The sequence below is a fragment of the Triturus cristatus genome, chromosome 6 (genome assembly GCF_964204655.1).
Source record: "Triturus cristatus chromosome 6, aTriCri1.1, whole genome shotgun sequence".
Lineage (NCBI taxonomy): Eukaryota > Metazoa > Chordata > Amphibia > Caudata > Salamandridae > Triturus > Triturus cristatus.
The window spans coordinates 1,495,814,631-1,496,102,988 of NC_140589.1; the positions used below are offsets into that span (position 1 = coordinate 1,495,814,631).

Sequence of the window (288,358 nt, forward strand, 5' to 3'; positions counted from 1 at the left end):
TTCAAGGGGGGACCAATCAGGGGATTGGTGTCACCATCAGCCACCGCAGCACTCTGCAAAATGGCCCAGGCCCAGCTGCTCTTGACTGCCAGTGGGAAAGCAATGCCTTCTCAGGGTGCCATGTTGGGCCGGAGGGTGCAGCAGGCCTCACTGCGGCAGTTCATCGCCGCAGCCTCCAGCAGCCCAATCGCAACCCACAGGTCTCAAGGGTTTCAACACTGCAGAATGTGGCAGCCTCAGATCCCAAACTCAGCGGGGATGGAAGCGAATGGTGGAGGGGTGCGGAGCACTCTTGGAGTGTGATTGCCATCTTAATGTTATTGGCTACACCCCCCCTGGAGTACATTTTTAAGCGAAAGACTATAATTGTTATACTGAATATCCTATGTCATTCCTCTCACTTTTATACCAATCATTTTTATTGATTTTCGTAGCATCATTATCAGTGCACAGTTATAACCATACAATAACTAGTAACTGCAGGGTGTCCCCGGTCGTAAGTGTCCATATGACGCTCCATAGGTGGTACAGCTGCTCCATGTCCAGCCCCCGGGAATCACACCCCCACCCCTCCAATATCCCCCCCCTCCCCCCCACCCCCCGCCCCCCCCTGGCAGCTGCAAAGCGTCCGATTCCTCTCACTTTTGATAAGTAAAGTAGTACTTGCATCATCAAGAAGAGGCAACAAAAAAAAAAAAAGTTTTACAAAGCGAACATTTTGTTTTAACATTTTACAGACCTTAACACTGGATGGTTTAAGCCATCAACAAGATTTTCTAGTTTTATTTAATTTCACAGACATAGAGATTAAAAACTACAAGAAAGGTAGAAGAAAGGCAGTTTGGATTGTGAGAGCATTTCTAAGGCAACCAGAAAATAAACTAGGCCTGGGGTAATTCCCTTTATGTCTGCATATTCTCAGTACTTTTATATTACACTTCTTACATGGAATTCCAGATATTACGCTATTACACTACATTGTGCAATTTCCCTCCCTGTGTGGCAAAAATGTATCATGAGGGCATGGGGATCCCCAGAACATGAGTTGCTGGTCTTTACTGTACTTGTTTTTGTGCTTTGCTAAAGTAGAATGCACCTTTGTACCCAAAATAGACAAGAGGATGCATTTCATGCTATAATATAGTGTTAAAATGCTGTTTTTCAATTTTGCATACTTTTTCTGAATTTTTAGCATAGTTACACAATAGTAAATTATGCATACTTGGCACACACTAAAATAAACCAGTTTGTACATGGAAAGAAATTAGATTCTTACTGACAGCAAATTTGGCAGGCTTCCAATAAAAATTATTTGCTGTAAAGTAGGAAGTGAGGATTCGGTGCACTATAAAGGCATTGAGTGGATAGGTCCACACCACCAAATCTGGCCTTGACCTTTCACTGATCAGAACCAACTCCGTTAAGTTTGAATACATTTTCTGGTGGACGGCTGTTCTGTCCTGGGCTTGGAGGGACTCCATATCTCTTTCTTATGTAGTCTTTTCTTAAATCCTTAAATTTGAATTGCTGTGCCACTGGTCGCACTAAATAAAAAACAACATGACATAAATGGAGACTGGTTTCTTTCACTTATATAGGCTATGTACGGGTTCTGTCTCCTACGTACACGATACCAGGGAGAAAAGGAAAATGGCCTTCAGGTTGCATTTTTACAAGGAAGTATATTTCTGGTTGATATACATTTTCACATAATATAGTTTGATATTTAAAAATAATAAATAAACAAAAACACCCAAGGACTTCAGTCTGGTATCTAAACCATGTTATGCACTAAAAATAAAAGCACAATAAATAGCAGTTGCTCTTGAACAATGGAGACTGATATGAAAAACAGAATGAAAATTCAAGTGCCTATGCATCATATGACGAAAGACCAAAATAAATTAAAAATTGTTTTCTGCCGCGTGAATGTGTAAGCAATTGAACTGTTTTGACAAATATTACTGTTTATAGAACAAATGTCAACAAATATTCAAATGTATCAAAAATGAACATGGCAGAAATATTTATGCAAGGAATAATGCACAGAAGCAATTTGATATCTGAATTTATTCCAGTATGGTTTCACACAAAACTTATATACTAGGCTCTTTAAGTTGCTTCAGTATTAAGTGTATATTTTATTAACACAACAATAGGCGTAAGAACACAGAAGCCCAACAGATCATCCCAGTGCTAAATGGTGATATTAAACTGTGATTCAGCAGCTTTTCAATCATATAATAGTTGATGCATGCCATCTGCTAGCCAAAACCATAACTACAATGATGCTTGTTTGCATGTACACAGGTATGAACAAATATAAAGACATTTGCATAAAGAGGTTTAGTACAACAACATCATAATTATACCCTATGTTGAAAGCATATTTTTGTATGTGTGTACAAATACAGTTTTCAGGCCTTCAGACAAATACAAAATAATGCCCAGGAAAGTACAGATGAAAGCATACTACTAACATTTAAAACAATATTACAAAACAATTATTTGACAAAATATCATTAAAACACACAGCTAAAATCAATAATTTACAATGATTAAACTACAGAGCACTTGAAATAAGTAAGAATTTTTTATGTAACATAATAACCTCATGTTCTGGATAACACAAATAGTTGCATTCTATAGCGGCAGTCTTTAGTCACAATTTATTACAATTTAACTGAAGTTTATGAAGTTGTGGGTTTAAAATGATTTTCTGTTTTTATGATGAAAACAACATCACTGCCACTAATGTATATAAATAATTTGACACTTATATTTGAGGTTTCCATTTGCTTCGCTTCAGATGCTCAATTGTTTTATGTGTGCAGTCAAAATCTTTCTATTGTCGAATGTACTGCTCTTACTATTTCTGCTATTTGTTTGTGTTCATGGTACTTGTGCTTACTGAAAGTAAATCTATATATTTTCATAAAACAAACCTCAGGGCTCATTTTACAAAATGCAAAAGCAGAGATTCCATAGGCTGGTGACAAGATTAAGACATGAATAAATCTAAAGCATAATATGATGAGTGGTTTTGCAGAACATACGCTATGCATTATAGTCTGCATTTAAAAAACGTGGTAATATAGGAGAGATTTTTACATTTTTCAGTGTTATACTTTTCGCATCGATATGCTGCAAAAAATAAACAGGGCATCGACGGAAAACCCAAAAGAAAAAACAAGCGCTTAAAATCCTTACTATCTAGGCTGAGAGAAGCACAATTAAATTACAAATTGACAACTTTACATTTGTTGCTTTATGTCTTTAATGGCCAAATCAAAGAATCCTGTATTTACACACACTCAACCCAATGAAATCAGACAACAGTATTTCATTGCTTCAGGCGAACAAACAACACTCGGCAAATTAATGACCGAGGTGCACATTCTGTGAATCAGAATGTCATCAGTAAAAAATACATAAGTGTCCTCTCACTCTGATCTTTCAGCAGAAAATAAAAGGGAGAGAAATATTTTGGCAGAACAATCATGTGAAGCTAAAATGTTTTTAGTTAACTTTAGCAGCAGGATGTTCTTAGCAGCAGACAAGGACACCCCACATATCCATTGGGTGATTCTCTGGTATATGTTCTGTATGAAGAAACTACAGGAGTGCTATCTGGTTTTTGTTTACTTCAAATCATTCATTTCTTCTTCTCCACTGTAGCTGGATAATTTCCTCACGTCTTCATTGGCCTTTACATAATAACAAGGCTTATATATTGCTTTTAACCCAGTCCAACACAACCCAGTTTCATTACTGCACTTCTTGTTCAAGAAACTCTCATTTATTGAAATAATGTCTTAAGGATTTTGAATATGGCCTGATACATAATTTTCCCGACTGTATGCATACTTATTCACAAGTCCTGCTTTAGAACATAAGTTGTTTCAACCAGGTAAAATGTTAGTAGCTTGTCTCTGGATGGTCTTTAAGTTTAATGCACATTATCATCCCTGTTCTCTGGCTATGCTGCTGTGACATTCATTCCAGATTTAAAACAATTTCCAAAATGAAATTTTTTCACTGGCTTCTAAGACCTCATCTTAGATCCTGTAATGTTTCACAGGATTCCTGTAATATAAATAATGTCCTCAACAACTCGTCCAGCATTTTAAAATCTTGGCTTTGTTATGTCCAGCCCATGTTGGTTTTCAGTCCTTTAATAAAACTTTTTTCCACCTTAAAGTAGGCATGCCTTATAGCTCTTTTGGAATTTCAAAGCTATTTAAGCAGCACCAAACCAACAAGGGCTGATTTGTATGGCACTTGATATGTACTTCTTTCCTACATCGAACTTCAATAACTAGTATTATTTCCTTTCTATCAATAAGATAGCTCCTTTCTTGTTTACCTTAATTGTTTCCTATGTTTGCTGGACTTCTTTAGTCTGCGTTGACTACTACCAAAAGCTTAAATTAAATTCAAGCAGATCACAGCTATCACTATACTTTCATCTACTTCACTTTTCAGGAGTGGAAAAGTAGTCTGATGTGAGTTTCTACCAGTGAATCCATGCTGTTTTTGTGCTAGTTGATAAATTCACAGTATTTATCCAATTGCTCACTACCACTGAAGAGCAAATTAGTAGACTCACAGATGTCAGGATAACTGACCAGAACTGTAACAGCCAAATTGTACCTCAACCCACATCTGTGGAGCAAGACCTTTTGGTTTTCAGCCCCCTTTTCCTGAGCAAGGATGTAATGGTTGTTGACTGCGCTGCCTGCAGATCTCAAAGTTTCACGTCTGTTTCTAGTTTAGTTCAAAGATATTTTGAAATCTTTTCTTGTAAATGGTTTAGTTACTCCATTTCCTTTTCTACAGTTTTTCATACACCGTTTCTATTTATCTTAATACTGAACAAAAGTATTGATTGAACAACTGACCTTTTTCTGATATGAACATTTTCTTTGACAACATTCAGCTGCGCAACCCAATGCTTCAAGCCCTTTTGCTAACAAATATGAATGTTTTTCCATCCATTAATTCTGCCCCATGGGCTTAAAGAGTTGTTTTTTTTTTAAAGTGAAGCAAAACATGCTAACAGAAACATTGATATTGGCAATTAAGTGATTTTATCTGCATGACATGTTCTGTATGATTGCAAACTCTCAAGTATCAAAACAATGGAATTAATGTAATATTTTTTCCAAAAATGAAATATTAACACATGAAAATTCAAAAAAGTAAAAGTAATGAAAGTATGTTAATTTTTGTAAACCTCCACTGATGATATACTGCATCTTCAAATATAAACTTTTTTAAATAAAATACATGGACTTAAATATGTAGACTAGGTAATACAAGTTAACCAGCCTACAAGAAAAAAAGCTGCAACAAAACAGCATTACTTCATGCTGCAAGTCACAAGCACACAAAACAATGTATTGCATGAACAATAGTTCAACATTATTTCTATGTTACTTAAAAATGTGGATAGGTATTGCCATTAAAAGCCACCAACTATATGATGTACAGGACTTATGTGAGGAACCGAAAGTAACAAATGTTTTTAGTGCACAGTCTTAATTGATATGTGGTGGAAAATAAAAATATTTCAGTCGCTACTATTTATGATAATAGCACTGTTTGGAGTCAATCGGTCTTTGTATTACTGTCTTTAGCAGGACCAACGCAATTGAGATTTTCAGAACAAATTAAATGAGCAAAAATAAATGGATGAAAGTAAACCTAAAATTGTTAGAAAAAATTGGGGAATGTTTTAGTCCAAATAGTAGCATTACCTTGAATAGACTGCCAGCTCTTGGCAATCCATCTCTGAGCCAAATAACAAGCTCTGGATTTATGGACTGCTGTTGATATCTACCTAGTACCTGAATAGGTAATTACTAGGATTAGTAAATCTAAAGCCTATTTTAGTTTACACCACTTGACCACTAATTACCAGTCCAATGTTTTTTTAATCTCTGAAATAGCCAAATAACGGTTTAACAATATAAACTGTGAAACAAGGAAAGCTAGTAAATAAATCTGTTTACTTGCCTGGTGGAATGTTGAGCCTGTTTTTTTCTTTTAAACATTCACACTGTAGGCAATCGTATCACCTTTTTACATAATAAAATAACTTAGTCCAAGACACACAGTAGATCCAGCTCACCTGTGCTTTGTGACGCCTGGTCTCATATCAAGTACACTATCATATACATACACACAAAGTGGAGACCCAACATAACAGCATAGTTTCTAACCCAGCTGTGTTGGTAATACAGGCACACAGATTGATACTGAACAATACACAAAGTATTTGCTTCTGAAATAGCATAGTGAAGCTAGTAGTATAACGTGTCTCATATTTGTCACAGGCCAGTAAACAGAACAAAAATTAGGACGTTGACTACATGCCACAAGTAGTTTCAACAATTCACTTGAGGTCCCCATCTGTGTCACCTTGAATTGATTTTTTGATGCGTAGCAGCATGGTCGTAAGCCATTGATCCAAACGAGATATTGAATCAAATTCCTTCACCTGATAAAAATAGAGTAAATTAAAACATAAAATATAAAACTGTAAATCATTAGTTTTTTTGTTCAATAACAATAAATAGGTTGTGTTTTAAGCATAGCATATTATAATAGTAAAAATCCTAAATAACATTACTGAGGAAGTTCAGTAAACAGCATTTTCTAGTAAAGACAGAAAGGTTTAACAGCACTTTACCAGCTGCAACAAGCAGAAGATGTTAGTTACTTTAGAACTACACATTCAAATTCAAATTCAAAATACAGCTTTATTCGATTAAAATCAATAATCATAAAAGCATGGATAACACAATTCAAGTTAAAAGCACAAAGAATGTCTACATTAACAACTGATTCCTTGATTTGAAAATTAATTTTAAAAAAGCATTGACTGAAGCTACAGCAAAGACAGTATCTAGCATTTGCAGGGCAATAAGTGCAGGTCGGCAGTGCCTGAGGCCAAACAGTTTCAAAACTGGCAGAATCCATCTTTTCCTAGGAATAGAATAGAATTTACACAGAAGTACAACATGCAGTGTAGATTGAGTCGAAATATCGTCGCAAGGACAGTTGCATAATTGTTTGGACCAGTCATTCCGTTCCGGGAAACTTAGTAGCCTATGAATAATTCCCAGGCAAAATCGAACTAACAAAAACCTATCAAAGTCACCATCTACTAATTTTATATATGGTTGAATTGATAAATGAGTAGAAATCAGCTGGTGGCTCTGGACCGATGTTTTCCTCAGTTCAATGGCCAATCTGCAGTCATTTAGATAGTCCAAACACAGTTTTTTCAGATCTTTTCTCGCTATCCGAGCCAAGGTTGTGGGGTTATCGTAAAACTCACAATGATCTAATTTGCCACAGAATGATTTGATATAGGTTAGCCAACTGATCTTTGAGACCCCTTCCAAATTTAAAAGGTCAAGGATTATGGAACGGTTCAGAGCCAGATTATCCGAGGTCCAAATCCTGTGCCACTCGAGTATTGGTTGTATTTTATTGAACTACACATACAATCTCAAATCATTTAGAAAAGCCACGCATTTTTAACTGTGAATTTTTAAAAGTGCAAGTTTTAGGGTACCAAACATTCCGTTGTAGTTGTATAATAGGTTTCTATGTCTTTCATATTTACCTAACCAAGGTTTTCTGCATAATGCATACAATAGTAAATTCCCTTTGGTATACTAGTGTAAGCCATTAACTGTGTTTGAGACCACTCTATATACACCATGGCGAGGGCCAGAAACTAATAATGCTTCTCTTACTTTTAATCAATTGTAGTCTTTGAATACGTTTTATGTTAATCTGACATCTGGGCATGGTAGCCTAGCACACTTGAAAAGACAATTATCAATTTTTATTTCTTGATGCTAAAGAGCTTTAATATCACTCTCTGCCATCAAATGTGCGTCAAAAAGATTATATAAACCATGACCTTTGCACCCCTGTTAATAAACCTAATGAAGTCAAGATTATTCGCTATACCACTTTAGTTTAAAAAATGTTGCTCGAAATGCAACCAGTTTTCAAGGGAAAAACATGGACACACAAGTTGAAACTTTGAGTTTTCAAAGTGAAACCCATATATTTCGCACCTTAGCCTCAGAATCGTTGGCAAACGTGAAGTTTACATTGTGAATGAAAGCGTGCAGTTGAACACCGATTAGTAAAAGATTCTAAGTCACATAACTTCAAACACTCTAGATTTGAAAAGGAAGCATACTTTTCAAAGTTCAAAGACTGAAAGAGATTGGTCCTGTCCTGCACAGTACTGAGTATCCTGCACTGGATGCTACCAGTCTTCAGTGACCATGTAAAAGGGGCAAATTCAAGGTATTCCTTCCACATTCAGCATATCTTGTGAGCACATACTGCATGAGAAACACCTTTCCTATCAATGGCATGACAAGTCAAATTGACCAAATCATCTTGTCAAAATTATTAATGCAAGCAAATGTAAACAACTACAACTGTCTGTATTTACACAGCTCACAACACCCAAAAAAAGGTCTCAAGGTTCTGTATAACGGGCAGCCCATAGAGTGTTTAAAAAAAAAAGTCTTCAGTTTTCATTATAAACGTGACACAGTTGGTCAGGAGTTCAATGCAGTTGTAAGTTGGTTGCAGGCCTTTTTTTGCTTGATCGAGCAGCACGTGTCTCCTCTAAACTTGAACCTAGCATGCATGCAGAGAAAAGAATCAGAGAACATCGCCTTAGGCTATTTCATGGTTAGGAATAAGATTTTTTAAATAAATTACTAATCTACCTGCCAAATAAATTAAATTGGAGTAAGGGTGGCTAGCAGCCAAAATGGCATCAACTCCCTCAGATGATAGATCAAAGCCTCTCAGTTGATTCAACTAAATCTCTCTGTATGAAGGTTTAGCTTGTTGAGGTACAGATGCAATAAGCTGCCTTACTGCAGGCACATCAAGTTCTCCTGAAGAGGATGACGAAGTGGAGGGAAGATGCACAGGGTCAGCCTTTCAGATTACCGGACCCTACTGGCCTGATCCAAGATCATCAGCATTTATGTGATTTGTTTAGCTTGACTTTCCCCAGGGCCCGGGTGATTAGAGGCAGAGACATGTAGAGGATGCCAGAGTCCCACTGAAGTAGCAAAAATGTGATGGGTAGAATGCCTCAATTAATCTCAGCCACTGGTAATTTACTAGAGTCTCATCCCAGTTTTTTGCCGACCATGCCACCTCAGATTAGACCTTGTCATATGCGAAATGCTTTGGTCCTGCTTCAATAGGATCAGTCTAGCCTGTGCTGCCAACCCACGACCTCTCTGAACTGGAACCAAAGTAACTTAAGACCAGTTTTGCCCTAGTTGGGGCTCTTCCGTGGGTTGCAGCTTTTTTCCAGTGGCATAGTGAGCATGGGATCCAAGTCTGGTCATGCAGGTCACACTTACGGCATCGCACAAAAGTATACAAAAAAGTGATGGGTGGAAGACTGGAATTAAATTTAGCCTATGGTATTTACTTGGGCACATCCCACTCCCTAATCTTTTTGCCCACCATGCCACCTCAGATTAGATCCAGCCATATGTAGTCTTAGTCCAGCTCCTAACAGGAACTGCCAAGCCAGGTCCCTTCTGAGCTGTAACACCAGCAACCCAAGTCTGGTCTCACCCTAGTTGGGTGCAGTTTGGTTCCAGTGGCACAGTGAACATGAGAAGCAGAATGCATCTCCTAATAACTTTTGAGGAGGGATCACAACAGTGCAACAGGCAGGGCAATGAGTTTTTCAGAGGTAGCAAGTAGGATCACCAAGGACATGCCCCAATGGGTGCAGGTACTCTGTGCCATTTCTAGGTGCAGACGCTACCCATGATCAGCAAGGTAACACATCCTATACTTATCTGTCCTGGTGTTGAGGGATCCAGTCAAGTGATTCACTGTGAGGAAAATCCTGTGAAGGGCGAACCATTGCCAAAGCCTAAGAGCCTTCGGACAGAGAGAATGGGTCCAGCTCTGGCCTGCTTCTTGCAGTACCACATGAGGATTGTGTTTTCTGTCAGCACCAAAATTAACCTGCCCTGATTGAAGGCAGAAAAGTCCAGAGGACTACGCAAATGTCTTCAAGCTCCAGAAGATTTATGTGGTGGTGCTCCATCCATCTAAGCATTTGAAAACATACTTGGGCAAGGAATAGTTCATATAGATTTGCGGGCATACACATTTTTTTAACCAACATGGAACATTACAATTAAATCAGAGATAAACTCGTAACCAAAACGTTGTTTTCATTTTCAGAATATATACTTTAATTTAATTATTATTTTGATACAATAGTATAGAAGAGAGATTTATTTTTTAACAAACTTTATTGAGCACCAGATAAAGAATAAAATGTTATTGCTAGGTACATTATGGCATTTTCATTTTTTGTTTTTGAGACATCTTAGCTTAATAAGTTCTAACTTGTAGGGTAATAAATTTGAGTGCGAGTCATAATACATCAAAATAAATTCTGTTCATATGTACGACCAATAACGCGTGCTTATGTTGTACAGAGTTATCGCCTGGAGCAATTACAGCTTGAAATGCAATTTAACCCCTTCAGTGCCACGCCCTTTCCCCCTCCTGTGCCGGGCGTTTCATTAGTGGGTGGGGTTCATGACGAGATAGTCTCGTCATGGGCACAGCGCGACCGTGCTCCATGACGAGACTATCTCGTCATGGGCACAGAAGAGGTTAAACTATCACATTAACTAAAACAATCCCTTACCCTCCCACCACCCTCCCTCCTGGTCTGCGTTTTGTTGGCGTGTCCTTAAGCTTATTACTATACATCTGTCTAGGTTCCTTTGATTATAGAAGAGAGATATTAGGGTTAAAAGGTCATGAGGATATATTAAACATCTGTTTACAAGGTGCCTTTAACATTCATTTGCACATAAAGCGGTATAAATATAACATATAATAAAGTCATTTAGTATAACTGAAACATAGCAAACATCATTTTCAGTCAGCAATTATTATGTTATGTACAGTTGAAGACAAAAAACCATGGTAAATCATTCTTTAGTATAGCACAGACATAAATCATATTATGGATGACTTGACGGTGTAATAACTGACGGTATAATAAATACGTGAATTTCAGCAGAAGTGCCTTCATGTAATCAAACTTGGCCAAGTTCCGATGTTTGCTACTGAGCACTCTTTCACTGATTGATTAGTCGGCTTCACCAACTGGGGGAGAATTCCCGATTCAGACAGAAGTTGCAGTGGGATGCAGGCGTAGCTGGAGCGGTGTTCTGGAGAAGCGCCAGAGAGGAGCCGATCAAAGGAAACAGGGCACCTTTATCATCGGAGCCACTCTTGCAGTGGCATACATCGTAACTTGGCAGAGTTTGATTACAAGAGGCCCTTCTGAAGCTTTTGAGCCCATCCCTATAATCCCTGACACCAAGTTGTGGCAATATGCACGATGTTCTAGATACAGATGTGATGGCTTCCTGATGAAGGCACTTCTGCCAAAACGTGCATAGTTATTATACCGTCAGTTATTACACCGTCAAGTCATCCATAATATGATTTATGTCTGTGCTTTACTAAATTATTTTATCAAATGTTATATTTATACCGCTTCATGTACAAATGAATGTTAACAGTTTAATATATTCTCATGACCTTTTAACCATAATATTTCTCTTCTATAATATTGTATACAAAAAAAAATAATAAAGTATATATTCTGAAAATGAAAAAACGTTTTGGTTATGAGTTCATGTCTGAATCAATTGTAATGTTGCATGTTGGTTAGAAAATTTGTAGGCCCGCAGATCTATATGAACTATTCCTTGCTCAAGTATGTTTTCAAATTGCTTTTGGCAAGTTATTTGTATGCAGGGGGCCCTTTTTCTAAAATAATTGAGCTTTATCCATCTAAGACCATCTATCTCTGATCTCCACCTCGTTAATTTAACCGCCAGAGATGAGCACCCATCACATCCATCACTAATGTAAGCTCTGGCGAGCAAAGAAAAATGGTGTGCAGCACGTCACACAGTCATCCATCCTACACCACCAAAGGTCCCGAGCCACCTTGTCGGAGATATAGATTCTGCCTGAAATGCACTCCAAGAGATGTGCTCACTGAAGCTGCAGGTTATATTTAAAGGCCCACACATGCCAACATATGTGAGGCACAAGTGGATGCACAACGCCAAGAGCCTAAGAAACCATCAAGGCCGAAAAAGATTATGCTGCTTGTAACATTGGAATTGTAGCCTCAATACACTTGACTTGTTATAGAGGTGGGAAGGCTTTCAAGACAACTGTGTCCAGAACATCCCCAAAGAAGGTCACTTTCTAAACTGTCTGGAGATGGGTCTTTGACTCCTTAATTAAAAAAACAGCATGGACAGTAATGACACAGTTGACTGTAGGTAGTCTAAGACTAGCTGCAGAAAGCCTGCCTTCAGCAGTCAGTTTTTAAGGTGCGAGAAAACATGTATCCCTTTCCCTGAGATGATATGCCGAAACCACTGACGGGACCTTTGTAAAGACCCAAAGGTCCGATGAAAGTCCAAAGGGTGGGGTGGTAGATTGGAAGTTATCTAACCCCACCACAAAACGGAGGTACTTCCTGTGGCATTCAAGTGTCATCATTTTGAATTTTTCCTTTTTTGAGGAAGGAGTTCAATAGACAAAGGTCTAGAATCAGTCTTCTCTGTTCTTCTAAAAAGTCTCAAAAGTAACACCCCAGTCCTATCTCTGCCACCAGTACCTGTTAAATCTCCACTTACATGAACAACGTCATCACTTCCTTTAGCAGTATCACAGCATGATCCATCAACCCTTGACATCAAACTGGCATGATGTGGGGACTTATGTCCAGAAAACGAATGGCATAAGTAAAGTGGATAATCTGAAGGACACATTAGCCCGATGTCATGGAATGCCAGTAAGGAAGGCAATGATAGACTCTGCAGACTTTCAACATGACGTTCAGGGTTCAACAAGAGGTTTAGCAGCAATGCCTGGTGAAGAGGAGGATGTGGAATGTTGCTGCTGTTGTTAGCTTTGTCCTTTGGAACCTTTTCTACCCCAGCATCACATAAGGCCTGCATGGGTTGTGGTACAGGCTGAGAGGTTGTTGATTGGCAATACATGAGAATCCTTGTGTATCCTCTAAACCTCTTGTTTTGCTGATGGAACTGGTGAACAGTGAAAAGTAACTCTAGTAAACAAGCCATAGCTTTACTGTCTTTAAATTTGTTTCAGGCAGTATCAGCATAACCAGGGCTCTGAGATGCCCCCCTCCCCAGGCCACTCAGGGCCTCAGGCACCCCATCCCTTGGGGAGAAATGCACTTTGAAGGTGGGGGGTGCATTCCCTGGGGCGAATACCAGATAGAGGGGAGCATGCGGTCCCCCTTCCCTGAGCCACTAGTGGGCCATAGGGACCCCATCCCCTGAGTCCAATTAACTAAAAAATGGTGAGGCGCTTCAGGAAGTGACCCCAAGACCATGACCCCAGTGAACATACCATATTTTTTAAAAGCGCTCCTAGCTGGAGCTCAATACTCTCCAGCTAGAGTACAAAGTCCTCTCCCGGATAATTGATGACAACACAGTGCATGGGGGTACGAGTTACTAGAGAGTAACTCGTACCCCCCATGTGTGTTGTCATCAATTATGTAATTTCAGATGTTACAGTGAAGTTATCAAGGATGCCATAAAAGATGTCATGAGTGATGTCATATGTGGGGATAATTAGCTGTGCATGGTGAGCGCATGAGTTATAGTTACCTTAAGACATAAGTTATAGTTACTTGAGATAATTATAACTGGTGAATTTCAGTGTTTTTTTTATTTTAAAACATTGCCAATCAATAAAACTTTATTCGATCGAGTTAAATAACATAGATCGTAAAAGTGTACAAATTTAAAAAGAAACAATTAAAAAAATTATAAAATTGATACATACATTTATGACTCTGCCAAGATAGACTTCAAGTTGCTCTAGGTACGTTATTTAATCATACAGCGGGGCTTACCCAACCTTCTTCCATTTAATTAATAAAGAACATAAAAAGGCAATCAAAAGAATTAGCTTATTTAAAATTGTACAATTAAATAATAGCAATAATTGTATCTATAATGTTAAAAATCTCAGATCTAAGAAACATGATTAACCTTCCAATTAATAATAGGAGCTCAAGGAAAGCAATTATTTTAATCTAACACATTTCTCCTTTATAAATGGCGGCTTTGCGCAGGCAGGCCCACAAAATAGATGCTACACAAACATAGACATAGGGATACAAAGTTTCTTCATAAAAAGGAGAGCAATTCGACATTGTGTAAAATTGTACCGCCTTAGGAGAGGTACAATATATCTGAGTCACTGGTCCATGTAGTAGTTACAGAAAAAAAAAGATGAAGGTCAGATTGCGTTGGCAAGTTATCACAGGGACATTGATCCAGATCGCTATGGCGGTACTTTTTTACTGGGAACGCCAACATCAGGGAGATCAAGTCAGTGCGAAACCTTAACAGAATAAACCTATGTTGTGGGTTATTTACTTCCTCCAGATAAGAGTATTCACCTTCATTTATACAAAGAATCCAGTGATAGGATTTTGCTACTGTTTTAGCTTGGTGTCTCTCCTTCCTTGCATAATCAGCCTTGGCCATAAATAGGGACTTAATTTTCTTTTTTCGGAGTTTGGAGCAAGAACCTGGGTTTGTATACAGTTCAGTGACACCTAGGGAGTATAACGTGGTATTGACATACTCTAGGCAGGGAATTGTATGAACATTGTCTAATGACAGACAATTTCATAGAATAGCCTGGTTGACATTCACAGTTTTTCTTCTCCAAACTGAATGCCACAACATAATCAGTGCAAGTCGTATTATATCGGTTATGTAAGGTAACGCCAATTCTAAATGGCAAGCATAATTAGAAAACGAGGTGGAAGAGAGGCAAACCTTTTTTAAAAAAACGTCCTCTATCTTTTGAATGGGGTCTATTGGAACCATTCCCCATAACCCAGCCCCGTATGTTGCTACTGAAATAGCTTTTGCATTATAAATCTTCCTTATCGTCCCTATAGGTTTAGATCCCAGTTTTTTACAGAAACTGGTGATTGCAACCAGAGTTCTTTCACTTGTTATGGCCCTGCACTTTACCATGTGCGCCCAGGATTGTTTGTTGTCTAATGAAACTCTCAAATATGAGAAGGTCTCCACTATGTCTAGTTTTCTTGTCCCTATGTAAAAAAATGGTAGCTTGTTTGAAAATAAAGTGCCTGACACCATAACAAAAGATTTGGACTCATTCATTTTTAAGTCTTATGATGACATGCACCCTACATAGGCATTTATTAAGCGTTGGAGCCCAACTCCCGTCCTGGCTATTAGGACTGTCGTCTGCATAGGCTAGGATCGGTAGTGAGGCTGGGGGGAAAATTTGGATGTCTGCCGTGGATCCTGTTAATGCGGCTTCCACCCCATTTGTATAGAATGAGAACAGGAATGGGGCAAGTACAATGCCTTGCATGACTCCTCTCATAATCTGGAAAGATCTTGTGCATTCTCCCTTGCTACCATACTGAACACTTGCAGTCGCCTGTGAGTACATTTCCCGAATTATGTTAATCAATTGGGGGTCAATGCCCATCTCCACTATTATATACCATAGATTCACGTGGCTAACGCAATCAAAGGCTGCTGATAAGTCCATAAAAGCCATGCAAGTATAGCCTCCCTTTGCTATAGTATACTTTGCAATGGTCATAGTGAGATTTAGGCATTGATCACTTGTACCTCGTCCTTTCTGGAAACCATACTGGGTTGGCATCAGAATGGCTTTTCCCTCACCCACTATTCCAGCCTGTTCAATAAAACCTAACAGGTTTCCAGTACAGTCCAGAAGGGAAATCGAGCAATAGTTCTGGGGGTTGGCTTTATCACCTTACTTATGTATTGGAACTATAATGCTTGTTTTCCACGAATGAGGTGGTTCCTTCTTAGCAATTTCATTAAATATGATGTTTAGCAAAGGGGCCCACAACTCTTGATGTTCCAGAAAGAAGTCAATGGGGACCCCATCAGGGCTTGGCGCTTTGCCTCAGCTGCACTTGAGCAGTGCTGTTCTCCCCTCCTCTACGCTAAAGGTCAGAGGCTCACTTGGGAATACCATGGAGTCAAAAGGATCATCACTCACAGTATTACTACTCCCAAAAATACCTTCAAAGTACAACACCCAAGCATCTTCATCGACATGGTTATCCACATATTTTTCCAAACTATTTTTGAAATAGGGAGCAACGCTCCTAAAGTCCCTACAATTGTTAGAGGAGGCTACTTTAGCTAGATCTTCCCATGCTTTATGTTTGATCTCCATTTCCCTGTTCTTCCTAGTTTTCTTATATTTCAGGCGTAAGTCCTTATTAACCCCTTCAGCGCTGCGCGGATTTCCGCGCAGTGCTGAAGGTTCTGAGCGCGGGCGGGGCCATGACGGAACGGTTCCGTCATAAGCACAGCCCAACCGACGTGCATGACGGAACCGTTCCGTCATAAGCGTCGAAGGGGTTAAGGAGCTGGTCTCAGGGTGATGCCTTAAGATCCTTATGAAGATTTTGTAGGGCCTGGGAGCAGGCCTCGTCAAACCAACCAAGTACCCGACTTTTCTTACTTGTGTTAGGCCGAGTTAGGAATAATTTGACTTCCTTAAGTAAATCTAAGAAATTAGGAATCAAAGTGTTGGGTTCTAAATTCGGATCTAAACACTTCATAATCATGTTTAATTTATTAGCTACAACCTGCTATATAATTTCTTTCTTGTCTTTTCTATCCCATTTTAACTGGTACCCATTTTGTCTAGCTAAAATTGGTATAGGGGCCTTTTCTGATTGCCTTGAGAAAGCACCTACAGCAATAACTTCGAACAGCAGTAACGCATGGTCACTAAAATTAGAATATTGTGTAAGGGTGTGAGCAATGTTGATACAAGAATGAGCAGAGGAAATTATAAAGTCGATTGCCGACCCACGATTGCCACGGAAGAACGTTTTTTCTAAAGCACCTCCAGCTGATTTTCTTCTATTACATATTTCTAGATTCCAGGTGGTCAGCAATCTTTTTAGACTGTTTCCATGTTCATTGTGCATAAAGTGCACCATTGGATCCCCCTGTGTATCTTCTACATCGCAAACCAATTCAGATAGATGGAGGCATATTGAGCGTTAAAATCCCCTACCCAGAGAATATTAATGTCCTTACCTGGCAATACTCTTATGAATTTTGTGAGCTATTTCTCGAGCGAGTCTACAGTTGACACCATGCTACCCCTGAAATTATTGTTGTAATAATTTATCATTAAGGATACTTTGTGCATTCTGCTCTAAATGCTAAGAGATGAAAATTAGGGGATGGATGTTCAAACCTTATGGTCTTAACATTTAAAGTGTTTGAGATTAGGGTGAGCAAACCTCCTTTTGCTCTGCCAGCCGGGGATGGTACGGCGTTGGTTTGAAAGGAATGATGGCCGTTAATTGAAATGGGATCTGTTGCCCATGTTTCCTGAAGGCAGATAATGTCTCTACCCTGCCACATTAAAGCCCACTCTGGTAAAGCCTGCTTATTAGCAATGCTCACCACATTCCATGTGGCTATTTGCAGCACATGCTTCTGGGATCCCATTCTTTTCACAGTGACCGATGCATCTATACTGCTAAATTGTTCGGGATCACCAGCTACATTGCCAGTATAACCTCCAACCACTGATTCAATCTGGGTCGTACAAGTCAGTACCTCCGGAATGTGAAAGAACTCCCTAGGGCTGTTGACATTTACCTATGTACCATCATTAGGTAGTCAATCACAGGACTCTAAATCAGCCAAAGGCGAAAACCTATTTGACAACTCATACATTCTCTCAGATCTATAATGGGTTAAACTGTCCTGTGTTGCAGATGTTAAAGGGCCTAAGGGTTATTTTGACATTCTCCAATTGTTAGCTCTTTGATACTGACACAGTAATGGTCGTGAGGGGGGTCTGTAAAAATATGCTAAGTGGGAGGCAGTCATTTTTTAATTAGAAGGTGGGGACTATTGCAAACCACCAGTAAGTTTCTTATCACAAGCCGGTTATTAAAATTCACAACCACACAGTCCCCGCTAGTTACTTTAGGGAAATGCCCCACCCAGTTTATCCTCCTAGCCATAATAATGTGTGTATCTAGTCTAGTTCCCCATAGGCAAAGCCCTTTGGCTTGGGAGCCAAGCCAATAAAGGACTTTAGCCATTAGTTGGTCAGTCGATTCTCTCTGACCCCTTTCCAACGGGGGCACATCAACTAGAACTAGAACATATGGAAGGGCTGCCGGAGGGAGATCTAGAGTGTGGAGCTCCTTCAGACCTGTCCTTGGGGGCTCCAGACTATAAACTGTCCCCCCAACTGGTATTTCAGTTAGGCCTGTTGGATTATGGCAGTCCTGGGGTGTCAATCCACCTTCTATTTGGGTGTTGTTGGTGCCCTGAATACTGCTATGTGCGTGCGCCTCCAGTAAAGTGGGCAGAGTGGATAATATCTGTGGGGGCTAGGAATACGGTGTAAAGTATTTTGTGATATTGGAAGGTTTGGGGGGAGTAGTATGAACTCTAATAGTTGTTTCCTCCTGACCCCCCCCGCCAGATTTGTCAATGCCTCTGCGCTTAATTCAGATGGTTAAGGTTGGCCCACCCTCACGGAGCTGTGATTGATTACATCCCTTTTAATGAGGAGCTCTAGTTTCTCCTCAATCCTTCCCAGTCTACTGTTTAATGGCTCTAACAGACTAAGGACTAAGTGAGTGGCCTAGTACTAAAATTACTAGGACTGCAATCTGCACTGCTGTTGAATTCTTTCAATCATTTAATTCAATTTCAAAACAATATTTTTGCGAAATAATATACATTCTTTCAATATACATTTCCATTTTTTATACATTTGTGTAATCAACAAATCTGTGTTCAATTGTACATGAATATTATTCAAAAAATAAATGATAGAATAGTATCTTGAAGCACCCAATGCATTTCGGGGCTGTTTTAGTCCCTTCGTCAGGGGTAAGCTGTGAAAAAAGGGGAGAATTTCAGAATCTGCGTTTTGCAGGATCAATCAGTCACAACTAAGCTCATGGTGATGATGTGCTCCCCTCACCAAAGTGACCAATCTGTGATATACGATACCTTAAAAATGTATGCTGTGTTTCTGGAGTTCACAAGTTCAATCACTAAAGGAAGAAACATTAGAAATAAAATGAAGAAAACTAATCCCTAGTGTCATCTCTACTGTATCCGAATGTATTTAAAGCCTTTCTTCGTACCTGGTCTTTACGTGTACTGCTTCGTGTTCATTTCTCGTTGTTTAACTGAATCTAAAAAAACGAGTGAGGACTAAATATTAACTGGTCTGTTTTTTATGAATGAAAAAAGATCGACAATAGTAACATGTCTGTGAAATCGTGGCTCACCTTGTTATGAGATGTACGAGTGGTGGCAGCGAAGCCTAGTAGCGTGTAAAAACTAGTGCAGAGTTCAAATAACGACCGGTAACCGTCAGAAGTCTGAGAATTAAAAATAGAAATAGTACCGAATTACCTCAGATCAAAAGTAATTCTCAAAGAATGAATAGAAGTTTAAGTGAGGATTAAAGCAAGCTTACCGAACGGGAGTTCGAGTTGGCGGCGTGTATATCCGGAATTCGCTCTCAGCCGGGAATACACTTCCTGGTTTTTATGTGTGCGTGGCGCCGTGTTCGGTGAACACAGAAAGTGGACTATGGTATTTGCCGACTCGAAAAACGAGCTATGGTAGAGATCTATGCATGTGCGTGTTCTATGAACACTGAAACAGGACTAAAGTGAATTATTATCATGCCAGCCCGAAAAAACGGGCTGCTGCTGAAATTAAGGTAGCAGAATATAACGTGTAAACGTGTAAATTTTGAAGTCGTCCGATGTGTCATTCCGTTCTCTTGTGGTTAAAAATTTGTCTGTGGGTAAAATGAACCTGACAGTAAATAATAGTGCGTGTTATTTATAATTAACGTTCGGGGAAAGACTCCCGTGTCTGTCTGTTGATCTCGTGAGAAACGGTTGACATATTGGAGCAGTATTAGGTACATCTAATGCAAGCATAACTCAATTAAATCATAAATCATAATTTGATTACCTTAACAGTTCTGATACAAACTAAATTCGGAATCATTCTGCAGTTAAATAAAACATATTCATTCAATCTGTTGATTTATACAAAATACATTTTTCAATGTGACTGCTCTAATTGCGTAGTGTCCATGAAACTCATTGTGTAGGTGTGGTACTAGTGTGGATTTAAATGGATTCAAATGCTAGGTGGTTTAAATGACGCATTGGAATCCCAATGTGGGTAGACAGATACATCAAATACTCTTTTTGATTAAAGAACACATGCCATCTCAAGTTTATCGTTGAGTCCATTTGGGGTCAAAGTTTTTAGTCTTTTGATCCAGAACACTTCCCTTTGTAGAAGATACTTTGAGTTATCACGATCTGGAAACTTTGGTACTTCTTCGATGATTTGGAATTTGAGTTGGGCGATTTGGTGACGTGCTTCCTCCCAGTGTATAGCAATGCTTGAGGTAGTACTTTTGGTGCGTATTTTGCTTTTGTGCTCCGTTAATCGAGTTTTCATTTTTCTCTCAGTTTTACCGACGTACAACAGTCCGCACGGACACTTGATGGTGTAGATCACATTTTCAGAGTTACATGTTGTGCTACTCTGTATTTTGATTTTTTGGCCCGTAGATGGGTGCAGTAAGGTGTCTCCTGTAATTGCATTATTGCAATGGATACAATTCCAACATTTTTGTGTTCCGTTTATTTTAGTTGCAGATTCCAAGATTATAGGTGGTTTCTAGATAGCATTTCTTTTAGATTTTGTGCTCTTGTGTAGGCAAACAATGGTTTGTCCTTGAATAAACCTTTGAAATCTGTTTCAAGTTGTAGTAAATCCCAGCGTTTTTGTATAATCTTTTTAATCCTCGTTGATGCGGTGGAGTATTTGGACACAAAAACTGTACGTGTGCTGGTTTTTTTAGGAGACTTCTTGAGTAACTCGTCACGAGGTCGATTTTTGACTGTGTTAAGTTGCTCTCTGAGTAAGTTCTCAGGATACCCTCTGTCTGTATAGTTTTTAATCTGTTGTTGCCATGTTGTTTCACAAGCCGTGTTTGTTGAAGAAATTCATTTAGTTCTTAAAAATTGAGAGACTGGTAAGTTCCGAATGAGAGAAGAAGGATGAAAGCTGCTGAATAATAAAGCATTGTTTTTATCACTTGGTTTTTTGTACACACTAGTGTGTATTTCACCCTGTTCAATGTCTATCCAAACGTCTAAAAATGAGATGGCCTGACGATTGATGGTATGAGTAAATTGTATTCTGGAGTCTATCAAATTCAATGTCCGTATATTATTAATTAATGCTGGTTCTGATTGGTTCCAGATGAGGAAGATGCCATCAATAAATCGTTTGAAGAATATTAGGCATTCTTTCCATGTGGGGTCCTTTAGGATGTAGTCATTTTCAAACTTCGCCATATACGTATTGGCGTATACAGGTGCTCCAGGAAAGCCCATAGAGGTGCCGTTCAATTGTATGTAGAATTGTTCATCCCAACTGAAATAGCTGTTTTGCAGGCAAAACTCAAGTAATTGTAAGATGAAATATTTTGGTATATGTGCGTTTTCCTGTCTCAGTAGAGCCCATTCGACTGCTTCGATTCTATTCGCGTGTGGTATGGACGTATACAAAGCTACCACATCTATGGTGCATAAGATCCAATTTTCTGTGTTTTGATTTTTGATCATCTCTATGTTTCTCAAAAAATCTGTGGTGTCTTCAATATAAGTTTCCCAGTTTTGGACGAATGACTGTAAGAAGGTATCGATGTACCGACCAGGTTTTTCGAATATTGAATCACATCCAGAAACAATGGGTATGAATGGAGGGTCAGTAAGACTTTTGTGAATCTTGGGTAATAGATAGATCTTTGGTCTGCGGGGAAACTGAGAATTGAGATATTTTTTGGTAAATGAGTCAATCCAGTTTAAATCTTCTGCTTGTTCTAAGATGGAATTTAGATTTTTGGAAATCTCTGTGGTAGGATCTTTTGTCAATTTGCCATAGATTGCTTCATTAGTAATATGTTCCAAAACTTTCTTTTCATAGTGTTCTGTGTCCATAATTACTAATCCTCCGCCCTTGTCTGCCTTAGAAATAGTGATTGTTGGATTTCTTGCTAATTTTGTTAAGGCGCTTTTTTCAGCTCTACTCAGATTTTTTGTTTTATTCGAGTATTGAATTTTTTTGAGATCTTGTTGCACAAGTAATTCAAATGTATCCAAGGTTTTGTGTGATACTGGAGCAACATAAGTGCTCTTAGGTTTAAAAGTGAAAGGTGTTGGGTCTTCAATAGAATCCTGAGGACATATGTTGGTGAAACAAATCCGTAATCTTAATGTTCTCATAAATTTATAGAACGCCACTTCTGTTTCTAATTCCGTGCTGTTGTAAGTGCTCACGAATGACATTCCTTTGTTAAGCACATTTTCTTCAAATGCTGTCAATTTAAGGGAAGAAATGTTCATTATGAGGTTTTCATTTGACTTCTCAATTCTTTTTTGCTTTTTTCTTTGTCCTTTTCCTCTCCTTGTTTGCCGGTACCATTGATCGTTTTGTTTTGGTTCTTGTCCGGTGGTCGTCCTTGTTCTCTGCCTGCTTCCAAAAAAGAAGAAGGAGAGGAAGTAGAAGTACTAGGTGTCATGGTTGGTAAACTTTCTTCTGTTGATTTTGTAGTAGCTTTTGAGCTGACGCTGGTTTTAAGGGATGCTCTCTGGGTATCAATATCTGATTCAGAAACTACGCTTTCCTCCGAGGATGCTTGGGTAGTTTTTTTGGTGAATCTTCGTTGCGCGTATACTTCCGCCCAAGTGTAAGCCTCATTCAGCTTATAATCAATTGTATCTCTTTTAAATTTTCTCAATTTGGTTTCTTGTAGCTCTTTACCATATTTGTCCAATTTCAGGTTGAGATTTTCTAAAAATTGGCCCCATGGTTCTGCTTCCATCCTGGTGGATAAATCATTTTTTAGTGTGCGTATTTCTTCTTCTAAGTCATGGATTGTTTTAGTCAGCTCCTCAATTATCAGCAAAATCAGGTCCAGCGAACATTTATTTAAAATGGAGTACCATTTCTCCATGAACTGTTGATTGTTTTGAAGCCTGAATAACATAGGACGTATTGATAGTCTGAGTCCACGTGGGATCCGTTTTACACGATGATATTGTATAAGTGTGGAGGCATGTAGACGTTAATTTAGTTCCCTTCTAGTGTGGTATTCCAGTTGTCGTAATTGCTGTGTGACAGATCCGCTCTGCGCGTCAAATGATTTTGTCTCCTTTATTAAGTTATAAATTTCATTAGCATCTTCCGTAGTGTAAACTTTGGTTGTGGCTCGGTTTTCAGTGATATTCGCTATGGATTCGAAAGACATTTTGTCAATGGTGCTGTTCACCAAAAGCTCCGCGAACACGTCGCCACGCACACGTAAAAACCATGAAGTGTATTCCCGGCTGAGAGCGAATTCCGGATATACACGCCGCCAACTCGAACTCCTGTTCGGTAAGCTTGCTTTAATCATCACTTAAACTTCTATTCTTTCTTTGAGAATTACTTTTGATCTGAGGTAATTCGGTACTATTTCTATTTTTTAATTCTCAGACTTCTGACGGTTACCGGTCGTTATTTGAACTCGGCACTAGTTTTTACACGCTACTAGGCTTCGCTGTCACCACTCGTACATCTCATAACAAGGTGAGCCACGATTTCACAGACATGTTACTATTGTCGATCTTTTTCCATTCATAAAAAACAGACCAGTTAATATTTAGTCCTCCCTCGTTTTTTTAGATTCAGTTAAACAACGAGAAATGAAAATGAAGCAGTACACGTAAAGACCAGGTACGAAGAAAGGCTTTAAATACATTCGGATAGAGTAGAGATGACACTAGGGATTAGTTTTCTTCATTTTATTTCTAATGTTTCTTCCTTTAGTGATTGAACTTGTAAACTCCAGAAACATAGCATCAATTTTTAAAGGTATCGTATATCACAGATTGGTCACTTTGGTGAGGGGAGCACATCATCACCATGAGCTTAATTGTGACTGATTGATCCTGCAAAACGCAGATTCTGAAATTCTCCCCTTTTTTCACAGCTTACCCCTGACGAAGGGACTAAAACAGTCCCGAAATGCATTGGGTGCTTCAAGATACTATTCTATCATTTATTTTTTTTAAATAATACTCATGTACAATTGAACACAGATTTGTTGATTACACAAATGTATACAAAATGGAAATGTATATTGAAAGAATGTATATTATTTCGCAAAAATATTGTTTTGAAATTGAATTAAAATGATTGAAAGAATTCAACAGCAGTGCAGATTGCAGTCCTAGTCATTTTAGTACTAGGCCACTCACTTAGTCATTTCACATGCCCCGCAAGCACATTGCAACGCTGCACGCATACCGACAAAATTTGTTTTAGATCCTAAAACGAGTGCGTTCACCACCCATTCTTACGTTTCTAACAGACTAAGGACCACTTTTCCCAATTTCGCTAAAATAACCTCTTTGGTGCCCACCCCAGAGTCCACCCCTAAGCCTGATGAGCCTGCAGATCCAGTAGCTGTTTTTTTCGTTCTTTGCGCTCTCTGTGATCTTGGCATCGGGATCTGTTCCCCCCGGGTCTTTTCCTTTTTACAGCAAGTTCTATAACTGAGTCATTTGACATGGGGGATGCAGAGGACAGTGTATTAGGGGATACAGGTGCAGTCACAGAATGGTGAGTGATAGCACGAGAATCATCACCCTCAAGATCTAATGGCTGTGAGAGTGAGAGTAAAAGGGGTTGCAACATATGACCAGATCGCCTCCCTTCCTCTAGGGAGAGACGACGCTCAGTGATCTCAATTTCTTTGGATAGCACGTTCGCAGCTCTCACCAGGAAACAATACAAAGTATTGACAATCTCCTCTTCTGTTGCTTGCGCTGTAACTTTGCACTTACCCATGAAATTGGAGACTGCTGGCACTGGGATACTTTATTCCTCCGGGAGTTTTCGTTCCGTATCAGCAATTGGCACAGCAAGGCTTAGAAGGGGGGCCCAGCCCAACCTCCTCCGGGCTCCTAGGCCCGGGATTTGCCCGCGTGCAACCCGCACCACGGGCCACGTTGGTGTTTTTGTACACGCTCCAGCGTGGAGGTAGGTGGGAAATGTGGTGCCCAAGGCGGCGTGCTCCTCCCGGTGTTGCTGGCGTGCAGGGAAGGTACGGGGTGGCTGAACTGATCCTTTTCAGCTCCCCGTGAGGCAAAATAGAAGTTATAACTAGCTACACCCTGCCGCGGGCCGCCTTGGTGTTTTTGTATGAGCTCCAGGGCGGAGGTAGGTGGGAAATGTGGTCCCCCAGGCGGCGTGCTCCTCCCGTTGTTGCTGGCGTGCAGGGAAGGTATGGGGTGGCTGAACTGATCCTTATCAGCTCTACGCGAGGCACAATATAAGTTATAACTGGCTAAAACATTACATTGGCACAAAAATGTTCACCTAACCTTTATTTTTTTCAGTGAATATCTATATACACACACACACCCCGCCCCCCTCGCCCTCCGAAAGCCACATCACACAATAGAGAGTGAATGGACATGATGGATAAGAGCAGGGGAAACATACAAGACAGAACAGTGATTGCAAAGTGGGATAGGGTGAGGTGCAAGAGGTATGTTACTGTAGCAATGTTGAAACCAGAAGAGAAACAAGCGGGGAACAAGCTAGATGAGCGAGGGAATCAATGCACAGACAGAGAGAGTGGAAACAGGTACAAAACATGACACAATACAACAATGCACAAGAATCATGAGAGGGGGGAGTGTGGCACAAACTGTATTATAGAATCCAGTGGCATATAAGCCAGATAAGTGTGGACACTAAGCCAAAAAAAGTAAGGAGGGTGCAGAGACATTTCATTAGCTAAAGAGAGGGCAATAGCACCCAACAGAGTGGTGAAGAGACAAGCTGGTTGCGGGAGAAAAGAAATTACAAAATGCATTAGAGTGTCAAAAGAGCATGATACAGATGAGTGTGGAGAGAGGAACCAGCCAGTCAAGAGGGGAACGATGAATTAGTCAGAAGACAAAGAGAAGCAAATTACAAGCACAATTAAAGAGAGGATTAAGGTTTGAGGCAGAGGAGATTAGATACAAAATAGGATGAGGCAAATTAGATTAGATATAAAACATAAAATGAGAGAAGGGAAAGAGGCACAAGCCAAATAAGTGGCTGGAAGTAAGGGATCTGAGCTGGAGAGTACACAGTATACATTTTGATATTAGGAGACTTGGAGGTGCTAGTCAGAACCCCTGTGCGTGTATGTTATCCCTAGATATGAGATACATGAGTCCCATATATGGAACCATGTGCCTAGTTTATCATATATGAAGGCATCACAGAAATGTCAGATTTATGAAAATTAAAGGTAACAAAAATCACCCACATGAATCAAGAGTAGCAGCAGATTATATTTTGGTGAAGGACATGACCATTTCGTTCACATAGGCATGGATGGTATTAATTTATTTAGGAGAGCTACGAGGATCAACATCAATGCCCTCCTTCACCAGCTAAGATTGTTTTTTAGGAATAATGTTTATAGAAATCTCACACAATCATTGCCTCTCACCAACATGTTTATTATGGTTACAGACTTGGGGCCATGTGTATCAAGCAAAATTGCGATCGCAAACGCCGAAATTCGCCTAATTTCGGCGTTTGCGATCGCAATTTTGCTAAGTGGTATGTATGAAAGGCAAATCTGCGTGCAAAATAAGAAATCGCAAAATTTGTGATTCCTTATTTTGCAATTGCATTTAAGGAATCGCAAATTTTGCGATTCCTTAAATGCAATGTAAGAAGCACCAAAAAAGTGCAATTTGGCCTTAAGGAATTGCAAATTACCACCAACTACAGGTTGGTGGTAATTTGCGATTTCTTTCAAAAATGCATATTTTAGCATTTTTCATAGTGGCATGTGGCGCACACACATGCCCTTAAGGCATGTATGTGTGCCACATGTGCACCCATGCTCATTTCAGGGGTGCAACAGGGTGTCCTTTTGACACCCTGGCACACTTAAAATTGCATTCTCAATTTGCGATTCTCTAATTGAGAATCACAAATTGAGAATGTCTTCCCATTCATTCCTATGGGCCTCTAGGCCCATAGGAATGAATAGGGAGATATACCTTAATTGCGAATTGCAATTTGCAATTCGCAATTAAGGAATATGTAGGATTCGCAAAATGTATTGCAAATTCTACATACATAGCGTTTTGCGATTTTAAAATAGCGATTCCCAGAAACTCGCTATTTGAGAATCGCAAAACCTAACATTGATACATATGATCCTTGGTCCATTGCTGATATACTCCTACAGAGGAACCAATGCATATTATTCAGTGATTCTTCTAAAATGTATTAAAACATGCTAAAATTCTGTATTTACCTGTGCAAAGTCGCCCATTTACAGACCCTCACAAAACAACACTTTTTTGCCGTAGTATTGTAAGATTAATGTTTGTCTGTTTGAGAACTACAAGAAAATATTAAGCAACTTTGTAAAAACAAATGCAAAATTCTCTATCGGTCATCTATAGCAGATGTTCAAAAAAAGTTCTGGGTTACTTGCATTGCAATTTATTGTATTTTCTTGATATGCTTTTGGGTAAAGCAGTTTAAGTAATGTTGGCAATGGCTCCATAATGAACAGATTTCTGGGTATTTTAAGTAAATTGTAATTTAATATAAAGATATTAGCTTTGTGTACCAAGATTAAGTGCTCTTCCCAGGTCTGGTGGTTCAGTTGCCTCCAATAAACAGTTCACCTAGGCCCAGATTTATTAAGTCTTTGTGCCAGTGCGGCGCAAAGCATGCTATTTGCTATCCAGCGCAAAAGGTGATCTACTAAGATAGCTTGATGCTTTTTATCAAAAACTAAAGTCTACGTGAAGCAGGGGCAACCTAGTTCATTTCTTAAAAAAATACGACACCTTCCATGTGTGCTGCAGTGCACAGCACACATCCAATGCACTTGAACATTCTGATGTTTTCTATGCATAGGGATTTGTACAAGTAGAAAACACACACTTACCTCTGAAAAATGGTGTGAGGGTATGCATCAGGCAAAGAAGCCTGTTTATGATTCAGAACATGGAATTGCTCCATCAGCAGACCAATTTTCATAGATATAGCACTGCACTGTATTTTTTTCCTTGTGCAACACACCTCGGCATATCTGAATACTGCACTGCGTTGTCTAAAAAATTAGAAATCTGGTCCTTAGCTTACTGATCTAATCAGTTAAGGGACACTTTCACTTCGCCAGATGTATAAATTTGGGCCATGCAATCTAAGATGAAGATGTGGGTACAGAGTGATACCTCAGTCAACTGAATATCTGGGTATTCTGTGTGCATCTGGAATTAAAACTGGGTTTGGAGTATATTCACTGAGGGATTTTTTTAATGTTAAACAGCTGATTTGCCATGGACGACCCTCATCATACACCATACCTAGTCTATTCTTTTCATCCCTTGCATGGATCAACAAAATAAATTCGAATGATTTTCTGGCTGTGGCTACATTCCTCCTTTGTTTCTTCCAAAAATGAAACATTCATAAATGATTTGGACTTAACATAATCTCACATTTTAGCAAGCTGTAAATGAGTATGTCTACTGTTTGTTGGTGTTACTGTTGTACAAAAGAGCATATACAAGATCATGGCTACTTACTGCCTCTGTGTAAGCTTCAATATTCTGTTCTTCATGAGCTTCAAGCAATTTCTAATAAAAAAAACATATTTTACAATTACATGTTATTTTATTGTAGAGGTAAATGCCTTTATATAGGGATTCTAGAATGTTGTGATTTATGCAGAGTATCAATTAATAAGTTAGGTGTAAAACTAGATAAAAAGGGTCAATCCTAAATATAGTTTCTTCTTTCCAGCATATTGTGCTATCTACTTCAGTGTAACCACATGTAAGTAATTTTACATTATATGCAGAATTCCTATTACACATTTTCCAACTCCACATGGCCTTTGCAACTATTCCATTATCTGCTTCTTCGTTGAAAATCACACATTGTGGAAAACTGTTTACATGCAAGCAGATAGGGAGATCAGTATAATAGACTGCATATGTCACATGTTTCAGACAGCTGCAGTTACAAGTAAGAAATACGTTCATTCTCTTCAGCACATATAACTGCGTGTCCAGGATTACGTGGGGCATTTACCCTAGGTTTTGGGATGGTCAGTGGTCACTCAGCAGTATCCGAGATGGGTACTTCTGCTTGGGTACTACTGCATTCCAATGGATATTCAAATAACCCTTTTTTGTAAACTTGACTCAAATTTCTAGACATCAATGCTAACCCTGAGAGGTGGTAAAGGGTTTGGAACTCAAAAATGACTGACCCAAGTAAGTACACTCAAACGCAATGGTCCGTCAGAGCTATATATTTGATCAAGCATTTAACTTACTTACCTAAAGGAAAGTAGGGCAGCCAGAATTAGTAAGCATACAAAATAACGTTTGATTGCCATTATGGCCAATCTTCAGTCTCTGTCTCCTCAAAGTCCAGAATACCAGCTCTATCAGAGTATTGCTTATTACCATGATTGTTACTTTTTCTCTTTGAGTAGGTATCACACAAGGCCCACATACCACCCTCTTGCTGCAGTTGTTCTGAATGCAGCGGTTAAACATACTTGCATCAGACACATCCAGCTCCTACTTAAAGAACTCTACACAAACGCCACTAGGGACGCTTACTGTGATCCCTATTCGTTATCACCACCACTCATTTCTGGCCATCTCTCTCCGACTGTATTAATCACCATCAGTAAGAAGAGTCACAATCATTCATTTGAGATGCCAGAGTTACCAGTTTAAAAGTTGAACAGAGAATGGCCATCAGAAAATGTGATAATTCATTTTTTAGGGCCCCTGCTAAATGTTATTAATGAATTAGTCATACTCCAAGACGCCGACTTGCATTTTCATTAAGTCACAGAGGAAATAGGTAGTGATGTCCAGGGTAAATGAGCTATTCATCTTGTGATCAAATTAATAGTAGGAGTTTTCCATGTTTGTTCAAACTGTGAAGAACATATGTTATGCACAGTTTGTACATACATTTCTAATTTGGTTTTCTCATATCAAAGAAAACTGCAGTAGTTTTGCCTGCCAAAATGGTAACAACGGCAATATGTTAATTCTCCTGCACACTTTTGCCTGGTGATCCTACGACCCTAAGTAACGCTGAATTATGACAACAAGAATGTATTTTTTGTTTATAATGAGGGTTTATATGAGTGCTTGTGGATTAGTGAGTGAATCCATATGCATGGTACCATGTATGTCACAGAATGTGAATTTTACGCATCATCCATGTGGGATGTAGAAATAATGTGGGAAAGAAAGTGGGCAGTATTTTTGTGAACAATATGTCAGACAAAAAATATTGTATTTTTCTACTCAACATGAATGCATGTTTTATTTTTATTAACACTGGCTTGCATAGATTTTTGTGTAAGAATTAACCTGTTGACCACTTGGGGACCCTTGTGAATTCATTTGGTTTAATTACTATTGAGTAGTTCCCGAATAGATAATTTGGGTGTGGGTGTGCACAATTATTCCACATTTTGTTAAAGTGAGCTGCCTACCAAGACATGTTGTGTTCAATCACTTTGAACAGTTAGCAAAGGTCTGGCATGCCAATTTATGCCAAAGGCTCTGCAGATGAATAGGTAGATTGCAAGATTTCTGACAAAATTTTAACCTTATTTACCATGGAGGGCAAAATCAATCAAACATTTCTGCAGTTTTAAACGACACGGTGGTAACTGAGCATACTTCCCCTGTCAGGGCTCAAGAGAAATGAGGGATGTCCCATTCTGAAAAATCTCCCCGAGAATACTTGCCGCTTGTAAGTCAAGGTAAAGACCTGCATCAGAGTAGTAAGTAGGAGGAAGATTGCCAGCCTCTGAATCATCATCTTCCATGTGGCATAAATTGATTATGAAGCATGGCTACAAAGTCAGAGTCACACTGGAGTAACTTTTCCATGTGGGGAAAGTTCTGGGACATAGGGAGTGTTCTTCTGACCTTCTTTCTTGCCACAGAGATTGTTTCAACTGACTTCTAGGGTAGCACCAGTAATGGCATCTTGCATGCCGCTGGATGGACAGGGAATGTCTCTGGTCTGCAACTTCTTTCTTCAGCACTGTATCCAGAGCCTGTGGAGGGGAGGAGGTGGGAGGCGGGAGGCACTGAGGTCAGATATGCCGGAGTCACCAAACCCAAAAGAGTAGGTCTGACCTTGGCAGGGGTGGAACGCAGGGCCTTGCAGTGCCTTGGGGCCCCCAACTCTTCAGAGGGGCCCCCATTCAACCCAAGGTCAATGAATATCTGTGAGATATGAGAGATTCAAGGGCTCACAATCACATGGGGGACCCCATCATTTTGCATTGCAACCTTGGGCAGTGGTGTAGGTGGTGCCAGATATATCATAAAAATATCCAACATGGACTGATGGAAAGCCTCAACCTGAACAGAGTCAGAAGACCGAGTTGGTAGTTCTTGATGAATTGGCTGCAGTTTCAGAATCAGACTGCTTCCTTGAAGACAATTTCTCCTCCCTGTGGCACGTTTTGTGCTTCTTGAGGGAAGAACTCTTGTGAGATCATTTCCAATGAGGAGCATTACCTCAGGGAACATAACCTGCAGGCTGCTGTATCATGGCATAATTCAGGTCACCCATGCAGATGTGAGAATCTGATGAAGACATTCACTTACTGCAGTCTGACCTAGTTACTATTGAAGCTTGGAAACATTTTGTTGGTGAAGTACGGAGTGATAGCTCAGGACCATGTCAATGAGGTTCTTTTTTCTGGTTCAGTGAGTGAAATCTTTTAGACCGTGTGAAAGGATAATAAAACCTTGTAGGGAGCAGCCGTGTTATGTAACAAAATATTATTTTTAAGAGGTACGAAACAGGAAAATATTAATTCCTTAATGTGAGATTCACTACCCAATATGCCACCAACATCAATAATGCCATTACAGACCATACTCCTGCAAACTTGCTGTCTGATTCCACAACCTTAAACCTATTAGACATATTCCAGGTGAGTTATAATATACTTTCTAAGCACCCGAGAAAGTGGGCAGGAAAGACGAGCGGTTCTTCTACACCAGTCCAAATATTATTTCTCACAAATATTTTGTGTCTACCCCAATTTTACAATGTTTGTCCTCGAAACACTATCATTCCATGTGACTTCAAAATCTGTTTGGTCACCACTTAACTCCTGTAGTCAAGGAATTGTGTACATTATGGACAGTCTTAGTTACTCCTAACTGATTAAGGCCACCACACATGAACCTGGCTTGATCTGCTTTTCTCACAAGCTGCTAAATGTGATATCAGCAACTACCAACCATTTTCCTGATGAGACAATACACACAACCACTTTATGTTGCACAATGCATTAACAGAATGAATGGGATTTACCTTCCCACAGAAACCAGTTCATAGAATATCTTTTTGGTCAAAATTGGCTTTTGCATGCTTATTTTTAAAGTGTAAATGCAATGGTTGCAAGTCTTACTTTTAGAAACAGTTCTGTCTGAGATATTTATTTCAGTTCTTTACTTGAGGGGACACTATGTCCTACTTATATATGCTACATCGTCAAACAATTACTTCAGATGCTTTTAATTCGCTGACCCATTCTTACTTGTAAACAACATCAATCCCGGCCCCCTAAAATTTCTTGCCACACCTAAACTACACTCATCCCCGAGGTGCCACATTCTCTGAACCATAAAATCACTCACTACCCCTAACTCCACCCATTCCTGAACCTTAAAAACCCCTCTCTATTCCTAAACCCTACCGATTCCATACTCCTTAAAACATCTCAACATATTGAAACTCCACCCATCCCTGAACATTTAAAAACCCTCACCACCCTTAAACACCAACCATCCATGACCCACAAGAAGTCCTCATCACTCTAAACTACTCATTCCTGAACCCCAAAAACCACTTTCTATATCTAAACTCCACCCATCCATGAACCCTTAAATCCCTCACCACCCTAAGCACCACCACATCCAGAACCCTAAAAACGCCTCACCACCCAAGCCACCACCCATATTTGAACCTTAAAAATCCTAACCAGCACCAGCCCTAAACTCCACCTATCCATGAACCCTAAACCCCCTAAACACCCTTACCCTTCACTCATCCCTGAAACCTAAAAATCCCTTTCCATGCCGGCACTCCAATTATTCCTGACCCCTAAAAAACCCTCATCACCATTATCCATTATCATTCCTGAACCCAAAAACCCCATCGTAGTCCTAAACTCCATCCAAGTTTAATGTCATGTTAGGTTTCCTTATAATTATCTTTCCATTAAAATGTTTCCTTTGATTTTCGATTTTTTTTCGTGTTTTTTTTTTTAATTTACTTTCTTTAAAATTGTTGTTCCATGATTTGGTTTCCTCCAATGTAATTTCTCAGTTTTCGTTTTCCATTAATTAACAAACACAATTGTTTTCTAGCACACAATAAAATTTAAATGCCACTAAATGATCTGCATCAATGTTATTGTGAATAAATCAGGAATGACAATGAAACACATACATTTGTAATTATGAAGTGTGGAAACAAATATTTTAATACGATCAAAACCAATCAATGCACTAGGTGATGTAATTTTCCACACATTATCGTTTGAGCGCTGTATAGTTTCATATGTAAAACTGTATGGCATATGTAATGGTAATTGCAATTGAAAATGTGTTGTATGTAATTGCAATGCACTACCACACCATGCATACTGCACTTTACGCTGCTCCATTCTATGCCACTCCACTCTCCGCAGCTCCACGTCACTCTACTCTATGACACTCCCCTCTACACCACGCCACTCTACAACACTATACTCCACGACACAGTACTCCACACTAATACACTCTACTGCTTTTCTACACCATTCAACTGAACGCCACTCCATGACACTACTTCATTCTACGGCACTCCACTCTACGACAGCCTATGACACTACAAGCAACTCCACTCTACACCACTCCACTCTATACCACTTCACGCCACCTGACTCCACTTCACGACACTCTACTTAATGCTATTTTACTCAACTCTACAACACTCTACTCCGCTCAATGACAGTCCACGACACTCCAATCTATAACACTACTCCACTCTATGACACTACACACCACCCCGCGACAGCCCAAGGCACTTCATTGTACAGTACGACTTACTCCACACTACAACACTCCATGCTACTTTACTCCCACCTACCCCACTCCATGCTACTCCATTCCATTCTACTCCACTCAGCCACTCAATGCCACTTTACTCTACTCCACTTTACTCTACTCCACTCTGACACTCCAACTCCCACCTACCCCACTCCATGCCACTCCATTCCATTCCATTCTACTCCACTCAGCCACTCAATGCCACTTTACTGTACTCCACTTTACTCTACTCCACTCTGACACTCCACTCCACTCTGACACTCAACTCCACGCCACTGTAACTTCACTCTACGCCACTCAACTCCACGACACTCTACTCCATTCTATGCCACTTTACTCCACTCCACTCCACTCTGCTCTTTGACCCTGCACTCTATGACACTCTACTCCATGCCACTATACTCTACTCTATACTACCCCATGACTCTTTTCTCAACTCCATGGCAGTTTACTCCACTGTACTCCAGGACACCCCATGCCACTTCGCTGTACACCACTCTACACCACTGTATGCCATTCCACTGTACCCCACTCCATGCTACTGTACTCCACTCTGTGCCACTCCACTCTACGCCACTCCATTCTACACCACTCTATGCCACGCCACTCTACGGCACTCTAATACACAACACTCTACGTCATTCCACTCAACGCAGCCCCGCCCCACTCAACTCTATGTCCACTCTACAACACTATAATCCATGACACTATATTCCACTGTACCCCACACTACTCCACTCTACATCAATCCACAACACTCCACTCTACACCACTCCATTACATTATTCCATTCTATGCCACTCCAAGCCACTTTAAGCTCCTCCCCTCTACTCTACGACATTATACACCACTCCACTCTATGCTACTCCCCACCACTGTACGTCACTTCACTCTATGACATTCGACTCCACAACACTCTACTCCGTGCCACTTTACTCCACTATACAACACTCTATTCCGCTCTATGACAGTCCACACCACTACACTCTAAAACACTATTCCACTCAACTCAAATACACACTACACGACTCCACTCTATGATATGCTATACTACTCCACGTCCCTCCACATTATTTCTACACTCTACACCATCATCCTACTTCACTCCACCCCACTATACTCTACTACACTATATGCTACTCCACTGTACTTCATTCCAGTCTATACCACTCCACAACAGTCTTCTTCACAACAGTCTTCTTCCCTCTACGGCACTCTAGTTCACTATATGACACTGCACAACACTCCACTCTATGCCACTCCACTCCGCTCCGCTCTATGCCACTCTACGCCCCTTCACTCCCCTCCAGAACACTCCACTCTTCTACACTCCACTCTACGAACCTAACTTTTAGCCATGCTGAGTAGCAGCCACACTAGTGTATAACATAGCTAAAACAAATTGGCAAAGGCAACAGCTCTCGCATAGACAATACCTATTTGCTTGGACAATGTTTGGTATCTTGATGACAGAGACCAAAACATGCTGACATTCTCAGACCAACATTTCACACTCCAGGTAAAACATAGGCCTTTCCTATGTAAAATGAATCATATGACTTGTGGGGTTCCCAAAAGATCATTCCTCTCACTGGCTCTCGTCAATGTGTACAGGGCCATGCTTGTATCGCTCCTTAACAGCTACTACTGAAAAAACTGAGATCTTACTCAAACGTCCTGTAAAACCTAAATATACTACTTCAATCTAGTCTCACTCTCTGGGCACTCCTTCCATTCTCACCAACACTATGGAATGTAGGTGTTATGTTCAACACTAAACTATCTTATCAGGTTAACCATTACACCATATTTAAATTAGCACCAATGGTTGCCCATCAAACAAATAACTGATTTAAAAAGTATCTGCCTAATAGACAAAGGCTTGCACGGCTCTGCTCCAAACTATTGGCACAACTTATTCATCTCATACCATCTGACCTGCCAACCAGAACAGTCTTATACTGCTCCCATCAAGAACAAACAGTTTGGGGAAAAGGTCCTAACAACACTAAGATCCTTTTGGACTCTCTCTCGTCTGATCTGCAGAATGCCACAAACATCAAATATTTCCAAAAGCAATTTAACAGCTCTTCCTTCAAACATGTGAGTGCTGATTCATTTATGAGACCTTCAGTTACCAACTCAAAGCATTTGCTGCTGAAATATTGTCCTTACCTTTTGTTGCATGCATTAAAAAGTCAAGTTAGTAAGCTTTTCCTTATATAGGGTGAACCCTCACCCTATATAATTGGATCAAGATGATTTGACCACAATCCACCCCAGAAGCCAGAAAATGTTGGAGGTGGTTTCCCATCAGGTTTGATGTAGTGCAATGAGTAAAGATATTGAGGAGATTGAGAAGACATTTGTTGTTCACCATTTAAAGTATATAAAAAGGAACCTTACAAACCTTCACTGACAGCAAGCGATGACCAAATCTTAAATATGCTGGATATAAATGAATTGGAAATTCAACCCTTTCTAGTTAACATTTAGTTAGTTATTATTTAGGAGGGATCTCCCATTCAATCCATTTGCTGCAGCATATTGGAGATCTGGCACTGCCTTTGTGACCCCAGTATGTGTGCCCTAGAGTTTGTTTTTCCCCTAGTGTTATAAAAAATATTTTTGAAGATGGAGCGGTTACTGAACAGGTCAAAGCTTTAATACATTTTGCATGAATTGTGCTCACCTTCAGAAGCTTACATTCCCTTGAATCTGAAAAAGCAGGAAACATTTCTTCATATTTTTCTACTGCAAGCTGTAATAAACAAAAGAAATTGTCTAAATGTACATTTCCATAATAAGCTGGTGTGTATTTCTACTAACATATACATGCTAAAAAGCAAATATATTTCCAGTTATGAAGTAAAAAATGAAGTTTACCAGGACAAGAAACATTCAAGTCCTGTTTTGTCTTGTAAAACAGCATTTGGCTATCACTTTATAGCACTGGTGTGACCCAAAACACTGAGGATACTCTTCAGCTAGATTTACAAGGCTGGATGAATGTATATATGTATTGTGGGACCTAAGTGGTGGGTGTCACATATGAGGGCTGGAAGGGTTATCCAGGTTGTTCCGATGCAGACTTGGTGCAGTGATGCTGAAGAGCTTACGTTGCAGGTGTTCTGGTTTATACATACTATCTCCCCTTTGATCTCAATAGTCTGGTTTTTTTGCGTCATTTTCTGTGGCACACCAGGTTTGTGTGCCAGGCTCAGCTGGTTGGGAACCCGTAGGGCTTTATCACTTTTCGGAAGTCTATGTGATTGTACAGGTGTCTTAAAGTTGAGTTTGGCTCTACATACCACAAAGGAGGTCCTACCAAAGCAAAACTTTTCGAAATGGTGACGATAAGAAGCAGCCCTACTCTGGAAGGGAGGGTCCTTCTTGGACAATATGTGTGAAGTTGGTGCTGAAGAAAGATTTGGTTAGAGGCATGGATGGCTCAGTGGGTGCGGCAGAGTGTTTCGAATGGGGCACAGTGTAAGGTTGCGAGCCAGTGAAGAGCTTAGAGGGCTGTGGTAAATTGATCATGGATGCTAAGGTGTGAAACTGTTATGGAAGTTATGTTTTGAATGCACTGGACTCTGCAGAGTACACAAATGAATACACCCAAACTCATTGACTTGGTGAGCAGTCTTATGGTGGAGTCATAAAAGGTTAAGATTCTTAACTTACCACTTAAACAACCACTAATCAGACAATTGCTAGATCTGGGTTAAAGACACAAACTTCAAAGTGACCCAACCAAGGGTTTATTCAAACAGTCAGGCCACCAGGCAGTAGAGATGGTGCCTGGCTTATTTGGAAGAGGGGTGGATTTCATACTGATTACAATGTCCACTCCCAGCTAAATCCATTAACCTCTGCAGTTAAAGTAATCAAGCATCTGAGTATGCTACGGATTTGTTTAAAGGTTTAAGAGATCTAGCTTTATCTGGTTGTAAGAGATGTTAAATCTGCCACCTGTCCTGTCAATGCCACCCCTTCTTCCCAAGCTCGGTCAATAGTCCACCTGGCAACCTGCCTTGCACTATATTCAATACTGGCATCTGCATATCAACTCTCCAACTGCACACAGGTGTTTCTGATAGTAGTTACCTACAGTGAAGTCGTACTTACTATTGTCACCCAAGTCAGCATCACTGGAGAATACTGTCTGATATCTGTATTGAAGGCAATTGCCCAAACAACTGTGGCCAATTCAGCCTCAGGGCTTAATCCTTCTTCTCTATGGGGTTAGTATTACAATGGTGGAAGGAGGCTGTATTAAACCACCTCCTAAGAAATGTAGGATGTGATGGTTAGATCCAACTATTATTTCTTTGCTATCAGGAGCTGCCAATATTGCAGAACAAAACATCTAACAAAATAGCTCTCAAATCATTTTGAGACTTTGCACAGAAAATATGGTTTTGTCTTGGAATGGGAACAGTAACAGTCTTGCGGTCCAATTGCAAATGACGTAAGAGTCAGCCTTGATGCTTTCCTTACCTCTTTTGATTTCTCTGCAAATTTGACATAGTGGGCCATTCCATTCTAGCCCACCATTTGGGAGAGGTTCCACTGCAGTGGTTAGGACTACTATGGTCCTCTTTTGCCCAACCATTTCAACATGTATATGTTCCCTGTGGCTGCCATTATTTTTGGCTGCCATTATAAGATTTTCTGGGTTGGACACACGGACCTTCAGCAAACCTTCCAGGCTTGTCTATCTGTGATCCAGACATGGATGAGCAGAAATCTACTGAAGTTTATTATCAACAAAATGGAGGTTATCATCTTTTGCTAGGACAGCTTGTTGAGCCATGCAATATGGTCCAATGGGAGACCAAAGCAATGTAGAGTCTTGGCATCATTCTATCAAATGAGACTCCTGCAAACTCCTGAAAAAAGTTCCTACCCATTGCTCTCCAACGGGCCCTAGTGGTTGGTACTGGTATCCTCTCCTGCAACATGTGGTTCTGGGAGATACTATCCAGCAGCTTCCGAGGGTTCATAAGATGACTCTTAGACTTGTTTTGAAATTCTACAGTTCAACTATAGCTGATCACATCATGGTCTACCTGTTTTGTAGAGAATCAATTTTAAAGTTTTGTTTCTTGCTCACTGAGCCTTTCATGTGTCCTTTATCCTTCACAGATATGTGCTACCTGAAGCCTTTCACTCCAACTGCCTCTTTTGGTTCTCTGTTCCTATTTCAGACATTTTTACTTCACCTTCTCTGTCCCTCAGCTCTGGGATATGCTTCCTCTGACCCTTTGACTATTGGCCAAACATAGGAGCTTCGAAAAGACTTTGAAATAACATTTATTTATTAATTGTGTTCCCCCTTGATTGCTTTTTCCTGCTTGTATAGTCCTACAGTCAAGAAAACATTTGGTTTTTGTTGTCCATATAAATATACCCACTGACTTCTCAGTAGAGTCTGTTGGTGTATTCATGGAATGAGTGGACCATAGCGATGATAGCATGTACTTCATGTGGAAACCCCAGGAATGGAAAAATTAAGTCCAGGGCAGGTTGCTTCCGAAATACTAGACACAGCCCATTGGGACATAAGGGAGGGATCAGACTTCTATTTTTTAATCGCTATTTCAGTATTTCAAGGTTTAAGTTCTCAGGCTGTGTTTTGGGAACTTCAGTGTAATAATATAAGCCTGTATGGTAGGTGCTACATGTTTGAGGATTTAAAAATAGTACTAAAGTCAGAAATGTTTCAGTAATGTACCAGAGAAATATATAGCTATTATTACACCAGGAATAAACAATCTCCCCAAAACACTGGGCTAAAATTCAACGCATAAGACAGGAGAGGGTACCAATCACATTTCTTCACAAAATGAATTTAAGTAGGAAAGAACACGTTAAATTGGAAAGATGATTGATGGAGCTGGTTTAACTTCGGACAGTTACTCATTCTCTGTGATGTACATTTTGATCTCTAAGCAGTTACCCTAAGTGCCTGGCAACGACTCCTACTGCACCATGAAGTGGATTTGCAGGTGGGTCTTCCCACAGAGCAGTACCAGGAGATGGGGAAGAGAGTGGGGATACAAACTCAGGAGAAGGAGTAATGAGGAGATAAGAGGTATCTCTGAGAAGCAGGGTTGCAACCTAAAGAGGTACCAGAGTTTGGGAAAGTGAGGCAACCGTCACAGAGCAGGAAGCAGAGGGTATGTACGAGAAATCTCACCGGGACCAAGAAATGGGTCAACAGGGTAGAGTGTGGGGTCGGGGCCATATCAACACCTCAAACGCAAACAAAAGTCATGCCTCTCTGTGCTGAGTAGGTTTTTATAATATGGCCCGAAGTCAGGCATGGCTTGCCCGGCAACCAAGATGGCCGCATAACACGCGGTCTGGATTGCCCTCCTGTTTTCTACCATATGCTGGGCTAAGGAGATCAAGTGGGTGCTGGACACCACCTCCATTGTGGACTGACTGCCCTGATTCCAGATCAGCCTCTGAGCCAGGGGCTTGTATCCATGTTGTGCAGGCATGCCTCGGAGGACCAGCCATGCCAGGGATGGCTGGTGAGCATGGAGGCCATCCGTGCTGCTAACCTGCCATATTGGGTAGGGAAGAGGCAGGGCAGTTGCCACTGCTGGCAGACTGATACTTTGAACTCAGGGGCTAGGGCCAACAGAGCCAGCTCTCAGCTAACTGCTTGTGTGGCCGATTCCTGCTGTGGGACCACGAGAGCCTTTCGGCCTGCCTCTAACAGAGGGAGCAACATGGATCTGATCTTAGGCCTACACCACCCCCTTCCCCCAAGGAGGTCTTGAGACACACGGTGGTGTGCCACCTACCTCTATCTGGATGCTATGGAGCCTGCATGCAGCCACTGAAGTAGGGGAGCTCTACATTTGGGGCTAGGATCTGCCTTAGGTGGGGACAGTCCCCAGTGGCATGGCCTACACTCTGGATGTGCTGCTGCCTTGTTACCTCCGAATACATCCATTTCTGGGGGTTCTGTTAGACTTAACTGCCCCTCCAACCAGAAGTGACTGTCATCCACCCTTTATCACAGACAACTGTGTGTTGTGTGCATCGAGCTGGGGTTGCCCGCTTTAGTGACTGAATCTGCTGTCCGGTGTTGTGGACTTTTGCTCGCCTGGCTGTTCCAGCTTCCTAGACTAGAACCACACTCTACAACACTGACAAACATGGGCCAATCGGACCCTAAGACAGATAAGCTGGCTTTTAATCACCGCAAGACTACAGAGCAGCAGTACAATTACCCGGGTGAGCTGCGAGGGAAGGAGTTCTGGACACATCAGCACCTGGCTCCATCACAGATATCATGCTACTAGAAATAAAGGCTAACCTCACCTCTAATGACTACAAACGTGACTCCGTTAACCCATGGCTGGATAGGCTCTACGAATGTCTGTACCATCAGAATGAAAGATTGGATGAAGCACGGAGATGTATTTCCGATGTAGAGGATGATAGTACCACCACCACTGAGAAGGTGCTAAAAATGGGGAAAAAACTCTCATCAATTGCTGCTAAGAATGATGATCTAGAGGTGTGCTCACTCGGCAACAATATGCGCATCACCTGATATACCAAAATAACTGACATAGAACGCCCTGATAAATTTGTGGATACACTTCTAACCAATTTATTTGGCAGTGCACGCTTCTGGAGATATTCCTGGTGGAGGACACCCATCGCTCACTAAATTGTAGCCCGCCCCCACGTCTAATAGTGGTGTGTTTATTGAACTTCCTCAATCGGGACACAGCTCTGAGACGAGAGAAAGCCCTTCAACATCAAGTTGCTGCTATCTCAATATACCCAGGCTAAACCTTTTATGTCCAGGAGGCACAACATGAGTTCACTGCGCTGAAATGGATTCTGCGAGAGAGAGGCATCATATATGCTATGCTATATCCTGCCCGCTTGAGAGTCGACATGGAAGCACATATTGACCTCTGTAGATGATACAACTATGACATGTGGACAGTACTTCGGGTGCAAGCTTCCCCAAATCTAGACAGAGGTTCTCAGCCAAGCTGATCCACAGGGCTGAAGTCGGCTCATACAAAACACACTAGTGAACAGTGATGTGGGTTGCTCCAGATTTCTGCATCACTTCAGTTTCTTAACAATGTTTCTTTATACCACAGCTTACTGCCCAGTTGCACTAGTATTTCAATTTTCAACGGAAGGGCAGAGATTGGGCTGCTGCGGGGAGGGGTAGAGGATCTTCTGAGATTATTTGCTATTACACAACCACATGTTGGGCCACCACAGACACTTTGTAGCTTCATCACCATTTGCTCATTGGCTTAGTAACACTAGTCACACTTGTAGTAGAGGATGTACATGCAAATACAGGCTAGCAGGAGCCTGAACATTTTATCATGGAAAGTTAGGGGTGTCAATAACAATAACCCTCAAAAGGTAAACAGGGTCATGGCCTATCTAGACAGACATAAAATAGATGCTACAAGACACACACGTCGCCCGCAATGCCTTCTATACCTACCAGGTGGAGTGGCGTGCATAGATATTTCTCCTCTTATAGTTCGTACTCCTGGAGAGTGTGCTTACTGATCTGTCGACATGTTTACTTTAGATTATCTCTGGAGTACCCAAACCACAACAGCCGCTACATTATATTGGAGGGGTAGCGGCACAGCAAGCAAATCGAGCTTGTGAATATATATGTCCCCAATGTAGAAACCCCTGAGTTCTTTCAAGAGATATACTCGATCCTATGAAATACGTCACCCGGGGCCACCATTTGAGGTGGAGACCTTAACCTTGTGCTGGATCCAGTTCTATACCGCAGCAGACTCACTGACACCTGTAAGCCCCTATCACTTAGGGTGCTGAACGAGGTCATAAATATGTGTGCATTAATAGATATTTGGCGCCATCGCAACCCATTCAAGCAGACTTACTACTTTTTATTCACATCCACAGATCTCGTTTTCATGTAATGACAACTGGCTTCTATCTAGGCATGTCAACTCCTGGGTAACTTACATTATAGAAATGCCCAAGGTGCTCTTCAACCACTCCCCATTGCTCTTGATAATCAACATCTCATGATCCCAAAGGCAGTACACATCATGGAGGTTCCCCACTGAGGCACTGCTTTATTGCCTATTCCAAGATGAGCTTCAACTTGCCATACTTGAATATTTTAAATTGAATGAGGGCCCCATATCATTGCTCTCCATCGTGTAGAGTGTCATTAAGGAGTACATACGGGGCATAGGGTTCGCTTTGGTCAAATACTTGGCGGTGACCCTATACTGAAGCTCTCAGGAAGTTTTAAGACTCAATAATGGCCTAGCAGTTGATAAACTATAGCAGCAAGTGTAGACCTGGATCAAGCTTCTATTTTCAATGGCAGGCTGGTTAGCACTTATTAAAATGATTGTGCTTCCCAGATTCTTGGATTTATTCACTATCATCCCAATTCCATTATTCAAAGCATTTTTCCATACTCTCTACCCCTAGAGAAGCAAAAGAGAAACAACATAACCTTTGTTGCCCACAAGATTGGATCAGCTACACATCTAAATTATATGGTATATCTAACAGTTCACAAGCAACATCTTCCTTCCCTGCTCAACAAGAAGTCTCCTGTGCAAAATCAGAACTAAAAATAATCTCAAAATTAGACATAAAACTGTTATAAAAAATATACGAAGGGATCATGCTCTTGGCCCGAAGGGTCTACCCACATCGCTTATCAAAGCCAATATAGACCTATGACTGCTATACGAGTACTGCCTGAAGGCAAACATGGCGCTCGAAGGCTGGTGTGGATCCTTTTTATTTTCCATACATAAACATATAAAAGGGGCATTACTCCTCAACAAGCAACCACAGGCCAAAAGCCTTATAAGACATTGAAGGGAAATGTTTCACTAAGACTATACTAAATCGCCTGAACAATGGGCCATTTACAATAAACCAATACCCATTTCTCAGTCTGGGCTCTAAAAGGGGAGCAGTGTTGAGGATAACTTGATAGCTCTATCAATAATCATATATCAAACTAACAAAAAAGTTCTTCTTTGCATGCAGCTTTCATCGATTTTAAAACTTTGTTCGACTTGGTTAATCGTGGCAAACTATTGGGGAAGCTGTAAACTTGGGGCATCCCCCATAGTCTTCTTATTGATTTCATAAGTTTCTATTCAAACATTTGGGTAAAATATAGGTTGGCTCGAGACATGTCTACTACAGGGAAGATAAACACATACAAAGACTTAAGGCAATGCTGTGTTCTTGCATCCCTGCTCTACAAGCTGTTTATAATATAGCAGACTTAGGAGCAGCATTGAAAGAAGCTGCTTTCATCCCACCTAAATTTTGAGGCCAACAATTTAACACATTACAACATTTTGATGAATCAGTGATTTTAGATAAAACCGCAATAGATTTGCCAAGAAAATTAAACAAGCAGAGTTTATCTGTGTGCAAACCATGATCTGAGAATCAAAATAGAGAAAACCAAACTAATCATCTTCGGCCAGAAGCTTCTCAAGAAGGGCAATTTGTATTTAAAAGAAGATCTTGCATTAATGTATTTCCATATACAAATATCTAGAAATATGGCTGAATGATCGGGGAAGCCACAAGAGTGAACTTGCATCCATAAAAACTATTGCCTTAGCACTGAATAAATCTTTTCTCAGCCTCATTACCCAAATATCAGGTACATCGCTAAGCCACTTTCTTCACGTTGTCAAGAGAAAAGTAAGGCCCACCATAACCTTCGATCAAATAATTTTTCACAGGAAATGTGCAAAATGACTAGATTCGACCGAGTGTTAGACATACAGACGACATCTCAGACTACCAGACAGCTCAGCTCATGCTCAATTATGCTGAGAGCTCAAAGTTTCAAGCAAGAGTACACCCTGGGAGGCTACTTTATAATATAGAGCGGCTCCAGAAGGGTCCCTAAAATATCTATTGTGACAATTAATCTCCTTTGAATGCAAGAACCCAAGGAGATCTAATCTGAAAGACTCACTTTCATCCTTGTACTTTATTAAAGTTTATAACATGATGTGACCACATACTCAAAGAAACTGGCGATTAAACAAGCTAAAGTGATCTCAACTGCAGAGGACTATTCCACCTATACAAAAAAGAAAAACGGCTGGATAACACTTACGAAGGTAATGCTAGCCAAAAGTTCTGGGACACTGCTCTCAGTCTCGAGAAAGAAAAAAATATTGTCCTATCCCTCATAACAGCATGCCACAATGATTATTCAGATGATGGCAAAGACACCACATGCTGCCTATGTAAAACAAACAGTGAATCGCTACTCCACATCATTTGCAAAAAACCTTTGGCCAGAAGTGAATATTCTTGTGGTATTCTTTTCTATTGCTTAATCTGAGAACTGCTAGAAGGCAGTGAAAGCCTGCTTGAGTGGTGCAGATCCCGAACTGACTGCGACTTTTTAAAATTCTTTGAAAACGTTTTAAATGGATCAAAATGAACTACTTAAAATGAATAATCGGTGTGTAGCGTCAAACAGATCTTTTATTGTTTCATTCATATTGTTCAATTTAATTAATTGTTTATATAGCAATGATTTTAAATAATTGTGCAATAAATATTTTTCACTTCACTAGGGATTTCTCTTAGTTAATGCATGAACTTTAAACAGCACAGCTTTAGAAGCAGATAGTCAATCCCTGGTCGCCGTTTCTGACTTGTGCTGTCTCTGTTTCATGATTTAACTTATAGAAATTCAGAGTTGTATGTATTAAATTTAGACACCTCATATGCAAAAAAGGTGCTCTTCTTTGCGCTGAGCCAGCCCAGCTCTTCATGGCACAGAACCAGGAGTATGGATAACAGGCTTAGTTTTAATTATTTGCACCTCACAAAAAGGTGATCCTTACACCAAGACAATTAACATCCACGCCCACTGAAGGGAAAGATTAAGGGGATCAATAAAGATATTGTGGCTGTAATTAGGCGGTGCTGGTTGTCGCTTCAGCAGTCAGGCCTGTGCGAGGGGGTGAGCTTAGGACAAGTATCACTCTTGAGAGCACTCTAAATATCCATCCAACAGACAAATTCTTTTTTTTTTGTGCCAGGGGTGCTTTAGCCCTCTCACTTGCCACCTCTGTCGCCTCCTTTCTTCTGGTGGCTTTGGGATATCATATGGAAAGACAGGTGTGATACGAAGACTTAAGACAGCACATATTCATCTGAAATGTAAGAAACTGTAAAACAGTTCAATCAGTCACTAAATGGAGTATTGCAGAGATATTAAAATGTTGTATAAAGGAAGAATGCACTTGACAATGAGTGAGGTAATGGCACTATATGAGTGTGGGCTCAAGCAAGTCCCGGGAGGGATGGCTTGTGTGCCTGTTGTCAAGGGCATCAACCTTGAATTGTCAACCATCAGAAAAATCCTACCATTCATCCGGACAAGCCATCGGACAGGGCTGGCTAAAGCCTTGGTGATCACACTTGGACTACTGTCCTTCAATCTCCAAGATCTCCCAACAACTTGTTCCAGGCAACAAGGATTCCTTAAGCAAGTAGTCAGAACATTAATGCATTTACGCAGATAATATATCAAGTCAGTACTGAATGTTTTTCACAGGCTTCTGATTGATATCAAAATTTAATGTAAAACACTTATTATGCATAAAGGTTAATGAGGTGAGAGTGCAGGCTAACTAAACCCAGATCCAAATTATAGCCTAATCATGGCCCTGAGACCAACTTCCACCCATCTAATCCACTGAAGTTTCTTTAAAATATTAGAACTTGTAGGTAGATCACTGAGGGTACAAGATCTAAAACTCAGCAACTCCATCATTCCAAAGCTTCCCATTTCAAATTACCTTCTATTAAAATAATCTTCAAAACATTATTTAGGCAAGCTATGACCAGGCATCTACCTCTACAAGGGGTTGACCAATTGCCACAACTGGTTCTTACTCCTGTATTTCCTGTCATTCCATATAATATGTTGTGTTGCTTTTCTTCAGTGCTGTGAAATTGCCAAAGTGATGTGTGGTGCTATTTAAAAAAAACTCTTCAATAAATGGGTTTGGACCACCAATACTGAATTGGAAGTCAAAGCAACTATCAATACATTGGTTTCTACCGCTTCTAGTAACTTCATATGTGAAGGAGGTGGTGCTATGCGAGAGTATTGTGCCACCACGGATGACGGTTATTTTGACTGCAGTTGGTTCCTAAGCCAGGGAAGTACCAAACAAAATGGCTTCCATAAAGACTGTTTTTCAATTTAGTCCTGTGACGCAAGAATACTTGCAAAAGGGTTAACTATTCAACTAATACTTTAGGCCCTACACTGTTGTTCCTGATCATTTGTTTTGGCAAAGAAACCACAGCCATAAGCACGATTGTTCTGGTCACAAAAAGCAGTCGCAATATGTGACCAGAAACTTAAAAGTACTGACAGGTTGCTTTGCACTATTAAGCTTCAAAGTTAGTTGAAATTCGACCTACCGAATTAATATTCAATAGGCAATTAGCAAATTGCAACTCTCTCCGATTGATCGTTTTCACTGAGATAGTGGCCTAAAAGGGATGCAAGGCTGCAGTCAGAGAGTTGGCAGTGATCTCCTGGACCACTGCTTACAACCTCGAAAGTCCCCCACTCCACCAATTTAAAAAATGGAAGGGTTGCAAAATGGACTCCTTCCCTTTTGCGAATGTGTTCATTTGTATGTTTGTAACTCTTCAATGGTTTGCAACCGGAATTCTGGTTAAAAACGAATAGTAATTATGTTAATGACTCAACACCTAAAATAGGTTTCTTAAATTGGAACTAACTTTTTTTGCAGTCATAACAAACAAATCGGAGTGCTTGCGACAGCAAAAAATGTTTTGCACATCTGGTTCTTAATTTGAATATTCTTCATTTCCACTTGGATATGGTGGGTGGCAGGATGAGACTGCGAAAATATTGTTTACACCGGACTCTGAAAGCTTCTTGACTCCATTAGTTGGGAATGGCTGTATAATTTTGTCAGTAAAAAGGCAGGGACATAGCTTAAAGAAGGCAAATGAACCCCACTTGTTTTCGTGCCCTCACGGAATCAGGCAACAATTTGAGAGTTTCCCCTCTTCATCCTATTCCCGTGGCCTGTCCCATTGGTATTAGTCACCTTAAAGCTCAGAGCTTTTTGAACCACTGTTCAACATTTTATGTTTCTCAAGATATGGCTTTTGGAAGTCGAGTTGAACACGAACCCTAAACAAGCAGGCCCACCTGTCCCCAATAGGTATCAAGCTTTCCAGAGTGTACCCCTAATGCTGCGTCCTCTGTACACCAGAAAATCTAGACTTCATCCAGCACTTACCAAGGCATAGCCCCCCTGAGATTTTGGATTCCAACTATGAGGCACTAATCCATCTCCCAATATTATTATGTCCCAGAACATTGTGTGGGGCCAATTTGGAATAATTGCTGTCCCCTGCACTGTGTCCGGAGGCAGCCCTGAAAGAGAAGTTCTCGAACAGCCGAAACCACTGAGACTTGTCTTCTTCACATCTCTAACCAGTAATAGGTTTATTTTGTAGTCTGGATACTTTCTGATAGTGGGCTGTTGGGTTTTCAGCACATTCACTGCAGCAGTGGCTCGTGTCCACTGAGCTATCCCTCTTGAAAACTGACGAGTAGCAACAATCGTGAGAAAAGGCAGACTGCCATGCTATATCTAAGTTGCAAGCATTGTATTACCTCCTGGATTATCTCTAGACTAATTGCCCAAATTACCAATGGAGAATTCTGAGACTGAAGGTTGAATGTTGTAATCCAATTTGAAGGAAATAGCACCTAATGCTTTGAGAGACCAATGCTACATGACATTATCTATGTCAAACGTTGCCAATAAGTCACTGCTTGCTCCAGAGCTTACAGCAAACATCTGATATTAGGCTTTAAGGGCAACCGGACAAAATCTGAGATATACCCTAATAGGTAGAGACTAAGATAGGGATGTGATGATGCCACTTAATTTGGCAAAGGAGCCAATCAAATACTGGGAGGGTTTGTCACCACCCTTTAGGCAACATTTTTTAAATAAAATGTGATCAACACGGTGACCAATATATATGCGACTGTCTACATGAACTAAGCTGTCCGTCAACTTGACACTTAAATTTAGTTTGTTGCGTGATTGCTTAAAATTGTTGCACCCACAAAAACAAACCAATATTACCGTCCCTAACGAATGTACAAAATCTTTAAAAAAGAAATTAAAAAAGTTAATCGAGGTAAATTGATCTTAACCAATACAAATAAAGTTACAGCAGCACTCACAGCCATTAATATATATTATTATATCCAAAAAGGTAAAAGCTAATTATACACATTAAAATATGACTAAAACTTGACTTTCATTTTCTCTAAGAGGTGTTGGCACAACAGTAAAATACTTCCTAACCCTAAATAATATCACAAACCTGTTGAACAAGTTGCATACCTTCAATAACGCCTTAACTGGTAGAGACTCTACCTAGCCTGTAGATTCCTCAACTTAGCCTGTAGATTCCTCAACTTACAGTTATCCCCAGGCGTCAGACTGGATCTGGAAATGTTTTGTGAGGTGTACCCCTGCGCGCCAGTAGAGGGCGTTATTCGGCTCCATTTGGCGGCGGCGGCACTTGAGGAGACGTGCCAGGTGCTTATATGGGCACCACCCCAGCGCACTGATGTCAGTTTCTTTTTTGCCACTTTCAACGCCAGGAGTGCGGACCCATGAAAATACCACAAAGAATGGTGTGTGGAACTAGGGCCAAAAAAAGGCAATCACCCTGTACTTAGAACTCTATATGCGGAGTGAGGGGTATGGGTGAGTCGGTAAGGAATCTGCAGCTAGACCTAGTCTCTACCAGATAAGGCGTTACCGAAAGTAAGTAACTTGTCCATCTGATAGAGGCTTCTAGCCACAGATTCCTTACTTTTGAATAGAAACCCAAGCAATTCCTCCCCGGAGGCGGGTCTGTGAACCAGATTTAAAAAACAGAGAAAATATTGTTTACACCATACTCTGAAAGCTCCTTTGACACCATTAGTTGGGAATGGCTGTATAATTTTGTCAGTAAAAAGGCAGGGACAAAGCTTAAAGAAGGCAAATGAACCCCACTTGTTTCTGTGCCCTTCCTGAATCAGGCAGCGATTTGAGAGTTTCCCCTTTTTATCCTACTTCCCTCTGGCCTTTCCCATTGACATTAGTCACTTTAAAACTCAGAACTTTTTGAACGACTGTTTATCATTTTATGTTTCTCAAGACATGGCTGTTGGAAGTCGGATTGAACAATAACCCTAAACCAGCAGGCCCAGCTGTCCCCAATAGGTATCAAGCCGTCCAGAGTGTACCCCTAATGTGGCGTCCTCTGTACACCAGAAAATCTAGACTTCATCCAGCACTTACAAAGGCATAGCCCCCTTGAGATTCTGGGTTCCAACTGTGAGGCACTAATCCATCTCCCAATATTATTATGTCCCAGAACATTGTGTGAGGCCAAGTTGAAACCATTGCTGTCCCCCGCACTGTGTCCGGTTCCAGCCCTGAAAGAGAAGTTCTCAAACAGCCGAAACTACTGAGCCTTGTCCTTTTCACATCTCTAATCAGTAATATGTTTATTTTGTAGTCTGGATACTTTCTGATAGTGGGCTGTTTGGTTTTCAGGACATTCACTGCAGCAGTGGCTCATGCCCCAACGACAAGCGTATACCGTCTTTGCGGAGGAATGCAACATTACTGATTTTGGGCGGAAGGTCAAAAGCCATCAAGTGTCGCTGCTCAATCTCCATGAATGAAGGTGGAGGGCTGACAGGTTCGGGTGGAGAAACTGCCCCTATTGCTGTGACAGGAGATCTTCCTGAAGGGGCAGCCTGATCGTAAGACCGATGGACATGCTCAATAGCTTGGGATACCTGACATTTCAAGCTCAGTCCGGAGCCACAAGGATGACTTGGGCCCAGTCGTTCCTGATCTGCTTAAGAACTGTCGGCAGGAGTTGTATTGGTGGAAAGGCGTACAGGAGGCCGGCGCTCCACTCGAGTCAAAAAGCGTAGCCGAGTGAGAGCCACCTGGAAACTCCAGCACATAGTACTGCTGACATTGTGCGTTCTAGGCGGTGGTGAACAGATCTAACCAAGGCTCTCCCCACTGTTGAAAGAGACCTTGCATCACCTCTGTTTGGAGACACCATCCGTAATCCACTAGGCATCTTCAGATGAGTTTGTCCACTTTGGAATTCAGAGAGCCTTCATGGTGTTGAACCACCAGGGAAATTCCTTGATGTTCCAGCCAAGTCCAGAGGCACATGGCCTCTTGACAGAGGGTCCACGGCCCTGCCTTGTTTATTAGTACCACATGGCAGTGGTGTTGTCCATGAACACCTGCACTAACCTTCCCTTGATGGAGGGTAGAAAGGCTTTCAATGCCAATCGGATCGCACAGCGCTCCAACAGTTTGATGTGGAGTTCAGATTCCACCGGAGACCAGTCCTCTGATTTCTACCTCTCTCAGATGTCTGCCCCATCCCAGGAGTGACACGTCTTTCACTACCGTCTGATCTAGTTAGGGACAGGAGAGGAGTTGGCTATTGACCCAATCGTGATCCATCAGTCACCCCTGGAGATTTGGACCATGAGGGAGAGATTCCTCTGATGCTGCACTCATGGGAACTTCAGGTCCCACTGCAGAGGCCGCATATGCCAACAGGCATGCGCCTCTAGCAGGATGAAGAGATCATGAGGCCCAGCAGCCTCGGAGTCAGCTTCACCCAAACCAGAATAGAGGCTGAAATATCGGGATCATAGCCTGAATATCCTGGACTCAGTGCAATTTCACACTTATCCTCCTGAAGCAGCGTGTCCAGAACAGCTCAGATGAAAGGGAGCATCTGAGAAGGGATCAGGTGTGACTATAGCAATTTTACAGTGAACCCCAGCAAGTGCAGGCAGTCCCCCGTAGTGTGGAGGTGGGAGATGATTGCCTGAGGCAAGCTCGTCTTCAACAGCCAGTTGTTGAGATAGAGGGAAGACTGGTACCCCTGATTGCTGCAGATGAGCTGCAATCATTGCCATTACCTTGGAGAACACCCATGGGGTGCTGGTAAGGCCAAAGGGGAGCAAAGCAATCCTAAAGTGCTCGTAGCCTACGGTGACCCACATGTAACGTCAGTAGGCCAGCAGGACAGGGATGTGGAAGTACCATCCAGTCTCCCAGGTCCTGGGCACACAGGACATGAACCAGCATGAGCATTTTGAATTTCTCCTCTTTCAGGAAGAAATTGAGAGGGTGCAGGTCTAGGCTAAAACAAAGGCAGTAAGCCTATAAAGCCGCTTTTAGCAGTATACATGCGGTAGTGCCTACCCGTTTTATTGTATGGCTCTGGAATACGGGGTTATCAGGATGCCACTGTGGTTCAGGTGCAGGAGAACAGATTTTGCCAGTATTTGCTTGGCCTACCCCCTCGACACTGCACCTCTTTTCACATGAGGAGTTGGGGTTGGGCTATGTATTTGATCAAGGTTGCACCTCGAATGTTCTGGGTCTCTGTTTGGTCTAACAGTCCTACAACCCTTAATCAGGAGATTATTTACGATTGTATGAGTTGTGAGAAGGACACTTCTATTCCCTTGCTAAAATATGTTCAATCACCTCTAAAGCCACAGGTTAGAATGAATCGTTTACTTCTCCACATTCTTTGACCAAAGTGTATGTTTCCAGAGTTAAAATGCTATTAGTTAAACACAAGGTTGCATCTAGAGAACAAGAGGAACTGAAGAAACCTTTGTTGCGCGCTTATGTCATGGTCCAAACATCACCTCACCTCTAACCATATCTGACTTACTGACTGTTTGATATCTCCCCTTTTCTTTGTTGAGCACCTTTAAAGTACTATGTTTTTATCCATCTGTGATATGCAGTTTGGAGTTTTTATGACTGTTTTTAAATAATTGCTTAAAGCGCGTCTAGATTTGACCTGAAAACTTGCCTTTTTTGAAAGTTTAAGACAATACTTATCTGGACTGTAAGCAGCAAGAAAGAGGGCTTGTCGCCTCCAGTCAAGCAAATTTCTTTTTAAAACGTTATTATCATTTTATATGGCTTAACAATATGGCATCATAAATTTTGCCTTGTGACCGTGCAATAGAATTTTTTTTTTTCTGTGATTTTTGTCTTTATGACCATTAACATATTTGTATATTGCTGAAGTTATAGTTTCAATCTCAAGATGAGTTTTGCAGTCCTGTTTTTAATGTTATGAATGGCATTTTTATATGTGTGAATTTCATCTTTTATTATCTTTATAGTGGTTGAATAAAGATTATTGATTGATTGAAGTGGCACTCTGACTGATGTTTGAATTGATAATAGATTTGTGAAACCATACTAATGAATTTCAATTGAATATAAATAACACTATGCAGAGTTCAAGCATATGAAGTCTATTCTGTCTTGGATTACCTCACAAAAACCCAAGTAACTGTGTTATAAGATGTTGTCTATCATGTGGCAAAGGAAGGAGGATCATCATGGCTTTGTGCGCAGTCATACAATTAGTGAAGCCCCAACATGAAAGCAAATGAATTCCAAACTTCGATCTGGGTTACAAAATTAGATATAAAAATTGACCCATAGACTAGGATTTAGACAGGAATGTTTCAAACAATTACCACTATGATGTGGTAGTGTTGCATGTACATTTCACATGAAATGGGAATGTGAAGAGATCACATAACATTGGAAGGAGATGATGCACCGCTATCACTGCATTCAGAGGGTGGGTGATGGAATGTGAGGCTGTTAAATATATATTAGCCTTACATCCTGGAATAAAGAGCAAAGATTGGAATGCTTTAAATTTTACTCAACTGATACTGCTCTTGGCCAGAGGGATCACTTTTCTGTAGATGAAGAATGAAACATCTGCCATTATAAAATGGGAGAATGATACAACGTAAAAAGTATAATGTAAACCCAATGGTAGTCTGATATGTTGCCGTACATGTTGGGGTTGTTGGGAAGCAGAATTATACTGTTAAACATTACATCTACCAACATGTTTTTTCAGGTTTTTTTTGTAAACTGTTTAACAGAAGCTATCATGATAAACATTGTAATATGTAATTCATCAAAAAGATATTAATAAAAAAGATCTGCTAAACAAAATCAGTTTTGCCATAAAAGAAGGACTATGATTTATCATTTCAGGGAATGAAAAAAGGTGTACAATGGCTAAAAGAAAAACTACTTGCAGTGGGCAGGTGGTAGATAAATTATAGGATACCATCTAGACACTAGTGTGTTGCTCTACTGTGACAACCTTGATAACGTAAGCCATCGTATAAGTTGGGCACTTTAGAGTCTCCATTAAACATTTAAGCACGACAGCACTCTAGACTGTTATCGTAACTTAGATCCACCGCTTCACCTCGCCGGTTTTATGCGCCGGTACAACCTTGATAATGCAAGCCACCATATAAGTTGAGCACTTTAGAGTCTTTATTGTATATTTAAGCACGACGGCAATTCTCCCTTGAACATCACACCGCTATAAACATCATTAATATGCCCCGCATATTTAAACCACACTTCACATCTCTAAATATACCCGTTAACTTATAGTTTACATCACAAACACAACCACCTTTCTGTTTAACCGTATGCGATTATAACTGTGCATCATGTAATTCGTTCTTGTATTATTATACATAGATAAATTTTCATTTTAGATGTTCCCTGACGAAGGCTATACGCAGAAATGCATTGGAACGCTGAACAACACGATGCTTTGAAGTAAACACCAATGTTGCATTTTGGGAAATGAAGTTCTTCCCGGAATATTGAGGATATGATTGTGAAAATAAAAACAATTTCGAACATTAAGCAAGCAAACGAGTAACATATTTACTTATAACCAAGATAAGCTAACTCAGCTACAGACCAGTGCCCAGGGAGACACCCCACATGGGTGGGGTTGCTTCTTCATTTTGAGAAATCCACACTCCTAAGCAGGGAGTGATACCCAGGAGCACGGCACAGATTTTGGAACATTTATGCATCCGCGCAGTGCACAATTGACCCCTATGTGATTAATCTAACCTTCCTGCTCTACAATTGTGGCACGCACACAAAACAACATGTCATATGAGGAGATAACAAACCTCACAGAATCCAAAACGGAGACATTCGCTTTCGCCAATGAAGAAATTTCTAGAATATACGCGCTAATACAAGAAGAAACCACTGAGCTCACTACTAATCGCAGTAAAGAACAGAATATCAGGCAACTACTCTACCTGTCAAGAAAGGCAATTAATCAACGACTACACGCCAGCACGATGATAAGATACCACAAGGCACAAAGAATCCCGAGAGGTCTGAGAATATCTCTAAAACCCTCACTATGTAAGAACACACAGAAATTCACAGAGAGATGGTACGCAATTTTAAATAAATGCTCTCTGGATTTGATCCTACTTATTATCGAAGAACTGTCAAACATATTGGAAGAACTAAACCAAGAAATTTCGCTTATAAAAACTGAGTTGGATAAAACCATGTCCGCTGAAGAACTTACGAAAGTATTAGATGATATCAACAACCAACTTTCCAAACACACACAAGAAGTTAATGAAAGAAAGATCCGCAAATATCGTAGAGATACGATCGACTACAAGATGGGGGAAGTCTACACATGGGCTGACATCTATGCCAAAAGGCGACAAAACAGACCTTACACCATGCACACCGATACTTCTTCTTCAGAGAATGAAACCATAACAAGACATAAACAGACATCTTCAATCACACCAGAAATACCAGCTTCAACCTCCCGTGAAACGCCTTTTTTAGAACCAGGCCGCGAAGAGTAGGACGACCCAGGCGGGCAAAAAGAAAAAGACAAAACAAAAGGGAAAGATACACCCCAAACGAGGAACATCACAGCGGCCAAAAGGGACAAGAACAAGAAGGGGACCCAATAAATAACCTGGTGATCAATATATCTGATTATCACTTTAACGATTTTGAACTCAAAACATTACAAAAGGGGACATCGTTTGTGCCCACAACACAATCTAACCTTTTGGAATTTCATATCAGCTTCTACAAACTTATGAGAAAAATACGTCTACGACATTTTTTCGAGAACATCATCACGGAACAAACCACAGAGACAGATGACCCATTAAGAGGGTTGAGACCCACCAGCACATATGTAGCCCCCACGAGCCACAAAACCATTGATCTATTTGAACAACTGGTCAAACAAGATTTAGCCAAAATTAACTTCCAAAAAAGAGTGCCACATCGAAATCTCAGCACTAAAGAATATGCGACCTTAAAAGCCATATCCAATAATACCATGATTACCTGTCAAAAGGCGGATAAAGGGGGAGCCCTTGTAATCTTGAACACCACCTATTACCATGGACAAGTTGAAGCACATTTAAGAGATGAGAACACCTACATGGAATTGACAACGAATCCTACAGAGGAATTTAAAACGATCCTAGCACACATAATACAAAGAGCAATTGATGGAGGCATTATCAACGAAAAAGTGAAGAAATACCTAACTCAAAATCATCCCAGGAGTCCAAAGTTTTACATGGTACCAAAAATCCACAAAGACCCCATTCAGCCTCCTTGCCGTCCCATAGTCTCGACACGTGGGAGCATACACGAACCAGTAGGCAAATTTTTGGACAGCTACTTACAACCATGTGTTCTTAAAATGAAATCATTCCTCAAGGATACCACAGATTTCCTGAATAAACTCAACCAAATAAACATCATTGAAAAGGAACCCACATTACTCTGCACCATAGATGTAAAATCTCTATATACATCGATTCCACATCAAGCAGGAATAGAATCTGTTGAAAAGGCCCTATTAAACACCGAATATGAAGAAGGCATGAAGGTGTTTTTAATGGAACTTCTACAATTCACCCTTCTACATTCTTACTTCAAGTGGCAAGATACATGGTACCTACAGAAGACTGGCACCTCGATGGGCAACTGTGCTGCGCCCACATATGCCAACATCTTCATGAACACCTTTGAGGAAGAACACATCTTAAATACCCAGCCTTGGAAGGATCAAACATTATTATACTTGAGATTCATTGACGACATTTTCCTAATATGGAAAGGAACTCACAAAGAACTAGAAGATCAAATCATTACCCTTAACCTCATAGATGACAGAATCCAATTCACTTATGAGATAAATGAACACACCATTAACTTCCTGGATGTAAAAATCACCAAAACACCGAGGGGCCTTGAAACAAATCTTTACAGAAAAACCTCAGATAGAAACAACACGTTGACATATAATAGCTTCCATCCTCAACCGCTCAAACAGCATTTACCATACTCTCAACTACTGAGGGTAAAAAGGATCGTCTCAGACTCCGGTAAACATACTGAACAACAAGAAGATATGCTACAAAGATTCAGACAGAGAGGATATCCAGAACATATATTGACACAAGCCAAAGACCGAGCCAACAACCTCACCAGACAACAACTACTTTCGCCACAATCCAAGACCACGACCGAAAGAATAACATGTGTAAGTAAATACTCTACCATGAGTCAACATCTGAAGAAATCTGTCAAGAAACACTGGACGCTACTACAATTGGAACAGGATTTCAAAAACATTTTCATCGAGGAACCAATATTTGCTTAGACCCGTGGTAAAAACATAGGCGAACTCATCAAACACCCAACAACGAAGAAATCCCAAGCTAACCATAAAGGCACTGTTCCTTGTTTAAATTGCAGTAATTGTCATAACATCATCCAGGGCACTTACATCACGCATCCCATGAAAGGCCACAAAATCAAACTTCATGTTACAGCCACATGTGACACATCAAACATAATATACTTACTCAAATGTCCGTGTGGCAAAGCTTATGTTGGCCAAACAGAACGAAAACTAAAAGTTCGGCTGAATGAACATAAAAGCAACATCAGGACTAAACAAATGAAATCCATGGTTGCTCATCATTTCACGGAGGCTCAACATCACAACAGCCAATTAAAGGCTTGCGTCTTAGAGATAGTGGAAAAACAAGAAGGGAAAGACAATCACAGATCATTGTTGCAAAGAGAAAACTTTTGGATATACCACTTAAACTCATTACAACCGCATGGGATGAATGACAGGGTGGAATTCTCATGCTATCTCTAAACCATACGAAGCACATGGACATCTCTTCAACCTGGCTCATCCACCCAAAAGACTGTCCTTGGGTACCATCTCGGACGGCCAGCGTGATCTCTTTGATTAATTGTGAACACAAAGCATGCTGTAAATTCGCTATGTCTCATCGTAGCTCTAACATATGTATTATATCACACACACCATACACACTTAAGCACTCTGTTGTTACTTTCAACATCGAGAATCCTCGTTAAAAAATTTTTTTTGATATCTTTTTATGTTGTTTCAATCCGTTCTTTATCCATTCACGCAACAGACTCGGACAGTCCTCTTTCTACACTTAGTTAACACACGTAAGCACGTCAGTCACGTTAAATTTCACACAACGCGGTAACCCAAAGCCATCACCTCACCGACGGTAGACTCTCCAACGCGTAGACACGCCAGTGTGCAAACAGCGGTAAGACTTTGATAAAGCTAGTAACCGTATAAGTTGGGCACATTAGACTGTTATCGTAACTCAGAACCACCGCTTTACCCCGCCGGTTTCGAGTACCGGTACAACCTTGATAACGTAAGCCATCGTATAAGTTGGGCACTTTAGAGTCTCCATTAAACATTTAAGCACGACAGCACTCTAGACTGTTATCGTAACTTAGATCCACCGCTTCACCTCGCCGGTTTTATGCGCCGGTACAACCTTGATAATGCAAGCCACCATATAAGTTGGGCACTTTAGAGTCTTTATTGTATATTTAAGCACGACGGCAATTCTCCCTTGAACATCACACCGCTATAAACATCATTAATATGCCCCGCATATTTAAACCACACTTCACATCTCTAAATATACCCGTTAACTTATAGTTTACATCACAAACACAACCACCTTTCTGTTTAACCGTATGCGATTATAACTGTGCATCATGTAATTCGTTCTTGTATTATTATACATAGATAAATTTTCATTTTAGATGTTCCCTGACGAAGGCTATACGCCGAAATGCATTGGAACGCTGAACAACACGATGCTTTGAAGTAAACACCAATGTTGCATTTTGGGAAATGAAGTTCTTCCCGGAATATTGAGGATATGATTGTGAAAATAAAAACAATTTCGAACATTAAGCAAGCAAACGAGTAACATATTTACTTATAACCAAGATAAGCTAACTCAGCTACAGACCAGTGCCCAGGGAGACACCCCACATGGGTGGGGTTGCTTCTTCATTCTACTGTGAAGTGGACAGTGGTTCTGGATCTGGCTTCTTCATGGTTGTTGGTTTGAAAATGGAAAACAAAGAAGTGCAAAATACCTACTATGAACAAGGACTCTGGGATGCAGGAATTACAACTTCAAATAAACAGTACAGTAAAAGAAATACAGAATGTTAGAGCAAAACCAAGTTCCAATTTGCCACAAGCTTTGGAAGAAAAAAACCAAAAGGAAAGTGGAGAAAATGGGTGTAACGATTCCAAGAACAACAGTCAACAGGGGCAAGCGATAACATGAGCACCTAAGGAAATGAATGTAAATCAATGAGAAAAAAAGAAAATTGGCTAAAAGATGTCAGAAGATGAGCCAAAATCACACTACTCATGATGATCGCTACTTGAAGCTCAGACGCCAGTTGCTCAGGACAGCCTTTCTCGGGTACGACCCTAAATCTTTGAAGAGGACAATAAAGAGTTAACTGTGAAGAGGTTTGCAGAAGGTCAAAAAGCAGCAACAATATTGTGGCTTGGCTGAGGATGTTGAGTCATCTTCAGAACAAAGCAGTCAGAACACACAGACTTACAGGAATGTGGTGATTAGAGCACACAAAAGAGCAGGAAAGCCAGTACTCCATTGGGTATATATTGGGAAGTGGTAATTTCCAACCCTCTGAGGCAAATTCAGCCCTTGGTGTAGGATGCACGCATGAAAAAAGTGTTTTCTTCTTGCTCTGAAGAATCAGAAACTGCTACAAAGTCACTGTTTCCTCATTGGTACCAAATAGAGCTATACTGCACGTACCATATCACAAGATTAGTTGGAATGGCTGTATAATTTTGTCAGTAAAAAGGCAGGGACATAGCTTAAAGAATGCAAATGAACTCCACTTGTTTTCGTGCCCTTCCTGAATCAGGCAGCAATTTGAGAGTTTCCCCTCTTTATCCTATCCCCTGTGACCTGTCCTATTGATATTAGTCACCTTAAAACTCAGACCTTTTTGAACCACTGTTCAACATTTTATGGTTCTCAAGATATGGCTGTTGGAAGTCGGGTTGAACAATAACCCTAAACCAGCAGGCCCAGCTGTCCCCAATAGGTATCAAGCCGTCCAGAGTGTACCCCTATTGCCGCGTCCTCAGTACACCAGAAAATCTAGACTTCATCCAGCACTTACAGAGGCATAACCCCCCTGAGAGTTTGGGTTCCAACTTTGAGGCATTAATTCATCTCCCAATATTATTATGTCCCAGAACATTGTGTGGGGCCAATTTGGAATCATTGCTGTCCCCAGTAATGTGTCTCCGGTGCCAGCCCTGAAAGAGAAGTTCTCGAACAGCCGAAACCACTGAGACTTGTCTTCTTCACATCTCTAACAAGTAAAATGTTTATTTTGTAGTCTGGATACTTTCTGATAGTGGGCTGTTTGGTTTTCAGCACATTCACTGCAGCAGTGGCTCATGCCCCAGCGGCAAGCATATACCGACTTTGTGGAGGGATGCAGAACTTGCAAGTTAACATTACTGATTTTGGGCGGAAGGTCAAAAGTCATCAACTGTCGCTGCTCAATCTCCATGAATGAAGGTGGGGCGTTGACAGGTTCGGGTGTAGAACCTGCCCCTACTGCTGCGACAAGAGATTTTCCTGAAGGGGCAGCCTGATCGAAGGACAGATGGACACGCTCAATAGCTCGGGATACCAGAATCTTCAAGCCCAGTCCGGAGCCACAAGTTATAAGATGACAGATTGCCTTAGTACACCACCCTCCTCTACTTTAGAGGGGAAAGGTGGCAAGTCAAAACAGAAGCAGAAGCCAACATAACCCTACTTCTCAATATTGACTCCCATACTGACATTATAGTAGGGGTCCAAACTGCCCTTGCTTGTCACATTTTCCCACCTTGGTTGGGACACCATAACAGGTTCCCGCAAGAAGGCCAACAGTCCATCATCTGAAATAAAACATATAATTGGAGTAATGCTATGCAAAACAAAACCAGTTTTGGATGGGTCTTGATTAGTGTAGGAAACACCAGATATCGGGCTTGTAATGTCCAGGCAGGGTAAGGTCAGGGAGTTCCTGATCTAAGTATGTTAGTGACTCAACATAAAAAAAGCTGCCAGAATGTTGGATGAAGGGGTTTCATGTGAGAACGGCAAGTATAGTTTGTGATTATGTTTGGGGTGGGAGGGTAAAAAAACCAGGTCAGTTTCGCACAGGTCATAGTAAAATAAAATGCAAATGTTGAAACTGTACAGATATGTAGAAAGGATCATGTTTCACTCTGCATACATTTGCCATAATTGGTGCAGCATTCTCAGTGGTCTGATTATTACCTTGTAGGCAATGACAAAATTTTCATAGTCACTAGTGACTGTTCCTAAGGTGCCAGGGAGAACAGACTCGCTGGATAATGGACACTGATTAAACACTTATCCAAGTGAAGTGAAGAAGCATTGACCTTTATCTATGAAGTTTAATAATTTATTTCATTTCTTTTCCTCTGAAACAGCCACAACTTTGGGTATGGAGATTACTAACCTTAGCATTTAGCTCATCAACAATAAAATGGCACAACGCTGCTTTGAAGAAATATTCTTTTGCACTGTACTTCAGCAAAGGATTGTCCATAGTACTCGTTCCAATCTGGAATAAAGTGTTAGACAAGTTAGGAGTGCCCAAACACTGCAAATTCAAAGTAAACACTGTTGAGATATCAATTATGAAAAATTACCATACTCAGGAAATAACAGTAGAAGTCACTTGCACAGCATCAGTCATTGGAGGTATTTTTTAGGTCTGGTCTAATGTCTCTACTACCATTCATGCCACATCTTTAGAGATTCAAGAAGAAGGAAAGCTGAATGCCTTATGAAATTTTAAGCTACACAGCTGGCATACGAAGAGGCATGCAAGTGGCTTGCATGGTGTGTGGATCTTTGCAATTGTATAATCCATTGTGGAATGTGGCATCTGCTGTTTAAAAAACACACGCCCTGCATCCACAGAAACCATTATGTAGGCTAGCATTGGCGGTAAGAGCCTGTGCATGTTGCACTGCCTGAAACATGTAATGTATTTCAATTGTTGTTTAGTGACTCATATCTTGCCATTGTCCAGTTAAAGCAATGTACTGTAAGGGATACCACATGCCTCTGATATTTGTAAACTTAAGGTTAATGGAAATAAATGTTTCAAAGTCAAGCAAATCAAGACAACAGTCTGAGGACAAAGAAACAGTTTGTCATAAAATAATCATAAATCTGTTCTTCCACCATAGACTGAATACCTCCTAGTGGCCAATAGCATCAAACAACCCCAGATTCAAGCCCGACTTTCCATCTTAAATCCGCATGGCTTCACTCACCCCTCCCCCCCCTATGCTGAGACCATGCAAAATCGCAGGCATTCCACCTTGACACGGACCTCTCTTTCAAGCAACACAATGCAAAGAACACCACGATAACTTGGTTCTTACACTCCCTCCAGAAGAAAGTGAAGCCATTTCTCCTGGAAGATGACTTCAGGACAGCCATACATGCCTGTGGATGGAAGAAACACTCTACTCAGTGGTCTTCTCAATAATACCCTAGCACCCCTGAAAGGAATCGCAGTGGCACGGCTGAATTAAGGGCTCTAAGAAATTTGTTCACATCAACCCCATGTTTAAAGACCTACACTTGCTCCTCCTTGCAGCCTGAATCTTCTTCAAAACCAGCTGCATAAGATAGGCCTAACAGGAAGACCCGAGATTACCTGGAAAATAAAATTACCCACATCTGGGGAATAATGGCAGACCAAGACCTCGAAATTGCCAGACTGGAGTCAAACCATTGCATAAATATTTTTTAAAAACAACGCATAAGGCAAGCCTTCTCTGGTCAATGCTCCCAGGATCTGTACTAGCATCCCTGTTAACATCAGATGAACACAAACTCAACTACATCTCAGAAAAAAGCTGAAGTCACATCTCTTCAGGAGTACTAAACCTGGTAGTTTACCATGGACCTTTTCCCCCGAAAAAATATTTTCCCAGGAGCCATGGCCTTGTTCAGCAATCATTTGCTTTTGAGGTAGGTTTGCATTCTACAAATACCAACATGAACATACTAGTTTGAAATAATGCCAAGCATCTCTTCACACTAAAACACCGCTTCCATGTGCTACATATGAAATTGGGATCTCTAGCTCCTGTTTGTTTCTTGAGTGGTTTCATAAAGTCCTAGGGAGTAGCTCACAGATCTATACCCAGCACATGACATCTGCAGACAATAAGGTATAATCAGTAATGGATGAAGAATAAAATGAGTATTCTCACTTGGGTGGCTCCTGTAGATCCCTCAAGACATCTATCAAAACAAAGGTCTCCCAAACAGAGCATCACTGCTATTTAGCCACCTCTAATCAAGTACCAGGCCTCTGCAACCTCATCACTTTCAGATATACTAAAGTCTAGAATTGTAGGTATGTAAAAAGGCCACCGATGGAGTAAAATGAAATGTTTCTATTTCTATTACATATCCATGCTTTATCAAAATGTGTGACTTTGATAGTATTAACATCCTTGCATCTAGACTTTAAAGCATACGCAATGACCTGCCCAGCATTACTGTGCAATCTGATTTTCAAAGTTTAGGGCATATTCAGGAGTCGAAGTAGTTTTTTTTACCCATTGTCCTATCCCATTCTAATGATCTTGCGACACATTTGAGATTCCATGGTGTCGGTATCACCTCAGACATTTAAATGTCACTTACATGATACTGCAGGATAAATTATCAACTGGAAAGCTCGGAAATTCAAAATCTTTTCCCACCTCCCATTTTCAACCCCCACAAATTTCACTAAAGAAACCCTGTTCATGATGCAAATTACTTGAAGAATGTCTGCCACACAACCCGATCCCATAAATACTATTAACTAGTAACACTGAGGCAGTCTGTGTTGTGTGAGTCAGCTGAACCAAATGTAATGTGCAAGTAGTTTACATTTGGCTTACAAATTCAGTCAGACTAAAACAGTATTGCAACATATGCCCCAAGCAAACATTCACAAATTAAAAACTACTGTTGGAAAGCCTATCACATTCCAGTACCCTTCTGGTCACTGTTGAGATAAAGTTGCTTACAATCAGCACCTCCCTATGGTTAGTACAAGCCACAGTGAACAATATTTTGGGGCCAGTCATGACCTCAGAAAATGGGTTAACATGCATTTTTTTTTTATATTAAGGTAAAGGAAAACCCTTAATAGTTGATTAAATTGAAGATATAGAGATGCATCATGTGTTCTACTTCACAGAACAAACACGGCAGCCAATCACTACATTACCCAAAGCAGGGAAGAAAATACGTCTAACAAAAATGCAAAATCATTACAGCCAGGCTAGACTTGGATGGTGGCTGTATTGTTTTTTTTTTTTTTTTTTAAATCGTATTGCTTTATTGACCGATTCCTGAAATAAACAGTCCAGATCAATACAAAGCAATTAAAAAAAAAGGATATAATTAGTGTAAATATTTCCAATATTTACCACATTTTCAAATATCTCTTTCAAGGTACAATTAGAACTGGACAGATGAATAAGATATGCATCAGATCGCTTGATGGACATGCACAAAGAGTGCTGTGTTGACATCTAGCACTAGAAACTGACCAGCTCCAGCCACTGTCTTCTGTTGGCAGCTCACCAACGTCACCTGAGGTTGTAGTCAGACAGGTACCAAGTAGTTCCCCATTTAACTGAGTGAAACAGAGTTGCTTTGCGCCTAATCATACCACAAATCAAGTGTGGGAACCAACAAGGCTGCTGTAAAATTGCAAGGAGATTGGTGAAGTAGCTTCTTCATGCTTTCATTCAGCCATGCTTTCCACCCGCACTTTCCTAGCTTCAACCATAGAGGGAGCATAGCTGCTCATGCAACATAACATAGTTGCAGGTGACAACTCTAGGGCACTGCAGTCCTTGTTGATGGACCTTGGTGCACAAATACACATTTGGAGTTGGAGATCGAGAGAGGGACAAAGGTGACAGAATAACAGAGTTGCTGCTGGAGTATAATTGAAACCACAACTTGACTTTCAGCGGCCTCTGTGGTGCCAAAGTGGAGTGTGCTGGGAAGTGAATTGTGCCAGTGGAGAAATAAGCAATGAAGCTGTGCTGCCCCTACCTTACTGTAATCAAGTCTCGTCCTACACCCTGGTTTCGCGTGTGTGACTGCAGATATGACATTCTCACCCCTTAGATTCACATCTCTCTTTGCACATATATATCAGAGTAAAAAGTGTAAGTATATCATCCAATGTTGTTTTACCTCACCCAAGAAAGATGAGAAAAAAAATAAAACAAGGAATACATCTACAGCCACAAGGTCCTATACACAAAGTATATGCACAAGATTCTCATGGTGAAAATGACCTAAGTGTAAACATATGCTACTGTGTTCCAATATTTTAATGCATGCCATCCTAATACAGAAAATAATAAAAACTGAAGCAGCTGTGATGACGTTAGAGGACAGTAGAGGGCTGGTTGTCTCATTTGATTGTCAGCATCCATACTCTAGATATTAAGGAAGAGAAGACCTCACTAAATATATTCAGTGCTTTGAAAAATTGTTTCATAGAGAGTATCCTGAAGCTTGACTCACAAATGTATATATTGGACAATTTGCAGAGACCTACTTACTTGAGAGTGCCAGGGATTCCCATCTTTAATCTTATGCAGTACTTAGCTACTGAGATGGGTAAAATGCTGTAGGCCCCAAGTTTTGGAATGCCAAACAGAAATTGTTAGAGAGAACGTACCATTTGTGTTTGGTCAGAAGCCACTGAGAGGTTTCAGTTGGAGAAATGCTAATGGCAGTTATGAGATCTACACACTGAAGTGATCAGATGCTGTATGTATTGTGGCGCAATACATAAGTACTTCTTGATGGTCATCAAAACCTTCCCTTTCCCAATTTATGCCAAGACACTTGCCAGGAATAAAGCCTTGCTGCAAGATAAATAAAGAGCTTGTGTTTAGGGAAATACAATCTGTTGACCTGCTAGTCAGGTTAGTGGACAACGCTTTTCTGAGTAATATGGATGTGCTGGCTGGTGGGAGAAGATTGAAGCCTGAATTTTGTGTCTGACATTCTTCTGGGAACCCATTCTTGAAGTCTTGGAATCATGGTCAAGTGTCAAGGGGTTTGGCACCCTCTTTCCTTGGTGAGAGGGGGAGTCAAAGACAAATGATTTGTACTGATTGGAGTGGTTCTTGTGGCAGTTTCTCTCTCTGCACCTCTTGCTACCAGTGAGTTACTGTTGTAGACTGCATATTTACCCACAAATATGCAAAATGGTGTGTTGGTCTGCAACACTAAAGTGCCTTATCCAAACAATTTGCACATAAATTAGCAATTATATTCAAACCCTGTCCTCCGTTTATAAACTTTGAGACACTACTTTTCTACAATAAGGTTGTTAAAAAAAACAACAAAGATGCATTATACTTCTGTGCAAATATTAATCATTGGGACAGCTGCTTTTCAAACGTGGCAACAGTCACTTATTCTTTTTTGGATCACTGACAACAGTGTGGTAAACAATATCACTGATAAAAATATAGTGTCAAAAATGTAGTTTACCACCATATCATGCTCTTATACTTATATGGTAAGTGCCAAAATATCCGAAAAAAATTATTGGCACTAATATCGTCAAAAAATATACATAAATCTCGATTTGTTTGATATAAATAGAGTTTAAAGTAGTACATTTAAAATATTTAAATGTATAAATTTAATGTAATGCAAATTAAATAAATTCCACTAAAATGTAATACTATATACAATGAAAAAACCATAGGTTTCAGGGACGTTATAGTTAGCTGGACAGATCACTCATGCAAAACGAGAGAAATTCTACCCTTATAGTTAGTTCAGCTAACCATAACTCGCGCCCCCGCAATGCACTGCTGATGACGTCACATATTACATCATTCATGACATGGTCAGTGACATCACTGATGACATCACTGATGACGTCATCCAGTGAATGTGTGTTTCTGTAAAGATTACATAGGTTTTATATATATGCCAAGGTGTATTGAAGAATAAGTGGGTGTATAAGTGTCTGGATGGAGGATTTAGTATGTGCGAGACTGACTGTATAAGTGAGTGATTAAATGTGACTTACTGAATGCATGGGTTACTGACTAAACTGTATGAATGTCTGTATCAGTCTGTGTGTTAATGTGTAAGCTGCTGCATGGGTTGGTCACTAGCTACAAGAGTGTCTATATGGGTTATTGATTGGTTGCCTGAGTATTTGTATGGGAGACTGTGTGTGTGGGTGGGTGTTAGAGAGGTGTGTGACTCTGTGCATAGATGTGTGACTGGTTGTTTTTTCACTGGGTGTATGGGTTCAAGAGTGCACGTGGAAACAGCTGTATGGGTGGGTGAGTGTGTGTGTGTTGGTGAGTGAATGGATGTCTCAGTGGTACATGTCCAAGTAACTACATATGTAAAATGCAGTGAATGTGAGAGTTGGAGTATATAAATGTCTACAGGTGAGAGTCAGTGATTGTGAGAGTGGCTGTATGGAGGAGTGTGTACTTGTATCAGTGATTGTATAATAGAGTAAGTATGTGTTAGTATCTTTATGAATAAGTGAGGTGGTGTGTGTATAACTGTATAGGTGAGTAAATGGGAGTGTGATTGATTCTTTGCATGACTGTCTAGGTGTGCGAGTAACTCCGTGGATGAGTGGCAGTGTGTGAGTGTCTGTATAGATGAATGAGTGTATATGATAGTGTTATATTGATGAGTGACTGCATGTATGAGTGATTGTATGGGTGAATGAGTGGATGTGTGTGTAGACCTATGAATCAGTGAGTGCTTATGTAGTAACTGGTATTGGTGTGTCGATGCTTTCGAAAATGGTAGTCTGCATTTTACAGTGGGTGCATCAAAGGTTATATTAGAGTGTGAGGAGGTGCATCAGATTTTCACATGGATGATGTCATCAGTGATGTTATCAGTGATGTCATTTGAGATGTCATCAGTGATGTCACTGACCATGTCATGAATGATGTAATACGTGATGTCATCAGCAGTGCATTGCGGGGGCGCGAGTTAGAGTTAGCTGAACTAATTATAACAGTGGAATTTCTCTGGTTTTGTAAGAGTGAAATGTCCAGCTAACTAGAACGTCTCTGAAACCTATGTTTTTTTCACCCGTTTTTGCAAGTTATTTACGCGTGTCCATCGTGTGTTGCAGGTTCCGTTTTCTAGCGTCGGATTGTTCTTTTGCGACAACAAAAGATATTACGGAGTTGTAAGTTGTTTGATTATAGCATAGTAGATACTTATAACACGTATCTATTTGTGAATATTTAAAGATTTGTATTTACAAAAAAGTGTTATTGGTTGTTTTTGTAATTTATATGTAACGTCAGCAGCTTGTATTCAGAAACAGACAGAATAGAGGATACACTGTTCCTTTACTGGCTCCTCTGAGCTTATATAGTGTGATTTTCTATATTATAATAGTGACACTATACTGAACCACAGAAGTGTTGGTGACCTGTGGGCGCCAAAACTCAAGATTTATATGCAACATCAGCAGCTTCTCGTTCTAACTTTGTTCCCCCCCCTCCCGGGATAATATTGTGTGAGTATGCATATTCTAATATTCACAGTCATTTTGATCTCAGAGGACTTCATGACCAGTCATTGCGAGGATGAAAGATTTCGAACTCCCGGAGAAAAGAAGCTTTGAACATATTCACAGCTGGAAAATATTTCGTAATTCTCCTTCTCCTTATAGAATATATTGGAATAGTAGTGTATATTATACTATTATTCTTAAAGGAGTACCTGATCTATCAGTGGAGCAGTTAGCGACCTCTAAGAACTACGACAAAACTTTCCCGCATTCTACAGAATACAAATTGTAAAAAAAAAAAAAAATTCTGTTGGGCTCCTTATTCTTCTTCTCCTGTGGAATACTATAAACTCACCCTGTATATCCATATACTGTGTGTTTATAGTACTTCAAAGGGTTTGAAAATCTATCTGTGCGACAAATTTCCAATGCATACGATAGTTATTTCCGTAGATAACTTAGTACCTCACAGTTTGTTACACAGCTAATGTTTCATAAAAAAGTAGATGCAAAAAAAATTGTATACATAGTGCTTCATGTAAGGTTTTGATGAAGCGTACATTTCTATGTAATCTCACGTCATTTGCGTTTAACAGTTTTTTACTGGTGATTGTTGTTGTGACCTCAGATGATGTAGTGCAGGAGTGTTTCTTGTAGCACTTCTTTTCTTCTTTATCTAAAAGTAACTGATGCCCTTGTAAATTAACAAGAATATGGGGCGACACTTTTACAAACTATAGCCGACAAAAAAAGGGAGGGTGTGGCCACGCTTAAGCGATATTTATGAATTGCGTTTTTATTTGTCACCCCTCTGATATATACAGCTTCACTTTCCTAAGAAAGTATAATAGTGATTGCTTAATAAAACTGTTTCAAACCTAGACTGAAATTTTTGCAGCACAACCACACCGCCCCGTCAGAAAAGTAAACACCACATACTAAGTAAATAGTGCTTCTGGGAAGTATCCCACCGCAGACTTAATAAAGACAAGTCCACAACACACTCTGTTATTTTCATGCCTTGATTTGTAAGGCCCACGCAAATTATATAAATGGCCCTTAAAATATATAAAAAGCAATTTTTCCCTTTACAGTCCCTATAAACCACCTTGCGAGCACTGTACAGAGTTAATAGTGTTCCTACCCTCCCCTACTTTTTTTTCCCGTACTCCTTTGAACTGTGTCACAAAATGGCTCACAACAGTGAACCATTCCCAGCCAATAAGGAGCAATCTTGTACTCCTAACACTTTAGCCAATAAAATGTCCATGGTGTTCCGCAGAGGAGGAGGGAATGGCTGCCAACACTTCTACTTTTAATGCTTCACAGCCAATGAACATTAAGCTTGGGAAGGTACTGCTTGGAACACGGCACCCAATCAGGTGTCCCTGACGCTCCGAGGAGGGGAAGGAAATGGCTGCCAACACTTCTACTTTCAATGGTTCGCAGCCAATGAACATTAAGCTTGGGAAGGTCCTGCTTGGAACACGTCAGGCAATCAGATGTCCCTGCTACTCCGTGGAAGGGGAGGAAATGGCAGACAACACTTCTACTTTCAATTTTCCCACATAATATTACATTTTGTCTAAGAAAGTGACGCTGTCCGTGATAAAAGTGAACACCGCATTATAAGTAAACATTACTGCGCATTATATTCACCATACACATTGCTTAAACCAGTGGTTCCCAAACTTTTAACTCCTGAGGACCCCTATTGAGTCACTATTGGAAGACAAGGACTCCCAAACAATTTGTATGATTTAAAATTCAAACATTAAAACAGTAGTTTGAAAAAAGTAAACACACACTTGTGCACACCAAACAATACTCGACTCACTAAAGATTTTAATATTTTATATAGAAAGAATTAGCAAAATCGAAAACTTTTAATGGGATGGTTAGTGCTGCATCTCGGCAACTAACTTTTCAATATGTGGTTCTATTTCGCAGTATGAGGCTCCTGCCAGGGCCAGACTGGAAACCCAAAGCAGCCCTGACAAATGTTGTCAGACCAGTCCCAGTACTAAGTGCAGTGAGTGAGCCTGGCCACTGCAAAGCAAACTTTGGGGGGCTCTCCCACCAAGGAAATTTGGGGAAAAATGGTGCATCCTGCAACACATTTGTCAATATATATTGAATTGAATATGCTTTTAAAGCATAGTAAATGATGACCTTACTATGCATCAATACAACAATCTTTTTGGGGCTCTTTTATAAATCCCTCACTATCACTCTCTAAGAGTGCCTCTCTTCTCTCAATAGCCCCTCTGTCACATGTATTTCATTTGTTTTATAGCATCTCTCATACAAGTGTAGGGTGTCAGAGCACTTTACATCACACACATACAGAGACAATGAATCGTAGGTGTGTAAAGCAGTGTATAGAAAATGTTATGTTATATAAGGCAAAGGGGACTTCAAGGTGTAGGATTCACATGTCATCTATACTGGTGAACATTTTTTAAGAGTGCTTGGTCTGGAGAAGCACAAAATCTTGATACAGAATGTTACATAGGGGTTAGCTTTGACTTTAATTATAACAGTTTAATCCTACCCAAACAAACCTTTTTGGCAAAATGAGGATTATGAAAGACTGGGAAAAAAATATAGCATACTAACTTGTACCATGCAGTTTGCATTCAGCTGTTTGATGGCAGGTCATAGCTTAAGGTGCTAGATTATGATTGTAACTCATAATTTTAAATTTTTTTCAAAATGCATGGTAAACATTCTTTGCAGCAGGCATATTAACCCTCTGCGCTACCTTAGATGTGTCAAACCTGCTACTGAACAAAACACGCTTCTCTCTCCAGCAGGTACATTAATCACTGGATGTTATCTTGAGACTTTTATAGTTGCCCGAAAACTACAGATTATTCAAGGAACTTTGAAGTGCTTTTAAAACTGTTGCTTGCGGACCCCCTGGGAATGTGTCACGGACCACTGGGGGTCCGCGGACCACAGTTTGGGAAACACTGGCTTAAACTAAGACCACACTGATCCTACTATACCCTATTATACAATTATTCTCTTTTTTCCGCACCGCACATTCACACTACCTGTGTGGGCACCGTTACACAGCCTACTGAAAATTGCCGCAATACCGCACATTCCCACTGCCTGTGTGCGCACCCTACACACTGCTGGCCGCCATACGGCGCATTGTTTTCCCGATGGGATTTCCAGCGCCTACGCAACCTTGACGCAATACCGCGCACCGTTGTTCTGCGGACGTAATTTCCACGGCCTACGCAACATTCAAACTCCCTGCCTCTGCACCGTACAGACTGCTTAAACTAAGACCACAGTGTTCCTACTATACCCTCTTATACAATTATTCTCTTTTTTCCACCCTACGCCTTACAACTCAGTCACAAAATGGCTGCCAACACTTCCTAGTTTCAACAGTTCGCAGCGAATCATCCGCACGCTTGTGCTCGTAACGCTTCAGCCAATCAGATGTCAGAATTCTCAAATATCGATATCTGTAAATTTTGATATTTCTCTAATATTTACCTCATTTCTACAAAAGCGTGCTTTCTGGACCAAGACATTTCTCCCTGCCAAATATGGCGTAATTCCGTTCAGCAGTAGCCTTGTCTAAAGTTTCTTATGGAAATTGCATTGAGAAAACATGTTTTGGGACCCCCTTTTTTTCTCAGTCCCCCCCCTTGACGAATCACCCCCAAACTTTCAAGATAGGAGCTGATCAAAAAAGAGTAACTTTTTGGAAAATTTCATAAAGATTCGTCAAACGACGCCAAAGTTATTAGCAAATCAAAAAATGCTTTTCCTATAGAAACATGGTTCTAACTATGACTATCTACTGGCGGTCGCCAGAAGATAATATATATATATATATATTGCAGATTACAGCTCTCCCTTGAAACAAGGATGACGACGCCACATGTGGGTACTTGTATATTTTATTTTCTGGCCACCATTGAACGCGTTTCGTCTGAACACAGCCTTGCTCATCAACGATGAGGTGGCATTAACAGAAGTCTTTTGACTGTTTCTATTACCACGTGCAACACTCTGCGTTAAATGATAGTGAAGATAGACTGGTAGTTTCATGTATCTGTTACCATTAAATACATGAGTTTGATTATCTTAAAGCCTAATTGTACAAATCAATTCACTTCATTGTTGCCAAAAAGTGCAATACTAACAGTTTGTAATATTACATTGTACACCACAGAATTGCACCTCATTATTTCTGTAATTCATTAGTATAACATTTTTTTGCTATTTCAGTGCATTAAATAACACTCAATATTTTTAACGAATAAACAAAACACAACTTCAGTGCTATTGTTTTCAGATCAATGTATCCATCTTTGTAATGCATCGTCTAGTGCAGAATTAGCATACATTTAATCTTTACAGAATTTTAACATCATTGCATAGTGCTAGATTCCTCTGTGCAATTATGTGATTAAGCCCCAGTGGGCATTAAGAACCCTCAGCGCTATTGTGTGATTAATCCCCAGTGGGCATTGTACCTGCGTTCTGCTCATATTTTCATGCTTATTTAACTCTCCAGTAATAAGAAAAGTGCTCTAGTTCGTGCTTTGTGATGCTAAAATTGTTAAGATCAGCTTTCTAAGGATACAGGAGAATTTTCAATACAAGACTACTAATTACAAGTTACAAATGAGTATGCAGATCCTCTCCAATATTGAGGCGTCCTGGGCTCTTTGTATCGAGCTCTATAATATATTTTGATTCCAGCTGTCGCAACCTCTTCTCTCTATTTCCTCCCCTGATGCTTGGTGCTAGTGCGTCTATGACAAAATATGTCAGACCTTTTGTGACCTTATTATGGCATGTTTCAAAGTGCGTGCCACTGGATAAGTTCTATCTCAATGCTTAATGGCACGCAATCGCTGTAGGAAGTGTTTATGTACTTCCAAAATAGTGCTTCCCACATACCAAAGTCCACATGGGCATTGCAGTACATAAACAGCATACTTAGTTTTGCATGTGAATTTCCCCTTTATCTTTTTTACTCTGCTTGACAGGCCTGAGACGTATGTTTCCGTATTCTTTCCGTAAAAACATGCTTTACACTTGGAACACTTTAAAAATCCTTGCTTCCTACTTAGCCATGTTGTTGGTGTTTGTGCTGTTGTGTCCTTCATTGTGTTACTTACTAGGACTGGTTTCATCGATTTCTCCCACCTGAATGTAATCTGCGGATTGAGTGGTGCCACTTTACCCAAAACTGGGTCATTCTTTATGAGGTACCAGTATTTTCCTAGGATCCCTCTTATGTTTGCTTGTTGTTTGCTGTATGGTGTAATCAGCCTAAAGTGTGTAGTCTCAGACTTCTGTTTCCACATTGCCTGACCCTTTTTAAACATGTGAGAGTCGTTCTTCTACACCATAACCGATCAATCTGTGCACAGTGCTAAACGCAAGTCCCACCATTCTCTGCATATGAACTTGATGGAGATAGTCACATGCATACATAAATAAACTCTTGAAAGCTTATTCTCCACATTGCTTAGAGCCCCCAATGCCTGAAATTCTGGCACGCCAGCCCATAGAGGACTGCTAGGACCTTAGCAGTACAAGTGTGAACTAAAGCTTAAAATTCCAAACACACACAAGTTGAAAAGAACTGAAGCAATCCTAGTATGGTGGACAAAGCCTTCAACTTCTATAGGTAACTAGCGCATGTTCAGACAACTCGGAGCGAAACAACATACACAAATTGAGATATTCTCTTACCACTTCTAGCTGCGTTTTGCTCAAATCCCACTTTTGCTTCAAATATCTAATCCCAAAGACAATGATTGTTGTTTTGTCCCAATTAATTAGCAATGTATTGAGTATGATACAACCATTCATTGAAGATAATTATCTCTGCAAACCTATGTTGTGGAGCCCAACAGGTCCTCTTCAATCGGTGATCCCCAATACATGCATTTGTTAGAAAATTGATCAAGCTGACTACTCTGAAAGCCTTGTTTTGCTTTGGTAATCCAGAAAGAAAAATAAGAACATGTACAACTTCTGCGAAAATAAGATAGTGATGTTCCAGACATCAACTACACTGCGCAGATCCAACTGATAAAAAACTCATCAATCAACACTAGAGCCTCAGTTGTAAGTCCAGGTGTCTCCCCACATTCAAGACTGAAATCATCAACCTCACCAATGTTAGAGAGTCTCCCATTTTCAAAAGGTGGGGAAATCTATTTACTGGACCAGGCAGAACATTTGAAGTTATGGCAGATGGTCTGCAGTATCTGGCCAGAACTCAAGAAGGAATGTAAATCATGTCTGTGTTGTGTCCCGAGAAATGGCCAGATATATCCTAGTCAGCTGTACCCTGGCCTCGGCTACTTTTCCTGGAATCATTATGAAGGATAAAAACTGCTTTTAGGTTCAGTCTCAGGTTGATGAGTCAAGAAACCAGAGTTTTCATGATTCTCACCAAAAACGTTGGTGATGCACAACCCCTATAATTCCTCTAGCTACTAAAAAACTTGTGTCTAGTTTAAAACCGTTCTTATCCATCACATACCTGGAATATCAATCTGTGACCACATCCCTTAGGTCTAATCAGTAGGTACTCTTCCTGATCAGAGTTCTGATTTTCCAGGCAAGACATTTGCCAGCTCTGACACTCATACCTACAGAGTATCTATATACCAAAGAGGCAACAATATTGCTAATCAAGAATGCATCACTGGCCATTGTCACTGGGCAAGCATTTTGATGCAAAACACTCACCACTAAAAAGCCACAAGATAATTTACTAATAAAATGACACAAAAATGATACAAGGTTAGACTAAATGGTTGGAGATTAAGGGGCCGAATACAATGGCAGTTTATTGGATCCCTACCCGCTATTGCAGTGTCAGGGGACTGCCTGACAAGCAGGCGGCAGTCTGACCGCCGCAATACGATGCAACCGCCATGACGGCAGTCAGAAAGTGCTCCTTATCACAGCGGCTTGTGCTGTGGCCAAGGAAAAGGGCTACAGCCCACGCCGCCATGATAAGGAGCACCTTCAACACCTCCATGGACCGTGTGCACCATGTTGTGCATGGCACACGGTGCATAGGCGTGAATGGGGCACTACATGTGCCCTCAGGGCCACTTTACAGTGGCCCATGAAGGGTGGGGCCCTGTTTGGGGCCACCAAATTCGGTTTCCAACAACCTTTACATGGCAGCTTACCCAACATGAAAAGGCTGTTAGAAAGGGATATCGTAATCCCGACGGCAGTGCCTACCTCAGCACCGCTGCCATACGATTCCGACCCCTGCCCTGTCGGGATCACAGATCCTGTCAAAGGCGACAGGCGGCAGCTCCTTTAGGTTCCTGGGAGCCCAAGCCTGGAACCTGCTTCCATTGTCTCTCAGAACTGTGACCGAGCTTGCCGTTTTTAAGAAACTGCTTAAAACCTGGCTATTCTGTCGTTGACCTAGCCATCTTCCAGAAGCAGCTTAAAACTTGGTGCCCGCTGCGAGGGGCTTCAGTTGGGTTGAAGGGGAGTCTTGTTGAGTAGCTGTGCACTCTATATTCTTCATTCATTCATTCTTCCCTCCATCCGCGTGGGTCTGACCGACGGAATTGTAATCCGGCGGTCGGACTGAAGGGCTGTCGTGAGTGGATTGCCACCGACGCCCCATCAGTGTGTGGTCCGACCGCCATCGTAATCGGCCCCTAAGAGGCTTGGGTGAAGAGCTAAGCATTAATATTTCACCTGAACTTAACATTTTTTTTAATTCAGTGACTCTCTAATGAAATCACATTCCACCTCTGTGTGGCCTACACTAAACATCCTATTCCACCTCACTGATATTATTAAAATTAATATCACAATAGCATTTTGCACCTGACCTAAATTCTATAGCACGCTTATGCAAAGAAAGTTCCTATCCACAAAAGAGGCCCCACCCATAAAACACTTTCTGCACTGCAGAGAATTATTTGAATTCAAGTATCTTCTGTGCCTGTAGCCAGTGGATGTCCCAAAATGCTGGCAAAACATGATAAGAGTTTAGCAGATTAAACAACATACAGAAGGGCACTTTTAATTTTTGGCCTTTGTTATAATAGTTTCGGCAGATACAGACAGATTATAGTTGAGAAGTTACACATGTGTTCGTGGCAAATACCCAGTAAGCAAATCATCTGACAGAAGAATGCTTAAAAGCTGCTAAACTACTTGTAGTTCACTGCCAGCTTGACACCAGTCTTCCTTTTTTACTAAGAAAAATTTACTTTCAAAGCCCTTGGAATCTAGGGGAGGGATGATCACAGAACGGGTATTTTGTGCCAACTGGTTCACAACTTTGTTGGTAAGACAGTAATAGCGTGAAAAGCAAAAAGGGTACAAGGTTTTAGTCTGCACTGCAGTCATACCACATGAAATAGCAAAATGTAACTTATCATTGCAGCCTTACAAACTTTTTCTCAATACCTTGTAGTCTTCAAATTACAGCCTTAGAGATTCCATTAATGCAGCGTTCAGAGTCCAAACTGATGATGTAGCAAACACACTAATCAGAGTTAAATTCCTAATGCTGTGAACATGTACTCTAGGGTTGTGAACTGGAACTGTTGATTGTCTATAACACGTAACGGAACTTTCAATTTATGTTTGTGGGTTATGAACATGAGAATATACTGACCTGCTCATATATTTCAATTGCTTTTTGATATTGCTCCAGTTGTGCTGCATAAGTAGCCACCTTCAGAAGACATTTGTTAGCTGAACTGGAAAGAAGAATTAAGTTGGTGGTTCAATCAAATCAAGACCATACAGAAGTGCCTTTAAGCTGGATGTCTAAAATGTGCAGTGTTAATTATGTTTTATATTGTTTTACCTTACAACTTAACAGATCTTTATTTAAAGAAAGAACCAAAGCAGTTGAGTTACAATGATTACCGTAAACTAATGTAGCAATATATTAAAATGTAGAGTGCAGAGTCAATTTATGTATGGCATCAGTGTTTCATTGTATGAACACAGAGTTTAACAACAGGTTGTTACACAAATAAAAATTAGATTGACACTGCAGCACAAAATATTTAGCGTTATTAGTTTTATCTGTAAAGATAAATATGTTAGGTTTGTAAAGATAGCTTTAAGACAGCATGTCACTGGTGAATGGAATAGCAGTCTTAAACACAAATCTGTAAAATTTGCCATATGCACAGGTACTGCATGAGACTTAAGGCCTAATTATGAATTTGGCATTCAGAGGACTGACAAACTCATGGTCGCAGCGGTGGTGGTCCAGCTACCACTGCACCGGCGGTCCGACCGTCGGATTACAACTTGCTCAGTCAGACCGCCAGGACCACCATGGCACTGCTACAATTGCAAGGGATCTCTGATGGTGCGGCTTTCTGAAGGCTGCAATATGCTTGATGGTGCCCTGCGGCACCACCAAGCATATTACAACTTTCCTCACTGCCAGCAGTCTCATGGAGGTTCTAACTCCGTGAAACTGCTAGCGGTGAGGAAAGAAAGGGGGCCCTTCAAGGACCCCTCTTGGCCCTGTGCACGGGGTGCATGCTGGGGGGCACATGTTGTGCCCCCCTGACTGCAGAGTCCATTCCGGTTCAGGTACTGCCTTTGGCACTTCCATGCTTTGCCCATTTTCAGAGGCACCGCCGTGGGACAGCCAAAGAAACGCCCGCCAGACACGAGAAAACTCGTAATCTGGCAGGCGGTGCTCACACTGGTTTGGCGGTGTGGGAGCCGGGCAATGTTGTGGTGGACCGCTCCCACACTGCCAAAGTCATAATCGGGCCCTTAGCTTGCTGGGAAAAATCTGTTCTTATCTTGTGAAATTACAGAGAGGTAAGTTACAGAGGAAGGGAATGTTTTAAAGATGGTTCACTCAATGTTCAAATATCATCTCCACTAAAATCTGAGAAACATAGGAGTCAGTAATGATACAGTGCTACAAAATAAACATTCTCCATTAACCCCTTCGCTGCAGCGCGAATTCCGCCGCAGCGCTGGGGGGGTTTGGGGGCTTGACGGCGCCGCTGTGCTCATGACGGAACCACGCAGTCATGAGTCACAGGTGAGCTGTGCTCATGACGGCGTGGTTCAGTCATGACTCCACCCACTGCGCTAATCGCCCGCACAGGCGGGAAATTAGCGCCGCGTGGGAGGAGCGGCCACCAACGGCCGCAGCATGACGGAACCACTCCGTCATGAGCACACGGCGCCCGTGGCTCATGACGGAGTGGTTCCGTCATGAGCGGGGAACGGGTTAAACAAATGAAATATGCCTATGCATGCTATACCATTAACTTATTTAGTTGGAGGAGCAAAGGTAAATCTTTTCACCATCATGGGGATGGTGCCAGAAGAGGTAGAAGTCTTATTCAGGGGACATCACTTACAATTGTACCAGGACCTTTCAGCAGGCAGATGAAGAATGAGAGAGACATAGGAGAAGTTCCATCATATCTCCATAGAGTAAATACTTAGTACAGACCTTCTGTTCACATGGAAGGGATAATCTAAAGCAATTATACTGAAAGAATAAACGATGTAAAACGCACAGCTATCCTCAGTCTAGCAGAAGAACTTCTCAAGAGGGAACTCTGGAAATGAAAAGTCAAGAGGAGATAAGGCAGAAGAGGAAGTCTGCAGAGGATGGCCACTGGAGGTGCATAAGGCCAGGGAATATTGGGCAACCTCCAAAGAAATTCCTCAATCAGTTTGAAGCATAAAGAATGAGATAAAGTTGTCAAAATAGTTTAAAGAAAGTCAAAACAATTGTAGCTCTCGTTCGAGGCAATTTGGATACTAATTGTTCTATTGATTCATGATCAATGTAATAAGTCAATGCAAATGGGCTGGTAGAAGCGAGGAAGGAACGGAATGGAAAAAGTAAACTATTTAGTTCTTCCTCCCAGGTTGTGCCTTGAAATATTGACCTTATAAGACCAAAGTAGTTGACTCTGAAGGTTGCAGGTTACTTAAGGGAAAAGTGAGCATAATCTTCAGTATAGGGGTTAGCGGTGAAAAGTGATGGCAGATAGGAGGAAAAATAAGGGATGCTATAATCTTGAGTCCACTTAATACTGAAGGATCTCAATACATTACTAGTTATTTGAGATTCATGGGGATGACAGATGGGGATCAGCACAAGAATTATTTTTATAAACATTATGTGACTAAAAGCTCTTAATAAAAAAATACCAACCCCCCTGTTAATGAGGGATTCATACGGAATATGCTCTTTCTCTAGGAGACAAACACTTCCTCACACAGGCAAGGCTAAATACCAGCACTTTTCAGCATCAATATCTGATGACAGAAGCCGATAAAGATAAAGGGAACAATCATAGGTATAAATTGAAATAATAGGTTAATAATACATCTCTTTAGGCACCATACTTGAGCTACAATTTTTTTGTAGGCTGGTATACCAAACATCATGCAGTTTACTTCAGGAGATATATTGGCAGGACTCTGAAACCTAGTCAAGAGAGGCAAGAAAGGGCAGTCACAATACAGATTTGGTGGTGTAGAGACTATGCCAGATCAGTAGAGAAAGAGGGTTTAAATCCATACGATTAATTGATGTCGGGTGAGCCTTTCACTCAGACAGAATTTCCCTCTTAAAAAACGGAGGCCTTCAAAGGTTATAGAGCAATATTTTGACAAAGAGTGAGCGAGGCACATACACCATAGCAGCACCTACCAGTGGTTACCTCATACCCTAGAAATAACACTTGACAAATTGAAGTCTATGTCTTAAGAGCTCAAGTAAATTGAGATGGAAAAAGGGAGGACATATTAAAGAGGGAGATGAGTTCTAGAATGGATGAGGAAACCCTTTGAACAAATAAAAATAGGGTTTGCCCTTCCAGAAGAGGTGACATTAAATTATTATTAAGTTAAATTCTGGGTTCTAAATCCTTAAGCTCAAAGGTGATTTTGAGATTTAGTTGGACAGCAGCACTGTGTTCGGATTAGAACTATAAATTTACAAGTTGAGTTACATACTAATCATTTCTCACCATCTTTCCCTTTTACCACTTTTTTATATAGTTAACTCTTACAAGCAGAGCCACTCATTTCAGTGCCACCTGAATACATGTGTAGACACTTTTGCATTTTTACTTTTCACCCATTATGTTTAGGAACTCCTTATGATAAACGTATGCCACAACCGTAATATTTCAGCCTTGAGAAAGCAACAAGTGTATCATGCACCGGTGATAAAATGCATGTCTGCTCCTGTACTCCTACAGTGTTACAAGTTGAAATTTTATTGACAGATTTCTTTGATGTCAGTAGAAAAAAGCTTTACAAATAGAAGCCATACGTGTCCATGAAATTATTTATTATTCATTATACCTTCATTATTCGATGATGGCATGATGGTCCACTACAATGAATTGTTAACTGTAGCATGGACATTATAAAGGCTTCTGTGGTAAGGCGATAAATATTCAATCTGATATAATCTAATATTATTAAACTAGTATAACAATGTAAAGAAATAACCAATACCGCTTGATAACATTAATAACTGACCATGTAAAATAAATGATTGTCACATATTTCCATATGTCATAGATGATTGAACTTTGTAAAGAAATACAAGTGCCTGTGAAAAGGGACATTTTACTTATTTATATAGAAACTATGTTTTAAAAGTGAAAATAAGTTTTAGCATTGAATAATGGAATGGATGAACTTATTTGCATATGGAAAAAAACAGTCCTTAATATGTTGTGCCATCAAAAAAAATGATAAAAAAGAACACTGAAAAAGTTTATTAATCACTACCAAGACAGATTATTTGTCTTTGCCGCTGCAATATGAATTGTATAAGTTATTTCACCTTTATTTAAAAAACCAGCAAAGAGTATGTAAAATATGCAAAACAGTACTTATTCTCACAAAATGTGAATATTCTCATTTAAGCAAATCACAGGATTCCAAGAAAACGTGACTAACATTATTGTAAAAGTATGAAGTTTATCAATTAGGGAATACAACTCTTTAAATACAGAATGTCTTTAAAAAGGGGAAGTGTCTTCTTTGCACAGAATTTCTTCTGTATATGACAAGTACAAAATAGCGAGACTATGATTAGATGCATTCAAATATTTTAATTAAAGATTGATGCCCAAATTAATCAAGACATCTGGTGCAGAGGTCTAATCTTTGCATGATGCTCACTTACCTATTTGATTCTTCTCCTTTGTAGTAATCTGCTGACTGTTCATAATGTGCAATAGCCTAATAAGAAAGGACAAACCATAAATAAGTTGGCATTCAATTGAAATTAAGTCTTCGCTTATGTAGATCACTAGTTACTTATGGACCTGATAGATGATACTAATTAAAGGTTGAAAATGGTATTTCATTTTCACTTGGTACATAATTTTGAATGTATTTTTTGCATGGTATGCAACCATCTGCCACAGTTGTTTTGTGTAAAACTGCATGACATTTGCTTTATTTTTCTAAAACTGGAGCGGTCGATGGAGCAGTGGCTATGAAAAGATTCATATGATCAAAACGTATGCTTAAATGTTTAATGCATGAACTTCCTACTGGCCACTTAATTATGTGAACAATCTGGCTGACAAAAAACAAGCTCAGAGAAAAAGCATTCAAACCCTAGGGCAATAAACAGAATATGTTAAATAACTAAAAAAAATGGGAACTGCCCAATTACAGGTAAATCGTTGGTGTGATAAACTTTTCATACAAAAAGAAACCAATTTCACATAACAGTAAGAGGGGGCTACACAAATTTCTTGAGGCCCGAGATCTTTTAAATAATTAAGGCCTTATAAATAAACGTTAACAGTAAAAATGGAAAAACAGCAGTGCACTTATCTAAATAAAGTTCTGAAACATGATGTCTAATTTTACATAAAGTTATGATACAGAATAATAATGAAATACAAAGGCCACTCAATATGCCACAAGGAACCAAGGGTAATGTACTGCATAAGAAACGTTCCCTCGAAATAAGTGTGCAGTAATTGGATTATTATTTGTAAGTATTAGTAAGTATTAGTTACATGTTGGATTACTTATGCATCCATTTATTTTTGACTGCTTTCTGAAATGAGTCCACAGTGAACTTCTGCATTTGTTATATATGACACAGAAGACTAACAAGAAGTTCCGGCAAATTATTAAATTGTGTAGAGACTCAGAACACAACTTACTCCTGTACTATAACATTATAGAGATGTTTAACATCTGACTGATAAAATTAAACCTACCTTCTCCATTCTCAATAGATCTTTGTGTCACTGTGCAGAAGGTATTAAGTACTATTAAGTGTTCTAGGGCATCTCAGGCACCCGGTCTGAATGACATTTTGTTGAACAATTTGAAATTCAACATTGATTTTTAGGCTTGATTAGTCATCCAATTTAAAAGAGAACACAATTATCAGGTGGATTAACTTTGCACTTAACATGCAAACTGTTTTTAATGGATTTATGCACTGTAGTTTTCTTTTTAACTCACTGGGCATTAGCTATTGTGTTTTATGGTTATTGGGTTGTTTGCTTTTAATGTCAACTAACTATGAGGTGGACCATGGAGTTTTTTTAATTAGTTTTATGACTACTTAACGGTTCTGTATTGTTAATTTTTTTTTCATGGCCACATATGCTCGAATAAGTTTATAATTTGTTTTAGAAGATAACACTATTAAATAGTGAAGCTACATTCTCGCCAAACTCTTATTTAAACGCATACAGACTTGAGCTTATGTGAGCAGATGTTTGCATTGGCTCAATACATGTTTTAGGAAGGACTATGCAACAATTGATATTATGTTATTATTGTCACATACAGTTACATAAAAAGCCATATAAATGTAAACAATCTTCATGTAATCGAGAATATGTGGTAGCTTTTGATACAGTCGATATTCCAACCAAAACAGGGTCCTGAAGTTTAAACCTATTTCCATTTAACTCAATTATAAATTTCACACCAAGTTCAGGTTAAAACTTGCACTTCAAGTCAATCATCCAGAAAATTCAGACCTAACCTCAGCTTTAAATATGGCTTTGTTGCAACTTTGCTGTTTCTTTAGTTGACATACTTCTGACGTTAAAGAAAAATTAGCTGAAGTTATGGTGTAGCAGTGTTCACACTTTCACATTTGAGATTTAACCATAAAGTGGTTAAGAGTTCCCATTCTCTGAAATATAGTTGCAACCGGTGAGAAGTGAACATTCAGCAAACTAGTTAATATCACTATGTCAGTATGCAGGACCATTCAGCAATGAACCTGAATGAACATCTAATAGGTTTGTATCCCAAAATTATGCATTTTTTAAGTTTTTCAAAGAGTTCTTTGTTCTTTTCAAACTAATCTCAATGTGTTGCAAAGCTGAGCCCGTAAATCTTGTACAGTACAGTTAGGTACACTGTGCACTTTGAATAAACACTATGGTACACCACTTTGTGATGCTTGCGGAATAATCTTTTGCCTTCCTGTTTTGCTTTCTTAGTCTTATCCTCGCCTTGAATTTAGTTTATCCCAATTAACTTTTTTAGCTAGCAAGGCGCGGTAAAGGTCTCAGTAATACTTATCATTAGATTTGTTTGGAGTGATTTTAAAGAACATCTACTCAATTTTAGATTACCATACAGATAGAAAATGTAAGATTTCAATTTTTTTTTTAAATACATACAGAGTGGTTCAAAACATATCATGCCAAGAAGAAACTATTTTAAGTACAAGAAGTTTCAAAATATGTTTGTAATAGTTGCACAGTAGCTACCCCCACACTGATATTTATTGTCAAGTCTTTCTAAGTCAGCATGGTATTCATTTATGTGGCTTTCATTGTTTTTTTGTTCTAAGAAGAGATTTAGGAGGGCTCTTGTCATGATTTGATCTATGTAGCAGAAATAGTAGAATAGGTGGGCATGAGAACAAAGACTTCCTCTCTTGCTAGGTTTATTACTTAGTTTGTTACATTAATACACATTTTACTTTACACCACTTTTCGATTCCAGTACTATTTAATTGTTCACAGGAAACTCATTTTTTGTTTGACTGGGTCTTTACATTTATCAAGTTCAAACTCCTTGACTTTCTTAAAAAAAATGTTTTTCATAAGTTGGAAGAGTTTGAGTGACAGCTGTTGTTAGTTGCTATAGTTCGGAATAGAAAATGTTACTATTGTGCCCAACATGTTTTAGCCTCTGTCAGAATGGACCCTTTGTAGAAATATATTTTGTCTGATTTTAGTTACTGTGTTAATTGTTCTACTTTATCCGTAACATTTTTTATCGGCTCCACAAATTAAATTAAATGCTAACCAACCTATACCACAGGTCCACAGACACAGCTAAAATTTCTCACTAAATTAATTACAATACAATTCTATAGTTTATAGCACATGCCTACTACATTAGCAAAACACTGATACATTAAACTCATTTACTCTAAAATAGTGCATGAGTAAATAAACTCATGACCAGGCATAAGGAGGACATGCGACACAATTACATTCAAGGTGAATTGAGCTGCTTTCATGAGAGTGCCACTGCATGACCAGCCTCAAAAAAGACTAAGGTAAAAGCAGATTTTCTGGAAAGACCCAATAATCAGTCTTGATTGATCAAAAAAGGGCAATTTAACACCCAAATATTACTACATACAATGTACATATGAAGAACAAGTGCAGAGTTCATCATTATCTTTATATTTTTCACTGACTCTAACACTCTCTTGCTAATGGCCAGTATCCAGCTGAAATTCAATTTTCAAATAGTATTCTGCATCTGTGGACCAGGTATGTGTCTTAAATACACAGCATTATCCTGATATGGTTTTCTTTTTCTTCAATTCTCCAATATCTTTACTAAAGATCTTTTTCTTTAGGCACTCAAAGTCAGCACAAACACAAACAAAAACAAGCTATTTTCAAAGTATTCATTCAGCTTGGTAGATTTGGGGCTCTCTAGTTGGCATAGGTAGGTACCTGTGACAAATAGGGACCCATGCGTCTAGTCAGGGTAAGGGGCTACACTCCTAAAATAACCCCCGCTCACCCCCTTGGTAGCTTGGCACGAGCAGGTAGGCTTATCTCAGAGGCAGTGTGTATTATAAAAATAAGTCGTTTTATATAGACTTAACACAAGAGCAAACAACAAAAATCCACAATTCTGTACTCAAAAATAGTCTCTCAAATGTTATACAATAGCTCAGTTCTCTGAAGTTGTAAATGCGACACTTTATTCTCAATGTACCTTAGATGCGTAAAGCAAAGAAAACAAAAGGGTTGCAGGGAAGGTGATGCGTCGGTTCCTTACACGCAGGGGAGTGGATGCGTCGGTTCCTTTCTGCTGCGCAGGGGAGTTGATGCTCGCTTCCTTACTGTGTGGGGAGTTGATGCGTTGGTTTCTTACTGCTCCCCGGTGCGATACGACACGCTGGCACCTCGATGCAATACTCTTCTTCGGTGCGATGCGACAAAATGGCGTCTTGGTTGTGATGCGACAACGTTGGTGTGATGCATGCACGCCAGACGGCCGTGCAGCGACTCGATGATCTTTGGAGCCACGACAGGCCCTGCGACGCGCTTCTCCGGTGATACGACGATGACCTCTGTGGCAGCGTCCCGCTTCTCCGGCGATGCACCCCGCTATGGCGATGCGATGATGACAGCAGCAGCGGCGACTCGCTTCCTCAGCGATGCGATGACAGCGGCTGTGGCGGCGACACGCTTCTCGTTGTTGTGTCGCGCTTCTAGCTCACAGCGGCATGCAGTCTCTCAGAAGGCCCAGCGCAACAGCAGGCACTTCAATTCCCAGCAAGGGAATTCAGAGGGGAGCTGGTTGGTGAAGTCTTGTATCTCTGAAACTTCAGGCAGGAGGCAAGCTCTAGTTCAAGCCCTTGGAGATTCTTCTTCAAGTTGATAGAAACCACACTCAGTCCTTTTCTCCTCTCTTTGGCAATGAAGCAAGCACTGCACGCCAACCCCCAAACACACAGCACAGGGGTAGTCTCCTCCTTCAGCGTCCTGGTTCTTCTCCTCAGCAAAGGTTTGTCTTGATTCCCAGAAGTGATCTGAAGTTCTTGGGTCAGGGTCCCAATATTTATACTCCTTTTCTCTTTGTTCTCTGAAGGCAGAGAGGCCTTTGCCTAGTCCAAACCAGTTCTGGTCAATCCTGGAGCACTTTGATGACATGTCTCCTACTTTCCTTTCAAAGTGCAGGGCAGGGACATCAGACACACCTCAGGAGGTGGAGCCAGCATTGTGGAGGGAAGGCCCAGCCCTATTCAGGTCCCAGGTGCAATCCCTCCCACCCATCTAGATGCAGATCTCTCTATTCAGTCTTGTGCAGACTCACCCTGACTCCTGGAATCCCCCAGGCCCCTGTCACTCAAACACCAGACAAGGAATACACAGCCTAGCAGAGGCAAGTTTGGATGGTTAGACAAGAAAATAGCTACTTTCTAAAAGTGGTATTTTCAAACACAAAATGTTAAAACCAACTTCACTAAAAGATGTATTTTATCATTCTGAGTTCAGGCATACTAAACTCGAATTTCTACAATGTTCCCTGAGTCAGTTAGGATTATAAAATGTAATAATCAAACTGCCCATTCTGGCCTATGGAGAACAGGGAGCCTTGCAATGGTGAAAAACGAAAATGGCTGTAATTCACTATTAGAACATGCCACACACATCAGGGCATGTCCTACATCTTACCTACAATGCACCCTGCCCTTGGGCCTACCGTAGGGGTGATTAATATGTATAAAAGGGAAGGTTTCGGGACTGGCAAGTGGGTGCACTTGCCCAGTCAGCATGGCAGTACCAGACTGCACACAGGCTCTGCAGTGGTAGACCTGAGACACACTTTACAAGCTGCTCCGGTGGGTGGCACAATCAGTGCTGCAAGCCCACCAGCAGCATTGATTTACAAGCCCTGGGTACACGCAGTGCACTGTACTAGGGTCTGACAAGTAAACCAATCAAGCCAATCATGGAGTCACTAATCCATACATCAATTTACCATGGGGAGCACTTGCACTGTGGCACTGATCAGAAGTGGCACAGTGCCCAAAGCATCTATAACCAGCAAAAACACATGAGGCAACAGCAAAAAATAGAAGGGAGACCCACGCCAATGGTGCCAGGTCTAACACGTGTCCTCTCCAGATGAAATGTGGGGTGAACTACCCTACCTCCTGGGAGTTCTCATCACTAAGGCAGAAAAACCTGGACAGACCATCATTATTGGTGTGTTCTGTACCAGGGCAGTGTTCCACCGTGAAATCCATCCCCTGTAGGGAAATAGACCACCTAAACAGCTTTGGATTCTCACCCCTCATCTGAATCAACCATCTGAGGGGCCTATGGTCTGTCTGAACCCGGAAGTGAGTCCCAAACAAGTATGGTCTCAACTTCTTCAGTGCCCAGACCACAGCAAATGCCTCACGCTCAATTGCACTCCACCTCTGTTCCTGTGGAAGTAACCTCCTACTGATGAAGGCTACAGGTTGATCTAGGCCCTCTTCATTAATCTGTGATAGAACAGCCCCCACACCATGCTCTGAAGCATCTGTTTGCACAATAAACTCTTTTGAGAAGTTAGGTGCCAGGAGCACGGGCGCTGTGCACATGGCAGTCTCCAGGGCATCAAAAGCTCTCTGACAGGTGTCAGTCCAAATCACTCTCTTGGGCTGCTTCCTGGAAGTCAGCTCTGTCAAGGGTGCAACAATGCTGGCATACGCCTTGACAAACCTCCTGTAATACCCGGTGAGTCCTAAAAAGGCTCTAACCTCTGTCTGGGTCTTGGGGGGGGGGGGGTTCCCAAGCCAGGATGGTTTCAATCTTGGGCTGTAGGGGCGCCACCTGGCCGCTCCCAACCTGGTGTCCCAAGTACACCACGGAACACTGCCCGATCTGGCACTTACTCGCTTTGATCGTGAGGCCTGCTCTCCACAGCGCCATTAACACTTCCCAGAGGTGGCGCAGATGTTCTTCCCAACTGGCGCAGGTAGGCAGCACTGAACTCTTCCAGCCCAACCAACACCTGGTTGACCAACCTCTGAAAGGTGGCAGGGGCATTCATCCAAAGGGCATAACCCGGAATTGGTAGTGCCCATCTGGTGTGGAGAATGCTGACCTCTCTCTTGCCCCATCAGTCAAGGCGATCTGCCAGTACCCAGACGTTTAATCAAATGTGCTGAGGTACGGGGCAGCCCCTAACCGATCAATGAGCTCATCAGTTCTGGGGATGGGGTGCGCGTCAGTCCTGGTGACTGAATTGAGCCCTCGGTAGTCCACACAGAACCGCAATTCTGGCGTGACACCCGGTGCAGCAGCCTTTGGGACCAAGACCACTGGGCTGGCCCAAGGACTGTTAGAGGGCTCAATCACCTCCAACGCAAGCATCTTGGAGACCTCCTCCTTGATGCAAGCTCTCACCCTGTCAGTCATCCTGTAAGTTTTGTGCTTGACAGGAGGACTGTCCCCCGTGTCTACATCATGGACGCACCAATCAGTAACACTGGGAATCAGGGCGAACAGGTCAGAAAACTGTGCCAGCAACTGGTGACAGTCATTCTGTTACTCAGGGTCAGAGAGGTTTACTCCATCCACTGACCCATTTTGCTCTGTTGCTGACAGGAGGTCAGGAAGAGGCTCAGTCTCCTGCTCCATTCCAGCATCTGTTGCTAGGAGCATGCCCACTTCGGACCTCTGTAAGCGGGGCTTCAGGCGGTTGACATGCAGGACCCGCAAGGGGTTCCTGGGAGACCGCAAGTCCACCAAGTAGGTAACCGGACTCTTGTGCTCCACCACCTCAAATGGTCCGGTCCACTTATTCTGGAGCGTACAGGGCTCCACGGGGGCCTTGACCCATACTCTCTGACCAGGTTGAAGCTCTACCAGAGTGGCATTCTGGTCGTACCACCGCTTCATCTCCTCCTGGATGGCTTCCAGATTCGCCTCAGTGAGTTTTCTGAAATGCCGAGTTTGGTTCCTGAAGGCCAGCATGTAGCTATATACATCCTGGGGAGGTTTCCTGGGAGATTGCTCCCAGCCTTCCTTGACCAAACTCAAAAGGTCCCATCACTGGGTGTCCATAGAGAAGCTCAAAGGGACTGAACCCTAGAGAGTTCTGTGGCACCTCATGGTATGCAAAGAGAAGGCATGGTAAGAGGACGTCCCACTTATGCCTCATAGGTTCCTCAAGACCCATAATCATGCCTTTTAGGGTCCGGTTGAACCTTTCAACCAACCCATTTCCTTGGGGTTGGAAAGGAGTGGTGAACTTGTATGTTACACCACACTCCTGCCACAGGGACTTCATATACTTAGAAATGAAGTTGGTACCTCGGTCAGACACCACCTCTAGGGAATCCTACTCTTGAGAAAATTCCCATCAGTGCCCGTCCCACCACGGGGGCCGTCACTGTCCTCAGAGGTATGGCTTCCGGGTACCGGGTGGCATGGTCCACCAAGACCAGGATGAACCTGTTGCCCATGGCTGTCTTGGGATCCAGAGGCCCTACAATGTCAATGCCCACCCTCTCAAAGGGGGTGCTGACCACAGGGAAGGGCTGGAGAGGAGCCTGGTGCTTCCTCCCACTCTTTCCACTTGCCTTGCAAATCTGACAGGTCCTGCAATGAGTGTCTGAACTCTTGCGCATTTGGGGCCAATAAAAGTGGGTGACAAGCCTTTCAAATGCCCCAAATGTCCTGCTAAAGGCTCATCATGAGCCAGCCCCAGTAGGAAGGCTCTGAAGCGCTGGGGTACCATCAGCACACGGGCTGACCCAGGCTCAGCAACCTTAGGCTCATTATACAGGAGACCATTCTTCCAGTAGATCAAATGTGATCCAGACTGATCACCTGCTGCCTGGTTTGCAGCCTGCTGCCGCAAACCCACAAGAGAAGGGCACTTGTTCTGCTCCTCACAGAACTCCTCCCTGGAGGGACCTCTCTGCTGCTGCCAATGGGTCAGCTCAGGCAGGTCTCCCAGTTCAGCAATCTCTTCCCCGGTAGACTCCAGGGCATCCCCCCTCAGGGTCCACCTCCTCCTGGGCCATGGGAATCTCAGGGGCCGGTTTCCCACGCCCCCTACCTCTTCTCTTTAAGGCAGGCACCTGGGCCATTTTCTCAGGCTCCATGTCCTCTTGAACACCCTTACTGGCTGCCATAGACCGAGTGGTCACGCAGGCCCACTCAGGCAAACCCAACATCTCTAAATGACCTCTCCGCTCCACCTTAGCCCAAGGGGAGCTCTCCAGATCGTTACCTAACAGACATTCAACATGCATGCCTGGCCTCACAGCTACTTGAAGAGTCCCTGAGACGCCCACCCCCCTTCAAAGGGAACCTGTGCTACCTTGCAGTGGCTCTCTGTGTTGTCAGCGGCAACAACTGGGTAAAATGAATTTGGAACTACCTGCTCTTCAGACACCAGCCGACAACTGACAGCTGTCACACTGGCTCCGGTGTCTCTAAGAGCTTCCACCCTCTTGCCATTGATGGTCACCCACTGCCTGTATTTCTTAGTGTTATCAGGCAGCTGGGTCCCGGGGACCACTTCACAGTCTCCTAAAGAGACAAGGGACATCTCTGTGGGACCCCACCCACCTTGGGAATCCATCTCTTCCCCTAGGGCTACTCTAGCCAACTGCTGGGGTGGTGCACCAGTGGGTGCTGTCTTCCCATACAAGGGACATCTAGCGTCATAAGAACAGTGGCCTACCTGACCACACTTAAAACAGGTCTTGGGCCCCTTATGAACAGGCTTATCTGTCGGGGGCCACTGCCTTCTTCTCAGGGGGAGGCTGGGAACCTTTCCCTTGGTTCCCTTGGGGATTACTTTGGGACCCTTTCTGGAATTCCCTCTGTTTACCCTTGGCCCCCTCACTCTTCTGCTGGGGACCCTGCCCGGCTTTGGCAAAGTCTCCCACATGACCCTTCTGGACCCGGGTGCTCACCCAGCGGTCCGCCTCCTCAGCAAGTTTCCTAGGGTTAGTTAGCTTGCTATCAATAAGATGCTGGCGTAGCTCTGGAAAACAGTTATTGGACAAGTGCTCCCATGCTAACAAATCATAAAGCGCCTCAAACTTATCCACTTTGCTACCCTTCACCCAACCATCCAATGTTCTGCAAAAGAAAGACACATATTGCACCCAAGTGGTAGACTCCAGTTCTCTGCAATTTCTAAACCTTTGTCTGTATAACTCTGGGGTTAAACCAAATCTGGACATTAGGGCTCCCTTCATGTGGGTGTAGGACATCTGCTCCCTTGTAGGCAATTCCAACAAAGTGTCCCTCTCATCACTAACAAAGCGGCCCCACAACCCTGCTGCCCAATCCTTCTCAGGGACCCGGTGGGCCAACATTGCAGCTTCATAAGCCCTACACCACTGACCAATATCCTCATTCTTGTAGAAATCTTTAACTCCATCTTTAGGGATGTAAGCTCATGTATGCTGCCACCAGAGGGAGGAACCTCTAAACTTTTGGCCTAGAGTTCCAATTCTCTCAATCCTCTATCATGCTCAAAATGCATTCTCTTTTCCTATAAGGTTAACTTCTTCATCTCAAATTCTATCCCAAGCTCCATTTTCTTGCTCTCTATGTCTTTCTGACCATTCATTTTGAGCCTAGCCAGCTCCAACTTATGCATCCTCTTCTTTGCTCTGTCCTCCAGCTCTCCTGGGGACAATCCTTTAGAAGAAACACTGCTGCCCGCCCCTGAAGGTGTTTTCCCTCCAGCTAGGCTCACTGGCCCCTCAAGCTGCCCATTTAAATCCTCTGCCTCCACTGCTGGCTCCTCAGGATGCTCAGAGGCATTCCTAGAGTCCACCCAGGCCCCCAGCGTCTTTTGGAATTCCTCCTTCTTGGTGAGGCCTTTCACAGAGATTTTAAATTTCTTGCACAAAGCTTTGAGATGAGCCACAGTGTAAGTATCTATTCTTTCTTCTTCCAACACAATGTCTACAGATACTACGGATGTTGACTTGCTCATGGTAGCAAAAAGACTGGCAGTTCTCAGGAATCAAAAATAGAAAAGAAGTTCCAAGGAAAAATTCTCTCAAAGTATGTGGTTTCGTTATGGTCTGCACTCACTAGTAGCGTACACCAATCACTGTATATGAATCACACATGCAAGTCCAAATCCTCACCGCTGACCACCAATGTTAGATTTGGGGGTCTCTAGTTGGCATAGGTAAGTACCTGTGACAAATAGGGACCCTTGCGTCTAGTCAGGGTAAGGGGCTACACTCCTAAAATAACCCCTGCTCACCCCCTTGGTAGCTTGGCATGAGCAGGCAGGCTTATCTCACAGGCAGTGTGTAAAATTACACCTTACACACCTCTGCTTCGAACGCCAAAGAGAATCAGCTCAATTCCAGTGGCTATTCTTTAAGTTCTAGCTTTTGCCTAACTATAATAACCGCTTCCATGCGGTGCACATTTCCCCGCTGTGTGGGCAAAGTCTACGCATGCGCAAATCCAGGCACACGCCCACCGTGACGTCAAACGACTGGGGTCCGTCCGACGCACGGAATATGGTAATAAAACTACGGGCGAATGGTTTGTATGACTTAAATAGTGCAAAAATAAACTGTTTGTTGCAATTTCGAGATAAATATCAAAATATAGAGTGTTTTGGATTAGCAGATGCTGAACACAAGGCTTAATCCAGTTGATGAGTAAAAGGTCAAGGTATGTTATTTATGTACTGAGATTCTGTTATGAGTGTCTTAGGGCCTCATTACGTGTTTGGCGGTCTTCCTGTGAGCCCACTCTCCAGCACCCTGCAGAAAGACCGCCAAATTCATTGTCAGACTACCCGACGGATTACGAGTTTATTCCTGTGCTGCCACTGTCCACAGCGGTGCCTTTCTAAGGCTCAAAGGAGAGACTTAGAAAGGCACGGCTGTGGGAGCACTGCAGCACGTTCCTGCACAGGAAGAAATGCACCATGTCGTGCATTTCTTCCCATTCGGGAACAGAGGGCACAGAAAGACTGAGGGGCACATCATGTGCCCCCCCCTGCATGCACACCCATACACAGAGGAGACAGGGGGCCCTGGTCCTCGCTGGTTTCCTCACTGCCATGAAAAGGAGGGCGGTGCGGAAACTGCAGCAGAACCACTAGCATATTGCAGCCTCTGACCATTACACCACCGGCGGTTGCTGCGGTCCTGTGGCGGTCCAATCAGCAAAGTTGTAATATGGCGGGTTGATCACCAGTCTGGCGGTCCACGGACTGCCACCGCGACTACAGCAGTCCAATGGATCGCCGTAGTCGTAATCAGGCCCTTAGTCTCAGAGACTACTGACCTGTGCCACCAGCACACAGTCACCATAAAAAGGAAGAATAGGGAGTAAAGCACAAGGGGATTTTCAAACAGAACACCAGCACCGCAGGCACACTTTTGTCATTCACTACACCTCAGGGTGGGTGGCATGGATGACATTAATGCGATTACCATCAACTGCATCATTAAGGGATCCATTATTACATGTGATATTATCCATCCCCAAATGCTCATAGAGTTGCATATGTAAAATGGGAAAAGTGAAACTAATTCTACAATACAGAAGCAACAGGCTAAAATATCCAGACTGACCGAATGCTATTCTAATGAAAGGGGGATAGTTAACAAATATATACCAGAACATTAGTATGCTGTGATCTTCGCTAAAGACAATGGGGCAGCAGTGGCCTATAAAACCTGGTAGTGGCCCGCTGCTCTCAACAGTACAATGTCCGAATAAGAGTCTCTGCCCATCTCTTTCTCCTGCCTCTTCCTAATATATGGATTGGATTGGGCAAAGAAAAATGAGAGAGGCAGAGCCTGTGCAGTATGGCACACAGGAGCATCTTCCCACCCCCATCTCCTTCCGTAGTTCAGAGTGTCACTGGAGCATCCGAAGGAGGAAGACCAGAATTCTGCTCTACTTCTAGGTCTCTCTGGCTCTAGTAAATGTGGAGAAGCAGTTTAGCTGAGCCCAGGGAGAACCAGGGGCTGACTTCAGCCTCCTTTCACACCTATTGCTGTTAATGTTTAACACGCAGATAGTAAATGTTGAACATTCACAGCAACATCTGTGAAACAAAGGCTTCAAGGACCCATGGGGGTGGGTTTCAATCCCCTGGGTCTCTGGGGGAGGCCTTTGTTTTTTTAATTAGATCAATCTGCCCTCATGGGACGGAATGTTTTTTAGAGCCTTATAGCAGGTCATAGTGGACTATACTGGCCATTAAAGGTCTGCTCCCTTTTTAAAGGCACTCACAGTCGATTCAGGAATTTACCCCTGGAGCTGGCATTTAAACCTGCTCTAATCAGAATACGCCAAAAAGAGATAGCATGGGACAGCAACATTGCAGGTATAACACAGACACCGAACAGGATCAGGACAGGCAGCAGCCGAGCAGTACCAGTTTCCTCACCCACACCAGGCAGGTCCAACCCAAGCAGGAGAAGTTCAAACATTCCTCATACACACAAGAGAGAACCAAAGTGAAGCATCAATGTATGCTTACTTACAAACACAGGACCAGAATGAAATCAAGTGTGCATGGTTTCCTCAGATAAAAAAAAAACAGTACAGTTTGAAAAGCATCGGAGAATGCTCCCATCACATATACAACCAGTACAGCATTGAAAACAGCAAGGCAAACCTCAACCTTGACTCTAAGACCGCCCCGGGGTACCGACGGACAGAGCGGGGCCCCTTTCCCTGAGTTGAGACCAGGTTGAGGTGAGGGCAGTGCCCACTTGTTATGGGCATCCGGTTTTGATTGTTCCTGACCTGACCGGTGCGGTAGGATTAGTTTATTCACATACCCTTTTTGAAATATTTTGTTGACACGTTTTCACACTCAACCACAGCAGTAATCTAGGTCCTGACGAATGCCCTGATACTTTTGATCTGGTGTGGGCAGAAACATGTTGACCGATCATGCTATGGACAATAGCATAATGACAAAATTATTTATGCCATATTGCCATTTTGCTTCTTAATCTTGACAAGGATCCTCTACCATTAAAGACTTTTTGAGCATCCTTAGCCATTTTTAAATTCACTTTATTATTTTTACTGCTGATTTTAGGATCTCCCGTTTGGCTCCTTGGGTAGGATTTCATCACAGACAACACCCGCGAGGGATCAGGTGACTATCCTCCTTTGGTGCTCCTTCCATGCTAGCGACCGGTTCACTGCTTTATGAACTGGTCCAGCAGGTTGGAGCAGGCAGACCCAGATGATAACAACAAATAACCACCTTAAGTGATTGATGGGTCCTGTTTCAGGAGAGGCTCTCTTATAGAGTTGTCACTTTTATATTGGGGTTCACCTTGGCTATTTTGTGCACGTTCTTTACTCAGTCCCAGACCCAGGTTGTTTCAGTGTTGTGAAACCTCATTCATACCCTGAAACATAAAAGCATGGACAGAAGCTGGAAGCTTCTTTCACAAGATCAGAAGTGTGTGCTACTTTCACAGAACCTACACAGCTGGCAGCAGTACCAGACTCCGTTAATTACCCACATTCAATATTGGACAACCTTATGGCAATATATTACAGGCTTTAGAGGTCAGCAAGTCTGATGAAGAAGGAGAGCCGAGATTTCTAAACCTCAGTATGACCCACAAGTCACACTGCCAGTTGGCCACACTTCATATCTGAACACAGACAAAAACTCATCTCTCCCTTTCCCTAATTCCAGACTTTGGCCATGCTTACAGAGTGCCCCAAATAACCTTGTTGTCAAGCTAGGAAACAGTGAGGCCTTAGGCCTGCATGGCACTAGTCGCTAGTACAGTGGGTGAAAGCAAATATTTGTATCACACAACACAACTACATTCCACTTTTCTGCTAACATATAGTTTCCCAACTTGGGCAATGTCCATAGTGAGACATCACATGCAGGTAGTGGAGTCTGGCTGTAAAGTGCATGGATAAAAGTGGGTCTTGCGGGGATGAACAACTCAGTCACTGTGTGCACCAAATGGCATCCCCTTGGAAGGGGCTTTGACCGTAGTAGCGCAACGCACAATATTCAGCGGAACTGTAAACAAAGCATGTAGTAATAAACATAGCACTCTTTTCATTATGAGATCAGTAACTAGGAGGTCCTCAAGGCTGCAGTCACAAAACAGTGAGACGCCTTTCAGCGCTGGGAAGGGCCTCACACCCAGGAAGTAAGTAGATGTTTGCTTGGCACACAAAGGGTGACATGGGCCCTAATGTTAGACCTCTGCCCCATTTTAAAAACAGTTACAATTAAAGTACAACGGTCCCTCACAATTTAGAGTCCTGGTGCAACTGCAACTCTTGCATTACTGATGTCTAATCCCCTGGCTCTACTGTCATTACTACCAACATCAGAGAGGACAGTGAGTGCCACATCATCCAGTGACATGGAAGCACCTTGCCAGGCCCTTAGCTCTTTGCCTTAACCTGATCCTATGGACTCTTTTGTAAGCCTTTTACCTCATTTCAGCCAAAAATGGGAGGCCAACCACAATGCTGCTGAAAAAACTTTAAGTGTGCCATGCTCTCACCAGTACCCACTCCTGCACGATATACTGTGGATGCAAAATATACAATGTTTGGTGCATGCTTGTTCCATTCACCACTGATGTAATATGTTCATTAAGTGGTGCTAGAGCATCATTGTATAAAAACACAGAAATAGCACCTAATGAATCATTCCATGAAATTGCTGCTACCATCACATATGAGGGCTATGTTGAAAGCAGTTTAAAATATAAAAAAGCAGAGATTTTGCGCAAAAACAACACTTACCTTTTCAATATCCACCATTTCCGTTTCGTAAATTTCTGCAATCGTTATGTGATGTTTGGCAGCGATAGTAAACCTTCCCTGTAAAAGGCAGCAGATTGAAAATCAAAGCATGCATTAATGGAAAATATTTCTCGGGAGCTTAATGTTAGGTAAAACCATGTTTAATACTGGCATTAGCAGCGATACATAAATGTGGTGACAATACAACTTCTTACCATATCTGTATAGATATCGATGGCTGTGTTTAGGCAGTTGATGGCCTCTGTTGCGTATGCATTTAAGAAAAAATAATGAAGTTTTTATGTTCGCATTTTATCACTTTGTTTTTTACTCTTATTGGTACATTCATCAGTTTTAAACTCAAGATCATTAACGGTGTAAACTAATGATTTTGATATGCAACACATCGGTAATTATCCAAAATTAATTAAAATTTTGTTAACAAATTTTCAAGTCATGAATCAGGAATCCACTAAAAAGCACTGCAAAATATTTAAAATGATTGGACTTTCTGGGCACCCCTGTCCCACTTACATAAATAACTTGTTTAAAAAAGATTTTGTTAGGCTAATATTTGTAGTCACACTACAATTAAATAACAGGTTTATACCCAACTCATTAGTATTCAATATATCAACAGGACGAATGTTTTGGGCGAAAGTGGGGATATGAACCTCCAACCTGCAAGTTACATACAGAACTCGGATTTACACTCTGAAAGGTTTTGCTGTTGAGACATCAAAAGTAGTACACTATCTAAGTATATCGGACCATTGCTACAACAGTCCTAAAATTAAAAGGCAAACTGAAAGGTGAAATGGACCACTGTCATTTGTTAGGCACAACTAATTTCAAGGGTTTGTAAGGCTCAAGTCAAAGGCCTTAGTTCATTCACCACGGCGCACTTGACATTTAGTTACCTGCGGTTTACGAGGATTACAATGGATACATTTGGGTAGCTAATTTCTTTTTTAAGGTAATTTGATCATTTAAAATGAGAGTGTACAAAATTATTACGCACAGGTCTGTCTTTGAGCCCTCATTACTGATGTTCTTTGATCATATCTTCTCTGGCGAGTAGGTCCACTCCCTCCTCGGGTGGTGTTTCAACACACCACTCCAATCCCACCACACTCCGGAGTAATGCAAACACTTCTCAATCTGTCCCTCTTAAGCTTTTCGCGGACTACTTTCCCCAGTGACCTGACTGGTACCTTTATTTGAATCCATTAAAGAAGAACAAGTCATTTTGCTAAGGTTGAATGTGATGCAACCCACTGTGTACATTTTATGGCCATAGATTGAGGTGACCGAGTCAGATTCTAAATTGTACATTGCTCAGACGACAGTACACCAATATAAGAACACACAAACAGTTTTATATTTATGGCAAACAAATATAGTTGCACTGGGTTTGTGCTTGGTGAAGAATGCTTGAAAACATGTATACATTTGAAAAACGTAAAGTAATGTTGGTTAGAACAATACAGTCCAAAACTAGCTTCTTTTTCGCAGCAGGCAATCTACAACATTAACTTCTACGTGCATGACGTTCAGAAATGCTCTCCACAATAAGATGCACTATCCATGCGTGATGCTACAAGTATTTCAAATGGCTTACCTTGAGGGTCTGCCTTTTTGTAGGCGTTTCCTGCATCTACAAAACTGGTGGCTGCGTCATGCTTGCTTTGCAGTTGCATATGTATTTTTGCAGCTTGGCAAAATGCATTCCCTGCGGCTAACATACAAAAGAAAAAAATGCATTACAATATGTTATTTTAACGATTTGTATAATTACATACAACCATCTCCCAGAAATTTAAAACATCCAACTATATACTATGAAGTGCCAGTAAACTCGAAGACACAAACAATTTCGATAGTGCATGAGAGATTGTTAATTTAAGTGGTTTATGCACACCATCACTAATCCAGTCTTCTGATAGTTTCGTTTGCATGCAAGTAAATCTATTTACACAGTTAGCTTTGATCTCCTTGGTAGTGCAACACAGTAAATCCATTTTTAATAATTGAGGGCACTAAACCTTTGTTTTGGCAGTCCAGACGGGCCGAGCTAGCGGGGAAGGTGGGATGGTCTTTGGGCAGAAATGGTGGGAGCATTCAAGTAGCGGCTTGGCAAATTGTAGCCAGCTTCGATGTCTGAGCACGCTGTGATTATAAAGTTGCAACTGCAAACTTCCAAGTTAAGATGAACCCCAGCTGCTGCCCATCATCTGGGATTAGTAACAAAAGTACAATACAACAAGACAGTCTTGGACAAATCTTTTTCATGGTTGGTGATACGATTTAAGTGTATCAGATCAGCAGTTGCTGGAACAGTTTTCATATAATTTAGTCTGACTTCCTCGTAATGTTCTACCGTAGCCCAGTTAATACCTTAGGGTAGCCCTTGTCTTTCGTAAGCCTCATCTGGGTTTTGCCAGTCCCTTTTCATTGGTGGGTTGACTTCTTAACACCCACAGAATTGCAGGCAGCTGCAGGAGGAGGACCATCTGTGGTGCATGAGAGGGGGCTGGGCTATGGGTTGCAGCCCATTCGTGTAGACGGACAACGAGGTCATGAACAAAGGGAGGACACACAAGATAATTTGTGATCTGCTGGCATTTTTATGACCGCCAATAACATGCCCAAAAAATACAACAAAATTAGAAAAAAAATAAGTATTGGATGATCGGAGAGGGGAATTTAACACAGAGCCAATACACAAGAGATTATTATTTTGTTAGGCTGTCTAACGGTAAAGGGGCACAACAAAATATTAATGAAGCACTGTGAAGCAACCATGCATGTTGAAGAACTATGTTAATGAACAAACTAGATCTTCACACTGTGGAAAATTGATTTTAGGAAAGTGAACACAGGCAGCTATTTTGATATGTTTTCAACTCCTTTGGCTTCCCAGGACAGCTAAGACCCCGCCATTTAAGTCAACTCAACTCCCAAACGGGAAATAAATCCCAGTACCACCTACTAAACCAAATCCTGTTTCCAGTTTAAGTTACTTCATGTAAGTTACTCTGTGCTTATAAGTTTGTGCCCAACCATATTTGCATGGTAGCTTAGTGATAAACAGTGATAATAGCAAAATATATATTAAAAAAAGAGAGCACTGGCGAATATGATGGAATATTAAAGTATTCAGCCTTTTTCTAGAGGAGAGACAGTCGCTGTTAGCACATAGGTGCAGAATACTGCAGAATGCTACAGAAAGCGGCAGCAAGACCCCGGAATGCACAGCTGTCCTTGCATTTCTGCCAGATTTCTGGAAAAGCAAAGATAAGGGACAAAGAATATCATATCATTCTCAGTAGGAACAAAATGGTGAACTTTTGCCCTGTGAACAGAAGAGTGCAAGGTCAGAGAACATCCAATGCACTATACAGAGTAAAGTAATTTCTAGTGCTTACCGGTAGCCAGTGAAGTGTCAGTATTTTAAAATAAAATTAATACTCAAGTTCAGCTCCAATTTGATGGGTCTCATGATCAATCTGGATGAAACAGAACATCCAGATTTTAAGTATATTGGAGCAATTACCTAATGATCAGATGGTTTCAAACTGGTTGGCAAGTGCAGCACTAAAAAAGAACTCAGATTTTTGTTATTTTAATATTGAAACAATTTTCGAAAAACCAGTTATTCATCTCTGTAAGGTGGTCAAAGCCCAGATTGCATCTGGTGTCAATTTCCGACCCTCTCCCAAAGTATATCCCTAAGAAAAATCTGAGAAAACAGAGACCCAAACAGGCCCTATTGTGCCTTTTAAAGCACCATTTTCGATATATTCAGTCTAAAAATCAATAGGGTTTATAGGCAATTCTGAATGGGGTGCTCCTTAAATAATGCAATATTTTTAAGGTGTGCTAAACAAGCCTGATACTCTGCACAAGTGATAAGCCAACACTAAGAAACTTCCAGTGGTGGCTAGTGAACTTTAAAGTAATGAGTTGCAACCGTATGTGATAAACTCAACTTTAAACATAGAATTCCTCTTCTGGCACAAAGCTTGCAAACTGTCCTAGGGGTGAGCTCCAAACTTTACCAATTATTCTGATTTCCACAATATTACTTTATTCAAATAATTAACACGGGAGAGTGATCAATGCCATAGAACCGACCCTTTCATTTTGTGTTAGTTCATCATTTAGTATATTCCGTCCCAAATACCAAGTGATGAATTGACACAAGAAATAAAGGGTCGGTTTTATGGCATTGATCACTCACTCTGAAGATCTCTACATTCAATCCTAGGTGAAAGATCGATTCAATCGCATGTTGCTTGAATCCTGTGAGTGGCCTGGGCCTCACTCAATTGCTCTGTGGGATCTGACAGCTACAACAGGTTTATCTTCCACATGTTTATTTTAAGAAGGATATATTTTTCCCCTCCATAGAGTAAGGTGATTATCAAGTTTTCAACTGTACCAGCATTTTCGTGTAGACTGTCGTGGGACTCAAGGATCATCTGTTCTGCTTAGAAACTCTTTTTACTTATTCATAGTTCACAATTGCTGCTCCCTGTGTTGTAATTAACACACCACTAGATTGATGGTTTAATGAAGCTGGTATTTATCTTAATTTCACCTTCACCTCTAATTTTATTGAAGGTCTCCAGCTTACTCAGCCTGTTTGGTGCCTCCTTTAGGAATAAGGAGGCTTACACATTATAGAGCCACTCTGGAAAGCTGAAGCAGCAGACCCTCCGTTCCACCAGAGTGTGTATGGTGTTAATGTGTGTCTGTTTGCATGCTGCGGTTGTTGTAGACGGGATTGCACACAATGTACGAAATATACCCGATTCAACCACCCCAGTTTCCACCAGGTGGCTGCAGTATGCTGGAAATTGCATTTGCTTCCGTTGCTACCCTGATGCACTATCTCAGGAGATATGGATTCATCTACAAAAATCACTTGCCTGCTGCTCAGTATGGTAGGGGGTGGGCTGAGGGAGAGAGCAAAGAAGACCAAGATTTTTCGCAGGAACCATAATACCCCTAAGTATCTCTCCGGAGTCTTCTCCACTAAATCAATGTTTTTAGTGCCTTCGGAGTCTTCTCATACCTCAGAAGGTTCTCAGTGAAGAAGCCCAGCAACAAGCTCGAAACAAAGGAGCCATGTTAAGAGCATGGTTGTAGATTATGTGAGCACAATCAGAGAACAATTCAATAGTCCATAGTGTATCACATATGTCAAATTATTTATTCGGTTCCTCTGATACAAATATTCTTTTCTTCTGTGCTTAGTTTCACAGAAACATAGTTCTTTCTAACTTCATAAATCTAAGCCAACACATGTTTCGTCCAGCACACCCGCTATGACTTTCTCAAGGCTAGAACCATTAGATCTTTTGTGTAATCTAGGTATCAAGGTTAATTCCTACACCATAACTGAAATGTACGACCTTTTCAAAAGAATATTAAATATCTTGAGCTATCAGCCATAGTTTGAGCTGAAAACCCTAAACTCCCGTATTACGGTCCCTCTCAGGACCTCACACACCGGTGTCATGTTAACCGTGCGGCCTACTCTGCTTAACCACCTGCAGCCGAACTATTCCTTCCCAACCAGATTTTGACAAAGCACTAATCTCTTTACATAGATTTAAGGCCCCAATCATCACTATAGCCAACTCAAAATGAGGAACGGTTGACCCGGACATGTCAGCCCTACTTCTGACAATTAACTTGTGTCTACAGAATCAGCGGACTCTGACAGGCGTATTAATCATCACTGAATTATTATTAATAAGAAACTAAATATCAAATTGCAATTTTAATTTCACAGACATATCCACCATATGTACTGGGCCACAATTGCACTCATAAATCACTTTTCTTTATGTGCTTGCTGTGAGCATGCTAACTAGGTAAGTTCGCTGAAAAAGAATACCATTGTAAATCTGGGGTGGTTTAGAGAGACATTCCTTCTTTTATCAAGCAAAAAACAGATAGCCAGAAAGAAACGCAACATTCCCCTACCACTCCAGTTTTTGGCCATCTTGAACATGTTGGCAGCTCTGGCATACATCTCACATGCCTCTTCAACTTTTGTGTTTCCACTAAAAAAAATAAGAGAGAAAAATATGATGACAAACAAAATGAGACTTGTGCATAGTAACATTACAAAAAGTAGCTTTTAATACCTTCCGCAACTATGGCTTTGATTGCAAGTCATTTAGCATATTTAAAAAACACAACATACATAAATATGAAGGTAAAAAAGAAAGTAAATACATTGAAGCAATGTCCCAAATGATATTTATGTCATTCATGGGAGTAAACCCGATTCACCACCAATTAACATACTGATAAAATGAAAATCTTTAAGGAGGCAAGTTGCTCATATCTCAATTGTCATGTGCTGTACCCATACAGAAACAAATTTCAATGGCTGTTTGACACAAACATATGGAAAATTATGCTATTTTGATCAACTTTATCACGTTGTATAAACTACCGTCAGGTTTTTGCATTATATTAAATAAATGACAAAAACGTTTGTAAAGTTCTGTGTTATTTACAGGTATCGCCATAACTTTATTTTTCTAAATTTATTAACAGGTTACTAGCAATCCAAAACTTTAATGCCCTTCATTTACTTTGACTACCAACGCTTGCTACGTGAAAAAGTTATACCTTTTTTGAAGTTTTAAAATGTTTGCATTCACACCAATTTTTTTCTGAACTGATACCCAGGAAAACTGTATGTCCCTTTTTCCTAATATACTGACCAGATTAATACCATTTCTAATTATATGTGATGATTGTTCTAGAAATAACACCAACAAAAGTCTTAACATTTGTAAAATTATGGCTGTCTTGGCTTTCTCCGATTGAACAAAGGGCAGATATGCGTCTAATATATGGTCTGACTATTGAAGTTCACTGAAGAGGAACCAATGCGAGACCTTAGATGCTTAATACATTTTTAAAAAGAGTTGCCACAAATTTGTTGCATTAGTGTCTTCATAGATAAGATGAAGCCTGGATTCAGAGACTGTTGTGTGGCTAATCTCCACTTGGAAGAGCAGGAGCTGCAACGCCCAGAGTAATCAAGAAGAACTGAAGAAACTTGAGACTGCACCTACTAGTGTGCCTTTAATGACCTCATGGTCGACTTCTTAGACACCTGCCAAACTGACTTTTAATGGGCACCTAGGAATGTGACTTCTTGGTGGACAGGCGCAGAGCCACATGAAGGTTGCTGAATCCTCTGACATTGTGGGAGTCTGATAACCCACAATGAACCAAAAATGCATTACAAAGTTCTCTCAATTTTACCCACAGACTGCTAGGCTTGTTCTGCTAGCTGATTTTGCTGCCCTGAGAAGTCATTTGTTGGATTGTGTGTCTGAGCGTTCTTGGAATATTGGTGTTTGAAACTGAATGTATTCTCTGATCCTAAACAAGGGTGTCCCTTTGTGGGTGAGAGGTGCCATTCTGTTCAGTGCTACAGATCCAAGGCGTGACAGGAATATTGTGATCGCAACCTGTAAATTTAAATGCAGGGCCCTGAAACATTAGACCCTCAATAGTTGCAGGTTGAATCAATCTGTGTCCTGGTACCATTTGAACCATGACTTGTTCAGGAAGAATTTGAGTCACTAATGGTTCCCTGAACAGTATCCAATAGCCCTCTATTACCAGGAACAAAGCTGGGCGCCCTAGTGCACCAGACACTCGAGCAATGGGATACTTTGCTAACCAATAGTAGCTACTTTTCAGTGTTTTGATTTGCAGTTCACTTTTGATTTCTGGACTATTGACGTTGGGGCACAATACATAAAACCCTAGCTTCTGCGCTTTGATCTATCCCCATTGAACCAAGAGGTTTAGAGGAAACTAGGACAACCTGCAGAAATATAGTACCTTGAGTACATTGCAGCAATCCATTTCATGAGGTACAACTGATATGTCTGATGATTGCCCCTTTGGTTACCTTAGCACTGTAAAGGACAAAGGGCTTGCCTGATCACAATCACTGTACAATGTGCATCTGTTTCACTGCAGAGATTTGGTCCCTTGCACTATAATTTTCAAAGTGCTAGAATAATGTCTGGGTTCATATGTAAGCCTGGAAACTGCTAGGACTTCCGGGTACTCAGTGCCGTGCCTGCTTTTTACCTTCCTATCTTTCTATGTGTAAATAAATACCTAGTGTTTATATAAGTAATAATGGTGTTTGATTACTATAGCATACTGAATCTGATGTATGTAAGTATTTGTACGGAAAACAGAGCAAACCCAGTGAAAAAGCAATGGAGTGAACAGGGGTTTAGAGTAGGTAACTGCATACGATAAAAGAGAAGGTAAATATAGGTGAGGTGATGGGTGTCTACAATGGAGTGATAAAAGGCGTCGGGTTGAGGGGGTGAGCAGGAATGGCAAAATACATTATTTGGGGTGGTGACCCCACTACAAGGCTGTGCTTTAAAAGATGAGGTGCAGAAGAAAACAGGATTTGATCCAATTTAGGAATCCGGGGGACCCCCATCAAACATAGATATAACAATCACTTGACTTAGCCTCATAACAACTCCAGGCCCGTATCCTATAAGCGTCTTGTTCCTTTCAGTAATCGCTTTCATATACCTTATCACATTTACACCAGCCCCCACTCTAATAGCCAAATCTTGAAACAGGAAATGATTTCTCAAAATGATCTTTACATTTGACTAATTCCAAATAATGTTACAAACCATATAATGAAGAACATTTTTCATTCACATCTTTTAATGACAAAACGAGTTTAACAAAAACATATATAACCAAAATCACAGTGACATTCCCAAGGACATATGTCTTAAATACATAGATAACATAAACAAGTGTTCAACATATAATAATCTGATTATTTAATTTAGTTATTTTCTTAGCATGGATAATCTGGCTGCCCTAGGAGGTTGGGGTGTACCATTATATCGTCCTTTGTATTTTGACAACCCAACTTCTTTATTTTGTAAGATAGTTCTGTTAATGTCTTTTTTTGTGGGTACACCTAATATAATGCACTGGTGTGTTTAGACCTTCTTGAGGGCCTAAAACATGGATTAAGGTCTTCCCCAGGTCTCTAAACTTCCATGTAGGACACCTCCAGAGTGTATTCAGTAATGTACAATCACTCTTTAACTTGGTCAGGGCTTAACCTCACATTCACTCTAGCTTTATGGGATCTTAGTGATGAGCCTTCAGGACATCGGTCTCAATTTGTTGCCCCATTTTAGCATGGTTCTACATCACCTTGGCTCATACTTTCCACGCAAATACTGAGCGTGTTTAAGGAGTCGTTAGAGAAAAGAAAGGGGGGATTTCAATTGGTGTGGTGTGTTTCTCCACACTTCCAAGAAGCGTATTACTGCTGTCCTGGTTGATGGATCTCACTTTTTGTCGTTAAAAGATGGGTTAACACATTTTTAAGGAACCCGAGACAAGACAGAGCTTGGTAGATCTGGATTGAGTTGGTGCTTCCGATCCTAAGAGCATTGCAGGTGACAGCCCACATCTTGCCTTTTCAACCCTTACTTTAAGTTTAGCGATACTGCTACTGTTTGTGTCATGCATGCTCCACCAGAGACCTTAATCTTGATTTTCAGATACAGTGGGGTGCTAGATAGGACAGATTTTCAGACGGCAACAGGTCTTACATATGACAATGCAGGCAGAGGAAGCTAATAGAATTCTGAGGCTCAGTGTGATTTTGTCAGACCTGCAAAGGAGTTGCCTAATTTGTCCTGGTAGTTGCCGGTTATCACTGCAGTACTTATTTTGCGCAAAGGCATTCTCCCTTTCTCCCAGATGAGGCAGTCCAAACCATTAATTAAATGATGTATCTACCTGCTTCTCACTTAGAGTGGGACCGGGTGATCCTCAGCTCATATGCACCTTTCGGCTGTTTGGACCTCCGCACTCTGTCCAGGTACACTTTCGGTACCATTTCACTACCACTTTCCAATTGGGTTGCACATCTCAGCTCAGAAGTCATACATCGTTTGTTTCCACCCAACTGCCTATGTACCAGAAGTCTCAAGGAAAGGGAATATTACCTCTTGTCTATCTCCGATGAGTTTCCAATTCCCAACAATAAAATGCATATTGCTGGCTTCGACTTATAGAGCTTAAGGATGACCCCACCATGGTGCTCAATATCGAACAGCTTCAGTTCAGGATCTTTGTAAGTCCACTTTACCACTATACAGAGACCAGTTTATAGAGTGTCAGGGCACATAATGTGATGGAACGTTATGTTTGCAACATAACCAAATAAGAGAAGTATTATAACTGAATTCGCTGTGGGATGGTATCACCCAAAAACTCCAGCCCTACCTATGCATTGTTCAATCCGATGTTGTACTATCACAAGTCACCAATTGTAGTCTATTAGATGTGATATTGATAACCGTGTGCATGTCGAGAGAGAGTGTGTGTGAGTGTTAAGTGCGTGTGTACCACATGTATGGTGGTAAGTCTCCATGGAGATGTGTCAGTAAGTACTCAGGCCATTGGGATGGGCCCCTGTAAACTTTGCAGTGCAGGAGATGATAACCCTTCAGGAGGGTCCCCATTCAGCCCAAAGCCTATGACTAATTTTGAGATTATGGAGAATCTGGCCCCCTTATCATATTCTACATGGGGTGCATCATTTTGTGTTACACCACTGGCTACTGAGATCCACTTTGAATGCCCTTGGTTTAGCATGGCACAAGATTGAGGATGAGCACAACATTTCCAGACAGTGCAAGTGTATTAACTGCACTCTTGGGGCTGGAGTGTGGACACCCAGACAAGTGAAGAGGCTGGAGACAGGGTTACTTTAAGAAATTCCATAATGTCCTTTTTAGCAAAGGACTGCTAATGATTTCTTCCTGCGCACAGCCATTTGGTTAAGGGTGTCCTACATGCTGCAGCACATCTCATCTAGGTTCTGAGGAAACATGATCCTATCATCCTATCTTGATGTAAAACCATTGGCTCCCCCTGCCAGAATCCACAATTTTCAAAACCAGCTGCAACATTTACAAAGCCATCACGACCAGCACCACCACTTATCTTGCAGAAGCAAACAGCATCTCTGGAGGTTCTCAACACACCACACCCAAAACACCAACAGACTACAGAGTAAGAAGTGCAAAAGAGTCAAAACAAGGCAAAATACTTTTTCCAGACTTTTTCCATTTATGCCCCAGGATCTGGAACAATATCCCGTAAGCATCAAGACTGCCCCAACACTACTCCAATTTAGGAAAGAGTTGAAGACGCACCTCTTTCAAGAGCACTACATCGCCATGCATTAATAGTCCACAAATCGCTGCCTCTCATATCACCTGTTGTGTTTATGCTTGTCTTTAATCGTGTATTGGGCTCTGCTGCCTTTTGGCTAGGTTCACAGTATAGAAATATCATATACATAAATACAGGGCTGAGGAGTAGGACTGTAGTTTCTATTCTTGAGAGCGATGAGGTCTCTGGGCAGGGCCTGTGTTTTGTCTGTCTCAAATTACTGCAGGATTGCTGTATGTCTATACATGAGCAGAAAACTCACTTCATTTGACCCATGTTTTGGATACCCATGCATGGGGCAAACCCCACTGCTACATGCTGTGGGGCCCATCACTTTGGACAAAGGAAGTATCTGGAAATGACATATGTAAGAGAACCAACCCAAACAGGTTCTTTTCCCTTTCACATTTCCGGTCTAGATGACGTGTCTAAAAGTGGGGTCTTAACCATTCCACTTTGTTCCAGTTCCATGTTCTTAACGAACAAGGAAGTGAATGCTCCGTACAGTACTCAAACAACTGTTGTGCGACTAGGGCTGTTGTTTGCCTGACAGTCAGTCTTGGAGAGGTGAGGGGACATCATCTGAAATGTGCACTTCTGCTGGTGGAGCTTAGGGTCTAACTAGTCCCAAGAACTCTACTTGCCTACTGAGAGATGGAAGGAGCATGCCTGGCCTTGCAGAAAGAGAGACTGTCCAGAAGGAGAACCTCAGCATGTTCTTTATGTGCAGAACACCCAGAGAAAGTGGACAGCATTAGAGAGCAATGCCAGGAGCAACCAGTATTGTGAGGCCATCTCCCGGTGTCTATGCTGTTTCTGTTTTGTGCTGCACTACGTTTTTACAAGCGCAAATGCCATTGTGTCCATTAGCACCCACTGTGGGCCCAAAAGTTGATTCTGCCACTGCCGAACCCTGGAAATAGGAGCCACGTCACTGCTGGGATGGATACTATTGGTCTGGGAGCTTGCAACTGTTGAAGACACATCACCCCTATAGAATCGGCCCAGAAGCCACAACTGCTTTGCCTGGTACCTGTCTGCACTTAGGGGAAAGGACTCCAACTGCAGATGACATTGTGCTGCTACACAGGACCTACCATGCTGGTCTCGCTCAGCAGTTCCTTTTCCAAGGGAAACTACCACTGAAGTTCCTGTAGCGAAGAGCTGGGGCTGCCAATGTGGGACACATGCAATGCCCACCACATTACACTCAATCTACAACTGCAGCAGGTAGGTAAAAGCGGGACTGAGCCTGCAGATGGAATGAGAGGCTAAAAGCATGCTGAGGAATCTAGCGAGAGGACTTGAGACTTTTTGCCCAAGTTAATATCTGGGATGAAAACCATTGAACTGAATTGTTCATCTAACTAGTGAGGAGAAAAGTGAAGTTATATGCACCTATGCATCATTTTTGTACACGCAGTATAACAGGGACTATAATCATTAGAATCACCAGAGCAAGAAGAGAGTACTGAGGCGGGCCGGGGAGGATGCTATGCTTACTGGAGATGGTAAGAAGTATTTCAACCCTGTACTTATAAAATCAATTGAGCTGTGTAGTATTTAATTCTGCTTTGTCAATAAAGGACTTTCTTTTAACACAAAAGATAAGCACTGGACAGTGCATTGTTATTGTGTCTGTTGGTTGACTGTTGAGTTCTGAGATTTTGTGCCCAACACTAACTCCCTGAGAAACCTGTGACTTCTTGCCCTCACTACACTGAGAGTCAACCGTGGAAAGGGCTGTATATTGCCCATTTTGCCGGGTAATAATAGGATGGACCACAGGATACCCGCAGCAAGCAACCTCAACTACCTACCAACCTACCCACCCATTAGCCTGAGTCTGACTTGGGGTTCTCCTAACATAATCAGACAACTAGAATGCTTACTGTTATTATCCCAACGCACACAAGTATTAAGGTCTATGTTTAAGAAATACACCGTTTTTAAATAAACTGATGTGTTATTTTTATTACGTGCATGCAATATTCGAATCGTATGATTGCAACTGTATTATGTTTTAATACTATTCAGAAAATTACATTAATCTTTTAGTTAGATAGATTTATGTACTTATTTTAATATTGTTATTAAACCTAAAAAGTGGAATGATATTTTGGCCTTGTAAACTTATAATGAAGAAATGCTAATAATTCTAATTACTTTCATGTATTTTTGTCCCAAACTGCTTAAATGCTCAGCTGAGAAATCCGCTGGGGCAGCTTACACAGCAAGGTCTCTATGTGCAGTTTTCACCTCATGTTACCTGAAGTGTAGCTAGGGCTGGGCTACTGGTGTGTGCAGACGAGGCACATTTAGAAAAAGGGCAGACCATTAGATGGGTGAGTTTCATAGGTCTTTCCTGGAGTTGTGGAAAAGGCCAGAGAGCAAAACGTGGATAAAAGGGAAGAGGAAAGAGAAGAGGGGACCATGAGTAGAAAAGGCAAATCATAAATATGTAGAGAGAGATGACAGACCCTGGGTGACAAAGGAAAGAGAAAAGTAGTGATTGGAGTGAGGATAGATACCAGAGAAAGGGTAGAGGTCATAGAGAGCAGAGCAGAGGATAGAGAGAGAACTGGCATCAGCGGTGAAAGTGGGCTTTGCCTGTGATGGAAGTGTGCTGCGTCAGTGGCGGATGAGAGCTGTGCCCATGACTGAAGTCAGACACATGCATTATGCAAGTAACACTGGGAAGCACTGTTGCAAGAAGACCACTCTTTAGTGAGTCCAAGTCCATTCCAAGGACCCCAGCCAGCAGCACTGCTTCTGTCAAGATGGGAAATTACCAGATTCTGGACAGCGGGTCTAAAGTTTGCTTTAAGTAGGAGGGGTTTGCAGGTACTTGTGAAAAAACAGAATTTCATCTTAGTAAGATTAAATCTGAGGTAGGTATGTAGAACAATAACTAGTAGGTCATATAAAAAGTTTCAAAAAATAATTAAATTATACATCTTTTTTTCATCAAAAATTTAAAAATGTGTAGCAATTGTCTCTATTCACTTCTACCCATTTCAAGTTCTACATCGTCTATATTAAAACCATAACCCATTCCCAAGTCTTAAAATATTTATCTAATTGTTAGAACTGGGGGTCTCTAGTTGGCAGAAGTAGGTACCTTCGACCAAATAGGGACCCTTGCTTCTAGTCAGGGTAAGGGGGTACACTGCTAAAATAACCCCTGCTCACCCCCTTGGTATCTTGGCACGAGCAGACAGGCTTATCTCAGAGGCAGTGTGTAAAGCTTTTGTGAACACATACAGTAACCCAGTGACTACACTACAGATGGACACCACACAAGTTGTAGTATAAAAATTAGTATTTTTATATAGACTTAACACAAGACCACATACGACAAAAATCCACAATACTGTACTTGAAAAATGGTAGAAATAGCTTAGTTCTCTTAAGATGGTAAATGCGACACTGAGTTCAATGTACCTTAGGATGCGTAACGCTATGCAACGAAAGTGTTGCAGGGAAGGTGATGCGTCGGTTCCTTACACGCAAGAACGGTGATGCGTCGGGTCACTACTGATGCGTAGGGGATGCGTCGGTTCTTCTCTGCGAGGGGAGGTGATGCATCGGTTTCTTATTGCGCTTTCGTGGCAACGCGATTAGTAACGCAGTGATGCGATGAAGATCCGGTGCAATGCGACAAAGATGGCGTCTTCTTCTTGATGCGACACGATGCGTGCACGCCCAACCGCCGTGCGGCGACTCAACGATTCTTCTGAGCCGCGACAGGCCCTGCGACACGTTTCCTGGTGATGCAACGGCCACACTCTTCTCCGGCGAGGCGAGGCGCTTCAGCGATGATGCGACGGCTGCAGCGGCACGATTCTCCGTTGATGCGGCGTCGTCTGATGCGACGTCGATCCTCTTCTCCGGCGATGCGACAACAGCGGCGGCGACACGCTTCTTCTTCGTGAGTCGCGCTTCCAGCGCCTTGCGACACACAGTCCCTCAGAAAGCCCAGCACAGCAGCAGGCACTTCCAAAAGACTCTTGGGGAGCTGGTTGGTAAAGTCTGTTGTCCCTGAGACTTCAGCAGGAGGCAAGCTCTTTCTCAAGCCCTTGGAGATCCTTCACAAGTTGATGAAAGTACACACACAGTTCCTCTCTACTTTATTTGGCAGTCAGGCAACCACTGCAGGCCAATCCCCCAAGCAGCACTTCAGTTTAGGGGTAGTCTCTCCTCAGTCTCTCTGCTTCCTCTCCTCAGCAAAGGTTTCCTCTTGTTTCCCAAAAGTGATCTAAAGTTCTGGGGTCTGGGTCCCCACCTTGTATACACCTATTCTCTTTGTTCTCTGAAGGCAGAGATGCCTTTGCCTAGTCCAAACTAGTTCTGATCAGTCCTGGAGCACTTTGTTGACAAGACTCCTGCTTTCCTTTCACAGTGCAGGCCAGGGACATCAGACGCACCACAGGAAGTGGAGCCAGCATTGTGGAGGGAAGGCACATCCCTATTCAGGTCCTAGGTGCAACTCCTCCACCCATATACATGCAGATCTCTCTATTCAGCCTTGTGCTGACTCACCCGGTCTCCTGGAATCCCCCAGCCACTGTCACTCAAACTCCAGACAAGGAATACACAACCTAGCAGAGGCAGGCTTGGATAGTTAGACAAGAAAATACCTACTTTCTAAAAGTGGAATTTTCAAACACAGAATGTTAAACCCAACTTCACTAAAAGATGCATTTTATCATTCTGAGTTCAGGCATACTAAACTCTAATTTCTACCTAGTTTCCTGAGTCAGTTAGGATTATAAGATGTAATAATCAAACTGCCCATTCTGGCCTATGAGGAACAGGTAGCCTTGCAATAGAGAAAAACGAAAATGGCTGTAATTCACTATTAGGACATGCCACACACACCAGGGCATGTCCTACCTTATACTTACAATGCACCCTGCCCTTGGGCCTACCATAGGGGTGTCTGATATGAAGAAAATGGAAGGTTTAGGGACTGGCAAGTGGGTGCACTTGCCCAGTCAGCATGGCAGTATCAGACTGCACACAGGCTCTGCAATGGCAGACCTGAGACCCACTTTTACAGGCTGCTTCTGTGGGTGGCACAACCAGTGCTGCAAGCCTTCCATCAGCATTTGGTTTACAAGCCCTGGGCACACTCAGTGCACTGTACTAGGGTCTGACAAGCAAACCAAATAAGCCAATCATGGAGTCACTAATCCATACTTCAATTTACCATAGGCAGAGCATATGCACTTTAGCACTGATCAGCAGTAGTAAAGTGCCCAGATTCATACAACAGCCAACAACAGGTCAGAAAAAATACAGGAGGAAGGCAAAAAGTTCAGGGATGACCCTGCAAAAGGGGCCAAGCCCAACACAAATGAACGATAATGAGTGTCGAGTAAAATATCAGCCACCATGAGGATATTAGGTGCATTCAAAACAAAAACATGAAAAGTTTATGGAAGTTAATTTGATTGATGTTAATTACATTTAATTGGTGAGAGAGTTGGACAGGTACACAAGGTACAATTTGGAAATAATTGATAGCAAGGTAGTCGAATACCAAGGGAAACCGGAAATTCCCATTAAAGTTTGTCAATTAATATCAAAATAATCTAAAGGCACATCCCTGAATTTGTTAATTATTTAATTGATCATGAAGAGTACTGTTTATGTATCACTTTTAGTTTTGGTACATAAGATGAGTGCTAAGGTCCATTTATCACATTAAATTTAAAGAATTTTAGTGTCAGAGGGAAATGAATGGAGAAACTATGGGGGATTCTTTCACCAGCACAGTGATCTATGGAGTTGTGCAGAAGCACCAATTTCTTCTGTTTAATATGAATATATCAAGAAAAACAAGGGCTATACCTATATGCCTTTTGTTGATTTATTTTGCTTATAAATACCTTTAACAAAATTAAATAAGTATTTAGGCTTTCTTTTAATTATATGTGGCTATTCTTTCTGACTTGTTGTTAGTCACAACGACTTGATAAAGTATCCACCCATGGGAAACACTGGGTTTTACACAGCTTCATGAATTCCTCAAGCCAGTGGCACCAAGAAATGGACTGTTGACCTGAGGCCCCCAGTGAGTTTACTGTGTCTGCTTAATGATGTCTCATCACCAGCAGTCATATGGGCAATGATCAACACTTCAGAGTCAAAAACACTAAAGGCAAGTAGAAGAGCTCATTTTGTTTCGCTGGGTTGCCAAAGGAAATCAGAAGGCCTAGAAGAAATCAACGGTGTGGGCTACTACTTGCAAATAATCTGCATTTAGAAATCAAGAGGAAAAGCTCCATCGCAAATCCTTCATGACAGATTCACAACTGAACTCCACCACAAGAAATAGTCATTCTAGTCTGAACATAGAAACTTACGAGGGACCACCTTTGAGCACAACAGAGATAATTTTGAGATAAGCATAACAACAGTGTTAATTAATTCTATAAGCATTAAACATTAATAACGCTTGCCACCCACGCCATTCTTCTAGCTTTGGATGGCCAGGAATAATCACAAATGTCACACTTATTGGAATGTAATGATTAATAGTTGTGTTGGAACGGTCATTGGCAGCGCTTGCAAAAACAATGGGTAATGCAGGCTGCAGTCGACTTCTGAGAATGGCCCGACACTTTTTTTTACAAATTAAGCACAGGCTGACTAAGATGTCTACATACACAGTTTTCAAAAGAAACTCATGGATATAACTTTATTTTAAAATTCCAATGCTACATTTCTATTCGCTGCGAGTATACTTTAGCTTCTGCAGTGGGCACTCTAACCTTACATTGTCAGTAACAGGGTTATGTAATAATTTTTATTTTTGGAAGTACAGTGTCTGGATATTCTTGATCACATGTACGATCACTACATTTTGCGAGTTCCTATTTGCGACTTGCAATTAGGAAGTCTCAAAATGCGTTGTACAACAGTGTGTTTGACAATGTTTGTGATTCCCAGTTGGTCGCAAATGGACCTGCCTCATCAATATTCATGAGGCAGGTTGCAATTTGCGACCCATTGAGAATGGCCACACACACACACTCGTGTTTGAATAATCTATGACCAGAAGATTCATCTCTTTGAAGAACTCTACATCACAATGCATTATCCATCCACAGACTAGCTTCCGCCCCGATTACTCATTGACTTCATGCTTGTCTTTGACCACGTACAGAGCTCCATGGCCTTTTGACTAGATTTGTGCTATAGAAATACCATATACATACATACCAGGAATGGTGGCAAAGGAGGTCAACAATCAAATGTCCACTCCTGATTAATCTCCCAGTACTAGGTCATCAAGTTCAAACACAAATTGTATATACCCACATATTACAGATACCCAGAGATAAGCACAGTCACATACAACCTTTTCTCAGGAAACCATACATAAAGATTCATGGGGCACTCAAATCAAAAGGAATAAAAAGCTAGGCTCAACTCTTTTCCTAACACTTTCCTCCCTATGAAAAATCTACTAATTTGAGTCAAATTCTATGTGAAGGAACAGGGACTGCTAGGTGAGAAAATCAGGAGAAAGGAGCTTCTCCACCTACTTATTGATTCCTTGTGTTTGGCTAGGGACTTTCGGTCCCGCCATGATCCAACAAGCAGTGGCAATGCTAAAAACTCTGGCAAAGGCATGCACAAGGTTGCATTTTTGCCTACCTGTGTTTCGTGTGTCTGGACATTAAATCCAGTCACATCACATACCTTAAACTAATAAACTACAACCTCTCAGTCTACACTAACACAGACAGAGCTTAGCCTACAGTCACACACAGCAGTAATGAACAAGGGGTGGGGGCATGGTGGGGTGCTGCACCCAATTATAGCTTAAAATAGTTAGAGAACAAACAATTAAGGGACCACTCAAATGTTTTTATTTGAGTACCATCTGTTGGGTTTTCAAAGAGAGCCCGAGACATTACCCCAATGCCTTTGGTGTGGTGAGATTACGGGCCAGCACTCCTACTCTAAAAATTGTTCCAGCACCCCTGATCACACATGCGCACCTCTCACTTTATGCTCCACGCTCATCAGACACAGAGCTTACCCTGTACTCACACACAACAGACACAGTGCCAACCACACTCCCACCCACAGACAGACAGCATTCAATTACAGAGCTCAACCTAAACTCACACAGCACTCACCAGGCCCTCACAAAGGTGCTTCTCCAATGAGATCGGCTGACAGCCGGGCTGTCAAGCTCAACCTACAAAAGGAGAAACAAAATTCAACCAACATTTAGAGAATAAAAAAGAGCAAGGCTCAGTTTGGAACATCTAAATCTAAAAGCCAGACAGAATGCAGGTTGTAGAGCAAAGCGAGCATCAATTAGACAAAGACGGCATAAATAAATGCTCCCTCCCTCACACTCAGGTTTCAGGCTCCTGGTGCATGCAGGAGATTTAAATCAAACACACAAAAGATAATGGAAGGATTGTTGCAGTTAGTCTAACCACTGGCAGTCGCTCGGGTAGCATTCCAACTCATCGTTTTCTTGCCCACCATGCCACCTCAGATTAGACCTACCCATATGCAAATCAGTCTTGATCCTGCTCCAATAGAAAGAGTCAGCCCGAACTGCCAAGTCAGGGCTATTTAAATATTCAAATTGAGATGGGGGCGACGTCCCTCAGGTGTGCGGGAACTGTTTCAGATGGCAGCAAGACAGCAGAGCCCCGGAGGCGGAGGCTACTGTGGAAAGTTGCTCAGCAGAGAAGTGAAGATGACTCTCTTGGAGGTGGTTGCTCCTACTTATAACCTGCTTTTAGAACTGGCCTTTGCTCAGAGAGTACCCTGAGAGAAACCAAATTTGGCACCCCCTTCCTCTCATCCTCTTTAATTTTCTATGTATTGAACATTTTGGAGAAGTAGGAGAAAAGTGAGGGAGCAAGATTAAGGAGCCCCATGTAATGAAAAAACAAACAAAAAGTAGACAAGAGCACCACCAGCCTTTAGAAAAAGTGTTCAGACACACACTTCTTTGGACCCAAGTCTTAGGGAGACTGCTGCAGGGAGCTGCAGTGCCCCCCCGGAGATGGGTGCACCGGAAGCGGGTCCAGCTCAAACATGCTCAAGGCCGGCCTTGCCTGCAACGCATAGTGCCTTGCCTACAATATCTTGCAGCCATGTTTGATTTATAAAGTGGCAACTCCATTGGTGCACACTCCAGTGCTTGCAGTAACCAGAGTTACCCAGATCCGTCCAGCTGTGACCGAGCGGTAAGAACGCATACAGCTGCACAAATGAACAAGGGAACCTTGTAACCTCCCCCACACTACCAATGAAGCAGGTGAACGACTGTTAGTAATCACGGGGAGGGAAAGCGACCCATAATATGAAATGATTGCATATAAAACAAGCATTGGCATAGCCAATAGGTCTCGCTTTTGGGACCTTACATGTGTTTAGCCATGCAACAGTTGCATAACTAAATACTTATAAGGTCCCAAAAGCGAGACCTATTGGCTATGCCAATGCTTGTTTCTGTTTATTACTGCTCTGTAGTAATGGCGGCACCCGTGCTTTAGCTTAAACATCTTAAGCTAAAGTCGGGTGCCGATATTGCTTCAAAAGTAAAGAATTGTCTATTTCTTTACTTTTGAAACAATCTCAGCACCCGACTTTAGCCTAAGATGTTTAAACTAAAGCACGGGTGCCACCATTACTACATAGAAGTAATAACCAGAAAAAAACAAGCATTGGTTCACGGAGAACATCAAAGCGGCCGTGCGGCCGTGAAAGTGATCAAACATCAAAGCGTTCGTGTGCGGCCGCGAAAGTGATCGCGATCAAACGCGGCACGAGCGCCCGCGCACATGCACTGTAGCTCTAGGCTGGCCATGGTAGCACTTTTTTGAGCCCTCACAAAAAGTCTCGCCAGACCAGCGCATGCACTGGGTCAGGCACGACCTAAAAAAACTGTACTTGAATCCCACATGACCTCCTGGGCAAACATAAGCGCGTTAGGGCCCAGAGAGTCAGTTCCGGGTCTGCTTTCCCTATTGTGCTTCACACGGCAGAACTGCACGAAGCACATCAGCCAGCTTTAGCCTAATGCGCGGTCTAATCTTATGGATTTAAATAGTGAATTAGAGGTTTACCTTTACAATGTTTACTGTTAAGCATTAATGTGAACGTTTGATTACCGTAAAACGAGTTAGTGTGCAACCACTCCCTGAGAAAGAAACCCTGTGATGAATAATCGTCAAGATTTTTCAAAAAACACGGCAAATGATTTCTCTCCCACTAAGGACTTAAAATGTTTAATTCGTGGTGATCTCGGGCAAAAGAAAGATTGCAGTTGTAAAGAGTGCAGTTTATAGGTTTTACCAGAAAACACGTGCACTCTGCTCTTTTTCCATCATTTGACATGAGGTGTTCTCCCCCATAATGAATGATTAAATCAGCCACGTGTTTAAACGATCGCACTCCTATTGAATTAGTATTGGGCAGGGCACAGGTCGGGGGTACACTCGGGTACACGGAGTCCATCCACTACTTTCACAAGGTGGACGCCGTCCACCCTGCCAAGCAGTTTGCTGAACTTGTCCCGGTGTCATTTTCAGACACCAGGGACACATTCAGCAGCACCTGCACATTATCTGCCTTCCAATACCAGCAGCAACGTGCAGGCAGCGAGGGGGGCTTTTTTTTTCCATCTCCTGCTGGGCCAAAGATAGAGTCTGAAGTTAAGGGGCTATCAGGCCTCCCCTTGATCGAGTATCCTTACAGGACCCGACCTCGAAGTTCACACTTAAATGCACATGCAACACAGGTGAAACAAAGGCTCACAATGTATAATCTCTTCACAGGTACTTAAGAGTGGAATGCTTTTGACTTTGTTCAGTCCCTGAATATCAGTGCATGCACCGTAAAAAATGTCAGATGTATTGGTCTGTCCCAGTATTTAAACAAATAACAATTTAAATAGCACTGTTTCTACTTCTTTTATAGCACTACACATCCCAATGCAGGGTTTCAGAGCGCTTTACGTAACATGCACATTATACATTGACAATAAATGAGGTAAGTGTGTAAACGAATGTGCAAGATGTGTTACGTGAGAAAGTGAGGGTTACAAGATGTAGGAGTCACATCCTTCATAGCATACTATGCTATATTAGAAGGATTACAATTTTGAACTGCAAGTAACAAAAGGGTCTCGGTGTTCAAAGCAGTAACCCACTTACCGATCTACATGAAAAAAAATCTGTCATCTGCATGTTACATGATGCACTTTGCAGGAGACACATTAACCTTCTATACTACTTTGATTCACATCTGGGACTACACAAAACACAGATGTCCCCAACAAATGCGCTATCCTGCAGAGTTCTCACCATTATTATTCTTCTCTGAGATTCACTGCCTTAACCCCATAAAATATTCAGACTTAGCAACCAATTAAGTAGAACTGATCTACTGCCATGCTCCTCCCTGTTGCTAAGTTCTGTGTGGCAAGGTTTTTAGAAAGACATACATGTATTAGTTAAGGCCTGGATTTTGTGTCTGGGTTGCACCACATTTTTGGCACAAATCTCATGATGTGCTTACATTTTCTCATGACGTACCTGATAGCATATGTGTGAGGTCTTAATATCTGATGTCTTTTCTTGTGATGTCACTTCCAGTGATGCCAAGTGAGCTGTGATGGACTTTTTAGGACTTGTGCCCTGATATTGGGGAAAACATTTCCCTGATAAAAGTAGAAACGAGAGCGAACACAGGACGTGGCTGTCCAAAAAGGAATGTAAAGTTCCCGACCTGAGCCGGTCGAAATGTTTTAAATAAATACATTATTACAGCAACATCTAACTCTATTGACGAGAACACATTACACTGTATTGCAAAGATGTACATCAGCCCGCAACAAGGTCATGTCATTCTGGGTCGGCTATCTGGCACAACTTCCACGAACCAGACAGAGTTGGAAACACGCCCATATATTGGACTATCAAGCCCCTGTAAGAATGCCTGTCCACACACAAAGAAAAGCCACCCAGGAGCATCTGGAAGCTTTTGAAACCTCTAGTCCTAGCAACATAAAATGACCTACAAAGTTTAAGAAGCATTGGTAAAGCCAATAGGCCTCACATATACAAGAGCTATTGGCTTTGGCAATATGTTTTTGTCATGTTGTATACCAGTGTGGCTGTTCAGCATAGCTCAAAGTTAGTGGCGTGTAGTGTCCTAGAGTGGAGTGGGGGAGTAGAGTGTTCTAGACTGTAATTATTGAAGTAGAGTGTCGTAGAGTGTAGTAGGGGAAGTAAAGTTCAGTGGTTCAAAGGCAGACAGTGTTGTAAACTGCAGTGTCATAGAGTACAGTGTCGTAAAGTGCAGTGAATTAGACTGCAGTGGCGTAGGGTGGAGTGGCATAGAGTGGAGTGCAGTGGCGTGGAGGGATGTAGTGGGATGGATTGAATTGGTGTAGATTAAGGTGGATTGGATTGGTGTAGATTAGGTTGGATTGAGTGGAGTGGGGTGGATTAGAGTGAGATGACAGGATGGGGTGGGGTGGATTGGAGTAGTGTGGGGTAGATTAGATTGGTTTGGGATGAGGTGGGGTGGATTAATTGGATTAGAGTAGGGTGGTTTGGTGTGGGATGAATTAGAGCAGAGTGGCGGAGGTGATTCGGAATAGAGTAGAATGGATCGGAGTGGTGTGGACTGGATTGGGGTGGGGTGGATTGGATTAGAGTAGGGTGGTTTGGAGTGGGATGAATTAAAGTGGAGTGGGGTGCATTGGAATAGAGTGAATTAGAGTGGAATGGATTGGAGTGGGGTGGACAGGAGTGGGGTTGGTTGGATTGGACTGTAGTGTGGTAGATTGGCGTGTGGTGGGGTGGATGGATTGGACTGAGTGGGGTGGACTGAACTGTAGGGGTGGGTTGGAGTGTGGTGGGTTGGCTGGATTGCATTGTGTGGGGTGGACTGAACTGGGGTGAGATGGGATGACTGGAGTAGAGTGGGATGGATTGGTCTGGAGCGGATTGGGGTAGATTGGAGTGGGGTGGATTGGATCGAGTTGGTCGGGATTGGGTTGGGGTGGATTGGAGTGAGGAGGATTAGATTTGATTGAGGTGGGTTAGATTGAGGTGGGGTGGATTGGATTGGGGTGAATTGGATTGGGTGGGGTGAACTGGATTGGGGTTGGTGGATTGGAGTTGGGTAGATTGGATATGGCTGGATTGGTGTTGGGTGGACTGGATTGCAGTGAGGTGGATTGGGGTGAGGTGGATTGGGGTGAGGTGGATTGGAATGAGGCGGATTGGAGTGGAGCAGATTCTTTTGGATTGGAGTGGCGCAGATTGGAGTGGGTAGATTGTTTTGGATTGGAGAGGGGCAGATCATTTTGGATTCTGGAAGATTAGAGTGGGGCAGATTGAAGTGGGGCGGATTAGAGTGGGGCAGACTGTTTTGGATTGGAGTAGAGAGGACATGAGTGGGGCAGACGTGTGGGGCAGTTTGGAGTGGGATGAATTGGGGTGGGGCAGATTGGAGTGGGGCGGATTAGAGTGGGGCAGACTGTTTTGGATTGGAGTAGGGAGGACTGGAGTGGGGCAGATTGGAGTGGGGTGGATAAGAGTTGGGTAGAGTGTTTTGGATTGGAGTGGGGCGGGCTGGAGTGGGGCTGATTAGAGTGGGGCAGATTAGAGCATGGCAGATTGTTTTGGATTGCAGTAGGGCACATTAAAGTAGGGCAGATGTTTTGGATTGGAGTGTGGCAGATTAGAGTGGGCACATTGTTCTGGATTGGAGTGGGGCGGATTGGAGTGGGTCAGATTGTTTTGGATTGGAGTGTGGCAGACTGGTTTGGATTGGAGTGGGGCAGACTGGTTTGGATTGGGATGGATTGGAGTGGGGTAGATTGGAGAAGGGTGGATTAGAGTGGGGCAGTTTAGAGAGGGGCAGGCTGTTTTGGATTAGAGTGGGCAAATTGTTTTAGACTGGAGTGGGGCGGATTAGAGTGGAACAGATTGTTTTGGATTGGAGTGGAGTGGGCAGATTGTTTTGGATTGGGGCACATTGTAGTGGGGGAGTTTGGAGTGGGTCAGATTATTTTAGACTGGAGTTGGGCATATTGTTTTGGACTGGAGCAGATTATTTTGGATTGGAGTGCGGCAGACTGTAATGAAGCAGGTTGTTTTAGATTAGAGTGGGGCAGATTGGAGTGGATTGGGTTAGGAGGATTGAAGTGTGGTGGATTGGAGTCAGTGGTTTAGATTGTATTGGTCTGGGGTGGATTGGATTGAGTGGGGCGGAGTGGGGTGGTTTGGGGTATACTGCACGGTTATGTGTTAAAGCGTCATTTCAGAATGTATACATAAGAAAGAAACAATGTTGCTTTGCAATAAAATAATCCTAATCTTTTAAGAACAGCACCAATGAGCAAAAACAAAAGAAAACATGAGTGCAAAGTGAGAAAAGTAGTCTTGGCAAAATCAAAGAAAGTTAACTATAGAAAAGAAAACTGCAATTTTGTTTGTCCAGCTGGGCTCCTTTTCGCCAGTCATATGTCTTCTGTTTACAGGGCACTGGAAGTTAAAAAGCTCAAAATAGTACTTCAATCACAACAGGAGCAGCGGACAGGCACTGATTAAGTTGAATCAGTCAGTGCTTGCTCCCTGCTCCACAGATAGGAACGGAAATGATGTTAGGCCTGCAATGACGAATTACAAGGCTGTAAAGAAAAGTGCCACGCAAGCAAACAAATGGCTAAGTAACGGGCAGGTTCCAATCCCTTTTTGGATACACGAGTGTCTCACAAGCTAGACGCATGCACTAGCACATGCTCTTGCAGGCTCGATCCAAAAAAGGTAAGGTGGGTAACAGAGAAAGGTCAGGTGCTATCGCCTCCAAGAACATCGGTAACCTGTGAACATCTTAATAAAAAGGAAAACTTATTTTAAATTCTTTTAAATTCATATGAATTCACGCAGATCAAGTTCCTTAATTGCTTCCTCAGTCTTTATTACATTTTCAAATGGTCTCATTCCTAAAAATTTCTAACACTTGTATCGGGGTAACCGGGAAATAGTAATTACAAAGACGGCGGAACCACGTGTTGCCTTTGCAAATCCGTCGAACAACAAATGTGTCTCAACTACATATTATTTTACCATGCACTTAGTTACAACGACATGCCATAGGTAAAGCGGTGTTGGACTTCAAAGTCCAACACTTTCTCTACTGTTGTGCGGACTGGAGTTGGATTAGTAAATTATAGTGTTCCAAAGTCCAGCGCTTTCCCTAAGAAAGTCATTGTAATGACTTGCGTGGTAAAGCTGCGATGTTAAGGAACACCTGATTTAGGCATGCTACCTCAGGGCTTATTTTTGATATCTCTTAGTGAATGCCATTAATATCAATATTATATCCATGTGTCTTTCCATTATTTGATATTTCTAGTCTCAGCAGCCTTTAACTGGTTTTACTGCTGAGACTCTACGTGAACCGATATTGATAAACAAATATGAAAATGGATTCGGTAGAAAAATGAAATAACAAAATGACGTGTTATTCAATATTGATATTAATTTGCCAAGAAATATAGAAAAATGCCCTGTGGAAGTGGGTTACCACCAAACACGCTTAGGCAGCATAGGTTGCATGTAATAGGACATATGAATGGACTATATGAAGTTGTTTGGAATAAGAACCATTTGAATATTTGAATAAAATCTAAGATAGAAACAAAATAACTGGTTCTATGTGAATGCATATGGACTGAAAATAAGAAATGAATAAAAGGTTTCTCCACTTGTAAAGATATTCCATATAAGAAGCTACCATCTAATAGTGCCTTGCAAGCAAGAACTAATATAAGAAGGGAACATCTGAAACCGGTGTTCTGGCACTTTTTATGACTTTTTGTGGGTGCGTTCATGTGCAGGAAGTGGCTCCAGAGAGTCCTAGCAGGATAATCGCATAACTTTGTAATGGGCAGTAAATGTGTTGGACAATTGGCCGACGTGCTCAAATAGATAGATTTCTTATGTGACAGCTCTTTGCTCAAGCTATGAATTGGTCCCACTTTCTGGAAGGCAATAGGTTCTATTCACATAACTCACGACCCAACTTCTAAAAAAACAATAATATTAATAATAATAATAATAATAAGTACATAATTTCATCAAACAGTTAAAGCACTATGCCGCAAAATATGTTTCTGCGACATTTTTTTAAGTTAGGAGAAATTATTAAATACAATAAACCAAGTTCCTCAGATGTACAAAACATATTTAAAAATTATGTCTCTGCAAGTTGGGTGTTATAGCAACCATCGCAATACATTAAGGTAGGTAGTCCTGCCAAGCATCAGGCGTTGGACTAACGCATTTCAGTGTGGTGCTCCGCATCACCGCACTGAAATGCATTGCCACGCATAATAAGGCATAACGCCTCAGCTGTCACTGAAACGCTGCCTGAAACTGTTATATTGGAGTGTGGCAGCTGGCAGCGCGGCGCCCGTGGCGTGCACGACTGCTCCCGCAGGCTTGGGGCTTGCAGCCGAGCTAGTAAACTGCTTGCAGGCTCACTGCTACAATGTATCTCAAGATTCATTGAGTCCCAGAATCCATCGCAGCTCTTCTTTCTCTGCAGATCACACCCTGGCAGAAAAGTTTATCTCTCTCCAAGAAACCCTGACAGAGCCGCTCCTCTCACTGCCAGGCCAGGTCACTTTCAGGTGTGTTCCCACCTGTAGGCTTCCAGGCCTGGCTGTTCGGACTGGGCTGTTCCTATTGGGAAAGCACCAAGGCTGATTTGTAAATAGCTGTACTCTATGTAGCGTGGGCAAACAAGGATGGACAGGAACAAGGCCCCAGTAATTGAGATTAATTCAAGCATTCTCCACTCATCACCTTTTTGTTCTGTCTGATACTGGCATTACTTCTCCCCTCAATGCCCACAGAGCCTGGCAGAGTTTCTCTTCTTTTCGCCCAGACACTGGCAGTGCCCCACAGACAGCCATGATAAATATATATCTTTTTCAGGATTTGAAATTAAAATGTTAGAGGAAAGGAAACTCAAACTGTGATTTTGGTGAACATTCAAATATGAAGGCTCAGGGCACAAGCATAATTTTTCTCTGGGAGCTGCACATTGTTACCATGCCTCAGCCCAGTGACTTTGGGTTAATGAGAGCCTGTTCGAAAATGTTTGTAGCAATGAGTTCTTGTTGAAATGCTTACCAGGTCTGCCAAGAGGTGGAAGGGAACCGAAGATTCTAAGAAAAGGGAGTCTCATAAGGTAAAGGAAGGGGCATGGTGGAGGGGAGATATCTGAATGATGGAAGGAAAGAGACTGTGCCAAACACGGGGTAAGGCGGCGGAAACAGGATGGCAGAGGCTCTACGGAGGCTCTTTGTAGACTTGAGGGAAGTCCAGCATTGAGCTGTGGAGACCATCTTGTTAATTACCTGGTTGAACAGTACAATCAGGTTACAAGGGCACTAGGTTAGTGAAGTGCCATTCCATCGCTGGTGCTTTGCAGCCGTTTAAAGATCTTCTTAGAGTTTCTTGTTGCTCAAATCTGTATAATTTCTAATTTTTATGTTTCCTTCATCTTCATTGCTTGATTTTACTTACGAGAAAGTGTCACTCATAGTGGTTGAAATGTCACTCATAATTACACTGAAATTATGAAAATATCACACATAGCAATCGAAACCCTTGACAGCTATGTTAAGGTGAAACCCCACTGTGTATTTACAGGTACAAGCAAAGCAAGTTATATGATTATGACCAGAGTAATCTGCATTTCGCTGCTCAAAAATGGCTGTGCCCTTACTCCCCACGAGCTACTGCTCCCAAGATAGCCGCACCGTACAAGTAGTTGTTCTAGAAGCCGACTTGCGTCACTCCAATTGAAAAATCTGTCAACCTCAGGCATGCTCTCCCTGACCCCCCTATTCCTATAGCACTGGAGTAGAAAACCCGTGGTAGCCATGAAATTACCCGCAGGATTGCAACCCAGGCTGAGGGGACTAGAAAAAGACCACCCCACCTTTCCAGCTCTCCTGCTTTTAAGGTACTGACATGCAGCCCTACACTCAGGGGTGGCATTCCATTCCTGCAGCTAGAGAAATGAGACCGTTCAACTTGCCTTCTCCTAAAAGTGGTGCTTCACTTGCATAAAATGCGTTTGAGTACCTACAGGAGTGGAGATGGTGACCAGCCGGGTCACTTTGAAGAGGCGGTCTCTCCTACTATGTATATCATGCACTTGTGCGATTCAGCGCTGCCAGCAGAGCGCTGCTCTTTTTTGTGGGGTAGGGAGGACAGGGCAACCACTATCCGGCTATGGCTCCCAGGGAGTTTGGGAAGTAAGTCAACTTTCAAATCCAATCCCTCCCTCTCCCTGACAACTCTCAGAATATGTTCAGCCAAGCAACTGGCTGTCATGAGATTTTCAGATGATCCTAATAAAAAAAAATACTTCGCTGGACAGTTCAATATTTTGAAAAGAAGTTTCATGTGCCAATCTGCTGGAGAGTCTTTCACAGACGAGCAGAACGCTTGGAGGACTGATTCTACAAGTTCTGGCCCAAGCGAGGGGGAAATAGGGGGGGGGAACAGGAAAGCTAGAAAGGACATCTGGAGATGACACCAGCACGTCACCTTCTGCAATTCGAACAAGTATTTCCCACAGGAACCTCCACACGTGCAAAGTCCTCCAGCTGCACGTGTTTAGTGTGTGTACTCAGCAACACCTCTAGGAACTTGTGATTTTACAATAAATGTAATTTTAAAAATTGGCCAATCTGAATACGCAGATTGAAGAGTTAATGTCACAACATAGCTTAAACACAGGCAACTGGAATAGAGATTTCAGGTGTGTGTTTCAATCTTTGTACACCAATTTTAGTGAGCTGGGAGTTGAACGTGCAAACCCCAGTGCCACACGGTGCAGGCTTCTACAAATGCTAATCTAAGTACAATGTTGTGAAAAAATAACACTATTTTAGTTGACCACATGCCTCACAGAAAGAGTATATTTGTAGGGTAGTCTGAACTTCAAAAATACCAACACAGGTGAATTATGGGAATCCATTTAGTGCGGGGGAAAGGCAGCTATTTAAACGATACAAAGGCACTTGTAAATGCCAACCAATTAGCTGTTAGAAGTTCTGTGCAGCTCACTAGTATTAGCTGACGTTCCAATAACAATCCAATCTTAAGTCACCTTATATATACGATCCTTCCACTCCCTGATGACTCCCATAATATGTTCAGCCATGGGATTGGAGGCTTTGCAAATTACAGACATCTGTGCAGGTATTGTTACAGCCGTCAGGCTTTAGCTGCGTCATTACATTTTGACACAATGGCCACCTTAGGTGAAGAAAACTCTTAGAGAGCCAAGAAGAGCTCTCTTTTCCATGTGAGCTCACAACTTCTGCCAACACAAATCTTATGATCACATTCGCTAACGTGGATGTAGCGCCTTTCTCTGAGGTTCTCTTGAAAGCTCCTTTTTTAGGTTGATCACATAAGGTACAGCTAAAGATGCATTGTCAAGCCAGATCTAAAAAAAATAACTTGTGTGCGGTTTCTCTCTTTGCACCTCTGGAGATCACAAACATATTGGAACATTACATGTGACTGGCATCTTTATACCCAGGAAACCCATTGCAAAATATATATGGTCCACCTTCACCACCAACCTGCACCTATGTAAGGGATGCAGAATATATGAAAATTGAATTAGAAAATACACAGAAAGTACATTTTTGTGAAGCCCTATTGCTTGCCATTCAAAATGAGGGAAGTTTGCCATTTGCTGATAGATTTGTCAGTATGTCCACAAACTGAAAGTATGTGACGAAACAAAACAAACATAGTCATGGGTTTGATATCTATCATAACACGAGGTCTGCATTCAAATCAGTTATTCTGAAAGGATTTGCTTGCCTGTGTTTTGTCTCTTAAAATGTGAGGAAACCCAAATCACTATAGAAGATATCAAACTGTGGGGATGCACAGCAAAGTATCGTGATTCACGTGGCCCCTGGTATTTTGCTGTATGAGGACACCAAATAAAAATATCAGCCTTTGGTAAATGCAAAATAAAGAATTACATTTTTTTCCTACATTATCTTCTGGTGCAGCCGAATGATCTGTCACCAAGCAATGCAGTAAAAGAGATTTTCAGAATCAGAACACACATTTTCACTCTTTCCTTTCTTGCTGTGATTGATTTTTGTCACTAAGCAGGACCAGTGATTGAAGCACAAGTTACAGATACACCCAAATACCACATTTGTGCTTATGTAGACATTGACTTGTACAATAACCTATGGAAATTTTGTATGAAGAGATTTGGGACATCCAGGACAATGTGGTCATGGATGGTGCACTAAGATATAGGCTTGAATAAGGAGAACAATTAGGCCATTAATTAACAACAAAAACATGAAATTATGACGTTGGCTATTTTTTTATTTTTGAGCAAGTCAATTGTAAACTAAGTGTGGATGCACCATTAAATTGCAAGGTTGTGGTAAAAGAAAATAGCTTGCCAGTGAGCACTATACTAAAGGGACAATTAAATAAATGTGTTGGCGTGGTTCTGTGCCAGGGAGTTTGTAAACTCATGTTATGACATTGCTCACCCAAAAAGGGAAAGCATTAATGTTTGCACACTGTCTGGTGGATCAAGATTAAAAATGGAGTTGACATAACTAAAATGTTTATCAACATTTAATACTATATTGATGTTATGAACGCTTTCGAATAATGATTTGCTAGATCTACGGTGAGTACTTAAAAACATGATCACACTGAGAACTGAATGTAGCAGTGAGCTCCCACCTGTACTTCTCGGCTACATTTTTCATGAAATCTTTACTCTGCCCCAAAACCACAGACGTCGACTTTACATCCACATTGACACTAAAATATGCTCAAAACATTAATAGAAACTCTACCAACACAAGCCCAAAACTCATTTAGTTCTCAGATTGAAATAAATTCCAAAAGCACAGATTACGGCTCCAATAAGTGCTATTAGACAATATTAATGAGGCAATGAAGTGATATTGCACAATCTAGACGGAATAGTGCTTGTGAAGCTACTGAAAATCACATTTATTTTAATTTCTTCACCTTTACAGGAAATTAATGGTTTTGCTTGAAAGAAATAGGTTAAACTTTTTTTTTTTAATCTGGCATGTTAATAATCATCTCTCTGCCTTCCTGAAGTCCAACAATCTTCTTCACCCCACACAAGTTCAGACCACAGCACAGCACAGAAACAGCTATGTTGGCTGTGGTCGAGGAACTCAGATCTCTGCTGGATAAAGGAGGCTCAGCAGCTATTATCCTCTTAGACCTGAGTGCGGCCTTCGACACAGTAGATCACTTCAAAGTATCCATAGAATATCTGAAGTGGGGCGTCATTGACCTGGCTCTCTTTCTTTCTGACGGACAGAACTTTCCAGGTGCTTGATTACTCCTGGTACTCTGACAACCTTCCCCTACACTGCGGGGTGCCCCAGGGGTCTTTCCTTAACCCCACTCGTTTTAACCTCTATCTGTATCCTCTGGCTGAAATTGTCCAATCTTTTGGGTTGGCATTGGCCTCCTATGCCGATGACACCCAGCTGGTCTCCTAGATTTCCCCTGACCCCAGCTCCAGTCACCTCAGTCTACTCCCTGTCTTCATGAGGTGGCAAGATAGATGTCAAACTGAAGTTGAAGCTCAATGAAAACAAGACTGAGGTGATGATATTGGGCAATAATTTTAATAAAAAGCACTCACCATCTGTGCACGGTTGTCTGTTGAGACATCCCAGTACCCAGCGGGTGATAAAGAGCCCTTGAATGTGGCTATAATCTAATCCTACTATGGAATGAGAAGTAAAAAAACCCTGTGGCCACCTGCTTTGGCATCCTGAGATTGCTTAGAAAGGTTATTATTATTGCAGTCCTATATAGCGCTTAGCTGCCCATAGGGTTTCCCAGCGCTCAGGTGGAAGAGTAAGCAGCTTCAGGAGTGGTACTGAAAATATCCAGGGTCAGCATGAAGTGGAGGATTAGAATAGCCAAGTTTTTAGCTTCCTGTGGAAGGCAATTAGGGAGGAACATCGTCAAATGGATTCCAGGAAAGTGTTCCACAATTGGGGACCGTGTGCCGAGAAGGAGCGGCCACCCATCCGGACTCGATTGACTCTAGGAACTGTAAAAATAGCGAGATTGCTTGAGCGCAGAAAGGGTAGTAGGGGGTGACTAGGTTTTGCAGATACTGATGCCCTGAGCGTGAGTGGATTTTATATATACAGCATAGTGCCCTGAACTGAATGTGTTTTTCCACTATAAGCTGATGGAGATCATGAAGAAGGCAGGACACAGAGGTGTGTATAGGGAGCTGGAACAACAGTCTGGCGGCAGAATTCGGAACCACCTAGAGAGGTGTGATCACGATCTTATCTGCTACCAGATAAAGAAGATTTCCATAATCCGGCCTGTATGACCGTTATCTGGGCTGAGAAGAGAAGTACCCACAAGATCTTTGTGAGCCACCTCATGGTGGCAAAGCATGAGGAGGTAACCTTGGTTACTTGGGGCTTCATGGAGAGACTTGAGTCTAACCAAAAACCAAGTTTCTTCACCTTGTGAGTGGGTACAGGAGGAGTTCCAAGTGAAGAAGGCCAATGTTGGGGACCCCTGAGTTGAGGATGCCTACCTAGTACCATTACCACAGTCTTGTCTCCATTCGACTTTAGGGACTGAAATTGAGCCACAAGCTCGCTCAAAACAGGGTGAGCGTTTCCTGCAACAGGAGATAGAGCGGGAGTAGGGGGTATGTTCTTAGTTCCGGGGTGGGACTTAACAAAGCTTGAGGCCAGAGAGAGTTAAATGTTTGAAACTTTTTGTTTGTAGGCAAAATAGGCTGCCGGCTCTTCATATTGGGTTTGTTACAGTGCAGGGGACAGTGCTGTTTTACTGGGGCTGGACAGGTCTTGAAACACTTTGAAGATCGTTTTCCGGTTGTTTGGGGCTTTAGGGACTTTTTCGGAGAAGGAGGTGTGAGCGTTTTTGCAGTTTCTGTAGTAGTGGCTCACAGCTCATTTATACTTTAGTTTGGAGTTATGATCATAGAACGTTCTCCACTCCCTTTCAAGTCGCTTGCAGAGTTTTCGTTCTTCAAAAAGAGAAGTCTTATACCAGGGGGCAGGATGGTATCGCCTAGACACAGCTTTTAATTTGGCTGGGAGGAGTGCGTCAAGGGAGTTTCTAAGCCAGCTGTCGACTATGGGCTGGTCTATGTCAACCTGGTGGGTAAATTGGGTGGCGGTACTGGATAAGTGGGGGTGGAGAGCAGGAATGTCGAGTGTGGCCCAGTTCCTGACCACCACGTTGGGGCCTGTCGCACCAGGACAAATGGAGAATTGGTGAGGAATGAAAAAAGGGGTCTGCAAGGTGGTCTGTCTGCAGTAATGACATACGATACGAAGATCAGCGGTGAGACCAGAAACATTGGAGAAAATTGGGTCCAACAAGTGGCCACCCTTGTGTGTGGGGGTGGAGTTTATTAAATTGAGAGAGTTCAGTTCTTCTCTAAACGTGTGACTTAGTTTGCAAGTAGGGTCGTCAAAATGCAGGTGTAGGTCACCTAAAAGTATAAAATTAGTGTGTTTTAAAATGTACGAGGTTGGTTGTGCATCAATTCCCGGTATAACCCGGAGGTCGATAGATTAGGGCACCGGAAGCCGCAAATCTAGGCGTAAAGTGAAGAGAGAAGAAGAAGGCTTCACAAGCTGGGGATGGGAGTTCCTCAATTTTACTTTTAAAGGTGTCACAGTAAATAATGGCAATACCGCCACCTAACTTGTCTTTGTCATCTCTTCTGCTGATGCAGTAGTTGTGTGGCAGTGCGGAAATGACATCTGGTGTTGAGGCCTTGTGTAGCCAGGTTTCCGTGAGGAACATTGCATCGGGGTCAGTGTCTACCAGGAAGTCAAGGATGAATTGTTGGTGCCTGAGCAAGGAGCGACAGTTTAAACTAGAAAAACAGAAACTGGTCTTGGTGAAACCATCTGTATTCACTGCGCTCTTGCGCTCACCTTCCAGGGTGTTAGGCTGCATGCGTTGTCTAAAAACAAATGGGGATTGTTCAGGTTGCAAGCAGAATGACAATGCTTGCAGTAGACGCTGCCAGCTGAGGGGGTCAATTGACAATCTACAAGCCTCCTGGCAAGCTGGGCGAAGAGATTTAAGCTGGTAGTGGGAAAAACAATTTCTATGGACCTTAGGAGGGACAGGGGTCCTGGCCCCGGTCGGACATAGGCGGGCTTGCCTTTGGCACACCGGCGGCACGTCAATTGCACTTCGGCACCAGGCTGCCGTTTAATAGTGCAGGCTGAGAGTCAAAATGCGGATCAGCAGCACCACAAGCCATCCAAAATGGGAAGGGGAAGGAAGCATCCCAAGCTCCCTCTACACAATCAGGAAACCAGCGGCAGACCGAGGAGCTGGGAAAAGAGCACAGTAGAGTAGGAAGTTACGGCCGTGCAGAGTGGCAGGTAAGTTCTAGGTATCATTTTTAAAAGAGAAACCCACACGTTCCCCAGTGTGTTTTCAATTCAGCAAAATGGAGGTAATGCTGTTAAAAAATAAGATGAATTCCTATTTAAACCGAATGGTTTGCCGTATATCAATACAATGCTGAGTGTGTTAAAAAAAACAGTGAGGCTTACCCTCTGTGAATAATGGCAAATAGTGAAGAACATGTCCAGAACACACAGCAGCAGTGGTCCCGAGGGCTCTCTGTCCTGTGTTAAGTCTGCTTCCTTTCCTAGCTAAAAGATTATTTGTCCAGGCCCTTATCATCTCCTGCCTCCACTATGGCAATGTTCTCTATCTTGGCTCACCTAACTATGTAACAAAGAGATAACAGATCACGCAGAATGCAGCTGCTTGGCTTTTTATGAATGTCCCCAGGCACCAATCTGTAAAAATGGCCTTCCAATCGAGCAGAGGACCCAGTTTAAGACTCTCGTTATCCTGATCGGGTCACTTCACAAGAAAGGTCCCATCTTATTAAGACCACTAGCTATTCCGTACACTCCTGGAAGGCTACTTAAATCCCCTTCAGCGCACTTATTTCAGGTCCCGAAGTTTAGCAGATCCCGTTGGGGTGGCCGTTCTTTCTCTCACTGCTGGGCCTCCAAACTTCAAAAGGCTCTTCCTTTGGAACTATGCCTGCTCTTCTATGAACTCAAGACATGGTTCTATAATAACTAGTTCTGTTTGAGAGATGATTAATATGATTTGTGAGCTCTTCTCCGACTGTTCTTGCGCTGGGAGGCCTTCGGGTAGCTATGCGCTATATAAGACCCACACAATAGAATCAAATAGACAAGCACCATGTTCACAATGCTTCTAGTAAACTAATGGCATGATTTCGACCGTATTTAACTATGTGCTGCCGCTTAACAGCTGGAAGAGAAGTAGAGGCGTAAACATGAAGGTGAAACATGGATGCTAATTGTCAATTTAAATTTAAATGCACTTCATGGGAAATTATGCAGAGACAAACATTTTACCTGCAACAAACTGCTTCTTCTTTAACACTACGCATGTGGAACATGATATCAATACATCTTTTTAACATCTGCGAATGTTTCTTTCCTGAGATTTAGTGAGAGTTAGATTTTCGATCAGTCAATGGATTTAAAAAAAACTTTTATATTCAATTATGAAAGGGCACCACCTTTTGTGACCTTTTAGCTACTTAAAGTGAGAGATACCAGTTGCCCTTGCAATATATATAAGTGACCTGTCGAAGAAGAGGTTCTGCTGAGAGGCAGCCACAATTTCAGACGAACATGGTGTGTATTTTTTGCACATGGAGAGGTATTCTAATCCAATGTGTGCCATGTCCAAGTGACTGTCAAGATATTCAATGAGTGAAACTGAATCTGCAGCATATGCACCTGTGAATTTGTAGAAATCTTGGTGGGCTGCAAGTGGATATGCGGGTAAAGAAAACAAGCATTGGCAAACCCAATAGGTCTAGCATATGTGAGACCTATTGGCTTTGGTAATGTGTTTTAGCCATGTAGTACACCAGTGTGGCTGCTGTTCAGCATGGCTAAACGTTAATGGCGTGAAGTGGGGTGGGGTAGATTGGAGTCGGGTAGATTTAGTTAGAGTGGAAGGGGTAGATTGGGGTAGAGTGTAGTGGGGTAGATTGGCATAAAGTGGAGAAGTAGAATGGAGTAGGGTGGATTGGGGTAGATGGAGTGGGGGAGCTGGGTATATTAGCATGTTAGATTGGAGTGGGATAGATTGGGGTGGAGAAGATTGGAGAGGAGTAGAGTATACCGACGCCGACTTACAGGGAACTGCCCTAGACTGGATCCGCTCCTTCCTCACTGGCCGAACCCAAGGAATCAGACTCCCGCCCTTCTCCTCCGAGCCCACAGAGATCACCTGTGGAGTACCCCAAGGATCCTCGCTCAGCCCCACGTTCTTCAACATCTTCATGGCCCCCCCTCGCTACCATCGTCAGAAAGCACAGACTCAGCATAGTATCCTACGCCGACGACACCCAGCTCATCCTCTCCCTGACCAAGGAACCAGACATCACCAGACACAGCTTCCAGGAAGGAATGAAAGATGTTGCATCCTGGATGAGCAGCAGCTGCCTGAAGCTCAACCCGGAGAAAACAGAAGTCCTCGTCCTCGGATAAATCCCCTCCGCATGGGACAAAACCTGGTGACCCACCGCCCTTGGCAACCCTCCCACACCCACGGACCACGGCCACAACCTCGGCATCATACTCGACTACTCCCTCACATGAACCGACAGATCAACGCAGTTTCTTCCATGTGCTTCAATACCCTGTACATCCTCCGCAAGACCTTCAAATGGATCTCCCTCGAAACCAGAAAGTCAGTCGCCCACGCACTCATAACCAGCAGACTGGACTACAGGAATGCCCTCTGCACCGGGATCAGCAAATCTCTACTCCTCAAATTCCAGACCATCCAGAACACCGCAGCCACACTCATCCTCGGCATTCCACGACAAGACCACATCACTCAGCACCTTCGAGACCTCCACTGGCTCCCTGTCAAAAAGAAAGTGACCTTCAAGCTACTCACTCACGCCTACAAATCCCTCCACAACACTGGACCCCGATACCTAAACAAAAGAATCTCCTTCTACACACCCAAGAGAAACCTCCACTCCGCCGACCTTGCCCTGGTGGAAATCCAACACATCTGCAGAGCCAGAACTGGAGGAAGAGCCTTCTCCTACATCGCGGCCAAGACCTGGAACAAACACCCCCCTCATCATCAGAGGAACCCCCACACTGCAAGCATTCAGGAAGAGCCTCAAGACCTGGCCCTTCGAATGGGATGCAGCTGCAAGAACCCCCCCACCAGCGCCTTGAGACCCTCACGGGTGAGTAGTGCGCTTCACAAATCCCTGATTGATTGATTGATAGATAGAGTGGGGTAGATAGGAGTAGAGTAGATTGGGGTAGAGTGGAGTGGGATATATTGCGGTAGATTGGAGTGAAGTGGGGTTGATTAGGGAACAGTGAACTGGGGAAGAATGGAGTGGAGTTGAGTGTAGTGGGGTAGAATAGAGTGGGGTAGATTACAGTAGGGAGGAATGGAATGGAGAGGGAGTAGAATGAGTAGTTTGGAATGGGCTAGATTAGAGTGGTGTGGCGTAGATAGGGGGAGTGGCATAGATTTTAGTGGAGTGGGGTGGATTGGAGTGGTGTAGACTGGGATTAATTGGAATGGGGTAGATTGAATGGAGAAGTGGGGTAGATTGGGGTGGAGTGGATTAGTTTGAGGTACATTGAAGTGGTGTGGAGTAGATTGGAGTGAAGTGGGGTAGATTGAAGTGGAGTGGGGTAGATTGTAGTGGAGTAGATTGGAGTGGGATATATTGGGGTAGAGTGGAGTGGGGCATATTAGAGTGGGATAAATTGTGTGGAATATGGTAGGGTAGATTGGCATGAGATAGATAGAAGTGGGGTAGTTTGGAATGGGCTAGATTGGGAAAGATTGGAGCAGAGTGGGGTAGATTGGAGTGGAGTCGGGTAGATAGGAGTGGAGTAGATTGAGTGTAGTCAGATAGAGTGGTGTGTGGAAGACTGGGATAGTGAGGGGTAGATTGGAGTTGGGTATATTGGGTTATGATGAGGTAGACTGGATGAAATAGCTTGGAGTGGAGTAGATTGGAGTGGGTTTGATTGGAATGAGCGGATTGGATGGGTAGATTGGTGTATGGTAGATTTGAGTGGGGTGAGTGGAGTGGGTTGGATTGGACTGGAGTGGGGTAGATTTGAGTGCTATCTGGTTGAATAGAGTTGAGTCAAGTCGAGATTGGATAAAGTAGAACGGAGCGTGGTAAACTGGGATAGATTGGGATAGATTGGGTGGATTGGAGTGGGTAGAGGCAGGGCTCGAAAAATCCGAAAAATGGTACTAGTCCTGCAGGTCTAGTCCCTTGGAAAATCCCCTCGACCTCACTGCAACCTACTTGACCTTCGTCTCTGAAAACGGAGCAAAAGTGACCAGATAACAAGATTTAAAGGCATCTGTATTGCTCATTCTCTTTGTGAGCAATAAAAATGCCTTTAAATCTTGTTATCTTGTCACTTTTGCTCCATTTTCAAAGACAGAGGACAAAAGTTGGTTTGTCTTCCTACTCACCTGAAAGGGCGAATAGGACCTAAAAATAGCTCGTCCTCATCAATTCTCCCTCGCAAATGCGAGCGGGCGAGTGGATTTGTCGAGCCCTGAGAGGTGTGGGGTAGGTAGGATTGGAGTGGAATTGAGAAAGGTTGGATAGATTGGAGTGAAGTGAGACTGATAAGGGAAGAGTGGAGTGGAATGTAGTGGGGTACATAAGGGTGGAGTGGAGTAGATTGGAATGGAGTGGTGTTGATTGTAGTGGGGTGGGGTAGATTAGAGTGAGGTAGACTGACGAGGGATGATTGGAGTGGGGTAGATTGGACTGAAGTGGTTAGAGTGGGGTGGGGTTGACTGCAGTGGGGTTAGATTGGGGTAGAATGGCAAAAACTGAAGTGGGATAGATTGGATAAAGGTACATTATAGTAGAGTAGATTGGAGTGGGGTGGATTTGGGGTAGAGTGGGTTAGATTAGAGTGGAGTGGGGTAGACTGGAGTGAAGCGCAGTGGGGTACATTTGGGTAGAGTGGAGTACAGTGTGGTAGAGTGAAGTGGGGTAGATTGGAGTGAAGTGGGGTCGATAGGGTGGATTGGAGGGTATTAGATTGGAGTGGGTTAGACTGAGGTACAGTGGAGTGGGGTGGATTAGAGTGGAGAGGAGTTGAGTAGATGGCACTGGAGTTGGAATGCGGTAAACTGGAATGGAGTGTGGCAAATTGGACTGTGGAGTGGAGTAGAGTGGGGTAGATTGGAGTGGAATTGGTTAGAGTGGACTGGGTTAGACTGGGGTACATAGGGGTGGTATGTATTGGAGTAGACTGGAGTGGAGTGAGCTAGGCTTGGGTAGATTGGAGCAGAGTGGGGTAGATTTGACTGGAGTGCTGTAGATTGGGTTGGAGTCGGATAGATGGAGTGGGATTAATTGGGTTAGATTGAGTGGAGGGAGGGGTCGATTGGAATGGAGTAGATTGGAGTGGGGAAGGCTGGTGTTGATTGGGTGGAGTGGAGTAGAGTGGGGTAGATTGGGTTAGAGTGGGGTACACTGGGTTCCAGTGGGGTAGACTGGAGTGAGGTAGGTAAATTGGGGTGAGGTAGATTGGAGTGGAGTGGGTAGACAGGATCATAGTGGATTGGATTGGGGTAGATTGGAGTGGCGTGGCGTAGATTGGGTTAGAATGGGGCAGATTAAAGTGGGGCAGATTGAAGTGGGTTGGGTAAATAGGGGTGGGGTAGATTGGAGTGGGGTAGAATGGGTGGAGTGGAAAGAGGTAGATTGGAGTGAAGTAGATTGGGGTAGATTGTAGCAAAGTGGGGTGGGGAGACTGGGGTACATTGGAGTGGAGTGGGGTGGATTGGAGTAGAGTGGGTAGGTGGTTTGGAGTGGAGAAGCATAAAGTGGAGTGGTAGGTTGTGACGTGTAGTGAGTGTCGTAGATTTGAATGGTGTGGAGTTGAGTGTTGTGGTGTGTCCCAGAGGGTCATACAGTGGAGTGGCATGTATAAATGTAAATGTGCTAGTACTTATATAGCGCACAGCTACCCCGGACCAGGGTCTCCCGGCGCTGTATTCATACCGCTAGGGAACCCTTCCTGGCTTTCCCTGTGAAATGTCCACTCCTGGGCATCCCCAGGGTGAAGCCAGGCATCCCCAGCGCTGTGGGGCCGGTGTGGAGATTAAGCAAGCTATTGCCCAGAGTTGCAGCGTGGGACCCATGATTAGAATAGGCACTGAGGCGAGAATATCCGGTCCGCGGAATTTATAGCCCGAGACCCTGCCGCGACAGGAATCGAACCCTGGTCCCGGACCAGTGCTCTGCATCGAGGTCTGCCGCTCTAACCATTGAGCCACACTTCTCCATGTCATAGAATGGAGTGAAATGTCATAGAATGGATTGGCATGCCATAGAGTAGAGTGGAGTGGAGTGGTGTAGTGTGAAGTATGCATGGTGTGGTAGCGCACTGCCATTACAGACAACACATTTTCAATTAAAATGACTATTACATTTATACTGAAATACGGCTTTACTGCACACAAACGATAATGTGTGCAGATGTCATCACCTAGTGTATTGATGTGTTTTGATCATATTCAAATATCCACCACACTTCAGAATTACAAAAAGAAAATTGCTTAATTTGTACTAATTCTGAAATATTCTGAAACATAAGCACAGTTCTTTTTTTGAGGTGTGCTAGAAAAAATATATACCACACTTTCTCCTCTTACATTGGTACTCAGCAGGATTGTTACATACATTCTCTCACTTAGAAGTCAGAGAAAGAAAAATAAACACCAAGATCCCTGGAAGAGAGAGCCTGACATTTGGCCTCTGTATGCACAGAAAATGTGACAAGATAAGAACAAGATTTAAAGGCCCGTTTACAGAAAGTGAGTTAGTGGAAGAATAGGAGTGGAGTTGAGTGTAGTTGAGTGGAGTGGAGGGATGAACTCAAGCTGGAGAGCCTAAAGCAAATAAAGCCAGCAAAGCTAGAAAATGTGAGTTACAAACCAGAAAGCCAATGGTAAGCAACGAGCAGAATGTGATCCTCGGTCAACTTTCAGAAAGACCCCAAGATGTCTTTAGCAAACCAGATAGCCACACTGTCTGGTAGGCTTCGACCTGAAAATGTGCTCTAATATCGCAAGGGGCCACTCCCTCTCCTTTAACTCTTCATCGAAATGCAATAAACAACCATGTAGTTTATGACAGCCACTACTCGATCGCACACAATAGTTTTCTATAGGAGCTGGTGAACTATTTTAACGTTGGGAAAATATCATAAGGCCAAACTCTCATATCTTCCTCACCGAAATTACAACCAATAAAGATGGAACAGTGAAAACAATATGTTATACATAGACCGTTAAAGTAGTGTCCTGTAATTATATATATCTAACCATGTACTGTAAGGGAGAAACATAACCTTTTCCTCTTAAACTAACCACGCCTTCTGTTCCAGAGCCTGTCGCCAAACACAGTACCCATGAGTACTTTCATGTGAAATGGTTTCAGGTAACTCACGTGCAGGGGCTATCCTTGAGCACAGTCACTTTTCTTTAGATCTCACACATTAACCTTTATTTATCTTTACAAATAGGCCCTGCGAGGTTCCTGTCTTGAGGCAACATTAAAAAAATACAGATTGAAACGTGTCAATAATATTCTGTGAGGGCCAGACCCTTCCTTTAAAACATATATAGAGAGGTAGACTGAACTCCCCCTTTAGATAGTTTCTATTTCCAAACCCCTTGGGACATATCCTAATCTAGTGGAACATGTGAACTATAAAATACTTCAATTTCTTCGTTACCTAGTTAAGACCTAAAACCCTAATGGGCTTTAATCAATTTGATACTGTTGTTTTGAATACCCTTTTTAATTGTATCTTTTTTTTTTTTTTGGTCGTAAGACATTTATTATTAACAAATGAAAGAGATGTTGTACACTGCGTCACGCCAACAACCCGGAGGCAGGCCGCTATCTGGTAGATTATACAAAGATTACATATAAATAACTTTAAGGCCGTCATCCGGGCGGTGGATCATTCAGAGGTAAACTTAAGGTACAATAAAATCTGCATTTTGTACTGTGCATCTCTAGCAAGTAAACGGTCTTACTTTTTCTCTTAGTGCTTCTGACAAGTGAAGGATAGCGTAAATCAATGAGGCCGCCTCCAGATAAGCAGCAGGCAACCACCCGCCACAGCAGCCTATAAAAAGGACGTGCCAGTCAGCACCTTGTTTCTCCCAACAAGACCCCCAAACAAGCCAAACCAAAAACGTCAAACATAGGTGCAAGTACTTGGAAACAGCGTTTGTACCACATTTCAGTGCTCCAAAGGGTCGAGTGGGTCCGCCAATGGTCTCCCCAGTAGAGGGCCAGCCCTGTCCAGGGCAGGCTCGGAAAGGTATCCTGGCTGGGTATGAGTTAGCGACAGGCGGGCGGGGTAGGGGGGAGGGGGGGAGGGGCAACGAATTATCCACAGTCGGCCCAGTAGGGCGGGAGGGGGGGGGGGGGCGGGGGACACTATCCGGGTCAGTGGAGGCAGTAAACGCAGAGCTTATGTCTGGGCAGTTCCTGTCAGTGTAAGCGCGGGGGCAGCGGGACCTCTGTCGTTAACCTACGCAGCGCGTACCTTCAGCCCATGTCGTCTGAAATACTAGTAGCACGTGAAGTACCGGCTGAGTCAGGGGCCGTGCGTTCTGTGGTCCACTGTACAAACGGGCCCCATATATCAGTGGGCCTGGAAGCGGTGGGCATGGTCTCCCAATAGTGTGTCAGTTGAGTGTGGCCGTAAGTCACATCTCTGATCCAGCTCTCAAGCGTGGGGAGGGCAGGCCTGCCCCAGTGTATAGCGATCTGCCGCTTGGCGTACAAAAGGAGTAATGCATGTAGTTTCCTGTCGCAGGGCACAGTGTGCTTAACATACCCCAGTAATCCCAGCAGTGGAGACGGGGAGTCCCTCCTCCCCATGATTTGATTGATGGCATTGAAGATCCCTGTCCAGTATGCCCCCAGCTTGGGGCAGCTCCAAGCCACATGAAGAAAGGTGGCATCGTCACCCCCACATTTCCAGCAAGAGGCGTCCTCACGTAGACCCATGCGGCGTAGTAGCGTCGGAGTGCGGTAGTATCTGTGTAGGAATTTGAAGTGGATAAGCCGCAGTCGGTAACACGGTGAAAGAGCCGTGAGTTGAGCGCAGCAATACTCCCATGCGTCTTCCGGCAGCTGGTCCCCCAGGTCCTCAGCCCAAGCGGCCACGGCCGCGGCTACTGTCACCGGTGCTTGTTCCTGCATGCAGTTATATAATCTGGACACCAGTTTTTTAGAGGAGGGCCGTGAGAGCAAGTTTTGCAGGGCCTCCAGTGCGCAAGGCTCTTCCGGGAAGCACGGTCCCATCTTCTTGCAAGATTCCCTAAGGGAATGATATAGTAATTTGTCAGCAAACGTACAAGGCTGGGCATCCCCATCCACCGGCATCTCGAAAAATGTGCCATCTGGATATAGGTCAGCGAAGGTGAGAAGTCGACTCCCACGGATAGTGAGGACGTCACCTCTCGCCGTCAAACAAGGTAGCAGCGGGTTGCCCCTCAGAGGAATTGCCGGCGCATAAAGCAGGGAGAGACCAGCTCGTTTCCGAAGTTCGCGCCAGGACCAGCGGACCATTTCCACTGTGTCCACATCACGCGACGGGCACGTAACCTTTCCATATAGTGCCACTCGTAATGGCGAGGGGGCGACTACTGCTAGTTCCACCGCCAAATGCGGCTGGTAGGGGGTTGGGTAGGCCCAGAAATGTAAGAACTGAGCTTGTGCACAGAGTGAATAGAGCTTCAAGTCCGGGGCCCCCAGGCCTCCCTGTCGGAGCGGAAGCGTGAGAAGATCCCAAGAGACCCTGGCCTGGCCGCCGGCCCACACCAGCTTCAGCAGTAGTGATCGGACCCGGGTGTGGAAGTGCGTTGTCATAGGTAGTGGCACGTTGACGAACAGGTACAAAAATTTGGGAAGGACCACCATCTTGGCAAGAGCGATTCTAGCGACCAGGGACAGCGGTAGCTTATTCCAGACTCCGACCTTTCCTTCCAGCCAGTCCACCGCCCTTCCAAAATTCAGTGACCACAACTCCTGTACATCCCGGCTGATCCAGATGCCCAAATATTTGACAGCTTCCGTCTCCCACCTGAGGGGGTAGTCAGGGGCAGGCCGAACAGTGCTCTCCGTCAGGGGGAAGGCCACCGACTTCGACCAATTAATGGATATCCCTGCCAAGCCCTCGAACCTCACAAATTCACGAAGTATAGGGCTCAGGTTGTCTTTAGGGTTCAGGACGTACAAGGTGACATCGTCCGCGTACAGTGAGATCAGTAAGCTTCTAGCGCTGAATCCGATGCCCCTGGCTGTATGGTGCTGCCGAACTCGAGCCGCTAACGGCTCCATCGCAATCGCAAAGAGGAGCGGGGATAGAGGGCAGCCTTGCCTAGTGCCCCTCGAGACATCAAACGGTTTGGAGACAAGGCCATTGACGCTCACTCGGGCTCTGGGTTTCGTGTAGAGGAGCTTAATAAGGGTCAGGAAGTTTTGGCTGAATCCCATCCGCCGCAACACACAGAAGAGGTAGGGCCATTCTAAGGAGTCAAAGGCTTTGGTGGCGTCTAGAAACACCACCGCTGCCTGTACTGACGGGTGTAAATAGTGAAGGACCGAAAAGATCGTTCTGAGATTATGAGATGTTGCTCGGCCAGGGATGAATCCCGATTGATCTGGGAGCGCTATCATCGGCAACATCGGTTGCAATCTATCGGCAATAACTTTTGCGTATATTTTGGCATCTACGTTGATGAGGGACAGGGGCCTGTAAGAGTCCAGCTGTTGGTCGTCCTTGTCTGGCTTGAGGAGCGTGACAATGAGAGCCTCACGCATGGAGTCTGGGAGGGAATGTGACTCGAGGGCCTCGACAAACACAGAGTGTAGTCTCGGCGCTAGTTCGGCCACGAAGGTTTTATAAAAGGAGGTGGTCAGGCCATCTGGGCCAGGAGCTTTATTGGCCGGCATGCTTTTAATCACCTGGGCGATGTCTTGCACTGTAACGGTGAGGTCCATGTATTGTCTGTGATTGTTATTGAACCACACAAGTGCTATGGAGTCAAGGAAGTCCCGTAGTGACGTCGGTGTCGTGGGCTGTCTCGAGGTGTACAGAGCAGCATAGAATTCTGCGAAGGCGCCTAACACCGCCTCTTGGCCTACTACCAGTCGTCCAGTGTTATCATAGATAGAGTGTATGTAGTTCGACTGTGTGCGAGGAGCAATCAGTCTGGCAAGAGTCCTGCTAGGTCTATCTCCCTCCCCATATCTGCGCGCCTCTGCCTGCCGCCCTAGAAACCGCACCTCTCGCTCCGCCTCCTCATTAAATGCCAACAGCTTAGTTTTCAGAGCGCCAGCAGTCGCCAACGTTGGGTCGGAGCTAAAAGCGACATCTAAGTCTTTAAGTTCCCCCTCAAGTTTAGCTAGTGCGTCTCTTATGGTGCGTAGGACCCCTGCTTTACGGGCAATACATTGACCCCTAATAACAGCTTTAAATGCATCCCACACTATGGCTTCAGAAGTGGCTGACCCAGCATTTTCAGTGAAGTAATTAGTGATATCCTCTCTTATCTCCTCTACAAACACAGGGTCTGTGAGTGCGTGTGGGGGAAGGCGCCATTGGAACGCCCTATGTACGGCGTCGGGGGGCTGCAACACCAACATACATGGAGCATGGTCTGATAATGATCTAGCCATAATATCAACATTTGACACCCATGTCGCAACTTCAGGAGACACCAACCAGAAATCTAGTCGCGACCACGCAGCCTTATGAGAGGTGTAGCAGGTCCCCACTTTTGCACCCGGGTTTCTAACTCGCCACACATCTGAGAGTAGACCCTCCCTCATGATATCCAAGATCGCTTGGCGCGCTCTAGTGTGCTGCGGTCTACTCACACCTGTGCGATCCGCATCATCGTTTAACACAACATTGAAATCTCCTCCCAACACGACCGCCTGACAATCCAGCAAGACAATTTGCGCCCAAACATTTCTAAAAAAGTCAGGATCGTCCACATTCGGGCCATAGATTGCAGCTAGGACAATGGGTCGCCCCTGTAGAGCCCCATGGAGCAGGACATATCTACCCTCCGCATCCCTCACCTGAGAGCACTCCCGCCAATCCAACCCTCTGCGAATTAGTATGGCTACGCCCCTCGCATAATTGGAGTAAATGGAAGAGTAAACGTGCGCCCATCTGGAATTCTTCAATCTAGCTGAGGGGGTGACATTCAGATGTGTTTCTTGTAGGAAGCAAATATCAACATTGTGTCTTGACAACATGCCATGCAGCAATCGGGCCTTCTTAAAGTCCCCAAGGCCTCTAATGTTCCAAGTCCAGATTTTGATTCCTCCCATCAAAGCATTCGACAATCCCGGACTCCCAGCACCCAACCCCGCCCCCGGAAGCCATCCTGGCACCTGAACCCCACACCCATAGAGCTAGCACACTGAAATATAGGCGTGCGTAGTAGTACAATGCACCCAATACGAACCAAAACTCGCAACAGAAGAAAACCCCCCCCTCACCCCCTACCCTCAGCAACCCCCCAATCAGGTCGTGACATATCCTAGTAACATGTACTCATTGCAATGAAATACCCCAACATCAACAACAGAGGGAGGCACCACATGAGGCGTGGTGCGCTCGGCTTACACCCCCGTATACTCAGGGTGGCTACCATCAAACTTTAGCGCTCCTGGGTTCTGGCAGTACCCCCACACCGTAATCCTCAAGGTCCGCAGCCAGCCTGTGTCCCAGTGGGAGTGCGGAGACTACAGCACAAGCCAGCGTACAGTGATGCCGCAGCCCCCCGCCCCAAGGACGTCAGTTCGGGAGGAGCAAACCTGTGCGAGAGTTCAATCCAGCGGTCAACTGTGTCGCAAAAGAGTAAATTTGCAGCCTGGCAGGGTGATCATGTCAGAGACCTCAGTCGTTGTCACTCAGGTGTTCCGAAGCTTCCTCGAGCCTGGGCGATTTCCTCCTGACCCCAGCACAGACGTGTTTAGCAAATTTGAGGGCTGATTTGGCGTCCGTAAAGAAGTGCGAGGTGTTGTCGTGGAATACCTTCAGCTTTGCCGGGTATAAGAGAGAGTAAGGCACTCCGGCTTGTAATAGAACTTTCTTCGCTGGTAAAAATTCCTTCCGGGCTGCTTGCACCAGCGGGGTGAAATCTGGGTAGAAGGAGATGTGATTACCCTTATGTGTGATCTTGCCCTTCTCTCTCGCCAATTTGAGAATGATGTCCCTGTCTTGGTAGTTAAGTAGTTTAGCCAGGATCGGACGCGGTGGGGCCCCCACCGGTGGCTTCTTCCCCAGTGATCTGTGTGCCCTTTCCACCGTGAACACCGGGGACAAGTCCGGGTCGAACAGTTCATGCAGGAGGTTCGACACAAACGATTCCATCTTCCCCGTGTTTGTAGTCTCTGGGACGCCCGTAATGCGGATGTTGGATCGTCTGGAGCGCGCTTCCAAATCGTCCGACTTGGCGCGCAGAGTGTCGAGTTCGCGCTCCAGCGTCGTGATGTGCCGCTTAGCCTGTTGCTGGAATTCGCAACACTCAGTTTGCCCATTTTCGAGGCAGTCCAGCCGCTTCTCATGGGCGTCCACCTTAGCCGTCACTGTTTCGAGTTGCGCCGTCATGGTGTCGAGTTTAGCATCTATGCTTTTAAGGCTGGTCCTCACCTCCATGATCAGGGCCCCAAAGTCTATGTCTGGGGCAGCACCCTGCGACGCCGACGTGCCAGCATCCGGCTCCATTATCGCGGTCTTCGGTGGCCTTTTACCATCAAACGTCAGCTTAGGTTGTTTGGCGTCGGTTTTCCCCATCTCAGCGGTCAAGAGCTATCCACCGGCCCAGCAATAGGGCAGCACCCCTCCGTGCCGCCTCTAGCTATTGCCCTGTATGTGCGTGACTGTTCAGACGGCGCCAGCCCGCACCGGGAGCGACCCCTAACACGTGGCAAGCAGGGCCAGCCGCTCTAGTGAACTTCGCAGGTGTCCAGTGAGCTCAGCCAGCAGCAGCGTACAACCAGTTGCAGATCAGTGGGAGGTCCCTGCGCTACTACGAGGCGGCAGGATCAACTGTGCCCCTCATCCCTTCATGGCACCCTCTCACCTCCTCTGTGGCCGGCGCCTCGATTGTGCCGGCGCTGACCAACTTCCACAACCTCCGCCTGGCTCGACACCGGCCAGCGCCGCCCCCGGTCGCCTCAGGATCCACTCGCCGCGGCAAGGCCGCTCCGCTAAGGCGCACCGGTCTTTGTTATCACCCCGTAGCCTTCCGACTGGGGAGCTCTCCGTCGGCAGCAATGTGGCCTTCGGTGCGGGGCGCCCGCAGCGACTGCCACTCGATCCGCTGGGGCCTCCGAAGCCGCGGCCCACCGTGATTCGCGGCTCCCGGCGAGGGGCACTTCCGGCGCGGGCCAGGACCAGCCCGCCAGCCAGCAGAAAAGGAGTCCGTCGCCGCTTCCAGGGGGAACCGCCCCCGCTCTCCCGGCTCGGATCGGAGGATCACCAGGGTGTAGGCTGCAGGACCCGGGAGGCGTGGGGTTCCGCAGTCTCCAGGTTCAGGATCATAAAAGGATTAATCGGAGTAGCCGGCGGAGCTCACTCAGAGAGCGGCCATCACGCTGCTCGGCTAGCCACGCCCCCGCCTTAATTTGTATCTTCACAGTGTATCCACTATTCTTTCACTGCCGACAGTATTCCACTCTTCTATGAACTCACATTTTAATTTGTGCTAAAAATGTTTTATTGATTCCTACAAAGAGATGCCAACTGCTTGAATAAACAAGTATTTCAAGCACTTCAATAGAGTTTAAATCCATAGCAATGCATATTATACTAATTGTTGGAATTCCACAACCAATTAATTTCTGTTCAGCAATGTTGACTTCTTCCAGTTGTCCATAAATTATGTCAAATGTGTTAGCAATGTGCTTGTTTACAGTACAGCGATTACTCCATTTCATCCTGTTCTAAATACAAGCCAGATTGGTGAAGATGAAGGAAAAGCTGGATACAGCTGGGAACCATAAGTTAAAATGTCTCATATCACCATAAAGCTAAAATGACCAGCAGTGGTCACAGTATGTGTGAACACAAGGCTCCTAAACACAGTCATCAAGCAATAGTAGCACTTCATGCCAATCATGGATTATTTTAAGGCTCATGGTAATGCAGGGTATTTCACCAGTTGCTACTTTGCACTTTCCTATTACATTACTACTTTCGCCAGAAATGGCTACCAAGTTACAAAGAATAAGCATTAGTTTATCAACCGCTACTGAGGTGGTAGAGAACAGCATCATGGCGTCCATGTCTACCTTGCCATGATTGAGGTCACCGCTGAAAGACATCAGAAGTACTTACTGGAATTACTGAAGAATCACCAAGGGGATTTACCCTGCCCCAAAAAAAGCGCACCTCACATAAATGTAAGGATGTTTTCACAATAAAAGGAAAGGCTCCATCAGAGAGTGGGTGGGGAGAGCCTAGTGAAGTGCTTATGGGAAAAGGAAGCTCCTTGCATCACCAGAGGGGGAGAGACTGCTGGTGTGTGTTGTTTAAAGAAGTATGAGCGCTGGGTGGTGAGTAACCAAGGAGAGGCAACAGAGTTCCTGAGCAATAAAAAGGCAATGAGCGAGGATGTTGAGTAAAAAGGAGGAAATAGAAAACTAAGAGTGTAAAATGGTTAGATCAGGAGAGGACCGAGTTCTACATGAGAAGAGAATTCTAATTACACCAAATGTTGTAAAAGAAATCACGTTTTAAGGGCCGTTCTAAAGCACATGTGATTAGGAATCAATGTTAGACAACAGGTTCCAAAGAGAAGGGGCCAAAACAGAAAATGCTCAAACCCCAAGTCTAATCAAGGTACACTAAGGGGAAACGGATTGGCTGATAACAGCAATTTTACCTGAGAGTAGCTAGTAGGGTGACTGGAAAAAACGTTGGCAGCTTACTGTAAATGAATCTGATGGCAATACATAAAACATGGAGTACCTATGTAAAAAAACAGTTCTACAACCCATAATTGTGGTCTTAAATTCTTTCATTCCCCTGCCTGACAACACAATGTTGATTCTATGAAAACTTGTAAGGTATTTTTGCCTTATGGGTAAGATCGCTAAAAGGAGTAGACAAGCTAGACTAGTCATTATGGTTAGTTCACCCACATTTACTGTTAATTACCCAATACTCAGTTTTAAGGCTGATCCTCTGTTTTTAAAATTATTCTTTTTACTGTTGGGCCAATACTATTTATTGCTGGGGAAATTCTCCTTATTCCGCCCACTTCTTCTGTTTGCTGTGGAGCAGTGGAGACTCTTTTACTGATCACTCGTTTTTAGAGCATTTGCACTGTTGGTGGGAAAATTAAGCTGCTCGAGTGTAACTGCTGTTGAAAACTTGAATTTGGTGATTTTTAATGCACTTGACACTTTACTGTTACTTACTTTCTCATGCCTCCTGAACCAACACTGAGACGCCTTTTTCTTTTGTTAGTGCTCTGTCGTTCAGTGGCCAGCAAACTATGCAACAGACATGCAGCGGTTACTCTGCCCGCATTTATTTATAGTTACTCAATACTCTGTTTTAAGGCTGGTCTTGTGTTTTTAACATTATTCTTTTTACTGTTGGGGCAATACTTTTTATTGTTAGGGGAATTCTCCTTGTGCCACCCACTTTTTCTGTTTGCTGGGGCACGGTGGAGAGTCATAATGATCGCTCATATTTTAAGAGCATTTGCACTGCTAGGGAAAAATTAAGCGGCTTGAGTGTAACTACTGTCCAAAGCATGAAAACTTGAAAAACTTGAATTTGGTGATTTTGAATTCACTTGGCACTTTACTGTTGCTTAATTCCTCATTTCTCCTGAACCGACAACGAGCTGCCATTTTCTTTTGGTTGCACTCTAGTCGGTCACTGGCCAGACTATTTTAAGTAAACGATGCAGTGGACGTGCAGCGGACACGCAGTGGTTACTTCGCCCACATTTATTTTAAATTATTCAATGCTCTGTTTTAAGATTGATCTTGTGTTTTTACTGTTGGGGCAATACGTTTTATTGTTGGGGGAATGCTTCTTGTTCCGCCCACTTTTTCCATTTGCTGGTGCACAATGGGCACTCTTTTACTGATCGATTGTTTTTTTTTTTTTTTAGCATTTGCACTGCAGGGGGGGAAAATTAAGCTGCTCAAGTGTAACTGCTATGGAAAACTTGAAAAACGTGTATTTGGTTATTTTTAATGCATTTGGCAATTTACTCTTACTTACTTCCTCATTCCACCTGAACCAACACCGAGCCACCATTTTCTTTTGATCGCGCTCTAGTCGTTCAATGGCCAGACTATTTTAAGCGGGCATGCCGCTGGCACACCGAAGGCGCTTCAAAGGCAAGCTCGTCTGCGCCTATCCGCGTCCCGATCACAGCTAGCGCCAGCCACTCTGCAGGTAAGCCCTGCCATATCGCACCCCTTATTATTTACACTAGGGCGGAACTGCTTACTTTACGCACATAATTTGTGCATGTTAGTGAACTCCCAATTGATAACCCAGGAGTGGGACTCAATTGCCCTGGGTGCAACTTCTCTCTTGAAGCCCCTTCAGTCCATCACTTAATAGGGACTATGGACTTGTGACACAAGATGGATTGGTAACGCTACGTCCCCATCTCTTGACATATTCTTTTCTGCAGGTCTTTTAAACCGTTGCTCCCTACCTAGGCATGCACTTGATATTTACAATCTGCAAACTGACAATGACTGGGATTTGCTGTTCCTCACTGAAACCTAGTTAAAAGACAATTCAGCTACCAATATTGCCCTAGCAATCCTCCAGGACATCTCTACATAACATTTTGATAGAGATGATAAAAATTGGGGCGGGGTGGCTACTATACATCGTTATGTATTTCCCTGCTCTGTCTCGAAACTTAACAATATTAATAATATTGGAGACATGAGTCTAATCATTTGGCCTTTTGCAAGCTCCTTAAAACTTGGCTTTTTACAACTCTAGCGTGCTGGCTTTGGTATTATCTGTACATAACTGCAATTAGCGCTGGGATGCCCGCGGGTAGCTACGCGCTCAATAAATGTTTTTTCATTCATTCATTCATTCACATGTCGTTCACTATCATTTTAGGCCCCACTTTTGCCGTATCATGCATGCTTTTTTTTCCGCTCCCCTGATGCGAAGGCCACATCCTTAAATCTTTTGACGGACACCCTAGGTCAACTGTCCCTACTGCATTCTAACTTTGTGGTATTAGGAGATTTTGACCTTCATGTAGGCGACCCTAACAATAAACCTGTACAGTAATTATTGAGAGATTTGGAGGGCTTTAACCTTGATAAACCTATTAAGGTGCCAACTCAAAAAGCAGGTCAAGCTCTCGATCTTATCCTAGCCAACCCTTCACTAGCCAAGGTAAATCCAGTTTTGAAACTCATTTGGGCTGACTGTGTTTTGATCCCTTTTAAACTTTTAACCTGATTCCTTGTGATCCACAATGCTTGACGAAGAAAATGTCCAGACCTTGGCATAAAATTACCGATTCTCTCCTCATGGATGCTCTTCAGTCATTTATCTTTGATAAGAACAGAGATTTAGAACAAGACAGAGTGCGTTTTAATGGCTGGGTCCCGAAGGCTATTGACATCATTGCACCTTTGAAAACCCATTCCTCTAAGAGACTTGAGCCCTCTACACATTGGTTCTCTGATGCTCTTAAGTTGGAAAAATCATGCTGCAAAATGTTAGAAAGGCTACAGAAGACTAAATATGACAAGGGTGAAAAATTGATCTATCAGACCGCTCTTAAGAAATACCATGTGGCTATCCAGACAGCTTGAAAAACATCCATTGCCACATCCATTTTAGGAGACGATAACTTACCTTGTGAGTTGTTTACGATGGACAGCTCTTTCCTCTCACCTGCGGCTACTAAAAATACCCTCACTCCCTCAATGGAGTGTTGTGAAGGCCTCTCAATTTTATTTTATAGTAAAATTCAAGCAATATATTATCAATTCCCAGCTCAGATTCCCACCGTTTAAGGTGTATCACCCCGTGCCTTTTCTGGCCCCATATGGTCTAGTTTTACCCCCATATCCTTTGAGGAAATACTATGAACTCTTAAAATGCAAGTCAGGTTCTCTGCTCGACCCCTGCCATCAACCTTCCTCAAACATGCTGCCCTAGTGGTGAACCCCTGTGTGAATAGACTACTCAATGACTCCCTTGACCGGGTGTTTGTTCACGCTAGCTGGAAACAAGCTTTTTTGCTCCCCCTGTTCAAGATGCCTACAGCTGACCCTAAGGTCCTTGGACATTTTAGACCTATCTCACTTATTCCTACAATTGCAAAACATTTGGAGAAAAATCTGAATAGGCAGCTCAAACACATTTTGGAGTCTAACCATCTGTTCCATGACTCGCAATCGGGATTCTGTTCTGGCTACAGTACTGAGACCACCCTTATTGAGGTCTCAAAATACATCAAAATTAAACTTGTTTAAACATCCTGCTCAAAGTAATGCTCTTGGATCTTTCCTTGGAATTTGATACGGTCTCTCATGCAATTTTGCTTGAGAGGCTGGAAAAGATTGGTATCAGAGAGCAAGCCCTGTTATGACTTAAATCTTTCATTAGCAAGCGTAACCAGGTGTTTTTTCTTCCTCCTTTCACCTCTGCAGTAAAACCCCTGGATTGCGAAGTCCAACAGGGTTCACTTTTTGCCCCACCCTTTTTAATATATACTTGGACCACCTGGCGTAGAGTCCTGGGTAGTGAGAGTTGTATCCTACGCATATTATACTGCACTTCTTCTGGCATTTCAAGAAAATGCTCCAACATCCTTGAGTTCTCTTAAGCCCTGTCTCAAATCAGTGGTAAACTGGATGAACGCTAGTTGCTTAAAGATCAACTCAGATAAGACTGAGATTATTTTCTTTAGCATCAAGTCCACCTGATTCCAGCCTTTGGTGGCCGTCTGAGATGGGAGCCTCCCTCCCATCCGTCCCCAGTGGTCTTGGTACAAATCATTTAAGGCACTCACCATTGCCTTTAGGGCATTTAATCACAAAGGCCCTCTCAACCTTAGGCGCTTTTAAAGCCTTATATCCAGGTGAGAGCCTTGCGATCCAATAATCTTAAACTTTTTCAACTCCATCGCATACACAAGGCCAGAAGAGGAGGTATATCCTTCGTCTTCCTGGAAAAAAGGTTGTGGAATGTGCTTCCTCTTGTTCTGAGAAGCAGCCCATCAGAAACTATTTTTAGAAAGGGCCTAAAAACCCTACTCTTTGATTCCCGTATCAACATGTCCTAATACTACTTTTTCTCATGGTTTTTGTGGGTGTTTTTTTCCACTAGCGGTGGGACGCCTCTCTCAAGGTAGCTATATGCTTTAAAAATGCATTGTATTGTATCAAAAGTCGCCACAACTTAGTCCATGAATTGTTTTGTACACATATTATATCTGGATCAAAAATGTTTAAGTCACACTCAACAAGCTATGACTTCAATGATAGAAAACCTATAATTCTAATATGAGTAAATAGGTTATTATGATAATAACTGTAATATTTTTTTGCCAAGGAGGATGCCTGCAGTGTACAAGAATATGAACTGCTATACACTACAAAAAGTCACTATTCAGAGACCAGTTGATTTTATATTCCTTAAATATTTTCTGGCCTCAAACGCAGCTTCTGCCTTGGGGCATTTGGGCTCTGATCCACCAAAGTTGACCTGCCAGGTTTACATTTCCCTGGCACACATAATCCTACTATTAAAATGCAGTTTTGCGAATATTGAAAAACCATAAACGTACACAAATATGCAAGCATACCTTTGTGAATCGTTGGCATTCTGATTAGGCAACACAATCTTCCAGACCTACCTGAACACTCTCTCAACTTTGCCAGCACTGAACGGAAACAGTTGCTAAAAAGGTCCTTCAAGCAACACTACTGTGAGAATGATCTTTGCCCTCTAAGAAACTATAAACAAAGTGATTTAGTTTCAGAACTCCTATATTTATCAAAGACAACCTTAGTTTGATTCAAACCTTGAGGCATCAAGGAAAAGAAATACCTATGGTCCAGGTTAATTAATATTTTTGTTTGCACCAATTTGAAAGATCTTGGAAACCTTGTTTTAAGGGCAACAACTCATGTCATCTATGTGGTTACAACACCATATCAATTGAACATATTATTTGCATTTATCCTAATCTATTAAGCACATGTAAACAATACCTCTGGAAATTCTTCAACATGGCAAACACGATGATCATCAAAGAAGCAATTAACTATTGTGTTACTTACCAATCTCCTCCTTTTATCTTTGTATTGACAAATTGTTTAGACCTTGCCTCTAACTGTTTGTGCTCCTTTGTCAGTTGCTGCATCTTTCTTTCAGATAGGCTTTATACCACTATTCTAACAGTGGATTGTTTACAATGACTAACCAAATCGATGAATTAATATATGCATCTTTATTATAATTTTTTAATAGATTATCTTTAATGTAGCATTTTATGTAATCATCTTTTGATTAATACAAGAACATTTTACACACATACCCCTAGTGATGATGGTACCTAATGGTGCCAAAGGAAAATGGTGTCTGAGTGTTAGTTCAACTTCTATATTGATAAAGCTTATTGTGACATTATCATTACTGTTGGGTCAGATCAGAGCCTGCAAGACTGATGCAATCGGTCTGAAGATTTAATGTTTCTGTAAGCAGAACTTACAGCTCCTGTATGAGTCTGTTGTTTAAGGTCCCAATTACGATGTCGGACGGACCAGAGTCTGTCCGACATAGTTTGGGAACTGGGACCGAACGACCTCCTGTTGTCGGCCCCAACACAGCAATTAGGATGCGACTGAACACTGTTAGGTTGCATTCCTATTCTTTACAATGGAGCATGCATCTCAACCGGAATGCATTCTCTCATTGTAAAGAGCGGAGGTGCAGTTCATCCTTGCACCCGTAGCAGGCCCCTCAAGGTGCCTGCCACTGGGTGCAGGGATCAACAGGGGGCACCATTGGTGCCCCCTAGGCCACCATCCAGCGGCCTTGTACCCATGGGATCCCTGCTGGGGGCCTCCAGAGTGGGATTCCCATAGCCTTTCTGTGTTTCGGAAAGGCCGGCACAGAAAGGCTGTGGGAATCTGCCATTGTTATCCCTCAGGCGTAAAGAGCCACCCGAGGGATTACTGGAGGCTTTCCAAATGGCAGACTGGCTCTCCGAGCCCGTCAGAGGCCATTCGGAAATCTGGTTCAGATTCCTTTCCGACCGACCCCAATCTGAACAGCCAATTATTACGATGCCGTAGGAGTCACTTTGACCGAGGGTCTGAGCCTTTTCCTATGGCATCGTAATCAGGCCCTAGGTCTTAGAACTGAAAGATCTGTGTAACTTTTAATTTTTACAACTTGCAAGTTGATTCTCAGTCAGAATATTGGATTGGAATCTATTCAGAAGAGGCAGGATGGAAAAATCAAATTAACTGAAATGTAAACGCAAAGAAGCTACGTACATTTTTGAAACAGGACAGGCCAAGTGAAATTGCACTGGGAGATGTTTTAGAACATTTTGGCGAAAATAAACTTTAGCTCTAACTATAAAGGATTGTTTGAACCTAGATGGCATAGGCAAAATAAAATGGTTAAAATATATTGAGACTAACCTTCAGGCCGTTGGCCTACTCAACTTATATGAGGACCCAAAGCTATGTACGCCAATATAAAAATAAAAAAAAGGAACTGAAGGTTCGACTACTAGGCCATTTTGACAAGAAGAGACATGATTCTAACATTAATCGGTCCACTGTCCTTCAATACCACACAGCTCCTAGTATAAATAACATCACATTTTCTTATTTAACATTTGTTACAAACCTCCAACACAGATATAGATTACTGAGATAATGCTTAAATTATACACCCCTTATGTTAGGTTAGCCGTCTAAAACATATGCAATCAATGCACTTCCTTTTTATGCTTGTGATATGCAATCTCCTCAGAATGACTAGCATTTGTATTCTTTTGTACATTGTACACCAAAGAAAGAAAAAGATACATTCTCCCTCTTATGCGAAAATTGAATTTTAGTCAATGTCGCCCAGCCCTATAGTACCTCCAGTCACTAATGGATCCCTTAGTTTGCTTCTGTTCGGCCTCGTTTTATCTATCTGCTTTAAACAGGAGGAGGTTATCTCCTTAACTCGATCTCCAGGACGCAACCATAGGGGGTTTGCTTTTTGAATCCTGTGTAATTACGTATAAATTAATGTTTTTAGACTATGAATATTTGACATATAACAGGCTTATCCTTCCTCTTTAAACTGTTTTAATCAGATATTATCTTATCTTGTAATGTTCTTTTAATTACTGATGAAATCATCTTTGTAGAGTATGCCGGTATTGTATCGGCGAAATAAAGTTATTTGATTGAATGAAGATATTTTATAACATTTTACAAACCTAGTCTAGAAGCTCTAGTCTATTTCCTATAAACACTATATCATCCCAGATTTTTACTAACATAGTGAGCGCCTCCGTAGAGATGTGTTTCCCAAAGCAGTACACATTATTTTAGCTTGTCATCTGCCCTGATTTTCCTCAATGATTGCATATACCATTAGGAGGGAGCTTTTTGGGTTATACGTCTCATTTCTGCTGAAGTATTTGGGAAAAGAAATGTAGTCTCATATCCAATTAGCCCATGCTCCTTGTGTATTTTAGTCAAAACAAAATGGAAAAATAGACTGTAGGGTGTGGGATTATAACCTGAAGGAACTGTGCATATGCTTGCAAATAATAAAATTCAGTTTCCAACAACACCCTTCCCCGTTCTCTAAAGCATCGCATAATTTTCTTCTGACCATTCTGGGTGCCTTTCCAGCATCTTCCATTTTTGTATCATTGTGTTGCTTGAGATTTGATAATGTGCTGACTACCTTAAATTAATTTAAAATATTTTTCTGATTACTACAGTAATTGCATAGCTGTGGAAATAATGGGACTGTCTTACTTTATGCCCCTTTAATTCAGTACTCTGACAGAGGCTCTATGAAAACCACAAATAATAACAGGGAAATTGGGCTGTCTGTCAAGCTTTATATTGCCCAAATAAGTCCAATCCAGTATTAAAAGAGCCTCAGATTCTCACCACAAGAAATGAAATAAACCTTGTGAAATTACTTGGAAAGCTCATCCCGCCAGGCTTCGAAATAACCCTAGTTCATCAGGTGAATCGCCTTATCGACCTCCAGGAACTTGACTGCTAAGAGTCCATGATACATGTCTGCAGACTTCACTGCCTTCCTAAAGATGATAAATATTGGAAAGCAACGTCAGCCATGAAGTAAACTCATCTGCTTTGGATATAGTCTGCGCATCATTCCAGCCAACCTCATTAAAGAAACTGCCGTAAAAAAATAAATAAACATTCAATAAAATAACTGGGCAAAATAACCAGATGAAAAAGTTATGGAACCAAGTGAAGCATATAAAAAAATAGTGAGGGAGCATCGGAAGAAGGACCAGTTTAGATTGCACAGGTTTTCTTAAAATATGCTCAAAATCTTTATCATGAAAATGTTGTACTTTTAGTTTGTAATAGAGCTGACAAACAAAATAATAACATAATATAATAACAAAAAAAGTAACAACTATAGAACAAACAATATTAAATTATACAATTCAAAGAATTCAAAATTAGCTACAGCATAAAAAGTATATCATCCATAGAAACACATGGGAAAGATGGGCTCCCAAGCGAGCTATTGAACTTTTACACTGATATACTATTAAAACAAATGGAAAGGGTAATTTGATAGTCTCTAGCAGCAAATTTCCCTACTCATATAAAAAGGAAATGGAGGTAATTGTCCTTAAATTCGAAGAAGACCCAGAGGCCAGAGGAGTGAACTCCTTGCTTCATTAAACTTTGCGGGACATTTATAAAAAAAACAACGAGGAATAAAAGGAGAAAAGATCCCTTAGAATTTCACCAAGCAGATATAGTCACGGTCATAGAGACCACAAAAAGTTCCAGTGTGGAAGTCCCCTGTGTGTGATCCAATAATTTACTGAAGTCTGATCCAGTCTGTTGGGTAGAGTATTACTGGCACTGTTCAAAAGAACTCTCTACCAGTGGCACTTATCCTAACACTTGGAAAGACGCATGCTTCTTGGCAAACTAAAAGAAGGTCAACAGGGTTCTCCCATGGTAATGTAGAACACTGATGAAAAGCCTCTAGAAATGTCTTGTTGGGATACTACTGGCAAGACTGAACCAATGTGTACTGAGTAGAGATGCTTTACCACTTTAGCAGACTGACTTTCAAAAGGGTGTGTTGTGTCCACAGACAACAGTGTAGGGGTACTGACCACAGTGACTATGAGCAGACTGATTTGACATGTGCTGCCATTGCACGATGCTTCTGTGGACTGCAAAGGTGTCTTCAACACTATCGCAGTGTCCTTAAAAAATCTGATGATCAAAGGTAGCGAAATTAATTCAGTGAACTGGAGACAGACAAAATTTGGGACAGACTGAGTACATAAAAGGAGCGAGACAAAGCCGGTTGTTCACACTTCGGTATTGCAATATGTATTTATGTGACTTCAATCATGTTTTTCACAATAGTCACTTTTTCCTCCAAAACCTGGAATTTCTTTAGTGCACAACATATGCTGCTCTGATGATATTGTTCTTGTTCACACTCCTACTTCCTGAGAGCCTACAAAGGGTCATGAATATTATCATTGAACAAGCTGGTCACAATTCTGTATCAATAATTTTGCTAAAGATCCCTGTGATGTATTTTGGCAAAGTCGACCAGAGAAAGTAGTGGTATATCAATTGGAACACTCTATAATGTATTTTGAATTATAAATAGCTCTGCATTTTTGTGAATACGTGAATTGTATGTTGCAGTAAAATAACCAGCAGACTAACAGCAGAGAATTCTGCTGCTTAGACATTAGGCATGCTAGAATGTAGTAACACCGCTATTAAAAGCCTACTGATAGAAATAGCCCCTCTCTCACTTAAGCCTCAAATGTGCTCCTACCGCACTGTTGTCTCTCTATAGCTAGACTGGAAGCAATGGTACTTAGAAGATTGTTCTTTCTTTCTTGTGCTGTCAACATTGCTTGTTCTCCTTCACAGCTAAGGATGTCACCTAGGCCTTTAATACATTGTGTCCTTAAAGTCGGATTTTATGAGTATTGGCAGGAAGTAATTGATTGAAATATAATTACGGATGGGACAGCTAACTGGGGTCTTTGAAGTCATCTCAGCAATTAGTTGTACAATGCAAAGCAAACAATTGTAATGGAACTAGTTTAAATTGTATTAAATTGTATTGAATTGTATTGTAATTGGATTTATATAGCGCTTACAACCCCTGACGAAGCCTTGAATTGCTATTTCGGCAAGCAGCAAGATACTCCAGGACCCCAAAAAGGATTAGTGGTGAATTAGTATAGGGAAGTGTTAGACCTGGCATCATTGGCGTGGGTCTCCCTTCCTCTCTACTCTCCCTATCTTTTATATTGGGTGGATTTAGATGTTCTGGGCGCCGTGCCACTGCTACTCAGTGCCACAGCGCAAATGCTCCCTGTATATACATGACTGTATGAATAAGGATAACTATAATACCTACATCGGTATAGCCTGTTTCAATAGTGAGTTACCTTCCATTTCACTGTCGCTACTGCGAAACGATCCACTCTCATAGGCCAGGATGGGCCGGTTAAAGATTGCTTTCTATCATCCTATCGGGCCCTAGGAACCTGATAGGGCCCTTGAGTTTGATATGTATAAGCTCACGACATTGAGTGGCACCTTTTAGTAAGGACCGTTTATATATTGCATGTGTTGAAATACCTTTTATGAAAACGTGGTAGTTTCTTGCCTAAGCTTTACTGTAGGCTGTTGTGCATATGTGTATTGGCCATCGGGTTTTGGAGCAGCAGGGCCAGCTGGGTCAGACCTGGCTGGAAAGAGAGAGATCGGTATTCAGAACATGGGGAGGGGTGACTCTTTGATCCGAGCAGGGCCGTGCCTGGCAAGGTGAATGATGGTTCCACCTCCCACTGGGTAACTGATAGAAGACCCCTTCATTCTGAAAGGGAAGGATGTCGTCTCGTAAACCAAGTGCTCCCCGACCCTACCGAACTGGTTCTGATCGGAGTCGGTGATTTGCAACCTTAGAGAACAAAGACTTTGTTTAGGTATAAAATGCTGCGCTGGAACTTTGGCCAAGTGTGTTCCTGCTGAATGTCAAGACGAAACTCTGTCCGAGTGAACAGAGGAAAGGACTTTGCAACTTTCATAAAGCTTGCTGAAGAAACTACCCGATGGCCTCCTGCAGAAGTCTCAAGGACATTAGACTTCACCCCGTCCGCCGTCGGAATTCCTGTGCGAGGAGTTCTGCTTGCAGGTGAGGCCTCCGTCGAGTAATCCGGAGCCTCTAGTTCTACTGTGAGGACCACGGACTGGGCGCTTCTGAATTTTTGCTAAACCTGTGTGGGCCACTGCAGCTAAGAGAGAGCTGCCGCCGCTGAGAGCCCGCCTGAATCGGAATTGAGACTTTTCTAAACTTTTGCTGAACCTGTGCACCATCGTGATTTGTCCCATGGGCCGCCGCAGCCAAGAGAGAGCAGTAGCCGCTGAGTGCCCACACCCGTTGCTAGTGTGCATCATCGTGATTTGTCCAGTGGGCCGCCGCAGCCAAGAATGAGCTGTAGCCGCTGAGTGCCCACCCCTTGTGCTATTTTTCATCCTTGTAATTTGCCCCGCGGGCCGCCGCAGCTAAGAGAGAGCTGTGGCCGCTGAGCACCCGCACCATTCACAACTTTGCATCCTAGGGATTTGTTCTGTCGGCCGCCACAACTACGAGAGAGCTGCTGCCGCTGTGAGACCACCACGGAGCTGCACGACGAGAGTCATCGCCACCACCAGCCCGGGCTGCCGCGAGCTGCTGCCACTGAGCGCCCGCCTGCCCCCGAGTGCCCGAACCACTGTAAGTGCACGCAGCGGACCTCAGCCTCCAAGACCTGTGGTCGCTGGGAGTCCACCTGTCACTGTCTCCGCTTCTTCCGGAAGCTGCGTGCTGTAGTCCCTTCCAACGACTTGTACCTGGTGCATAACGGGTCACGTAGACCCCGGCCCTGAACTCAGTCAGTGTCCCGCTTTAGGTGAATACGTTGTTGTCTCTTTTAGTCCCTACGGGTTGACGTGAATTGTAGTTGTTGAAACGCTTTGAGAGTGTTTGAGTTAAACTGTTGGATAAAGATATTATTTTTCTATATCTACCTGAGTTGTGTCCTTTTGTGGTGTCATTACTGCCTTATTGTACAAGGCCATAAACGCTTTACACACTGCCTCTGAGATGGGCCTAACTGCTCGTTCTACGTTACCACAGGGTTGAGCAGGGGTTATCAAAGGGGGTAGCCCACTTGCCCTGATTTAGGAAGAAGGGTCCCTATTTGGACATTGGTGCCAGCCATGGCCAACTATTGACCCCATTTCTAACAGGAAGTATGACATTAATTTCAGGGATGGACATGTTAGTCTGTTATTTGGACAGTAAATGATAGTGGAAGGATAGAAGAGGGAAGGGTTTGCATTTATATAGCGCTTGCTACCCCTGATGAGGTGTTGAAGCACTTTTTGGCAGGTAGCACGCTACTCCAGAACCCAAACTGTATTAGTGGGGAATTAGTATTGGGAAATATGAAATTAATTTGAGCGGGACATGTTAGTCTGTATATTTGGGTTGAAAAGTATAGTTATTACCAGTAGCGGCTCCTCGAGTAAGTGCTGCGGGGGAGGGGCAGGGTGGGGGGGTAGTAAACTATGGCATACGGCTGAACGGAGGTAAGTAAATAAATAAATAAAACAAATTACATTGCGCGCGCTGCAACATCCAATGGCGATGCAGCGCGTGCAATGTAATTTGTTTTATTTATTTATTTACCTAAGTTCGTCTGTATGCCGGAGTTTACTACCCCCCACCATGCCCCTCCCCCACCCCGCCCCTCAGCACTCTCTCGAGGAGCAACTACTGGTTATTACTTGTACCACTAAATACTTCCCAAAGATTCTATTACATCCTCAATAGAGGGAATATCCTCAGTCTCTTGCAGACACACACATATCTTAGGCATTTAGATTCCAGCACAATTCTTAGAGTGGGGATCAATCCTTTTTTGAATAAAGAGGAAATTGTTATTTTTTTGTATCCCGCAAGCTTCCAGATTAAGTAGACAGGGTTCTGATGCACGATTTCTTTTTTAACGGTTGGGGGATTGTGGCTAAGAGGCTGAGTGTAAAACATTAGCCAATAATTTTACTGTCAGATTCAATGAGCAGTCTTAACTTCCCAGGGAATAACATAAATCCTGTCTAAATATCCTCCAACGGTGCACCAAGTCTTAATCTGTTGGATAGATGGCCACTGTTAGTAATCTGTTTAACAAAGGATGATAGACCTTGCTACTTTGACAAGGAGAAAAATGTGGTGGACAGTGAAGTCTGGTCCTGGCTAGTAACTACCCTATCATCTGATTGGTCCTTGTTAACAACTACCCTATCATCTGGGAATTAGCAAATATTTAATCTGAGAACGAAGCAGAATTATAGACAAAGGGGAGATATGCCGGATAGCTGGCTATTTATGTCTCCAGTGAGTACATCCTTAAGAATTAAAGATTCTGGACTATACTTTTGTATCTGTCCAGTTATTTCAGGCCATGATAGACTTGAAACAAAACTAAGATTAGAAAGGAACCATCACCCCCAATCATTTAGGCATGCCAAGTACTGAACTGTATATACAAGAAGGGCTATATTCTTGGGGTGTGCATGTCCATTTGGTTAGCTTGAAACAGGACTATAGTAATTCCTAAAGTTGAGATGAGGCTCTTGTATTTCTGTGCAAATAGGCTAAAACATTGCCTGAAGAATAGTAAGAATTACCTTTCTGCTGAAGTATGGAGCAAATATGCAGTCACTTTGGTAGAAAGCTGCTATGAGAGCAATTGCCCAAATTTAGACAAAAAGGTTTTACAGGAATATGTTCAAATGGTAGAGTTTAGCTTAAAAAAACAAAAACTGCAACAGCATGGACAAAAAGGAAATTAGCTCTTCTTCCAGAACCTATTCATGAGGTTAGGAAATTAAAGTCAGATTATAAAAAAAGATACCGAGAAGCTAAAAGGCAAGCAGAAGATAGAAAAGGGACTGAACTACATGTGATAATAATACCTAAAGATTTAAGGAGGTTTTGGTCCTAGGTTAATAAATTATATCATAGTCAGAATACACACTTGGGTAATGATGTTTGTGTAGACCAGTGATACTCAGAGTATGACCCAGGGGCCGCTTGCAGCCTTCTTGACCTTAACATGCGCCCCCCGGTGAACAGCAACATCGGCTGCTGTTTAGCTGCTGAGTACTAATATTCAGAAAAAACATGTTAAATAAATCAATTCTCTTATTTCTATGTCATGGGTGCTTTGATGGGTCACAAATGTTGATAGGGATGTAATGGCGAGAGCTGACTTGATATGTTGGCTCTTTACTAGAGTGTGGCGCCTAGTTATATCTAGCCTTCATGCTTGCGTCGCTCGTTGTGACCCTGGGCCTGACCAGCCCTACCCAGGATGATTGGACAACTGCTGGAATTGAACCCCTCTAATCGTTACTCTGGCCAGATAGGGGGAAACACATGGACATCTGTGTTTTATAAGTAAATATTTCTCCCACTAATTACCTCTCATTTTGCATCTTGGTGTCGATGCTGCCTGGCTGCTGGTACCCACGATAAGTCCCGCCCGTGTTCAGTGCTGTAGTATTTACTTTACGTATACCAGTAGCCCGTTTCAATGCCTTCTCTCCTCTGTGCCTCCATGGTCTGCATGCGCTTTGTACCCCGTGTGGTCCGCCTCTTTAGACACTTCTATCCTCAGAGTCCTCTGTCCCTTGGGCACTGTATACGCTGTGGAGGCAGGTTGGACAGGTCTGGTGTCATTGCTGTACTTTGACACTGTGAGGCCGATTCCGATCCGGGTCGGAAAGCACTCCGATTGAGTCGGATCCGGAGTGTTTTCCGACCGAGCCGGACTCCTACAGTCCAACCGAGCGAGTACGATGCGCACGTATGCTGTCGGACTCGCTTCGGTCGGACTCACATCGAAGTCAATGGGAGCCAGTTGTATGACGCGTACATGCGCTCCCATTGACTGAATGGGTACATCTCAAACAAGTGCGCCCCCTACAGTGGGTACGCGTCTGTGCCATCCGCACCATACATGCCTGTGTTGAGGAGACCCATAGGTCTCCCCCTGTGTCCGAGTTGTAGGGCTGCGGGTGTCAGGGGGTCCGACGCGGACCCCCAAAGTCCGACTCCGGGAGCTTTTGCGAGCCGGACACTCCGGCTCGCACAGGCTGTCCGATGCGTGCATCGTACTGGCTCGGTTGTAAATCGCATCCATTGCACACCACGGTTAGCTTCCGACTGAGGCGTACGGAGCGGTTCGGACCCGGAAACAACTCGGTCGGTGAATCTCACGTAGCTCGCATCGTACTTGCTCGCTCGTACAGCTGTACGAGTCGGGCGGAAAACACGCGTACGGCTCGTAGTTTTTCTGGCCGGATCGTATTCGATGCCCTTCCGACCCGGATCGGAATTGGCCCCCCAGTACTGTCCCTACCCATTGAACGTTTGTGACCTTAATGATGACAATAGAAGTATCCATCTGAAAATAAAAATCAGCAAAAAAGAGTATGGTGTTTGATTTTTTTTTTTTAAACTGGAAGATAAATGACCTTTCTTTGTGAGGTCATGAAATGTTACCACTATTTGTCTTTCAAAATGTGAGTTGGTCTTCGAATTAGGCATTAAAGTTTGAGTGTGCTTAGACGGAGGGCAGAATAAAACAAGTAAAGCCTCACAGAGCAGCCTTTTGCTTTCGAGTATTTGAAGGTTTGAGCACAACATGGGCTCAATCCCGTTATACTGCAAGACTAGTTAAGATGAACTTGTCTTGTTAGCTCTGCAATTGATGTTATTGAAGGTACACCAGCTTGGCTCAATTGAAGTCCCTTATTTTTTAGGAATTATGTAATTTTCATTGTTGCCTATGTATTAAATAAATAATGACAACAGCAGCAATAGTTTTCAATGATCCGCATTGCTCTGCAGCGCTTACATGACAGAGCTGTGTTTTTTTCACACAAGGTGGTATTATTTTATAACATCTATTAATCACAGAGAGGCATGTGGGAGATTAGCACTTTCTTCTGCTTTGCTGGTCCCCTCAGCACTTGGAAGAGTAGTGTGCCACAGGGGGCAAGTCTTCCTGGCGCCTCACAACAGTGACTGCTATCTGCACAGCAGACTTTGTCTTTATGGGCCCAAGTGACAACGTTCACATCTTCCATTCAAGTGTGTTTCCTCCTTAAAGATTTACTCAGGCCCTCTCCTGTTGGACTCCCCTACACACTACACTTCCACCAGGTATGTTGTTGTGCAGTTTTCTTCAGGCAAGATGTCAGTCTACTCGAACTATAGGAATTGTGTAAGGCCTCACTGACAGAAGGCAAAAAGGCCAGCTGGAGGTCGCAGACCAAAGTAAAAGAGAAGCAAAACAAGAAAAAACAAGCCTTGGCGAAGGCAATAGGTTTTTGCCAATGCGAGATATAGTGGATTTGCCAATGCTCTTTTAGACATGCAGTTGCACAGCAGCAACCACGGTGCTGTGCAAAGTGGCTGAACGTAAAGAATATAAAAGGGCTAAGACACAGTCAACACCAGCCATGTCAAAGTGCTATTATTTTCTTTCTTTTAAGCCATGTGGACAGCAGCAAGCACTGCTGTGCAACATGTCTAAAAAAAAAATTACAAAGCCAATAGTTCTTGCATAGGCGAATCCTACAGGCTTTGCCAATGCTTGTTAAGCGCGCAATCCCAATCTTGTCGGATTGTATAAACTCCCTGTACAACAGTTGATATCAAGTAGCAGAAATTCTGGCTTCTTGGCAGGATTTGGTAATAGAACCATTACTTAGAAAAAGGCAGCAGTGCAGACCTAAAAAGCTACAGAATGATAGCTTTGAAAGCTATTAATGCTAAGATTTATGCATTTCTACTGCATGTATTAGAGGAGAACTTAACCGCATGTACCTCTGTCTAGCATTTGTAAGAAGGGTTGATAGCCAGAAGAGATTTGCTCTAATGGGCACTGGATATTTAGTCAGGAGATATTTTTCAATTTGAAACTGGTTCCTGCAGAATTGAAGCGCAGTTATTTTATTTTTGCAAACAATGAAAGTCTGAAAAAAGTTGTTTCTGAATTTATTGTGAAGGTTCCAAATTACTGTACAATAAAGATTTTAGCATTTTCTGATAACACCTTTTGCGAGCCTTCGCAACCTTTCCAATGACAGTACCTCTCTGTTATAAAGTACATGCCTCCTCTGAGAAATAATACGGAGAATTACAGGTACTCAAACGGTTTGTCACCTCTGAAGTGTCGTTAGCTCGTACTTAAGAGAGCATGAACCTGCAGGGATGATAAACAATTCGGAGATAACTAATGTAATTAAAGAGTTTGATGTGTGTGTTTCCAGTACCGGGAAAATAGTAGTAAAAGGCTGTCTCCTAAAAAAGTCATTTTTCAATGGTTCCGTTTTTGCTGAAGATGGCATTTGCCAAGCTCGACCCTTGGAGTGCACGCACTTAGGACCCGGCCCCCCGTGCCCGCAACACACCCCCCTTAGCCCGGCCAGCAGCCTAATTGGCTGCTGGCTGGAGGTAGTACTTCCGGGGCACCACGACGTGGGCCCAACGCAGACAACAAGCAGGGGGGGAGGTGGAGCCAGGGTGAGGGCTATTTAGGTCCCGTACTCACCTCCACTCCTCCTCTGTTCCTGCATTCCTGCTCCTGCCCTGGACCTCCTGGAAGACTGTAGCGATCTTGGTTGCGATATTCAACGTCGTTGTGCGCTGCGGCTTTTATTCGTCGGGCCTCGTTGTGTCGTCTTGGTCGTGGTCTGTGTCTCGTATTTAGCAGCGTTTCGTGGCGTCGCGGAGTCTAAGGTGAGGTGTCTGGGGCGGTGGGGTGCACTGTGCGGCTTGCAGGGCACGGTGGGTGGCCAGTTGTGCGTCACTAGTTGTGCCGTGGTGCCCGCTGATCCCCGGTAGCGGCGCGGTGCGCTCCAGGTGCGAGCTTTTTTCAGGGCACGTGGTTTATGCAAGCACTGCGTAGTTTACCCTCTTCACGCGCGCTTCGTGGTTGCCGGATTTAAATTAAAGGGTTTTGCGGCGGAGCATTAGTCCTTCCTTGAGGCAGTAGGGTGCGCAGGAAGTGTGGCGGACGGGGCGGTTTGTTGAGCAGCATTGTATTAGGGACCCAGCGGCAACGGGGTATTAGTGCTCCGGAGGGTGCGGGCGCGCGGTAGAGGGTGACGATTAGCTCGGTTGGTTAGTGCTTGGTGCTGTTAACGCCGTGGTCGAGGGTTCGATCCCCGTGTTGGCTTGTATTTCCCTCTGGGTGTCTCCAGTTCTTTTGATTCACGCTCTTTCTCCAGTTCCCAAGTGGCCATGCGTGTGGCGGTTAGCGAGAGCGAGTGTAGCTGCTAGTGGCTTGCGGGGGAGCGCTTGGCCATGTAAGGAGCCTGGGGGCAGGAAGTGCAGCAGAGAACTGGCATTTTCGAGACGTGTGGGGGTTGCAGGGCGTAAGCAGGGGCTGCCGGCGCTAGTGATCTCGTGCTCGGCTGGGGGATGTCAAGTTAGTTTCTTTGCTTCGTAGATTAGGCGGGCAATACCTGCCTGGTGCACAGCACTGTTTTCGATGTTATAAAGCGGTGAATTTACCAGCTAAAATCAGGGTTGAAGTTTTCTGAAGCATTGTTTTATAAATTGAGCAGAAGCATTCATCCACTACGCACGGGGGCAGAGCTGCAGGCGACATTATAAGGGCAGTATCAATTATTAATTTACTAGAAATAAGGGGACTGAGTGAGTTTCAAGGGGAATTGAAAAGAGGATGAGGGCACGTGTGGTTAGTAGGTCAGCACCTATAGCAATTAGACAAGCACCCTTCTGACTACACAGAAGTTTACAATGCCTCCCAAGCGTAACCCAAAGAGAAAGGAGGGTGAGTCTGAAATAGCACATCTGCTGAAGCTGGTGCTGGCAAGACTGAACAGGGACGAGAATAGTGAGGAGGAAATGCCTGTGAGTACTGGGGGGGGGAGGCTCCTGAGTCGGATAGTGAGGATGTGCCAGAGTCAGTGACAGGGGCACGCCCTCGTAGGGCTACAGTCCCACCCAAAGCAGCCTTTCCCCTGTTAGTGAAGAAGCCCAGGGCAAACAAGAGGAGGAGGGAGGGTAGGGATTTAGAGGGACCGGTACCAGTTACCCCAGTGCCAGTGTTACAGCCAGTATTACCGCTGCCTACGGCGCCCTCGGAGCCCAGAGCTCCCGCACCAGATCCAGTGCTTCCACCGCCTCTTGCACCTCCTCCAATACCCACAGTCCCAGAAGTTATACCAGTAATAACACCAATACCGGTGGTAGCACCAGTACCACAGGGAGGAGCACCGAATGAAGGGGTCCCCAACGCACCAGCCGAAGGGGGGCAGACAGCCACTGCTAGTATATTGGCTACAGTAGCAACTCTTTTGGCACAGCTTGGGGGCTCCTGCGCTAGGCGGCGCAGCGGTAGCATCATGGGCTTCACCGGTAGGGACAGGCGGGGTCCTGGCTGAGTTGAGCAAGCAAGTGGCCCTTTTGGGAAAAACATGTGAACATGCCTACGCAGGCGGTGGGTCAAGCGGCCTCCGCACAACCAGCAACAGCAGGGTCCACTGCAGGTAAGGCAGTGGAATGCGCAAGCAAAGATATAGAAAAAGACAGTAAAATAATTAGCGGTACTGAAACTGTGTTATCAAAGTGGGGTAAGTTGGCAGTGCATGTAGCGCTGAAAACAGTATAGAAGATCTGGAAGGGTGAATTTGTGGACATATTCTCCCTAATTAGGCCAAAGAGGATGGAAGAGTAAACTAGAGAGAAAGACAGGAAGGATGGGTTCTTCAGGAAGAGAAAACCAATTGGCTGTTTGGTTTCAATGTTTTTTCAATAGTAATGTTGGAGAAGAAGCCAGAGTTGGCGATACCCCTGATATGTTATTCTAACAAAATTCTAAAGGCTCAGGTCATGTATGGAGGAGCAGCTTGGTTGGATTATGACAGAGATTTTAGGTGGGCCAAGGTTGAGGACCCCGACATGGGTTGGGATCAAACGGAGGTCAATGTATGGTTAGAGAGCGTTAACAATAAGACTCCCATGAGGCAGCCCTTTCGGACTTCTCAAGGAGGCACAGGCGAAAAGAAAGGGACATGTTAGGCCTTTAATCGTAAGACGTGTACCTGGGCCCCAGGGACATGCAAGTTCAAGCATGCATGTGCTTACTGCGGCCACCCCTCCCATCCTGAGTTTAAGTGTATCAAGAAGTCCAAAGAAAAGGGGAGAGAATCCAAGCCACCACCTACACAATAAATTACCTACGCCAGTAGATTTAGGGAAACTGATTTTCTGGCTAAATCAGTACCCTGACAGGAAAGCAGCCAGGACGTTATATGATGGGTTCTCTTCAGGCTTCTGCATCCCAGCGCATGGGGTGCCCCCAGTAGACTATTGCAAGAACTTGTTGTCAGCGCGCATGCATCAAGAAGTAGTGTCACTGAAGGTGGAAAAAGAAAAGGCGCTGGGGCGGGTGGCTGGCCCTTTCATGACTCCTCCATTGCCAGGATTTGTGTGTTCACCTCTGGGTGTGGTACCCAAAAAAGAGCCAGGCCACTTCAGAATGATCCATAACGTATCTGCGCCAAAGGGAGCATCGGTGAACGACGCCATAGACCCGTCCCTGTGCTCTGTGACTTACTCTTTTGATGCGGCTCTGCAGAGGCTGCACGACTTAGGGCAAAATGCTTTCTTAGCAAAAACCGACATTGAGTCAGCTTTTCGGCTCTTGCCAGTGCACCCGGACGATTATCATCTCCTGGGTTTCCAACTGCATTTCCAGTATTACTATGACAGGTGCATGCCAATGGGTTGCGCAGTGTCATGCAAATATTTTGAGATGTTCAGCACTATGCTGCAGTGGTTGTTTGTCTTCAGAACAGGGCACATCGATATAGTGCACTACTTGGATGATTTTATGATCATGGGCCCCCCCGCATCAGGAAGGTGCGGGCAGGCATTGAGCAAACTGGTGGCGATGTTCGAAGAGCTAGGAGTGCCGCTGGCCCCTGGTAAGACAGTGGGCCCAGCTACCAACATGTCCTTCTTGGGCATTGAGATTGATACAGTAGCGGGAGAATGCAGGTTGCCACCAGACAAAGTACAGGCCTTCTTGCAGGCATAGATTCTGCCCTAGCAGGACCCAAAGTCACGCTGCATCAGCTTCAGGTACTAGTGGGCCAGATAAACTTCGCATTAAGGATCATCCCGATGGGGTGCCCGTTTGAGATAAATGGCGATGGCAGGACTCACTCAGAAACACCATCACGTTCGGCTACAGGCAGACGTGTGGGAAGACCTAAGGGTCTGGCGTAGTTTTTTTAGGGATTTCAATGGGAAGGTAATCTGGCCTGAGCCAGCGGTATCCAATTCAGACTTGGGCTTGCTCACTGATTTAGCAGGTAGCATTGGTTTTGGGGCAGTATTGGGGCCCCAGTTTTGCAGCAGCGACTGGCCTGCTACATGGCATGAGAGCGGCCTGACTAAGAACATAGCCTTCTTGGAACTATTCCCGATCATAGTGGCAGTGGAAATCTGGGCCGCATTCTTTAAGAACAAGACAGTAATCTTTTGGTCCAACAATATGGCAGTGGTGGAAGATATCAATAGGCAAGGAGCTACTTGTAAGCACGTCTTGCGGTTGTTGAAACATTTGGTCTTGGCTTGTTCAAAGCTTAATCTGTTGTTCAAGGCAGCACATATCCCAGGTGTGAAAAATCAGGCTGCTGATGCTTTGTCTCGCTCCAAGTTGCAGGAATTCAGAAAGTACCACCCTCAGGCAGACGAGCAGATGACGGTGTTCCCGACATCTCTGTGGAAGATTGGAGTCCCGGACTAGCAGGGCTGGTGGGAGCATCATCGAGTGAACGCACTAGAAGGACTTACCAACAACAGTTCAAAGCATACAGGATGTTTGCTGGGCCTACGAGCCGGTCTCCCCTTTTTTCCACAGAGGCGCTTTGCGAATATTTAGTAGCATTGAAGGATCAGGGTAGACCAGCATCTTACGCCAGGGCGCACGTGACTGCGATAAGTTTCTTTGCAAAATTGGCAGGTAAGCTGGACCCCGGGGCAACTTTTGTGGTGAGGAGGGCTCTGTCAGGCTGGGCTAGGCTGGAGGGGGTGAGAAAAGATAAGAGAAGGCCACTGGAGGTAAAGACGCTAAGGGACATTTTAGGGGTACTTCAGTCGGTGTGCGTTTCCCATTATGAGTGTACTCTATTCAGGGCAGCCTTCTCCTTAGCTTTTTATGGGGCGTTCCGACTGGGAGAATTGGTAGGGGCCTCTAAACGGGATCACGCAGGGGGCCTCCAGCGGCAGGACACGAAAATAGACCCTGGGGGCTTGGAGGTGGCGCTAAGGAAATCCAAGACTGATCCACTGGGGAAAGGGTCCATAATTCACTTGTCTCCGTCTCCGGGGGATGAGGTTTGCCCTGTAGCCAGAATGGAGGCATATCTGGCGGTACGTCCCACTGGGGGGGGTCAGGCCCTGTTCATACATGAACAGGGTGACTGTCTGTCACAATACCAGTTCAGGGCAGTGTTTCCACGGGCCCTGGACTGCCTGGGTCTAGATCATACAGGATACTTGTCACACTCATTTAGGATAGGGGTGACAACGCTGGCGGCAGGTGCCGGTTTACCGGCCGAGACGGTCAAAAAAGTGGGGCGCTGGTCATCATCCTGTTTTAAGTGCTATGTGCGACCTGAGTTGCTGTGAGACAATGAACAATTTATGGATATGACCACGCTGATTTTCTATTTCTTCTCCTTTGCTATTAGTATGTCCTCCAAAGTGATTTGGGTGTTGGGACACTCGTTCATGCGGCGCGCCACAGTTCGGCTACGGCAGAAGCGAGTGTCGAAACCACCGGGTTTAAAAGAAACGTCGTTCCTATGGCGAGGCGTCGGCGGTCTGCGAATCCGGCAGTTGCGGAAACTGGTTGAGGAGACGCGGGAACACGAGGGACATCCATCCCCGGATTTAATTATCCTGCACTTGGGCGGAAACGACATGGTGAAATTGAGTCGCATGGCAGTAACGGAGGAATTACTGACCGAATTCGCCTGGCTTGAAGGAACATTCCCTCGGGCCCGGATTGCTTGGTCCTGCATGATCCCTCACCGGACTTGGGCAACGGGCGTCAGATCCCGGGCCTTGAACGTATCAGTGAGACGTCTTAACGGGGAGTTGGCCAAGCTGTGCTCAGGTCCGGGCCGCCTGTGTCATACCCCCGCAGATTAATCGCTGGTGACCTGATGTTTCATGAAGACGGCGTTCACTTGTCGGACATTGGCACAGACATGTGGATAAAAGGGATCTGGTCGTTCGTGCAAAATCTGTTTTTTGGTGGGGAGGGTGAAGGACCTGTGGGCCCTGGTCACCCTAGTGGCGGAAAAGAGGCCACAGAGCAGTGATTTTCAGGGTAACGGGAGGCCCGCTGGCATACTCCCGAGGCCAGCACTGAACGGAGAGACTGTAAGCTCTCCGCAGGGAGAATGGGGACACCGGCTGGAGAGGCAAGGGCGACAGGTCACACGAGCCTCCTTGGCAGCCTGGTGGTGAGGGGTGGGCCCCCTGGAAAAAGACAGACAAGGACTGAGGGCTGGGGGGCTCACCGCTCAAGGACGCAGTTGGGTTGCGACTTGCGTGGTTCTAAATTTAGGGGATGCGAGCCAGGAGGCCCCATAGTGCTGGAGGATTTAGTTATCATAAATAAGGATTGTGAATTCTGAACGCTTGTAAATATTAAAAGTGTGATTAAGTGAATTTATAATCTTGAAAGATAATAATGTTTTGCTTGTCATGTTTATGAATGTTTTGTTTGATTAAACATGGCCGTTTTTACCCACACCTTTGGACTGATTAATGGCTTTTGGGTTCACTACTGGTTGGAGCGGTGTTCCCTGGTGGGTCCGGGACCTATGCCAAGCGCGAGCCTTGGAGAGCACGCACTTAGGACCCGGCCCACTGTGCCCGCGACACCCCCCCCCCTTAGCCCGGCCAGCAGCCTAATTGGCTGCTGGCCGGAGGTAGTACTTCAGGGGCACCACGACATGGGCCCAACGCAGACAACATGCAGGGGGGAGGTGGAGCCAGGGTGGGGGCTATTTAGGCCCCGTACTCACTTCCACTCCTCCTCTGTTCCTGAATTCCTGCTCCTGCCCTGGACCTCCTGGAAGACTGCAGCGATCTCCCACCCACCCGTCCCTAAGATATATGGTTTGGAGATAGGTTAGGAGGGGGGGGTTTGCGGAAAAGAAGCCACAGAACAGTGATTTTCAGGGTAACAGGAGGCCCGCTGGCATACTCCCGAAGCCAGCACTAAGGATAGAGACGGTAAGCTCTCCGCAGGGAGAATGGGGACACCGGCTGGAGAGGCAAGGGCGACAGGTCACACGAGCCTCCTTGGCAGCCTGGTGGTGAGGGGTGGGCCCCCTGGGAAAAGACGGACAAGGACCGAGGGCTGGGGGGCTCACCGCTCAAGGACGCAGGTGGGTTGCGCCTTGCGTGGTTCTCAATTTAGGGGATGCGAGCCAGGAAGCCCCTTAGTGCTGGAGGATTTAGTTATCATAAATAGGGATTATGAATTCTAAACGCTTGTAAATATTAAAAGTGTGATTAAGTGAATTTGTAATCTTGAAAGATAATAATGTTTTGCTTGTCATGTTTATGAATGTTTTGTTTGATTAAACATGGCCGTTTTTACCCACTCCTTTGGACTGATTAATGGTTTGTGGGTTCACTACTGGTTGGAGCGGGGTTCCCTGGGGGGTCCGGGCCCTATGATATTCCTGTCTTTACAGCCCAACACTCCTCAACGTCAGTCGATGTGTAGATCATTCAGAACACTGGCGGGAGAGGACGAAAATCGGTTCACAATACTGCTACTCCCTTTATGAAGTTGGAATTCGCCACACATCCGAGCTTTACTTAACAACTAAACTGAATATAAAAATTACAACTCAAGCCTAGACATGATATTTTACTAATCTGTTAAAACATTTAGTTGTTTTGAATTTATTTGGCAGAACAGATTTTAACAGTTTCGGTTAAAAGAGTAGGCGCCTAACTCGGCTCTATTCAATTAGCATGTTTGAAAAATTCAAAGGCTTTTTGCATTAAAAGTACTTCTGGCAAGTAATCTACAATTCTGGACAGGAAGGAGTTAAGGTTTATCACAATATTTGCGTTACTGTCAAAATACCTTGCTTCGTTTTTCACAAGACTTTAATTTTCATTCCAGCTTCATTAGACGCGTTCCAGCTTTAAAACCCATCTTGCTGTGTAAGACACACACCATCCCCCAGTGCCCAGGGATTTCCCAGAAGCGTCACCCGCGTGATGAATTGACTGACGCCCACGTCAATATCGTTAGAGAATCCTTGTGGGCGGGACAGAGATGAGTTTTATTTTTAGCAGGTTTCACATTACAGAAACATTTTGAAATAAACAAAAATCACTGGCAAGTGGCAAACTAAAACCTACACTAACGTTTTGCTAGCAATAAGAACCAAAACGCCTGACCTGGAAACAGCAATGTTTTCCCGATACTGTATGCAAATCACCAGGACTAGAAACGTGGATTAACCAACCAGCCTCAACTGCGACACTCCTACTACGTAAAACAGCTTCGAGGAGGCCCCGGATTAAAAATGCACGCTATTCTTTCTGCTGCCTGCAGAAACAGGGAGGATAACGCGCAGGATGCAATTCCCACCACGACCCTTTCGAAAACTAATCTGATCTTGTAACGTGATGTGTAGAGCATGATGGGAGGCACGCGCCTGACATACCCCCCGCAGTAGGAACCTGCAGTTGGCCTGAGGAAACTAACGTGTAATTGAGTGGAGGGCGGAGGCGTAGCAGAGCTGCCCCCTTCAGCGGCGGAGGTGAGGGGGGATTTCTTCAGGCAGACCCAAACCTTCAAGGATCGTTCATTCAGCCCAAAGCCAATGAATAGAGAGGATGGACAGGCACCAGAGTGGAGTGGAAAACATTATTTAAGATAAGAATAAACTCATGTGCTCTTTGGAAGAGGATTTTATTGTTGCCAACTCTACACTCCGAACCTCGAATAGCCTCTGTTTAACAATACTTTAATGTGAATTATATTTTTTCACCGTTGTTTACGTGGCTACCAAAAGTAACCTCATGACTCAAGTGCACATCTTACTTGGTAGACGAGGACGGTCACATAACACGCACCTCTTCATGAAAATGAAAGTGGTTTAAACTATATACAACACAATTGACGTGAGGGGAAATGAAGAGAATGACATCCATGTCACATACAAATTAATGCTCTGCAGAACAATGCTACCAAGTCACATAACAAAGTAGCACTATAGAAACACGTGCCCCATGTCACATACGAAGTAGCAGTCTTTGGACAAGTTTGTGCCCCCCACATCACATGAAAAATAACACATTTAAAGCAGCATGCCACCACAACACATGCAAGGTACTACTAAGAAATAGCATGGGTCCAGGACACATATTTATTAATACCTTTCAGAACAGCATGCCAGCACACCATATATAAAGTAGCACTAAAGAATAGCATGACCCCACGCCAAATACTTAGTAACACTTTATGAAATGCTGTCCTCTTACGTCACATACAGAGTAACACTACAGAATAGTGTGCCCAAGACCACATACTTACTATCACCCTGCAAAATGTTATGCTTACAGGTCATCTGCATAGTTAGTAATGTGCGAGTGTGAGCAGGGTAGGTGTGGCGGATTGCTTTTAAGGGAATTCACGGGGATAAAGTACGCATGAAGAAATAATTGTGTATCTGTATGAAGATGCATGTAAAGAAGTCAAGTGTGTGGTGGAAAAAAATTATAGCGAGTGTGCTTCTGAGGACAGCCGAGATTATGTTGAAAAGACGTAAATGTGAATGTTGGAAATAATATTTTCTGATGAAGGTAGGTCCGATAGGGTGATGGCTTTGAAGCAAGCCCGAATACACAACGTCAGGGCGTTTTGAAAGACAGTTTCTGTAATGACGGGCAGAAAAGACGTATGGGTGATGGGGAGGGGGGCAATGGTGGCAACGGAGCCCAGCGATGGCTGCAGCGCACTCTACCCACTTGCGCTACAGTAAGCGCAGCACAGCCCGGCAGTAGGGATCTCTCCATTCTCCCTAAACCAAAAGATGCTCCCCCCGTCTATGACCCACCCCTCACCTGAAGAGTCCTCGCAGGAAGGACTGCGAGTTCTTGACTCTCTTGTCGGCCTCGGCCATCAACTGCATGGCCTCGCGCTCCTTGCCCGAGTTGTCCACCATGGCGGATGCCTTTTTCTCTCCCGCGTCGCAGGCAGTGATGGTTCACTCTCGCAGGGAGCAGGAGAGAGATGCTGATGGAGTCTACGGTGCTGATGCTGCTGTTTTGCCGCAGCTGCCCTCTCGCTCCGCCAGCTGACACACACGCGAGAACTCGTGAGGCCACTTTGCACGATGGGAGTTGTAGTTCTTGTCCATCAGGAAGGCAAATAGTTCCGCTCGGGTTGCTCGTTTGGCACTATGCGCTATCCAAACATTTTCTAGAGTCGTGCCGTTCTGCGGTTTAGGTCACAACGGTTCTCCTGGTTTGAAACGTTTAGCGTGTAACGGAGGCTGTTAAAACATACACACTAAAATCGCTTGCCACCAATAGAGTGCTACCCGACTAGTACTTAGTACAGTTCTTCAAATGGAAAAAAGGTACTGATACTCGCTATCACAGAGTAGTACCTGTTTGCTGCTGAGAAGTGCCAGTACACTCCCATTACAGGTACTGCACCTCTGCTGAGAACTGCAAGTACTCGCCCTCTCACATTAAAGAAGCAGGCACCTGCCCATTTAAAACACACAATAATTCATATGCACCTAGAACCAGTCAGACCTATTGGCTTTGCCAATGATTATTGCCAGTATCAAAAAATTGTGTAATACAGTTTTGTTGTGAATAATTTGATTTTAAAATGTTTCAATTCAGAAAAGATGAGACTGAATTAAACATTAATAAGCTCTATGGAAGGGGTAGCAAGCAGCCTTAGGAGTGTCTCAATCATTCCTGTTTTTCTCTTCACACCACTTTCCTCTGCAGTCTCTCTCGTAGACACGTGTACCTTTTTTCTCCCCACATGTTTCTGAAATCATCCATCTGCATCTCACTCTTCCAGTGGCGTAGTTTGAGGGGATGGGGGGGCGGAGCGCACCGGGCGGCACGAGTTTTGGGGGCAGCGGCCTCCTACTTGTCTTACCTGCTGTTTTGGGGCGGCAATAGCAAGCACCTCCCCTCCCCCGTGCTCCTCAATGCATTTGCCGCAAGGCGGCAAACAGAGAAAACTCGCCAGCAATTTCTCTCCCCCCCTCCTTCACTGCGTCCACTGCGGGGCGGCAAACGCTGGGACCGCCACGGGCGATCAGGGGGTAGCTACGCCACTGCACACCTCATCTCTTACCTCTTCAGCAACCTCTTTTCACTCTCTCCTGCATGTACTTTGTTGCCTCTCCTTCACTTCACCTCCCCCTATGCACCCAACTCACCCATTCACCTGTAAGTGCTGCATTTACTTTCTCCCTATCAATATTTGAACAGCTGTGTATCTCCTTTACACACTTTTGCATTGAATCACAATTATAATTGGTACACATGACCATTGCTCTGTGAGATCTACTGAGAGGCCAAGGACTGGATGAGCGTGTACTCTGAACAACTTTGTAACCCACTGACAGGCACTGTGAGAAAATGGCCCTGCCTTCAGTCTCAGCCCCAGAGCTCTCAATCATGGTCTATTATTAACAGTCACTCATAACTTGAACTCAGAGACACACTTAGAAACAGATCAGTTCACAGCAAGCAGTACACAGGAGTAATATTCTGCATGGAAGAAAAACGACATTTAGAAGTGAGCGCCCTTAAAGAACAAAAATGTAAATAAAACCAGTGAAATGTAAACAGGAACTATGTCACTGACCTGGATAACCTTAACTATTTTTGCAGTAATTGTTCAGAAATTGAACAGTGTTTTGCCTGTAAAGTTAAGGACATGAGTTTAGGGCCCAGTGGGGACCCTTTTCATGGTCAGTTCTTAATTACTGGTGGGTCTAAGATCCAGAGGGACCCACGCCACTTAAATCCCTGTCTAGGTCCATGCGTCTCAAATTGTATTATGAAATTAACCATACACCAGTCAGTTCATAGCGTTGTTGCTCTTGAGGAATACATTATTCAGTGCATAACCACACAAGACACAGCATCATAATTGTAACTGAGATCACAAACCCAGCCTCCTTCACATACTTGCCAATATTCACCGCCCAGAATAAGGTAGGATTTTTAAGGTTTCAAAAATGTAATGAGCTAAAAGATGACTTGGCTTGAAATGGTATCATATGATCATTGACGTAACTATGACATCATGATCCAGATTAACTCCTAGGAAATAGCCAGAAAAAACAGCAGGTCAGTGTGGTGGTTCGGTAATGAGGAAAAGGCGAATGTGTGAAGTTAAAAGAAGCTTTATTCCAATATCTAGTATAAATCTTTTTCTGCATCCCCTCTCCTGGAATACATATTAATACGTGTGGATTCTTTAGACATAACATTTTCACAACTAACCAACTCACCACAACCCCCAGACTGCACATCCAGACGCTGTTGAGATGAACTGATGATAGGAACAATGGGCGAATTTCCATCAGAAAAAAAATCCCAGGCAGAATAATCATTACTACTGCAAACACTTTGCTGTTCTTAATTAAACTTCTTTGGTAAAGCTTAATCTTTGCAACGGCTCCTTTGTTCCACACTGAATCCCCCATTTGCATACTCTATGTGGTCTTTTGATTAAAACCCAATTATACAATATCATAATCCTTTGGCTTACTTTCAGGTAAAGTGTCCTCAACTTGTATCTGTCATTTACATTTTCTCTCGCACATTCATCCACACTGTAAGCTTATGCACATTATTAATAAAGTGTTTTAACAGCGGATAAATACTCAGCAGCAGTTTACCCGCTCTGATGGTTGAAAAGCCATCACAATTTCATCACTAATGAATCTTCAAAGTGCACTCTTGTTTTCGGTTGAGTCATTCTATTTATTTTTCATATTTTCAATTTTATTTAACTTTTCATACTCTCTATTCTTTCTTTCACCCATTTCTAATTCTTCTCCGATTTTTCTCTCCTTTCTTTATTCTTCTTATTAGCTAAATAGCATCAGAAACTTTTATATAAAGGGTATAAAGTTATTAGACAAATACAAATGATTAGTAAAGGTCTCAATATGACCCAAAAAGTCCTCCTCCTACTGTTGAAAACCAATTGCAAATGATAGAAACTTCCTTACCTTAGCTTCCTAATGCACTAGTGGTTCTAATTCAGGTTTTAAATCAGAAATGTTCTCTGCAAATTCTTCTATCTTTCTATTCTCTTCAGGGATATACAAGCAGCAATGTTGAGCTTTCAACATATTGCAGGCTCCGCCTTTCAGTGCTAACAAAATGTCTAAAGCTAATCGATCTTGTAAGAACATTGATGTAATAGACACACACATTCTGTTTTAACAGCTAATAAGGCACCAGATGTACTAGTAGCTAGTTTATCTATGACTGTTGACTGCGTTCTAATTTTCTCATCATTTAAGACTACTCCTACAGGTGGTATTACTGCTCTAAAAATATCTCCCTCTAATTGTGTCTCATCATTTGTACAATGTGATATCTATGGGGTGGTGTCATAGTTGAAGCGTCTATGCAATTTACATGATACACTTAGGTACATTAGTGAAGTAAAAGATTGTGCTAAAGAAGATAATAATACAGCAGCAGATGGTTAAGTAACACAGATTTTATTCAACAGAGTATTGGATCTTCCTTTAGAGGCAAAGAAAACCAGTTGCACAGTGCAATGAATTGTATACGCTTTGCACATTAGCACTTTAATTCATTAGTGAAGTAATGGACTGTGCTAAAGAAGATCATAATACATTGGCAAATGGTCGAACAATATATGTAAACTACTGTAGAAGATGGAATACAAACTGCACTTATTACTAGGAGGTGTATGCACTGAATCTGCTTGCTGTAAACTAGAGGCATTTACTTTGCACATTTTGCACATTAGCAGTTTATCATTAAAAGGTAATAGACTGAACTAAACGACGATGGTAATACAGTGGTCGATGGTCAAATAATGTATGTAAGTCATTGCATAAGTCGGGAATATGCAGAAGTGTATACTCTGAAGTGTTTGTACTGAACTTTATCAGTGTAAATTCAACTGTACATTTTAATAGCTGAACCTTTTAAACTATTGATCATTTTTAAATGATATATGTCCTAATCCATATTTTTATTGTAATCAATTGATTAATACAATAAACTATATTTACTACTACTACTACTACATGATACATCTTAGGAAACAGCAAAGGTAAATAGCAAACACTCTTTCAATCAGCTGACAACGGGAAATAAGCATCTTGTCCATACACAAAGTAAACTCGAGGAAAAACTGCCTCTTCTCCAATTAATATTTGAACAGGTTCTCCTAAAACTTCAAAAGTATGTTCACAATTACTAATCCCAATGTCTTTTACAAACATGGTTTCTTCTTTTGAAAACACACAATTTCCCTTTTTGTCTTCTATCAAATTTCAATTTTGGATAAACCATTTTCTTTTTATATTATCATCTTTCTTCTTCCAGACATTCCTTAAAACATCTTCTTCTTTATTTTTGCTATGGAAAATGTGGGCTCTCCTTTCTTCTAATGTTAATATGGATGACTGTGTCTATGACTGTGGTTGGTCTAAAGAAATACCATGCAATTTCCATATCTTTTGCTTATGAATAAGGCTCCCTGTTTTCCGTTTTTACTGATTTTTACAGATAAATACAGACAGAAAACATTTATTTTCTTGTCCGTATTTATTTTTAAATGTGGATAAAAACAGAAATTGGGTTGCTATTTGAGTATTTCTAAATACTGTATGCCATAAGTGCCAGACCAATAGATGGGTGGATTGATGGGTAAGGGGGCTAAAAAAGAAAGGACTATTAGCAAAGAGGCTTTAACGGCAGTAGATATGCACAAGGTTGATACTGAAATGTGCATATTTTTATAAGTGCATCGATTTATCTTCTGCGGGTGTTTCCAGCATTGAAACCTGGCAAACATTCAAGCATGAGTGCATATTTATCGGTTAAATAAATATGGAAATATACTAATATCAGCTTAATTTTTCCACAAACTCCAAAATAAATATGGATAAATACAGATAAAATTAACAGAAAATAAATATGGATAAATGCAGACGGAAATGGCAAAAAAATAAATACCATAAAACCGGGAGCCCTACTTATGAATGAGGGTTCATTCTTTTATGAAGGGGACATTACAACGAATCATGTAAACATTGGAAAATTAATATTCAAAACGCTCCTGTCTATAAAATAAACTAAGCAAAATACTACATGTAATTGCATAGGACAATGGGATATAGTGCTATGTCATTTCTTCTGCAGTCGAAGAAGTTAAGTGTGCACAAACGTAGCAGTCCTTAGTATGTAAAAAAGCTTGAGTGTATTCCTGAACTAATCTAGAATAAACATTAGTTGAAAACTCTTCTTTTTTTATAATTTACAAATGAGGCCCTTAGTTTCCTCTCATCTATTGTGTGAGCTGGCATTGTCAGTGCAGGTGTAGACCTAAGTGTTTCTATTGTAAAATTCATACCAATAAAAAGTATTATAATAACTAATATAACAACTATTAGTGTGACAACAATTATTATTCTACACTTAGCTTTAGTAAGGATACATATGTTTGGCTACAGTCACACCATAAGTAGAATAATAGCAGCTAGCAGATTAATATTCAGCATTGACTTCTACTTGTGCAATTGTGTAAACTTCTTGTTTAACTACTCGCGGTTATTTCATCCAGCTTACATACATAAATCTGCGTGAGACATCCTTAGCCCTACTCCATCTTCTTCTAATGTGTTAGCCCTACTCCTCAACTGCAACTTTGGCCCTAAGGAATTCTTCCTAATTCTTTTTATTCATTTTTCATTCATTGTTTATTGTCAGTTTCATTTATTTCACAATCTTTTATTTTGTAGGTTTAAGCTCTGTTCATCAGGTGTCTTATCAATTTGACTCAGTTTTCATATTCTCTAAATAGTGCTTGTAAAGTTTTCTGATTGTAATTTTTGTTTCAGAAATCTCATTTAATCAATGCTGTTTTCTCAGTGTGACATTTCCTGAAGGTTCAAATAACTCTGATCTCAGTTGATTAGGATTTTGACCAGATGCATTTGACATATTCTCTTTATAGTAGGTCCATTCAGGTGCAGAATGCCTTCAACAAGGCACTCTTGCTCTCTTGGATCTCCTTGATGCCTGTTGATCTTCTTCTGTTTTGCTCTGTTTCTTCAACGATGGTTTGTGGTATTTGTTCAACTGACACACTTGATCTCAATTGCGTCCTACCATTTGACCATTCAGATCTCCATGGGGGTCTTTATCTTCTCACACTCATTCCTTCATCTGGATCCTTTAATTGCTCTTGTGGTGCTTTAGTAGATTCTTTATTTTCAGTTTTTGTTTCTTTCTCTTACGCGAGATTTCATGACCTTGCAGCGGTGAAAGATTTGACTGTACTTCACTTTCCTCTGGTTCTTCTGGACATACGGGAGATCTTGGTTTTGGCTCAAAGAAAACTACTTCTTTGTACGGGCACCTTACTCTATGAGTGTGCAAAGGATGCACCCAGTTAGATATTCCGACACATTTAACAGCAGTGTTTGTAATTAGGATGACCTAATAGGGGCCTTTCCACCTTGAATTCAGGCAGGATTTTCACACATGCTTCTTCACCAAAAACCAGTCACCTGGGTTAAGGTCGTTGCACTGTTCCTGATGTGGACTGGCAATGACAGCTCCAATCTGTTGAGAAATAGAATGCACCACATCAGTTAATCCTTTGCAGTGATTGAGTATCATGTCATCTATGATGTTTACAGGCACATTTGCAGGTACAGCAGGCAATATCATAGCACGACCCACGAGGATTTAATGAGGTGATAATCCTGTTCTCCTGTCAGGAGTGCTTCGAAGACTCATAAAGATCAGTGGTAAAGCATTTGGCCATTTCAATTAAGTGGATGCACACATTTTGAGTTATCGAGACATCAAGATCCTGTTTTCTTGCTCCACCATCCCAGAAGCCTCAGGATGGTAGCTTCAGTGTAATCTCAGTGTCACCTGAAGAGCCACACATAGCATTCTAAGGTCCTCCTTATTGAAAGGAGTCCCTCGGGCTGACTCAAGAGAAACTGGAAATCCGAACCGCAGTATGAATTCTCATAACAGAAGCTTAGCTATAGTGAGGCTGTCATTCCTCCGTGTTGGGTAGGATTCCACCCATTGAGAGAAATTGCACATTTTAACCAGAATATATCTCTATCCGTTGCAAACATGAATCTCGATAAAATCAAACTGCACCCTGTTAAAGAGTCCTCCTGATCTTCCAATATGACTAAGTGTTACAAGGGTCCTCCTTCCTACATTAATCTGGTGACATGTAACTCACCTATGAGCTTAAACTCAGAATCTGGGATTGAACTAATTCTGCCTATCCATTACATCACTTCCAAAATGTCCAGGACCATGGAAATGTCGTGTCATGGGAATCAATAAACCGTCTGGCATCACTGACCTTCCATCTGCTGAAACCCAAATGTTAGCACACCCTGCTGTGATCCATCCTTGCTGTTCTTCCTCTGAAAATTCTTCCTATAATCTTTTGATTTCTTCCCAAGTGTCAACTACTGCCAACAACATCAAAATGCTAGTGTCCTCTTCAAATTCATTTGCATATTCACTGTTAAATGTGCCTGCCACAAATCCACAATACCATGTAACTTCATCAACATAGTGACTTGCAACAGCGACATAATCATTGCCACTTATGTGAGCTGCACATTTAAGTACTGCAATCTCTTGGCTTAACTGCAAAGCTTCCAGGAATCCCATTACATATTCCCCATGTCTTATCGGGGAACCTGATGATGTCATAAATCCCATCTGTGAACATAACTGTAAAAGGTGATGGACCACACCACAGCCGTATTGAGTATCTGTAAATATAGTCACTCTCAATTGAGCTGAAAGACAACTAGCTCTTTCAAGGGAAATTAACTCTGCCACTCCTGTAGAGGTAACAACTCAAAGCCAGGACGCTTCTACCACTTCTTGAATTGTGCAAACTGCATAAGCTGCTCTCAATGTTAATTTATTGTCTCTTAGATATGAGTCGTCCACATAAACTACATAGTCAGGCTCCTCGAAAGGTTCATCCTTAATGTCTGGTCCTGGCTTGGTGCATAAATCGTAACATCTAGACAGTCATGTTCAATTTCATCCCCATCAATTTCATTCTCAGGCAATAATATAATGTAGCTGGATTTAGCTTCTAACATCTTTTTAATGCAACATTCTATGAGCAAAATTATAACCGAGTGAGGGACCATGATTGTAAGAGGATGTCCCATCACTATGCTCTCACATCTCTCAATACTGAGAACAACTGCTGCAACCACTTTAAGGCAGGTGGGCAGTGCTGCGGCAACAGGGTCAAGTGTTGTGGAAAAATATGCCACAGGCCTTCGTGATTCTCCATGCAACTGAGGAAGCACTGAGAGAGCAAAGCTCTCCTCTCACTACAAAGCAATGTGAACATCTTACTGTAATCATGCATTCCTAAAGCTGGGGCATGACAGACTTTCTTTCAGTTCTAGGAAAGCTTTCAAACAATTGTTGTCTCATGGAAGCAGATCCGGCACATCTTTGAGCGTCAACCTCATTAAAGACTTGGCCACTAAGGAAAAGCTAGGTATCCACTGTCTACAGTAGCTAACCATTCCCAGGAACATTCCGACCTCTCTCTGAGTTCTGGGTGGATTCATCTTAAAAATTGTCCTTATTCCCCCGTGACATTTTTCTAATTCCCTTCTCAATGATATTTCCCAGATATAGGACTTCTTTTTGACAATCTTTCAATTTGCTTGGAGATACCTTGGGGTATATGTACTAGGGGATTGCACCACCATAACGTCACTTTTAGCGATGTTCCGGTGGCGGAATGCCCTGCTCCATATTTACAAAGTGGCGTAAAACCACTTTTTGTGGCTTAACGCTGCGTTGTACATATGGTACCCTTTCACGCAGGTATCTGCGTGGAAGGGGTTTGCAATGGGTGTTGTTGTGGGCGTCCCACCACAACACCCATTGCTTTTGACGCTGCCCTAGATTTACAAAGGATCTGTAAATCTGAGGCAGCTACAAAAACTAACGCCATGCAAAAGCAGGCGTTAGATTGGCGTAACTTTTATTTCTCCTCGTTTTTGCTTTTTCTATGTGTGCTGCATTCTGCAGCACACATAGAAAGAGCAAAACACCATTAATGCTTGTTTTTGTGCATGAAAGTGTCCCTTCATGCACAAAAACAATCATTAAATAATGGTGATTTGCTACTTCTATGTGTGCTGCAGAATAGAAGCATGTGCAGCACACATAGAAGTAGCAAATTGCCAATATTGAGTATTTATGTGCAGAAAGGGACACCTTCCTGCACAGAAACAATCATCCCTGCTGCGCAGGCACCCATGCACTATGACACAAGGGTGTCAGTGTTGGGGCTAGACAGCTATTTTTAGCGCTAGGGAATTGCATTTGACCATCATAACGCACTCAATTTGGATTCTGTATACACTCTCTCTTCCTGTGCCCAAGTCTGTTTCAATAATGACAACCAACCAACATTTCCTCCACATGACTGATTCTGAAACCCTTTATGAGAAAACGTTGTTGGTGCAAGCATAAGCTTCTCCTTAAGTCTTTTCTGCTTCATTTCCTGCTCATCACTACAGTATTTAGCATACATCAGGATCTCATCTGAAGGGCTGTCTGCCAACAAATCACATTCTGTTGTATGTGCATAATGATCTGTGGTTCCAGCCCAAGAACAAACTGTGCCTCAAAACTCCCCATATCTCCCCTTTTGGGATTTTCTTGCCCGCTGTGTTGTTTAAACACTTGCATCAATCGTTAATAGTAAGCATGCACTGATTCTTTACTTTCTTGTGTAGTTCTAGTAATCTTTCACCAATCAATATCTCTCACTGGAACTTTTCCTTTCAGAAAGGTAATCATCTCATTGTATCTAGTCATTGCCACAGGTGAAGGTGTACAAGTACTCTTATCCCATGGAGGTTTAGAACATGACCATTGCACAGCTATCTAGCATTGGGCCCAGAGATCATTCAGTACCACAATATCTAAGAAAGTATTCTAATCTGTCCACTTAACCTTTGTAACGGTTCTGTCAACTTTTACAAATACGTCAACTTGTGCAGGATTTTCTCTCACCTTCGGAAATTTTTTCAAATATGTTGCAAGGTCTCCCCTAATCCGCGGAACATGAACGGAATTTCCCTCAGAAGGAAGGTTAAAGCCTCATATTCATTTGGGGGTGCTGGCTTACCATTTGTTTAAGTGGTTTCTGATTGTTTCTTTTCTTTCTCTGTTTCTTTGCCAATTTACTCTCTAATCTGTCAAAATCACTCCATTTGTGGATGCATTTTACTAATTCTGAAATGTGTAATCTCATCCCTGAAGGCCTCATTGTCACAATAGCTTCACCGGATCTCTGACATATTATCGACAGACACATTATCGAGCTACACAAATATCGCATCAAATATATCGACATCAAAAATATCGACATTGTATACTTATTTAAAAAATGACACTAATATCGACACTACAATATCGAAATACAATTATATCGATCACACAAAAATCGCATACATAAATATCGCAATACTAAATATCGACATGAGTAAATAAATATGACACATGTCACAAATATCGATAACCAAAATATAGACATCAATAATATCGTTTTTTTTAAATATATCGACAATTCTAACACTAATAAAACCAATATTTTAAACAACATAAAGACAATATTTTCCCAAAACATAGATTTTTCAAATGAGATTCTACTTAAACATAAACATAACATTTATAGCGATCTCAATATTTAACAACATAATAAAAAAAAACAATGAAATAATTATCACATTGGCATTTCAAACACATTTAAAAAACATTCACTACACATTATAAACAATCTTTTTATATATAATGATTTAAAACTCTCCTCCTTTAAAACTAAATATACTCTTACTTAGCAATTTCCATAAAAGGAAACCAATTAACTAAAAAAAATTCAAACCATCCAATAGAAAGGCCACATACAGAAAACAACCAATAACATTCAAGAAACAATTTAAAACCACTATATAAACCAATTAAAACAAGTCTTCTACTGTGCCTTAAACCAAAGCATTGAACGAAGAAGAAACTCTGCTAAACAGAAGAAACCTACATCCTACTACTATTCTAAAAATGTAAGTAAATATTATTTTCTAACTAAACTGCCAAATTAAACTAAAACACTAATTTATCTTTACTCAAATAAATAACTAACGTATATATTCCATCTCTTTATGTTTCCACTACAGATATTACTCCAAACACCTAAAGAAAATATTATACCTAATGTATTTCGTGTTTCTATGGGTGATGTGGTTAAGCAAAACATACGTTCTGATGATTGGGATGTTCACGCTATTGAAGCACTGTTTTCAGATTTGAAATATTATGCCGCTTTTGATGCTAAAGATTTATATGAAAATGCGGCTAATTATGCGGAACAATATTGTTTTCAACATTATGTCAATCACTTTCTGCATAAAACAAACACTTTTCGTAATGTTGTAAATTTTACCCAATGGAAACACTGTCCCACTCCCTCTTTCGGCAGTTCACCTACATTAGTTGATAAGTATACCTATTTTACTGATTTCAGTGTTTCCAACCCGGCTTCCTTTTATTTGAAGGTTATGCGTGAGTCTGCCACAAAGGTTAGACTCACACACACCAAGTTACTTTATTCTAAGTCCTTTATGGACGAGTTGTCAATCAAAGGTTATGATCTATGGAAGGCTACTATTGATCTTAAATCGGTTTGGGGTTCCAAACCGTGGCAGGTTCAGGGAACTGAAGCTTTGCATCGTGCCTGTCTTTTACCAAATCATATGTTGTTTTTAAATTCAACCATCTTCCGAACCACCTGTTTCGGATTGCACATTTCTAAACAACTAAAGTCACCTTCTGTGCCGGATCTGGGTGCTTACCCCAATTGGAATAACCACACACATCTGTCCCTTCCTGCTTTGCAGTCATTGATTTCTAATACATCTTTCAATATTTCGAAATTTAGTAGTGATGGATGGTTAGTTTGGCAAAGCAGTTCAGATACATGTCAACGTCGTTTTCTAGGTCTGAAACCGGGGTATACTCAGCAACGAGTGGACCCTCGGTTTGAGTCGTCACATACCATAACTACATACTCTGTAGGAAAGTTATGTCAATCCTGGCTGCGACATTCCACCTTGGCATCTGTCAAAGTTCATTTATCAAGATTACATGACAAAATAGATTAGAATGATTTTGTTAAAGGTCCTGTGGGTGGCAGATCCAAAAGGTGGGCGTATGCTATTTACAACGAAGTATGGAAACTGTCGCAAATAGAGGCAGCGTCACGATTGAGAGCTATTGATCAGGCTAATATGGAAAAGGTATTAGCAGTTATTGATAACAGCATTAGCACTCTTTCTTCCCGTATTTATACATTGGACAATATTGTTTCTTCAATTGTTGATATTGTGCATGATGATGTGTCTGTATTGTATCATGGTCAAAACCTGTTGCGTTCTGTTATGCAGTTTGCATGGACATTACAAACGTTAAAGGCAGGGAAGTTCCCCTGGGACTATTTTCCACCCCCGCATGGGCGGCTGGATGTTTCCATCTGGCCTTCGATTCCGACCTTGAAGGCAGAGTTCAACAATGTGAGCAGAATAAGGGCGCTATTGTCCCAAAAGGAGGTGCCATTGACTTCCTCCCGTGAAACATTTGTCCTTCACGTTGCAAATACGCGTACTGAGGTACAGGCGCTTTTGAATACTGACCTCCCCCTACATTTTGGTGCTTTGATCCAAACAATTTTCAATGCCTCGTCCACGACCAGCCTCGCTCATTTTTTTAAGCGTGTGGGCTCGGGCCTCGTGACCTCTTTCCAAACTATTTTTGGTGTGATTCCGGCATTTTTTCATTCTATTTTCTCGAGCATCTTTGGAGGTGTCCCGCTGATTCTGGCGCTTGTGGCAGGAGTGCTGCTTTTACTTTTCATACTGCGAAATGGCTGCTCTTTCTGTGCCACACGACAACCTGTCCCGTCTGCATCTTCTCCGTGACAGGATGCTTGAATATTATGGTACGCTGCCATTGGCGACTTTGAGCCTGGCGTATGGATTATCCTTCCGGTATTCCTACTTCACCTGCGTACAGCCAGTCTTTCACTGCCTAGATTGTCCCTTTGAATGGCCTTTGGATTTGTGCTTAACCAACACGGTGTCTCCGGTGCCGGATTATGATCGACTGATGAGGCCCTTAGTGTCTCACGAGTTTGCCTGTTCTGGTGTTCGGATTATGGCCTGTGGTGCGGCGCATGGTATCCTGGGTAATTGGGACATCGCAAGAGCAGCCTATGATTTCTTGAATATAAGCTATCTGGAGGAACAATTCGGTTGCCCTCTGATTGTGCTAGAGGCTCCGCTCATTGAAGAACATGTATGTTCCTTTTCTTTGATTAATTGGATGGCTGAAACTTTTCGTGGCTCTGCAAACGATTTCTTGTTGGAAGCAGTGGCCACGTATGCTGCATATACGTTCATGGATTGAGTGAACTGTGGTCCTCTAGGTTTTTTCTCCCGTGCCTTTGGACTGCTGTCCACAGCAACATTGTAAAATTTTTCCCATCACACGTTTATGGTATTTTGGTTTTTTCTCCCCTTTTCGGTTTTCATGTTTTCGGCTTTTGCCTGAACTATAAATTGTTTATTAATTGAATACGCCTTGTTCTGCTCTGTCGAAACTGAACTTTGCATTCTCTTTGTTCTTGCGTACTGTATAGTGCTTCGATCAAGGGGGCATGTAGTGAAGACTCCCTTAATACGTACATACATTGTTAAATTAGCATAACCGCGTTAGATGTTAGAAAGCCATCTTGCCGCTTTTGCGCACGACACTGCGTTTACATGTTATTGCTTAAACAAACTGCTGACTCGAGCTTTGCCTCACACGGAAGCAATCTGTTGTTACCATCCCGAGCTCTGCGCAGCGACCTTGGTCTGTACATGGCGTGACAAAACAGTCTGGTTTGTTAGACAATGCATGTTTTCTACTCTAGGTTGATCGACCCACTATTTAGACATAACACACAGGCAGCTGTAAATACCTGAAAGTTTGTGCTTTTAATAACACAGACATCATGTTTATTATTCACACCGAAGACGAGCCTTCCTGCGAGAAGACTCCTGATGCTCCTGTGATGTGATTTCACTATGCTGATCTTTGAGGTATGGGGTCCCCTATTCAAGCCTAAGAGACCTTCTATTAGCATAATAATAATATTAGCTTCTTAGTAAAGGGAAGGTGGTATTATCCACTGTCATTATAATATGATCACCCCTTTTATATTCTATGGTATTGTAACGATGCTGATGGTTTTGATTTTAATCATTTGTCTGCTTGTATTAGCCAAAGTACTGCATCTTAGGACACGTGGTCTATAAAAATAAACTCTTTTTATTTTCACCGTGTCTCTGTTGATTCTTGTTGTGGACTGATGTGAGAATAATATACGAACAGGTATTTCCGATTCCCACCATTCCTGAGAATATACTGAGTCGCTTGTTCTGGGTTGTCTTTTCATTGGGATCTCTGAGCCTAATCTCGGATAACGAATGGGACACTAATACTAGCCGGATACTGGGTTCTGGGTTCTGAGGTGAGTTTCTGGTACACCACAATTCAATGAGTTGGCAGTATGTGCTGGACACAGAACTTAATTGATTTACTATTCCCACTCCAATCTATATTTAATTAAGATAAGTGCTGGACACTGAACTTAATTAATTTACTATTCTCACTCCAATCTATATTTAATTAGGATAGATGCTGGACACTGAACTTAATTAATTTACTATTCTCACTCCAACCTATATTAAATTAGGGTAGGTGCTGGACACTGAACTAAAATAATTTACTATTCCCACTCCAGTCTATAGTAAATTAAGATAAGTGCTGGACACTGAAGTAAAATAATTAACTATTCCCACTCCAGTCTATATTAAATGAAGATAAGTGCTGGACACTGAACTTAATTAATTTACTATTCTCACTCCAACCTATATTAAATTAGGGTAGGTGCTGGACACTTAACTAAAATAATTTACTATTCCCACTCCAGTCTATATTAAATGAAGATAAGTGCTGGACACTGAAGTAAAATAATTAACTATTCCAACTCCAGTCTATATTAAATGAAGATAAGTGCTGGACACTGAACGTAATTAATTTACTATTCTCACTCCAACCTATATTTAATTAGAGTATGTGCTGGACACTGAACTGAATTAATTTACTATTCCCACTCCAGTCTATATTTAATTAAGATAAGTGCTGGACACTGAACTTAATTAATTTACTATTCTCACTCCAACCTATATTACATTAGAGTAGGTGCTGGACACTGAACTTAATTAATTAACTATTCCCACTCCAGTCTATATTACATTCGAGTAGGTGCTGGACACTGAAGTTAATTAATTAACTATTCCCACTCCAGTCTATATTTAATTAAGATAAGTGCTGGACACTGAACTTAATTAATTTACCATTCTCACTCCAACCTATATTTTCTTAGAGTATGTGCTGGACACAGAACTTAATTAATTTACTATTCCCACTCTAATCTATATTTAATTAAGATAAGTGCTGGACACTGAACTTAATTAATTTACTATTCTCACCCCAACCTATATTTAATTACAGTATGTGCTGGACACTGAACTTAATTAATTTACTATTCTCACTCCAATCTATATTTAATTAGGGTAGATGCTGGACACTGAACTTAATTAATTTACTATTCTGACTGAAATCTATATTTAATTATGGGATTAGTAAAATTCTAAATTATAATTAAATTTTATAAATAATTATTTTTTTAAATTTAAAAATATATAAACATTTTAAATTAACTTCCCAACCTTATCCCCTATAACCCAACATTCTGCTCCTAAAATTATTTGTAAAATTCTAGATTTAATTTACAATTTCAAAATAATTTGTATTAAAAAATAACAAATATATAAACATTTTTAAAACACTTCCCACCCTTATCCCCTATCAACCAACATCCAGCTCCTAAAATTATTAGTAAATTTTGAAATTTAATTTACAATTTCTAAATAATTTGTTTAAAATATTAAACATTATATAAACATTTTTAAAACACTTCCCACCCTTATCCCCTATAAACCAACATCCCGCTCCTAATAATATTTGTAAAATTCGAAATTTAATGTACAATTTCTAAATAAAATTTAAAAAAAATTAAACAATATATAAACATTTTTAAAACACTTCCCACCCTTATCCCCTATAAACCAACATCCCGCTCCTAAAAATATTTGTAAAATTCGAAATTTAATTTTCAATTTCTAAATTTTTTAAATATAAAATTAACAAATATATAAAAAGTTTTAAAACACTTCCCACCCTTATCCCCTCTAAACCAACATCCCACTCCTAAAATTATTTGTAAAATTCGAAATTTAATTTACAATTTCTAAAGAATTTTTTTTAAAAATTAAACAATATATAAACATTTTTAAAACACTTCCCACCCTTATCCCCTATAAACCAACATCCCGCTCCTAAAAATATTTGTAAAATTCGAAATTTAATTTTCAATTTCTAAATTTTTTAAATATAAAATTTACAAATATATAAAAAGTTTTAAAACACTTCCCACCCTTATCCCCTCTAAACCAACATCTCACTCCTAAAATTATTTGTAAAATTCGAAATTTAATTTACAATTTCTAAATAAATTTTAAAAAAAATTAAACAATATATTAACATTTTTAAAACACTTCCCACCCTTATCCCCTATAAACCAACATCCCGCTCCTAAAAATATTTGTAAAAATACAAATTTATTTTTCAATTTCTAAATTATTTTAATACAAAATTAACAAATATATAAACTTTTTTAAAACACTTCCCACCCTTATCCCCTCTAAACCAACATCCCGCTCCTAAAAATATTGGTAAAATTCGAAATTTATTTTACAATTTCTAAATACTTTTTTGTTTTAATTAACAAATATATAAACATTTTTAAAACACTTCCCACCCTTATCCCCTATAAACCGACATCCCGCTCCTAAAATTATTTTTAAAATTCTAAATTTAATTTACAATTTCTAAATAATTTTTTTTTTTAAATTAAACAATATATTAACATGTTTAAAACACTTCCCACCCTTATCCCCTATAACCCAACATCCCGCCCCTAAAACAATATAAATATTTCTCATATTATATACATTTTAACTATTTATACAAACAACTTCAAAATATTTACTAAACATACAATGACGATATTTTCACATGTCGATATTATTACTAACGATATTACTTACATCGACATATCAGTAAAAAAAAACAAACGATATTTTTAACATCGATATTATCGATTTCGATATTTTGTGCATTCGATATTTTTGACTCGATATTTCTGTCCCTCGATATTAAAAAGTCGATATATAGACTGCTCACCAGCTTCACCATCTAGCTGTGCCCTAAAGCTTTTCTTCAAGGGAACACTTTTAGAAAGGTCCAAAGGTCCACCTCATATTTTCTCACCAATTCAGTTAATTTATCATGAGGGGCAGCAGCACGTCTTGTAATTTCTTTACTTAAATATATTAGTTCATATTATTGATACTGATTCAGATGTAATATGTGTAAGCACCCTCTGATATTTTCTTCTAATCCTACCTTCAATTTTGCCACATCAAAAGGTTTCACCTTTTCCTGGTTAGTAGATGGTCTCTCTGTTTCTCCCAGTCTCTTGTTCTCTGAAGTCCTCGCAAACCATTAGGGAAAACCCCATCATCAAATGATCCTGTTTCTCCCTGGGCAATTGCTGTAGTGAAAACAATTCTCCTTTCTTATCTCAGCTTGTGCCACTGGGGAAGGAACAGTCACAATTGAAGCAGTAACATTCGAAGTATTTACAGTAGAAGCTGCTTCAGTAGGTGCAAGAACAATCGGAGTGCTGGAAATGGTCTCTCAATCTGAATCGTACTTAGATCAATAGTGGCTGTAGCCACTATAGCACTAGGGGTTGTAACACCATCTGTATTTGTTATAGGAGCCACATATGGAGGTGTACATGAGGACAACAAAGCTTCTAAAATGTCATCCCCTGAATCACTATCAGTGTCTGTTTTCCTTGAAGCTTCCTATCATAATTTCCCTGTTTCCCATTCTTGTTTGTCTTTTCCTGTGGGGTATAGCTGGGTACATTCTAGCTCCCTCAACTACACACTTCCTCCTCCTTTGCTGACCTTCATCCCATTGAGCATCTACATAATTTTGCACTGGTCTTATTGCTCTATTCTGGTACTTTTAATTCTCCTTAACGTTAGCCGCTCTCCCAAGCATTTAACATTTCTGTTACAAATGGGGTTGTTGGTTGACTAGTGTATGAGCCCAAGTCAGGCAGAAACCACAATCCTAGTCAGGGTAAGAAGCAGGCAAACCTTAATTTAACCTGTGCTCACCCTCTGGTAGCTTGACACAGAGCAATCAGACTTAACTTAGAGAGTTGTGTAATGCATTTGTGCAACACTTCAAACAGTAAAGCAGTTAAAAAATACACAAAAGATTCCACACTAGGTTAGAAAAACAACAGAACTTAATTTAATAAATAAAACAAGAACAAAATGACAAAAATCCAATAAGTAGAACTTGAGATATAAATTTTTAAAGAATGAATTGTAAAATAGCACTTAGAGGCAATAAGCGCTTACTTGGTATATTTGGCCTGGGACAAAATCAAAAGTTCAGGCCGTCCACGATGGAATGTGTGCCTGATACAGCGACTTGGAGAAGCCTGCTGAATCAAAAGTCCCATGATCCTAGGTGCATCAATGTCAAAGATACGGGCCACAGCTGAAGCGATGTGTCGATGTTGACCCACGCAGTGGTGGCGAAGTGCCGCTCCTGATTCGCATAGCAGCGAAGATGCATTGGCTCCGATGAGCGCAGAGCTGCAATGCGGAGATGTGACGTCAAAGATGTAGTCAACATAGATGCGTAGACCTTGTGCAGTGGCTGGTCCGAAGGGAAAGCATCAGGGCCGATCCATGCAGTAGAGGCAAATTTGCCGGTTCCGGTCATGCACCAGGAGCGATGCACTGGTTCCAATCCAAACAGGGGTGATGCTCCGGTTCTGATCCACACAACGGCGCCGATGTGCCAGTACGACAGAGGAGGTATGAGTTTTGCTGAAGCAAGTACCTTAGGCCTCATCTCCAACGGTTCAGGACTAGATTGGCACCACTTGGCAGGGCAGACTCACAGATGACAGAGTCCAGTTGCAGAAGAAGTTAAGTTGAAGTCTTTTATGTCCCTGAGATTTCAGATCAGGAGGCCAACCAACCAGCCCTTGGAGTCACTCTGGGTTCAAGTGATGCAGGTCCAGTCCTTCTACCCCAGGCAGGGGAACAGCATGCAGCAGGGCAGCGCAGCACGGCAGGAGTCCAGCAAAGCAGCAATCGAGCAGAGTGGCAGTCCTTCAGCAGCACAGCAGTCTTTCTTCCTTGTGTACTGAAGTGGTGGTGACAGAGGTACAGTACTTATACCTAGTTGTGCCTTTGAAGTGGGGGAGACTTCAAAGACATGTCTAATACTTGGCTGCTCAGTAAACCCTTTTTCTAAATGCTGAACAGCTTCTGTAAAAACACCCCAAGGGATTAACTGTCCAATTAGCGGATCTATTTCTGGAAGGTTGTCAAAAATATCCTGACCAGCATCTCCCAGCAAGCTGAATAAAAGTGCTTTCTTTCTTCCAGTCTTACCGATCAAAAGCAACAATACAATGTTCAAATGCCCTATACCATTGTTGCGATTTAACATTCGCTTTCCATGAACATGTAGAAAAGGACTCTCTGAATGTGAAGAAGTTGACCTGAATTCATGTTTTTTAAAAATATTTTCTAAATACTAAAATGATATACGCTCAGCAACAGAACAAATCAAAAAGACGCACCTCAAAAAGTAGAAATATGCTCAGAATATCTTTTCTTTCCGAGCAGTATATTCATTCAAACTTACTGTGCACAACTCCTTGAGTATTTTGATGCATATTACTGCTGTGCGCAAGGGCTCTTGAGGAAATTTGCCCCAGAATGCATTGTTTTGCACAAATTGCCCCAAAATGCAAAGCGCTTGGGTCGAGTCTCTGCGACAACCACTTCGGTTGAAGAACAGAAACCCAGCATGCACTGGGATGTAAATAATTCGACAAGCACACAGTGAATTACTGGAAGCAACAGTACTTGATTTAAACTGATTTAAACTGAAGACAAGCAAGGCAACGGTTAGTAAGTTACCGGCAAGATTGCCGAGGCCCTTGAAAGTGCGCAACCTTTTTAAAGAGAAATAGAAAATACCACAGTTTCCAAGAAATGCATAAAAGGAGCACCTACCCTTGAAATGCCCTTAAAAGAAAACAAGGTATTCCTTAGAGAAGAATAGGAACAGATTACTGAAACAACATCGAAAACAAGAATATCGTGATATAAAACTACAGCATCAAAAATATAGTTTCCAAATAATGATAAGTACAAAAATATCGAAAAAATATTGTGTTTCACAATAATATTGTTAAAAACATACAAAACTATTGTTTTCTTTATATTATCTACTGGCGGTCGCCAGTAGATAGTTATAGTTAGGATCGAGTTCCCATAGGAAATCTGAAAATTCTATTTTGAATAACTTTGGCGCCGGTTGACTTATCTTCGTGAAATTTTCAAAACTAATGGGGCGCTCCGCTCAGCTCCTACCCTGAAAGTCTCGGGGTGATTCATCAAGCGGGGGCTGAGAAAAAAGGGGGGTCCCAAAACGCATTTTCCCCATGCATTTTCCCATAGGAGCTTTAGTCGAAGGTACAGCCCGAACGGCTGAACAGAATTACATGAAATTTGGCGAAGAGGTAGTCCTCAGGTCAGGCATCTGCCTTTTGCATATATGGTGTCAATGTGTTCAGTAGTTCCTGAGAAAATTGCAGTTAAAAGTACATAAATATCTATATGCGCGCACCGTGCGCGCACCGTGCGCGCACCAAATTTGCACAAGCGTAATTCTGATTGGTGGTTAGATGTCAGTCAACATTCCAATCGGTTGAAATCAGGAAGTGGCGGACGCCATTTTGTGTGTGACAGTGAAAAAGAAAGGTGGAGAACGTGAAAAGGGGGCAGGGTAGAGAGTTCCTGACCCCCTAGCCTTTGTCAGGGGGTCCCTGAAGGACCCTGAAGGGTGAAAAAAACATTGTATTTTTTTTCAAAAAATCGCAGGGTGCGCGCACCATGAAAAATTGCGATAGTACCAGTACCTCACAGCAGTCCACAGTTCCGTGGTGGTGCGGTCTCCCCGACCAGGACTGGCTGTAATATTATTTCAAAAGGTTGTGTCCCCTGCTTAGAGACGCACTCAATGAAGAAGCAGGGCCCCGTTCTTGGTAACAGAGTCCTTTATTTAAGCACGAAGCCGGCATGCATTTCCAGATACAATCCAAATAAAGCCCTACGCGTTTCGCAGCTCCTACCAGTACCTCACAGCAGTACTATCGCAATGGCAGAATGAGAAGTTACAGCGTAATTTAAAACCGGCTGTGTTATACAGAGACCTACTGGAGGTTAAATATGCACGTTAATATTGTGAAGGGCGGAACCCACTGAAGGGTGTACACTTATGCGAGAGCAAACTGCAAATCCCAGATGTCATTGCGATGAAAACACTGCTTTCAATCCACCTGGGGACGATAATTGGGTATTTAATGAATTGTTTGCACGCACTCTTGCAAATCTGCCTGAATCTACATGCCAGCCCGTGAACAAGCGGCAGGAGCTGCGAAACGCGTAGGGCTTTATTTGGATTGTATCTGGAAATGCATGCCGGCTTCGTGCTTAAATAAAGGACTCTGTTACCAAGAACGGGGCCCTGCTTCTTCATTGCGTGCGTCTCTAAGCAGGGGACACAACCTTTTGAAATAATATTACGGCCAGTCCTGGTCGGGGAGACCGCACCACCACGGAACTGTGGACTGCTGTGAGGTACTGGTACTATCGCAATGGCAGAATGAGAAGTTACAGCGTAATTTAAAACCGGCTGTGTTATACAGAGACCTACTGGAGGTTAAATATGCACGTTAATATTGTGAAGGGCGGAACCCACTTGAGGGTGTACACTTATGCGAGAGCAAACTGCAAATCTCAGATGTCATTGCGATGAAAACACTGCTTTCAACCCACCTGGGGACGATAATTGGGTATTTAATGAATTGTTTGCACGCACTCTCGCAAATCTGCCTGAATCTACACGCCAGCCCGTGAACAAGCGTCAGGAGCTGCGAAACGCGTAGGGCTTTATTTGGATTGTATCTGGAAATGCATGCCGACTTCGTGCTTAAATAAAGGACTCTGTTACCAAGAACGGGGCCCTGCTTCTTCATTGAGTGCGTCTCTAAGCAGGGGACACAACCTTTTGAAATAATATTACGGCCAGTCCTGGTTGGGGAGACCGCACCACCACGGAACTGTGGACTGCTGTGAGGTACTGGTACTATCGCAATGACAGAATGAGAAGTTACAGCGTAATTTAAAACCGGCTGGGTTATACAGAGACCTACTGGAGGTTAAATATGCACGCTAATATTGTGAAGGGCGGAACCCACTGAAGGGTGTACACTTATGCGAGAGCAAACTGCAAATCCCAGATGTCATTGCGATGAAAACACTGCTTTCAACCCACCTGGGGACGATAATTGGGTATTTAATGAATTGTTTGCACGCACTCTCGCAAATCTGCCTGAATCTACTCGCCAGCCCGTGAACAAGCGGCAGGAGCTGCGAAAAGCGTAGGGCTTTATTTGGATTGTATCTGGAAATGCATGCCGGCTTCGTGCTTAAATAAAGGACTCTGTTACCAAGAACGGGGCCCTGCTTCTTCATTGAGTGCGTCTCTAAGCAGGGGACACAACCTTTTGAAAAAAAAAAAATATATATATATATAATGTAGCGCTATTATCAAAAATATATATTTTATATGATATAAAATGTTTTGGGTTATTTTTATATTTACTACTATAAAAAGCATATATATATATATATATATATATATATATATATATATATATATATATATATATATATATATATATATATATATATATATATATATGCTCCCAAAGTTGCACCGGCAGCCAGGTCACTCGCAGGCGGGTGCTGTAGCGTGGCGGTGCCCCACGTGAATATGCAGCTCCCAAAACTCCCGTATTTTTCAAACAGAGTTAAGCACTCACTGGAGGGGTTGAATATCGGATTTTCTTTATTTCAGCAGAAACATCAGACAGCGAGACAGACGCGTTTCGAAATAATCTTCATCAGTGTCTCATTAGCAGAACCGCGCGCCAACATTAAATACAATTACGTCATGTATTGCGCGACAGCGTGATCAAAAACAAAAACAAAAACAAATGATGGCAGTAATACCACGCTATCTCATTACGCGTGGGGCGGCCATCTTTGAGTGATGTATTCTAAGCACAAAGGAATATCAATAAGACATATATCTTAGCCCTCGAAGAGCCATTACAAAGAAAATGATCGCATTTTCAATAATTCATTCCGTATTGCTCTTAAGTACAATCTAGATGTGTCACAGTCAAAACTATTCATCAAAATATACATATAACAATGATGACCTCCAAGTCTGGGAATACTAAATGTATCTTTCTGTTGCTATGTGACACGCAACCGACATAACGCCATGTATTGGCTATTCCTCGGCATATATATGTTCAGAATTCATTTACTAACATGGCTCCATGTTTCCAAAAAGTCAATATCATAGTACCATCTATGATATAAAGGAACAGAGGGTAGACAATCAGTGGGGGAGAGAAAAGAAGGAAAGAGGGTGCGAGAAAGACAACAGATAGAGAAGTGAAAAAAGATAGCCCTAAAAGAAGGGCTTAGATAAGGTGTATGAGAAGGGAATAGAACATATTGAGAGTTTCACGAATTTTCAAAATTCAAAATTCAACAGTGTCACAGATAGTACAGAATTCAAAGAGTTTCTGATACTTTAACTAACCATTTGCTGGCTCAGCAACCACAATCACTTATTTATTCCAAGTTTCAGCATTGTTTATATTGATGATATGGATGTTGTCAAATGCATCAATATAACCTTAGTGGCATCACCAAGATGGTCTGCAGCATATTTATCTGCCCAGGTGTACATTCAATTCTTCCCCACTGTTAAGACCGTGGGGAGCCTTCGTGTGCAGGTCTATAATGTAACGGGACTCTAGTCTTCGCAATCTTTGGACCCTATCACCCCCCCTAATATTGACGGGCACATGGTCCAGACCAAAATACTGTAAAAGCTCCCTATTGCTGTGATGATTGAGAGCAAAGTGCCTGGCTACAGGGTAATTGGTGTCTTTCTTATTGATTGCGCGCTGATGTTCTAAGATGCGCATTTTAACGCTATTGATTGTACTGCCAATGTATTTGAGCCCACATGGGCATATTAGACAATATACTACATGGGTTATATTGATGCATTTGACAGCATCCATATCATCAATATAAACAATGCTGAAACTTGGAATAAATAAGTGATTGTGGTTGCTGAGCCAGCAAATGGTTAGTTAAAGTATCATAAACTCTTTGAATTCTGTACTATCTGTGACCAGACAAGTCAACGCCGTCTCCTCAGCTTGCTTCCACAACCTCCGCATGCTCCGAAAGATCTTCCGATGGATCCCAACCGAGACCAGGAAGACGGTCACCCACGCTCTCGTCACCAGCAGACTAGACTACGGAAACACCCTCTACGCCGGTACTACGGCCAAGCTTCAGAAAAGACTTCAGCGTATTCAGAACGCCTCCGCCCGACTCATCCTGGACGTCCCCCGACGCAGCCACATCTCGTGCCACCTGAGAGACCTGCACTGGCTCCCGGTCAACAAGAGGATCACGTTCAGACTCCTCACCCACGCACACAAGTCCCTCCACGACCTAGGCCCAGGGTACCTCAACAGCCGCCTCACCTTCTACACGCCCACCCGCCGGCTACGTTCCGCTAACCTCGCCCTCGCCGTCGTCCCTCGCATCCAGAGAGCCACCGCTGGAGGAAGGTCATTCTCCTACCTGGCAGCTAAGACTTGGAACTCCCTACCCGTCCACCTGCGGATGACCCAGGACCACCTGGCCTTCAGGAAACAGCTCAAGACCTGGCTGTTCGAGCAGTAGCAGACCCCCTTCCCCAAGCGCCTTGAGACCCTTACGGGTGAGTAGTGCGCGATATAAGTTCCATGATTGATTGATTGACACTGTTGAATTTTGAATTTTGAAAATTCGTGAAACTCTCAATATGTTCTATTCCCTTCTCATACACCTTATCTAAGCCCTTCTTTTAGGGCTATCTTTTTTCACTTCTATATCTGTTGTCTTTCTCGCACCCTCTTTCCTTCTTTTCTCTCCCCCACTGATTGTCTACCCTCTGTTCCTTTATATCATAGATGGTACTATGATATTGACTTTTTGGAAACATGGAGCCATGTTAGTAAATGAATTCTGAACATATATATGCCGAGGAATAGCCAATACATGGCGTTATGTCGGTTGCGTGTCACATAGCAACAGAAAGATACATTTAGTATTCCCAGACTTGGAGGTCATCATTGTTATATGTATATTTTGATGAATAGTTTTGACTGTGACACATCTAGATTGTACTTAAGAGCAATACGGAATGAATTATTGAAAATGCGATCATTTTCTTTGTAATGGCTCCTCGAGGGCTAAGATATATGTCTTATTGATATTCCTTTGTGCTTAGAATACATCACTCAAAGATGGCCGCCCCACGCGTAATGAGATAACGTGGTATTACTGCCATCATTTGTTTTTGTTTTTGATCACGCTGTCGCGCAATACATGACGTAATTGTATTTAATGTTGGCGCGCGGTTCTGCTAATGAGACACTGATGAAGATTATTTCGAAACGCGTCTGTCTCGCTGTCTGATGTTTCTGCTGAAATAAAGAAAATCCGATATTCAACCCCTCCAGTGAGTGCTTAACTCTGTTTGAAAAATACGGGAGTTTTGGGAGCTGCATATATATATATATATATATATATATATATATATATATATATATATATATAATCTACTGGCGGTCGCCAGTAGATAGTTATAGTTAGGACCGTGTTTCCATAGGAAATCCGCAACATTCTATTTGGAATAACTTTGGCGCCGGTTGACGAATCCTCGCGAAATTTTCAAAATAGGTGGGGCGCTCCGCTCCGCTCCTACCCTGAAAGTCTCGGGGGGATTCGCCAAGCGGGGGCTGAGAAAAAAGGGGGGTCCCAAAACGTGTTTTCCCCATGCAATTTTCCATAGGGACCTTTAGTCCAAGGTACAGCCCGAACGGCTGAACAGAATTACTTGAAATTCGGCAAAGAGGTAGTCCTCAGCTCAGGGATGTGCCTTTTGCATATATGGAGTCAATCTGTTCAGTAGTTCCTGAGAAAATCAAAAGTAAAATCATATATATATATATATCTGGGCGGAGCCTAACCACACATCTCATCCTGAGATCTGATTGGCTGTCAACACTTCATCCAAGAATTGTTGGCAGCCATCTTGGGACCAATATACATGATAGCACCTCATTAAAAAGCATTGCAGTTCCCAGATGTCTCCCTCTGCGGGTTACCGACTGGAAGGGGGGTGCTGACCCAAGGCCAGTTGCGGGGCTGGACTGATGAGGGAGTGGAATCGGTTGGGGATTTCTTTCTAGATGGCCAGTTGATGCAGCATGAGGAGTTTGTGCATGCTCATTCGGTGACTGACGCCTTGTTCCTTACCCATGCAACCATAGTACGTTATATTCGCACCTATTGGTTTGCTGATCGCGCCAAGCCCCCAACCTTTCAATTATTGAGGTCCGTACACATTATGGGCCATGGGCGTTATTTAGTGCGTTGGCTTTACCGCGGCCTGAGGGAGCATTTAACAGTTTCACTGAGTCATGTTAGACAGAAATGGGACTTGGTCTTGGGTCGGAATCTGGATGATGGGGAGTGGACTCGAATGCTAAACCATCCTCGAAAAATCTCACGAAACTGTCGGCTGAAGACTATCCAGTTGTTTATACTACATGCCGCATATCTTGCCCCGGCCACAATACGTAAGATGTACCCCTCGGCATCGGCGGCATGTCCGCGGTGCCATGCGTCAGACGCTGACTTTCTGCACATGATGTGGAACTGTTCCAAGCTGCGGGAGATCTGGGCGGAGGTGACGCGGGAGCTTGCGGTGGTAACGGGACGCGCCCCTTGGGACACCATTGACGCCTGTCTTCTCGGATTATTTCCTATCCCCAAAAAGGCAAAGCTAATGCATAGATTCGCAGGGCTGGTTCTGATACTGGCGAAGCGCATGATAACGAAACGATGGAAGGCAGCTCGGGCGCCGAGAATTGAGGCCTGGCGCGAGGAGGTGGGCGGGTGGGCGGTGGCGGAGCGGGAGGCTTTATACCAGGAGGAGTACAGAGGCCTGAGGAAACGACCGGTGGCACTGGAATGGGCTCAACTGATTGAGCAGTTTAAGGCATTAGTAGCCCCGGACCCCGCGGGGTCGCCTACTGCACTGCGAGTTAGCGGGGTGGATGTATAGAGGCGGGGGGTTACTAGGCACTGGCGGAGCTGGGGGGGTGATGCACCTGTGAACCCCGCTTGTTAATTGGTATCTCGATTGTCTCCTGAGCGTGGGGGTCCTTCCTGGCCCTCTATATGGGCTGGCTTTCCTTTCCCCTCTCTCTCCCCCTCCCCCCCCCTCTGGGGGGCTTGCCGCCCTGTCCCCTCTTCTGCCTTCCCTTTGGGGGTCTTTTCATCCCCCCCGCTTTCTCTTTCCCCCTCCCGCCTCTGACTCCTCCCCTTCCTTCCCCCCCCTCCTTTCCCCTTCCTCCTCCTCCTCGGTACGGACCCCCCCAGGTGGGGGTATCGGAGCTTGGTGAGCGCCTGCCGCAGGTACATCGGCGGGGGTGGCCCTCCCGAGCAGCGGCACCAATGTTCTTAGTTAGTTTGGGGGTGGGGGGAGGGGGGGATTGTTGGGGTAGGGTAGAATTGCATATTATACTGATCTGCTCACTGTAAGTGTTGAACGTACCACTTGGGGTACTAGTTGAGTGTCTTATTTGCTGATAACCATTGACAATGTGGGATGGGATGTACCTCATCGTTGGAGGGGCGGATCTTTGTAAGTGGGATGCCAGAGCGTGGCTTATGCTCAGGAAAATGCACAGATGACGCATGCATACGGGATGTAACTGTTCACTATTGTTATCTGATGCTCAATAAAGATATTTTCAAAAAAAAAAAAAAAAGCATTGCAGTTAATAGAAGGTTTTAAGACTTTAGTTACATTATAAATCATTTGTTGATGGTACCATACTCATTTAAGGAATTGTGGTGTGTTCTAAGGTGATTTTACCATGTGAAAAAGCCTTCTGCTATGATATCATGAACCATGTTTTAGAGAAAACTATTTTCTCATGCTTTTCCCACAGAGGTTTGGAAGGTGATCTATAAGCTAAACTGAGAGCATATTTTCTGTAAATTCACATTATCTTTCTCAGTCATGTGAGAATGAAGTCTGACATTCTCAGTAAAACATGTACATCCAACAAGGGCAGAGGCTGTCAGTTGATTCCTTTGTGTTCTACTGCAGCTTCCCAGAGTGTTCTAAAGAACAACTAGAACGCTAACAGTCTTACTTATGACAAAAGTATGGCACACCTGAAGCCATCTTGATTGGAATAAAGTGGTAACACTTAAAACATTTAATTTACAAAGGAACAAAATGAGGGGGTTCATTTTGCCATATAAATTATGATTAGTGCTGCAGAAAGAAAAACACATTTTGACTTCTGAAATCCTCTTTTATTTCATAAAAAGATTCTGACATGCAGACTGAAACATGCACTTTCAATACCAGCAGCAGATTTGCCTGGTGAGCAGTAGCTTTACTACAGTGATCTAATGAGCAACTAGAGTGCTAACATTCAGAATTTATGGAAAATGTGTGACACATCTGAATGCCTTCTTGATGGAATCAAAGTAAAAAACTGAAAGTATTTCCTACTGAGGAGACTGCAGTAAATGAGGAAATTAGGAAACTTCATAACAAATAAATCTCCCAAGATGGCCACCAGAGACAAAAGAGCCCAAATGTAGCCCAAATGTAGCCCAAATATCACCCAGATGTAGCCCAAATGTAGCCCAATGACAGAACGTCCCAGAGTGTTCTTAAGATCAACTAGAGCGCTTACTGTCTTACTTATGACAAAAGTATGGCATACCTGAAGCCATCTTGATTGGAATAAACTGGTAACACTTAAAACATTTAATTTAAAAAGGAACACAATGAGGGGGTTCATTTTGCCATAGAAATTATGATTAGTGATGAAGAAAGAAAAATTAGGGCATATTTTGAGTGACTTCTAAAATCCTCTTCTATTTCATTAAAAAATTCTGATATGCAGACTGAAACATGCACTTCTAATACTAGCAGCAGACTTCCGTGGTGAGCAGTAGCTTTACTACAGTGATCTAATGAGCAACTAGAGTGCTAACATTCAGAATTTATGGCAAATGTGTGACATATCTGAATACCTTCTTGATGGAATCAAAGTAAAAAACTGAAAGCATTTCCTACTGAGGAGACTGCAGTAAATGAGGAAATTAGGAAACTTCATAACAAATAAATCTCCTAAAATGGCCACCAGAGACAAAAGAGCCCAAATGTAGCCCAAATGTAGCCCAAATATCACCCAAATGTAGCCCAATGACAGAAGTGTGCAAAACACTTATTTTTTGTGTATTTGCAGTTTTATATAGTGCAGACTTGTCAGGTATTGGAGTGCTTTACATGAGCATTGGTTACATCACACAAGATCAAATTCATTTTGGTTGTAGACATGGGGAGATTAAGTGATTTGACCAGAATCACAGAATGTTGTGCTGAAGCAGAAACTCCAACCTGGTTCCCCAGTTGCAAAGTCTGCAGCTCTGGAAGTAACACCACACCCTCTCCCCTTGGATGCAACATTTAATCAAGTGGTCAACTTTATAAAAAAACTAAGATTACAAATAATTTAAAAGTTCTTTGTCGCTATTTGAAAACTCAGAAAATATGTCCTCATTTTAGTTTTTTAGAGCACTAACAATAATTTTGATGCAAATAAGACCATCTCATATATGTAATTTCTAAAGGAAATGCTCTAGGCATTACAGTTTTGATTACATCAAGATGACGTCAGGCGTTCCACACTTTTGTAATAAATATAGAATGTTAGCAATCTAGTTGTTCACTGGGATACTGTTGAGAGGCAGAGGCCAGGGGCACGGACTCTGAAAATTGAAGGCAGGTAGGAGAGTGCAGAGGCAACAATTTGACCACACTAGGCAGGCAGGAAGGGCAGTGGAAGCACAACAGACTATGGAGGGCAGTGGAAAGGGGGGCAGGGGCTACAAACCAACAATACAGGACTGGCAAGAGAGGCTGTGGTGATGTAATAGACCATTGTGGGCAGAAGGAAGAGGCAGTGGTCATACAACCATACATGCCAACAGACCCGTTTCAGCCAGGAAACATCCAATGTTTTTAAGCTCAAATGGGCTTTACTTGATCTGGTTCCTTTCTACAATCTTCTCTTTTTCAATGTAACTCAAAGGGGAAAATCAATACCCCAGATTTATTTCAAAATCTCCCTCTTACCAAGTTCAAAATGTTCGCAAGTATGGTACATTGGATCATGGTAGGCAGGAGGAATTGGGGTAGGGACATGGACTCGGATAACAGAGGACAGGAGGGACATTGAGAGGTGCACCAAACTGACCCTACAGGGCAGGCATCAGGGTTTGCAGCAGCACAATACACCACACAGGGCATGCGGGACGGGAGTGCAGCACAACAATCCATAGAAAGCAATAGGGAGGGGACAGGACCATGCACATGGACAACAGACAACAGAGGGGAAAGAGGCAATGGTACCTAGCTGACCATAATGGACAGACAGGAGAGAAAGCTGCAGCATAACAGACCATAAAGGGCAGGAGGGACGGATCAGGGGCATTACAATGGAACCGACAAGCCAGGAAGGAGGGAATAGAGGTCTGCACATGGAAACAGAGGGCTGGGGGCAAGAGGGCAGGAGTAGCAAGATGACCATGGAGGTCAGGCAGGATGGGCACTAGAAACAAGACACACCATGGAGAGCAACAGTGAGACTGATGGCATACACACAGACCATGGAGGGAAAGTGGGAGGGGGTCAGGAGCAGCTAGCTGACCACACAGCGAAGGTGGGAGGGGCCATGGCAATGGCAGCACAGAAAACAATGCATGGCAAGCGGGAGGGTTAGTGGCAGCACAATGGCTATGATGGGCAAGAAGGAGGGTGCAGGGGCATGCACAAAGGACCATGGAGGATAGAAGGGAGGGTCAGGACCTGGCCACAGACAAGAGAGTTCAGGGGAAGGGGCCTCACAACAGACCGCGCGGGGCAGGCAGGAGGAGCAGTTGCAGCACAACAGACCAGGGAGGGCAGAAGGGTGTGGCAGTAAAATGGACCATGAAGGACAGGAGGAAGGGGATAGGGGCATGGCATGTGGACAGGCAGGGTGGACGTGGCAGGGACAGGTTACAGTCATCTGACAATGCTAGGCAGGTGGGAGGGGAGTGGCAGCTCAACAGAACACTCAGAGTAGATAGGAGTGGCAGGTCCATGGAACATGGTGGTCAAAAAGGATGGAGCAGGGGCATGCACAAAGACATCGGAGGGCAGGGGGAAGGAGAATAGGGGCAGCAAGCTAAGCACAGAGGCTAAGCAGGAGGTCAATGATTGCCCATAGAATTGGGCAATGGAGGGCAGGAGGAGTGGACTGGTACATCATGCTAAATGGAGGGCAGTGGCAGCACATCAGACCATGCATGGCAGGAGGGAGGAGGCTAGTCCATGGATTCAGACAACAGAGGATAGGGAGGAGGTGGATGGGGCAGCAAGCTAACTGTTCATAGAAGGTGGGTATTAGGAACTTTATTGTTTTTAAAATGTGTGTCTGTGCGAACTACTTAAAATATGAACAAGTATGCAGCATAATCTCACTTTTATTCAGGAAGAAGAGGACGTTTGGGACTGTGACTCCGGGCTCACTTGGCAGAAACATCCCCTGACCTTCCATCCCCCATCGCAAAATGTAATGCCCGTGAAAAGGGTAGGTGGACGCAGTGTTATATAGAACATAGTCCTGAGAGCACGATTGAAAATGAAAACTAGATATAGTATATGGTATAAACTATGCACCAAAAAGTGTGATATAAGATGAACCGGGCGTGAAATATAATATGCAATACATTGTGCGCAATGACAGATTCATTGGAGAGCACGAGATAGCACAGGCACTAGCGCTTGCTATGTGATATGCGCCTTGGAGTGTAATATGCACAGGGCAGTGTTGTGTAACCTAAGTAGTCTCTAAAGTTGTAATATAAAATATGTGCTGGGTAGTGTAACATTGCATATGCACTGTGACAAAGATATGGATCCCAGATTGTAATAAGTATGGCATAGCGCTGTGCTTTATAACATAGGCATCGAGGAAGGCACGTTAGATGGGGCAATATAACCCGTGCGAAGGCAAGTGTGGCATGACATATTCACGGGGTGGTGTTACAGTGCACATGGGCTAGACAGTGTCATAGCATAAGCACTAGATGGTGAAATACAACACAGAGGTGTGTGGCACTCGGCAGGCAATGGTGGGTGTAACACAGCATTGGGCTCAGCCAGGAGCACGCTGTGACTCTCAAGTGAGGTTTGTCTCCTTTCCAGAGAGTAAAATAAAAAGTATTACACATCCGGCGGTGGATGTGTGGTTTATTAACCGTGAGGGGGTTTCTTGCATAGTTTGGTCGAATTTTTGTCGAATCCCCTTTGAATGGCTTGGTGTGCATGTGTATTAAATGTGCCCGTCAATAGCTACCCATGTTTGTATAAATAAACGACAAGGGTGTCTACTTGGAGAGTACCCACCAGCGGGGGCGCCGGGATTAGGCACGGTAGGGTGTCAGACATGTCAGAGCTTCACTAGCGGTGTGAATACATTCTACGTGGATTCATTGTATGCATAGTCGCCTTTTAATGAATATCACGCAAATCGTCATGGTGATAGGTACATACGGTTTGTCCAGCAACACAGCTCCCCTCCTAAAGAAAAAAAAAAAAAAAGGCAATGACCCGGGGGTTGGGGTCCCCGGGGCCGATTAAGGCCTTGGGAGGGCCAAATTAATTTTTTTCAACAAAAAAAATTAGGGTGCAGGCCCTGGGGGATGGGGTCCCCAGGGCTAATAAATTAGAAAAAGAAAGGGGGCCACACAGCCCTCCTCCTTAAAAATAAATAAATAAATAAATAAAAGACCGGCATCGCTCCGGAGACCATGCCCCCTTCTTGCAGCACTCTACAAACGCGCCCCCTGGCCAGTTGTAAGTTGAGGAATTAATTCCCCTTCAATACTGAGGGTCCCTGAGGGCCAACTAGCCCAACAGGTATCTCCAGTATGCGCCAGGGAGCTGCGTTGCAGACAGGTGTTCTGAGGCCACGCCACTTTTTACACCTGCATGCAACGCAGCTCTGTGGCGCTTACTGGAGGTACCTAGTGGGCTAGTTTGACCCTAGGGACCCTTAGGATTCAACTCAGAACAGCCACAGGGCGCGTTTACACAGTGGTGAAGGGAGGGGACGGGGGCTGAGGTGACGTGTGCAAACACGCCCTGTGGCACGTTTTTAAGTTGGGGAAATAATTCCCTTTCAATCCTGAGGGACCCTGGGGTCCAACTAGCCCACCAGGTGCTTCCAGTAAGCACCACTGCTCTGCGTTGCAGAGAGGTGGTGCAGGCCGTGCCACTTTTTACACCTCTCTGCAACGCAGCTCTGTGGCGCTTACTGGAGGTACCTAGTGGTCTAGTTGGACCCTAGGGACCCTCAGGATTCAAGGGGACTTAATCTCCCAACTTAAAATGGCTACAGGGTGTGTTTACACAGTGGGGAAGGGAGGGGACGGGGCATGAGGTGACGTGTTCAAACACGCCCTGTGGTGCGTTTTAAGAGGTAGTTTTAATCCCCTGCCCTATTATATACTAGGGGCTTACAGAGGAGGTCATGCTAATCACAGGGGGACCCCAACGCATAGTGTGCCCTAGTGTATGTAGGTGTTTTCACTGTATTCTGAGTGCCTTTTAACATAGCACTGGCTCTAGGACTGCTTAGGCAGACTCAGTTACCACCAGTATCCGTCTGAAAAAGTTGACAGGATGATTTTGCAACAAGGCTTCTTTCTGCTCTTCTGTTTGTTCTTTCTGCACGTTATATTTCTTCCTGCACTTTTCTTCGTCTTTGAGGACTTCTGTTGCTTCTTTCTGCATTTCTTTTTTTTCTTTCTGTGCGTTTTTCCTTCTTTCTTCACATGTCCTATCTCTGTAGGCATAGTTAGAAATTAGCATTTAAAAAACCTTTGAAATTCACTGAAAAAACCATAGGTTTCAGGCACGTTATTGCTAGGAATTAGCATTTAAAAAACCTTAGAAATTCACTGAAAAAACCATAGGTTTCAGGGGCGATATAGTTAGCTGGACTTTTCACTCGTACAAAACCATAGAAATTCCCCCGTTATAGTTAGTTCAGCTAACTATAACTCGCGCGCCCGCAATTCACTGCTGATGACGTCACATATTACATCACTCATGACATGGTCAGTGACATCACTCATGACATCACTGATGACATCATCCTTGTGATAGAGTGGCAGACCTCCTCTCCCCCTAATATAACCTTTCATACATACATTCAAAAATAGAAATTAAAATTTTCAAAACAATGGACATACCAATACCAGTTACAACAACCTATTCAGTAATTGTAAGATCCACATACACATCCACTCATTCACCAACAGTCCTATACAGTCACTCATACATGCACTCACTCATCATATGTATTCATACACCTATACATTCTGTTACACAACGCCACTCATCCATAAAGTTACTCACACACGTAGTCACTCATGCTAATAAAGAATCAAACATCCGTTTACCTGCATATTCAGTTATACACACACCACTACACTTACTTCTACAGAAACTTACACATACTTAGTCTTTTAAACAATCACTTATAGAAACACATACTTATTCATACAGGAACTCTTTCAATCTCTCACTCTCACATATACTCACTTATAGACACCAGTAGTCACATATATGAAATGAAATGAAAATTGGTTTTTATATAGCGCGTGTTTGCCTTGGCGTCTTAGCGCTTACTGCCTTTACATCTAGATTCAAATAAACTTACGATTTTATAGGGATGCCTGTAAAGAGCCATGTTTTTAGTCCCTTTCTAAATTGTAGTAAATCGTTTTGCATTCTAAGATGAAGCGGCATGGTATTCCAAACTTTAGGAGCCAGGTGGCGAAAACTTCTGCCCCCCCACTTCAGAGTCCTTACTTTTGGCACCACAAGCAGGTGGGCTGACGCAGATCGTAGACGTCTCAAAGGGACATACCGTTTACAGTATTGACCTATCTGTGATGGTCCTAGCCTGTGCAGGCTCTTATGTATCATGCACATTGATTTAAACTGAATCCTCGCGGTTATGGGCAGCCAGTGTAGCTGTTCACGCGTAATTTGACTAATAGGGCTGAATTTAGGTAGATCCAGTAACAGTCTAGCAGCAACATTCTGCAGAGTCTGGAGCTTTTGGATTACATTTTTCTTGGCTCCAATGTAGAGTGAGTTGCAATAGTCAATTTAAACATTACTCACTAAGATACTCTTAATCAGTCAGTAATACAATCAATTTTTCAAAAAACAAATCATCCATTTAGACATTTATATACCCATTTATTCTTCCATCAACCTTGAGATATACATATATAAAACATATATAATTTTCAGAAAAACACACATTCACTGGATGATGTCATCAGTGATGTCATTTGAGATGTCATCAGTGATGTCATGAGTGATGTCACTGACCATGTCATGAGTGATGTAATATGTGACCTATGGTTTTTTCAGTGAATTTCTAAGGTTTTTTAAATGCTAATTCCTAGCTATAACGTGCCTGAAACCTATGGTTTTTTCAGTGAATATATATATATATATATTTTCATAAATAATATTAACAAGTCAACTGCAAAACATTAAATATATTAATATATTACCAAATTAATTTATTATAAAAAAACTATATAATCCCAAAAAAAGACATTTACTAAAAATATTATCAAAAGTTGAAAAATATATATATTAACAAATAATATAACATGAAAAAATTAAACTATTAAAAATAATTGCTAGGTATATTTAAACAATATTAAGAAAAGTTTTGAAGTCTGGAATTAATAGATATCCTATTCCTACTCCAATTTATGCAACAGTAGGGAAAGCGTTGGATTCCGGAGGAGTGAGATTTACTATTGCCACTCCCATCTGTACAACAGTAGGGAAAGCTTTGGACTTCAGAGGAATAAGATTTACTACTCTCACTTTAGTCTCTACAACAGTAGGGAAAGACTTTGACTTCAGAGAGTTTAAATTCACTATTCCCATTCGAGTCTGTGCAACAGTGGAAAAGCGTAGGACTTTAGATGGGTAAGATTTACTATTCCCACTCTAGTTTGTACAACAGTGGTGAAAGCATTGGACTTTGGAAAGGTAAGATGTGCTATTCCCACTGCAGTCTGTGCAACAGTAGAGAAAGCATTGGACTTTGGAGGGGTAAGATTTACTATTCCCACTGCAGTCTGTGCAAAAGGAGAGAATGCTTTGGACTTCAGAGGGGTAAGATTTACTATTCCCATTCCAGTCTGTGCAACAGTAGAGAAAGAGTTGGGCTTCGGAAGGGTAAGATTTACTATTCCCATTCCAGTCTGTGCTACAGTACAGAAAGCGTTGGACTGCGGAGGGGTAATATTTACTATTTCCACTCCAGTCTGTGCAGCAGTAGGGAAAGAGTTGGATTTCGGAGGGGTAATATTTAGTATTCCCACTTCAGTCTGGACAGCAGTAGGGAAAGAGTTGGACTTCGGAGGGGTAAGGTTTACTATTCCCACTCAAGTCTGTGCAACTTCACTTCAAACACATTACATATTTGAATAACCCTATTAATATAGAACAAATATAAAACTCTTAATATGAACATTATTAATTAACCAAAAATAATTAAATATTTGAAAAATAAAAAACAATTTACATGATTATGAAACAATTTGATAATTATCAATTTGAACAATTGTTATTTATGTTTTTTTTTTTTTTTTAGAGTTTTATATAGCGCGAACTAGACCAGAGAAATCGGGTATCAGAGCGCTTTACATGAGCACCAGTTTCATTACAGAAGGACACATTAATTTTTGTTAGGCACAGGGAGATTAAGTGATTTGCCCAGAATCACAGGACGTTGAGTGTCGTTGCCGAGACTCGAACCCGGTTCCCCAGCTTCAAGGTCGACCACTCTAGCGGTAATGCTACATCCTCACTATACCACCACAAATATAGCAGCCCACACTTAAACTATAACTAAAATAAATAAGTATAATATTTACATTATTGATAATCAATTAACCTATCAATTAAAAATTTATAATTATTTGTTAATTAATTGTTACCCCTGCATGCCTAGCAACATGCACCTAAAACATAACGAAAATAAAAATAAACCAATATTACATAATGCACATTATTAATTATCAATTGAGTAATGAATAATAAAGAATTTGTTGATAATTATTACTTAATTGACTTCCAACCCTATATCCCTACAAACCCAACAGCCCACACCTAATAAATAACGAATATAACAATTATTACACAATTTACATAATTAATAATGAATGAAATAATTAATAACAAATTAATAATTCATTGCTAATTATTTATTAGTTAAGTAACTACCACCCTAAACCCGTACAAACCCAGCAGCCCGCACCATATATATAACTAAAAATTATGAATATTACACATTACACAATTTATTATCAATTAAACAATTAACAATAAATTAATAAGAAAGCATTAATTATTACTTAATTAATTTCCTCCCTATACCCCTACAAACCTAGGAACCTGCTACATTATACATTTCTATTAGCAATAAAAAATAAAAATTAAAAATCACTTAAAATTACACACTATATTTAAAAATAGTATTAACAATGATACAAATAATAATAACACATCAAATTAGTACATGTACTAAAACGCATTAAGATAATTAAAAAACAATATTTATTCAGCTGTACTATTGAAAAGGATATTAACAACAATATTCTTGAAGACTATATTACTTACCTGAAAAAAAAAATATTCTTGACAACGATATTTCTGCATCACGATATTTTTGTATTACGATATTTTTTTTAACGATATTTCTGTATCTTGATATTCACAACTCAATTTTTCGTCCAAATACCATAGCCACAAGATGAATGCCACGGTGGGCTTGCTTTTAAGTAAAAATCAGTTTCCTCCCTAATGCCAAATTGTGATGGTTCGGTTCTGAGAAAAGGCCAAGGTGAGAAGTTAAAAGAAACTTTATTCCAAAATCTAGTATAAATCTAAACAAGCCTTCGAAAATGCAAAACAAGGAGTCCAGGAGACAACTGCCGCCCAGAAGTCAACTCAGGCGAAGAATGGCCCGTGCAACAGTAGAACCCTGGAACCTCAGGAATGCGATGACATTTACAGAACACAAGTTAAAAGAATATATTCAAGGGCACTCACAATGCAACCATCAGGCAGCTCAATGGTCATATTGTATAAAGAGTGGCTGTGTCAGCTCAATTAGGTTAGTTGATGGTAATGAAGACTACAATTGCCAGAGTGCAGTGATCGATAACTAAAAGGGCTGAACCGGAATCAATGTCCCGGTGACATGGATATACCGGTTTACTCTACCTTTTATTCCGCCGCACCTTGCTTTTAAGTAGAGTGGATCTCAGACCCAGCAGAAATTAAAAACTGACTTTGAAATGGGTCCCTGCTGGCCTCTATCTTCAGGTTCTTAATTTTAGAGGCAAAAAACTCCAATGGATTTCTCAAGAATTACGGAGTGATGCAGTCCCTGTTTACATTTCACGTTTACTTAATCTTCCATTTACTTTTGCCACCTGTTAGTGTATTTTTTAAGCAACAAAGGAATTTCAGGGGAGGCGTGGCCTAGCGATCCATCATGGTGGACGCATGTTAGGTGAGCTCCGCTCAGGCCGTGGCTAATATCCTTAATTTATCCTGCCTCATCGGATTTCTGTCCCTGAAAAGTATTCTGCCATAGTAGTGAAGCTGGGCAGTGGCAATCGTGGCACGCAGGTGAGCCGGAATCAGTGTGATTGTGGTGGTAGTGGCAGCGAACTGACTTGACGGCCTGGCGGGTGCAGCCGAGGCGGGGCCTCCTGGGCGATAGCCAAAACAGTGAACCGCGGCCGTGGTAACACCAATGTGCTCAAAACAAAGAAGGGTTGATTGAAGATTGTGTCAGCTCTTGGCAGCCGGCTCAGAGTATGGGCAGCGGTTGAGAAGGCATCCACGTGGCTGGGAGGCTTTCGGCGGCGGCCGGGTGAGTGCTCCTCGTTCTCCCCTCCCCCCCTCTTTTATTATCTCATCTCAGCGGCTAGAACAGGCCGCGTGGGGGGAGGTCCGGTTGACATGCCGGGGCCGGAGCCAGACACTAGATGAACAGACCCCGGGCTGACAGTGGGGAGGCCCGGAAATTGAGCAGAACCCCGGACAGGGGTACGCAGGCCAGCAAGAATAAATACGCCACCTGGCAGTTATAGCCTGCGGGCCTGCGGCGTGAGGGCCGGTTGCATAGCGGTTGGGCCTCACGGGACGGTGCAACCTGCTCGGTGAAGGGACGCCCTTTACAGCCTACGTACTGCTGAAACCAGGTACAGGCCCCGGGTGGTGCTGCCCTTGAAGACACGGGGGGCCACCAGCTACACTTCGGAATGGAGCCAGATATTGGTCCCCTGGCTGCTGTGAGATACGGGGAATGAATAGAGTCTTGGTCCGTAGTGCCTTGATCTGCATGCACGAGCATACCCCCTCTGGGAGTCACAGGTCATGGGCTTGTGGAGTGGGGGCCAGCTCGGTGATGGCGAGACCCTGCAAAACTGACACCTGCCTAGCGTAGAATTGGGCCTAGACAGCAAATAGGGCACAGGAACCAGGTGCAGGCCGTGAGCTGTATTATCCTAGAGGAGTGGGAGCAGCAGACAGTGGGGCAGGAGACACGACTGTCTGTGGAAGCGGCCGGGTTAGAACTCAGTGTGGTTTGTGGGCAGGAGGTCTCAGCCAGAGTCCCTATATTCTGGGAGATCTCGTGTGGAAAAGAACATGGATTGCGGAAAAGGCAAGAAGGGAAGATCCACACGCCGCAGGATTTACAAGCGCGGGCTGTCCTGGGAACCAGACTCGGGCGTCACTAAACCGTCATCTTGTGAGATTAGTGTCTGAAGTGCGACATGACGAAAGACAAAACAGCGGGAGGGTCCACTAAACAAAGCACATTGGACCGCTATACTGGAGCAGGGGCCTCAGGAGTCGAACAAGGAGGCGCAACTGGAGGCGTGCCGGACAATGCAGCACTTATGGCAGCCATCACACAATCTAGGGACATCCTGGATGCAAAGATTGGGGCGGTGGGCTCCGATGTCATGCTTATTAGGCAGGATCTGCGCAATGCGGTGGAGCATATTGCGGAGACTGAGACCAGGATTTCATAAGTGGAAGACTCAGTCACTACTTTACAGAAAAAAAGTTGTGACATTGGAGACAGTCACCAGAGGCCTTGCATCGTGGGTGGAAGACGCGGAGGGCAGGGCCAGGAGAAATAATCTGTGCTTTGTAGGATTCCCTGATGGATGTGAAGGGGGGGACATGGAGCGGTTCCTGACTCAGTGGCTTACGAACTGGCTTCCCCTGGAATCGCTGTCCCGCTGCTTTATTGTTGAAAGGGGACGCAGGGCCTTGACGCAGAAGCTGCCTCCGGGAGCCAGATCGAGGCCTGTCATCGCAAAGATCTTAAACTATCATGACAGAGACGCGATCTTGAAGCAGGCCAGAGCTAAAGAGCCCCTGACTTACGACAACGCCCATATCCTTGTTTTTCCGGATTGTACGCGGCTAGTCCAACAGAAGCGACAATCATTTATGGCAGCCAAGGCCTGCCTGCGTGATCTGAAATTTCCATATGCCTTGCTGTATCACGCCAGATTGAGGATGGTATACCAATCACGCACGCTTTTCTTTGAGTCGCCTGAAGACTTCTTCAACTGGACGGACGAGACAGTGAAGACTTGGCCCCACGCTCCACCCAGACTGGAATGCGTTTCATCGTCCAGTGATGTTGTCCGTGAACCACCCAAGCCCAAAGCTAAAAGAAACAGAATATCACGGTTAAGACGCTGATCTCAATCCTGTGGGGATCCTAACAGATCCGCATGGGTGCTCCAACAGGGGACTTCGGCCTCATAGCTATTCTGAGATTCCTCTGGACAGGGGACTGTTAGTATCCACTGCTTAGACCGATGAAGTACGAGGGGGGGGGGCTAGTACCTTTTTCAGATTCTAGATAGTCGAGGGGAACGCCCCCTGAATATGGGCTGGTTTTTGGGGAACCATTGACGGGGGCAGGCGGTGGACTCCCGTTGGGGTCTGCAAGCCACCTCCGCCGCAGCAGTTTTGAGATATAGTGGGGGTGGGGGGAAGTTGGGGAACAAATGGTGTATGTTTGCACTATGTCACTATTATATTTGTCCACTACTCGCACACTGGCTGATAATTTTCACACATGCTAATGTCCCGGGCTCCACTGATGGCAGTTCCAATAGATAGGGTGCAAACCCAGGCCGGGGACCTTCGGTTTGTGAGCTGGAATGTCAGAGGAGCGTTAGACAAAGTAAAGAGAGGGCCCATACTTCATCAGGCCAAACGCTACCGTGCGGACATCTGGATGCTCCAGGAGACGCACTGAATGGGAACAAAAGCGTTGTGTCTCCTGAGATATGGTTATATTCAAGAGTTCCATTCAGGCTTCACCAGGGGATCACGTGGGGTGGTGCTCCTAATCCATTGCAGGGTCTCGTACAAACACATTAAGGCATCGCTCCCATTGGAATCTACAAGATGAGAAATATCGGGAGCACATAGGCCAGGCGACCAAGCAATACCTGGATATAAATGTAGGGTCGGTAGCAGAGGCTGTGATCCTGTGGGAGGCCATGAAGCCAACCATGCGGGTAGTAGACATCTCATTCTGCGTGGCAGCACGTCAAACCCGAAGAAAATCGCTTCTGAAATCAGAGGCCCACATAATGGAACTTGAGTGGAGCAGTAGGGGAGAGGGAGGGAGTCTGGTGCACCAACAGCTGCTGCGACAGACTCACACCAACCTTTTGATGGATGAGGTTCGTCTGGCGTGGCTGGCATCTTGCAGTAGGATTTATCGGGCAACAAGTCCAGTAAATTACTCCATAGACTGTGTCAGGGTGCCTTGCACCCCCAGGTTCTTTCCAGTATATCATGCCCAAATGAAAGGGTTCTCAGTGACCCCTCTCTAATAGCTGAGAGCTTCGCCACTTATTTTGCAGAGCTGTAAACTCCTAATGAACTCCTACAGGAAGGCATGATACACTGCTTTATAGAGGACCTACCGCCCCGGGCCCATTCTGACGAGGTACGCGCAGAGCTAGACCTTCTGCTCACTGAGGAGGAGCTATGAACAGCGCTGGGGGACCTAAATTCTGGAAAGGCACCGGGTCCCAATGGATTCCCATTTGAGTTCTTTAAGAAATATTTCTCTAAATTGTGGCCCCATTTCCTCAGAGTTGTCGATGAAGCGAGAGACCGAGGTTGCCTTCCGCGACACTGGGGACATGCGGAAGTGGTCCTGTTTCATAAACCGGGCCAACCCCCAGACCAATATGCCTCATACTGCACCATTTAACTATTGAATGTCAAGGCAAACATTTTGGCCAAAGCATTGGACAATCGCCTCCAACCCCATATAACTCACTTGATTCATCCGGAGCAGACCGGTTTTATGCCCCATAGAGCTACGTGCCTTAATATCCGCTGAGTGCACATTGCCATAGCCACCATCCAGGGAGAAGTGGATCAGGCTGCCCTATTGTTGGCAGATATGGATAGGGCGTTCAACTCCCTCAGTTGGCTATACCTGTTTGCACTCCTAGACCATCTTAATATGGGTCCGCAATTATTGTCATATTTAAAATTGCTATATACAGGCCTTACGGTGTCGGTGCGTGTTGCAGGATCCACCTCCTTCACATTCCCAATTGGAAGGGGCACCCGACAGGGGTGTCCCTTGTCGCCATATCTGCCTTGGCAATGGAGCCCCTGTCTGCGTGGGTCCAGATGGATGCAAAGGTAGCAGGCTTTGAGTAGACTCATGGGCTCTCGGACCACATCGCACTATATACCGATGATGTCCTATTCTTTTTAACTAACATCAATAAGACGGGACCGAGGCTGCTCCGCATTATGCAAATCTTTGAGGAGTCCACTGGTTTATTCATAAACCCCCGTAAATCCACCCTGTGGGTGCTTGGGGGAACGTCAGGACTGGGGCTTGGGCATCGGCAGTGCAGGTGACTGTGAAGGGAGTGAAATATCTGGGAGTTTTCTTGTTGGATTCGCCAAGCGTGTCATGGGACATAAATATTACCCCGATATGGGCGCGGGTGCATGAGATGAAAGTCTGGTTGCACATGCCCCTCTCCATTTATGGCAGATCAGCCATTTTTAAAATGGTATCGTTGCCGCATCTACTCTACCAATTGCAGAATCATCGATACCCAGTTCTCCCTAAGTGGTTTCGCCAAGTTAACGCGGCACTAGGCCAATTTCTGTGGGGGAGGTCTAGATTTGCGTTACGGACTTGCTTTCAATCGACATATTGTGGGGGGCTAGCTTCGTCAGATGTTCAATCGTATTATATGGCATCACACCTGCTGGTACTGAACGAATGGTGGTATGGAGATAGGCAAGACCCCGCTTATGCAGTGAAGCGAAGGTGCATGGGAGAATCTACTCTCCATACCATATTGTACTCCTCGCCTCTGCACATCTCTCTACCGCCTGCCACGAGGGTAGCCTTTCAGGTGTGAAAACAGTCCCTCCGTAAGATGGGGTGGTGGGACAAGCTGACTGGGGAAACCCCACTGTGGCATAATAATCGACTACCACAGTTGGCTGCTCTACCCAGATTTCATGGTTGGAACATTGTAGGAATTTCTACACTAGGAGATGTGATGCGAGGCTTTGTCCTGAAATCCTTCCAAGACCTCCAGCAAGAGTATCAGATGCCAAAAACTCATTTTTATAAATACTTCGAATTTAGGCATGCCATATATCCTAGCATTTCAGGATTAGAGGCTCTCTCCGAGTTTAGCCCTATTGAGGCCAAGGTATTTATGGGCGATCTAAAAGACCATAACATTTCAAAAATCTATCAGTCCCTGGTGACAAATAGCTCTTCTACACTAGACAAACTTAAAGCGGCATGGGCGGGATAGATGGCGATGATTGTGTGGAGGCACTGGATCCCCTCAGGAGGCAGCGATAGCAACGCGGCTGTGTCTTATCCAATTTAAATACCTACACCGAGTTTACTACACCAGACTAAGGTTGTGGAGGGCGGGTCTAGTGTCATCCCCGTTATGCTTACGATGTGATCAAGAGGAGGAATCCCTCATACATACAATTTGGCATTGCACAGCACTCACGAGATTCTGGCGAGGGGTTCTGGCTTGTCTTGCAGAGATGTTGGGGTGGGAGCTCCCCTCCTCACCGAGATTGGTAATCCTACATATGATGGAGGGTATCGGGGGCAATATGTATAAAAGTCATCTGTTACCATTGGGGCTGACATTGGTTAACAGGGATATCGCAAGGTTGTGGAAGGCATCGGCCCCACCTTCTCTTTCGGCATGGAAGAATGGACTTGACTTTTGTATGGGACTGCAGGTACCAATATTTAAGGCCAGGGGTTGCCTGCAAAAGCATCCCAAGATCTGGAAACGATGGGCAGACTACCAGGGTCTATACTTGGACCCAGTGCCCCCAGCGGATGTCTCCATAGCAGGATTGGCATGCAGACGTATGGGGTGAGGGACCAACAACGTAGTTCTTTATGTCCATGTTGTCTTGTTTTACGTAACTATAACTACAATAATGTATAAATTAAATGTCAATAAAAATACTTTAGAATGTATAATATGGCCGATGTTTTCTGAGTTAAGGAGCTCTGCATTGCGCTTGACTTTTGACACAATAACATTTGTTTATTAAAAAAAAAAACAAAGGAATTTCATATAATGCATACTGAGAACTGATGACCTAATTTACAAAAAAATGGTGTTGGGCATGGCCACAAGTCTTTTTGCTACTCTGTCCTATGCCAATTTGAAAGGGCAGGAATGCACAGTATTTACCAGAATACAGTGTATTCCTGTCCTTTCAGGCAGTGGCGGTGCACAATTTGGTGCCTAGCGCCAACGCAGGCACCCTTGCGCAATGGTGCAAGGGTGTCTGCGTTGTAGGCAGGATTGTTTGTGTGCAGGAAGGGCCACCTTCCTGCACAAAAACAATCCAGAGAGGAGTATTCCTCATATTTTGTGTGCTGCAGAATGCAGCACACATGGAAAGAGTAAAAACAAGAAGAAATTATAACATTTCTCATCGTTGCGGCAGTTCTGGGGAGGCGTAAGGTTTTGGTGCTGCCTCAGGTTTACGTGATTTTGTAAATCTGGGCAGCGTCAAAATCAATGGTTGATGCGTGGAAAAACCCACCGCCGTTCCCATAGAACGCCTCCTTGACGCAGAGTAAGACAATGCAGCGCTTTGCGCTACCTTGCCTTACTCCATATCTATGAGGCCAAGCAAAGCCATGCAGAGTGAATTTGCATAGCCTCATAGATATGATTGAGCGGCCTGTGACTAACCCTGGGCGGAGCTCGCGGAGTTCTGCTACGCGGAACTCCATGAAGCAGCAAAAAAAATCTGCCCGCTATGCAGAGTTCCGCAGGCAGACGGAGCTGCCCCACCTGCCCATTTGTGCGATGGTTAAATTATGCCGATTCAGATTTACCATGGTATAAAAATTCCACCCAAATTCATACACTGTAGTTTGCAGTGAACACTAGATGCCACTTTGCAATTCCATGCCAGACGGATACATTTAATTTAATTCCAAGAAAAAAGAAAACACTTTGTTTTCGTCAGCACAGAGTAAAGAAGAATACCGAACAATATTGGTTTCTGGTCCCGCTGCGTCATCCTCCTATAGGTAAGGGACCCCTTACCTATTGATTGAGAGACTGTGAACCTGTGTCGTGCCGACAGTTATGACACTCTGCAATAACGGCAACAGGAAATCCTGCCGTACTTCCGGCTGTCTTCAGTGTGCTGGCGGAAGTTTTCAGAATTCAGCTTTGTCGCGAGAATGAAAGGGGCGTGCCTGAGCCGACATAGGCAACAGTCTAGACAAAGCCTACCACTGGCGGGACACACCCAAGATGGTACCCGCACATTGTGTGACCTCGTCATGCCATGTCACTACCTTGTGTCACTTTGGCCGGTTCCAGGCACACTTTAAATACTGGCTCACTTGCAGAGAGCCACTACCACAAGAGTCCATGGTGGCAGGTAGGGAAATTTGTGACGCTTCTCCAGGAAGGGTTTCAGTGCCTTTACTAAGTTCTATTTAGAGGTGCGCTTTATGCCTCAAAAATAGGGGTTAGCAGTTAACGTTCTAGTGCTTTCACTTATTGATAAGTGAAACATTTCTCCCATAGATGGTGCACGTTTGATTTAATCAAATTATGGTGCAGCAACAAATTATTTCAGCCATTCCGATTGGTTGGCATGACAAAATGATGAAATTGCTGGCTAACAAAAAATGACTTTAGATCAACACCGCATAGAATGCCCTAAACAGTTTACAATCCCACAAAGCATAACAGGCTTTCACACGTTGCTTGCTGCGTGCAGTGAAGAGTGATTTCCATCATAGAGTGCCAATCCACGTCCCTCTGCAGGAAGAATCTTATTAGTGTCAGCTGTTTCAGTCAACTAACTCTATCATTACTGGCAATCTATGGAGTCCAGCATTAAAACAACAACTTTCTAAGTTGAGCAAAAAAATATGACTGGAAAAGCATTAAAGCACACTGCACAAAGACACTGAATCAAATAAACATGACTAAATAGGCAAACGTCTGCTTTTACCATTTTTAACCAATGTCTCTTCCACACATCGCCCACCACTGTCTCCTCACACGTCACGCTACACTGATCATCTCTGCCAGGCCCTACAAATGCCCATCACTGACCGCTTCTCACGGTCAGCACTGCCTATATCTCACTGCCCACCGTGTACTGCTTCTGACACACACCAGTGTCCCAAAGTCTGTTTCTTACACTGTCCACAGTGTCTGCCTTTAAATCGCCCGCCCGTGCTTTATTCTCACCTGCCCTCCAATGTCCGCTTCTAACTTTGCCCACAAGCGCCTTCTCCACTCAGTTCAGAAGTATGCTTCAAACTTGCTCACGATTGTGGAAGAGGACTCAGACTCCTCCTTAGTTGTTTTTCGCTTTTATCACGTGGGGGTAGAGGCTGGCAGTAGGACGCTGTGCTTGCAGCGGGTACCTAGATGTGCGCGTTCTTGTATTGCACATGGGCATCTCAACGTGGATAATAAAATAATTGCTTAACCCAAGGGCCTTAGAGTAGGTGTGTGAACATGGGACGTGAGCAGCACTGAAAACCATTAGAAGTAGAAGTGCGTGGCAGAAGTGGATGCCGTCTGACTTCTCGTACGGACCCATTCAGTGACTTCCTCTCTGCTGAGTGACTGAAAACAACAGTTAAGCCATTTAAATTAGGCAGGATGTTTTGTGCCTGAGGCCATTCCCCCATCGCTCCCATGACCTCACAGTTTCCCTCAGGTCTAGGCTACATCATTTCCCCTGCCAAGTACCTGCTCCTCGCGTCAGATGAGCTCAAAGGTGGCTCAAGAAGATTAGGGGTGAGGGCCGAGGGTGGCATGCACTATAAACTCCGCTCCGCCGGCAATCAGAGGAGTTTTTTTCCAAACTTCGCAATTCAAACGGAGTGGGGAGTAGCAAAACTCCTCAAACTCCGCCGGCAGAGCGGAGTTTACCGCCCACACTTACCTGTGATACGGGGGTGTCAAAAAAGAGTGACACTCCAGTGGTGCAGGCCTCTTGTAAATACGCCTCTGAGTCATCTTTATGTGCCTGAATGTGTTCAGGTTGTGGGTGAGTGTTCATGAGGGGCCACCTTTGAGAGCCCTGGAGTTATTGATAAAGACTGTGAGTTTTTGACAGTGCATGTCAGGGAGTAGTAAAGGTTTTCTGGCTAATTGCTCATCCAGCCTTTGGATCTCTAGCGCTCACCAAGCAAAAGTCACATATACGCTGGTTATAACTACCATTCATGTGAAAATGTGTAAAGGAGGTATACATACTGTTGAACTATTGACAGCACCATAGGAAAATAAAGTACTGTTTTTACAGATAAGGATGGAGACAGTGTGTGAGAGAGGTGTTATGGTAAAGGGGAGGTGATGCAAGGAAGTACAAGCAAGAGGACAGAGTGAGAAAAAAGTGATCAAGAGGAAGGAGATGACTTGATATATGTAGATAATGGGTTTCAAAAGATGGCAGGAGAAAAAGGGCGTAGGTGTCTAAGAGTAAAGTGGTGTGAAGAGGAGAACAGTAGTGATTGAGACACGCTGAAGGCTTCTACCCCTTACATAGACCTCCATTCTTGTATGTGGCACTTCTGCTCTACCCTGTTCTGCCTTTGTTTAGAGATTTTCAGTGAACATAAAAGTGGCTCCAGCAGTCTTTTCCTTGGACTTTAAATTTGGGTGCTATTCACAGTGTGATGACAGCAGCTTCACAAGACCCGCTCAAAGCAATAAGGGCTCTCTTGTTGCATGGCTTATACTTTCCCAAGTAAAACTGTGCGTTTGTTGGACAACATAAACATCTGAACTGTGCGAGACTAGCTCCATGCACAACATTCAGATATGTTGGTTGTAGTCCTGCTAGCGCACTCTGCACCATCTGTACCCCTGACCTGACAAGGTAACAAAAGGATGTGCAACTTCAGAACATGACAACCCTAACTTCCAAAGAAAATTATGGTAGCAGATCTAGAACCCTTTTGCATGGTTATTTATGCATACCCAAAGAGATACACAAGATGTACTCAGTAGAGCTTTTCAATATTTATTGAAGCATTGTGATTCTTGAGTAAAATACTTGCACTGCAATAATCAACAGAAGGAAACAAAATAACGAGATTAGCATTACTAGAATGGTAAAGATGATAATCAGTTCAACCATTCTGCTTATTACAGAGAATATGCTGGTATGTAATCCTACCTACCTAGCACATTCTAACCTATCCTTTGCCAAATACCTGTAGGGTGAGCTAACTCCTTTTTACCTGTGAGTAAATGTCATCAGACTGCCCATCCTGGTGGAGATCTTGGCAGCATCCCTCGCGTGAGGTGATCAGGAAGCAGCTGGGCAGGAATTCCGGCATGGGTCGGTCTCTTAATGCCAGCAAATTGCTCCTCTGTCTAAACAAAGGGCCCATGTCCTAGTTATAATAACATCATCCATATTCCTGTGCCGAAGCCCAAGTCAGGCCACTGTTGTTTATTCTATTGTGATAGCTCTGTCGCTGAGCAGCCAAAACAAATAACACCATTTTGCTCGATGAACTTAGTGCTTGTACAGAATGTTCAACGTGCTTGATAGTATGCATATGAAGTAGCAGTGTAAGCAAACTGAGTTCGAAGAATATCATCCTGTATGTGCACGCAAATGAATGTGTGTCAAATTGTGTTTTAGGAAGAGAAGACAACTTAAGAATGTGAGCATGTAAAATGGTCTTTCTATCCAGGCCTAACGTAACCATGTGACACCCACTCCATAGACGTGAGTGACTAAAAAGCTATCTAAAAACAATATTAACCATGTACATAAAAGCAAAAAAACCTAAAAGTATAAAAAAGGCACAATGCTATTTTGAAGGTAAAACCATACAAGAAGCCAAATCTTTTTTTACATGTAAAAGCGAATTAAAAAAGTTAAAAAGCGGCACAAATTTAAAAACAATTTAGGATGTTAAAACCATGTCTGAATTAAAAGATTCCCACAACTCCAAACTGCCAGATTGTTTATATGTTCCAAGGATTAGACGAAACCTTGCTGTTGCCAGCAATTGTAGACAATGTTCCCAGAGGCACCCAATGCATCAAGTCGTTCCACTCAGCATTCGCCAAGGGAGGAACAACCGGTGCTGACTCCAGAGAAGACGAGCCAGTACCCAGATCACCAGGAGCCGAACCATCCAAGGAGGGCTCATGGTATGCATTTAGGAGCAATGGCAAGTGCGAAGGACAATGTACAAATGAGCGGTTAGAGGACCCACCAGTAGGTCAATGTCTGGACATTGAACCAGTTGCATTCCCAAGCATATGTCTAGGGTACACTCGAAAGTGCACAGCAGACAGTGGAAAACGGGCTGCATGGAGTGTAGCCAAACAGTCTGAAAGGACAAGAAGCAGTGGTTATTAAGTTCCTGAAGTAAGAATGCGGCAAAGCACTGTATAATGCGTTGATGACACAGGAACACATGTGGTAGTGCTATACCCATTTGGCCATGCGATGGGACATCGATTGCGGAACAGAAAAAATAAAAGCACAGTCCAGACAACTAGGAACAGGTAAAGCGGTAAGCCTCCAAAAATGCTTCCAAGCACAGAGTGTATGAATGATGTGCTAACTCTGAAGACCGTCTGGAATGTGCCAATTGTTAAAACAGTGCACTAACCCACAGTACTCGACATGTTAAAAATACAGTGTACAAGCTCCCCAAAATGGTGTGGAAAATTAGTGCAGAGTAGCGAATGTATCTCAGAAGAGGATCTTGCAACTTGAAATTCAAATGTCTCCCTTGCAGATGTTAAGGTCACATCTTTCTGCAACAATAAGGCTCTCAGTCTGCATAAATGATCAATGTGCATGTTTGTAAGCTTTATTGAAGGCCAAAGCGTTGCATCCCTAACTGTGAGAGCATGTGGAAACAGTACTTGTGTACAACAGGTAACAACCGCGAAGGCTGTTACCAGATAGGCAATGCCTGGTCTCATCCCACAGCAGCCTTGATCATTACGCATCAAGTAACTCCCATTCAAGAGTAATCTGAAAGTTGGACAGATAACAGCAGCCGGAGAACCCTTCAAATAACATGACAAGTTTCCCTTAGACACATTACATGCACCATGAGGCAAAACTTCCCTGCAAACTAAGGAATGTCCCAAGGTATTCTCGCAGTCAGTCCTGCTAAGGAAAACCTCAGTCTCCCTATTCCGACATTGATATTTGAAAGGTAAGATCCATGAAATCTTCCACACATTGTATATTGCATACAGAAAGCGCTTTTGACGTGGTTTTTGGGGACTTAGCAAAAAGCCCTGTAATCCCATGTCATCAGAAAGAAAAGACAAGTGTTGTTTCACCTGAGACAGTGTGGATTGTTTGAGCCAATTAAGGCACAACTTCCCGACACTGTTTGTTGTTACCACCCACGAATGTCATGTCTGCACGTAACGTGGGTCAGTCCTATTGAACCTAAACCCTTTTTTGTTTTTTCAATATGTGCTTCACATCTGTTAGAATCTAACAGCCACACTAACCATCCCTCTTGACTGGTACTTGAAGAAGTGTATGAACCACTGCAAATCATGGTGTCTAATGTTTCCTCTGTGTCATTTGTAAATTGTTGCCAGTTTGCAAGTCGTGCAAATGTGGGAATGTTTGTTGTGTTTAAATCTTCTATCTTGGCCAAGACAGGATATTTACTGCGCAGTTTTGTTCAGGAAAATCATTTGTTGTGGCATAAGGCATGCTCAAAATAAAGCCTTGTTTCCCTAAACCTGCCAATCTTTTTTTCTCCAAATGGATTTAAAATCGAAACTGTTGTGCCAAGACTTACTGGAAACACATCCCATGTTTGTAATGGTTATGGATATATACCCTAGAACGATGTATGTTCGTCCCTATTTTATTTCTATGTCAAACTGTTTAAATTGTTTGAATACGCAATAAATAAAACAACACAAAAAATATCGACACTGTTGTTCCAAAAGTCAAACCCTTGTATGGACAGCTGGGAAATGAAAGATGCAGAATAAATCAGCTTAGTGTCAATGAGCAAAGTTTTTTTAGCCTGCGAGGGTGTGAGTTTATAATAATGAGACTCTGGGTCTCAAACGTCTTTTGAGCTATGAGGTGGTAATGTAGGACAGTGTTCCCATTGTATGAATTGAATACTGCACATGGAGTACTTGCATTATGCAGAAAATGGTGACCATAATGGTGAAAATAAAACATTTCATCATAATTTTCCTTGCCATCATACATTTCATCGATGTTAAAAACAGTTGAATGCGGCAGATCATCTAGCATTTCATGCACTGTATCAATGTCCTAATCATTAGAGATAGTACAAGGAGTGATAATATCATGTAAAGAAACTTTGAAAGCATATAGAATTTGAATTAATTCAGTGGGTCCAAATATATCATAGGGTACCTGATCCCAAACAATTCCATCAGGAACCGGAACAGCAGAAAGGCTCACTGGGGAAAGGCCTCCTCGCACTTTGTGTGAGGAAGACTAGGGTGTTAAAACCAAGTTCAACAGCAGAGCATTCTGGGACAGTGTGTCCATTCAGAATAAAAAAAATACTGTCAAAAACCAATCCAAGAGGGGTACAAAGAGGACAGAGAAATGTGCAACAGAGGCTGGAGCTGAAGGCTAAGGCACTAGCTGAGAAGGAAAAACAGTCTGAGCAGAATGAACTCATTGACCCATCGGATGATGAGGAGTACATGTCAAATCTGGAAATAGAGAAGGGTGCACATAGCCATACACCAGATGGACGAACAGGGGTGCAGAAAAGCACAGCTCAAAACATAGATGAGGAGGCACAGAACACAAATGATGATGCTCTGCTTAGTCCCAGGCTATACCTTCTCTTCCACAAGCTCCCACACATCAGACCGTGAGCAAGACTATAGATCCTTTACAACCCTGCAATGAAGATGAAACGGGTTTGCTACAATTACAAAAACAAGATGTGATAAATCCCTTGCAAAATGCTTACATAGCTGCTCCCCCTCCCCCAAAGCACTCAGGGAGTAGAGAATCTCTTGCAGGTAGCAGTGAGAGGAAAACAAGTAAGCCCTGAAAGCTCGGTAGAGTCAGAGCCAGAGATCTCAGCTGAGAGGAGAAGCATCAATTAAAAAAATGCTTTTAACCATATTGAACGAGGTCAGGGACTTTAAAGCATCGCAGGCAGTAGAGAATACTCAGCTTCATGAAAGACTGGCAAAGCTGGAAGAGAATACGTCCAACACACCAAAGCGATTAGAAGAGGCCGAAACTCGTATCTCAGATTTGGAGGACAAACTCTCAGCCGTGAGCCAAGATATGTTAGCTCTGAGTAGAAGTAAAAACCAGATGGAGCAATGTGAGAAGTTGGCCTGGCATATGCTGGTCACTAGTTATAGTGGCCACCTTGCACCAGTCCAATTCGACTCTTGGTAGATAGGTTTAAAGACAACCTTTTAAAGAAAGCTATCCTAGTGGTAGCTGTGGAGAGCAGCCTTCAGGCTAAGTCTCTGAGGAATGTAAAGCAGCTTGTTTTACCTTATAATCTCTTGAATTACCAAATGAAAAGACACCACACAGGTATATATATCAAATATATATGTATTTATTTCTAAATATACTCTACTAATCTCTTTATGAGAATAGAGCCAGGTAAACATTCAAAAGATCAACAGTTCTCAATAAATTAAGCACAAAGATGGCTGTAGCCCTAGGGGCGTACCAGACCATATACTAAAAAAATGGTATAAACAACTCGACTTGCAAATTGAGGAGGCCTAGGGCCTTCGGAATCGCTGGGGCTTCACTGCTGCAGTATTTACAGGTAAGTAGTCAGCCCACAGAGGACGTGTGCAGTGTCTAAACACACACGCGGGTTTCTCATTGATTTCAATGGCAATATGTCACGGTTATTATTTTACAGTTCTAGGGCACTTCTGAATGGACAACAAGCAAACAACTTACAGGGTAAGTACTTCGATAGCCAATGCACACTTGGGCACCGTAATGCCAGAGTTACCTCACCCAGGAAAGCCGGGTGCACAGGTGTCCTTTGGTGTCGGGTCGCGATGCTGTTTTCAATGGGAATCGTTGAAGTCTTGCTGCTTGTGTCGTCGGGTGAAGTGTCCGTGGAAATCCAACGATGGATTGGAGTTGCAGGCGACCTAGAAATTTAGGGGACAGAGTTCAGAGTCACTTGCCAGTGACCGGTGGCCTTCAGGATAGATGACCACAACTGTCGAGTCTCTTCATGTCGCTGATGGTGTTTTGTCTCTTCGCCCACGTGGTCCAGGAGAGATCGAGGAAGACCAGCAGCTGGATTTTAAGGGTCCCACGACGTCTGCAGCTGATGGCGGTGTCGGCACTCGGATCGAAGCCAACAAACCTTGGCAACTGCAAGTCTTGTGTAGAATGAAGATCTTGGATGGTTCAGACCAGCAAGGTCCGATGGACTTACCCAGCAAGGGTAAGTGAGGGCAGGCCCAGAGCAACCAGGCGAACCCTTGGAGCAGTTCAGAAAGTCTTCAGGCGGGCTACTAGCCAACGGGCAAGCAGCCGCAAAGACGCTTCTGCAGAGAAACTTCAGGAGCAGCCCACGGTCACTCGGGACGAGGTAGGCCGCTGATCTTGGGTTCCAGACCTGCTAGGGACTTGGACATTAAGTGGTCCAAAGCACAAGTTTGTAGTTCGTCGTTCAGGGCTTGCACTTGAAATTAGTGCACGGTTCCCTGGTATTGCTGTACCTCGTCACTCGTGGGGTCCAGACGCCACAGCTTCGCTGGGGACTCAAAATGGCCAACGAGAGGTCAGGAAATCAGCTTCAGGGGATGCAGGGACTTCGGGCTCCGGCTGGAGCGGTAAAGTTTGCAACCGTTGTTCAGTCCTTTAGGTGCCTGCCAAGCAGGGGAGTCACTCCTTGACTCCAAGGGAGATCCTTCGGTCTTCTAAAGATAGTAGAAAGTTGAAGGGCCAGGATTCTTCTTCGGTGAGCGTCGTCCAGGTGTAATCTACATTGCATTGGCAATGTGTGGTATCTTATACTGACTGATAAGATGGGAGGGACTAGCTCTATGGCCTCTCCTCTAGGAGGGCCAGGGTAGTGGGTGGTTACACCCACTTCCCTTTGTCCAGTTTTGCGCCAGGACAGGGGCAAGCAGCCCCTGAACCGATTTGAGCTGGCATATGCACAGAGGAGCCTACTGCTTCCCCAGTGCAGGACTTCAAAGCACTCTAAGAGTGCACCCACCCAGCTCCAATACACTAAATCCTGTCTGGGAGGTGGTGACACCTCCCTGTGACAGGAAACCCTTTGTTGAGCTCCCTCCACTGCGAGTTTCGGTCAGCAGCAGGTCTGTGCTGGTGGCATCCATTTTGTGATGCCAGGGCTCTAGATGATTTCTACCGTGTAGTACAGGGTGTACATGTCGTCCCCTCTAGAAGGGTGGGATCCTACTCCCACACCAGTTACTGGTGTGGGGGTAGGATTCCAAGTTGTTTGACACCAAACACGACATGTTTTGATGCAGTCATTCCAAAGTTAGCATTTACCGCGAGGTTATAATGCACTTAAGAGTATATGGTTTAACCGCATCCACAAACAGCAGCAGAGAATAGACTCTGCCAGCTGCAGAGGGGCCCTGCTCAGGCAGGAGCACCCCCTCACATAGTAAACCAAGCACCCTGCCCTTGGGATTGATAGGGCCTACCATAGGGGTGACTGATAGGTTTATATGTGTGTGTATGGTGAGATATAGGAATCTATACCTCAGTGAGGAGTGCTAACACTACCTCACACAGGCTGCAGTAGCAGGCCTGTGGTGTCAGATTGTGAGTGCTTCCCAGGGGTGGCATAATACATGCTGCAGCCCCTGGTAGGCCTGTGAAGTACCAATGCCCTAGGTACCTAAGGTACCATATACTAGGGGCTCATAAGGTACCACAGTATCCAATCACTAGTGCATCTAATATGCACACCAATCATTTAAGGGAGTAAGCAGATAGGCTGGGGTCCTGGATAGCAGGATCCCAGCCAGACTAGTCAAAAACCATTCAAACACCAGGAAAAAAGTGGGGGCAACCATATAGTCAGATTCCACCTTCCTACATAACCCCCCCCCCCCCCCACGAAAGGAGATAAGGCTAACCTTGCCCAGTTAAGCTTTTATTTCCTGAGTGGCCATATAAGGAAGAACCTGCACTAGCATGGTTGTTCCCTGTCTCCTGGTCCACTTGGGAAATCCTACCCCAAGGGGTTTTGGAGTTTCTCCAAAGTCTAGGGAAATTACCTGTATTGTTTTCTGGTACAGAAGTAGGCTAGTGGGGTGTCTGAGTGTGGAAGTGAGGCCCTATTTGGGGTGGTCTCAACTTCCTCAGCACACTGGTCACAGTGGAAGCCTTTCTGTCCATGACTGTGTCATATCTGGCCCTAAGGGTCAACCTCTGGCTGCCTACAGCTGGGGGTTGGGTCCCTCTGGTTGGAGTAGTGGAGGGCATTGGAATGTTTGGGGCAACTATGCCCCAGGTTTCCCTGTGCCCAACAAAGTCCATCCGGGGTGTACCTGTACCTAGGGGTAAAGGGGATCCCTCAGTGTGTAGAGGAATATTCACCTGGCTAGAACTACTCTGCTGGGTGTCCCTAATCTGCTGATGAGGGGGTTCCTCTGGACAGGGGCCCATTAAGGGTCCACTGACTTCCCTGACCTCTGCAGCCCTGGGCTGACTGAGGCAGGGTAGAGAGGGGCAGGGTACCTGCTCCAGACTGGGTGCCACCTTGGAAGGATCCCCTGCCATCAGAGTTGTGGCCAGTACAGGCCTGACCACTTCTGGGGCAGTTACTTCACAAGTGGCAGGGTCAGTTCCCTTAGAAACCTGACCCTTGCCTTTAGTCTGGTGGGGGGAGGACGGTTCCTCACCCCCTATGCTCTCTGTTTGTGTGGAGTGATCCATAGTTTCAGGCTTCACTCCCCTTAATTTCTCCTGGGGTGGAGGTGAGGCCCTTAGGGTCTCATCCACTCTCTCAGGGATGCCTAACATTCTTAAATGGGCATTGTGGTCTACCTCAGCCCAGGCTGAGATTTCCAGATCATTCCCCAGTAGGCAATCCACAGGCAAGGTTGGGGACACTGCCACTCTCTTTGGGCCAGTGACCCCTCCCCAGCTGAGATTTACTACTGCCATGGGATGGTCTGTCCTAATTCCATCAATATTGGTCACCTGGTAGCTAAACTCAAGTAAAAGCTGTTCTAGGGGCACTAGTCTCCTTGTCACCATGGTGACACTAGCCCCTGTGTCCCTGTAGGCCACAGCCTTCTGACCATTGATCATAGGCTCTTGTCTGTACCTGCCCAAGGTATTGGGACTCATGGTAAAGTTGGCAAACCCCATGCCACCATCACAGACTAGAGCTGCTTGTGTAGGGGACCTGGTTAGGCCAGAGTCCACCTGAGTTCCCCAAGAAAGCCCAACTATTTTTTTGGGTGCACTCCCACCACCTGGGGGATTATTACTGGTAGTAACAGGAGGTGTTGGAGCTGCAGAGGGAGGAACATTTTCTTTATTGCCATTCTTTGGACAGCTAGAGTCAGTTTTCCAGTGTCCAGGTTGCTGGCACACATGGCAATATGGTTTCTTATTGGAAGAGGAAGGACTTTGGGACCCACCCCCAGAACTGGGTTTTTTGGCCCTTCAGAGGATTATTCTGTTTTATCATCCCCACCTTTCTCTTTGGGCTTAGTGGAATCTTTCTTCTGGTCACCACCTTGGTTCTTGGGCCTAACCCTGGTTCTGACCCATTTGTCTGCCTTCTTTCCCAATTCTTGGGGAGAGGTCAGATCAGAGTCCACCAGGTACTGGTGTAAGAGTTGGTTTTGACAATTATTAAGGATCTGCTCTCTCATAATCAAATTATACAATCCTTTAAACTCAGTGACTCTACTGCCAACTATCCAACCCTCCAGAGCCTTGGTAGCACAATCTACAAAGTCCACCCAATCCTGAGTTTGTGCTTTCTGGGTGTCTCTGAACTTGAACCTATACTGTTCAGTGGTTAAGCCAAACCCATCTATTAATGCACTCTTCAGGGATTCATAATCATTAGCATCCTCTTCTCTAACAGCGAGGAGCTTGTCTCTACCTTTATCTGAAAAGGAGAGCCACAAGATTGCTGCCCACTGTTTCTGGGGGACCTGTTGAACTTTACAGGCCCTCTCCATAGCAGTTATCCATTTGTGGATATCATCCCCACTCTGGTAGGGAGGAACAACCTTGGACAGGTTCCTATGATCTGGCATGTAATCTCTGCCTCTAGGGACACTGTTGCTGCCACCAGGGGCATCTAACCCCTCCTTCTTTGAAGCTCTTTGGAGCTCGAAGGCTTCCCTATCTAAGGCCAATTGCTTGGTTCTGAGGGCAAGCCTAGCTTCCTCATACTGGAGCATCTTGAGCCTTCTTTCAGAGGCGGTCTCCCTGGGAAAGTTGGAGTTCCTCTGTGGAATAGATTCTCTTCCAGAGTGGTATGACCTGTCAGAGTCCCTTGAGAGGGACCTAGGCCTGTCTCCCACTCTGTCAGCTCTCTTAGGGAGATTTCCTCTATTCTCTTCAGACCCTTCTGGGTCTGGCCCTTCACCCACAGAGTCCAGGTCATCTTGATTGTCATCATCAGACCCAGAGACTATGTGTGACCCACCCCCTGATGCAGACCCACTAGCTCCTAGAGCTTGTCTCAGGTCATCTGCTACTAGCAGATCTATCAGGTGTTGTGATGAGGGACTCCTGCCCACCCTCAGATTTCTTGCAAAGCATAAGGCCTTCAGCTCAGTGTAGGCTATATCTTTGTACTGAGATGGGATGGACCCACTGGCTCCATCCTGGTGAGGCATACTAGTGTTGTGCAGTGTTGTACTACCTACACTAGTTGTGGCCTACTAAACCTAGCTTGAGCTGTAGCAAGGGTGTGCTTGTCCCTTCACAAACAGCTCTAAGTTCAGTAGAACTTATTGATACTAGCTTGACTTTATATGTACCTTGAGTACCTTAAGTGGTTTTCAGTTAGTAATTCAAATAGAGATTTTCTGGTAAAACAATGGCAAGCTGGAATCCCACACGCTGCCCACCAATGTGAGAAATTGGCCTGGCATATGCTGGTCACTAGTTATAGTGGCCACCTTGCACCAGTCCAATTCGACTCTTGGTAGATAGGTTTAAAGACAACCTTTTAAAGAAAGCTATCCTAGTGGTAGCTGTGGAGAGCAGCCTTCAGGCTAAGTCTCTGAGGAATGTAAAGCAGCTTGTTTTACCTTATAATCTCTTGAATTACCAAATGAAAAGACACCACGCAGGTATATATATCAAATATATATGTATTTATTTCTAAATATACTCTACTAATCTCTTTATGAGATTAGAGCCAGGTAAACATTCAAAAGATCAACAGTTCTCAATAAATTAAGCACAAAGATGACTGTAGCCCTAGGGGCGTACCAGACCATATACTAAAAAAATGGTATAAACAACTCGACTTGCAAATTGAAGAGGCCTAGGGCCTTGGGAATCGCTGGGGCTTCACTGCTGCAGTATTTACAGGTAAGTAGTCAGCCCACAGAGGACGCGTGCAGTGTCTAAACACACACGCGGGTTTCTCATTGATTTCAATGGCAATATGTCGCGGTTATTATTTTACAGTTCTAGGGCACTTCTGAATGGACAACAAGCAAACAACTTACAGGGTAAGTACTTCGATAGCCAATGCACACTTGGGCACCGTAATGCCAGAGTTACCTCACCCAGGGAAGCCGGGCGCACAGGTGTACTTTGGTGTCGGGTCGCGATGCTGTTTTCAATGGGAATCGTTGAAGTCTTGCTGCTTGTGTCGTCGGGTGAAGTGTCCGTGGAAATCCAACGATGGATTGGAGTTGCAGGCGACCTAGAAATTGAGGGGACAGAGTTCAGAGTCACTTGCCAGTGACCGGTGGCCTTCAGGATAGATGACCACAACTGTCGAGTCTCTTCACGTCGCTGATGGTGTTTTGTCTCTTCGCCCACGTGGTCCAGGAGAAATCGAGGAAGACCAGCAGCTGGATTTGGAGGGTTCCACGACGTCTGCAGCTGATGGCGGTGTCGGCACTTGGATCGGAGCCAACAAACCTTGGCAACTGCAAGTCTTGTGTAGAATGAAGACCTTGGATGGTTCAGACCAGCAAGGTCCGTTGGACTTACCCAGCAAAGGTAAGTGAGGGCAGGCCCAGAGCAACCAGGCAAACCCTTGGATCAGTTCAGAAAGTCTTCGGGCGGGCTACTAGCCAACGGGCAAGCAGCCGCAAAGACGCCTCTGCAGGGAAACTTCAGGAGCAGCCCACGGTCACTCGGGACAAGGTAGGCCGCTGATCTTGGGTTCCAGACCTGCTAGGGACTTGGACATTAAGTGGTCCAAAGCACAAGTTTGTAATTCGTCGTTCAGGGCTTGCACTCGAAATTAGTGCACGGTTCCCTGGCATTGCTGTACCTCGTCACTCGTGGGGTCCAGATGCCACAACTTCGCTGGGGACTCAAAATGGCCGACGAGAGGTCAGGAAATCAGCTTCAGGGGACGCAGGGACTTCGGGCTCTGGCGGGAGCGGTAAAGTTTGCAACCGTTGTTCAGTCCTTTAGGTGCCTGCCAAGCAGGGGAGTCACTCCTTGACTCCAAGGGAGATCCTTCGGTCTTCTAAAGATAGTAGAAAGTTGAAGGGCCAGGATTCTTCTTCGGTGAGCGTCGTCCAGGTGTAATCTACATTGCATTGGCAATGTGTGGTATCTTATACTGATAAGATGGGAGGGACTATCTCTATGGCCTCTCCTCTAGGAGGGCCAGGGTAGTGGGTGGTTACACCCACTTCCCTTTGTCCAGTTTCGCACCAGGTTAGGGGCAGGCAGCCCCTGAACCGGTTTGAGCTGGCATATGCACAGAGGAGCCTACTGCTCCCCCAGTGCAGGACTTCAAAGCACTCTAAGAGTGCACCCACCCAGCTCCAATACACTAAATCCTGTCTGGGAGGTGGTGACACCTCCCTGTGACAGGAAACCCTTTGTTGAGCTCCCTCCACTGCGAGTTTCGGTCAGCAGCAGGAGGGCAGCCCGGTGTCTGTGCTGGTGGCATCCATTTTGTGATGCCAGGGCTCTAGATGATTTCTACCGTGTAGTACAGGGTGTACATGTTGTCCCCTCTAGTTACTGGTGTGGGGGTAGGATTCCAAGTTGTTTGACACCAAACACGACATTTTTTGATGCAGTCATTCCAAAGTTAGCATTTACCACGAGGTTATAATGCACTTAAGAGTATATGGTTTAACCGCATCCACAAACAGCAGCAGAGAATAGACTCTGCCAGCTGCAGAGGGGCCCTGCTCAGGCAGGAGCACCCCCTCACATAGTAAACCAAGCACCCTGCCCTTGGGATTGATAGGGCCTACCATAGGGGTGACTGATAGGTTTATATGTGTGTGTATGGTGAGATATAGGAATCTATACCTCAGTGAGGAGTGCTAACACTACCTCACACAGGCTGCAGTAGCAGGCCTGTGGTGTCAGATTGTGAGTGCTTCCAAGGGGTGGCATAATACATGCTGCAGCCCCTGGTAGGCCTGTGAAGTACCAATGCCCTAGGTACCTAAGGTACCATATACTAGGGGCTCATAAGGTACCACAGTATTCAATCGCTAGTGCATCTAATATGCACACCAATCATTTAAGGGAGTAAGCAGATAGGCTGGGGTCCTGGATAGCAGGATCCCAGCCAGACTAGTCAAAAACCATTCAAACACCAGGAAAAAAGTGGGGGCAACTATATAGTCAGATTCCACCTTCCTACAGGCAAAAACTCCAGGTTTTAGAAAATTATAACAGACGTTCAAACCTCCGACTAGTGAGAATCCCGGAAGGCTCTGAAAGTACGGACATGGTCGAGTGGGCCGGGTTATTACTGAGGAAAGTAATGCCAGATCTACAAGGGGACCTAACAATCACTAGGGCCCATAGGGTCCGAGCACAGAAGCAACTCAATGCTAAATATCCACATACAATACTATTGAACTTCTCGGACAGCAAACTAAGGAAAAAATATTAAGCACTGGTATTGCAAAAAGATCTTTTTCCACCTCAGCGATTCAGCAATTTAGAATATTCTCGGACATGTCCGCAGCTTCAGCACGCAGGCTGAAAGATTTCATCAAGATGATCGATACATTTAAAGGGAGGGGAGCCCAAGCAGCAATTGTCCAGCAATCAAAGCTTAAAGTACTGGCTAAAGGGGAATTTTATATCTTTTCAGACACTCACGATGCTCAATTACTTCTTACAGAGCTGTCAGCTGGGCGGGAGTAAGGCCTGTTTTGGGCCAAGTAGAGGGTCAGGAAGGAGGCAGGTAAACAGTTAATTAGCTCGGCATTTATTTCGATTAAGGGTGGACGGGGTGAGCCAAAGGGTGCACAGGGATGCAAAAAAATGGCATCCAGCAAAGATGGGTGGAAGGAGGGAATAGCGGGTAAGTCCATCCTTCGAGAGGGGGTTGGGATGGAGGTGGAGGGGGTGAAGCATTTACGAAAAAGAGAGTTCTTTCATGAGTGCTCAAAAAAAGTGTCTATGAGTTTAAATACTACAGAGTGCACAGGCGTTATTTTGAAATGAAAATTATAATAAGGATTAAGCCGATTAGGAGACCTATGCTACCTGTGTCGCTTTTTTAAAATCCTAATGTTCTCTAGCAAAGTATATTTGAACATTGAACTTACTAAAATTAGGGGGAGTAATAAGTTCTTGGTCTGTGTTTATAATCCACTTTGGATGTCATAGGATATCACAGGTACTCTATAAATTTTGTATGCATTTTAGTTACCAGCTGTTAGAAAGCTTAATCAGTTTCTTCACTTGCAGTATGAGTCTGTCTATGTGCATAGCTCACCCTACGGTGGCCTGATTATTAAATTCTTAAAGAATGTTGGTATAGTATGTCTATGGCATACACCTGTGGCTTCGATCTACCTTAATTATAGTTGCATTAAGTACTTATATATTTTATATACTTTAGGTACTGTTTTTGCTATTTGTACACTATATACCCACTTTAGACTGCTTTGTTCTTCAAGGATCTAAATTGGATGTTGTCTGATTTAGCACTGGGCACTTTATATAAGTCTCGCTTCGCCCTGGAGAATCTTCCCGCTTGCCGTTGCAACATTGTTTCTTGTTGTGTTACAGCCGAGCTCTTCTGGCCGCATTGAGCTCCCGCTGTTGGTCTCTGCTTGGGCCGCGAGGTCGAAGGAAGGAAAGAGGAAAACTACCTTTCCCAGGCACCCTCTGCTTACTTCACCTGTGCCTAGGGCCGCCCACCGGACCTTCCGCCCACAGGTACTACTAAAGACCTCGCGGAACCCGCTGGCGCGGGTCCCGCTTCGCCCTGGAGAATCTTCCCGCTTGCCGTTGCAACATTGTTTCTTGTTGTGTTACAGCCGAGCTCTTCTGGCCGCATTGAGCTCCCTCTGTTGGTCTCTGTTTGGGCCGCGAGGACGAAGGAAGGAAAGAGGAAAACTACCTTTCCCAGGCACCCTCTGTTTACTTCACCTGTGCCTAGGGCCGCCCACCGGACCTCCCGCCCATTTGCTTTATATAACTTATCCTCAGTCTCCGCAGCGCGGAACGCGCGCGGGACGAGCCCGGGCGAAGCCCGGGACAAGGGCGGGACCGTCTGTGGCCGTCAGGGGCCTAGGGAGGCCGGGCTGGGCCACCCCTTTTGGTTTTCCTGTATGATCGCTCTGTCACTGGTAAAACGGCCTGGCAAATATTTATTCAGACATTAATCGCACTTTCTGTTTAATATTGCCCATTTTATTTGTGTTTATGGCTATGTCTACACATTCGGGAAAGGGAGGTGGGAATGGCAGAAGCACTGTTAGCGGCACTCTAGATCATTTCATTATACGTGCTTGCTCAGTGCTTGAAAAAGAAATAGCCATTACGGAACGCCGCTTATCTCTTGATCCGCTAAACACCAAGCGCTCGTCGCTGGGTAACATAGCAATAGCAGTCTCCCCTGTGCTAGGATCTGCCCAGGTTATCGCTTCTAGTTCAGGAATTAATCATTGCACGGAGCCCAGCGGGGACACTACTGCCAATAGTTCCCCCAGCCACGGACCTCTCCCACACTTAGACTTTTCCCGCTCTCCATCGCAGGTAACTCATCCAGTGTCCCCTGAGCCGTCCTCTAACTTAGTATTAGCCCATGCCACTGCTCCTTCTCCTGAGGCTTCTAATATTGTAGGGCCAAAAGTTGTCCCTAGCAAAAGGAAAAGAGTAGGTAGTGGTCATAAGGGGGATCGCCATAAAGTATCCAAGAAACACAAATCTAAGTCATGTAATAATACTAACACCAAATCTGGTCGTCCAGTGTTACCCTCTCCTTGCTCTCAAAGAAATTACTTATCCTCTTTGCTCCCTATTAATTTAGCTCCTGAACCAATACCTGCTGAGCAGCCATTTCTTAACTTGGGTGCTCACGGCCCTGAGTCCCAACCTACTCTAGTCGACCAAATTGAACTTCTCATCAAATCCTTTACACTTCCTTTGATTGAAAGAGTCAAGACTTTGTCTGAGAGGCTTGAGAGGTTTGAACAGGCCTCTCTTGATAATTTCTTCTCTCTTAAATCACTGATCAAGCTGCATGCAAAGATTGGCCAAGGTAATCCTGCTATTGCAGAACCTACTTTAAATACACCAAGTGAGCCTACCTCTCAGCCCATCTTGCCAAATTCGAATACCATCCCAAGTACTAGGCCTAAGAACGTAGCATTTACATCATGTCACAATCCTGTACCATATTCACGTTCCCGGAACAGCAATTCCATGAATAAAGAAACTTTAGCTTACGGTTCAACCACGTGCTGTGATAGCGTAGGAGCGCTGACTCATGAGACAGAATCTACTAAGAGCCAACCTAAACCATCTAGTGTGAACCCCGTATCAGTCCATTTGAATACTATTTCTGCCCACACTCAGCAAGCTTTACCACACTTAATTTACCTCCAGAGTGTTTACCTTATGTGGCTGTCTTAGTAGGAGTTCCTCATCTCAAAGCTGGTAAATTTGAATCTTTTTCCGAGCTAAAAAATAAAATAACCTATTGGCTGAATAAAAACAGGCCGCTTCCGAGACACTTGGATGGTCATGTTCTACATGTCAGAAGGGTCTCCTGGGTGGGTAACAGACGTAAAAACATGTCTGGGGACTGCATCCTTGTAAGTTTCAGGGATCCTCGGTTCCCAAGGTTTATCTGCAATCATTATTCTGGTTCAGCTTTGAATGGCATAGGCTGTTTCGATCTTAGCCAATTCTATTCAAATTTCTCTTATTTTCAGCATTCACAGTCTTCTTTCCATGCAGCTTATGATGGGTCTCAAGATGGGGCCCAGTTGACCAGTTATATCGACCCTGCCATTCCTCCCTTTATCAGACACAGTGAACCATACTTTCAGTATGACTCCTATTGACATGGAAACCCTCCCATGGTCGATCTCTGTATCTCTGTAGGCGAGGTTTTTAGTGATGCAGCAGAGTCTTTTTCTGAATTGACTGGGGATCTTCTTCCTAACTCTCTTCAATCTCATGATTTTAACCAGAGGCTACAGCCCGGTTCGCATCTCCAGTACAAAAACCATCTCCCTTTGGTTCCCTTACTCAATCGCCCTCACGGCGTCCCTAATCACATAACTCCACTACCCCCTTGTGATTCGCCTACAACTGATCCTCCTTTACTGATTCTAAGTTGGAATGTTGCTGGTATTTCCAGCAAATTAGATCTTCCAACTTGGAATTCCTTGATCGAGCCCTATTGCATCTGTATATTTCAGGAGACTTGGAGTACAGTGCCCCACCATATGGTGGGTTACATTACCTTTTTTGAGCCTGCCATCTTATCCTCGTCTGGGAGAGGCCGCCCGTCTGGCGGTCTCCTCATTTGGGTTAGCATTTCCTTGGGATGCACTGTTAGGCAGGCTTGCCATATTTCTCCTGATATACTTAGGATTACCATTAAGGGAGCTCAGGGAAGTAAGTCTCTTGTTCTATTTAACGTTTATGCTAGAGGCTTAAGTGGGGGAGCCCTCCCATCTACTCTCATATCACTTGAACGGGAATTGCGCAAGTGTCATCACGCATCTCACGTTCTGGTAGCAGGAGATTTTAATTGCTCCTTTGAGCCCCTCTCAGTCCTAGATTCCCCCGAGTTTTTGGAGGATGACGCTAAAAGAGGCATTCCTTTATTATCATTGCCTCCCATTAGGAGATGGTCAAAATCAGTTATATTTATGAACTCCATGACTCTAGAGTTTGGCCTAAGGGCGGCTAATGGCAGAACTCGGTCGGATTCACATGGCGCTCATACCTATAACAGGATAGACCACACTTCAAGGATAGATTACATCCTCCTTGATCTTAAATTGTGGCCATATGTCCAAGACATGGAAGTAATCTCGACTGCTGATAGCGACCACAATCAGCTATCCCTAAGCATTCATCCGTTTTGGGAGGGAGTCACTGGTTTTATGATTCCGCCAGTTGGTTCTTTTATGTCAACTCTTGAGGTATGTCCCTCAAATTGTGAGAGACGCCTTAAATGGCGTAAAGTGATGCTTGATGAGAAGAAAGTCCAGTCGATTGGATTTATCCTGTGTGTAGCACAAGAAGAGTTAGCTTCCCTTCATTCCTATGAGACCGATCATGTTCAGGTTTCCACTGTCTTCCAAGGCCTCATTAAAGAATTGGGGACTCTATTTTTAGTAAATGGTAAAGGTAGACAAGTAACTGGGGGGGGCAAGCAGAATTTATCAGGCGGTTGGTACACACAAGATTGTAGGCGGAAGAAATCTGCCCTAATTGTGGCCCTCAAAAGTAGTGTTACGTCCGAGATCCAGTTGGCTAGGAGAGAGTATAGGCTTTGTGTGTCTGATGCCAAAAAGGCCTGGGAAGATTTGTACTGGCAGACACTTAGGGAGGCCTCCCTTAAGCGGGATTCTGGTCACTTCTGGAGCATAATCAGGACCAAGAATAGACCCGTTCAAGATCTTATTACTTGTAACATCCCCTGTGCGGCTTGGTTTGATCACTTCTCCAAGCTCTATTCTCTTCGCCCAGTGAGTGAGGGGGAGCTTCCTTGTATGGAGGTTCTCCCGTCCCAGGGTCAAGCGTCTATTAATCCCTTTTGCGAAGGGGAAGTGGTCAATGCCATTAAATCCATTGTCCCCCAGAAGGCAGCAGGTCCTGATGGTATCCCTGGGGATATACTTAGACTAGATCCAGTTAGATGGGGGAAGCTTCTCTCAACTTTGGTTAATGCCATTGTCAATGGCGCCTCGGTCCTGGAATCCTGGAAGGGGGCCGAGGTAGTCCCGATTTTTAAGAAGGGCGGTAGGGACGACCCTGCTAATTACCGCCCTATTAGCCTGTTAGACTCAACCCAGAAGGTTGTTGGGAAGGTGATCTTGGAAAGGATACTATCCTGGATAAATGACAACAATATCCTCTCAGATTACCAGGCGGGCTTTAGAACCGGGACAGGTACTATAGAGCAAGTTTTTAGACTGCTCCTTATCTACTGGAAGGTTGTTTTTCTTGGAAAGGGTAGTCTTTATCTTGCCTTTATAGACCTCAAAACAGCCTTTGATCTAGTCCCCCGTTCTATTCTCTGGAACGTCCTTGCCAGTATGAAGATTCCATCCTACTTACTGGCCCTTCTAGTCAAATTGCACGAGGGAAACTTCGCACAGGTACGTTGGGGTCCCCAGGGTCAAAAAACGGAGAGAATTCCAGTGAACAGGGGTGTCCGCCAGGGATGTGTTCTTGCCCCTACTCTTTTTTCACTTTATGTGAACGGCGTAGTGGAGCATTTGTTGCAAGTTCCTTCCGATGCACCATCCCTGGCGGGCGAACGTATTCCAACTCTCCTGTTTGCTGATGATACTCTCCTACTGTCTAAATCACCCATGGGCCTCCAAACTCTACTGGACAGTTTTGAAACCTTCTGTAACAATAGAGGGCTCATAATAAATTCCAGTAAAACTAAATACCTAATTTTGAACCCTCCAAAAAAGTTAGGTCGGCCCCCTGTACTTAACACAGCCAATTTGGACAGGGTAAAAGAATTTGATTATCTGGGCATCCGCATTTCCGACTCAATGCAATGGTCAACACATATACATAAGATGCTCCTAAATCATAAGCGAGTTACTGGTGCCCTTCTCAGAGAGCATCGAATTACCTCTTCGAGACCAATAGCACCCGCCCTCGAGATATACAAAGCTAGAGGTGTAAGTTCAGCACTTTATGGAGCTGAATTATGGGGTATGACCAACATCGACGAGCTTGCCAAATCTGATTCGAGCTTCTTCAAGGAACTGATGGCCCTACCTCAGAGCACACCTGTTGTACCCTTACTAATGGATTTAGGGTGCCAGGCTTTGAAAGATATGGCAAGAGTTCGCCCCCTTCTCTTATGGGCTCGGCTCTGGCGTACTCCGGAGCTATTGAAGTATGCCGAGGGTCTGTCTGAAATTCTTTCCACGCCTTGTTGGCATAAAATCAAATGGTTAAAGGATGTCAAGACCTTACTGTTCGATCTTGGTCTAAAAGATGCCTGGGTGAATAGAACTTCTCCACCTAAATCCGAACTTAAGCTAATATATTGGAGATGGGTCTCTGCGAAGAGGAATTCAAGCTCTCATGGTGCTAGATGTACCATCGAGTTTTTAAGGCTCAAGGATGAAGTGCGTTATGAGCCTTACCTTGATATTATTCAAAAATCTTTTGATCACGCACTTTATTTTAAATTTAGGATCGGCACACTCCCAGTGCGCGTATTAACCGCACGCTGGAAACCTCCCTTACAAACATCACCTTTCTGTCCTTTTTGTGAGAATAGGCCTGAATCAATCGCACACATCTTATTTGCATGTCCGGAGTATAAAAACCCAAGGACATACTGGCTTAAACCTTTGTGCGGAGATCTTGGGACTAGAGACTATACTATAGCTTTGCGCATCTTCAAATCTGATACCAGAACTTTGTATGTTTGCGCACTCTCTAAGTTCCTAAGGTGGGCCTGGGTTTTAAGATCTAAAGCCCTCGCAGTCCAAACGTAATGCGGATTAATTACTCTGATATTTTGTCTCTTGTTATCTTTTGTAATGTAATTGTCCTATTTATTATGTTCTATGTATTGTTTTTAAATTTTATCTGCTTAGGAACCTTGGTGATGTTACTATTTTATTTTTCAACCCTGTGATTTTATGATTGTTACATTTTTATAATTGTATGTGCTTTTAAGATATATTTATATCAAAATAAAGCTTATTCACTTCACTTCATATAATATTGATGCAGTCTCGATTTATGTTAGCACAAGCCATTTTAGATTTTATAAGTACACATTTTAGACTTTTGTTCTTTAGGGATTTTATTTATTTATTTATTTTATTTTTAATTTGAAGGTTTTGTATAGCGCGAACAAGACCCTTACGGGTATCAGAGCGTTTTACAGGGTAGGTGTACGTAACATAAAACAAGCATAAAAGAATGTAGGTGAGTCTCATACAAACAGGTAACTAAAACAAACTTGCAAACATATTACAGGTAAGTATAAATAGTTCAGGTATATTTAGCCATGAGGATAACTTTCACTTCTTTTTTGAAGAATGCATTAGAAGGATTCTTTCTTGTTACTGGGGACAAAGCATTCCAAATCCTGGGGGCCATTCCTGAGAAGGACCGGTTGTATGTTTTCTTCTTGATAAATCGTTGTGGATTCAGTAGAAGATTACTGGAGCTCCTGGTGAATCTATTACCACAAGAGAACACCAGTTTCTGAGCTAGATAACTCGTAGTTTTGTGATGTAATGCCTTGTGTGTCATACAAGCGATTTTCAGATGAGTTCTAGCCTCGAAGGGTAGCCAGTTGAGGGCTCGAAGGTCAGGGGAGATGTGACTTTCTTTTGGAGCCTGTGATGAGTCTCGCAGCTGCGTTGATTGAGGCTCTTAAGAGGGCCCTCGTCGATCTGGGAAGGAAGTCTTTTATGTAGTTTGCAGATAGAGGGTCTGTGAAGTGATTGGAGGGATTCAGGGCCGGGAGCGTTTTTAATATAGTTTCTTCACAGTAGGTGTTGAAGGAGGTCCATGATGCGTTGTTTTTGAGGTCGAACTTTGCAGGATATATGAGTGGAGCTCATAGTGGGGGCAAGGAAGTAGCCATGTGCGAGTCAGTATGGGACATTAGGTCGTTGAGCAGGACCGTCTTTATATTTTCTGTCTTCATAGTGAAGAAGGAGGCAAACTCCTCGCAATTGGGTAGTGTATCTGGATTAGTTTGGGGGCGGTGAGGTGCACCCTTAGATTGTGATTTGATAAGTTTGAAAAGCTTTTTGGGACGGTTCTTGGCTTTGTCCAATTGCTTACTGAAGAAGCCTGATATTGATTGTCTGATCTTTCTGTAGTAGGAGTTTCTCATGCTTCTTAGTAGCTTGAGGTGGTCAGAGGATGGTGCCGATCTCCAATGTCGTTCCATTAATCTTAAGGATCGCCTGTCTTCATTTAGCGTACGATAATACCAGGGTTTTGAGTCTTTTGTTGCGACTCTTTCCAGTTGCAGGGGAGCTAGTTTGTCTAGTAAGGTGTTCATGGAGTGGAAGTAATGGTTAGTTAGATCTTGTACATTGGATAAGCCTTCAGGGGGAAGCAGGATGTTAGGACTAGAGGATGTGAGTAATTCGGAACTGACATTTTTTAGATTCCTCTTCCAAATTTCCGTTCTTGTGGGTTGGGAAGAGAGTAATTTAACTGATTCATTGATGTGGAATGTGATGATGTGGTGGTCAGACCAGTCACAGGGGCAGATTGAATCAAGCTGAGTCGAGTCAGCTTTGGAAATTACTCGGTCGATCGTTGAGCCTTTATCATGTGTAGGGCTGTCACAGATTTGGGTAAGGTTAAGGTCTGAGAGGAAAGCTTTTAGGCTATTGACTCCTGGGTCGTCAAGGTCATCCCAGTGGAGATTGAAGTCAACACGGAATATTTGAATATTTTGTTGTCCGTCATTTGTAGCTAGAATATCGATTAGGTGTTCGATGAAGGTGAGGTTGTCCCCTGGTGGATGGTAGAATGCTTGTAGTGAGCATATTGGTTTATTATTACTAGTGATGTCTAAGCAAAGGTATTCACAGGATGGTAATACCGGGGAGTAGGGGCGGTTCACAGAGAGATTGCTCAGATGTATGCAGGCAATACCACCTCCTGGCCTATCAGTTCTATCAAGTCTTGTGATGTGATAGTGTGGGGGTACTAGTATGTCAAGGATGGGCAAAGATGTTTCATTTAGCCATGTTTCTGTCAAAATGAGAAGGTCAGGTTCATTGGTGAGTATGAGGTCCGCTATATCGGCTGCATGTCTTGAAGCCGACCTACAGTTTGGTTTAGACCTACAGTTTAGAATTTTTTTTAAACAGATTTTATTTGTCAAAAGAGCACATATGATGCAGAGCTGTGTACCCCAGAGACAACTGTCACATGTAAGGTATAAAAATTGACTCTGACCATTTTACATATTGAAAGACAGGAGAATATGAAAGGCAATACAAATAAAATCAAGCCCTCCGAACAACCAACCCTCCCCACCCCCTGCGCACAGTCCTCTTATTCCGGAGCAACGTATCACTGACTCGAACTGCCATTGATCGACATAAGAGCCCATCATCCACAAAACAATTTCCTGCCTAGGAATTGCAGACAAAACACAAATAAATGCAAAGGGCGGGAGAGACCAGCAGTAAGGGACATGGAGGTCACACTGGGTCTTGGCTTCGGTCCCCCCGCGGCGGTTCAAGCTCCAGGCCTCCGTAGTCCTCCCTGCGCCTCCAGATCTTGTAGTGCTTCCGGGGACACTGTCTGGCCTCAAATATTGGGATCTCCCAGCTCATGCAAAAGTCCATACCACTTCTCCAAGCCGAGACCGAGGGACCAGCTGCCGCCTTCCAGGCTCTAGCTATGTCCCTCTTCGCCAGGGTGAAACACAGGAGCATGAGATGACACTTATAAATATTGCCCCCGATCCCTTCCATCACATGTAGGAGGCTAGCGCAGTGCAATGCCATATAGTGTGCAGCAGGTTCCCTTCCTCAGGGGAACAACCTTTACAACGCAACTTTTACAACGCACTACACTTACAACGCATTTTTTACAACGCAAAATCCATTACAACGCACTACACTTACAACGCATGACACTACAACGCATTTTTAAAAACTACCTTTACAACGCATTCCATTACAACGCGTACCATTACAACGCATAATATTACACTACACTATCCAACACTTACCCTACTGTTGCACCCCCTGGAGTTAGAATAGCAATTTTTACCCCTATACTATCCAACACTTACCCCACTGTTGCACCCCCTGGAGTTAGAATAGTAATTTTTACCCCTATACTATCCAACACTTACCCTACTGTTGCACCCCCTGGAGTTAGAATCGTAATTTTTACCCCTATACTATCCAACACTTACCCTACTGTTGCACCCCCTGGAGTTAGAATAGTAATTTTTACCCCTATACTATCCAACACTTACCCTACTGTTGCACCCCCTGGAGTTAGAATAGTAATTTTTACCCCTATACTATCCAACACTTACCCTACTGTTGCACCCCCTGGAGTTAGAATAGTAATTTTTACCCCTATACTATCCAACACTTACCCTACTGTTGCACCCCCTGGAGTTAGAATAGCAATTTTTACCCCTATACTATCCAACACTTACCCTACTGTTGCACCCCCTGGAGTTAGAATAGCAATTTTTACCCCTATACTATCCAACACTTACCCTACTGTTGCACCCCCTGGAGTTAGAATAGTAATTTTTACCCCTATACTATCCAACACTTACCCTACTGTTGCACCCCCTGGAGTTAGAATAGTAATTTTTACCCCTATACTATCCAACATTACCCTACTGTTGCACCCCCTGGAGTTAGAATAGTAATTTTTACCCCTATACTATCCAACACTTACCCTACTGTTGCACCCCCTGGAGTTACAAAAGTAATTTTTACCCCTATACTATCTAATACTTACCTTAAATGCAATTTAATATTATGCGTTGTAATGGTATGCGTTGTAAAGGTAGTTTTTAAAAATGCGTTGTAGTGTCATGCGTTGTAAAAGTGTGTGTTGTAACGACATACATCCCTTCCTCGTGCTCGCAGCGGAGACACACCAGGGAAGCCACAAGGCCTGCCCTCCAGAGCCTGACTCTGGTATAATACACTTGATAAAGGTATTTAAATTGAATAAACTGCAGGCTCATTGCAATAGCCGCCCTTCGCGGGGAAGCTAGAGCTTCTGTCCATTCCTCCTCTTCCATCTGACCTACATCGCCCTCCCAGGCCTCCCTTAAACGCTGCAGTGAAGGGGAACAGTGCGTAACCAGGGACTGATAGATTTTAGAAATCTTAAAGTCCAGGAGGTCCCCCATGAATACCTTGGCCTCCACCGGGCTGAACTCCAGCAGCAAGTCCTGACCCTCCAGACTGGGGGAAATAGCATGCCTGAATTGCAGGTATTTAAAAAATGTAGTCTTCGGCATCTGAAAGTCCTTCTGGGTATCTTGTAAGGATTTTAAAACCGGACCCCGCATAACATCCCCCAAAGTGGATATCCCAATACTGTCCCAATCGCGGAACCCAGAAAGACTCGCCAATTGCGGAAAGTGGCCATTATACCATAGTGGGGTCTCCCAAGTTAATCTGTTCCACCAGCCTATCCTCCGTAACACCTGCCTGCAGATCTGAAAAACAATCCTCGTGGCAGATGGTAGGGAGAGTCTCCACGGGGCAGAGTAAAGAATAGTGTGTAGGGAATGGTCACCCATGCAAAAACAACAATTGATGGACAGAATGCAGAACAATGTCATACATTCACCCCTTTACAGAGATCTGGGCCTAAATCCATCGTTTTTTTGCTCACCATGCCATTCCAGTTTGAACCCAGCCCTGTGCAAATCAGCCTTGACCCTGTGCCCCATGGGAACAGTCCAGCCCGAACTGCCAAGCCAGGTCCTCCCTAGACTGGAAACAAGCATCCTAGGACCGGTTTCGGGCTTTCAGCCCTCGTCAGCCAGGATAGCTTGATTCCAGTGGCATGGAGAGCACGGGACTCACGTCTGAGCATACCCTTCCCACTCGGGGTGACAAATGCAAAAACAACAATTGATGGACAGAATGCAGAACAATGTCATACATTCACCCCAGTACAGAGATCTGGGCCTAAATCTATCGTTTTTATGCTCACCATGCCATTCCAGTTTGAACCCAGCCATGTGAATGGTCACCCATGCAGCGCCGCTCCACAGCATAAGCCGGGTCCGGCCTGTCCCCGTACCACCACTCATTTAAGACAAGTAGATGTGATGCAACATAGTAAGACCAAATGTCAGAAGTTGCCTGCCCCCGCAATACATGGAAAGAAAGCAAGTCCGGATCGCCACCCTAACAGCCCCATCATCCCAGTGGAATTGACGCAAGGCAGAGTTCACCTGACGAAACCACCGCAGGGGAATCGGATAGGGATGATTCTGCAGTTGATACAGTAGGCGCGGGAGCGACACCATCTTAAAAATAGCTGACCAGCCGTAAATGGACAGGGTCATGTGGGACCAGGTCTTGATATCCTGATGCACTCGCTCCCATACTTGTGCGAGGTTTCACTCCCAAGCCGTGGTGGGAGAATCGGACAGATACACCCCCAGATATTTCAAACCCCCATGCACCACCTGAACCAACAATGCACAGGTACTGAGCATGCCCCCACCTCCCACCACCCACAGGGTGGACTTCCGAGGGTTCAGCTATAGACCCGAGGTTTCCCCAAAGATCTGCATAATACGCAACAGCCGGGGGCCCATCCTATCCAGATTGGTAAGGAAAAACAATACATCGTCGGCGTATAGGGCGATGCGATCAGACAATCCATGCGCCCATTCAAAACCGGACACCTGAGCGTCCATCTGCACCCAAGTGGCCAGGGGCTCCATTGCTAAAGCAAAATGATATGGGGATAACGGACACCCCTGCCTGGTGCCCCGCCCAAAGGAGAATGCAGAGGAGACGAAGCCCGCAAGTCGCACCGACGCCGTTAAGTCTGTATATAACAGGGTTAAATAGGACAGGAAGCATGGTCCGAAGTTCAGCCTCCGTAGGAGTGCAATAAATACACCCAGCTCAATTAATTGAACGCACTGTCCCTATCTGCCACCAGAAGCGCTGCCCGTTCCCCCAGTCCCTGGAACGTTGCGACCGCTACATGCGCCCGTTGAATATTGTGGTGGGTAGTGCGTTAGGGCATAAACCCAGCCTGGTTCGGATGTACGAGCGATGATATATGGGGTCGAAGACGATTTGCCAACGCCTTGGCTAATATCTTGGCCTCAACGTTCAGGAGGGAGATAGGGCGATACGAGGTGTGGTGTTCGGGCGGTCTACCAGGCTTGTGAAATACTACTATGGCCGCATGTCTCCAATCACTGGGCAGTCTCCCCCGGTCCTTGGCCTCCTCCACTATAATGCGATAGTGAAGACCCAACTTACGAAAATATTTTTTTTTAAATTCGCACGGAAAGCCGTTCGGGCCGGGAGCCTTGCCAGAATTCAGATCCCCCAAGGCCGCCCCCAGTTCCTCCTCTGTAAATGAGCACTCCAGCTCATCCCGTACTTCATCAGAGAGTGCCTTAGGTGGGAGATCGTCTAAAAAACGGCCAATGACTTCCGCTGATAGGCATTCTGTGGGGGCATACAATTGAGCATAATACTCCGCAAAACTACTTGCGATGGCCGACGCGCCAGACAAGGGTAGCCCATCCGGCCCCACGATACCTGGAAGGGCCTGGGGACGAAGTGAACCCTGGCATAATCTATGCAACATCTTAGCAGATTTGTTGCCCCACTGATAGATCCTGCTACGGGTAGCCAGCCATGCCTGGTGAGTCTCATCCAAAAGGATATGAGAATATTCCTGCTGTAGTCCCACAACAAGGTCAAGAAATGGAAGAATTATCTACCATCCACGGTACCTCTCCACAATATCAATCTCACAACAAGTAACCGGATGGTATGTCCACTATACCTAAATGTAAGTGCAAAGATAAGGGTGTAAAAATTATCCAAATTATAAATAAATATTTTTTTTATAATATTTTGTCCCCGTACCACCACTCATTTAAGACAAGTAGATGTGATGCAACATAGTAAGACCAAATGTCAGAAGTTGCCTGCCCCCGCAATACATGGAAAGAAAGCAAGTCCGGATCGCCACCCTAACAGCCCCACCATCCCAGTGGAATTGACGCAAGGCAGAGTTCACCTGACGAAACCACCGCAGGGGAATCGGATAGGGATGATTCTGCAGTTGATACAGTAGGCGCGGGAGCGACACCATCTTAAAAATAGCTGACCAGCCGTAAATGGACAGGGTCATGTGGGACCAGGTCTTGATATCCTGATGCACTCGCTCCCATACTTGTGCGAGGTTTCACTCCCAAGCCGTGGTGGGAGAATCGGACAGATACACCCCCAGATATTTCAAACCCCCATGCACCACCTGAACCAACAATGCCCATGTACTGAGCATGCCCCCACCTCCCACCACCCACAGGGTGGACTTCCGAGGGTTCAGCTATAGACCCGAGGTTTCCCCAAAGATCTGCATAATACGCAACAGCCGGGGGCCCATCCTATCCAGATTGGTAAGGAAAAACAATACATCGTCGGCGTATAGGGCGATGCGATCAGACAATCCATGCGCCCATTCAAAACCGGACACCTGAGCGTCCATCTGCACCCAAGTGGCCAGGGGCTCCATTGCTAAAGCAAAATGATATGGGGATAACGGACACCCCTGCCTGGTGCCCCGCCCAAAGGAGAATGCAGAGGAGACGAAGCCCGCAAGTCGCACCGACGCCGTTAAGTCTGTATATAACAGGGTTAAATAGGACAGGAAGCATGGTCCGAAGTTCAGCCTCCGTAAGAGTGCAATAAATACACCCAGCTCAATTAATTGAACGCACTGTCCCTATCTGCCACCAGAAGCGCTGCCCGTTCCCCCAGTCCCTGGAACGTTGCGACCGCTACATGCGCCCGTTGAATATTGTGGTGGGTAGTGCGTTAGGGCATAAACCCAGCCTGGTTCGGATGTACGAGCGATGATATATGGGGTCGAAGACGATTTGCCAACGCCTTGGCTAATATCTTGGCCTCAACGTTCAGGAGGGAGATAGGGCGATACGAGGTGTGGTGTTCGGGCGGTCTACCAGGCTTGTGAAATACTACTATGGCCGCATGTCTCCAATCACTGGGCAGTCTCCCCCGGTCCCTGGCCTCCTCCACTATAATGCGATAGTGAAGACCCAACTTACGAAAATATTTTTTTTTAAATTCGCACGGAAAGCCGTTCGGGCCGGGAGCCTTGCCAGAATTCAGATCCCCCAAGGCCGCCCCCAGTTCCTCCTCTGTAAATGAGCACTCCAGCTCATCCCGTACTTCATCAGAGAGTGCCTTAGGTGGGAGATCGTCTAAAAAACGGCCAATGACTTCCGCTGATAGGCATTCTGCGGGGGCATACAATTGAGCATAATACTCCGCAAAACTACTTGCGATGGCCGACGCGCCAGACAAGGGTAGGCCATCCGGCCCCACGATACCTGGAAGGGCCTGGGGACGAAGTGAACCCTGGCATAATCTATGCAACATCTTAGCAGATTTGTTGCCCCACTGATAGATCCTGCTACGGGTAGCCAGCCATGCCTGGTGAGTCTCATCCAAAAGGATATGAGAATATTCCTGCTGTAGTCCCACAACAAGGTCAAGAAATGGAAGAATTATCTATCATCCACGGTACCTCTCCACAATATCAATCTCACAACAAGTAACCGGATGGTATGTCCACTATACCTAAATGTAAGTGCAAAGATAAGGGTGTAAAAATTATCCAAATTATAAATAAATATTTTTTTTATAATTTGGATAATTTTTACACCCTTATCTTTGCACTTACATTTAGGTATAGTGGACATACCATCCGGTTACTTGTTGTGAGATTAATATTCCTGCTGTGCCAGCAGCAATTGGCGACGAGCCTGCCGCCCCCCCTCTTCCCCACTTCGCGCCTCCAACTCGAGAATAGTAGCCTCCGCACGAACCAGGGTCTCTCTACGCAACTTTTGAGATGCTACGCAAAAAGAGATAACCACCCCCTGAATTGTGGGTTTCATAGCCTCCCAAAGAGTCCCAGCCCCCGAACCGAACCCACGTTAATGGCCAGATATTGATCAATGGCACCCTCCATTCTTTCCCTGTAGTCCTCCTTCTGGAGGTTCCAGACTGATAAGCGCCATCAGAACGGTCCTTGGGCCCCCCCAGCTCGTTTAGTAAGGGCTACTGGTGAGTGATCGGAAAGTCCCCATGGGAGAATGTCCGCTGCCACAACCCTGTTGTCGAAGACCCGTGGAATAAATAAATAATCAAGGCGGGAGAAGGAATCATGGACTGCCAAAAGGTACGTGTAGCCCTGTGTAGTACCATGCAACCTGCACCAGGGGTGGACCCAATCAAGGCTCGTCACTAAGGAATACAATTTAGTAGGGTGGCCCTCCAGTTGACCCCCTGACCTCCATTGGTCCCTGGCCACATCCATCACATCGTTCCAGTCACCTCCGACAGCCACACAGGGTCATAATTTTCTCCGCCAGCCCCCAGGAAAGAGGCGGGGGCGTAGACGCTCCCCAGGACCAAGGTATCTCCACCCACCGTGCCCTGCACAAACAAGTATCTGCCCTGCATGTCCCCCCAGGTTTTAACATGTGTGTATGCAACTCTACGATGGATTAAATTAGCAAACCCCCCGGGATCCCCTCACAAACACAGAGTGAAAGACCTGTGTAAATCCGAAGCGCTGGAAACATAACGCCTTAGTCCCCATGAGGTGCGTCTCCTGCAACAGCAACACATCTGTGTGGGCACGCTTGGCCGTCTTCAGGATAGCCCCCCATTTGATCTTGTCGAGTGCCCCCCTAACATTCCAGCTGAGGACTCGGAGGAGACCAGAGGCCTCCCGTGTGATGTCAGACATTCCTACTCTGTGCAGGTCCCATACAGTTCAATGGCATTAGCAAGAATCTTCCGTATATTGTAACAGACTTCAAAACCCTAGTAGACAGTGCAGCAACCCAACCAAACCCCCCCAAACACAACCCAACAATTCCCCTCTCCACCCTGTACCTCAAGAACGGTGAAGTACCTGTTGCGGTAGGCAGAGCAGGCTGACCTCAACAGGAGGTCCCGCCTCTCACCCGCCAATGGATCCCCAGTACACAGCGCATTGTCTGCTAGCCTCCTCTCCTTCTGTGGAGCCCCACGGAGAGACTGGCCATCATACGTGCTTCTCCGGTCAATGCAGGAAGTTCAAATCTGAAAGATTACATGGTCATCCTGGACTTAGTCCGTTGAGACATGCTGTCGGGAAGTGGACCCCTCTCGTGCCGATGCGCCACCAGACTGGGAACGACGCCTGGACTTGGAGCGCCTGCCCCCTCTTCCCCTCGGCTTGAGTTGATTCCAGGCAGGCCCACTTGAGGAAGAGTCGGATTCCCTTACCGGGGGTGAGTGAGTACGCAACCGCACCGTCTCATCCGTCCATAGGAACACCTCCTCCGGTGAATCAAAGAAATGGGTGTGGGATCGATATACCACCCGCAGTCTGGCTGGATAAAGCAAGGCGCAGGGGAGCTTGAGCTCACGGAGGTGGGCCTTGGCGGCCAGGAACGACTGTCGCCGTTGCTGTACAAGTTTAATATAGTCCGGGAAGATCAAGATGTGCCAATCGTCGAACAGCAATGGCTCCTTAGCCCGAGCCTGTTTCAGGATAGCATCCCTGTCGTGGTAATTAAGAAGTTTAGCGATAACAGGCCTCGGGCGGGCTCCCGGAGGGGGCTTCTGCATCAGGGCCCTATCTGCACGCTCCACAACAAAGCATTTCGATAGCTCCCCAGGGGGGAGCCAGCCCTCAAGCCAGTCCGTACGAAACCGCTCCATGTTTCCATTTTCGAATCCCTCCGGGAAGCCAATGAAGCGCAGGTTGTTGCATCGTGCTCTCCCCTCCGCATCCTCCACCCTCGATGCCAGGCCCCGTTGTGTAGTTTCAAGGGACGATACCTTCTGCTGCAGCGTGGCGAATATATCCTCCACTCCTGAGATCCTCGTCTCCCTGATGCGGGTGACCGCGTTCCTCAGGTCCTGGCGCAGGAGCATTACGTCGGAGCCGACCGCCCCGATCTTGGCCTCTAGGGCATCTCTGGATTGGGTAATAGCGGCCAGAAGGGCTGCATTATCTGGCACAGTGTTCTGAGACCCCCCATGCACCGCCGCTGGGGTTCCTTGACCCGTGAATTTATGATTTTGCGCTGTTTGGTCAAGCCACTGCCAGGCTTGTCCCTGGTCATAATGGCTCAGTCACCGCCGCCTCCCCTGGCCGAGAGGACCTCTCAATGAAGGGACGCACCACTGTCCCGGAGGAGGCCGAAGTTACACTCCTGACGAAGCCCAGATGGAGGCAGGCAGCCCCTCAGGCTCTCCCCCCTCATTCCGGCCTCCAGGACCCTCCCGAGGTACCTCCTATGCGTGGTCCCCCCAGCGGCCCGACAAGACCGCCGCATCCCCAAAAGATACACTCCAGCAGAGAAGCAGGGGGGAGAGGAAAACGCTGGGGCACCAAAGATAGATTTGGGGGACGCACACCCTGGCGAAGCACCCCACAGCACCTCAACCCCCGTGACCTGATTCATCCACCAAATTACTCAGCACTCCTCGCCAGCTGCCCCATACCAGGAGGCCGCCCCCTGCAAGGCCCTCTGTGCTGTCTGGCCGACCGTCGGCCGAAGTAGCTCGATAGCCCGTGGGGGCCGGGGTAGGAAGCACAGCAAAACGCTCCAGCCTCATGAACACACTGGTGGGCCGCAACTCAAGGTCTTCCCCCTCCTACTGCCGGCCACACCGGACCCCTGTACTGCGGCTAGAGTGTAGGCTCCCCCCTTTGCAGCCCGACAAGACCGCCAAACCCCCAACAGGCCCAAACTCAGAGATGGGGAGGGGGAAGGGGAGAGGAAAGGTGCAGGCCGCCGTCTGGCCTCACTCCCAGTTAGCGTGGCGGTACTCACGTGCCCCAGCTGGCCACCGCGACAGGAGAGGCTACAGGAGCTGTAGAGGGCCCCCCTCACCCCCAAGATCCGTTCAGGTTGCTGCAGAGGCAAAGATGCAGTGCCAAGAGGGCGGCCAGCCGGCCGTGCCCGCACCCCTGGTAGCTCCTAACCACTCCACTGCGACCCGATCAGGCCGCCGATGTTCTCCGCACCCATGCCGGATATCAGGAGGCCAGGGGGCCGCCAATATTCAGGGTAAGTGCCCCGCTCCGCAGGGTCCGGCTGGGGCTCTCACAGTAGCCAGCGCACGGCTCACCCCCTCTGCAGCCGGCGCAGCGTCACGTCAATACGGTCAGGGAGCCAGGCAACACCCCGGATCAGCATGAGGCGCGCCACAAGTAGGCCGCATCCTCCTCCGATTACCACACCTCCGTCCGTGGAGCCCCCGCGACCTCAAGCCTTGCCCAGCCATAAGTCGTCGGTAGGCAATTGCGGCGGGGCAGCTCAGGGACCTAATTTAGAGCCGGAGAAGCAGGATAGTGTAAGGATTAACGTGAGGATGGACGTAGCGCGCTCAGCCCATGTCCGCCATGATGGCCTGACAGTTTAGAAGTTTTGATGCGTGTTGTGGTGGGTTCATGTAAGATAGGGACTCGCATGAGGTTGTTTTCCAGTATACCTCTAGAAATGTGTCTTGCAACTCTATGGATGTTGAAAGGAATGGATTGGATTAGGGAAAGTTTGTGCAAGTTATTAAGGGCGAGACACGGTACCTCATAAGAAGTGAGTAGGGAGGTTAAGTCTTTAGCTGATAGAGAGTTTTTCTTCCAGACCGGACGGGATGATGCATTGGGGTAGGGCACTGTTCTCCATCTTGGGGGCTTGTGTTTCTGGGAGCTTGCGTGTATCTGATGGGTGAGTTTGGAGCGCGTGAACTTGGGTTGTTATAGAATCAGGTCATGTAGAGTTTGAAGGTCCTCTTTGACTTGTTGTAGAGATAGTAATATCTCATCGAGTCTGGGGTCTGGTGCCGGAGGTATGAGATTTAATGTATGGACTGTGGTTGAGGGAAGTGTGCTTGAGCCGTGTAAGTAGTTTGCAGGGGCCTCACAATCTGGTATGTTGTATTGCAATCGTCTTTTTTTTGGTTATCAAAAGAGAGGGGATGTATCGGCAGGATGTGAGGAGGCATGGATGTGGTGTATATATATATATATGGGACAGGGGGCGGGTGTGAGGATGGGATGAGAGGAGGAAAGGGTGAGGGGTGAGAAAGTAACAGTGTGAATATTGGTGGTGCTGGGCACGGAGAAGGAGTTGGGGAGATGTGTGTTATCTGGAGGATGTGAGGAGGTATGGATGTGGGGTATGAGTGGGACAGAGGGAGTTTTGGTGAGGGGAGAGGGGGCGGTGGGACCGTGGGATGAGAGGGGATAAGGGTGTGGGGTATGATGGTATGATTGGAAGAGTAGGCATATTGGTGGTGTTGGGGAACGAGAGCGACTTGGGGGGATGTGTATCATATCCCGGGGTGACATTTAGGTCTGGGGTGGGTGTATATGCTAGATGGGACACTGGGGGAAGATTACCTAATGGGGAATCAGACATTGTTGTTGGGAAGTGAATAGGGATTTCGATCGGTTAGAGAGGTAGGATGGGGTTTAACAACTTTGTCCTTGATGAGAGGAAAGATGTTATCCAGTAGGTTTAGGTTATGGTCCGATGATTGCATAAGGATGATCCCATTATGGTAGATGGTGATTGTTGCTGCGGCACTCTAGAATGGGGAGGGGATGATAGATAGCATGAGACCATGCGCTGTTTTCCTAGTGGAGGCGATCGAGAATAGAGCGAGAAAGGGTCTCCTCCATTGGGCTCTTCTTTTGATATAAAAGATGATGTCATTAGTTATATGTCCTTTGTTAGTTGAGAAGTAGGGGTCAGAAATTGGGGTTTTGGGGTGAGATTTAAAAAAAATGTGTTTAAAGCCTTTAGCTGCTTTATTTGTAAGGTTGGGCGGGTATTTGATGGAATAGGTGTGTAGACCAGTAAGCTCCATAGTGAGGTCAGAGCTTTTAAGAGGGGTAGAGAGGGTCGGGGGTAAGTGAGGTAGGGTGCACTAAGAGGTTGAAGTGGGACTAGGTCATAAGGGAAAAAGAAAAACTCTCACCTGTTAGTTGAGTGGGGAGTCGAGGGTGCTGTCTGTGTTGTCTGGGAATCAAAACCATTCTGAATGAATCAGTCCAAGATGGCCGCACTGTTTACTACAAAACACTATTCCTGAGAGGAAGTCCTATCACACTTTCTATTAGTTAGTCCTATTGGGGTGAAGTCCTATTTCCATTTTTAAATGCATTGTGATAAATGGTCCCTTCTTTGTTTTATTTGTGATTCATGGAGAAGTCCTCTGTCTCTTTCAAAACTAGAACCGGGATGTGGTTAGTCCTTTCTCACTAGAAAAAGAACTGTAGCTGCCATTTTGTATAACTTGTAGAGGCTACAACGTGCTGGAGATCACAAAATGGGCTCCCAGTGTGTGTAAGCTGGTCTGTGGTGAACAGCTTAAAAAGTCCAAAGGTCCCATGAAACTCTGATGAGCTCCCCTCAGTGTGCACAGATGACTGCCATCTATATTAGAAGTTGCACGAGCCTAGTGTAATCTGTAGATTGACTGCAGACCGATCTGCAGCCATAGCGGGTGCAAAGACTTATCTGAATCAGGGGTCATGAAATTAAATCTTGCCAAGCGCTATTATCACTGCGCTCTCACGTTAGAGTGTGTGGGCGCGCTTCTGCCTCCATTCTTTAAAAACTTAGAGCCGCCGGAGGGAGGTGCGGGGGAGGTGCCATACTTTTGAAAAGCTCTATTCCCTTGTGCACGTCTGCGGCGCGCTCCATACGTCTGGCGATCCCGGAGCCACCCACTTCCTGGGAGGTCTTCGAGTATGCCCTTGCTAGTCCAGAGCCTTCTTTCCCCAAGTTGGGCGATCCCGGACCCTCTATCTTCCTGGGTGGTCGTCAGACTTGCCCTCGCCAATCCTGAACTTTCGGCAGAATGAAGGGAGGACTAGTGCTCAGGGAGACCGTTCATCTGTTTCTTATCTTCGATCTCGCCCCTGATCGCGGTCTCGAGGCAGGGGGATCATGGTAGGACACCAGCAAAGGACCTAATGCTGTGCCCGATCAGGGCTCATGAGCTGGGACCCGTCTCAAGCGTCCCATGCAGTCAATTCCTCTCAGCAGACGTGAAGAGATCCGTTCAGCCCGGCGGGCGTCTCCTCATCTATCGCCGCCAGAATCGTGGATGCGCTCGGTCAAGTGGAGGAGACATCGTGGGCGGAGACCAGCAGCGGAATTACTATTATGGATGTCTCCTAATCCCCAGGTTGTCGTTGCTGCAGCTCCTTCAGCCCTGCCCGTTATGAGGTGAGAGCTAGGAATTAAGTTGATGAAAGTATATGGTGGTGTTGCAGGCGATGCTGTTTCTTTTCCTCTCTGTGTCCAACAATTGTCGCTCGCTGGGGCTAAATGGAATATACTGTGGTCCGATCCCAAGCCTGCGGCCATTTTGACTCTTTTTTTAAATCTAAATTGGATGTTGTTTGCCACAACACATGGGACTTTACATAGTCTTGTAGCAGAATTGACTTAAGTTAGCACTAGCCACTTTAGATATCATAAGTAGTGTATGTATTTTGCATGCACTTTAGTTACTTAGCTGCTATGAAACTCAATCAGACGCTTTTCACACTTAACAAGTTAAGCTATGCTCTCCTTGTATTTTACAGAGCTTCAATCGTTAGTGGTATTTTACACATCTTTGACCTGCACCTGTGGTCTCTGATTTATGCTAGCACTAGTCACTTAATATATTCTAGGTAATGTAAATGCTATTTTTGCACTTTAGACTTCTGTTTTCTGCAGACATATATACACACCTTAGAATATTTGCGCCATTCACAAAATAATACGACCCTGAGAGATGCAGGGTTGCGGGTTGCATCTACAGAGTCGGAGTCCAATGTCACCAGCCATCTTTGATCATTCAATTATGAGTAAGAAAAACCTCACGGTTCTTTCTTTTAACGCTAATGGCCTGAACAACAAGCGTAAGGCCCAGGCAATTGAAAGCTGTCTCAGGAGTCATAATCCGGATGCTATTCTATTACAGGAAACCCATTTCCGGAGCGCATCAGATGCGAGTAAAATCTTCCATAAATGGGTCGGTTTTCACTGTTCAGCAATCATGGAGTGTGCGCAGAAAATAGTGGGAAGGGAATATATATAGGGAAACATGTACAATTCCAAGTAAAAAACACTCAGCTGGACCCAGGGGGTAGATGGGCTCTCGTACACAGAAGTCTAAATTAGTCAAATTTCACTTTGGCCACAATCTATGCCCCAGTTCTCGATAACCCTCTGCCCCTGCTACAGCTGAAACAGGCACTTTCCTGTATTCCCAGACCTATTATATGGGGGGGGGGGATTTTAATTTCCTACAGGATCCTTCAGTTGACTCCTCGATAGACTCGAAAGCAAAACAAGCCCCAGGTGGCTATTGCCCCGGCTAGCTATAAAAATTACTGAGACATGGTAGATCAATGGCGCTTTCAAAACCCAGGAAAACAGGACTTTCATACTTTTCGGCAAAGTATGATACGGCTTCCATGATAGATTTTTTTTTTGGTCTTGCATGGCCTAACTATTAATGCGTAAGAGAGAGGTGGTGCACGCAGATAGCCAATGAGATTAGTGCTTTTTTTTTCAACACTACAGACTCAGCTACCATAAATATAGTGTGGGATGCATTTAAGGCTACTCTACGAGGGATAATTACATCAAAAGAAATCACGCAACAAAAGGCTAAAAAAGAAAAAAGGTTCAAGATTGAGGCAAGATTCGCGCAGGAAAATAAAGAGCACATTAAGCATAACATTTTCAAGACAAAACAAGAGCTGCAACAAGCGAAATTACAAATGCAGGAGTATTACTATAATTAGGGGATGTAGTAAGTATGACCTATCTTCAAAAGATATACGAAGAGAGCGAGTACGCAGGGAAACTACTTGCATGGCAGGCAAAAGAGAAACAGGGCAAACATAGAATTGAAAGCATTCAGGATGAGGAATCTAAAATACAACTAATTAATACATTGGAGATGCCTTTTTGAGGCACTACAGGGAATTCTATCCAACAGACCAATAAATACCTCCTGAACACACTGTAGACTTTCTCAACAATCTACCAATCCCTTCCCTAAATAGTGAGATTAGAGAAACATTACTTGATGAACCCACCATTGAAGAAGTTGAATTAGTGATTGGTTCATTGGCAAATTGTAAAGCGATAGGAGAGGATGGATTGCCAGCAGAATTATATAAAAGATTAGCCCCAATCCTTCATGTACAAATCTTAAAATTGGCTAAACCCTTATTTAAAGGAGAGGAACCCCGGCCTCTTTCCATACAGCAGTAGTAGTCAGCGTCCTAAAGAAAGATAACAATAGGGAAAATGTCAACTCCTACAGACCTATTAGTCTTCTTAACGTTGATTATAAGATCTTCACAAAACTTCTCACAAATAGGCTCAATAGAATTGTGGGTCCACTTATCCATGCAGATCAATGTGGCTTTGTGGCTGGGAGACAGCTTTCTACAAATACGAAATTTTTAATGGAAGCACTAGATTATTTCAACTAGAATAGTATTGAGGCTCCGGTGCGGTTTTTAGACGCGGAGAAAGCCTTCAATCTATTATCCTGGGACTGTCTTCTTTTATTTATTAAAAGGTTTGGCTTCCCAGAAGGTTTGATACAATTAATAAGAAGTCTTTACCAAGGCTCACAGGTGCAAATATTAATCAATTCTATAAATGTGGGCTCTTGTTGAATAAATAGAGGTACAAGGCAAGGATGCCCCATCCCCTATTTTATTCGCCGTTTTTATAGAACCATTGGCAATAGCTATCAGACAAAAAATGCCACATACTGCCCCCTTATGAAGCATGACCAATATAAAACTTTACGCCTATGATATCGTCCGTTTTTTAAACTCCAGCGAACATACTCAGGAGGAGATCCTAGAGATCTTTTCGGAATTTCAAGTGATAGGTGGCTATAAAATAAATAAGGGCAAGACAGAAATTCTGTTATGCAATTGCTCCGCTGATACGCTATTGCCAAATTTCAGGCTAATACATAATTTCCGTCCGAAGAGATACCTAGGGATAAATATGACGGAAAGAGAAGAGGAGCTATTCCACTTGAATTATATTCCCCTGATACAAAAAGTTAAGCACCTTTTAGCACGATGTAATCAACTTCCATTATCAATCTTAGGCCGGGTGGTGCAATGTCAATTCTACCGCTTTTTAACTTCCTAATCACAGCTGCTCCATGCGCTCTACTAACTTCTATTTTTAAGGAGATAGATAGTCTGCTTTAATCCTTTTTGTGGGCTAATAAGACACCAAGACTAGCATTAGGCACTTTAAATTTCTCGATTGAGGAGGGAAATTATCCTCCCAAACATAGGAGAATACTACCTTGCGAATTTTGCACATGATAAACACAGATTTTATACCCAGCCTCACACTTCAGAAATGGATTATTTTTTATGGACAACATTCTAATAGAGTATATAATTAAGGACCCTACAAGAATAGTTAAAGACCATAAGAAAGTGCGGTACAAAGTACTTTGATGGATTCTTAAACAAAAAACTCAATTGTTAGCTTGTTATGATATTTCCCGGATAAATAGTGCAACAAGTCTGTCCTATCTCTACACTGGGGAGGTTAAATCACTACAAACTGGTATATTAAGAAAGTGGGAGGAGAACGGGTATAGGCAAGTAAAAGACTTTCTTAACTCAGACTCCTGTAAAAAGTGGCCCGAGATAGAAATCGGCCTTCTTCACTCCGAGGACATGCTTAAATGGTCATATTTTAAAATAAAGCAGTTTTTGGAAAATAATGATGCTGGAACTTTAACAGCAAGTTCAGGAATAAGTGAAGCTCTAGAAGTTCCTGAAAAGCGGCCAGTAAGCGCTTGGGTGAAAATATTTAATGATAATCCATCTGCTGTTACCTATGAAAAAATGCGACATAAATTGTGAAAAAAAGAAGGTTTGCAGATCCCAAGAACAATTTGGAGCAGAATTAACAAACTTAATGCCTCAGCAATCAGAGGTGCTAATTTTAAACGAATGCAATTTTATTCAAAATGGTTAATCCATAGGACCCCTTCATTTCTGCATAGTATGTATCCCCAGATTGATGATAGATGTTTTCGTTGTGCTAAGGAAAGAGGAGGCCCTTGGTCTCAGATCGTTTGGGACTGCCCAAAAATTGAGAATCTATAGGAAGAAATTGAAAAATATCTCAGAATTACCATAGGCCAATCTATATCTATTGATAACTATATTGCAGTCTTGGGATGCTCTCCAAATGCAATATTGAACAATATGCAAGGAGAATGCTTATTTACATCCGCCTTAGTGGCAAGATCTTTAATTCTGCAAAACTGGAGAAGCAAAAATATACCTTCGTTTCAAGCATAGAGAGCCAAACTTTGTAAAGTTAAAGAGCTAGAGAGGCGCTATGCACTGAGATCAGGGTCGCTTAGGAAATTTGAGAAATGTTGGGGGTCCATAGGAAATTAGTCTGGGATCTGGGTAAGAAATTGTTGTCTGAGAATCTGTACAATATATGTTTTTTTGAAACATACTCTTTAAAGATCGATATATATATATATATATATAAATATATATATATATATGTGTATATATATATATGTTACATTATTTAATCTTATCTTATATGAGCACAGACGCACTTTACTTCGTAATTGTCTTTTGGTGAATGAGGAATTGTGCAATATTTGATTCCCTATGGAGAATCTGTGTCTTTAAGAATCCTAATTCTATTGTTTACAGAATGATCTATTCAGGTATTCTTGTTAGGTTGCTAAATGTAATTTATGTTGAGCACTTACACACGTTGCACTTTACCCTGTATTTATATATGTATATATTGTATCATGACTTGAACTCTCAATAAAAATATATTTAAAAAACAAAACAAAACCAATTCAAACAAAGAGGAAAAGTTATGAAATTGTAATTCAAATGTATATCGGAGGAAGGATGAAGTATGTCTTTTTCAGCCAAATGTAGAATACACGCATTCTACATCGGAGTGATAGTGGTGGTGGGTCAGATGAATTCCTAGAGAAGTCATCAAAGTCAATGAGGTAGCTGCAGGCTGTTCAATCTATTTTTGGTATTTCTGTAGGTTGTGTAGAACTGTGAGAAGACTTCAATGGTGGTACACCGCGGTAGACACCATCCTTGTCTATTTGCCGAATTAAAATCTATGTTTCTGTGCATGATGTTTGTAAGGAGTATGTTGATGTAACAGAAAGACATGATACTTCAGTGTTAGCTGTCCCCCGCAGGGAAGAAGAAGCTTCATCACTGATCAAAGCTTCCATAGGAACTTCCTGTAGGGTAGTGAGAGGACGCAGGTAACTCCCTAGGAGCCCTCTTGGCCTACTGTGTAGAACTGGCCACATAATGTGGTTTGCCGAGATCTATTGATACAAATCTCTTGTTTTTGCAACCAGCAAGGAGCAGTAGAACTACAGTTCTCATACCTTCAATGGCCAGGACAGGTACAGGGGCTCTGTAAGATGGCCTAAATTACTTCTTGTCTACAATCGTCTCCCAGACCAGATCACCAATTATGGGAATCCAACCAGGAGTTGCTGGTGCTTCCTTCACTTCTCCAGTGTCGGTACATTTCAGCTGGACGTTACTCTGAGTTTCTCGAAAGTAAATCAGCTCCTGCAAAACAGCCAAACGTTCATTGATGTCAAATGGTGTTTCAGCTTTTTTCTTCCTTCTCTTTAGGTTTCCTTTTCTTTCTGTTTCCTCTTTTCTGTGCCATTTTTCTCTGCGCTTTCCGCTGCCACTGCTGAACCCGTGGCCCTTTCCCTTGCCAGTGTGTCCTTCCCACCTCCCAGATCCGCCCGCCCCCTGATCCCTACTTAATGGCGCTGCTGCACGGCAAGAAGTGCAGGAGCACTGAACTGGTCAGTGTGACTGCTCTCCCCCATGCAGCTCCACCACTGAGGGTTGCGCCATGAGCCCTGAGCTCACTCTTGCAGGATTTTTGAGGCCCTCCTCCACATGCAGGCTCCTGCCTGTGCCTCATGCCTTGTGGACCAGTGGGAGAGCACTCTACTTTTCTGCCCTTCTTGCCTCTTTTACATCTTATATTTCTTTCTGTTTCCTCTTTTTCCTCTTTTTTGTGCATTGTTTTCCCATGCTTTTCCCCTGCCACTGCTGCCCCCATGGCCCTTCCCCCCTCTAGTGTGTCCTTCTCACCTCCCATCTGACTCCCTACTTAATGGCAGCCGATGCGTGCCGACATGCAGGGGGCACGCCAAAAGCAAGCCCATCTGCACCCGTCCCCGACCCGACCACGACCAGCACCAGGGACCCTGGTCCTTTGACCCGCCTCCGCTACAACCCCAGCACTCTCCACTCTCTCAACCCCAGACGCAATAACAATTGCCAGCTTTTTACTCCCAGCAACACCCAAGGCCCGATCTCCTGTCTACACTGCTGCTGCACCTTCACCCCCTTTCGTACCATAGCAGCAGACCCCAGCCTCCCAGACTGCACTGCTCACAAACCACTCAACTGCATCCTTTTCAACATGTGCTCCGACCACACACAAGCATGCAATAGAAATCTGGGACCTCTTCAACATGTATGCACCCAACGTCGCCTTCCCCACAGAAACCTGGACCAACACCAACTCCCTGCCCAACATCGCGAACTGCCATTCCTGACGAATACAAAATTGTGCAGGACGGCCCCACCTGCCCAGGAGGAGGCATCGCCATCGTCCACAAAAGCACCCTCCACATGACAACCACTGGCCTGAACGACAATACAACCCCCATGGAGCACCTCCACTTCCAGATCCAGACCAACTCTTAAACGACTCTCCACGGAACCCTCATCTACAGGCTGGCCGGCACCCACGCTCCTTTCACCGACACCACCACTGACCCCATTGCACCCCATGCCCTTGCCCTTACATACTACATCCTACTCGGAGACCTAATCTTCCACCTGGATAACCACGACGACCCCAACACCACCTCTCTCCTTGAGAACCTCACCAACATAGGACTGAAGCAACTAGTCACCGCCCCCACGCACACAGCGGGACACACACTTGTCCCCTTCTTCGCAGAAGGAAGCAGCGTCTCCTACAGCCACACCACGGAACTCCTCTGGAGAGACCAACACGGTATCCACTTCTCCTTCAAAAAACCCACTGTGCACAACCACGCTCACTGCCTCCCTGTAGAAGCTGGAACAAAGTCACGGAAGACCAGCTCACCTCCACCCTCATCAGTATCCCACCACCGACTACGCCAGACGCTAACACCGCAGCACGCAACCTCCACCGCTGGATCACGAACTGCGCCAACATGCGTTCCCCCCTCAAGAAAGCCACGGAACGACACATCAAGAAAGCAAGCTAGTTCACCCCTCACACCAAGAATACTATCACTCCTGTCGGCGACTCGAAATGACGTGGAGGAACAACAAAACCTCAGACACACACGCCACCTACAGAGCAGCCACAAAAGCACACCAGTAACTCATCAAATCAACAAAGAAGAAATCCCTCCATGACTGAATCCTCACCAACGCTCACAACACCAAAGAACTCTTCTCCATCATCAAGGAATTTGCCAAACCCTGCAGCGAAACAACATATATACCACCGTCCCAAGACCTCTGCAACAGGCTCAGCACCTTTTTTCACCTCAAGGTTAAGAAGATCTAAGGCAACTTTGATAACCATGACCTCCGCATGCCTCCAGCTCCCCTCCTAGCGATGCCACACAACAGACCCTGCTCAATTGGACCCCACTCACGACAGAAGACACCTTAAAGACCATGAAGAGCATCCACTCCGGAGCACCCTGCCCATCCCACACCTTTCACAGAGCAGCCACACCCGAACTAAGCCGGATGATTAACTGCTCCTTCGAGACTGCCACATTCCCCGACGACTGAAAACACACCAAGTTCAACCCCTTCCTGAAGAAACCGTCCGCAGACCCGACGGATCTCAAAAACTTCAGGCCCATATCCCTTCTTCCACACACAGCCAAGGTCATCAAAAAGGCCATCAACACCCAGCTAGCAAACTTAATCGAAGCTAACAACATCCTGAACATCTCCCAATCCAGATTCCGCAGAAACCAAAGCACCGAGACCACCCTACTCACCACCACCGACAACATCCGTTCCCTCCTCAACCAGGGCCAAAGGAAAGCCCTCATGCTCCTGGACCTCTCGACTGCCTTTGACACTGTCTCCCACAGCACACTAGCCTCCAGGCTCCACAACTCTGGCACCCACAGAAAGGCCCTCGATTGGATATGCTCATTTCTCACCGTCAGAACTCAGCAAATAAGACTCCCGCCCTACCTCTCGAAACCAACAGAGACCAACTGTGGAGTGCCCCAGGGATCCTCCCTCAGCCCCACCCTCTTCAACATCTACAAGGCCTTCCTCACAACCATCGTTAGAAACCACAAGCTCAACACCGTCTCCTACGCTAATGAGAGCAGCTTATCCTCTCCCTCACCAATGAACCCAACATCTCCAGACAACTTCCAAGAAGGGATGAAAGCCGTCACTACCTGGATGAAGAAGAGCTGTCTGAAACTCAACTCTGAGAAAACAGAAGTCGTCATCCTTGGCTCCACCCCCTCAACATGGCATGACTCTTGGTGGCCCCCCACCTTCTTAAACCCCGCCCACCCCGACAGACCACGCACAAAACCTCAGCATCATACTAGATTCATCGCTCACAATGAACCGTCAGATCAACGCTGTATCCCCAGCCTGCTTCAACACCCTTCTGAATACTCCAAAAAAACGTTCGGATAGATCCCATCCAAATCCAGAAAATCTGTCATGCACACTCTCATCAGTAACAGACTGGACTACGGCAATGCTCTCCACGCCGGAACCAACATAAAACTACTTTGCAAACTCCAGACCATCCAGAATGCCACAGCCAGACTGATCCTAGACATCCCCCGTCGCAGCCACATCACTCAACACCTCCAAGACCTCCACTGGCTCCCTATCGAAAGAAGAATAATCTTCAAACTCCTCACTCACGTACACAAGGCCCTCCACAACACCAGATGAACATACCTGAACAACCGCTTCTCCTTCCACGCACCCAAAAGACACCTATGATCAGCCGACCTCTCTCTGGCCACCGTTCCATGCATCTACAAGACCAGAATGGGTCCTCCTACCCGTCAGCCAAGGCCTGGAACGAACTCCCCCTCCACCAAGCTCTCACACAGCTCCAGTTCAGGAAGGACCTCAAGACCTGGCTCTTCGGATGACCCCAGCACTCAACGAAGCCACCCACCTCGCCCCCAGCACCTTGAGACCCTCGCAGGTGAGTAGTTGCGCTTCCCCAACCCTGATTGATTGATTGATTGATTGAAACCCATAGTAATCAAGAGCAGTAATCCACTGCTACCAAGATGTATTCATGAGCCCCATCAGATTGTAAAGGGCCTCAGTGGTCCAGATAAGCACAAGCGAGAGGCTTGTCTGAGATCAATAGAGGTGTCTGTGGTGGCCGTGCTATGGTGGAAACATTCATCTGCTGCTAGATTTCGCTTTTAAGGGCAAAATCCTTGGTATGTTTGTATACACCTGGCCACCAATAGCATTGCTGCAATAATGGCATTGTAGCTGCCATCCTTGCATTTGCAGATACGAGGCCCTCGTGTGCAGCTAGGAATAAACCTAACCTACGATATGAAAATAGGTATCACTCGATCCCCCACTCCGACAAGCTGAGCAAACAGAATGTTTTGTGCACCTAGCTGGTAGGAGTATTTTGTTGGAAAGCCTTTCGGCAGGTGGGTGCTGTTGCATGCAGCGTTGACAGCCACCGTGATGTATCCATCTATCCTCATGCTAGAATGATTAATTGCAGCGACTGCAGAAGTTTGCACTGTTGCTTTTGTAGCTTCGTTAGACATGGAATTCCCTATAATCTGTATTCCTACATGCTGATTATTCACTGTGTAAATGTAAATGTCAAGGTACTTATAGAGCGCACTGTCACCAGACGGCCACCTTGCGGTGTCGCCTTTTCAGTTTCCTGGCGCTGATACTCATACCGCTGTGGAACCCCTCCTGGCTTTCCCTGTGAAGTGTCCACTCCTGGGCACCCCCAGGGTGAAGCCAGGCATCCTTAGCGCTGTTGGGGCCAGTGTGGAGGCTAAGCAAGCTATTGCCCAGAGTTGCAGCGTGGGGCCCGTGATTAGAATAGGCACCGAGGCGAGAATAGACAGGTCTGAGGAAATTGAGCCCGAGCCCCGCCGAGGCGGGAATCGAACCCTGGTCCCTGGCCAGAACTCTGCTTCAGGGTCTGCCGCTCTAACCATTGAGCCACACTCCTCCATGACATGACATGACATGAGTCTTTGGCAAGCACTCTTTGAGTTTTGCCACCTGTCCCCAAAGCAGCTTGTGCTTTATGGTGTACCCTTTGGAACCTATGAATGCATTCTGGCTCCACTAATGTAAGTACTCATTGTAAGACTGGACACAACAATATGAATCACACACCATAAGTGTGGGGAATCCGGGATCCATTATTTCAAGTGCCAGAATTAGAGTTCTAAGTTCAGTCAGCTGCTCTCTGCAATCACCTAGTGAATGCATGTTGGTTTTGTGAGGGCGGAATTCACCATCCTCCATTTTTGGACAACATATATAGCACCGTCACAACATCTAAGTTTGGAACTGGAGTCCCAACAATAATGAGTTTCCCCTGAGCCAAGAATCTTCCTCTCACTACAGCAGTCTTTACTGCCATCAGAATCTTTTCTGTCAGTGCAAAACGCATTTCAGCATTGGTGTATACATGCAATTTATATGCAATTGGTACAGTGTCTTCTTCATTGAATGTGACATAGGTGCACACTGATGCACCTGCAATTATACGGATCACCAGGTTGGTGGTGTTTAGACATGTGTGTAAGTGTTTAGATGCTAGCATTTCAGCTTGTACTGAATGTAGTATTTGTGTGTGTTCACTTGTCCAATGTGTGCATGATGTATTAAGTCGTAGAACGGTTTTACCCGCTCTGTATAGTCTGGAACATATGTTCTGCCAAAATTCAGGAAACCCAATATTGATTGGAGTTTCTTCAATGTGTTTGGTGATTGTAGTAGCGTGAACCTCTTTAAGGAAATGTGTTGCTATGCTTCTGCCTACACTTGACAACTCGTATCCTGGAAATAGGACATTGAGGTGGGCTAGTTTTGATTTTTTGAAATTGAATTTGTAGCCCAAGTGAGCAAATCCCAAAACTATGGGATATACTCTAGCCAAGTGAGTTGAAAGGTCATCATCCATTAGGTATATGTCATCGACATCGGACAATGCCTGGTCATCATATTCTTGCAAAAGTTCTGTAACCCGGGCTAAAAACAACCCAGGGCTGTTCTCATCCCCTGGGGCAATCAACAGAACTGCTTTTGAGAACCCAGTGCACTGAATGTGGCCAAGAACCTGCCTTTAGGTGCAATGTTTTGGCAGAAAAATCCATTTGAAATGTCTAAATCGGTTTTGTATGTTTTCTGCACTATGTTGGTCATTAGTGCCGCCCTGTGCACGATTTGTATTGCAACTGTATGTGTTCAGGTGTCTGTAATATAATACTAGATGATAAGAATGGTCTGGTTAATTACTGGAAACAAAGGATTATTCAAAGGGGCGATGCAACTTTCAATTACACCTTGGTATTCAAGTTGTGTGAGTATCTATCTAACTTGCTTTTTATCTTCATGTTAAATGGGGTACTGTTTTAGAGGTTGTGGGGTTGACCTCACTGGTATGATGTGATAAGGGGAAAAGTCATCCCACCCCACATGGTTGCGATATGGCAGAGGAGCTAGTGCTAAATCCCACTCCCTGTAGTATGAATGTTTAACTGCATCTGGGAAGAGGTTCGAAAATGAAGGTAAAATGAGTTTCTCCCTCGGGCAGTCCACGACAAATTCTGGTGGTCAATCCCTTTCAGCCAAAAGAATATCCTAACGGTATGAAAAATTGTACCAAAAGAGAACATTAATGATGTGTGGTATATCCCCCTCCATTTGTAGTTGCATCTCATATAATCGATGCCGGACACTCACTCTCGTATACGGTGTTTCCACCTGGATATAGTCACTCAATGCTACTGCCGCCAGACAATCCATCAGGCTCCGGCGAACTATTGTGACTTCTGCTGCGCTGTTCAGCATGGTCAGAGCCTACTCCCTGCTAAAAAGCAGTCTCCTCAGTATCTGTGGCATGCTTAACTTTAATGCCAGCCACTTTCTTCTTTTTGAATTGAGGCTTGAACTGCTTAGGTTTATCTTCGTTTTTTGATAATGAGGTCAGAAGAGTGTTGTGAGTCCTTCGTCAGTTTCACGTACTCCTCTGATCATCCACCTCTCTCCGAAGGTTTTTCAGATAATACTGAAAGGAACAAGATGAACATGTACCAGTATCCTGATACCTGTTAGGCATTTTAATATTATCACGGTTACAAAAATTATATCACTTTTCAGGGGCCTCCTGTTGAGGAGATCCACCTGCGATTTAGTCTTTTCTTTATGTTTCTTACTATCCCACTTCTTCTTAGAAAAAGAATCTGAAGTCTGCTTCGAGATATCCTTTTCAGAATTACTCTTGAATTGTGGCTTGTTAGGTCTGGCACCCAAATTATCTCTGTCTATGGATGCATATGTTTCCTCAATATTTTTTGGTAACTCGCGCACCTGTTTTCCTCGAGTCACTTTGTGAGTTGTTGGCGTACTGCCAACGCTGCTGTTTCCCCTTTAATGTTACTTACCTTATAGCGGAGACTGCTGCAGAATTTCCCATCAGTTTCCTCCCCAAAACTGGGGCATCACTGCCCCGTACTCACTTTGTATCTGTTTAAGCACCTCTAACAAAACAGTTAATGAGGATGTATCGTGTGTTCTGGTATATACTGCAGCAAAGACTGTACCACAAGTGGTGCAGTCTTCCACCATCAGAGCAGTCCCCATTGGCAGACATATGGGTTCCTGAGATCCCGTATGGGGAAACACTGCTTCAAGCTGGCATGTTTTTTGTGAAGTACAGAATGGAATTTCCTCCAGTCTCAGGGGAATTTTACCCATGACTGCATTAATGGTTTGTGAACTACCAGGTGTAGCCAATTGTGGTTTTGCAGCTTTAGCAGCTCTTGCAGGATTTGTTGTCACCTTTCTCATAACAAATCATGTTAAACATCTATATGTTTTGAGCAGATCTGTGCAAAGTATACATGGCTCTGGAGCTGTCAGATTATGTATTTCTGGGTATAGTGTGTAACCGGCTAAGACTGTCCATGTTGCTCCCTCACTGTTAAGGGGACCTAGTCTACCACTTTTGTGTGTATATGGTAGATCGCCTTCAAACCAAATTTGATGTTCTTGATAAGTTAGTGGTATTTCTAGTGCTTTGTATGCTGTGTAGTAGTTAGGAGCTGCAATGTGTGTGTGATAAACTCTTGATCTTGCATCTGCTGCTGGGAATGTAACCTAGGAATAGAATACTGTTGTGATGTTATGTTCTTCCCACACATGGTGGAATTCAGAATGTAGTGTCCTGGAATGTCCGAACGTCCTGTTTGGGTGTTCTATGCTTTACCGTTACTGCTGTGGGGAAGCTGTTGAGGGTTGACGAATAAACGTCTTACTCCCATCACATCTGTTCCTGCGTCCTTTATACCTCCACAATTTGGCGACGATTTGGAAAAAACGTCAACCCTGGAAGGAACTACGCGTGCGAGACGAGAAGGGTGGTGCTTCATGTGATAAAAGTGGTGTGAAAGGAAAATAAACTGGAAGTAAGTCTAACTTACTTTTCCGGATTCACCCTCGTCGAAGGTCAACAATCCGCAGAGTAGAGCTGAGCTTCCCACAAGTCACGCTTCATGTCGAAAAGGAGAAAAACACTAAAATAGATTTTTAAAAAAACGGGGCTTCGTGCGCGTTGGTAACTAGGGAAGCAGCACATCCCCTTAGTAACCACGCATCCATTGGCTGCCTACAACGTCCAACGCAAGCTCGCATTTGCGCATATGCTGTGATTAAAGGTCAGGCATTTGGCCAACGCGCTGTGACGCGTCTTCTTGTACGTTTTCGGCAGACATTTTGGGTTTGTCTCCCTTGGAAACGTCCACGCTAATGTTGTTTACACGCTGTCAACAAACAAAGTGTGTACGAATAAGCAATTGAAGCAAAAACGTGGGTAAAGACGTATCTAAGGTTTAGAGGAGCAAAAATGCACTGTGACACGCTCACATGAATCATAAGCATGTCAAGTGAAGGAAAATAATGGAGCGGTTTTACACTGTGACACGCTCACATGAGATAAAAGCGTGACAAAACTGATTTAGAAATAAACGAGAAAACGTGACTGTGTATCAAGAAGTTACCATATAGTTTGTCCATGCACAGTGTGCTTTACGATTTTTGGTATTACTTAGTGTCTATTTTAAGAGAAAAAACAAACATTTTTTTTATTTCATTTATATTGTTAAGACGTGTCATTTTAGGGAAAAATTGACTTTTAGGGGTGGGATGTATATTCAACGATATTATCTAGCTTGATTTTTTTTAGCTTAGATTGCCAGTCTTACAAAAGAAGTATTTTTTAAAATTAGTATAAAGCCTTTTTGTCAGGTGTGTTATCAGTATGCAAAGTATCAACGCACCTCCTCCTTTCCTTCAGGTTCCTGGGGATCCACCTATTCCATGGCGATCTTGGTACAGAGCTTTCACAAAATACCTTGGCGCTATTGGGGGAAATAGATTCTGTCCAGAAATTCTTATTGGAACACAGTTTAGGATTTGAGGGTCAGTCAGTATATGAACATTTACCACCGTATGAGGTAGGAGAAGATGAAGAAGAGTTGGATGAATATCAGTTAGCAGTAAAAAAATTAGAAAAACAATATGATATTCCACCCAGTCTTATTGTCAACAGACATAAGTTTTTTACCAGGGAGCAGCAACAGGACGAAACAATTATTACTTATGTAGCTGCTTTGCGTACGTTAGCGGCAGAATGTGAGTTTGAAAACTTCACATCACAACTGATTAGGGATCAGATAGTGGTCAGGTGTTGGGACAAGAAGGTTCAAGAAAAATTATTGACGTTAAAAAACCCTTCACTCACTGAAACAATAGATATAGTAAAAAGTATAGAAATATCACAAAAGTCCTCAAGGGAGTTAAAAAAAAAAGTGAAGAATCTGGTGTGTCAGTTGTCAAAGAAGTTAACAAGGAGAGTACGGGAATAACACAGAAAGGTTCAGGAAATGTTTTATTTTTTTAAAAAGAGGGAAAAGAAAGTTTTTTCAATCAAAAAAACATTTGTTTTAGGTGTGGTAACACAAGACATGGTTTTAACGGGCGTCCTTGTCCTGCAATGAATGTAAAGTGTAAGTTGTGTAATAAAACTGGCCATTTTGCAAAGGTATGTCAAACACCAAAAGAGAACATAAAGGTTAATACTGTGATTGAAGATGACATCACCTATGAAGATATGAATGAGCAATTTCAGAGTGACATGGTGGTTGTAGTACAAAGTGATGAAATGGATTGTGTAGATCCGTATGAGAACATAGTGATTGATGGTAAAAATTTGAAGTTGTTAATAGAATCTGGGGCAAGAATGACCATCATCACTGAAGAGTTATTTAAGAAAACGTGGAATGATAGTTCTTTACTTCCTCCAGATAGAAATCCTTTCACATATGATGGGAGAAAGATAGATCTAACAGGTTATTTTGAAGGTCATTTAAAGTTTAAAGAGAAAGTGATCTATGGGAAGATATATGTGGCTAAGAAAGGGTTGGACATTCTAGGGTGGTACCACCAAGGGTTATTTGGCATGACGCTCAGGGCAGGGAAAAAAATTCAAGTTTCTTTGGTTCCAGACCATCCGTGTGCTAATCTATCTGTTCTGGCATCCAGCGATGTGGAGTGGATAAAAAAATATGAGGAAGTATTCAGTGATAAATTGGGAAGGATTTCTGGTTTCAAACACATGATCAAAGTGAAAAGTGGTGCAGTTCCAGTTAAACACAAGTTGAGGAATGTTCCTTTCAGCGTGAGAGATGAACTATCACAGATTCTAAAAAAAATGTGTGAAGATGGTGTTATAGAACCAATTGAGTCGTCTATTTGGTTGTCTCCATTGGTTATCGCAAGGAAGAAAAATGGCCAACTTAGGGTCTGTGTGGACCTTAGAAGTTTAAATAAAGTAATTTGGGTAGACTCACATCCTCTACCACGTATTGATGACATTGTTACGACATTTTCTGGGGCAAAAGTCTTTAGCAAAATAGACCTATCCTCCGCCTACCATCAGATAGTTCTTGATGAGTCATCCAAACATTTCACAGCTTTTGTTTCTCCTATCGGGACTTTTCAATTCAAAAGAATGCCTTTTGGGCTAGCTTCTGCCGCTTCCGTATTCCAAAGTGTGCTAGAAAATGTTCTGAAAGGTCTAAAAGGAGTTGTAACGTTTCAGGATGACATTCTGGTGGCAGGAAGAGATTTAAAACAACATGATGAATTAATGGAACAAGTTCTAATAAGACTCAAAAAAGCGGGGATTGTTGCAAATCTTAAAAAATGTGAATTCAGTAAGGAAAGTATAGAGTATCTTGGTCATGTTATATCGGAGAAAGGAATTTCACCAAGACCTGGTCTTGTCAACGCCATCATCAAAGCACCGTGTCCAACAACAAAAGAACATGTTTCTTCATTTTTAGGGGTTTGTGAGTTTTATGCAAAATTTGTGGAGAACTTTTCGACCGAAACTGCGAACTTGAGGGAGCTGCTTAAAAAAAAAAATGTTCACGTGGTCTACTGAGTGTCAAAAGGAATTTGACAATCTAAAGAAAGAGATCAGCTCTCCAAGTATTTTAGCACCGTTTGACTCTTCTAGACAATGTATCATTACCGTAGATGCAAGTAATGAAGGTCTGGGTGCGACTTTATCACAGAAAAACAAGCATGGAAAAGAAGTTACGTTGGGTTTTGCGTCTAGATCACTGAGAGACAATGAAAAAATATATTCAGTGTTCGAAAAAGAACTCTTAGCATGCTGTTGGGCGGTGGAAAGGTTTAAATGCTTCATTTGGGGTAGGAGGTTTGTCTTACAAACGGATCATAAACCTTTGGTGAACATTTTATCTGGTACAGTTATAAGAGATCATACACCAAGAATCTCGAGGTTGAGTGCGAAATTATTACAATATGACCTCAGAATAGAATACATACCTGGAGGGAAAAATGTAAGGGCAGATTTTCTATCACGTGCTCCAGTTTCAGCAGGAATCAACCCTGATGAGTGTGACGAAGATTTAGATGAATGCCTGATAGCTTCTGTGGATGTTTGCCAAGGACAGGCTATTAGTGAGGAGGAATGGATTTTGAGTATGGACGTTGATGCGGATCTGGCCTTTGTAAAGAAGTGTGTGATCGAAGGTTGGCCGAGGGAACGTGTGTTGCCTGTTAATTTGCAAGTTTATGTAAAAATTGCTGATGAACTTCATGTTCAAAAGAATGGAATTTTGATGAGAGGTGATAGATTTGTTCCTCCTTTTGGTTTGAGGGAGAGAATCATTGAAAATGGTCATGAAGGACATTTGGGACAAACCATTACGAAAAAGAAAATCAGAGAAGATTACTGGTGGCCTGCCATGGACACCGAGATTATTAATAAGATTGAAAGATGTGTCATTTGTGCTAATAGTGACAAGGGTATCAAACTTTCCACTTTTCCGTTGCAACCCTGTAGTTTACTTGAAGGGCCATGGCTCAAGATTGCCATTGATTTCATCGGTCATTTTAATATGTTACCACGTCAATACAAGTTTGCCTTAGTCATTGTGGACTATTTTAGCAAATGGTGGGAGGTTGATTTCATGGAAGCGCCCAACACTAGTTCAGTTTTAAATTCTCTTAAGAAAATTTTTCAGAGGGAAGGTTTACCTAAAGAACTGGTGTCGGATAATGGGTTCAGTTCACTTCTAGTGAAATGAAGGTTTTTCTGCAGAAAAATGCTATGGTTCATAAAAGAATTGCACTTTTTCACCCACAAGCAAATGGGTTAGTGGAAAAGATTAATAGGACGTTGGTTGAATGCATACAGTGGTCAATACAGAATTCTGTTCCTGTTTTAGAGGCAGTTGAGAGCATGTTGTGGTCTCACCACACTTCTCCCAACGCAGTTACGGGCAAAAGTCCTTTTGAACTTATGAGGGGGCGAGTTTCAACGTCTAAATTATGTCCCCCATGGTTGAGGTCTTTTCAATCGAAGATGGACAAGTGTAACCCTGGTGATGAGACATTGAAATCTAAAGTTGAACAATACCAAAAGAAAATGAAAGAGTATTATGATGAAAAACATAGTGTAAGTGTGAACCAAACAAGGATAGAGGTGGGTGATTGGGTTCGAGTCAAGATTCCCACGCATGTGGTGAAGGGGAATTCGAAGTTTAGAGATCCTGTACAGGTTGACGCAGTCTCTAGAAATGCTGTAAGGGTTAAAGGACGTGATTGGTGGAATAAGAACAGAGTACATAAAATAGTTACCAACAGAGAAGAGGGAAATGTCCAGGGTATGAGTGTTGGTAATAAAAGTTTCACGTCATCTGATGGTGGCAGGAAAGGTGTTTCTGACGAAGGTACGTTTCCTATTTTGCGCAGAAGCAAAAGGAATGTTTCCAAACCAGTCAGGTTTCGTGATGTATAAAGGGGTTTCGAGAATTTAAGATGACCCAAGATGACATTCATGTTGTTTTTATTTTTTGTGGTTTGCTTTTACTTACATGTTTTTTTATACTGAATTATTGTTTATCTTTAAAATATTTAAGAGGAGGGAAATGTGTTGTGATGTTATGTTCTTCCCACTCATGGTGGAATTCAGAATGTAGTGTCCTGGAATGTCCGAACGTCCTGTTTGGGTGTTCTATGCTTTACCGTTACTGCTGTGGGGAAGCTGTTGAGGGTTGACGAATAAACGTCTTACTCCCATCACATCTGTTCCTGCGTCCTTTATACCTCCACAAATACCTCTATCCTAAATAGTAACGTCTCCACCCACAAGTGGCAGTCTACGTTGTTGGAGCATTTGCGTAACCGCATGTGTGCAGTTAGCTGGTATGTGTATTGCTCTTCATCTTCGGCCATTTGAATATGTTGAATTCAGAAAGGGTACCTCTATGGGGTGATTCCTTGAAAGGTTCAAGCTTGAACAACCTACAGCCAATACATAGGATGTACCTACTCAGTCGAGGAATTTTCCCTAAAACCACAGACGTCTCTTGTTAAGAGGTGATTAGGGGTCTTTGAGCACACAAAAGAAAGCTACTCAGGCTATCCATTAAAAAAGATCCCAAACTAGAATGTTGGCGGTGCCATGTCGTACACCTTATACTTTCCCAAGTAAAACTGTGCATTTGTTGGACAACGTATACATCAGAGCTGTGCAAGACTGACTCCATGCACACCGTCCGGATATGTTGGTCAAAGTCCTGCTAGCTCACAGTGAACCACCCGTGCCCCTAACCTGACATGGTAACAAATGTATGTGTAGCCTCAGAACATGAGAACCCTGACTCCCAAGGATATTGTGATAACAGATCTAGAATCCTTTTGCTTAGTTACTTAAGCATAGTCAAATTCTATTGTGATAGCTCTGTCACCGAGCAGCCAAAACAATTAAAAACATTTTGTGTGACAAACTTAGCCCTTGTACAGAATGGTCAAGTTGTGCCTGCGAAGTAGCAGTGTAAGCAAACTAAGTTCGAAGAATATTATCCTGTATGTGCACGCAAATTAATGTGTGTCAAATGTTGTTGTGTTTTAGGAGAAAAGGCAACTTAAGAATGTGAGCATGTAAAATGGTGTTTCTATCAGGGCCTAATGTGACCACATGACACTGCAGGCTATAAAGACCTGTCAGAGTGAAAGGCCTCACTTTCATGGCCTTACCACGAGTCCCCTGTATGTAAGATCTTGAGTCTTAGGCAGCTTTCATTAAGCTGCACTGGGACATTTTCTTTTTTTTTCCTTTCTTTTTAATAATATTTGCTGTGTGTGTTGGCAATGTAGTCATGTGTTCTACCTAGAGCTACTGAACTACTTTGTTCAGAATTGAGTTAAAAAATTGTGGTAGCCTGTGACATGTAAATCTGTAGTAAATAGGGATGCTTAAAAAGGAGTAGCCTACTGCGTAAATTGGTAGGGTTGTCAAGTATGCCTTCGTCAATATTCATTGCTGGCTTCGTCAGACTGAGCAAAAGCTGGAGATACAGCACAAAGAGCTGAACATTTGCCACTGGAAGAAGTGGCGGTTAGCAGTTCATGGGTTCCAACCCCAGCTTTTCATCCTCCCAGAGCTAGGTAAATTGAATCCCATGAGTAGTGATAGCAGCATCAGTTATTTGTAGTGCTTAGAAACCGCATCTGTGCAGTATGAAGTGCTATATAAAAACAAGTTATTATTAAAACTGTGAGGTCTGCAACTTTGTGGATACATCTGTTTGTTAGCCTCCCCTTTTAGCTTTCTATAGTCACACACACAGTTGCCTCTTATCTATGCATGTGGCTGCCCTTTGCTGCTTTAATTTGCAAAAATAAAGTAAAATGAGTGCAGGAACCCAAACCTTTTATTAGGAGGCTGCATCTCCTAAGAGAAACATTAGGTTTCCTGCTCTTCAGGGTAATAGTCTGCTGATAAAAGGGTATGGAGTCCCTATCCCCAAAAAACTGAAATATTAGTACCCATCACCTGCACAATTTAAGCAATGCCCGCAGCCTTGTGGGCTTTTCTTGCGGTACTCATGGGGGCATATCGTGGGGCAAGTGCTCACTTTTCTACCCTGATATCTCCTCTTAGTGTGATTAGTTTATTGCTTCCCATCTAAGATTGCATGGTCGGTAGTCCTCCACCCCTCTCCGAAAATGCATCTGGATTGTGTGCTTCTCTCTGGGTACTTGCAAGCCACAAGTTCTCTTTCCTTCGCATTCATCATTGGCCTGGTAAATATTTCTATTATGTCCATCTCTTCAAGTCTTTTCACTTCATTTCCACTTTTGTTTCTGAAAAGAAATGTATGTGACTGTGCAGTACAGCTATTGGCTGTATCTTATTGTCTATTTGGAGGATGGTCTGTGTGTCTCTTAACTTTTCTGTTCCACTGAACAGTTCTGGGGATTATTGCGTCAGTTTCTCTCTCAAGTCTCTTTCTGCTGTGTTCATTATGGTGACTAGTTTTAAGTCAAATCTTGTTTTGAAGCTTAGTATCAGGGTAGGCTTTAGCATTGGTGGTGCCCAGGGGAACAAATTGTGTTGATGTCCAACCCCGCCCCTCAATGACTGCCTTCTTCACAGATTCCTCACTACCACTCACCAATGATGCCCCTAATCTCTCCTTGGCCCCTCTCTCACATTTACTTATTTTATATCACTACTTATCCCAATGTAGTGTCAGAGCTCTTTACATAACAAATATATTATACAGAGACAAACAGAGACAATGAGTCATAGGTGTTTAAATGAATGTATACAAAATTGGTACTCAAGACAATGAGGGCTACAAGGTGTAGGAGTCACATGTCTTCCATACTGGTTGTCATTATAAATTAGGACTGCTTGGTCTGAAGAAAGGGAGTGGCAGATTCCCTACACTTTAATGCAGTGCAATAACCAAAGTAGCTGCATTGTGTGAAAAAGAGAGAGCACAACAGAAAAATAACTTCTAAGATATGGTGCTGTTGTTCTCTCTTCTAGTTCTGGTGTATCTTAAGCACACACGCATGCATCAAAGCAATCCGGGATTTATGCTGTAAAGTAAACCCCAAAACAACACTTTGCATCAGGTTTGTTTCACTTTTGTGATGCAAACCAGAAACAGGTGTTAGTAAATCCATTCCATAAACTCAGGATTTAAAGTGTAACACGCTAATTGGGGATGTCATACTAAGAAAATTGTATTACTACCCAAAAGAACCCTTTTTAGAAACCTTAGAATAACGAAAGATTAAGGAAAACTAATAAGGTTCTAAGGGCCTCATGTAGGTAAATAAATTTTACCGTTTCTTAAATACCGAGCCGTACCGAATCGGTAAATTAGAATCGGTAAGTTATATGTAGGTAAAAATTCGGTAACAGTTACCGATTCGGTAACATTCGGTAATCACGAATCGGAATTCACCGAATCGGTAAATACCGAGGTGGTATTTACCGAATCGGAAAATACCGAGGTGGTATTTACCGAATCGGAAAATACCGAGGATACTACCACCTTCCCTTTACTAAGAAGCTAATATTATGATCATGCTAATAGAAGGTCTCCTAGGCTTGAATAGGGGACCCCATACCTCAAAGATCAGCTTAGTGAAATCACATCACAGGAGCATCAGGAGTCTTCTCGCAGGAAGGCTCGTCTTCGGTCTGAATCATGAACATGATGTCTGTGAGATTAAAAGCACCAACTTTCAGGTATTTGCAGCTGCGCGTGTGTTATGGCTAAACAGTGGGTCGATCAACCTAGAGTGGAAAACATGCATTGTGTAATATTCCAGACTGTTCGTCACACCATGTACGGACCAAGGTCGCTGCGCAGAGCTTGGGATGGTAACAACAGATTGCTCTCGTGTGAAGCAAGTCTCGAGTCAGCAGTTTATTTAAGAAATAACATGTAAACGCAGTGTCGTGTGCAACGACCAAAAGATGGCTTTATAACATTTAACGTGGTTATGCTAACTTAACAATGTATGTACGTATTCAGGGAGAACTCACTACACGCCCCCTTGATCGAAGCACCATTCAATAGGCAAGAAAAGAGAGAACGCAGAGTTCAGTTTCGTCAGAGCAGAACAAGGCGTAACCAATGCTGCGCCAAAGTCCGAAACTACAAAAAATAGCAGCATAGAATTCTTAAAAAAAATTGCAAGTATATAATAAACCTCAAACCGACCATCAGGAAGAGAAAAATGAGAAATAAAAGAAATAAATGTTGCGCCAGGGTGCTGTCCAGTAGCACAGGCGCAATGGACGACAGTCCAGTTAATCCATGAATGTGTAGGCAGCATATGTGGCCACTGCTTCCAACAAAAAATCGTTTGCAGGGCCACTGAAAGTCTCAGCCATCCAATTAAGTAAAGAAAAGGAACATACGTGTTCTCCAACCATCGGAGCCTCTAGCACAATCAGAGGGCACCCGGAATGTTCCTCCAAATAGCTCATAGCCAAGAAGTCGTTGGCGGCCGCTGAGATGTCCCAATTACCCAGGATACCATGCGCCGCACCACAGGCCATAATCCGGACACCAGAACAGGCCAACTCGTGAGACACTAAGGGCCTCATCAGTCGATCGAAATCCGGCACCGGAGACACCATGTTGGTCAAGCACAAATCCAGAGGCCATTCAAAGGGACAATCCAGGCAGTGAAATACAGGTTGTACGCAGGTGAAGTAGGAATACCTGAAGGATAATCCATAAGCCAGGCTCAAAGTCGCCAATGGCAAAGTACCATAAAAGTCAAGCATCCTATCACGAAGAAGATGCAGTCGGGACAGGTGCTCGTGTGGCACAGAAGGAGCAGCCATTCCGGAGTACAAAAAGGAAAAGCAGCACACCTGCCACTAGCGCCAGAAGCAGCGGGACACCTCCAAAGATGCTCGAGAAAAGTGAATGAAGAAATGCCGGAATCACACAAAAAATAGTTTGGAAAGAGGTCACGAGACCCGAGCCCACAAGTTTAAAAAAATGAGCCAGGCCGGTCGTGGACGAGGCATTGAAAATAGTATGGATCAAAGAGCCGAAATGCAGGGGGAGGTCAGTATTCAGAAGCGCCTGTACCTCAGTGCGCGAATTAGCAACGTGAAGGACAAATGTTTCACGAGAGGAAGTCAAAGGCACCTCTTTTTGGGACAATAGCGCTCTTATTCTGCACAACTTGTTGAACTCTGCTTTCAAGGTTGGAATCGAAGGCCAGATGGAAACATCCAGCCGCCCATGCGGGGGTGGAAAAAGAACATTATTGCAGCAGACAACTTTCTGTCTGTAGATGCGTTCCTCCCGTCGCTAAACCCTCAGTCCTGCTGCCTGTAGACGTAGGCGCCTTGCAATGACATACATAGCGGCCATGTTGTCCACGCTGTTGCATTTTGGGATTGCTTATATGCACTGTTGATGGTTACCACCTGCTTTCAATCCGTGTTAATTACCGACTCTTATTTACCGATTTTCTTTGATTTCTTAATTACCGGGTGCTCCTACATGTCATTTTAATTTTTACCACTTCATATTTACCACTTCATATTTACCGATTCGTTAAGTATGTATTCGGTAAATCTGATTCGGTATTTTAGAATTCGGTAAATATGATTCGGTATTTACCGCCTCATATTTACCGAATAGTCGTTTTTGGACTCCTACATCTCACTTGTCTGAATACCGGTCGGTAACGGCATATTTACCGAAAATCGGCCGTTACCGACCGGTATTTGGCTACCTACATGAGGCCCTAAATCTTTACCTTGCAATTCCCATGCAACGCTTTGATGCTAGTTTATACCTCAATGTGCTATACCGAAAGGATTGTACCTTATGATTTCCAAGTGACACAAGTATCACTCTGACACAAGCAGTCACCCACTGAGCTATCAACACAAAATACGATTATGAATGTTACACGTTGTGCTTTGTAGCAGGAACATTAACCCTTTGTGCTACTTTAACATGAATCAAGACTGTGACTAGCCACATCTTTCCATTAAGTGCATGAACCAGTAGTTTTAAGATGCGACTGTTATTAGTCCCCTCAAAAATGCAGGGCACATAAAGATCTCTGTAGGCTGCTCCTATCGTGCCTCAGCATGTCAAAGGTTTTCTCCTTGAGCTTGGTGCCTGGTGCGGCGGCACCGGTCGCACCACCCTGAAGTTGGCATTAGCCCTGCTCCTTACTCTACCACATAATATTCTGTCTCTGTGGTGTTCTTTCATTATTTATTTATTGCTTCAAAAGAATCTCAGAAAGGTAGAGGCATTGGGCTTACATAAGCAAAACTATTGCAGCCTGTTGCTTCTAGCTGTGGCCTCTTATTGTTGTGCATAGTGCCCAGAAAATTATGTTTAATGATGCACCACTGTCTATTAATGCATTTAACTCTGTTTCCTGAACCTTTATGTTGCATGTCAGCAAGAGGCTGGCTGTCTTTATTGCATTTATTGGGAAAGTTATTTCCAAAAAGATATAATTCACCTTGTTCTTGAGATTTTGCTAGGTCAGCGGTCATCGCATGTTCTCCCATTCTGTAATATTGTATGCTCGCTTCATTTTGTCCTTTCAGGTTTTGCCTAAGACAGCCAAACTCTAAAAAGGGGCTTTTAGCTCGTCCACTATTTACCACTGGTTGGCTTCCTTGTGACTCTTAATTTCTTTCTTTTCATTGAAGTGCCGGCTTCACTTTCTAAATTAATGTTTGCTGTTGTGTCATTCTTATTTGTTGGTTACCGCTTCTATAATTTAGAGGATGTTTTATTCGTCATCAAACAATGTTTTGAAAATGTTTCTCTTTCACCCTTACCCCCTTTACGTTTACCAATCCCCATTAACCTAAGATTACCCTTATCTCATTGTATCTCTGTCCATCCCTAATCCCTAAAATCACCTGTACCTTCCTTTAGCTCTCCCCACACCAGAACCCTAAAATTATCCTTATCTATCCCCACCCCTAAACTCCAAATATAGCCTTAACTCCCTTTACCTCTACCCACCCGAACCCTAATAGCCTTTTCTTCCCTTTACATCTACCCACGCCATCGCCCTAAAATCACCATAACCTCCCTTTAGCTCTACCCACCCCTGAACCCTAAAATCCCCCTCACCTACCTTTACATCTATCCATCCCTAAACCCTAAAACCCTCAGTACCTTCCTTTACCTATACCCACCAA

At 43.4% G+C, this 288,358-nt stretch overlaps 1 protein-coding gene across 1 annotated transcript; it reads right to left on the reverse strand.

Annotated features, from left to right (window-relative positions):
* Positions 1 to 5,027: 5,027 nt before the first annotated feature.
* On the reverse strand, positions 5,028 to 177,685 carry NAPB (NSF attachment protein beta). Its single transcript, XM_085612625.1, has 11 exons — positions 177,445 to 177,685; positions 104,340 to 104,419; positions 99,964 to 100,080; positions 98,558 to 98,604; positions 98,343 to 98,420; positions 82,739 to 82,794; positions 78,203 to 78,287; positions 62,437 to 62,541; positions 37,173 to 37,241; positions 28,907 to 28,957; positions 5,028 to 6,502 (listed from the first exon to the last, which is right to left on the reverse strand). The coding sequence occupies exons 1-11, from the start codon at positions 177,543 to 177,545 to the stop codon at positions 6,398 to 6,400; spliced, it is 894 nt and encodes a 297-aa protein (XP_085468751.1). The 5' UTR covers positions 177,546 to 177,685; the 3' UTR covers positions 5,028 to 6,397.
* Positions 177,686 to 288,358: the final 110,673 nt, after the last annotated feature.

Excerpts from the sequence above, each read along its gene's own strand:
- NAPB (XM_085612625.1), bottom strand. The coding sequence starts at position 177,545 with ATGGTGGACAACTCGGGCAAGGAGCGCGAGGCCATGCAGTTGATGGCC. Across the intron at positions 82,795-98,342 it reads AAATGGTGGATATTGAAAAG|GCTATTGCACATTATGAACA; the intron begins GTAAGTGTTGTT and ends CTTTCTTATTAG. Across the intron at positions 6,503-28,906 it reads TTGAAGCTTACACAGAGGCA|GTGAAGGAATTTGATTCAAT; the intron begins GTAAGTAGCCAT and ends TATTTTTATCAG.